This window comes from Odocoileus virginianus, chromosome 14, assembly GCF_023699985.2.
Source record: "Odocoileus virginianus isolate 20LAN1187 ecotype Illinois chromosome 14, Ovbor_1.2, whole genome shotgun sequence".
Lineage (NCBI taxonomy): Eukaryota > Metazoa > Chordata > Mammalia > Artiodactyla > Cervidae > Odocoileus > Odocoileus virginianus.
In genome coordinates this window covers 36,380,969-36,642,158 of record NC_069687.1, presented here as the reverse complement: position 1 = coordinate 36,642,158, position 261,190 = coordinate 36,380,969, and the positions used below count along the sequence as shown (strand labels likewise).

The 261,190-nt window shown below is 39.3% G+C and overlaps 1 protein-coding gene across 1 annotated transcript; it reads left to right on the top strand.

The window, feature by feature from the left end:
* The first annotated feature begins 26,881 nt into the window (after positions 1-26,881).
* OXCT1 (3-oxoacid CoA-transferase 1) lies at positions 26,882-189,237 on the top strand. The gene is made up of 17 exons (XM_070476631.1): positions 26,882-27,086; positions 36,903-37,011; positions 38,715-38,805; positions 53,577-53,712; positions 56,524-56,673; positions 63,271-63,377; positions 66,183-66,243; positions 107,465-107,572; positions 108,824-108,938; positions 111,247-111,341; positions 113,028-113,076; positions 119,235-119,307; positions 119,918-119,993; positions 158,134-158,223; positions 173,663-173,743; positions 180,856-180,957; positions 187,386-189,237. The coding sequence occupies exons 1-17, from the start codon at positions 27,009-27,011 to the stop codon at positions 187,425-187,427; spliced, it is 1,563 nt and encodes a 520-aa protein (XP_070332732.1). The 5' UTR covers positions 26,882-27,008; the 3' UTR covers positions 187,428-189,237.
* Positions 189,238-261,190: the final 71,953 nt, after the last annotated feature.

Sequence of the window (261,190 nt, the reverse complement as noted above, 5' to 3'; positions counted from 1 at the left end):
CTCAGAGCTATGTACAGCCCAGGCTATAGTCCTCATCAGGTCCCAAATAAAACTTAATTCACAACTCACTGCACATTTTTTTCTCAGTTTACATGAGGAAGCTGTGTGTTGTGATTTATAAGTGATTGGCCACAGTGGCTTTCTTAGCTGACCTTTGCAACAAGTTTCTTCCACCTTCAATTCACCTAAAATATAGGGGGCAGGAAACATATATTGCTTTTGTGTCCTCAGTGATTCCTACAGTGCCTGATACATAATAAATACTCAGGAAAAGTTTATTAATTAAACAAAAATTTCATGTTATCTTGTCAATATCAATTCAATTCAGTCGATCAGTCATGTCCAGTTCTTTGTGACCCCATGGACTGCAGCACGCCAGGCTTCCCTGTCCATCACCAACTCCCAGAGCTTGCCCAAACTCATGTCCGTCTAGTTGCTGATGCCATCCTACCATCTCATCCTCTGTTGTCCCCTTCTTCTCCCGCCTTCAATCCTTCCCAGCAACAGAGTCTTTTCCAGTCAGTCAGTCCTTTGCATCAGATAGCCAAAGTATTGGAGTTTCAGCTTCTGCAACAGTTCTTCCAATGAATGTTCAGGACACTCTCTAATGAGGAAGTTGAAGGCCAGGAATGTTATATTATGTGATCAATGTGGGCTAAAGAGGGGACTTCTCTGATGGTGCAGCAGTTAGGACCCTGAACTTCCACTATAGGAGGCCATGGGTTCGATCCCTGGTTGAGGAACTGAGATCCCACATGCTGGATGGTGAGGCCAAAATATATATATATATATATATATATATATATATATATCACTGGAACTGTAAATTTTATTAAATTTATATTTATATTTATTTCATAAATATACTTAATAAATATATTTAATATATTTAATAAATATATTTAATGAGGTTTGGTATTTTGAGATGTCAAATGCCTATTAAATATATCTTATATATAATTTGTCATACATATATATGCTAAAGAATCAAAACTTTAATAAGCATTTAAATGCTTATCAAATATATATTATATATATAGGTTAAAGAATAAAAACTTTAATAAGCATTTAAATGCTTATCAAATATATACTATACATACTTATATACTATATATATAGGTAAGAATCAAAACTCTAATAAGTATTTGACATCTCAAATTATCAAAACTCACTAAGTATTAAATAAAATTTACAGTTCCAGTGATTCATTCAACAACTATAGTCTTTCAGGAAACAAATGTGACACTGGGAATTATTGCTCAACTAAGTGTTTGCTCAGCTAATGTTTTCAGAGAGATTCAGATGGATCTGAGAACATATAGTACAGCCCCTTATTTCCAGATGAAGGAACTGGACAGAATTTGACTACTAACCATTCCAAATCCTAGCATATGTGATTCTGTGACTTGCCCAAAATCATACCAAAGTAAGCATTAGAAGATTCTCACCATAGATACAAACAGATAACAGCTAGCCCTCACAATACACACCAAAGAAAGGACTTAAAGACAGAGGTCTAGTCTAAGAAAAGAGCAAACATGAGTAATTTCTTCAATTTTAGAGTTAATTATTTCTACTTTAGGAAACCTACAATGCATAGAACAAATTAAAATATAATGCTAGATTTAAAAAACTTCCCAGAAAAATTAGCAACTCATTATGAATCTACCAAAAAGGATCTTCTAAAATAATTGATCTCATTTGGACCATTTTCTTCCCCACTAATATATAATGCATAAAATACAATTGGCTAAGAAGAAATTAATTTCTATGGATGTCTATAAAAATAAAAAAATCTTTTTGAAAATAAAATTTTTGATTGCTTTTGAACTACTAGTGCTTACAACTTGTACCATTCTTTTGAAACTGTCTCTTTACTGATTTACATTTTTTGTGTGGGTCTTATTCTTTCATATAAATTTGTCAACCCTCTGTGAACAGGGGGTTGAGTTCTTTTTTTTTTTCAGTTGCCACCAGGGACTTGAATATTATAAAACCTCAATAAAAATTTACTTTCAAACTCCTCTGGTGGTCCATTGGTTAAGAATCTGCCTGCCAATGCAAGGTTTGATCCCTAGTCCTGGAAGATTCCATATGTCAGGCAGCAACTAAGCGCATGTGCCACAATTATTGAAGCCCGCGTGTCCTAGAGCCCATGCTCCACAAGAAGAGAAGCCACTGCAATGAGAAGTCCACACGCCACAACTAGAGAGTAGCCCCCACTCACCACAACTAGAGAAAGCCCATGAACGGCAACTAAGACCCCTAGCTGCCAAAAATAAATAAATAAATAATTCTCTTTTAAAAAAGATTTACTCTCTTTTTCATGTAATGACCCATTGTTGGGTTAAGCACTGTAATAGGCACTGATTTATAGCAGTAAACAAAATAAATGTGATCAATGCCCTCCTGAAGACTGTTATCTAGTTTGGGAAGATAAAGATATGCAATAATCACACAAACTAATACATAAGTTTAAAACTGTGGAAGATGTTATGAAGGAAAAACAAAGGGATAATTTGGTTTGAGATCTCAGAGAAGGACTTTATAAAATCCTTTAGACGTTATTATCACCTAAAGGACAAATAAAATTACCCAGGTGAAGAGTGGGGATAGGTACCGACCTGGGCCCAATTAGGAGAAAGAAACTACATGAGCATTTGAATAGGGAAAGTGTGATATAAAGAATTATTACAAGGACTTCCTTGATAGTCCAGTGGTTAAGACAACTAATTTGAGCCACAGAAAGCTCCCGAGCAAATTTTAAAAACTCAGCAGTGGCCACAGGACTGGAAAAGGTCAGTTTTCATTCCAATGCCAAAGAATGCTCAAACTATCGCACAATTGTACTCATCTCACATGCTAGTAAAGTCATGCTCAAAATTCTCCAAGACAGGCTTCAACAGTACCTGAACTGTGAACTTCCTGATGTTCAAGCTGGATTTAGAAAAGGCAGAGGAACGAGAGATCAAATTGCCAACATCCACTGGATCATCGAAAAAGCAAGAGAGTTCCAGAAAAACATCTACTTCTGCTTCATTGACTATGCCAAAGCCTTGACTGTGTGGACCACAACAAACTGTGGAAAATTCTTCAAGAGATGGGAATACCAGACCACCTGACCTGCCTCTTGAGAAATCTGTATGCAGGTCAGGAAGCAACAGTTAGAACTGGACACAAAGCAACAGGCTCATTCCAAATAGGGAAAAGAGTAACTCAAGGCTGCATATTGTCACCCTGCTTATTTAAAATATGCAGAGTACATCATGAGAAACGTTGGGCTGGATGAAGCACAAGCTGGAATCAAGATTGCCAGGAGAAATATCAATAACCTCAGATAAGCAGATGACACCACCCTTATGGCAGAAAGCAAAGAAGAACTAAAAAACCTCTTGATGAAAGTGAAAGAGGAGAGTGGAGAAGTTGGCCTAAAACTCAACATTCAGAAATCTAAGATCATGGCATCTGGTCCCATCACTTCATGGCAAATAGTTGGAGAAACAGTGGAAACAGTGACAGACTTTATTTTTGGGGGCTCCAAAATCACTGCAGATGGTGACTGCAGCCATGAAATTAAAAGATGCTTGCTCCTTGGAAGAAAAGCTATGACCAATCTAGACAGCATATTAAAAAGCAGAGACATTACTTTGCCAACAAAGGTCGGTCTAGTCAAAGCTATGATTTTTCCAGTAGTCATGTACGGGTGTGAGTTGGACTATAAAGAAAGCTAAATGTCTAAGAATTGATGCTTTTGAACTGTGGCATTGGAGAAGACTCTTGAGAGTCTCTTGGACTTCAAGGAGATCCAACCAGTCAATCCTAAAGGAAATCAGTCCTGAATATTCATTGGAAAGACTGATGCTGAAGCTGAAACTCCAATACTTTGGCCACCTGATGCGAAGAACTAACTCATTTGAAAAGACCCTGATGCTGGGAAAGATTGAAGGTGGGAGGAGAAGGGGACAACAGAGGATGAGATGGTTGAATGGCATCACCGACTCAATGGACATGAGTTTGAGTAAACTCTGGGAGTCAATGATGGACAGGGAGGCGTGGCGTGCTGCAGTCCATGGGGTTGCAAGGAGTCGGACACGACTGAGCAACTGAACTGAGCTGAAGCTCCCAAAAACTTTGTGCAGTCCTTTGACTGAGAAACAGTGGAAAATAAGGCTAGCTAATATGAACATTCTTAATATCAGAAATGTTCATCTTTTCAAAAACTTAATGGATTTATCTTCATGGGCCTTTTATACAGCAGCTAACCTACATATCTACACTTTGTTGCCAAGCACTACTCATTAACTTATTTAATCCTTACCTGCTACCTTATGATATAGATATTACTCTCTATGTCACCCATAGAAAGGAGAAAACAGAAGTTTAGAAAAGCTAACTATCTTCACCTAAGTTAGCAAGTGGAAGAATTGATCGTGAAACCCAACCAGGTCTGCTTGACTCTAGAGACTCATTGTAACTAATCTAATTATTAATACGTAGCAAGTAAAGAGAGGAGGGGAGAGTGTGCAGTCTTTTGAGTGTTGCTATCTGTAATAGATTTTGGTTCCTGGCAAGGATCAGCTTGGCACCCTTTGCTTGATGTGAAACTTCATCACGTGGACACAGGGTTCAAGCCTCTGCCAGTACAAAATGCAATACCAGTGATACCCCAAGGGTGGCAGTGCTGTTCAACTTCTGCTTACACTGCAGGGGATCCAGGTTCAATTCCTGATCGGGGAAGTAGATCCCACAGTGCCACACAGCATGAGTGAAAAGAAAAAAAAAAAAAGATTATTAACAAGGGGTTGAAGTCACAATGGGCTGCTGGTAAGAAGTAAGAATAGATAAATAACAGGAACAAGGGGCAACCACTACCCCTGGGATTTAGATCTAGACTTTGTTGGAGAATTTCTGGCTGTGGATAGCTGGCCAGCAGAGAAATCACTGTAGTTCACACCATTGGAACTTGCTGGAACTCTACCCTCTGGAACTTGCCAGAAATCTGCCCTCAAGGTACTGGGAAAACTGCTTATGGCGAGGCGTCTTACAGGAGACACTCTGCTACAAACATGCCTGAGATGGGTGCCAGGAGAAGCTGCTGGCAGTGCCATAAAAGTCTGCCAAGAAAGCACAGGAGAACCCGAAGATCTTGTCTCCTGCAATGTCTCTCTAGCTCCCTCTACCGATAAAGTTTAATATTATATCAGCTGACCAAAATTAAAGGGCCCACATATGTATATATGCACATATATATGGGCTTCCCATGTGGCACTAGTGGTAAAGAACCCGACCACCAATACAGGACAGGTTAAGAGACGTGGGTTCGATCCCTGGGTGAAGATCCCCTGGAGAAGGAAATGGCAACCCACCCCAGTATTCTTGCCTGGAGAATCCCATGGACAGAGGAGAAGCCTTCGAATTTATATATGTATTCACAAAACAGGCAAAATGAATAAATTTGTAGCTGAGAGGCAATAAAGCTACAACCAGAACAATGGAGAAGAACATATCTGGCACAGGAGATAGCATATGCAAAGCCTTTGAGTTTAGAAAGAATTTGAGAGTTTTGAGGGATGAGAGAAGGGCAAAGGTTTCTGGTGCAAGGAGGAACGTGGGACAAGGTGAGGCTGAGAGGTTATCTCCTGAGGTGGATGCCTCACCCTCAACCATGGAAATGAACTCCACACCCCAAAGTGAGCTCCCAGCAGCTGTGTCTGAATTAATCTGCTTTGTCTTACGGCCATGGCCAATTCATTTATTCAATTAGTTGGACATAAATTCATTCAATATTGAATGAGTCCCTACTCAATGCAAGGCACATGTAATATGGCACAAGACAGACCTGTCTTTGTGGAGATAAATTCACGACAGACAGATCCAGGGGTCAAAGTCTGACACAAGCCGAGCCAATTAGATTCTTTCCCCTGGTAATCCGAGACACTGAAGGCAGAACATGTGCATCCATGTCAGCACTCCAGTGAGAGGAACCACCTGCTGCTGCAGATGTCCCTGGGGAGGACTTGGTTCCTTTAACTCCCCACTTCTGTCTTGATTGCTCAACTTTTCCTTGATCGTCTCCTGTATCTGTATCCTGAAACTAATTAGAGTCAGCTTATGGTGTGTGTCCATATAAAACAAAAACATAAACAGAGGGACGTCCGTGGTGGTCCAGTGGCTCAGACTCAGAACTCCCAATGCTGGGGCCCCAGGTTTGAACAGTGGTTAGGGAACTAGATTCCATAGAACACAACTAAGACCCAGCACAAATAAATAAGTCAATAAAATATTAAATATCTATATAAATAAACAGTGTGAGTGTAGGACAGTAGAGGCAGATCAAGCAGGCTCTGATACCATGTTGGAGATTGTAGACTTTATCTTAAATGGGAAAAAAAAAAAGGTATTGAAGTGTTTTTGACAAGGGATTGATATGATCAGACTGCATTTTAATGACTCACTCTGGCTAGAATGGAATGACAGAAATATGAAAGAAAATTTGGTAGTTCAGTTGGGAAACTAGTTCTCTGAATGAAAACAAACTAATTCCTATCAGAATGAGTACAGCTGAAATACAGAGGATTAAATTTGACAGACTATAGAAGAAGAATCAATAGGACTTGGTGATAGGATTGGATGGGAGAGGAGAAGGAAAAAGAGGTATGGAGAATGTTTTCCAGGTTTCTGCCAAGAGCTCCTTGACCAATGACAGTGACATTTGTTGGCTCAGATGAAGATAGAGGAGGAACAGATTTGTGGGGAATAGCAAGAATTAATTCAGTCTTATTGATTTGTAAAGCTCTATATGTAAACATAAGCTCAATAAAACTTTTCCCCCATTTTTTTTAATGAGGCAAAATTTACATAATAATACTAACCAGCTAAAAGTATACAAATCAGTGACACATAGAACATTCACAATATCATTCAGTCACTGTATCTATCAATTTTCAAAACATTTTCTTTAACTCCCCCCAAAGATAACCCCATACCCATTAAACAACCATCTTCACTCTTTCTTCCTCCAAGTTCCTGACAACTCCAGTCTGCTTTCTGCTTCTATGGATTTACCTATTCTGGGTAATTCATGGGAGTAAAATCATGTGATCTTACTTGTCTGGCTTAAACTGAGCATAGTGTTTTCAAGGTGCTACATCCTGTAGCATGTGTCAGTACTACACTTCTCTTTGTGGCTGAATAAAATTCCACTGTGTGTGTGTATATACCACAACTTGTCTGACCACTCACTGTTGATGGACATTTGGACTGTTTCCACCATTCAGCTGTTGTGAAAAGTGCTGCTGTGAATACTCATGTACATGTACTTAAGTCCCTGACTAAAACTTTTATCTATCTAAGTTTTTACATTCATCTAAAAAAGTAATTAACAATTAGTTTTTGAAGTTTGCATTGGGGAGAAGGAAAAAGGGAGAGAAAGAGTGATCCGCTATAGGCATACTGATAATTAACAGCACCCTGTGCAAAAGGACTGAAAATATTAAAAGCCTGATGATTAAAGGGTTAGATATATAATTTAAGCTCTAGAATAAATTCTTTATGGAACAGAGCAGAAAGTCTGTGCCATTTAGGTTTTCTAGGTCTACTTTTATGTTACAAGAAACTGTTTCTCCTTTTCCGCTCCCCAAGGTAACTAATCACTTCCCCTATTCTGTGGGCAGCCCTATTTGGCTGTTTCCTTTAGCATTTTTAGTGATATCCATATTATCTGCAAGATATATCTGCCAGATAAACTATCTAATAAGTGCGCACTACTGCTGCAATATCAAATAATTTCCAAGTTCTGTGCTTTGTCAGTGACATGGCATTTAAAGATTAGGTACATGCCTAGTAATAGGATTGCTGGGTTATATGGTAGTTCTATTTTAGACCCAGCAATCCCACTACTAAAAAGCCTCTTGATGAGAGTCAAAGAGGAGAGTAAAAAGTTGGCTTAAAGCTCAACATTCAGAAAACTAAGATCATGGCATCTGGTCCCATCACTTCATGGTAAATAGATGGGGAAACAGTGGCTGACTTTGTTTTTGGGGGCTCCAAAATCACTGCAGATGGTGACTGCAGCCATGAAATTAGAAGATGCTTACTCCTTGGAAGGAAAGTTATAACCAACCTAGACAGCATATTAAAAAGCAGAGACATTACTTTGCCAACAAAGGTCCGTCTAGTCAAGGCTGTGGTTTTTCCAGTGGTCATGTATGGATGTGAGAGTTGGACTATAAGGAAAGCTGAGCACCAAAGAATTGATGCTTTTGAACTGTGGTATTGGAGAAAACTCTTGAGAGTCCCTTGGACTGCAAGGAGATTCAGCCAGTCCATCCTAAAGGAAATGAGTCCTGGGTGTTCACTGAAAGGACTGATGTTGAAGCTGAAACTCCAATACTTTGGCCACATGATGCAAAGAGCTGACTAATTTGAAAAGATCCTGATGCTGGGAAAGATTGAGAGCAGGAGGAGGAGGGGATGACAGAGGATGAGATGGTTGGATGGCATCACTGACACCATGGACATGAGTTTGGGTAAACTGCAGGAGTAGGTGATGGACAGGGAGGCCTGGCGTGCTGCAGTCCATGGGGTCACAAAGAGTCAGACACAACTGAGTGACTGAACTGAATCCCAGTGCTATGCATATACTCTGAAAAAAAATCATAATGCAAAAAGGACTTATGCATGAATTGGGAGATTGGGCCTGATTTATGTGCACTGCCATGTGTAAGACAGATAGCTAGTAGGCACCTGCTGTATAGTACAGGGAGCTCAGCTTGGTGCTCTCCAATGACCTAGAGGGATGGGATGGGGACGTGGGGTGGGAAGGCAGTCCAAGAGAGGAGGTATATATGTATACATATAGCTGATTCATTTTTTTGTACTGCAGAAACTAACATAACATTGTAAAGCGTCTATACCCCAATTTTTTAAAAAAATTGGGTATGATATTATAAGTCCACTGGAATCTTAAGAATCTTAATACTTCTAAAGCAAATTAACAGAACACATTGAAACTTCACAAAAAACACATTATCTAACTTGCAAAGATTCAGTTAAAAGCTATTCTTTGATTTATATTACCTGTTTTTAAATCCCTAATATGCAAATATTATTTTTTAAAAAATGTATCCACACAGGACATAAATTTCAACTGACAGATCAAACCTACTAGCTTCTTAGTGTCCCAAAGAACTCATCTTAAGGCAAAGTGTTGTGTTCGGTAGAGTAATTTTGGCTACAGGACTCAGAAAACCCAACTACCACATAAACAGTGAGGAAATATGATACATGGTTTGGATTATGAAACTCAGAGGCAGTACAGGCTTCAGTGCTGATTTAAACCAGCAGCCCCAGCTCCATGTCTCTGAAAGTGTCTTGGCTCTGCCTTCTTTGTGTGTTGGCTTCATCCTCAGCCTGACAGGGAACGAGATGCATCCATTCCAAGCCTCATGTCTAGGGAAACTACTGTCAGAGGAAGAGAGAGGCAGGTACTAGTGGAAACTCTCACAGATTTATAGGGAAGTACTCTAGAAGCCCAGATCAAACATTTCCTCACACTTTATTGGTTCAATCTGGGTCACATACCGGTCCAGAACCAATTGCTAACACAGGGTTAAACTTATCCTTATACCAATCAGGTCTGTATCAGTCAAAGTTCTTCAGAAAAACAGACTAATAGGGAATAGATATATAGATAGAGACATATACACATATATGTCATAAAAATAATCCCCTCAAGGTCAACTCATAGATGTTAACCTCACCTAAAAAATACTTAACAACACCTTGGTTAGTACTTGATCAGATAATACTATAGCCTACCAAAGTTGACACATAAAAGTAATCATCACAGAAATTCCCTGGTGATTGAGTGGCTAAGACTCTGAGCTCCCAATGCAGGGGACCCAGGTTTGACCCCTAGTCAGGGAAGTAGATTCCACAGGCCACATTCCAGCAGAAGGATGGAAGATTCCACATACCACAACCAAGAGTCGAAGCAGCCAAATTAATTAATTAATTTAAAAAATTAATCATCACAAGATCCATTTCCAAACCCGTGAAGAATATATTGAAGAGTGAAAATGGAAACCTGTACAAAATCAGGATTCTGACCAATAACAGGCCAGTAATGTAGCACAAAGTTAAAGCCCGAGAGCATTGCTTTGTGCCTGTTAATAAGAAAAATCCATCCTTTAATTTCTACTGAATCCACTGAAGTAAAAGTTCTCCTTACCCCACTGTATAATATTGTTTATATTAACTTCAGGGATTTTTAAAAATGCTTTTAATGCACAAGGCTTAGCAGCTTTAGCTTTTCTTTTCAATTTATCAGTAAAAATTAAGAGAATGAGATACCATATAGAAAAGAAGCTAATACTTTTTTTTTCATTTATTTTTATTATTTGGAGGCTAATTACTTTACAATATTGTAGTGGTTTTTGTCATACATTGACATGAATTAGCCATGGATTTACATGTATTCCCCATCCCGATCCCCCCTCCCACCTCCCTCTCGACCCAATCCCTTTGGCTCTTTCCAGTGCAGCAGGTCCGAGCACTTGTCTCATGCATCCAACCTGGGCTGGTGATCTGTTTCACCCTAGATAATATACATGTTTCGATGCTGTTCTCTTGAAACATCCCACCCTCGCCTTCTCCCACAGAGTCCAAAAGTCTGTTCTATACATCTGTGTCTCTTTTTCTGTTTTGCATATAGGGTTATCGTTACCATCTTTCTAAATTCCATATATATGCGTTAGTTAGTATGCTGTAATGGTCTTTATCTTTCTGGCTTACTTCACTCTGTATAATGGGCTCCAGTTTCATCCATCTCATTAGAACTGATTCAAATGAATTCTTTTTAATGGCTGAGTAATATTCCATGGTGTATATGTACCATAGCTTCCTTATCCATTCATCTGCTGATGGGCATCTAGGTTGCTTCCATGTCCTGGCTATTATAAACAGTGCTGCGATGAACATTGGGGTGCATGTGTCTCTTTTAGATCTGGTTTCCTCGGTGTGTATGCCCAGAAGTGGAATTGCTGGGTCATATGGCAGTTCTATTTCCAGTTTTTTAAGAAATCTCCACACTGTTCTCCATAGCGGCTGTACTAGTTTGCATTCCCACCAACAGTGTAAGAGGGTTCCCTTTTCTCCACACCCTCTCCAGCATTTATTGCTTGTAGACTTTTGGATAGCAGCCATCCTGACTGGCGTGTAATGGTACCTCATTGCGGTTTTGATTTGCATTTCTCTGATAATGAGTGATGTTGAGCATCTTTTCATGTGTTTTTTAGCCATCTGTATGTCTTCCTTAGAGAAATGTCTGTTTAGTTCTTTGGCCCAGTTTTTGATTGGGTCATTTATTTTTCTGGAGTTGAGCTGGAGGAGTTGCTTGTATATTTTTGAGATTAATCCTTTGTCTGTTGTGAGAAGCTAATACTTTTCTAATTAAAAAAATTCCACTTCTTACATTGCCAAAATTGAATAAACTTTCACTTCTTGTACGTGATCCAGAAACCTCTTTTTGAGTTTATCGCCAGTAATAATTAACTGCCTCTGGTAAATGCAAACAACTTGTGCCAAGTTGTATAGACTCAAGACAACTTGTGTCAAGTTAATCACTTGGGGTCAGTCACTTTTTACCATATTTCTAAACCTTGTGCTCTTAGGGAAGGGAAGTCCTACAAACTACAATCTGCTTTTGTGCCCTCATATCCTTACTATCCTGAACATCCTTTTCCAAGATTCCTCCTAACAATCACCTCCCTCCCTTTTTTTCACTGTACGCCCTGGAACTCTAGCTTCAATGTTAACAAGTGCATCTATCTCCTCAAAATGTTCATCTATTTATTTCAATGGACACTTGCCTATTAATGCTTCATCTATTTGATGTCAAGCTCCCTCATAATTCTCTTCCCCTCTATTGACCTCTGGCTCCTTCTCACAACTCAGTAAAGACACTGTCTTGATTTACATCATTTATCTTCACCCTGCTGCTGCTGCTGCTGCTAAGTCACTTCAGTCGTGTCCAACTCTTTGCGACCCCATAGATGGCAGCCCACCAGGCTCCCCAGTCCCTGGGGTTCTCCAGGCAAGAATACTGGAGTGGGTTGCCATTTCCTTCTCCAATGCATGAAAGTGAAAACTGAAAGTGAAGTGACTCAGTCGTGTCCAGCTCTTAGCGACCCCATGGACTGCAGCCTACCAGGCTCCATCTTCACCCTAGACCCTGCTATAAGCCTAAACTAGCCCAATATCATGGTGGACCAATGAACCAGGCTATAGCCCTCAGAAGCCTTAAACTCCAAAACTCATTCTCTAACTACATCCCATATATCCTTTGTCATTCTCTCATGATCTCACAACATTGCAGATTTTTGATCTAAAAAACCCTTTTGGTGAAATAGTCTCTCAATTCTTTTAGGTCCTTTCTGGCCTATTTCCCCTGGGTCACAAGATTGGTCATCCAAATGAGAACTTTGGTTTCCTATCCTTCCACTCTAAAAACCCTGACAATCTTCATTGAATGTTCCTCTGCCCTGTAGTGAAGCACAACAGACTTATTGCCAGCAGACTGACTGGCATGCAGACTTATTGCCAACAGACTATAAATTGATCTGGAGCCTTCCTACTGCCTAGCAGTCCCTAGTCAATTACCCTTAGTCAGCCTCCTTTCATCCCTTTCAGACAGTAAATTCCTTGAGGACAAATTGAGTGCCTGATGGGCAGTCAGATCACTTGCATATGACTACCGATTTATATAATAGACATAAATATCTATTAACTTATTAAATGCTAATTAATTTGTTAAATATTTATTTTTTTAACAAATGAACGCACCTTTAAAATGCTTGAGTTTCTCCCATTTTTTGTTCCTGTGTTCTTTTCTGTGTTCTTCTCTGGCTCCTCCCCATTCTGAATTCAATCCCAACATCCAATCTTTGCCCAAGACTGCCCTCAAGATTACCTGTCACCGATTGTTAACTTTTAAGTATCATCACCATACTTTAGTGTGTCTTCTTCCCTCATCCTGGTCCAGTCATCATCTCACCAAACATCTCTGCAGCATGTGACACTGTTTCATTTCGCAGTTCAAAGACTGCACTCTCTTAATAGTGTTCTAATTCATTTGCTTACTGTCCCTTCCACAAAATTAAGCTTTCCTGCTGTCCCACTAAATGTGAGAGGATTAGTGTGAGCTACTTCCCTGGAAATGGACACTAAAATGGAGAAGAATGCAGGTGTGTGCTTGGACTGCTCTCAGGAAGATGATTATCAGTAGGAGAGGGAGATGAGGCAAGAGACAAGTTGAACTGTGATGCAGCTGCCACAGAAGCCTCCACTGATTGTACAGAGTTCTTGAATTAGGTGGTCCTTGATTGACGTCACAAATTGATGCACAGGGGCCAAGGGATTGGATTTCTACATTGATCATTCCTTGGATGAGGGATATCCCCACAAAATGGGTTCAAAGTAGGGCAAAGCATCTCCCTTCGGTGTAGGGCAATTCTAGAGAAGTGGTATCCTTCGGACAGAGCTGGGAGCAGTCCACAGTCAGTGTTCCTAGAAGCTGGGGAGTGCCTTGGTTGTGAAGGGGGGAACTGTGAGGGTACAGTAGAACTTCCTCTACAGTGAGGATTTCCCTCCCATTCTGTCTTTAGCTCACTGCTTTTTTTGCCTCTCACTCTCCTGCTCTGCTTAACATACCTTACACACGTGGTTTCAGCTATCAGCTATACTGTGTGTGTCTGTGTTAGTTGCTCAGTCATGTCTGACTCTTTGTAACCCCATGGACTATAGCCCGTCAGGCTCCTCTGTCCATGGCAAGAATAGTGAAGTGGGTTGCCATTCCCTTCTTCAGGGGGTCTTCCTGAACCAGGGACTGAACCTGGGTCTCCCGCATTGGCAGGAAGATTCTTTACTACTGAGCCACCTGGGAAGGCCACACTCCATATACTCATACAAAACTGACTGCGAGGAATTTTCAGCTGCAGGTGCCATGGGCACTTCAAATTTAAAATGTCCAGACCCAGAATCATCATCCCCAACCCTCTGCCCTTCTGTGTATCCACAGTTCCTACCATGGAATCACTCTTAAATCCCATCACTCACTCAGCGCCACTCCAGTCCAATCCGGCCAGGCAAAGTCCTGAATATTTTAACTTCTTTCCATTTCTGGATTGAGGTGAGGAACTATCCAAGCCAGAATGTTGATTAATAAGTTCAACTTTACTAAGTGAATGATTAACCCCCTGTGAGCAGAGCAACGGCCTTACAAAGATACCCATGTCATAATATCTGGAGGTGTATGTTACATGGCAAAGGACAATTAAGGTTGCAGATGGAAATGAGGTTGTTAATCAACTGAACTTAATACAGCAATATTATCCTGCATTATCTGGATGTGTTCAGTATAATCACAAGGATTCTTAAAAGTAGAAGAAGGAGGAAGAAGATGTCAGAGTGATACCTTCTGAGAAGGAACTTGACTTGCCATTGCTAACCTTGAAGATAGAGAAAGGGGATTATGAGCCAAGGAATGTGGATAGCTGCTACAAGCTGGAAAGGCAAGGAAACAGATTTTTCCAACAACCTCAATTTATTAGTTTTCTATTAGTTTCTGTCACAGATTGACATGAAATTAGTGGCTTAAAACAACACACATTTATTATCTTATGGCTCTGGGAGTCAGAATTCCAAAATCAGTTTCACTGGATTAAAGTCAAGGTGTCAGCAGGCCCACTCTCTCCCAGAAGCTCTAAGGAAGAATCAATTGCCTGTCTTTTCGTAGCTTCTAGAGCTGCATTTCTTGTATCCCTTGGCTCATGACACCCTCTTCTGTCTTCAAAAATAGCGGTGTAACTTGGTGGTCCTGTGGCTAAACTCTTATGCTCCCAATGCAGGGAGCCTGGGTTTGATCCTTGGTCAGGGAACTAAGATTCCACAAGTTGTGGGGTGCAGCCAAATAAGAAAAAAGAAAAAAAGGAAAAAAAAAGTCAAAATCACCTGAAATAAAAGTGACTACTAGTAAAATGTCTATAAATATTCTTCCAGATATCTCTGCACAAATAGAACTAAAATATTTTCATGGAACCAAACTATAGGGTTTGAACTTGTTTTTATGACAGGTCAAAGTCTTGAAGATATTGAAATGTGTCATTCTTTTTAATATTGCTGAACATATAAAATTGAGATTAAGAAATCTTTAAATAACTATTGGCTCTTCATTTTTTAAATTTATACAAATTATATGTACTAAATATAGTAAAAATTAAAACAAGGTAACACATTTAAATGGAGAATTTTAAATCCCCTTAATTTTTCTATGAATTTCTATACAAGTACCACTAATATAGAATTGATCTATTTCTTTTTACATAAGTGGAATCACGTCATAGACATTATCCTGCAACTTGATTCCTTTATTTAACAATATATCCTGGTAAAGTGTTACTGTAAGTATGTGAAGATCCCTCATTCTTTTATACTACTGTGTGAGAGCTGGTCCATAAAGAAGGCTGAGTGCCAAATAATTGATGATTTCAAACTGTGGTGCTGGAGAAGACTCTTGAGAATCCCTTGGACAGCTAGGAGATCACACCAGTCAATCCACACTGAATATTCAAATATTCATTGGAAGGACTGTTGCTAAAGCTAGAATAGTTTGGCCACCTGATTCAAAGAGCCAATTCATTGGAAAAGATCCAGATGTTGGGAAAGATTGAAGGCAAAAAGAGAAGGGCGCAGTTGAGGATGAGAAGGGGAAGTAGAGTCAAGTCAGCATCACTGACTTAATGAACACGAATCTGAGCAAACTCGGGAGAGAGTGGAGAACAGAGGAGCCTGGCATGCTGCAGTCCATGGGGTCACAAAGAGCCTGACACAACTTAGCGACTGAACAACAACAATATCCCACAGTAAAGATATAAGATGTTGAAGGAGGTAGAAATTTAAAGTTTGATAGTTTGCATTGTAAAATATGAGAGGATTATTTCTACATTTTTGACAATGTTGTTTATAATTAATCTCTCTAATTTTTGCCTATCTGATAAACAAAAAGTGATATCTCATTTGAAACTGCATTTCCTTGGTTAGACCATCTTTTCATATAGTAGTTATTTACATTTATCCTTCCATTATGTGTGTTCATTTTTCTTTTTTGGTGACTATGTTTTGGCTTTCGTTTTGTAGACATTAGAGTTATAGCTACTAACTGTCAGATTTATATGTAAAGAATACTTTTTCCCACTTTCTTGTCTTTTGATTTTGCTCACGAGTATGAGATTACAACTTTAAGGTTTATGTGCTTTGTTGACTCTATCAGGCTTTCACTTTATACCTTCTGGATTTTATGACTTCTTTGAAAAGGCTTTTCCCATTCTAAGATTATAAAATAATTCCTCTACATTTACTTCTACATACTTCATTTACTTCATACATACTAACACCAACTGAGGAACTAGCTTATCTTTTTCTACCGATCAAAAAGACCAGTTTAGGGACTTCCCTGGTGGTCCAGTTGTTAAGATTCTGAGCTCCCAGTGCACAGTGCCTGAGTTCAACCCCTGCTCAGGGAACTAGATCGCACATGGTGCAACCAAGAATTCACATGTTGCAACTAGGACCTGGTGCAGCCAAATAAATAAATATTTTTTAAAAAGACCAATTTAGCCACATATTAAATTCACATGCATATGAACTACTGAATCCCATGTTAATTCCATGTCATTTACTTAAGAAGATTAATTCTTATATTTCTTTTATATTTCTGTGTACAATCTGTCTTTAAAGTATATTTGCAGAAATAATATTTGGTTTGTTAAGCAAGTGATGTCATTGGAACTATATAGAAAATTCTGTTCCTGTATTGCCAGTGTCAAAGATAAACAAAGCAAGACATTAAAGTTTGAAAACAGATTGTATTCAATAACTACTGACTGTAGGGGCAAGAGCTGAGCTCCATCTGAGTAGTGCAGAGATGACTGGGCATTTTAATGGGAGAATGAAGGAGTAGGGAAGAGTGAGTAGGGCTCAAGTAAAAAGAGAAAAGAAAAACTACAACTACAAAGGGTGGTATCAAAGTGATTAGGCTAGCTGTGTCTGCCCACTGGCAGTTAAGGAAACTGAAAATCTATCCTTTCACTGAGACTAGGAGACAAAGGCCCAATTCATCCTGATAATTATATTTCCAAGGAGTAGTTTTCAGGTGCTGGAGAAAGATACCTCTGAGTAGAAGGAGGTATGTATACATCTCTATGACAAATCTAGACAGCATATTAAAAAACAGAAGTGTCACTTTGCCGAGAAATGTCTATAGAGTCGAAGCTATGGTTTTTCCAGTAGTCATGTATGGATGTGAGAGTTGGGCCATAAAGAAGGCTGAGCACCAAAAATTTGATGCTTTTGAATTGTTCTGGATAAGACTCTTGAGAATCCCTTGGACAGCTAGATCAAGCCAGTCAGTCCTAAAGGAAATCGACCCTGAATATTCAGAGGGCAGCAGAGGATGAGCTGGTTAGATAGCACTAGTAACTCAATGAACATGAGTCTGAGTAAACTCTGGGAGACAGTGAAGGACAGGGAAGTCTGGAGTGCTGCAGTCCTTGGGGTTGCAAAGAGTTGGACATGACTTAGTGACTAAACAACAGTGACAACAAAATACATCTCATAGGGACAGTGGAAGGATTTGTAATTGTAAGTGAATGTTCTGAGCAAAGGAGATCAGGAGCCAAATAGCCAACCTGATATTTTGCAGACAGGAACCCAAAAGGAGGCTGGATAACCCCTGGGATCTGTCCTCAGGCTGTTAGAGTTGGTGAGGTTTCTTAGAGAAGAGTTTGGATGGAGTTCAATTTGTTTTGTGCTGAGAGGTCTTGGCAGTCCGCAAAAATCATCACGTGGAAAACTGACTTCATTCTGTGGGGTATCTTTGGCAAGAAGTTTCCCCCAGCTCGAATGACACTATTTTCATAGGACATGTTCATTTTTACTATGAATGCTTTTATAGTTTTTGCCATACACAAAAATGATATCAGAACACAGGGATAAAATTATTATTTTACATTTTGCTTTGTTTCAATAAGGTGTCACAGGGGTTTTAAGGACATAGTCATTAGCTGATTTCTGAGGAAGTTGATTTTTATTGTTGCTGAACCAATCATTATTCATTCATACAGATGAGCTGGACTATTAGACTATCACCTTTTCATAAATAGCTCCAAAAGCACTTCATGTCAAGTAAATTCTACAGACTTATTTTGGCAGTTAGCTCACGGCTCACATCACTCTCATGGAAGCCTAAGTACTATATTATGAGACTCCGTGGGTTAAGAAAGACACAGAAAGACAGAGTTCTTACCCTTTTTGAGGTACTTAGATAGAGGTAAACATTCTTGGCAAATAGCAGCAAAATTGTCTTTTAAAATGTATTTAGTAGTTCAATCAACCTGGATTGTATTTTATACATACTCTGAGATATAGCAATCTATATATTTTTCTAAATTTACAGCAAGATTTCCTAATCCAATTCAGGGACTAGTTAATCTGTTTCTGCTAGTTAAAAAGAGAATCTGTCATATATTTTTCTGAGTTCTACCTCCCAGCTGCCTGATCTGCTAATCTTTAATAGGTTAAAATCAGTTACACCACAATTAAGTGTAGAAGCTACTACTTTGTTAGAGTTGATAGAAAAGTAAAAATATAATTTAAAATTTAATTTCAAAATTCAATGTTTGTATAACACCTGAAGTACTTCTGCAAAGCTCTTAAGTTATGATGGTTTAGAAAGAGCTTGACTATAATTGGATGTTGAACTTTAACCTGTAGCCTATGTTGTTCAGTCTCACTAAGTCATGTCTGACTCTTTGCAGCACCATAGACTGTAGCCTGCCAATCTTTTATTCCATGTCTGGTTGTAACTGTTGCTTCTTGACCTGCATACAGGTTTCTCAGGAGGCAGGTAAGGTGGTCTGATATTCCCATCTCTTTAAGAAATCTCCACAATTTGTTGTGATCCACAGAGTCAAAAGCTTTAGCGCGGTCAATGATGAAGATATTTTTCTGAAATTCCCTTGCTTTCTCTATGATCCAAAGGATTTGGAACTTTCATCAGTGGTTCCTCTGCCTTTTCTAAATCAGCTTGAACATCTGGAAGTTCTCATTTCACATACTGTTGAAGCCTAGCTTGAAGAATTTTGAGCATTACCTTGCTAGCATGTGAAATGAGTGCAACTGTGTGGTAGATTGAACATTCTTTGCTATTATAATCTTCTTTGGGATTGGAATGAAACTGACCTTTTCCAGTCCTGTGGCTATTGCTGAGTTTTCCAAGTTGCTGGCATATTTAATGCAGCACTTTCACAGCATCATCTTTTAGGATTTTAAATAGCTCAACTGGAATTCCATCACACCCACCAGCTTTGTTCATGGTAATGCTTCCTAAGACCCACTTGATTTCACACTCCAGGATGTCTGTCTCTAAGTGAGTGATCACATCATCGTGGTTATCTGGGTCATGGCAAGAGTGAACACTGACATTTCAGGGAACAGTGAACTAAAATGAATGGGAATGGGCGAATTTAACTCAGATGACCACTATATCTACTACTGTGGGCAAGAACCTCTTAGAAGAAATGGAGTAGTCCTTATAGTCATAAAAGAGTCTGAAATGCAGTACTTGGGTACAATCTCAAACACAACAAAATGATCTCTGTTCGTTTCCAAGACAAACCATTCAATATCACAGTAATCCAAGTCTATGACCCAGGCACAAATGTCAAAGAAGCTGAAGCTGAATGGTTCTATGATGACCTTCTAGAACTAACACCAAAAAAAAAAAAAAGGTGTCTTTTTCATTATAGGGGGCTGGAATGCAAAAGTAGTAAGTCAAGAGATAACTGCAGTAACAGGCAAGTTTGGCCCTGGGAGTACAAAATGAAGTAGGGCAAAGGCTAACTTGTTTTGCCAAGAAAACACACCGGTCATAGCAAACCCCCTCTTCCAACAACACAAGAGATGACTGACTGTACACATGGACATCACCAGATGGTCAACACCAAAATCAGATTGATTATATTCTTTGCAGCCAAAGCAGGAGAAGCTCTATACAGTCAGCAAAATCAAGACAGGGATCTGACTCTGGCTCAGATCATGAGCTTTGTATTCCAAAATTCAGGTTTAAATTGAAGAAAGTAGGGAAAACCACTAAGCCATTCAGGTATGACCTAAATCAGATCCCTTATGATCATACAGTGTAACTGACAAATAGATTCAAGGGGTTAGATTCAAAAGTGCTTGAAGAACTATGGACAGAGGTTTGTGACATCGTATAGGAGGTGGTGGTCAAAACCATCTCTAAGAAAAAGAAATGCAAAAAGGCAAAATGGTTGTCTGAGGAGGCTTTATAGATGGCTGTGAAAAGAAGAGAAGCAAAAGACAAAAAAGAAAAGGAGAGATATACCCATCTAAATGCAGAGTTCCAAAGAATAGCAAGGAGAGATTAGAAAGCCTTCCTCAACGATCAATGCAAAGAAATAGAGGAAAACAATAGAATGGGAAAGACTAGAGATCTCTTCAAGAAAATTAGAGATACCAAGGGAACACTTCATGCAAAGATGGGCACAATAAAGGACAGAAATGGTATGGACCTAACAGAAGCAGAAGATATAAGAAGTGGTGGCAAGAATACACAGAAGAAGCATACAAAATAAGGCCTTAATGACATACATAACCATGATTGTGTGGTCACTCACCTAGAGCCAGACATCCTGGAGTGTGAGTCAAGTGGGCCAAAGAGGAACTAAAGTGTCTCTTGATGAAGGTGAAAGAGGAGTGAAAAAGCTGACTCAAGACTCAACATTCAAAAAACTAAGATTATGGCATCCAGCCCCATCACTTTATGGCAAATAGATGGGGAAGAAATGGAAACAGTGACAGGCTTTATTTTCTTGGGTTCCAAAATTACTGTGGATGGTGACTGCAGCCAGGAAATTCAAAGATGCTTGATCCTTTGAAGAAAAGCTATGACAAACCAAACAGTGTATTAAAAACAGAGATATCACTTTCCTGACACAGGTCCATATAGCCAAAGCTATGGTTTTTCTAGTAGTCATGTATGGGATGTCAGAGTTGGACCATAAAGAAAGCTGAGTGCTGAAGAATTAATGCTTTCAAACTGTGGTGCTTGTCAAAACTCCTAAGAGCCTCTTAACAGCAAGGAGATCAAACCAGTCAACCCTAAAGGAAATCAACCCTGAATATCCATTGGAAGGACTATCCTGAAGCTGAAGCTCCAATACTGTGGCCACCTGATGTGAAGACTGACTCAATGGAAAAGACCCTGATGCTGGAAAAGATTGAGGGCAGGAGGAGGTTGGATGGCATCATTGACTCAATGGACATGAGTCTGAACAAGCTTGGGGAGATAGTGAAGGATAGGAAAGCCTGGTGTGCAGCAGTTCATGGGGTCACAAAGAATCGGACATGTCCGAGTGACTGAACAACAACATGAACAACTACTACTTCATTTAGGAAGCAACTGCAATAATCTAGTTTTGAGAACCTGAAATTGAAGTCCTGCACTAGGGCAGAATGAGTGAAACTGCGGAGGTGGAATCTGATTCAAAGATACGTCATAAGGAGGAAGGCATAATGTTTAATACTACACAGTGCAGCCTTTGAACCCTGTCTGATGTTTCCCAGTTTATGAAAACATAGAACGTATTTGAGAAATACTGGTTTGAACGAATAGTTCTTTTGGGTTTTTCTGTAAGATGTTCACAGTGTATGTTTGACATACATGTTCAAAGTATAATCTTTTAACAGCAGGGTAGTACAAGCCGGTACTGGTCCAGACATGACTTTTATCTTGCTGTCTGGCAGCTCTCCTTAGCTATTGCACCACAGAAAGCCATATACGTAGGCAACAGCAGAGTTGAGATTCGAATCCAGGCAGTCTTGCGATTACAGAGTCCATGCTCTTTACTATTTTGATATCAGGATTTGATTCTGAATTGTGTGGATTCATCCTGTGAAAATCAAGAAGCAACTAGAGGTTGGAATTTAAAGGTGATAAGGAAAATCAAAAGAGATGATCTTCTTCTATGCCAAGTTAGTAAGTGTGAATTTTGGATCTTACAGACAAGGAGGAAAACCACTGATAAGTTTTAAGCAGAAGGAACATGATCAGTGAAGGTGATGGAATTCCAGTTGAGTTATTTCAAATCCTAAAAGATGATACTGCAAAAGTGCTGCACTCAATATGCCAGCAAATTTGGAAAACTCAGCAGTGGCCACAGGACTGGAAAAGATCAGTTTTCATTCCAATCCCAAAGAAAGGCAATGCCAAAGAATGCTCAAACTACCACACAATCGCACTCATCTAACACACTAGTAAAGTAATGCTCAAAATTCTCTATGCCAGGCTTCAACAGTACATGAACAATGAACATCCAGATGTTCAAGCTGGATTTAGAAAAGGCAGAGGAACCAGAGATCAAACTGCCAACATTCGCTAGATCATAGAAAAAGCAAGAGAGTTCCAAGAAAACATCTACTTCTGCTTTATTGACTAAGCCAAAGCCGTTGACTGTGTATATCACAACAAACTGCAACATTCTGAAAGAGATGGGAATATCAGACCACCTAACCTGCCTCTTGAGAAATCTGTATGCAGATCAGGAAGCAACAGTTAGAACTGGACATGGAACAACAGACTGGTTCCAAATAGGAAAAAGAGTACATCAAGGCTGTATATTTTCACCCTGCTTATTTAAGTTACATGCAGAGTACATCATGAGAAACGCTGGGCTGGATGAAGCACAAGCTGGAATCAAGATTGCCAGGAGAAATATCAATTACATCAGACAAGCAGATGACACCACCCTTACGTCAGATAGTGAAGAAGAACTCAAGATTCTAAAGATGAAACAAGATGAAAGTAAAACAGGAGAGTGAAAACATTGGTTTAAAGCTCAACATTCAGAAAACTAAGATTATGGCATCCGGTCCCATCACTTCATGGCAAATAGATGGGGAAACAGTGGAACCAGTGGCTGACTTCATTTTGGGGGGCTCCAAAATCACTGCAGATGGTGACTGCAGCCAGAAAATTAAAAGACGCTTACTCCTTGGAAGAAAAGCTATGACCAACCTAGACAGCATATTAAAAAGCAGAGACATTACTTTGCCAACAAAGGTCCATCTAGTCAAGCCGGTGGTTTTTCCAGTAGTCATGTATGGATGTGAGAGTTGGACTAAAAAGAAAGCTGAGTGACGAAGAATTGATGCTTTTTAACCGTGGTATTGGAGAAGACTCTTGAGAGTCCCTTGGACTGCAAGGAGATCCAACCAGTCCATCCAAAAGGAGATCATTCCTAAGTGTTCACTGGAAGGACTAATGTTAAAGCTGAAACTCCAATACTTTGGCCACCTGATGTGAAGTGCTGACTCATTTGAAGAGACTCTGATGCTGGGAAAGATTGAAGGCAGGAGGAAAGGGGGACAACAGAGGATGAGATGGTTGGATGGCATTGCTGACTCAATGGACATGAGTTTGGGTAAACTGCAGGAGTTGATGATGGACAGGGAAGCCTGGTGTGCTGTGGTCCATGGGATCGCAAAGAGTCAGACATGACTGAGCGACGGAACTGTACTGAAGTGAACATGATCAGACTTGAGTGCATGAGAGATAATGCTGGTATGTTTTGCTTCTTTGAGTTTCCTTAGCACTTTAACATAATTTTCAAATTTATTCCAGGAGTTGAGTCTCCAACCATCTTATGCGTTTATTTTAGTATTTCTTCCTGAGGAAAAAAAACTATACTGTAAGTAAAATTAAACTAATTTTTTAATGTATTGAACAAATATTAGTACAGATTAGTTAAGTAAAAAGTTTTTTATGTCTTTCATACCTATTAGAGGAAAATTATCTGTCTGAAGGGATTTGTTTTCCATATGTTTAAGAATCATTGTATAAAATGAAGGATGCATAGATCTTTTTTTTTAACATTCAAATGATCTAGTTAAAAACCATATTACTAGTTAAACCAGTCAAACAACATTGGAAAACAAGTCTTCAAATACCCTGATTATCAATTTGAAGAAATACTCCAACTGTAATGGCAAAATGTCCTATATTTCAGTAATGAGAGATAACTATCATATTTTAGCAGAATCTAAATAAAACTCTCTTAAACAGAGAATTACAACTTATAGTCTAACCAACTCTGACACATTGATGGCAATCATTTGATAGAAAGGGTTTGTTAATCCCTCAGTCATGTCCAACTCTTTGGGAGCCTATGGATTGTAGCCTGCCAGGCTCCTCTGTCTATGGGATTTTTCAGGCAAGAATACTGGAGTGGGTTGCCATTTCATTCTCCAGGGATCTTCCCAACCCAGGGATTGAACCCAGGTCTCCTGCATTGTGGGCAGATTCTTCAGTGTCTGAGCCGTAAAAGGAGGGGAATATTTTTGTATAAGTATACATAGATGTATGTGCTTAATTGCTAACACACACACACACACACACACACGTATAATAGTTTATTGAAAAGTGAATGTGTTAATCACTCAGTCGTGTCTGACTCTTTGTGACCCCATGGACTGTAGCTCACCAGGTTTCTCCACCTATAGGATTTTTCAGGCAAGAATACTGAAGTGGGTTGCCAATTCCTCCTCCAGGGGATTTTCCCTACGCAGGGACTGAACCCAGGTCTCCTGCACTTCAGGCAGACTCTTTACTGACTGAGCCATTTATTATGTACAGTTAATGACATTGTTTTTGTTTCAATAAAATCAATTTTGAAATAAAAAAATGTAAAAATAATAATACATGCAATATATGTATAAAATATATGTATTTTTATGTATAATAACATAATACAAAATAAACTTTCCTATTGCATGTCTAAAATCATATCATTTGTTTAAAAGCTTTGAATTCAATTCAATTCCCTCATTTTTAGAATGTGGAAGTTAAACACTATAAGATTACCCAAAGAAAAGTTTCCAGAATATGATATATATTTGTCACAAACTGCTCCTAAAACAAAAGGGAGCTATTCTTATTAGTTCAGAAAAATTAAGATATTTTTTAAAAGTTGATTTCAAACTGATTAAATTTGAAATAGTTTTGTGGAACCAGAAGGAAAATCTGTACAGAAAAACTTTTCTATAATTTGTTCAAGTTGAAGATATTCATGTTTTATTTATAAAGTACAAAACAGGGTCATAGAGTCACCAAAAAATTATAATGTGTTTTGACCACAGAGTAAAGAGGCTGATTTTTTTTCACCAGATTTAGAGTTACACAGAGTAACACTAAAAATATGCGCCTTTTCCTCAGCCAGGAGCAACAGTGAGACCAGCCAAGAAGAGTGTGTCATATGACCACAGTTTGACAAAGTTGCTAATGCTATTTTCCATTTCATGTGCCCTGTGGAAGGGCAAAAATGGAAAAGCAGACCTAGTTGTGAGGATAGCTTTTTCACATTCTATCAGCTACAGCACAATGACTATTATATACTGTATTAGGACTAGCAATGGAACTTTAGTTCTAATATTTGAATTTCCCCTCCATACAATTTCTTATGTGTTGAAAATACTGGGCAATGCGGAGTTAATTTCTCCTCATGTAGTCGGACAATTTAACTTGGTATTTTGTTCCCTCAATGACTTTAATTAAAATTATAGTATTTATAGGAAAAATGAAAAACTTCAGAGTTGAAAGAATAGCATGAAAAGGCAAGCACTTTGATGGACAGACTTTAAACTGGACTGACAGTCCACTTGAATCTCAGTGTACTTGATAGGGAAGCTGAGGGCTCATTTAATTTTCGTGTTTGCTTTGCTTTGGTTTAAAACTAACAACCACGTTCCTTTGGTCAGTCCTTAATCAAATAAAATGATTATGGACTTTGCACTTGGTCCTTCCATCCAGCTACTAAGAGCATAGATGGTTTTGAAGAAACCTGACTTGGCTCAGGTCTTCAAGGAGCTAGCTGGCTAAGAGATACGGCTTGGATTGAATATGACTATATGAGTTGAATATATGTGCCGCATCAATGCACCACTGCAACTTGAATAAACTTAGAATAACGCCTAAGATTTATTGAGTGTTTCTAACGGAGCCAGAAACCTTGCATGAATTACCTCATGTGATCTTTACAACAGTTCTGAGAATTACTAACAATTTTAATTTGCCGATAAGGACACAGGCTTAGGAAAGTTAGGAAACTTGTCTCAGATCTGTCAAAGGGATTACCAGCTACATGTTTGCATCTGCTGAGTAATCTCAGGGTTTTCCAGGACTCCAGTGTCCGAAGATCCTGAACAATGTAGACTTGGATGATGCCCAGCGGGGAAAAGGTGTGCCGAAATCCGGTCCCGGAGAGCCAATCCTCGTCTAGCCTTCTTCATCGGGTACCATCTTGATGCGGCCTGTCTGATCATATCTCAGGGCAGACGGCTCCTGGCTGATTCGCAGAGCAAACTTACTCTTACACAAGCGGGAACGGGTGTGGGGAGACAAGACAGAAACTGAAGACGTGGGAACGTTGTCCACAGATGGGGAGGGGCCTCAAAGCGGGTCCACCTTACCAGCCTCCACAGGTTCCAGACGCTGATAAGAAAGAGCAACAAGCTCTGCCGCCCGAACTCTAGGCTAAGACCTATCCCTGACCTTGGCAAAGACAATTACCCATGACCGCTCGGCTGCGGCGGCAAGTGAGCGCACGGAGGCAGACCGAGGCACGCCCGACCGCCGCCGGGCTGGGACCTTCCCCCGCGACCCGCCCCGCCCGCGGGCCCCTCCCATCCTCGACGCTCCATCTGCCAAGCCCCGGCGCCAGAGGACCCACGACGTCACCGCAGCGCTATCGCGCCTCCAGCCCGCCCCCCGCGCGCCTTCCTTTTCTTCCCGTCCCGTGACGCGGCGGCCCGGCGGCGTCAGTGGACACACTCACACGCGTGCTCCGGCCCGGCCTGCGCCCGCCGCCCGCCCGACCATGGCAGCTCTCGCACGCCTCTCCTCGCGCCTGCGGTTCTGCGCCTCCGCCCTCCCCTCAGCGGGCGTCTGGTCCAAGGTAAAGTGAAGAGCAAGGCCGCGTCCGGAAGAACGCGGACGAAAGCCCGAGCGTTTTTTCTTGTCCGCCCACACCCACTCTCTCCAGCCCTGGAGCCGGCATCTGGGCGCAGGACCCAGGGCCCCGAGGCGCGCCGACGCCTCGCTGCTTCTCCGCCTGGCCTCCTTGACTTGGTTCTGCACCTGCTTCCCCAGTGAGGCGAGACGAGGCACAGAAGTGCGCGAAGAGGCCCTGGCTCGCGTTTCCGTTTCTCGGGCAGTTTCTTGGGAAGGGGCTCTGGCGGCCGGAACGGGACCGGGAGGGTTCGCCGGCTTGAGGAGGGCAAGGGGCGACGGCTGCAAGGGGTAGGTTTGCGCTCCGAATTGGGGATCTCGGGGCGGAGGCCCCGCTACAGGCCCGGAACTGAGGGCTGGGCTAGCCAGGGGTCGGCTCGAGTTTGCCGCCAAGAGGGTGGAACGCTGCACCCCTTCTTCTCCCCATGGGGCTGCGCTGCACCTCGGCGGTGGGAAGCGGAACCCGGACTGGGGCGCTCGCTGGCGCGTCTACCTCGCCACGCCGAGTAGCCTGTGGAGGTCTGGCTGTGCCAGGACGCGGGCTTCGATCGCGGGCATCCCTTTCTTCTGAGGCTCCTTGGGATTTCCGTTTTCAAACTTCTTTGCAAACATTGTCCACTCTCACTGCAAACTCTTCACGAACGGTAGTATCTCGAGGCCCTCGCGCTGCGATTGTGTTCTGATGTGTCGTCTTTTTTCCCCGCGTGTGTCGTCTTTTTTCCCCGCGTACTCTGTCCCCGCCTGTAAGCCCTCGCCCCGCTGCGGTTCTTATCCGGAGTCCTCGGACTGGACCAGAGTGGCGAGTCTAGGAGACTAGCTTACCTCCGCTACCTCCGTCACCACTGGAGCCTTTTCCTTGGAAGAGACAAGGAAAAGTGATGTTTTCGAATAATAGTTCTGAGCTTAAAAGTGTGCCTTGAACACTTACCTCCTCACAAGGAACTCCTCTTCCTCCCCGTTGCTCTGGCATCTTACTGGCATCCACCCTGAGAGCGGTGAACGGAGAGGGGCTGTCGCAAAGCCCGGTAGGTGAGTCCTAGATGGTGGTTCAGAACTGGAAAGATTTACACATGAATGCCTGTTAGGAGGCACTTTGATACTTGCAGGTAGCTTTGGATTTGTAAAGCGTTGTTAGAAGGGAGCTCGACCTTCTGTCTTTGCTGTGGGCGCTGAAACGAGTGCAGGTTAGGACACAGCGACCTCCTTGGGCCAAGGTTAATAACATTCCTTGTTTTGGCACTTAGTTATGTGTGCATGCTCAGTCGTGTCCAACTCTTTGCGACCCCATGGACTGTATAGCCCGCCAGGCTCCTCTGTTCGTGGAATTTTCCAGGCAAGAATACTGGCGTGGGTTGCTATTTACCATGCCAGGGGATCTTCCCAACCCAGGAATCGAACCCACGTCTCTTGTGTCTCCTGCATTGGCAGGCAGGTTCTTTACCCTTGAGCCACCTGGGAAGCCCTGCTAGTTACTTATTGGCCTAAGTGTAATTTACTTATTTTCTTAAGTATATTATTAAACTATTCCCAAAGCCCAGCAAACATCTTCTTAGATGGCCGAGTTACAAATTATGGGTTTTCCTGTATCTCATCTCTCCTGCAGGATTTGTTGATTGTAGCTCCAACTCCCCTTTCTCAGTGTTCCTCCAGCACTTGGCACTTAAATCTTTCTGCTTACCCCTTAAATCTTCACCTCTTACTTGTGTTAACTGTAACACTTGTGTACTTGTTTAACTTTTTGAACGTGTAGACATCATCTTCATAACCAGATGAAATTTGCAGACCATATTGTATGCCTTATTCTCCATCTCTCTGAGCATTACACACTGCCATGCATAGAATAGATACCCATTTCCTACGTGGATGAGAAAGCAGTGTGGGCAAACTTAGGGAGTAACCTGGAGGATATATATATATATATATTTTATTTTTTACTAAATATTACCAACAGGTAAAATGAGGTAGTTTTTTTTTTTCTTGTGTGTTTGTGATAAGCATGTCTTCCAGACTTGAGTGTGCATCAGAATTACCTGGAGGCTTTATCAAATAGATTGCTGTGTTCATCCCCAGAGTTTCCCATTTAGTAGGTCCTGGCAGGAGCTCAGTACTTTGCATTAATTAGTTCCCAGGTAGTAAAGCTGCTGGTCTGAGGACTGAACTTTCAGAGCCAGTGACATTGGCTTTGACCTAAACAGACTACCCAAAGGTATCTTCCATCTTCCTTAGTCCATGATTGTTTTGGAGGGTATGTTTAATACTATTTTCCATTCACTATATAAAATTATTACTAAAAAAAAACTTAAAACTACCATTAACACTTTAGCTATTTCTCTTCTTTGAAAACTATCTTTTCTAGATTTATCTCCAACCCCAGACTCTCCTGAACTGCCTTCATTCCAATACAACTTACTGGTTAATGTCACTCAGCACTTCAAGTCTTTCTGGTCAAAAATGAACCAGCCATAAAGTGGCTTTTTCCTTCCTTGTTTTGTTTTTATTATGGTTAACAGCACCAGTATCCATCCAGAATGTAAGCTGGAAATTTGGAACTATTCTCTCCTCTACTTCTTTTTTTAACTTACAGTTGATCCCCAGTGTCATGTGTAATAATTCTGCAGTTATTTAGTGGCTGTTATCCTTGTAAGTTTGTAAGTTTCATTAGAGCAGAGACTATGCTTGTGAGGTTGTTTGTTTGTTAACTCTCTAGTCTCAGTATTGGTATGAAAGGGAAAGTCACTTAGTCGTGTCTGACTCTTTGTGACCCCATGGTCTATACAGTCCTTGGAATTCTCCAGGTCAGAATACTGGAGTGGGTAGCCTTTCTCTTCTCCAGGGGATCTTCCCAATCCAGGGATTGAACCCAGGTCTCCCACATTGCAGGCGGATTCTTTACCAGCTGAGGCACCAAAATGGGTATTTTAGAACAAATAGAGGAATGAAGGAAAGAATGAGTACCCCTGCCACTTTCCTGATTCAGGCTTTTGTATGAGAGTTGTGACATCTCGGTTTCAAACAAAACAAAACACTTTGCTGTCCTTTCCTCATTGAAGGATGAAGTTGAAGCTCTCTAGTGTTGTCTTTAAGGCCTTTTGCAACTTTCCCCAACTCCCTTACCAGCCTGATCTTCATGAGCTTCTCTCCACAGTGTGATCCTGCATGCCCTTGAAAACACAGTCTTTCCACATCTTGGTACCTTTGCTCAGGCAGCTCCCCTTTTCCGGAATCCCCACCCTCATTATTTTTTTTAAGTCTTGGCAAACTTTTACGCTTTCTGATCCGCTAGACAGAATGCATTGCTTATTCATCTATGATCCTTCAGAGTGCTTCAGAGCATCCCTCCAAATTGGAATAAGATATGTACATTCCCTAGAAAACAAAGTATGCTGTTGCTGTAGGGCACTGCCCCATGTCAGCAACTCCTGTGAGCTCCTTGTGATTCATTTGTGTCATAAGTGAGTGATTAATTATTAATGACCGTGTCCATCTTTGGTCAACACTGGTCCAGTGCTGGATACCTAAAGCATTTTAGCACGTCACTACTTCTTCTTGGCAGTAATGCCATGCTCTCCTTGCAAGACTGTGTATATCCACTTGCATGCTAATGCCCTTTCCTTCTAATGGTGTTCTCTGAACCTCCCTCCAGATGGCCTATCCTCCCCACTTCTATATATCCAACTCTGAGACTGACCTGGGCAATGTCAATCTTTCTGTGTCCTGATATATTTAACTATAAGGTGACAAGGTGGGGAGCATGTAGGTGTATAGTTCCTATCATTAAGATAAGATATGTTTACAAATAAGAAAAGACAGTGTGGTTTGTGAATTCTCCTCAGAGATCTTCAAAGTGAAGTACATTTTCATTTCACTAAGTTCTGGAGTGTTGAATGACAGAAAAAAAGAGGAATTTAGGTGAAAGAATTAGTGGGAGAAGTGGTTAGAAAGGAAGGAGTTCTGGATTGGGAAGTCATGAGATAAAACTTAGGCTCCAGAGTAGAATCTGATCTCAAAGATTAAGTGTAAGAATTTGAAGATGAGAACAAAGTAGGAAGAGGGAGAAGATTTTGAAAGAACTAGATTTAATAGAAAACAATTTTGCACTGCAAGAATTTTATTTCTTAGCTTCAGTATGTACTGAATCACTTTATTTCTTTCCCTCAATAGTATTAGCAGAAACTAGTGGCAACAATGAGATGGAATTTTGCAGAAGGTAGGAGGGTGGAAAACAAAACAAAATATATTATGTTAATGTAAAGGAAGATCTCAGTGGAAAAAAAAATTACTCCTAGAATCAGTAGCTGTCAAAGCTGTATAGTTCGTTACTCTTCTTTCTTTCAGGTAACTTCTGCAAAGTTGAAGGTTATTTTATTTATTTACTTATTTTTGTAGCAGATGATGCTTGGGTTTTTTCACATCATTATTTTAATATTTAAAATATAGTAGAAGGTAGGGCAGTTTAGAGCTTTACTTGAATTCAGTTATCTTAGGAATAAAGTTAAGTGATTAGAGACATATTTCTCCCCACCTCCCTGCCAATTCTTAGACGGTGTTGGGTGTCTGTTTCTTCACCGCCAGAGGCAGGGAGTGTGGGAAGGGTTAGTGGGCAAGGAGTATGTGTGTCAGAGAACAGATTCCAAGGCTTTCTCAGCGGTGCTGCCTCCCAGGTTCGCTGATTTCAGGCCTTGAAGATCCGCAGCAAACTTTCTGTGGTAACTGGCCTCAGGCATCGTGCTTCCTCTTCACCGCACTGCCTGCAGCAGTTCATATTACTGTTTGCCCAATAATCTTTGGATACTTATGCTGGCAACTTGATTGCAAATAAAATAATTAACATTAAAGTAATCTTAAAGCTGGGGCTAATTTAAAAAAAAACAAACCCTCAACAAAGTTTGCTTGGATTAATTGGCTATAGTATGGATCATGTTAAATTCTTTGTAAAATCAGTAATGTGTCTGTTTTTGCATGTGTGGAGGGTAGAGTGGGGAGGTTAAAAATGAACACTAAACTCCCAGTCATTGTCAGGTTAATCTTATTGCCCTGGCGGGGAATGGAGAAAAGGTTGCATTTCTCAAGTGAAGACCCTGGATATCTTCTGTTATCCAGGCTCAGGGCTAAATGCTTCTTAGCTTTATAATAATAATACATAATTGTTTGATCCATACTACATCCCTGGGAAACAGGTATCATTGTTTGTATCATGCTTTTTTAAAAAAAATATTAAGAACAGTGTCTTGTTATGTGATACAATTACATGTCTAATTATATGGAAGTCATTGACAGGAATTTTTTAAAAAAATCATCTTTTTGTAAACCCTGATAACTCAGTTGGTAAAGATTCTGCCTGCAGTGCAGGAGACCCTGGTTCGATTCCTGGGTTGGAAAGATCCTCTGGAGAAGGGATAGGCTACCCACTCCAGTATTCTTGGGCTTCCCTTGTGGCTCAGCTGGTAAAGAATCCACCTGCAATGCTGGTGACCTGGGTTCGATACCTGGGTTGGGAAGATCTCCTGGAGAAGGGAAAGGCTACCCATTCCAGTATTTTGGCCTGGAGAATTACATGGACTGTACAGTCCATGGGGTTGCAAAGAGTTGGACAGGACTGAGTGACTTTGACTTTCACTTTTGTAAACTTAATGTCACTGCCACCCACCCCCGCCAAAAAAAGAGGCACAGAGGTTAAGTAATTTTCTCCAGTTAATACTTCTACTGGCATAGGATATTTTAGACTTTGAAATTAATAGAGTGTGGCCCATTATGCCACTGTTTGTTTCTCAGTCAATAGATATCAAATGTTGTTATAATAAATATCAACAAATATTGTTCGAGCTTGAGTCTGGCGCCTTAGACCACTTGGCCATCCTGACAGGTGAAATATCAATAAATATTGTTAACTGAATAGGTGCAAAATGAACAGACCTATGCTGAGTACCTGTAAATTCTTTATTATCTTGAGTCCGTCTCACATTCTCTGAAAATATGAATTCGTTTATTGCTTTTAAGCTTTTGATTGCCTGGGTAAATGTGAAACACTTGAGTTTTTTTCTAAAGTACTTCTGAGGTTTTTGGGAGAGATGTGGCACAAGCTTCTCAGTAATTAAAAAAAAAAAGATTTGTGTATGTATTTGGCTGCCGTGGTTCTTAGTTGTGGCACTTGGGATTGTTGATCTTCATCACAGCATGCAAACTTTTAGTTGTGGCAGATTGATCTAGTTGCCTGACCAGGGTTCAAACTTGGGCCCCCTGTATTGGGAGCTCAGTCTTAACCCCTGGACCACCAGGTCAGTCCACTTCTCAATAATTTATGACCGTTTGTAATGAAAGATACTGTTCATCGGGTTCTTGCAGCAAGAATCCTGGAGTGGCTTGCCATTTGAATTGTGGTGATTGAGAAGACTCTCGAGAGTCCCTTGGACAGTGGGGAGATCAAACCAGTCAATCCTAAGGGAAATCAATCCTGAATACTCATTGGAAGGACTGAAACTGAAACTGAAGCTCCAATACTTTGGCCACCTGATGTGAAAAACCAACTCGTTGTAAAAGACCCTGATGCTGGAAAAGATTGAGGGCAGGAGGAGAACAGGGCAACAGAGGATAAGAAGTTTGGATGGTATCATCGACTCAGTGGACATGAGTTTGAGTTAACTCCGGGAGATATTGAAAGACAGGGAGCCTGGTGTGCTGTAATCCACGGGATCTCAAAGGGCTGGACATGACTGAACAACAGCCAATTTTAACTACATTAAAAATGTCAGAGGAGCTGTAAGTTTGGAAACAATAGATAATTGTGTTATATTACTAGAGTGTAAGGTCACATTGAGAGAATTTTCAGTCTTCAGTTTTACCCCCCAGACAAATTCTTTAACTTTCTTCCTCCTCCTGCTAAGGCCCTGACTCTTTACCTTTCACTGAAAATAACGACAACAGAGTTCTTCATGAAAAAATGACACTTATAAAGGTTTGTTGTACATAAGTAATAAGATAGAAGTAGTATAAGACTGAGGATTTTTGAAAAGGACAGAGGAACATATTGAGGTAGAGGGCCCCAGTGATAGAAGGCTAAACCTGGGAACTGGTCTTGCTTTAACAGTGTGGGGTAAATTACAAGATCCTTATATCTTCAGAAACTTTACTTGTAAAATGAGTTGGTTGGATTAGATACGTGTGTATTTTTCTCTTCTCTGTTTTTTAGGCATGTGTGTGTGCTCAGTTGTGTCTGACTCTTTGCCACCCTGTGGACTGTAGCCTGCCAGGCTGTCCTTGGGATGTCCAGGCAAGAATACTGGAATGGGTTGTCATTTCCCTCTCAGGGGGATCTTCTTGACCCAGGGATCGAATTCCCATCTCTTGTGTCTCCACTGTACCACCTGGGAAGCCCCTGTTTTCTAGGAGATATCCTCAGTTTCATTTTATGATATATGTGTTGGCCTCATTAGTCAGGCTATCAAAATTTTAAGTTCTAAGATTAAAAACATATTTTCATATATATGTGTGTGTTAAAACAGAATCAAATAAATCCCTGCTACTTGAGTATAGGACAGAGGAGACAGCTGTTGGTGGTTCAAGCTCTTTCCTTCCTATCCCCGCCTCTGCTTATTTTCCTGTGTGTGGGCAATGTGCCACGGTAAACCACTCTTCCTCATCTGACCTTGACCAAGGTTGCAATTTAAAAGGACAAAGGTCATTTCGCAACCTATACCTTTGCAGATCTCATTGGACTTTCAGTATAGTTTCTTCATCTCCTTTTGCTTTGTGTGTTAGTTGTTCAGTTGTGTCCGACTCTTTGCGACCCCATGGGGTGTTGCCCACCAGGCTTCTCTGTCCATGGAATTTTCTAAGCAGGAACACTGGAGTGGGTTGCCATTTCCTTCTTTACCTTTTGTATTAATTGACACATTTTATGACCAACCTAGACAGCATATTAAAAAGCAGAGACATTACTTTGCCAACAAAGGTCCATCTAGTCAAAGCTATGGTTTTTCCAGTAGTCATGTATGGATGTGAGAGTTGGACTATAAAGAAAGCTGAGCACTGAAGAGTTGATGCTTTTGAACTGTGGTGTTGGAGAAGACTCTTGAGAGTCCCTTGGACTGCAGAGAGATCCACCCAGTCCATCCTAAAGGAGATCAGTCCTGAATATTCATTGGAAGGACTGATACTGAAGCTGAAACTCCAATACTTGCCCACCTGATTTGAAGAACTGACTCATTTGAAAAGACCCTGATGCTGGAGAAGGGGATGACAGAGGATGAGATGGTTAGATGACATCACTGACTTAGTGGACATGAGTTTGAGTAAACTCTGGGAATTGGTGATGGGCAGGGAGGCCTGGCATGCTGCAAGTCCATGAGGATGCAAAGAGTTGGACACGACTGAGCGGCTGAACTGAACTGACACTTTTTATGAAAGGAGTTTTTGGAGGGAGAAAAAAATGAGAGCTCTCATTTATGCTTTTGCTTTGATCCCTTGGGGTTCTCTGTCTGGGAGGCTCTGATAGGCATGGGTGTGAGCTTACAACATCGATGGGCTGTTAAGGGGCAGTGTCTCAGGAGTCAGGTGTCATTCTTTCTACCCCCTCTCTTTTTATGCTTGCGTGCTCAGTTGTGTCTGACTCTTTGCGATTCCATGGACTATAGCCCACCAGGCTCCTCTGTCTATGGGATTTTTCAGGCAAGACTACTGGAGTGGGTTGCCATTTCCTCCTCCAGAGGGTTCTTCCCAACCCAGGGACCGAACCCACATCTTCTCTATTTCCTGCTTGGCAGGCAAATTCTTCACCCCTCAGCCACTGGGGAAGCCCTCTTTTTTTAGGTTGACTATATAATGAGAATAATGAAGAGATGATGTTAAGTATGAGTGACTGATTGCAACTCAATCGACTTTTAAGTATTCTTTTCCATTATGGTTTACCATAGGATTTTTTTAAAATTGGAGGATAATTACTTTACAATGTCATGTTACTTTCTGCTGTACAACAAAGTGAGTCAGCTGTAAGCGTACATAACATACATCCCCTGCTTCTGGAGCTTCCCTCCCTGCCCCCACCCCAGCCCCCTAGGTCATCACAGGGCACCATGCTGAGCTCTGTTTTACAGCGGCTTCCCACTGGCTGTGTTTTACACGTGGCAGCATATATATGTCAATGCTACTTTCTGTATGTCCTGCCTTCTTTTTTCCCAGCTGTGTGCACAAGTCTGTTCTCTGTATCTGTGTCTTCCTACCTTGCAGATAGGTTCATTTTTCTAGATTCCACATATATATGTACGTTAATATTTGTTTTTCTCTTTCTGACTTCTTTGACTGTGTATGACCGACTCTAGGTTCATCCACATCACTGCAGATGACCTCATTTTGTTCCTTTTATGGCTGAGTGATATTCCGTTGTGTATATGTACCACAACTTCTTTACCTGTTCATCTGTCGATGGACATCTAGTTTTGCTAACATGTTCTGGCTATTGTAAAGAGTGGCATGCAGGATCTTTAGCTGTGGCACGTGAATTCTAGTTTTGGCATGTGGATATAGTTCCCTAACCAGGGATTTCACCTGGGTCCTTTGCATTGGGAGCCTGGAGTCTTAACCACTGGACCACCAGGGAAGTTTCTGTCCATCCTACTGTTAAGATGAACTACTTACAGCCCCACTCTTTCAAAGACAAGCTAGTGAAATTATCCTTGTATATATAATAGTTGAATACATTCATATACATGCAAAATAAACACAAGTTTCCAAATGCTTGTTCATTTAAAAATGTTTTTTAATGTTTTAGGGATGTATTTGCTACTTTTCAACTAGCACACATCATCATACCAAATTTTATACAGACCCAGTGGAAGCGGTAAAAGACATTCCTGATGGTGCAACAATACTGGTTGGTGGTGAGTAATAGTATTGTTTTCGTTTTGATTTTCGCAAAGCAGGGAAATCACAATGGTGAGGTGATTAGAAAGGCTAATTATTTTATTACTTTGTTAATAAATGCCAATTATTAGAAATGCCAGTTATTTTATTGTTATTGATTCTTTATCTTAATTTATTTATTACATATTATCTTTTTTTAATTATAGTGTCCCCTTCCTGAAAGTTTAGCAAGGTTTAGCACTTTATATTTGACCTTTTATATTTCTTTTCCTTTTATTTGAAAAGCTGACACCTTAAACGGGGATATCTTATTAGTAACTTTGAAAAATCCCTAGATACTTGGGAATTCTGCTTAACTTAAGACGTTGGCATTAAAAAAAGAAAAGTTTGCATTGATCTCAGCAGCCCACACTGGCCATTCCTTTTGTTCCTCCTCATTTTGGAAGCTAGAGAGCACATCCACATCTATCTGTTAGTGAGTTTAAGTTCTCTTGCTTCTTTTTGTTTAGAATGTCTTTTAGCACCCCATCTCACACTCATTAAACTTGTTGCCTGATTCTTACACGTTTCTTTGGATTTCTAGGCCTTGGTCATAAAAATCAAGGATGATTTTTAAGGCTGCTCTTCATTCATTCATTCATTCGTTCAACTCAGCAGTCATTGAATTTTAGACCCAGTACCGTTTGAGGAGTTGTGTTAAAGAAATGAAAGTCATTGGCTTAGGCTTCTAGATCTGCAGAATCTACTCAGGAATGTAAAACAAACATGCTTGAAAAAGTAACTCTGTAAAGGTTCAATTTTATTTTATTTTATTTTATTTTTTAAGGTTCAATTTTAAAGTGGGAAAATAAATATGTAGTTAAGTGCAAGAAGAACAATGTGTATCTGGCTGTATTGACACATTGCACTTGGCTTTATACTTAATGAATCAAGGACTTGGCAGTGATGTCTGCTGCTATATAATGATGTAAAACATTTGGAGATAGCTATATGACCATTTATTTTGTTTCATTTTTTTTTGAAATTTATTTGTGCTTTGTTTTGCCAGTAGAACTTTAGTAAAGTAACTTGCAAACTTTTTTGATCTAAAAACACATTTTACATCACAATCCAACAAACACACATGTATGTAATATGTATACATATATAAGTGAAACAAAAGTTTTTCCAAAAATGTCTATCCTGAGTGTTAATTTTGTTTTTTGGAAACTTTTTTCTCAAAGCAGTTTTAGGTTTATAACAAAATTGACAGGAAGGTACAGAAATTCCCCATGTGCATGCATAGCCATTATCAGCAGAGTGGTACTTGTTTTTTTTTTAACCAAGGATGAATTGCATTGACATATCATAATCACCAAAATCCATGGTTCACCTTAGGGTTCATTGTAATGAAGTAAATAATGTTGCACGTTCTATGGGTTTGGACCAAAGTATAATGACTTATATATATATCATTATAATGTCATACAAAGTATTTCACTGCTCATGAAAACTTCTGTACCTGTGTATTCGCCTCCCCCCACCCCTCAAATTCCTGGCAACCATTGATCTTTCTACTGTCTATGACCACTTCTTAAGTTGCCGAGATATATCTGTGTATTTGCATAGTAGGTCTAATAATGTGCTGATATATTTTTCTTTTTTTTAAAGAGTAACAGATACATTTCCTTGGAAGAAAATTACCCTCTACATAATTATGTATCTTCTTGGCCCATTATAGGTTTTGGGTTATGTGGAATTCCAGAGAATCTTATAGGAGCTTTGCTGAAGACTGGAGTAAAAGGACTAACTGCAGTCAGCAACAATGCTGGGTAAGTGTGTGTTTCTAAAACAACTGACTTGAAAGAAATGATAATCCTTCATAATATTGAAATGAAGTCTACCAGTGAAGTGAAATATTTCTTCATTGATAGGAGCAGTAAGCTTAAGGATCAGAAGATAGTTTTATCATTCCAATGATTAAGACCCCATGGTGCCACTTCAGGGGGCACAGGTTTGCTTGCTTGTCGGGGAAACAAGATGCCACAAGAAAAGAAAAATGTTCAAACTGAGCCCTTCATTTTAAAGTTTATTTATTTATTTATTTATTTTTGGCTGTGCTGGGTCTTTATTGGAGCACTGGCTTTTCTTTTTTTTTTTGACTGGCTTTTCTGTAGTTGTGGCGAGGTGGGGCTACTCTCTAGTTTTGGGCTTCAGTAGTTGTGGCTCCTGGACTCTAGGGCACAGGCTCAGTAGTTGACAAGCACAGGCTTAGTTCCTCCAAGGTGTATGGGATCTTCCTGGATCAGGGATTGAACCCATGTCTCCTGCATTGGCAGGCAGATTCTTTACCACTGATCCACCAGCAAAGACCCCTTTAGACTAATTATTTAATCATTAAAAGTGTTTTGTTTAACAGAAATGGCCAATTAGCATAGGCATTACATGTTCAGCATCCCATCCAACCTATCGACTGCCTCTACGAATTTTGAGTTTTGACCATTTTAACCAGTGAATACACTTTCTCATGAGACCTCAAATCTTTGACTGGGTTTGTTTTACCATATGATAAAAATACACATGTTTTCAATGCTGTCTTTGTTGACACTAAACCCTACTCTTACACTCATGACTCACAAGCAGTTCCCATGTCCTTCGTCTCACTAGAGTTTTTCAATCATTCCATTATAGGTTATCAGTTCTAATTCATTTCTTTCTCCTGCCCTCGATCTGTTTTAGCATCAGGTCTTTTCAGTGATTGGCTTCACATCTGTGGCATATATGGGTTCCAACTTTCATATCCTTCATTAGAATGATTCAGGTTGATTCTTTTAGATGACTGGTAATGTTCCATGGCTGTAAATGTCTCAAGCTTCCCAATTTTAAAACTTAGAGATTTTATGTTGCACCTTATTGTAGATCTTTATTTACAAAGGCAGATGGACATCCATTTGAAATGTTTCTTTTATTTTGGTTATGCCCTTACCGTAGAAGATACGTGAAGAATATAATCACTCATTAAAAATGTTGCTGGTCTTGGTAGAAAGAGGAGGGTATGCAGCCAGCATTAAGACAGTAGGCTTGCATATCAGAATGGTCAGCAATGACCCATAAAACCTTAATGATGAATGGCCTGCATATTAAGATATATTTAGTTATTAAGGGAAAGGCCATTTTAATTCACAGTGGTAAATTATCAGCTCTTCTAACAGTGAAAGACTTCAAAGATCTTAAAAATTAAAGAAATTAACTAATTTGGCAGTTTAGTATATTACCATAAATGCAATTTAGAAGAAATAGCACAGATTATTTAGGCAACAAAACTGATCTGCGTCGTTGTTGTTGTTTAGTCACTAAACCATGTCTGACTCTTTACAACTTCATGGACTGCAGCAAGCCAGGCTTCCCCGTCCTTCACTGTCTCACAGAATTTGTTCAAAGTCATGTCCATTGAGTCAGTGATGCCATCCAGCCTTCTCAACTTCTGTTTCTTCCTTCTCCTGCCCTCGATCTTTTCTAGCATCAGGGTCTTTTCCAGTGAGTTGGCTCGTCACATCTGGTGGCCAGAGTATTGGAGTTCCAACTTCAGCATTAGTCCTTCCAATGAATATTCAGGGTTGATTTCCTTTAGGATTGACTGGTGTCGTCTCCTTGCTGTCCAAGATGCTCTCAAGAGTCTTTTCCAACACCACAGTTTGAAAGCATCAATTCTTCGGTGCTCAGCTTTCTTTGTGGTCCAACTCTCCCATCTGTACATGACTACTGGAAAAACCAGAGCTTTGACTATACAGACCTTTGTTGGCAAAGTAATGTCTCTGCTTTTTAGTACACTGTCTAGGTTTGTAGTAGCTTTTCTTCCAAGGAGAAAGCATCTTTTAATTTCATGGGTGCAGTCACTGTCTGCAGTGATTTTGGAACCCAAGAAAATAAAGTCTGTTACTGCATTTTTTCTTCATCTATTCACCATGAAGTGATAGGACCAGATGCCATGATCTTCATTTTTTGAATGTTCAGTCTTAAGCCTGCTTTTTCACTCTCCTGTTTCACCTTCATCAAGAGACTCTTTAGATACTCTCCGCTTTCTGCTGTTAGAGTGGTACCATCTACATATCTGAGGTTGTTGATATTTCTCCTGACAATCTTGATTCCAGCTTGTGCTTCATCCAGTCCAGCACAGTGCATGATGTGCTCTGCATATAAGTTAAATAAGTAGGGTGACAGTATGCAGCCTTGTTGTATTCCTTTCCCAATTTGGAACCAGTCCATTGTTCCATGTCCAGTTTTATCTGTTGTTTCTTGCTCATTTTTTTCTTTTCTGACTTTACTTATGCTATTATTTTTGCTTGGGAGCCTGTCCACTTCTCTGGGTATCCACATCTTTTCCCATCTTACAGAAGCCATATCCAGTTAGAGAACTGCTCTAGCCTTCATTGATCTTGTCCCTTTCTGAATTCCTGTGGAGATGGTTAGCCTGTCTCTGTGTACTGATATATATTTATTATCTCTGATGTATATTACAGGCCAGTCCTTTTACTTAGAGTAGTTTTCTATTTTCTTCTTCTTCTTTTTTTTTTTTTTAATTTTTAGCTGCACCATGGAGCATACAGGATCTTAGTTCCCCAACCAAAGGTCAGTCCCATGCCCCCTGCAGTGGAAGTGGGGATTCTTAACCACTGGACCGCAGGGAAATCCCTAGAGTAGTTTTGTGTTTCCTACTATTTATGCTTAGCCTATGGTCTCAGAGTCATTGAGACTTGAAACTGGATGGGATTACAGTGACCATGTGTTCCAGTTCCTTCATTTAATAGGCGAAACCCTCTGTAAATAGGGAAGTAACTTGTTCATGGTCACTTGTTATTTCTGAAACACATCCTGTGCCCTTTGAACTTACTTAATGTTTATTAAAAGTACTTTTGATTATCTATACTTGGTTGAATTTTCCTGATAGGTCAGTGCTTCTAAGGAGTGTATGCATGTATGCTAAGATGCTTCAGTCATGTCTGACTCTTTGTGACCCCATGGACTGTAGCCCGCCAGGTTCCTCTGTTCATGGGATTCTCCAGGCAAGAATACTGGAGTTTATCCAGGCAAGAATACTGGAGTAGGTTGCCATTCCCTTCTCCAGGAGATCTTAGCAACCCAGGGATCAGACCCGGGTCTCTTACATCTGCTTCATTGGCAGTAGTACAGATTAATGTAAATTCTTCGTGCAGAGTAAGTACCGATAACCTACTTCATCGAACTCAAAGAAGGCACTCTGTACACCTTGATTGGCAGTTGATTATCTTTTTTTTCTTTTGCTGTTGAGTAACTTAATTAGAGGCATTTAAGGTTTATAGGGATGAGGACTTTGTTTTGATAATTTGAATCAGATAAATGAGGAGGACAACTTAGTATGTCTTTATATGAGAACCAAACATAGTGTGAATTTTGGGGTAAAGGGAGAGAACATGGCATTAGAAGTAATGGTTATCACCAATATGTTCAATCTAAAAAAAAGAACTTATAAAAGAACTTATTTCTAAAAGAGAAATAGACTCACAGACATAGAAAACAAACTTTTGGTTACCAAAGGGGAAAGGAGATGGGCGGGGGGGATAAATTACGAGTTTGGGTTTAACAGATACTCACAACTGTATATATTTGTAAAATAGATAAGCAGCAAGGACTGACTGTATAGCACAGGGAACTATATTCAATATCTTGTAATACCCTGTAATGAAAGAGACTGAAAAAGAATGTGTATGAATATATAACCAAATCACTTGGCTCTATACTTTGAAACTAATGCAACATTGGAAATCAGTTCTACTTCATTTTTTAATATAAGGAAATAATGACTATTTTCTCCTTTAGGAAAAACTTCCATCTTTATAAGTTCTGCCTGAATTAGAAGTCTTCCAAAGCTCAGGACTCCTAATTGTCTATTTTTTTTTTTTGTTTGTTTGTTTGCTTTTAATGACCACTAAGACCTGTTGGCCTGAGGTAGCACTTACTTTGCTCTGAGTATTGACTATTAAATGTTGATAAGACAAACCCTCCCTTAGGATCACTGAGAAGAATCAATGCTTTGATATGGGTTGATTAGAAAAGTGGGAAAATCACAGATGTTCCTCTGGTTTTTGGAAGACTTTAACATACGAATTACAAATTACACGAATTTGGATGAGCAAATGTTTCACAGTAAGCTTTATTTCAGGTAATTAAGTCACAGAGTCAAGGGAAGACTAGGTGTGCTATATTAGTCATTTTCATTTCCTCAGGACAAGGTTGTTTTAGATTACGGTTCTTGAAGGTGGGGATTTAGACAACTCCAAGGGCAGCCCCACTTCATGTAGAAGACTAATAAATGCTGGTAGTATGTACAGCATATGTACAACAGTCCCCCCTTTTCCCTTGGTTTTGCTTTACATGGTTTGAGATACATGGCATCAACCTTGGTCTGGAAATATTAAATGGAAAATTCCAGAAATAATTCATGAGTTTTCAATTACAGGCTATTTTGAGTAGCATGATGAAATCTCACGCCCTCCTGCTCTGTCCTGCCCTGGACAAGAATCATCCTTTTGTCCAGCGTGTCCACCAGTTAGTCTCTTAGTTACGCCATTATCAGATCCATGGTCATCAGTGTTGCCAGATCACAGTGACTGTGTTCAAGGAACGCTTATTTTACTTAATAATGGCCCCCAGACGCAAGAGTAGTGATGCTGGTAATTCAGACATGCCAAAGAGAAGCCATGAAGTGCTTCTTTAAAGTGAAAAGGTGAATATTCTCGATTTAATAAGGAAAGAAAACGATCGTATGCTGAGATTGCTAAGATGTATGGTGAGAACGAGTCTTCAGCCTGAAATTGTGAAGAAGGAAAAAGAAATTTGTACTAGTTTTCTTGCTGCATCTCAAATTGCAAGTTACAGCCATAGTGCATGATGAGTGTCCAGTTAAGCTGAAAAAGGTATTAAATTTGTATAGTAACATATTTTGAAGAGATCACATTCACATAGCTTTTATTACAATATGCTGTTATGATTGTTCTACTTTATAATTAGTTATTGTTGTTAATATCTTACTGTGCCTAATTTATAAATGAAACTTTATCATAGATATGCATGTATAAGAAAAGAAGACACCTGTGTATTGTTGTTGTTTAGTTGCTAAGTTGTATCTGACTCTTTTGTGACCCTGTGGACTGCAGTCCACCAGGCTCCTCTGTCCATGGGATTTTCTAGGTAAGAACACTGGAGTGTATTGCCATTCCCTTCTCCAGGGGATTGTACATAGCATCTGTAGGGTTGGTACTGTCTTGACATGTATCCTTGGTTGAGGGGAGATGCGTTTATGTACCTGTACATGAGATTACAATGCTGTTGCTTGTATATACTTGTGTATATCTTGTTTTATTGCATTCCACAGACATTGCACTTTTTACAAATTGAAGGTTCAGGGCAGCCCTGCATTAAACAAGTGTATTTGGCTCCATTTTTCCAATAGAATTTGCTCACTTCATGTCTCTGTCACTTTTTGATAATTTTTGTAGTATTTCAAACTTTTTCATTATTATTATATTTGTTATGGTAATCTGTGATTTTTTTTTTAATTTATTTTTTAACTGAAGGATAATTGCTTTACAGAATTTTGTTGTTTTCTGTCAAACATCAACATGAATCAGACATAGGTATACATGTCAGTGATCTTTGATGTTATTATTGCAAAAAAATTATGAATTCCTGAAGGGTCAGATGATCGTTAGCATATTTTAATAATGCAGTATTTTTTTGAATCACTGGCTTTCATTTTTTTAATTACTTTTTATTGGAGTATAGTTGCTTTGCAATGTTGTTACAAAGTATTTTTCAAGTAAGGCATTGACATTATTTTTAGGCACAATAAATACTATTGCACACTTAACAGATTACAGTATAGTATAAACATTTATATGCAGTGGAAAACAAAAAAATTTTCAGGACTTGCTTTATTGCAGTGTTTGCTTTTTTGTTGTGGTCTGGTGAGGTATGCCTGTTGTTCTGTACCACTCAGGTATAGGAATTCTCTGGGGGTCCAGGAGCAGTTTTTCACTCTAAATAAAATTTCTGGTTTTGCCCCAGTGGTTTTGAACCCAGAGATAAAGGCGAATGGCCCCTTTGCTGGGCCATCTTCTTTGTCAAGATAGCTCCAGCTCTGAGACTCTAAAGGGCTTGAAGGGGAAATCTCGGCTGCCTTGGCTGATCATAAACATTTCCCCCAAGGTTAGGTTATTTGGTTTGGGAAGGGCTAGCCACTTCCTCCTTTCCCACCAGAGACGCTCAGAGGGCTCAAACAAACCTTGTGCTACTGTACAAAAAAGATCTTCATGACCCAGATAATCATGATGGTATGATCGTTCACCTAGAGCCAGACATCCTGGAATGCGGTCAAGTGGGCCTTAGGAAGCGTCACTATGAACAAAGCTAGTGGAGGTGATGAAATTCCAGTTGTGTTATTTCAAATCCTAAAAGATGATGCTGTGAAAGTGCTGCACTCAATATGCCACCAAATTTGGAAAACTCAGCAGTGGCCACAGGACTGGAAAAGGTCCGTTTTCATTACAATCCCAAAGAAAGGCAATGCCAAAGAATGCTCCAACTACCACACAACCGCACTCATCTCACACGATAGTAAAGTAATGCTCAAAATTCTCCAAGCCAGGCTTCAACAGTATGTGAACCGTGAACTTCCAGATGTTCAAGCTGGTTTTGGAAAAGGCAGAAGAACCAGAGATCAAATCACCAACATCCACTGAATCATCGAAAAAGCAAGAGAGTTCCAGAAAAACATCTATTTCTGCTTTATTGACTATGCCAAAGCCGTTGACTGTGTATATCACAACAAACTGCAAAATTCTGAAAGAGATGGGAATATCAGACCACCTGACCTTCCTCTTGAAAAATCTGTATGCAGATCAGGAAGCAACTGTTAGAAATGGACATGGAACAACAGACTGGTTCCAGATGGGAAAAGGAGTATACAAAACTGTATATTGTCACCCTGTTTATTTAACTTATTTGCAGAATGCATTATGAGAAACGCTGGGCTGGAGGAAGCACAGGCTGGAATCCAGATTGCTGGGAGAAATATCAATAATCTCATATATGCAGACAACACCACCCTTACAGCAGAAAGTGAAAAAGAACTAAAGAGCCTCTTGATGAAAGTGAAAGAGGAGAGTGAAAAGTTGGCTTAAAACTCAACATTCAGAAAACTAAGATCATGGCATCTGGTCCCATCACTTCATGGCAAATAGATGGGGAAACAGTGGAAACAGTGTCAGACTTTATTTTTGGGGGGCTCCAAAATAACTTCAGATGGTGACTGAAGCCATGGAATTAAAAGATGCTTACTCCTTGGAAGGAAAGTTATGACCAACCTAGACAGCATATTAAAAAGCAGAGACATTACTTTGTCAACAAAGGTCCATCTTTTCAAAGCTATGATTTTTCCAGTAGTCATGTATGGATATGAGAGTTGGACTATAAGGAAAGCTGATTTGAGAGAATAGCATTGAAACATGTATATTATCATATGTGAAATAGATCGCCAGTCCAGCTTTGATGCATGAGACAGGGTGCTCAGGGCTGGTGCACTGGGATGACCCTGAGGGGTGGAGTGGTGAGGGAGGTGGGAGGGGGGTTCAGGATGGGGAACACGTGTACACCGGTGGATGATTCATGTCAATGTATGGCAAAAACCTCTGCTGCTGCTGCTGCTGCTGCTGCTAAGTCGCTGAAAAGTGAAAGTGCAGTCGCTTAGTTGTGTCTGACTTCTAGTGACCCCATGGACTGCAGCCTACCAGACTCCTCCATCCATGGAATTTTCAAGGCAAGAGTACTGGAGTGGGTTGCCATTGCCTTCTCCAGCAAAAACCACTACAATATTTTAAAGTAATTAGCCTCCAATTAGGATAAGTAAATTAGTTTAAAGATAAAAATGAAAGCTGAGCACTGAAGAATTGATGCTTTTGAACAGTGTCATTGGAGAAGACTCTTGTGAGTCTCTTGGACTGCAAGGAGATCCAACCAGTCCATCCTGGTGGAACTCAATCCTGAATATTTATTGGAAGGACTCATGGTGGAGGTGAAACTCCAATCCTTTGGCCACCTGATGCGAAGAACTGACTCATTGGAAAAGACTGATGCTGGGAAAGATTGACGCAAAGAACTACTCATTTGGAAAGACCCTGATTCGGGAGGAGAGGGGATGACAGAGGATGAGATGGTTCAATGGCATCACAGACTCAATGGACATGAGTTTGAGCAAGCTCCGGGAATCGGTGATGGACAGGGAGGCCTGGCGTGCCACAGTCCATGGGGTCGCAGAGTCGGACACAGCTGAGCGACTGAACTGAACCACTTCCTGGAATGTGCACTTGGACTTCCTGCTCAGCCACTTCAAGATTTCACTTGTCTCATATAACTGTGTCATGTATGTGTGCCTGGTAAGTGACTTCAGTTGTTTCCGACTCTTTGTGACCCTATGGAATATAGCCTGCTAGACTCTTTGGTACATGGCAATTTTCCAGGCAAAAATACTAGAGTGGTCTGTCATGCCCTCCTCCAGGGGATCTTCCCAACCCAGGGAACAAATCCGTGTCTCTTATGTCTCCTGCATAGGCAGGCAGGATTTTTACCACTAGTACCACCTGGGAAGCCCCTCACTATGTCATAAGTTAACCTTATATCCAAATACAGTTCTTCCTCTATTTATAGTGGGATTAAATCCAAATAAACCCATTCTAAAGTGAAAATATTCTAAGTCATCAATATATTAGTACACCTAACCTACTGAGTTTTGTAGCTTAACTTCAACGTGATGAGATTTACATTGGCCTACAGTTGGGCAAAATCATCTACCACAAAGTTTATTTCGTAATACAGTGTTGATTACCTCATGTAATTTACTGAATACTGTGCTGAGGGTGAGAAACAGAATGGTCCTATGGGTCCAGAATGGTTGTAAGAGTATTGGTTGTTTACTCTCATGATTGTGTGGCTGACGGAACTGTGGCTGCCTCTGCCCCGTGTCACAAGGATGTCATACTGCAGATCGCTAGTCTGGAGAAGGATTACAACTTGAAGCATGGTTTCTGCTGAATGGATATGACTTTCACACAACCATAAAGTTGAAAAATTAAGTCGAACCATTTTTACTTGGGGACCATTTGCACTACATTTTCTTTTGTTTTGGTACCCTTGATATTATTACAGTAAATATAAAAATATAAGCTTTTATTATTGGTCGTTTAGATGCTAAGTCATGTCCGACTCTTGCAACCCCATGGACCTGTAGCCTGCCAGGCTCCTCTGTCCATGGGATCCTCCAGGCAGGAATACTGGAGTGGATTGCCATTTCCTTCTCTTCCCGACCCAGGGATCAAACCTAGGTCTCCTGCATTGCAGGCAGATTCTTTACCAACTGAACTATTAGGCCACTGGTAGAAGTGAAAGTGAAAGTCCCTTAGTTGTGTCTGACTCTTTGCCACCCTATGGACTATACAGTCCATGGAATTCTCCAGGCCAGAATACTGGAGTGGGGAGCCTTTCCCTTCTCCAGGGGATTTCCCAATCCAGGGATTGAACCCAGGTCTCCTGCATTGCAGGCAGATTCTTTACCAGCTGAGCCACAAGGGAATTGTGGCTATAATTGAGATGAATGTATTTAAATTGAGAGTAAGGAAGAGAAATAGAGTTTGGTAAGTAGTTGCAACTTCATTTTTTAAAATTGAATTATAGTTGATTTATATTATTACTTACAGGTGTCCAGTGAAGTGATTCAGTTACACATATGTATGTGTGTATATATATATGTATATCTATATATATTTTGTCAGATTCTTTTCCCTTGTAAATTATTATCAGATATTGAATATAGTTCCCTGAGGTGTACATTAAAACTTTGTTGTTTATTCTGTATATGGGCATCCCTGGTGGCTCATGGTTAATATAATCTGCCCTTAATTCAGGAGACCTGGATTCAATCCCTAAGTCAGGAAGATCCCCTGGAGAAGGGAATGGCTACCCACTCCAGTTTTCTTGCCTGGAAAATTCCGTGGACAGAGGAGCCTGGCAGCTATATATTTATATAAACATATATATATGTATATCCATATTCATCTTTTTTCAGATTCTTTTCCACTATAGGTTATTATAAGATATTGAATATAATTCCCTGTGGTGTATAGTAAACCCTTGTTGTTGAGCATGGGATTAAGAAATACACACTGTTTTATATATGATAGTGTATATTTCTTAATCCCATACTCCTAATTTGTCACCCTGTCCCTTCCCTATTTGTATTATTTTTTAGATTCCACATATAAGTGATATATAATTTTCTATTTTTCTGAGTTACTTCACTCATTATGAAAATCTTTACGTCCATCAATGTTTCTGCAAATGGCAATATTTCATTCTTTTTATGGCTGAGTAATATTCCATTATGTATACACAAATATACACTATGTCTTCTTTATCCATTAATCTGTTGATGGATACTTAGGTTGCTTCCATGTCTTGGCTGTTGTAAATAATGCTGCTGTGAACGTTGAGGTGCATGTATCTCTTCAAATTAAGAGTTTTCTTCAGATATATCCCCAGGAGTGGTGTTGCTGGATCATATGATAACTATTTTTAGTTTTTTAAGGAACTTCCACACAGTTTTCCATAGTGGCTGCACCAATTTACATTCCCACCAACAGTGTAGGAGGGTTCCCTTTTCTCCACATCCTCTCCAGCATTTATTATTTGTAGACTTTTTGATGATGGCTATTCTGACTAGTGTGAGGTGATACCTCCTGATAATTTTGATTTGCATGTCTCTAAGAATTAGTGATATTAAGCATCTTTTCATGTGCCTGTTGGCTGTTTGTCTTTTTTTGAGAAATGTTTATTTAGGTTTTCTGCCCATTTTTTGATGAGATTGTTTGGGTTTTTTGACATTGGGTTGTATCAGCTATTTGTATTGTTTGGAAATTAACCCCTTGTTGATTGCATCATTGGTTGTAATTTCATTATTAGTTTTATTTTGACAGTTTATTTTAGAATTGTCAGTGAGATTTCAGAAAATGAAATTTCAGATTCAGAAAGTGAAAAATATTTGCAGTACGTTGATGTCTTCCATGAAATATACATTTGCTTTACATTAGTATACCTCTCTAATGAATTCTTGGCCTTAGACTTCTTTTAATCATTAAAATGTTTTAACATGAGTTTGTGGTGCTGTAGGAGAAAGGTCAGATCTCTCTTTAGGTATGCTAGAAAAATATTGGCTACTAAAGGCACTAAGTAAGATAATATCTTTGAAAGTTCATTCAGATTATCTTTAATACCAGAGAGCTTCAAGATGCTTTAGTATGTATGTTTCTCTATTAGGAATATAGTAGATTTTTCATTAGCAAAAGATTATGTATGTCTTTTTTCTTATATTGTGTGAGGGCCTTGCCCTTTTCACTTTTTTATCATTAGTGTCTGATACGCAGTAGATAAGGGGTACATGTTTACTGAATCTGTGAACTGGAAAGTATATGGCAGGAAAGACACTTTTTAAAGATTGATTTATTTATTTTATTATTATTAGTCTTTTGGCTGTGGTGGGTCCTTCATTGCTGCGCGAGGGCTTTCTCTAGTTGCAGCGAGTGGGTGCTGCTCTTCTTTGTGGTGTGTGGGCTTCTAATTGCGGTGCCTTCCCTTATTGCAGAGCACGCAGGCCACGGTAGGCATGCAGGCTGCAACAGTTTCTGTACATTGGCTTCAGTAGCTGTGGCTCTCAGGCTCTAGCGCATTGGCTCAGTGGTTGTGGCTCATAGGCTTGGTAACTCTATGGCATGGGGGTATCTTCCTGGACCAGAGATCAAACCGGCATCGCTTGCATTGCAAGGCGAATTCTTAACCGCTGGACCACCAGGGAAACTAGGAAAGACACTCTTATGATAAGCTATCTAATAGCATTTTTTGAGGCATAAACACTAAATTTGCACCTGGTCAGGTGGTAACCTGAGCTGAGTATCTTATGCTCTGCTTGGTTGCTATGCCAGCTTGCCAATCCAGAAATAAACCAACAGCTAAATACACATGGTGTCCAGAGCCAAGATCAACAAATACAGAGAGCTTATCTCCAAACAGAGATAAGTTCAAATGTGTAATGGATTGGAAGACTACATAGAGATCAATGAAAGTGTGGTTGGAAAAATTCCCAAGTCAGTGAATGGCCAAAACTGTATTCTGTTTTACGGTAAGGACCTCTATACTTGGAGGGAGTTTCAGATTTTTAAAACTACAAAGCAAATGGATTATATCCACATTCATGGATTATTTTGCTATTAAAATAACTTTATTTGGACAGGGCTCTAGAAGATATCAATGGTATTGTTATATTAGATAATTGAGAGGATTTACCAGAGACTCTTTTTAAAGGAAGAGTCAGGGCGGAGGGAAGGCACACACGGGTACTGAAGAACCTTAGACTTAGTAACAGTGGAGAGCTGTTCCCACCAGCCCTGGCCCTGACGGGGTGAGGGGACCGGGGCTGTTAGAGCCCAGAAGAAAGTCTTGTGGAGAGGGCTGTCCAGGGTGCTGCAGCCTGCCAGGGAGAGAGCCAAGGGAACAGAACAGACGCCATCCTCGCCTCACTCCTCTGATCCTCCTGGTGGTGCCTGTGATTGGCTGGACCCAGTCGGAAGTGGATGGACTCAATCAGAAGCCAGAGGGCAGGGGACCCCACGATTGAGTCTACACAGGGCAGCCACCCTAGGCGTAGGGCAGACTGGAGGTTGAAGAATGGATCTGGAGGGACACATAGCAAATATCCAGCTTGAAGACTTGATGATTTTCATTTTTATTACTAAAGAGCCAGTGAGGAGGGGGAAGTGAAATCAAGCAATAAACTCATTTAACAGATGTCAAGAAATGTTTATGTAGAAGCCTATATGAGGAAAGAGTTCCCGAGAGAGATGGAAAGGCCAGTGTAAGGGCCCCCATGCAGAATGCCTGGTGTATTGGAGGGATTGTAAGGAGGCCAGCAGAGGCAGGAAGTGAGCAAAAAGAAAAATGGGAGGAGTGAGTCAGAGGTGAAAAGGCATTTCAGCCCATCCCAGGGGGCCACTTGAGAGAGAGACCTTTACTTTTACTCTAAATAAATGGGTACAACTGCAGGGTTTCAAGCAGAACAGTGACATGATCTCACATATTGTAGTTTGGGCTGTCATTTTGTGAGTAGATCCTAGTGGGTGGGAGTAGAAGCAGGGAAGGTTACTGTGGTATCTGGGCAAGATATGGTGCCAGCTCCAGAGGGAGTGAGAGATGCTCAGATTCTGGGTGGATACTGAAAGCAGAGTCAGGATTTTCCAGTAGAGCTGACGTGGAACGTGTGTGTCAGGAATCACTCCCTGAGTTTTGTTCTGAAGATCTATAAGATGGGTCGCCATCAGGTGAGGTGGAGAAGGCTGTAGGTAGAGTTGAAATGAGGGGAATAGAATTGTTTACCCTAAGAACAGGGAAATTGTTTAGTGTCTGTATGTATTTGTGTGTGCTCAGTCATGTCCGACTCTTGCAACCCGATGAACTGTAGTCCACCCAGCCCCTCTGTCCTTGGGATTTCCCCGGCAAGAATACTGGAGTGGATTGCCATTGAAGAGAAGGGAATAAACAAAAAGTGTAATGCTTTGTGCATAATCAGTGTTTGGAGAGGCTCTTTAGTGATTTGGAGCCTTCTAGTGGACAAGTTTATTATTAATCTTCAGGGAATTCTCCCCACATTTCAAAACCGCATTCCTGAAAATACTTGTTATTTAGGCTTTAGTTTTCTTTGGAAGGGTTTCCCAGGTGGCTCAGTACTAGAAAATCCACCTGCCAGTGCAGGAGACACAGGAGACGTGGGTTCGATCCCTGGATCAGGAAGAGTCCCTAGAGAAGGGAATGGCAACCCACTCTGGTATTCTTGCCTGGAAGATCATGGACAGAGGAACCTGGAGGGCTACAGTCCATGGGGTCACAAAAGAGTCGGATTTGACTGAGCACATAGGCAGCCAAGTTTCTTCAAGTAAGAATAAAATCTGCAAATATATATATATATATATATTTGGCCGCACTTCATGGCTTGTGGGATCTTAGTGCCCCAACTGGGGATTGAACCCTGGCCGCCATAGTGAAAGTGCTGAGTCCTAACCACTGGACCATCAGGGAACTCTCCTATGCAGCTATTTCCTTACACCCATGGTGAGTGGGAAAAGTTATTAGATTCAGTGTTGGAAGACTTGGACTATGAAACAGGTCTATCAGAAAGTTGACCAGTACTTACCTGCACTGCTTTAAAGTGTTCACTGTGTCTGGACTGCCTGGGAGAGGTTATAGACGTGGAAATGACACATTACGAGAATTAGGAAAGAATTAGGTGAGTGAGAATGACTGCTCGTTGGTATGAGAAGATGAGGATGTGAAGTTGAAGGAGGGAGAAAAGGAAGTTGTTAGGAGTAATGTCAGTGATTTGTCATATAAAATCTCAAGTTTTTGAATGTGAGGATATTAGTGTTCCATCGGATGTCCCTTTGATTGTAAGCTGCTTGCATTTTCTTTCTAGGGTCGACAACTTTGGTTTGGGCCTTTTACTTCGATCCAAGCAGATAAAACGCATGGTCTCTTCCTATGTGGGAGAAAATGCAGAATTTGAACGACAGTATTTATCTGGTGAATTAGAAGTAGAGCTGACACCCCAGGTAAAAAAAAAAAAGAAAAAAAATTTTTTTTAAATAATACTAACTTATTTTGAAGTTTACCTTCTTCCTTCTAGAAATTTCATTGTGTAAGAGAAGTAAGATAGAATGCTCTTTTGCCAAACCAAGAAAACTTGTTTATAAGTCGCACCTCTTGACTGCTAGAGGAATAATGTTTTGTTGCTATGCACTGTAAAAGAAGGTATTTCTAGTGGAAAGTATCCAGGCTTCAGGATAAAATGTTAAATTTGGCACTGAAATGTTTATTTCACTGCAGCATGCAAAAGCACTCACTGAAATGTTTGAAGATGGTCCTAAAAGTTAACTCCTACTAATCATAGAATTAGAAATTTGTGCAGAATCTGGTCTTGCTGAGATGTATCAGGAAACTGAAGCCCATGGAGGGGAGTAAAACTGTCTGCATCACAGACTAAATGCTGGGGTCAGACCCCAGGTTTGCAGGGAACTGAAAGGAAGCAATGACTGCAGTTAATCTAGCAAATTTCCACTCACTTTATCCACCTTTTCCTGTCCTATCTGATTGAAGAGTTTGTCATTGAGGAACCTTTTTGGCCAATCCAATATAGTTGAAGGCCCCAGTTCAAGTAGATCCTTGTTTTCAGGTTGGGACAATATTAAACTCACCATCATTAATATCTAAGCCTATTCTCACTACTGGTCAGTCAAGCAGTTATCTAGTCTGAATATGATGCACTTATCTCACACGCGAGCAAAGTAATGCTCAAAATTCTCAAGGCCAGGCTTCAACAATACGTGAACCATGAACTTTCAGATGTTCAAGCTGGTTTTCAAAAAGGCAGAGGAACCAGAGATCAAATTGCCAACATTCGCTAGATCATCAAAAAAGCAAGTGAGTTCCAAAAAAACATCTACTTCTGCTTTATTGACTATGCCAAAGCCGTTGACTGTGTGGATCACATTAAACTGGAAAATTCTTCAAGAGATAGGAATGTCAGATCACCTGACCTGCCTCTTGAGAAATCTGTATGCAGGTCAAGAAGCAACAGTTAGAACTGGACATGGAACGACAGACTGGTTCCAAATAGGAAAAGGAGTATGTCAAGGCTGTACATTGTCACCCTGCTTATTTAACTTATATGCAGATTACATCATGAGAAATGCTGGGCTGGTTGAAGTACAAGCTGGAATCAAGATTGCCGGGAGAAATATCAATAACCTCAGATATGCAGATGACATCACCCTTATGGCAGAAAGTGAAGAACTAAAGAGCCTCTTGATGAAAGTGAAAGAGGGGAGTGAAAAAGTTGGCTTAAAGCTCAACATTCAGAATACTAAGATCATGGCATCCAGTCCCATCACTTCATGGCAAATAGATGGAGAAACAGTGGAAACAGTAGCTGACTTTATTTTTGGGGGCTCCAGAATCACTGCAGATGGTGACAGAAGCCATGAAATGAAAGGACGCTTACTCTTTGGAAGAAAAGTTATGACCAACCTAGACAGCATATTAAAAAGCAGAGACATTACTTTGCCAACAAAGGTCCATCTGGTCAAGACTTTAGTCTTTCCAGTAGTCATGTATGGATGTGAGAGTTGGACTATAAAGAAAGCTGAACACAGAAGAATTGATGCTTTTGACCTGTAGTGTTGAAGACTCTTGAGAGCCCTTTGGACTGCAAGGAGATCCAACCAGTCCATCCTAAAGGAAATCAGTCCTGAATGTTCATTGGAAGGACTGATGCTGAAGCTGAAACTCCAATACTTTGGCCACCTGATGCGAAGAGCTGACTCATTGGAAGGGACCCTGACGCTGGAAAAGATTGAAGGCAGGAGATGAGGATGACAGAGGATGAGATGGTTGGATGGCATTGCTGACTCAATGGACATGAGTTTTAGTAAACTGCAGGAGTTGGTGATGGACAGGGAGGCCTGGCATGCTGAAGTCCATGGAGTCACAAAGAGTTGGACACGACTGAGCAACTAAACTGAACTGAATATGATGTAACTAGACCATAACAAGAGGTTTCATGTTAGGGGTCATGTCAGCAAATGTTTAGGGCCCGAGTTATTTCCCAGTAGGAAAACTGGATAGAAAGGCAGGTGGTGGTGAGAGATAGCTGGGGAAATTAGATTTGAAATCACTAGTACCTAAAAGGGAGACAGAGTGATCAGAAGATACAAAGACGTTTTTCATATAGCTGTTCCTACTCTGAAGCAAAATTTGGATTTCTCTTGGCTTTTTAAAAACCAGTTCAGCTGTATGTTGTAGTCTTTGTCATTTGTATTTTTCCTTAGTTAGATAACATAGTAGATAAAATACTTAAGAGAACGTTTAGAATACATTCTAAATACCTGGAAATTTTACATTATTATTATATAATCATGATATTGTTGTTTATGATAAGATTCAGGCTGTACCTACATGTAGCACACAGTAAAATATGATATTTTATTGTATGTTTTTGATGTATACAATTAAAGTTATATACTTCAGATTTGAAAATTGATTTAAAAATATTACAAATAGACTTGTAAGATATGATGTAGAGAAACCAGTGGAGACATGGGAACTGAAAACATGAGTATACAAATAAGCAGTTCCATTACAAATTAAGGATTAAAAATAGAGAGGTTGTTGTCTAGAGAGACAGTCATTGTTTTGCATTGATCTTCTAACCTGCAGTGTTAGTGAGGTAGACCAGTATGCACTGCCAGGGGTGGTTTAGATGGATAAACACCTAGAGAGCAGGGACCGCGTGGCTAAGGATTTGTGTCCGCAGACAGAAGTGTGCTTAATGGACTTTTGATGCACTGTTGTTTGCTCACTTGTAGGGCACGCTTGCAGAGAGGATTCGTGCAGGTGGGGCTGGAGTTCCTGCATTTTACACCAGCACAGGGTATGGGACCCTGGTGCAAGAAGGGGGGTCACCGATCAAATACAACAAAGATGGCAGCATTGCCATTGCCAGTAAGCCGAGAGAGGTAAGATGCACAGGATTCCAGATGGGCTCACTGGGTAAATAAGTATAAAATCATACCTGGGTGAGAATAAAACACTGTCATTTCGTTCAGTAACATACATATGCTAGGTACAGTTTCTACCTAAAACTGAACATCTGCTAGGAAAGAAACTAATCCATAGAAATGAGAGTCAAGGTTAGTTTTATGGTAGGTTTTAAGATATTTAGGAGTGTGTATAATTGCTGATTATGTGGAAAATAAAATACAGCTACTTTATTTAATACGATAATATGTATGGTATTAAACCCTTCAGGTTCAGGGCCCTTCTGGATATGATTGAAGAAGGGGAAAAAAGCCAAAGAAATCACAAATTTGTCTATAATCTTAAAAAGCAGAGAATGGTTGTAAATATATAATATGAGTAGAATAAATACCAAGTTTATATTATCTTCTTTATTCTTCATTTTGTACACTGAACACATTTGAGCCTTAGACTGAATAACTTAGTTTTATTTAAAGTGTTGGATAGGATGGAGTATCATTATACTAGGTAACTTTACTCACACATTAGAAAAGAATAGAACTCTAGATACAGGTATTTGAGATATTCAGGAGCCAGTTTTTAAAATGACACAGGCCAGTATTTCATTGCTGTATTTTTGGTATCTTTCCCTTCTCCCTGCCCACATGGCTCATGAGAGTTAACAAAAGTCATGGACTGCTGAACTTACCTCTAGAAAAGTGAGAACTTAGTATATCAAGGGGTCTTGTCACCTTGCTTCATGTAGGGATGTTAGCTGTGCCCTTGGGGTTTTGAGGGAAGATAAAGGTCATTGCTCTCATCCCCCTACTGTCCCGTGTATGTCTCCAGCAGCGTCCTTCATCTGGAGCTGCGCCTTTTCTGCTTAGGGTTACCTATATTGACTCAAAACTTTTGTTAACGTTTTTCTTACTCTATCTTGTTTTTTACCTGATTAGGTTTAAAAAGTTTTTGCAAAGAAAAAGACAGGAACCTAATTATTAAGATGGATCCTAGTTAATATAGATCAATAGCCAGCAAAATCTGGTGAAAGCTTTGAGAGCTTGCTAGAAGTTACATCATTAACTCACCCCGTGAAAACACAGGATAGACTAAAATCTGTCCTGAATGCCTGGGTTCATTTCAGCCTGGAGTCAGGTGTAGGCATCTAGCAGTTTTGTAATTTTGTCTGAATCCTGAAGAATACAACAGATAATCTCTAGAAATGATTCTTGTTAGCCAACTTTATTTTCCTTGATTATGGTGGGAGGAGGAAATGAGTGAATTCCTTGAATTAGTGATAGTTATTTGAGGTCCTTTTGTTTGCCAAGCACTCGTCTTGCCTGGAGAATCCTGTGGATGGAGGAGCTTGGTGGGCTGTTGTTCATAGGGTTGCACGGAGTCGGACACGACTGAAGCGACTTGGCAGGAATGCATGCATTGGAGAAGGAAATGGCAACCCACTCCAGTATTCTTGCCTGGAGAATCCCAGGGATGGAGGAGCCTGGCAAGCTGCTGTCTGTGGGGTCGCACAGAGTCAGACACGACTGAAGTGACTTAGCAGCAGCAGCAGCAGCAGTCCAAATGTGGTGGGAAAAGGGGTCCTCTAGGCCAAGTTCCCCTTAGTGGGGGAACTGACAAGAAATGAAGAGACAGACAGATGCATAATGTAACAAATCAAGTAGGGCAAAGGCAGAGAGGGTGCTGAATGGCCAGGAAGGTATGTTCCAGGCTGGGTCGGGGGAACCTCTCTGAGAGGTGATGTTTGGTAGAGACCTGAATAAGATAGGAGAATGAGCCAGGTGAAGATTGTAGGCTGTACTCTAGTTAGAAGGAAGGGGAAGGACATGGTCCTTGGCAGGCTTTCTGAGTATGCAACAGCAGGGCAGTGAGGCTGGAACAGAGTGAATGAGGCAGAGAGTGGTAGGATTGGAGATTGAAGAGAGGCAGGAGCCAGGTCATATGAGCTTGGACTTCACTGAGTGTGATGAAGGGTTGAGAGTATTGAATAGAAGTGGGAGAGTGATGGGGTCTGAGCTACATTTTGGAAAGATCACTGTGGCTTTTGGGAGTGAGCTTTTTGTCTGAGACCCAGAACCAGAAGCAGCGAGAGAGATGAGGAGCTGTTTCCAATTAGAAGTAGAAGGCTGTTTAGATTGAGGTGGTGACAGTGGAATTTGTGAGAAGTGGTTGCAATTGGGAAATAAACTTACAGTAGAGCCAACACAATTTACTGAGTAAGAAAAGACACAAACCAAGCATGCTGCTTATTGGGATGGGCCAAGCGTGAGAGTTGACGAGGAGCTCTTTCTGAACTTGAGTGTTTAAGAGATTCATTGGCCTCCAAGAGGAGCTACTCAGTAGGTTTTAGGTCAGCTCAGGGAGGCTTGAGAGCTGGGATAGGAACTTTGGAGGCATCAGCAAGTGAAATTTGCTCAGTCATGTCTGACTCTTTGCAACCCCATGGACTATACAGTCCATGGAATTCTCCAGGCCAGAATACTGGAGTGGGTAGTCTTTCCCTTCTCCAGGGGATCTTCCCAACCCAGGGGTCAAACCCAGGTCTCCCACATTGCAGGCGGATTCTTTACCAACTGAACCACCAGGGAAGCCCAAGAATATTGGAATGGGTAGCCTATCCCTTCTCTAGCAGATCTGCCCAACACAGAAATTATCAGCTTGTGGTGTTTAAAACCATGGGACTTGAGTGAAGAGGGCTGGAGTGCAGAGAACACCTCTTTTGCATTTACGGGTTTAGAAGAGGCCTGGCATTTAAAGATTGAAAAGAGGAAAAGAAGCAGCGAATAAAATGGGAGTGTCCAGTGAGTAAAGAGGAAATCCAGGGGAGGCTGGTGATTTGGAAGATGGAAACTTTTACAAAGCAAGGAGTGACCAATGTGTCAGAGAATGAAGGAGTTGAGTAATAGGACTGGAAGTTGACCTTTGCAGTTGAAAATGTGGAGGTCTTTGGTGACCTTAAACGGTGATTTTTTTGGAATAGAGGATTTTTCTGGAATGGTGAAAATTTGAACGGAGTGGATTCAAGAAAGGATGGAAATATGAGGACGTGGAGTGACTGAAGCGAGTATAATAGCTGGTTTGACAAAACCAATTCCATCCCTGTTTTTAAATTTTAAAATAGCTAACACTTAGCAACTGCTGATGTGTAGCCCCTTCAGGAAGTTATATAATTGGAATAGAAAAAAATGCCAGTGTTTTTACTTTGCCCTGAGTTGGCATATATTTAGATGTGTTATCTAGGTCTGCATGGAAAAGACTCAACTATCATCACTGGTGATGACTGAAATTCATAAGACTTAAAAAACTAAGGCAGGAGGAGAAGGGGACAACAGAGGATGATATGGTTGTATGGCATCACTGACTCGATGGACATGAGTTTGTGCAAACTCCGGGCATTGGTGATGGACAGGGAACCCTGGTATGCAGCAGTCCATGGGGTCCCAAAGAGTTGGACATGACTGAGTGACAGAACTGAAAAAACTATTGATGTGTATCTTACAAATATCCTTCATATAATTTATCTAAGTTCATGTTAATATGATCCTCATTCATCTCTGATTACCTAAATTCATTAATCTTTTCTGACATAAAGTGGCATAATATCTTTAAGGAAACTGTTCTGTAAGAAATGATTTCTGTTTTAATGTACATCAAAACTACAATGAAGTATCACCTTACACTGGTCAGAGTGGCCATCATCAAAAAGTTTACAAATAATAAGTGCTGGAGAGACTGGAGAAAAGGGAACCTGTACTGATGGTGGGAATATAAATTGGTGCAGCCAGAGTGGAACACAGTCCTGCTCCTGGGCATATATGGAAAAGACAGAAACCCTAGTTCAAAGAGATACATGTACCCCAGTGTTTTATAACAGTATTATTTACAGTAGCCAAGAAAAAGAAGCAACCTAAATGTCCATCAACAGGTGAATGGTTAAAGAAGATGTAGTACATATATACAATGGAATATTGCTTAGCCATAAAAATAAATTAATTCCATTTTCAGTAACATGGATGGGCCTGGAGATTATCATACTAAATGAAGTCAGTCAAAGACAAAATATCATATGATATCACATATGTGGAATCTAAAAGATTGATACAAGTGAACTTATTTACACAACAGAAATAGACTCACTGACATAGAAAACAAGGTTACGGTTACCAATGGGTAAAGTGGGCGAGAGGGATAAATTAGGTGTTTGGGATTAACATCTACACACTGTTATATAAAAATAAACAAGAACCTACTCTGTAACACAGGGAGCTTTATTCAGTATCTTGTAATAACCCATAATGGAAAAGAATCTGAAAAAGAATATATATATGTATAAGTGTACATGTGCTGTGTTTAGTCGCTCAGTCGTGTCTGACTCTGCGATCCCATGGACTGTAGCCCGCCAGGCTCCTCTGCCCATGGGGATTCTCCAGGCAAGAATACTGGAGTGGATTGCCCTGTCCTCCTCCAGGGGATCTTCGCAACCTAGGAATTGAACCCAGATTTCCAGAATTGCAGGTGGACTCTTTACTGCCTGAGCCACCAGGGAAGCCCAGGAATACTGGAGTGGGTAGCCCATCCCTTCTCCAGGGGATCTTCCCAGCCCAGGAATAGAACTGGGGTCGCCTACATTGCAGGCCGATTCTTTACCAGCTGAGCTACCCAGGAATCCCATATGTGTGCATATATGGGATGTCTGAATCCCATATCTGGGATTTGAATCATTTTGCTATATACCTGAAATTAATGCAATATTATAAATTAACTATAATTTTTTAAAACAGAGTTTCTTATTTTAAACCATAGTTTAAGAAAAGTTTGTGTACCCGAACTCTCTCTAAGCTTTCTGTAAAATGCATGCAGTTTTTTCCACTAGGAGGCGCAGTAGGAATGAGAATGGACTTCAGCCTTCAAACGGCTTCCATCCCGAGTGGTGATGGAATGTGATGTTGATGTTTCCTGTTTGTTTCAACTCCCAGAGCTAAGTCCCATGAAGCAAAAGGGAACAAAATGCCACAGCATAGTTTTGCTTTATGCTTTTTCTCCCCATCTGTTCCATTTGGAGTAGAATTAAAAGTCAATAAACATACAAAAATCAATAGCCTTCCATTAGACCAGTAATGACAGAAAAGAAGGTGTAATAGAATAAAATAGAATAGTCACAGTGGCCATCAAAAATCATGAAGCACCTGTGAGTAAACCTAGAAAGTATATACAGAGGTTTTTTGGGGGGCAATTATAAAACTATTGACGGAGGTAAAAGAAGACTTTAAAAAATGTCGGCCTATATTATGCTCACAGGTGGGATATGGCATATCAGTTCTCTCCAGATTAGTCTATAAATTCTAGGAATCCCAATTAAAATCTCAGCAGATGATTATGAATTAATTAGGAGAGAGGAATGGATTTTATAACTATTTTAGGTAGGAAAATAATACACTGCCTGTTTCATGCAACTATATAGTTTTTTTGCTAGAGTGGAGGGAAACTGGAAGTGTTAGTCTCTCAGCTGGGTTAGACTCTTTGTGACCCCATGGACTGTAGCCCGCTGGCTCTTCTGTCTGTGGATTTCTCCAGGTGAGAATACTGGAGTGGGTTGCTATGCCATCCTCCATGGGATCTTTTTGACCCAGGGACGGAACCCAGGTCTCCCACGTAGCAGTTGGGTTTCCTGCTGCCTGAGCTGCCAGGGAGGCCATAGAGTGGAGGGAAGGAGGGGCCTTTTTCATGTCAGTACGTAACTTATTCACAGAAGTAATAAAGTGAGTGCTAACACATGCAGTCTGTGCCACAAGCACATAGCATTTTCAGGTCCTCACAGTTACCAAGCTCTCCTACACCGGACCTTTGCATGTGCTGCTCCCTTAGTTTCCTCTTTACCACTTTGAGTGAACCCTGGTCCAGGGGTCCCCAGCCTCCTGGATCTAATTCCTGATGATCTGAGGTGGAGCTTCTGTAATGATAATAGAAATAAAGTGCACAATAAATAAAATGCACTTGAATTACCCCCAAACTACCCTCCACACCCATCTATGAAAAAATTATCTTGCATGAAATCTGGTCCCTGGTGCCAAAAAAGGTTGGGGACTGCTGGCCAACACTACTCATCCTTGAAGTCTCAGTTTAGATCTTCTCCTTCTTGCCCTAATTGTCTCTGTCAGAGCAGATGGGTCTTCCCAGGTGGCTCAGCAGCAAAGACCCCGCCTGCCTCTGGGTTGGGAAGTTAATAGTTTAGTAATACACTTAAGAAAATAAGTAAGTTACACTTAGGCAAATAAGTAACTAGCAGGGCTTCTCAGGTGGCGCAGTGGAAAAGAGTCTGCCTACCAATGCAGGAGACAGAGACCCAAGTCTGAGCTCTGGGCGGAGAATATCCTCAGGAGTAGGAAATGGCAACCTGCTCCAGTATTCTTACCTGGAAACTTTCATGGACAGAAGAGCCTGGTGGGTTACAGTATACGGGGTCTCAAAGAGTCAGACACACCTGAGCAACTGAGCACACACATACACAGGCATCAGAGCAGGTATCACAACCAATCAAGCCCTGTGCAGATCCTGAAGATGCCCTTTGTCTCTTGCAGGTGAGGGAGTTTAAAGGTCAGCATTTTATCTTGGAGGAAGCAATCACAGGGGATTTTGCTTTGGTGAAAGCCTGGAAGGCAGACCGAGCCGGAAACGTGATTTTCAGGTATTACAGTGGTTTTAAAAAATGTTCATCGTGATGCCTTTTAGCAACATTATGTTTCTGAAATTATGATTACAAAATGGATACCTTGATGTGTTTGGTATTTAAAAATTTACTTTAAAGATTGCTTAAAATCAATCACGTGTGTGTGTGTGGAGGTGTGTGCAGAACCATTGCTGTGTGGCCATGATGGTTTGGTGCACTTGAGGACATCTGTTCTGACTAATTGGTGCCCATGGGGCACTGTTTGTTAACTATTTGATTCTATTCTAGTCTTGTATATAGTCACATATACTTTTGTCCTGTGTATTTTAGTGGCTAAGACTAATTACAGTGTTGTGACATACTTAGAAAAGCTGACAAAAGCACACAATTATATTTAATTTTGACATCGTTATTTATATGCATTGTCTTAAAACACCTAAGTTAGTTTGATATTCTGGAAAAATATTGCTAATAAGCATTTAGGTCAGTTCTTTTCCAGGCTTGTTGGTGTCTACTAGGAAGTGCTTATAAAGATGATGTTTGGAAAGTTGATTAACATTAATAATGCTTAGCTTTCATTTTCATTATCTGGATGGCCACAGATATTAAGCCACTTAATAGATTTCAACATCTTTTGACTACCTTAAGCATACTAAATACCAAGTTTCAGTATCTTGGATTTAGGTATTATGTAGTTGTTTTTTGAAAATTGTGCCACCTTTGAATATACTTACAAAAGCTTTCAAAATGTTTGGTTTTGAAGACTTTACCTGTTAGGTTACCGAAATAGTTTTCTTTCTTATAATATGGTCCATTTCCTGCTTTTTGTTAGTGATTTTTAAAAAATCTTTACCAAATGCAGCTTTGGTATGATCACAGTTAAGATATCAGTGATCACTCTCACATTACTGTTTCATTTCTGAGGATCTTGTATGACATTGACGTCCCTGGTGGCTCAGATGGTAAAGAATCTGCCTGCAACGCCTGAGACCAGAGTTCAATCCCTGGAATGGGAGGATTCCCTAGAGAAGGGAATGTATAACCACTTTAGTATTCTTGTCTGGTGAATCCCATGAACAGAGAAGCCTGGCAGGCTACAGCTCATGGGGTCACAAAGAGTGGACACAACTGAGTGACTAACACTTTATATGACATTAAATATGCTGTATTTGATTTTTTGAGCTTAGCCAATTTTTTTGTTTGTTTGATTTTGTTTTTTTGATGGGGCCACGGCACTTAGGATCTTAGTTCCTTGACCAGGAATCAAACCTGTGCCTCCTGCAGTAGAAGTGCTGAGTCTTAACCACTGGACTGCCAGGGAAGTCCCCAAATTTAGTCAGTTTTTGGTATTATAACTAATTTCAGCAATTACAGAGGACATTGTGCATGCTATCTACCTTTATTTGACACCTTGGTGTAATGTTTATGAAGCTAATTTTTTTTTGAAGATTAATGAAATTATATAGTAGCAAATGGAAATGAATTACTTAAAATATTTCCATGAGTTTATCCTGTGCTTTACTGCCTGTTGTCTAAAGACAGCACAAGGGCTATTCTGAGCACAGACTTTATGCCTGTGGTTTCTGCTCAGTAGCCATTGAGCTTTGATGTGAAATGAGAGTGCTTGTCGCCAGTGGTCAGGTGGCCTAGATTCTTAAGATCTGACTTCTAGGCTGACCTTCATGTTTAGTGGAACAACTGGTACAGAGGTCTGTCTAGGCCATTGTTAGAGTGGGCAGGCCCTGCATGCCTGCACCTCAGGCCACTCTGTCCTTGGAGCTTTTGATGCTAGATGTTTGATGGAATCCAACACAGTAGCTTGTGAAAGTATATAGAGATATTCCTCTCTCAAGGACACATCTATTCTTGAATCTGAGTGAAAGAAACATTGCTAGCACAAAGGGCTGGTAAGACATGGCTGTGAATTATTTCTCTTTACCAAAGAATTTTTCCTTTCAATTTACACTCTCAGAAACAAGAACACATTTCAAATTTTTTTTTCCCATTTATTTTTATTAGTTGGAGACTAATTACTTTACAATATTGTAGTGGTTTTTGCCATACATTGACATGTATCAGCCATGGATTTACATGTATTCCCAATCCTGATCCTCCCCCTTCCACCTCACTCTCCACCCGATCCCTCTGGGTCTTCCCAGTGCACCAGCCCTGAGCCCTTGTCTCATGCATCCAACCTCGGCTGGTGATCTGTTTTATTATTAGAGTAAGTGTATGAATTTAGGAACTTGGGAATGCAGAACCGTCAGCAAAATTGGCCTCCTCTTTTTATACCTCAGGGTCTGATGTGGGGGTTGTAGTTTCAAAAATTTCATTAGAAGTTGGTTCTCCAGAATGATCTTTATAAGTGACTCACAAATTACCCATGAATGTTTCAGTTAATTTCAGCAATAGATTTCTCTTTAATAATGAGTATAATTACTATACCTTCTCAGATAAAGCACTTTCTACTCTTCTTAATATTTAACAAGAGCAAGTTCAGTGAAATATTTAACTATAGAAACAAAGTGGCATTTCAGTTAAAAGATTTAGAGAAATTAAACTCATTAATATTCATTTTATTTTTCTGTATATAATTATATGCTGAAAATGAAAAATAGTTCTTTCTCTTGTTAAGTGGCCATTGCATTGTTTTTATTTATAAAATAGCTATAGAACTTATAGAAAATATGATATACTCTTTTAAAAAGAGTCACAGAGTCTTAGATTACAGAAATTCTTTTAATCTGTAATTAAAGCTGAGAGAGACACTTCTTATTTTTGGCCTTCTTTCCACACTTCCTTATTCCCTCACCCCTAATGTAGGAAAAGTGCAAGGAATTTCAACTTGCCGATGTGCAAAGCTGCAGAAACCACAGTGGTGGAGGTAAGAGAAGAGGTTATTTCTGATTTCCTAATGTTACTTTTTTAAAGTTGATGTTATGTGTTAGTTTAAGAAAAAGTACTACAGTTCATTTGTTTTCATGAAGAAGGACAGTCACCATTTTTTTCATTTTGGATGTTGAAGGATTCTATTTAAATATATGATAGTTGAAACTTTGCTGGAATTTGAGCTTTCTGGTTAGCTAGGATCTCACTAGAATGCTCACTTTGGGAACCAAGCTATGAGGCTGACCAGCTCATAAAAATTCTTTGGTACTTGAGCAAATTGGACCTTCTTGGATAAAATCTCAGGGATGAATTTTTCTAAAAAGAATCCCAAGGAAAATAATAAGTTGTATCAGGAGAAGTTCTTTATTTCACTGTGACAGAGAGTGGTGATACTTTGAGGAGGAAGGAGGGTAGTACAACTCATTGCTTTGATGTGGTTCTATTTGGGACAGTTGAATTAATGCACTAACTGACTCTCCTCTAAACATCTCAGGGTTTGTTCAGAAGAGACTTGAATAATTCTAAAATGTGCATAGGGTTAAAGCTCTGGGATAGAAATAGGTGCTTATACCAAAACCCTGCCATTTTGTGTATATATATTGGAACGTAAAAGGAGACTTCAAAATGATTCATGTAGGCTTTGGGGATCACTTTGGAACCAGATTTTCATGGGATTTGAGATATATTTCCCCATGGGAGGGCTTTATAGGATCCCATCTTGGAATCTGGAAATGAGAATGTATGTTCTTGACTTTTCTTGTGATGGTACCATTGTACTGGATATCTTTTCATTCCTTCAGGCACTTGACCAAGATGATATTTCATGGAGGCAGTGCTGCTGTATTTTTTAAACAATCAAATGTTAGAATTCTGTTTCTCTCTTGGAAAGTACAGTGTATTATTATTATTTTACTAGATGGCCATAGTTTGGCTTCTTTTTTCCCCCCTTTTATGGAAGAATGGTTAGTTGACAGTATTTGAAGTGTACTATTTTTAAAGTGCTGGGAAATGTGGTGCTTTCAACATCAGCAGGATGGTTTCTTTTGCAATGGCTTCAGTGTATTTTCTTCATTTAAAATAGATAATGTGCCCACTACAATATTGTAAAGTAATTAGCCTCCAACTAATAAAAATAAATGGAAAAAAAAAGAAAAAAAAATAAAATAAAATGGATAATGTGATTTAATCTCTGTGCAGTTTTTTTTTAATCAAATCATCTTAATGGCCTCTCCATTGCACATACCTGTAACAGTACTGAAAAAAGCCTATAACACAGCTTAAACTAATTGATAGTTTAACTCTGTTGATTGTATGGACTTCTGTAAAACTACCACAAATGAGTATTATTTCTGAGTACTATGGGGGTTATATGCATTGTCCTATGTGATGTTCTTTCTTTTTTTCCCTTTTATAATCTAGTTCTTTTCAGCCAGTCTTATCTCTTCTGAAAGCAGGAATGAATCCCTAGTAGTCTGAGAATTAGTGAAGATATTTGAAAAGATGTTCGCTGTTGGCATAAGGGAAAGGGAAGTAAAATCCTTTAATTGAGCCTGCAAATATGATAAAGGCTGCCCTCCCATGTACAAGAACAGACATCTCTTATTCACAGCACTCTGTCCTATTAGACACAGATCCCCTTCAGTATAGTGCTGCTGGCTGCCACTGCTAATTGATTATACCTGCACTGCCCAGTATGCTAGCCAGTACCCAATGCAACTTTTAGAATTTAAACAGTTGTTGTTGTTCAGTGACTAAGTTGTGTCCAACTCTTTGCAACCCTATGTACTGCATCATGCCAGGTTCCTCTGTCCTCACTGTCCCACATTTGCTCAAACTCATGGCCATTGAGTTGGTGATGCCATCCAACCATCTCATCCTCTGTTACCCCCTTCTCTTCCTGCCCTCAGTCTTTCCCAGCATCAGGGTCTTTCCCAGTGAGTCAGCTCTTTATATCAGGTGGCCACATAATTGGATATTCAGCTTTAACATTAGTCCTTTCAAAAAATATTCCAGGTTGATTTCCTTTGGGATTGACTGATTTGATCTCCTTGCAGTCCAAGGGACTCTCAAGAGTCTTCTTCAACACTGCAGTTCAAAAGCATTAATTCTTCAACACTCAGCTTTCTTTATGGTCCAGCTCTCACATTCATACATGACTAATGGAAAAATGATAGTTTTGACTATATGGACCTTTGTCAGCAAAGTGATGTCTCTGCTTTTGAATATTCTGTCTAGGTTTATCATAGCTTTTCTTCTTTTTTTTTTTTAATTTATTTTATTTTTTTTAGTATAAAATACATAGAGCAAATGCCTATTTTAATTTGATGGCTACAGTCACTGTCCGCAGTGATTTTTGGAGCCCAAGAAAATGAAACCTGTCACTATTTTCCCCATCTATTTGCCATGAAGTGACGGGACTGCCATGATCTTAGTTCTTTGAATGTTCTTTGAATGTTGAGTTTTAAGCCAACTTTTTCACTCTCCTCTTTCACCCTCATCAAGAGGCTCTTTAGTTCCTTTTCGCTTTCTGCCATTAGTGTGGTATCTGCATATCTGAGGTTGTTGATATTTCTCCCGGTAACCTTGATTCCAGCTTGTGCTTCATCCAGTCCAGCATTTTGCATGATGTACTTTGCATACAAGTTAAATAAGCAGGGTGACAGTACACAGTCTTGACGTACTTCTTTCCTAATTTTGAACCAGTCCATTCATTGTTCCATGTCCGGTCTTGACTGTTGCTTCTTGATCCGCATACATGTTTCTCAGGAGACAGGTAAAGTAGTCTGGTATTCCCATGTCATAAAGAATTTTCCAGTTTGTTGTGGTCCACACAGTCAAAGGTTTTAGCATAGTCAATGAAGCAGAAGTAGTTGTTTTTTTCTGGAATTCCTTGCTTTCTCTATGATCCAATGGATGTTGGCAATTTGATCTCTGAGTCTTCTGCCTTTTCTCAATCCAGCTTGTACATCTGGAAACTCTCGGTTCATGTACTGCTAAAGCCTAGCTTGAAGGATTTTGAGCATTACCTTGCTAGCATGAGAAATGAGCAGAACTGAACCTTCTTTGGCATTGCCTTTCCTTGGGATCCAGTCCTGTGGCCACCGTTGAGTTTTCCAAATTTGCTGGCCTATTAAGTGCAGCAATGTCACTGCATCATCTTTTAGGATTTGAAGTAGCTCAGCTGGAATTCCATCATCTCCACTAGCTTTGTTTATACTAATGCTTCCTAAGGCTCACTTGACTTCACACTCCAGGATGTCTGGCTCTAGGTGAGGGACCACACAATCATGGTTATCTGGGTAATTAAGATGATTTTTGTGTGGTTTTTCTGTGTGTTCTTGCCACTGCTTCTTTTTTTTTTTTTTAGTTGGAGGCTAATTACTTTACAATATTGTAATGGTTTTTGTCATACATTGACATGAATTAGCCGTGGATTTACATGTATTTCCCCATCCCAATCCCCCCTCCCACCTCCCTCTCCACCCGATCCCTCTGGGTCTTCCCAGTGCACCAGGCCCGAGAACGTCTCATGCATCCAACCTGGGCTGGTGATCTGTTTTACCCTAGATAATGTACATGTTTCGATGCTGTTCTCTTGAAACATCCCACCCTGGCCTTCTCTCCCACAGAGTCCAAAAGTCTGTTCTATACATCTGTGTCTCTTTTTCTGTTTTGCATATAGGGTTACCGTTGCCATCTTTCTAAATTCCATATATATGTGTTAGTATACTGTAATGGTCTTTATCTTTCTGGCTTACTTCGCTCTGTATAATTGGCTCCAGTTTCATCCATCTCATTAGAACTGATTCAAATGAATTCTTTTTAATGGCTGAGTAATACTTCATGGTGTATATGTACCACAGCTTCCTTATCCATTCGTCTGCTGATGGACATCTAGGTTGCTTCCATGTCCTGGCTATTATAAACAGTGCTGCGATGAACATTGGGGTGCACGTGTCTCTTTCAGATCTGGTTTCCTCGGTGTGTATGCCCAGAAGTGGGATTGCTGGGTCATATGGCAGTTCTATTTCCAGCTTTTTAAGAAATCTCCACACTGTTTTCCATAGTGGCTGTACTAATTTGCATCCCCACCAACAGTGTAAGAGGGTTCCCTTTTCTCCACACCCTCTCCAGCATTTATTGCTTGTAGACTTTTGGATAGCAGCCATCCTGACTGGCGTGTAATGGTACCTCATTGTGGTTTTGATTTGCATTTCTCTGATAATGAGTGATGTTGAGCATCTTTTCATGTGTTTTTTTGCCATCTGTATGTCTTCCTTGGAGAAATGTCTGTTTAGTTCTTTGGCCCATTTTTTGATTGGGTCATTTATTTTTCTGGAATTGAGCTGGAGGAGTTGCTTGTATATTTTTGAGATTAATCCTTTGTCTGTTGCTTCGTTTGCTATTATTTTCTCCCAATCTGAGGGCTGTCTTTTCACCTTGCTTATAGTTTCCTTTGTTGTGCAAAGCTTTTAAGTTTCATTAGGTCCCATTTGTTTATTTTTGCTTTTGTTTCTAAAATTCTGGGATGTGGGTCATAGAGGATCCTGCTGTGATTTATGTTGGAGAGTGTTTTGCCTATGTTCTCCTCTAGGAGTTTTATAGTTTCTGGTCTTACGTTTAGATCTTTAATCCATTTTGAGTTTATTTTTGTGTGTGGTGTTAGAAAGTGTTCTAGTTTCATTCTTTTACAGGTGGTTGACCCGTTTTCCCAACACCACTTGTTAAAGAGGTTGTCTTTTCTCCATTGTATATCCTTGCCTCCTTTGTCGAAGATAAGGTGACCATAGGTTCGTGGATTTATCTCTGTGCTTTCTATTCTGTTCCATTGATCTATATTTCTGTCTTTGTGCCAGTACCATACTGTCTTGATGACTGTGGCTTTGTAGTATAGTCTGAAGTCAGGCAGGTTGATTCCTCCAGTTCCATTCTTCTTTCTCAAGATTACTTTGGCTATTCGAGGTTTTTTGTATTTCCATACAAATTGTGAAATTATTTGTTCTAGTCCTGTGAAAAATACCGTTGGTAGCTTGATAGGGATTGCATTGAATCTATAGATTGCTTTGGGTAGTATAGCCATTTTGACAATATTGATTCTTCCAATCCATGAACACGGTATATTTCTCCATCTTTGTGTCCTCTTTGATTTCTTTCATCAGTGTTTTATAGTTTTCTATGTATAGGTCTTTTGTTTCTTTAGGTAGATATACTCCTAAGTATTTTATTCTTTTTGTTGCAATGGTGAATGGTATCGTTTCCTTAATTTCTCTTTCTGTTTTCTCATTGTTAGTGTATAGGAATGCAAGGGATTTCTGTGTGTTAATTTTATATCCTGCAACTTTACTATATTCATTGATTAGCTCTAGTAATTTTCTGGTAGAGTCTTTAGGGTTTTCTATGTAGAGGATCATGTCATCTGCAAACAGAGAGAGTTTCACTTCTTCTTTTCCTATCTGGATTCCTTTTGCTTCTTTTTCTGCCCTGATTGCTGTTGCCACCGCTTCTTAACTCTTCTACTTTTGTTACATCCTTGCTGTTTCTGTCCTTTATTTAAATTTAAAAATTTAAATTAATCTAAATAAAGTAAGAGTTCAGTTTCTCTTCATTGGTTCCACATGCTAGTGACTACTGTGTTGATCAACATAGATAAAAAACAGGATCATCCCTGGAGAAAGTTTGATTAGACAGAGGCTAATTAGAAGGATCAAGATGAAATCTAATTTGTAATTCTAGTTTAGGAATGTAAGAAAAACAGCAATTTAGACAATAAATTATGGTAAGGTTGCCCCCTCTGCCTGCTTATAGTAGAAGAGGTCCACATGGCTTTAGGTTAAATTGCAAGAACTGAGCTCTTGGAAGTGTAAAATATTTGAAATTGGGATTGATGAGTAGACTGGGTGTTTTCTGACAATGAAGAATCTATCTAGAATTTGTATTATTCTTAGTCCAGTGAGTACTCTGGACCTCCAGCTCTCCTTCTGTGCTGTGTTCTGTGTGCTCTGTGACCTGCATTGGTCTTCAGGACTCTATAATTCTTTTCCTCTAGCCCTATCCTGCTTTCCTGTGTAGTGGTCTTGGTAAGATGGGTGATTATGAGCTGGTTTAACAGGGAGTCCTTAGAGATCATAAATTACCTGCCTATTTTCCTGCCTGTTCTGTATTAACAGTAATAATAACTACTATTAACCAAGTAATTATTATGTATTACTCACTTCTGTATTTTAATGGATGTTTAAAAAATGTTCACAATAGTCTTATGAGAGAGGAATCATTACTATCCTTATTTTATAGATGAGGGCTATAAAGCACAGAGAAGTGAGGTTGTGTATCTATGTCACACAGCGAGGTGGGGCTAAGATTGACCCATATGAAACATGATTCCCAGGTGCCTGCGCTTTTCCACTATTTTATGAAATACTCTCAAATCATCATCAATGGGTGATATTTCAAAATCTTGAAAGATACTGAATTTTCTGAATGTAGTCCATTTCAATGCTAACTGTTAGAATCAAGCAGATAGGGAGTTTGGGGCCAGTATATTCCTCTGTCTCCAGTCTTCTTTGCCAGTTATTCCAGTGAAGGTCTTTTTGCCTCTTGTACCATCTGCCTCCAAGAGGGCTTTGAGAAAAGCATCATCCTGGGTGGGATCTGTAGCCCTGTGAATTGATTCAGCCCTCCTCTTAGACTCTGTTCATTCTGTTATGTAGCCTCTCTGAGCTGTGCAGCTTTTCACAAACTTCCCTGAATGTGGTGATTGAATGTCTATTCTAGTCCAGCAGGAACTTAAAGCAGTGGGCGCTTTGACAGCAACTACACCCTACATTTCAGACAAAGACTTTTTTTTTAGACCTCTTAGCTCATCTCCTTTCTCTTATAGATCAGGCCAGGGGGAACTTTTCAGTAGCAGGATCTGGGGTGGAGCCTGCCTCCTTGCAGCTTCACCCCACTCCTGGGTCTACATCTTTTCAGCCTTTCTCCCTGGGTACCCACTATAACTTGAGTTTTAAAAGGAGTCAGTGGGGGGGAGGTAGTACTATAAATATCTAAAATATTAGTGATGATTCCTTAAGAGTGTAGTTGCTCAGTCGTGTCCAACTGTTTACAGCCCCATGGACTGTAGCCTGCCATGGGCTCCTGCCATGGCTCCTCCTGCCAGAGGACAGGCTCCTCTGTCCATGGGCTTCTCCAGGCAAGAATACTGGAGTGGTTTGCCATTCCCTTCTCCAGGGGATCTTCCTGACCCAAGGATTGAACCCAGGTCTCCTGTAGTGCAGGCGGGTTTCTTTACCATACAGGGAAGCCCTGATGATTCCCTCAGGTGCCTTAAAATCTTTGGGGGCTTTTTTTTTTTTCTTTGCTGTGTAGCATGTGGGATCTTGGTTCTCCAACCAGAAATTGAATTATCTGCCCCCCTGCACTGGGACCTCAGAGTCCTAGCCACTGGACTACCATGGAAGTCCCTCTTTTTGAACTTAGAAACAAGATGGCAAAAGAACATGCAAGCCATCTCTTTCTTTTCTTGCTTTATAATTTCTCCTCTAATTGACAAGATGTAAAACCAGTATCAATCTAATTTACAAGATGTAAAACTCAGTGATCAATGCAGAGAAATAGAGGAAAACAATAGAATGGGAAAGACTAGATATCTCTTCAAGAAAATTAGAGATACCAAGGGAACATTTTATGCAAAAATGGGCTCAATAAAGGACAGAAATGGTAGGGACCTAACAGAAGCAGAAGATACTAAGAAGAGGTGGCAAGAATACACAGAAGAACTGTACAAAAAAGTTATTCACAACCCAGATAATCACAATGGTGTGATCACTCTCCTAGAGCCATACATCCTGGAATGTGAAGTCAAGTGGGCCTTAGGAAGCATCACTACGCGCAAAGCTAGTGGAGGTGATGAAATTCCAGTTGACCTATTTCAGATCCTAAAAGATGATGCTGTGAAAGTTCTGCACTCAATATGCCAGCAAATTTGGAAAACTCACCAGTGGCCACAGGACTGGAAAAGGTCAGTTTTCATTCCGATCCCAAAGAAAGGCAGTCCCAAAGAATGCTCAAACTACTGCACAATTGCACTCATCTCACACGCTAGTAAAGTAATGCTTAAAATTCTCCAAGCCAGGCTTCAGCAATATGTGAACTGTGAACTTCCAGATGTTCAAGAGAGTTCCAGAAAAACATCTACTTCTGCTTTATTGACTATCTCAAAGCCTTTGACTGTGTGGATCACAATAGACTGTGGAAAATTCTGAAGGAGATGGGAATACCAGACCACCTAACCTGCCTCTTGAGAAATCTGTATGCAGGTCAGGAAGCAACTGTTAAAACTGAACATGGAACAACAGACTGGTTCCAAATAGGAAAAGGAGTACGTCAAGACTGTGTTGTCACCCTGCTTATTTAACTTATATGCAGAGTACATCATGAGAAATGCTGGGCTGGAGGAAGCACAAGCTGGAATCAAGATTGCTGGGAGAAATATCAATAACTTCAGATATGCAGATGACACCACCCTTATGGCAGAAAGTGAAGAAGAACTAAAGAGCCTCATAATGAAAGTCAAAGAGGAGAGTGAAAAAGTTGGCTTCAAGCTCAACATTCAGAAAACAAAGATCATGGCATCCGGTCCCATCACTTCATGGCAAATAGATGGGGAAACAGTGCAAACAGTGGCTGACTCTTTTTCTGGGCTCCAAAATCACTGCAGATGGTGACTGCAGCCATGAAATTAAAAGACACTTAACTCTTTGGAAGGATAGTTACGACCAACCTAGACAGCATATTAAAAAGCAGAGACATTACTTTGCCAACAAATGTCTGTCTAGTCAAGGCTATGGTTTTTCCAGTGGTCGTGTATGGATGTGAGAGTTGAACTATAAAGAAAGCTGAGCATAGAAGAATTGATGCTTTTGAACTGTGGTGTTGGGGAAGACTCTTGAGTGTCCCTTGGACTGCAAGGAGATCCAACCAGTCCATCCTAAAGGAGGTCAGTCCTGGGCGTTCACTGGAAGGACTGATGTTGAAGCTGAAACTCCAATACTTTGGCCACCTGATGTGAAGAGCTGACTCATTTGTAAAGACCCTGATGCTGGGAAAGATTGAGGGCAGGAGGAGAAGGGGACAACAGAGGATGAGATGGTTGGATGGCATCACCGACTCAATGGACACGGGTTTGGGTGGACTCCGGGAGTTGGTGATAGACAGGGATGCCTGGCGTGCTCCGGTTCATGGGGTCACAAAGAGTCTGACACGACTGAGCGACTGAACTGAACTGAACTGAACTGAAAACCAGTATATTTATCTTGAAGAAAATATCAAGATGACCCTTGGAATGAATTATTTCTGGTTTCTCTAAAAGTGACACATTCCTCCTTTATGGAAATGTTTTACCTTTCAGATGTGTTCTAAACAAACATGAGTTGTGGAAAACCAAAGAGGTGATCAGTATGTCTTTTTCCCTTTAACAAAACTGATAGGAATATCGCATTGCATCTCTTAAAACCTGCAGCCAGTCGTGTGTTTCCCCATAAAGTTGGCTGTCTCTTCTCCCTCTTAAGGAACCTGTGGATAGTTGCTTGGGAAAAATAGTACAAGTGGGTGTACATATTGGCACACATGTCACAAACACATTTCTCTTTTTAGGCCAGGCAATGTTATTTCTGGACCTTCTCCTTGAGTGGGTGAAATCTTCCCTGATAAACTTCACAAGTTTAAGTGCGAAACCAGCCAGGGAACAACTCCTGGTGCTGTGTTCCATGTGTATCATTAGCAGCAGGATTCTGGAACTCATTTGGCTTCTCAGGGATCTGTTAACCCTCGACTTTCCACGTGCCCCTTGGCCAGTCTCTGGGGTGCATATCCTATAGGTTTCTCTGGGAATTGTCTCTACATTAAAAAAAAAAAGCAGCTTATAATAGAGAACCCAGGAGGAGGGGCGGGAGTTCTTCGCTCAGGAGACTGTAGATACTTTGTCTCCTGCAAGCAGCCTGTCATGTCTGTGCTGTCAGGAAAGGTCATCTGACTCAGCCACGGAAGGCTGTTAAGGCTGCCTGTGACCGAAATAACCTGGCTGGTTTCGTCAAGCATGTGCCCTGGCTGGTGTTAGAAGATGGCAGGGTTTACACAGAGCCTTTTAAGCTGTTTTAGCTAATTTCAGCTTTTAGTTAAGACAAATATATTCGTTATCATGACTTCAATAAAGTTATTTTTATTACATTTATATTATGGTATATTTATGTATTTGCTTGTGAAAGAATTATATCTATTACATGATATTCGATGCATACTGGTATTATATACACGTAGCCTGTGCAGGTTAGAAGGCATAATAATAAATCAAATACCTGCAAACCCACCTAAGGTAGGAATTAGAGGATTGCTTCTTCTCTTTGTCATCTGCCTGCCTTTCCTGCAGAGAGAGCCACTGTCAGAAATATTGTGATTATCAGTCCCTTTAAAAAACGTCAAAGTCATAAGGTGTTAACATATGGAAAATCATTTTCCAAAGTGATATCCTAAGACTTTTTGTTTAGAAGAGCCATGCTCTGGGAACTGTGACTTCTGTGTTCTGTGCCAGCACTTGGCACATGCCATGTCTCCTGAGGAGGTTAATTAAAGGAAAATATTAGGGGTTCATCTGCCATCTGGGCATGAAGATGTGTTATTTTTTTCTGATTAGTGGATGAGGAAAAGGGCAGGTTGCAGTGTAAAGGTATTACAGATTTTTGCTTTTAATGTTTATTATGAAGGATAATGGACATACACAACAGTAAATGGAAGAGGGTAATGAACCCATCTGAGTTCATCCTGCAGTTCCAATATCTGCCCACCCTTGATCACTCCTGCCCCATCTCCTTCCCCATCTCCTTCCTTCTCCTCTTGTAATATTTTTTAAAATGATTTTTATTTATGTATTTGTGCTTTGGCTGCAGTGGCTGTCTGTGGCTGTGCTCGGGCTTTCTCTGATTGTGGCAGGGATTGAACCCACGTCTCCTGCTTTGGCAGGTGGATTTGTTTTACCACTGAGACACCAGGGAAGCTCCTCTTGAAGTATTTTGAAATAAGCACCAGATATTATATCCTTCACAAGCTTACATGATGATGCTCAAGATAGACAATAGGTACAATAAATAAGTAAAATATACAGTATATTGCTAAGTCACTTCAGTCGTGTCCGGCTCTGTGTAACCCCATTGACGTCAGCCCACCAGGTTCTCCCGTCCCTGGGACTCTCCAGGCAAGAACACTGGAGTGGGTTGCCATTTCCTTCTCCAATGCATGAAAGTGAAAAGTCAAAGTGAAGTCACTCAGTTGTCTCTGACTCTTAGCGACCCCATGGACTGCAGCCTACCAGGCTCCTCCGCCCATGGGATTTTCCAGGCAAGAGTACTGGAGTGGGGTGCCATTGCCTTCTCCAATAGTATATTAGATATTGATAAATATTAAAGAAATGGAACAAAGCATGAAAGGGACATGAGCTGTCAAGAGAAGAAAGTTAAATTTTGTTTTTATCTGCACTGTGAGACTTTTGGGTTCTTAGTTCCCTGACCAGGGATTGAACCTGGGCTTTTAGCAGTGAGAATGCAGAATCACTGGACCACCAGGAATTCCAAAAGTGAAATCTGGATGGGTTGGTCTGTAACAAAGATGAGGTATAATGCCACTGAGATGATGTTTGAGCAGAGACCTCAGGGAAGTGAGGAAGATAGCTCTTCAGTGTCCGGTGGGGGAGTAAGCTGGGTGGCGGAAGAAGGAGCAGGTGGAGTATTCCTGGTGGACTTGAAGACTTGAAATGCCGTACTCCCCTTTCTCCAGTGTGAAGTGGTGGGCCAGTGAGTCTTACGTGAGGGTAGCCATCTTAAGAGTAATGGCAGTATCTTCTTCCTAAGTATTTCTATACTTAGTTCATCTTGTAATCATTCCTGGGATGATGAGACCTAAATCTGACTTTAAAACTCTGAGGTGAATGGAGAATGTGATTTTTATACTGGAACCTCCTGGCTTTTGTGACTTTCTGGCCCTGTTTGGAGAACTCTGTGTTGATACCACCTTGTGCATTTTCTTCATAGAGGAAACCATACTGGTGGTTAGTTCACTTTATACTAGAAGGTGGGAACACAGTGGGTTTGTTTTAGCTGTTTACCTTGCACTTCAGTGGATCTTGTGAACATTTAATCTCCACCATGCAGGCCAATTAGTGTATCAACTTTTTAGAGACTGGTCATCTTCTGTCCTGCTTTAGAAAAAATGAAACTGCCCAAGAGATAAACATAATTCCTTTCCTCTTAGATTGCTTTTATTCTTAATCTTTAGATTGCTGATGCCTTTTGATATTATAGAGAAACTCATAATTTTTCCAAGAAACAGTAAAAAGGGAAAAAAATTAGGTACAAACAGGAAAAAATGAAAGGTTCTATCCACCCCTGCTCATGCCTGTGTGGGATTTATGCCCACACACAAATCTCTGATTGACATGTGGAGATGTGATGTTTATGAAAACTTGGCTGAAATGTCAAATGTGACATTCACTGTGTGAAGCATACTCAGTAAATGCCTTTCACTGCACTTTAGTATTTACCTGGTAATGCTTCCTGCTTCTCTTTGTTAGGCAGAAGATGAGGACAGCAAGGACCTGTTTAATCCCAGTCCTCTTTACTTCATTCACATAGGCCAGTTGAGATGAGCACTCAACACAAGTTCTTTAAAAACACAGGTGGGGTAGGAAAGCTATTTGATGCAAAATATAAAGAAGGAACACCCTTTTCCCACCAGTCTACCAAGAACCCTGGGATCCCTCAATCCTAAGGCATAATGCAGTCACTTTCTCAAGTGTTAACTTTGGGAGTGGATGTGGTAAGCTATGGATATCATTTTAAATGATTGATTTTTAAGCCTGCTAAATTATCTGATATCCTTAATTTACATGTTTTTCTCTTATGACAGTTTTTCACTTAAAGATTTTATTCATGCTTTTGGATTTCATTTTTTTAAAATTGTTTGCTATTCCTCTCTGAAAGAGATAGCTATAAATTCTTCATGCTACAAATTTAGCCAGATATACATTGCTTTGACAGATGATAATATCCTTACACAACTAAATGAACTGATTGATTCTACTTATTTTGAAGTATTGAAGTGTTTAGAGACATTTCCTCGACTTCATAAAATGCAAAAAATTTGAAAATATTTGAATACTAATGAAGATGTATTTAGTGAAGACACATTGTAGTTGAATATTTTGACAAAATAACCTTCTAAGTAATAGAATCACTATTATTATTTGTTGTTTCTGCCAAGGAAGCAGTAAATATAAAAAATATAAATTTGGTGAGTGCCCAAATTAGCTTTACTGCAATTTTTGTTTGCATACTCTTTTTTTTGTGTGTGTGTACTCTTAAAGAGTACTAAATATAATCCTTAACGTAATGACCATTTACATCCAGAGTAGCAGGATAGAAGTATGGTTTATTGATGGTAAAAATACATTAAATCAAGTGCTGATCCTGACATTTTATTTCTTGTTGCTTGGTAACAATGAAGCAACTCTGTTAAGAGTTCCTTTATCTCAGCTACAATGGACTTCATTGCATTGTGGGGTAGAAATACCAATTACAGCAAGTCATTTGTATGCCATTATCCTTACAAAATTTTGGTGCTATTTTTTTTTTTTATTGTTAGTGCAGAGATCCTAAAATAAAGTCATTTTAATAATACATCCCTCCTTTTTTGATGGATTGGTAGATTTTATTCTAGCTATTTTGGGCTTTTTAGCTTTGTATCTATGTATAATTTTTGAGGCTTCACAAATTTGTGTTTTATCCGTCTACACTGTATAAATGTAGGCTTTTCAATTTCATTGTAAATATGTACGTTCTGAGTGATTCTTCATTAGTTCTTAGTGAACATCTTTTATACTTGGCCACTTAAGAGGAGAGAAAAGAATACCTGTGTGGAATTTTTTTCTCATCCTTCTCTAATATAGAGCATTTCTAGTTTTAGAACCTGCTTTAGGAAAAGGGCACCTGTTGAACCAGTGTGATATAAGGGAAAGGCTAATTTCTGTTGTGTGTACTGTATATATCCTATATACTGTTAGTTCATAATTATTATTTACAACAAAAATTGATAAACTGCAACCTGTGACCTGTTCTGTACTGCCTAAGAGGTAAGAAATTTTATATATATATATATATATTTTTTTTTTAAGGGTTGTTTGGAAAAAGAACAAAATGTGACAGAGACAGTATGGAGCCTGCAAAGCCTTAAACATTATCTGGCCTTTTATAGAAAAAAACTTTCAAACCCTTGATTTATGGCATAATTTCCATGTGTATACTCTAAATATATTGAATGTCACTAAGTATTATTTTCTAAAGGACCAGTGAACTTAAGTAGAACTGAAATAAAATAATGAAAGCTGGTTTGAAGAGAATCAATGAAAAAATTAAATTGAATAATATGAATTTGTGTAGAAGTAGTAAAATGATTATGCAATTTAGTAGGCCTGTATTGGGGAAAACCATGAAGAAAGGAAGATTATATATAGCAACTTACTTATCTTGCCACAGTTTTTACAGTTTGCTTACTATCTCAGTGCTTTTGTCAATAAATCTGACTTTAATACAGCTTTGTACTGATAGACTCATCTTATTGGAAGCATCTTGCTTTTTCTTGCCCATTAGATTTTAGCACGTGCTTAAGGGCCAGTTTCTTACGTACAGTGTCTGTATCTTGGGGTGATGGGGTGAGGACTTCCCCAGCTTGACGTGGGTGCAGCACGCACCGCAGCTCCTGCTGGTTGGCAGAGTGTCCAGGAGCTGGGGAAATGGTCCAGAGTTGGAGTCGTCCTGTGTGCCTGGGGTTTGGAAGGGCCCTGCAGCCCTGGGTTTTCATCTCCTCCAGAGCTGTACCCCCGCCTCTCAGAGACAGCCCAGGAGAAGACTTGCGGATAGTCTTTGGGCAAGGTGAGACTGGTTGTCTCAGCTATCCAGCTAACCAGGAATTTTAGCTTCTGATTTTCTTTTTAATCAGGAACATGTTTGTAAGAGTTATCTGATTATGTCTTATTTACTGCTAAGGGAAACTTGAAATCAGGAGGTTCACTAGGGTAGTTGTGTGTTCTCTTATCTGGCACTAGTCCTCTTAAGGAATAGAAAAGGCTCCATCCAGCCAAAATGTATTCTAATAGTGAAAGATGAAGTCAGTTATTTATTTACTAATTTTTGCTTTGCCATTCGGCATATGGGATTTTAGCTCCCTGACTAGGGATTGAACCTGGGACCCTGGTGGTGAGAGTGTGGAGTCCTAACCACTGGACCACCAGGGAATTCCTGAAAGTCAATTATTTCAGCTAGATTTGCCTCCTCATTCTTGTAAGCAAAGGCCCAGAAAACCCTATGCTTAAGTACCACTTCTGTATTAGCATGCATTTTATATTACTTTGTTTGTAATGCTTTATGTTTTCAAAATGATTTTGCATATGTGTATCTCATTTGATTCTTTAATCATCAGGTTGAGGTAGGAGGAGAAGTAGGTTTATTATAATATTACCCATGAGGAAACTGAGACACAGATAAATTTCTGGAATAGATCTGTAGGAAGTTGAATGGCTTAATGAAAGGGGCATTTGAAACACTTGGAGTCCTGCCTTTCCACATTTCCTCTGCCATGGTCCTGCCATTACAATGCTGAAGCTTTCCTTTTCTTTAAAAAAATTTTTTTTATTTTAACATTCAAAAGATTTTGTATTGGGACACAGTCGATTATCTTTCTTTTTTTAAAAATTAATTTTCTTTTTAGTTATGTTGGGTCTTCATTGCTATGAGTGGGTTATCTAGTTGCAGTAAGCAGGGGCTGCTCTTCATTGTAGTGCATGAGCTTCTCATTGCATCGGCTTCTCTTGTCGCTGAGCACAGGCTCTAGGCACCCGAGCTTCAGTAGTTGTAGTACATGGGCTCGGTAGTTGTGGCACTCAGGCTTAGTTGCTCTGAGGCATGTGGAATCTTCCCATAACAGGGAATGAATCCGTGTCCCCTGCATTGGCAGGCAGATTCTTTCTTATCCACTGTACCACCAGGGAAGTCCTGAGGCTTTATTTCTAAGACACCAAACAATAAGAAGAATTGTGAAACTCTGAAAATGTAGCCAAGTGGGCTTTTTCTCGAAGCTTGCACCTTATTTTAAATATGAATGAGGGGGTTGTGATTTTAGGTGGTGTGTGTAGAATGGATTTTTATGGCGGCAGGAAAGAAGACACATGGTAGCCAATGAGGAGACTTGCGGTGATCCAGGCAAGAGGTGGTTGTGGCTTGGACTTGAGTGGTGGAGTGGAGGTGGGGAGTGGTAGTGGATCTGAGGTATACAGTATTTTGGAAGAGGAATCTTTTCAGCCTTGCTAATGCCTTGGATGTGGACTCCTGGGGTAGGGGGATGGCAGAGACTAAAATGATTCCTACCCTACTTAAGCAATGGTGTGTCACCTATAGAGTTGAGAAAGCCTGGTAACAGTTTTTGGAAGGAGGAGTAACAAGAACCCAGCTAGGATTGATTGGCATTTTTAGGCATTCAGGTGGTGATGTTGGTATACATGTACATGTACGTGGACATGTTGCATTCAGAGGAGAAGTCTAGAAAGAGTTATACAGTTGGAAATAATCTCCATGTATTTGATAAGTAGTCATGGACTGGAAAAGACCACTTAGGGGAAAGGTCCTGGAATCAAGCATTAGGAGTCTCAGTATATTTATTTATTTATTTGGTGAACAGTATCTGAGATTAAGAATCACACCTTTGCCTCTCTCTGACATTGTGACTTTGGACAAATAAATGTGCTTAAGAATCCCAGCTTCCTTATAGCATTTCCTATTTCTATTTCTCAGGTCTATGTTGAATGTCAGTGGGTTAGGGCATTTGGATGTGTTTTGTAAAGCTCTGAAGTGCTGTGTTTTCACCTTGATCCCTCCTGCTGCTTTGATTAATGAACCTCAGATGACTGTGGTTTTCACTGGCCCAGTGACAATGACTGTAGAACCACCCTGTGAATAGTACCTGGCAAGGTATACCCGCCTTATCCTTTCCCTGTCTTCCATAGTTCTTGAGATTTAAGGAAACAAAAATTTCATAATACCTCCAGTTTCTAAAATCTTAGTGCATTATCAAAAGCTAATTGTTTTTGATAATAACAAAAAACAAAAATTGTTTTTTAAATATATTGTTCGCTTTGCGTGCATGCATGCTAAATCACTTCAGTCGTGTCTGACTCTGTGCAACCCTATGCACTGCAGCCCGCCAGGCTTCTCTGTGCATGGCATTCTCCAGGCAAGCATACTGGAATGGGTTGCCATGCCCTCCTCAGGGAGATCTTCGCAACCCAGGGATTGAACCTGCGTCTCTTACGTCTACCCTGCATTGGCAGGTGGGTTCTTTATCATTTAACGTCACCTGGGAAGCCATTGTTAGCTTTAATCAGCAGTAAATTACCTAATATTTAAAGCTCATCAAAGTCAACCTAAATATGTTGATTGCTTACATCAAGCAAATGACTTTTAAGGGGATCACTACAGACCCCTTATAAAAAGGAATGCTGTTAGAGATCTGTCATTTCATTAGCTCAAGTTCTCAAGTTGCATACAGTAAAAAAATGATGACCAGTCTCTGCTGTCATATTTTAAATGGAGGATTAGCCAATGACCTGTTTATCTCTTTTTGTACTTTGGCTCAGAAGGTTCAAATATTCTGGTTTTGGATGCAAACTAATGTTTGTTCTCTGATAAAACATGCTGAATATCCTCCTTGAATTCTTTCCACTGAAAGTAACATTTATTGTTTAGGGGGTGTAAGAGAAACAGAATGAATAGAGAGCCTCAGATACTCGTTGATGCTTTATGTTCAACTCAGTGCACACCACTACCTACAAACATCAGATGGACTAAGAGTCCAGAAATAGACCCTTATTTCCTTAGGATGCAGCACACTGCTGCTGCTGCTACTGCTGCTAAGTCGCTTCAGTCGTGTCCGACTCTGAGCGACCCCATAGATGGCAGCCCACCAGGCTCCCCCATCCCTGGGATTCTCCAGGCAAGAACACTGGAGTGGGTTGCCATTTCCTTCTCCAGTGCATGAAAGTGAAAAGTGAAAGTGAAGTTGCTCAGTCTTGTCTGACTCTTAGTGACCCCATGGACTGCAGCCTACCAGGCTCCTCCGTCCATGGGATTTTCCAGTCAAGAGTACTGGAGTGGGGTGCCATTGCCTTCTCCAAGCACACTGCTGCTACTGCTGCTAAGTCGCTTCAGTCGTGTCCAACTCTGTGCGACCCCAGACACGGCAGCCCACCAGGCACCCCCATCCCTGGGATTCTCCAGGCAAAACACTGGAGTGGGTTGCCATTTCCTTCTCCAATGCATGAAAGTGAAAAGTGAAAGTGAAGTCGCTCAGTCGTGTCCGACTCTCAGCAACCCCATGGACTGCAGCCCACCAGGCTCCTCCGTCCATGGGATTTTCCAGGCACGAGTACTGGAGTGGGGTGCCATTGCCTTCTCCCAGCACACTGTTACATATAAGTAAATTAGTCGGCAGGTGTGTTTTCACTGCCTCCTTATGAAAGCTTTGCCTTACTGAATTTTCAGACTCAGGGAAAAGTATGTTTTATTTAGTTTGTTTTTCGATGAAATGATTTGAAATGGTTTATTTGGGAGAAATAATGAATGATTAGAAACCAAGAATGACTTAACTGTTAGAAAGTACAGTAGTTCCTCCTTACCTGAGGTTTTGCTTTTCACATTTTCTGATACCTGTAGTCAGTTGTGGTTCAAAAATATTGAATGGAATATTCCAGAATAAACAATTCATAGGTTTTAAATAAGGTGATGAAATCTCATCCCCTCCAGCTCTGTCCCACCTGGGATCCCCAAGTGTCAACATCTTCTGCTCCTAACATCCAGCCATCAGTATAATGGCTCTGTGATCCGGGATCACCCAGAGCAGATGGTCCTCCTTCTGACATATCATCAGAAGGTCAGTACAGTAAGTCCACTACATATGTATGAGTTCAGTTCTGAGAGCACCTTCAAAAGTCCAGTTTGTTCATTAAGTCCAACAAAGTTAGCCTAGGTACCCAACTAACTCAATCAGCTGTATAGTACTGTATTGTAATAGGTTTTAATAATTTTCACACAAATAATGGATAAAAAACAAACACAAAAGTAAAAACATTTTTAATCTTACAGTATAGTATCTTGAAAAGTGCAGCAGTATAGTATTATTACAGTACAACTTTTCGCCTCAGTTCACTCTCTCAATTATTTTCACTTTTGTTTTCATTGTTATCATTTGGTGCTTCTTAGCTGTACCAGCTACATCACCACTGCTTTTATGCTTGCTTCTGGACATCCTGGGCTTGAAATAACAATACTGTACCACTGTATTCTACACGGTACTACACAGTAAAGTACACAAAGGCACCCCTCATAGAGGATGCATGCATGTGAGAATGTATGCCAGAAATGTGAACTAACTTAAGTGATTGGTCTCATGTTGGACGTGAGACCGCACGTTGACACCTTTGAAAATTCGCAACCTGAAGGTTCGTACATAGGGTAGTAGTAGTCTAACATTATATTACATTGTCTCTGCCATTCACCTCACTTCATCTCATGGGTATCTCATCATCTCCCATAATCACAAGAAGAAGGGGGAGCATAGAACAATAAGGTGATTTGAGAGAGCAAGACCACATTCACATATCTTCTATTATAATATATTGTTATAATTGCCCTATTTTATTATTAGTTATTGTTAATCTCTTATTGTGACTAATTTATAAGTTAAACTTAATCATAAGTTAAACTTCATCATCAGTATGTATGTATAGAATAAAAATGTACATATAGGGGTTCAGTACTCTCCACAGTTTCAGGCATCCACTGAGGTCTTGGAATATATTCCATGTGGACAAGGAAGCACTCTAGTAATGGTTTTCTATTCTGTTTTCCATTCCATGAAGAAGCCCATACCACTCATGTCCAGGAATATAGGTCACTTTCTCTCCGACTTGGCTTCTGAAATTTAATGTTAATTTCTGTCACTGAATAACTAAAACTGCACTCAGTTTCTTTGAAAAGAATTTTAAATCCAAATCCCTTGGAGGGAAGTTATACAGGAACCTGAAGAATCTAGTATCTTTTCTGTGCTTGCTGTGAAAAGGAGCTGAGTTATTCATTTAAAGAAGCTATTTTAGTTTCCTTAATAATTACAGGAAAGGATACAAGTTTTGCCTTGTATTCTTGAAAAGGTTATTTTCAGTTTAGAATTTTACTTTAAATTTTGGACAAGGTTTGCTGGCACAGACAAAACTCAGGGAAAAAAAATTCGTTATTATCAAAGTCGGACAAATACAGGTTGACTATTAAAAGCTACAGGATTAAGACTGTTGAGTTTGAAAGTTTTGGTATAATTTAAGTTTCTTTCAGATTGAGAAATTTACAAAGCTCATTCATTTTGGAAACTGACATCTCAGAAATGGAATCAAATCTTTAGGAAGAAAGGAAGTATTAAATGGTATTTTAAAGGCAGTTCTATAGATCAGTTTATGCTGTAAAGAGTATTTTAGCTGCTGTTTTATTTCTAGATTTTTTTCCCTCCAGTGCTTTTGGCATTATGTTTGCACCCTAAAAAGTTTTCACTTACTTTTCCTTTTTGTTGATTAATAGTTTTAATATATCAATGCAAAGTTGCATTTTATATGTGGATTAATGAGGACTAGATTTTATAAGGAGAGAAGAAAATAGAATGGAAAACTTTTCTTCATAAAATTCATTCCCAGGAAAATAGAAGGGGCAGTAAAATGGTCCAAGTAGAAAAGATACAGCTAAGGGGTGCCTTACATAAAGTGGAGTAGATCCATAATTGAAATATTTTCAGCTCTGGCATTAATAGATGAAGGAGTTATAGCCTAATGATAGTAAGAACAGCAATAGCAACAAGTCCTATTTATACTGTGAACTTACATACAAAGCACATAAATAAGGTCATGTGTTATAATAGCCTAGTAAGGTAGGTTTTATTATCCTTATTTTACAGAGGGAGGAAATGAGGATAAGGAGAAACTTTATGATAAAGCTAATAAAGGAGAGTTAAAATTTAAAGACATTTCTTTCTGCCTCCAAAGCCATGTTCTTAAGGATAAGTGAAGGATAATGGATGTATTTTAAGATACATTTTGTTTTATACTTTGCAGTGTTAATATTTAAAGTATAATTTATTAGCTCATTAAGGGCAGGGTCATAGACCTTTAGCTAATTGAATTTTTCAGTTAACTAAGTATGGCTCCAGGATAATGTTAATACTTCCATAAACATAAAATTAAAAATCATTCAGAAATGTTAACCTTGTAAAACCTATAAAATAGGATAATCTCCTGAAAGCTATAAAATGAGAGTCTTTACACTTGAGAAGCTAGAATGGTTTCTCCCCAATAAAAATGATGTAGATGATATTAATTTCATTTCAGACAATAGTTTGAAAACAAGATAGAAATTTTAGGATTCTGAAAATTAGTAGTGGCATGATTACCTACTTAAAAACTAAGAATTTCCAGTTTCTTTTCTGACGTCTAAGAACCTTAGAAGTTACCACTCTTGTCCTCACAATAAAAAAGTGAACAAACTGAAAATCAGCAGAAACAGTTTGTTCACAAGAATAACAGAAGTGATGTAGTGCATAATTATAACTGATAGATGAGTGAAAGCAGTGTTTTAAGGGACAGGAGGGAGAGATGAGAATACTCTGTTATAAGGTACTTGTATTTGTCCATGTAACAAAGAACTCTTATTAGTCCAGTGTACTGACTTTCATAAGGAAATAAACATTTCTTTCTTTCAAGAAGTTACTTTATGTGTGACCATGTTTAGATAGAAAACAGTATTTCACTTAAATGTGGGAAATGAACAGTTAGCTAGAAAGTCATTCTAACTGCACACTGGACCAAGTTCATATTTTATGAAATCTACAAATGACCACCTTCAGAGCTGCTTGGAAAGATAGTAAAAAAACATGACTGTTAAGTTCACAATGATAAGGATTTGCTATGTGAGACACAGTGATGATCTTAGATGATATCTCAGTTTAGTTGTTGTGATAGGATAAGCCTGAAATTAGAAGTTGTATATAGAGCAATGGTGCTAAATTTAAGGATTAAGATAGTCATTGCTGTGGGATCCTGATGGTTTGTGGCCATAACCTCAAAAGTGTTCTGTTTCTTAGCTCTGTTTCTGTAGATATCTTTAAAAAAAATGTTTATTTTTATTTTGGGCTGTGCTGGGTCTTCGTTGCTGCATGTGGACTTTCTCTAGTTGCAGAGGGTGGGGGCTGCTCTGGTCACGGTGTGCAGGCTTCTCCCTGCAGTGGACTCTCTTGTGGCGCACAAGCTCTGCAGTGCACTGGCTTTAGCAGCTGGTGCATAGGCTTAGTTGCTCTTCAGACGTGGGATCTTCCTGGACCAGCGATCAAAGCCATGTCCCCTGCATTGCAGTCAGTTCAGTCGCTCAGTCCTGTCCGACTGTGCGACGCCGTGGACTGCAGCATGCCAGGCTTCCCTGTCCATCACCAACTTCCAGAGCTTGCTCAAACTCATTGGGCCGCCAGGGAGGCCCTTTTTAGATACATGTGTATGATGACTTTTCAAGGAAGGATGAGCTTTCTCCATGGCTCAGCAGTAGGATCTGCTTGTAGTGCGGTAGATGTAAAATACACTGGCTTGATCCCTGGGTCTGGAAGATCCCCTGGAGGAGGGCATGGCAACCCGCTCCAGTATTCTTGCCTGGAGAATCCCATGGGCAGAGGAGCCTGGCAGGCTACAATTCATGGGGTTGCAAGGAGTCAGATACAGCTGAAGTGACTTAGCACGCAGGGCAAGCAAAGGAAGGATAGGACTTCAGGTATTTTATAGTCTCTTTCTTGGCTCACAGTTCTAAGAACATTTGGGTGGGGATGGGCCAGAATGGAGTGTGGAGACACATCTTCCACAGAATCAAGGGCCTTGAGGGGAAAAAAATGGAATGGAAGTCTCTTGGTTTGATTTTCCTAATTCCTGTTTGTTACCTATATGTTTGCTTTTATAAAATTAGGATCATATTTTAATTTTTTCATATTGTAAAGCACTAAACATTTTTAATAAAAGTATTTATTTGGCTCTGTCCAGGCCTAGTTTCAGCAGGTGGCATCTTCGATCTTCATTGGAACATGCAGGATCTTTAGTTGCGGCATGTGTGAGCTAGTTCCCTGACCAGGGATGGAACCTGGACTCCCTGCACTGGGAGCATGAAATCTTGGCCACTGGACCACCAAGGAAGCTCCAGGAATGTTTTTGGAGATCATTAAATATTCCCTTAAAGAGGATATTTCAGTAATTATACTCAAATTTATTTCAGCAGTTCTGTTGTACTTCCCTGTTGCTTTTCCTTGCTCACTGTTATTAGTAACGCTGTGATAAACATCTGTATCTTGTATCTGTGAGTGTCTGATGATTTGATGAAATTCCTAGAAGTGAATTTTTTGGCTGTGTACGTCAACATTTTACAAACTTTGGATAAAGATTGCTGCATTGTTCTATAGGCAGGTAGTTTCAATTATAACCCCATAATGATACATAAAAGTATCATTTTGAACCATTCTCAACCACATGAATATTATACTTAGTTTTTTTTAGACAATCTGCTAAGTGAAAAAAACTGTCTTGTGGTTTTAATTTTGCGTATCTTTGATGACCAGGGAAGTTGACTATGTGTTGGTTTTTTGTATTTGTGTGTGTGTGTGGTTTTATGTGTTGCTGTAAGTATGATAATTATTTGAATGGGCGTGTCTAGTATTTCATTCCCAGGAGTTCTTAGGTGGTAAGTTATATAAGAGGGAGTACATAAGGGATGTCCAATGCCATTCCTTGTATGTGGAATCTGAAATGAAATGATACAAATAAACTTATTTACAAAACAGAAACAGACTCACAGATGTAGAGAAAAAACTTATGTCGACTTGAGGGGAAGAATGTGGGGGAAGGGATAGTTAGGGACTTCGGGATCAGCATGTACACACTGCTATATTTAAAATGAATAACCAACAAGGACCTACTATACAGCACATGGAACTCTGCTCCATGTTATGTGGCAGCTTTGATGGGAGCGGGGTTTGAGTGAGAATGGATACATGCCATCACTTCATGGAAAATAGATGGGGAAACAATGAAAACAGTGAGAGACATTATTTTCTTGGGCTCCAAAATCACTGAAGATGGTGACTGCAGCCATGAAATTAAAAAACGCTTGCTCCTTGGAAGAAAAGCTATGACCAACCTAGACAGCATGTTAAAAAGCAGAGACATTACTTTGCCAACAAAGGCCAATGTAGTCAAAGCTATGGTTTTTCCAGCAGTCATGTATGGATGTGAGTTGGACTATAAAGAAAGCTGAGTGCCGAAGAATTGATGCTTTTGAGCTGTGGTGTTGGAGAAGACTCTTGAGTCCCTTGGACTGCAGGAGATCCAACCAGTCCATCCTAAAGGAGATTAGTCCTGGGTGTTCATTGGAAGGACTGATGTTGAAGCTGAAACTCCAATACTTTGGCCACCTCATGCGAAGAGCTGACTCATTTGAAAAGACCCTGATGCTGGGAAAGATTGAAGGTGGGAGGAGAAGGGGATGACAGAGGATTAGATGGTTGGATGACATCACTGACTCAATGGACATGAGTTTGAGTAAACTCGGAGTTGGTGATGGACAGGGAGGCCTGGTGTGCTGTGGTCCATGGGGTCGCAAAGAGTTGGACACGACTGAATGACTGAACTGACTGAACTGGATACGTGTATATGTATGGCTGAGCCCCTTTGCTGTCCACCTGAAACTGTCAAAACATTGTTAATTGGCTGTATATGTATATTATATATATAATATAAAATAAAAAGTTTTTTTAAAAAAGGAGAAAGAGGACATGCAGGATTGTGGTTGACACATGAGCTCTGGTGTTAGGCTTTCTGGATTTGAACCCAGCTTCCGGAGGGATGCCCCATCTGCTGAACTCAGGCAAAGGAAGGGCATTTGAATTTCGAGGCAGTCACCCAGTTATGGGAGTAAAGATGAATAAGCCTGTCAAAAAGTCACCATGGCTGGCAGCTGTACCTCCAGAACTCAGTCCTAAAATAATGTGTGAGTCAAGTGCTCCGTTGATTCACCATTTTGAGACAGCTCTCTAAACTGACAGTCGTGATTTCCCACAAAATCATCTCACTGCAAATGAGGACATAAATCCTGTTGAAAAAAGAAAAGGGAAGAAAGGGCCAGAGGGCATTTCTAACATAATCTAATGGTTTTGGAATCTTTACCTGTGATATTCTCTCCTGAAAGGTTATTGAATAATAAGGCACAGTATGAGTGACGTAAATTAAGAAGATGCTCTGTTATGAATTGTCTTATTGCGAGAACAAAAGTTTCATTTACTGTGTTTTCACCTTTATTTATTTATTTATTTAAGTTCTACCACTTTATTGCTACCAACCCATCTCCCTCCACCCTTGTGCACACATGCTCAGTCATGTCACCCCATGGACTGCAGCCCGCCAGGCTCCTCTGTCCATGGACTTTTCCAGGCAAGAATACTGGAGTGGGTTGCCATTTCCTTCTCCATGTTTTCACCTTTATTTTAATGAACAATGTTTGACCTACTTATCAATTTATTCCACATTGGTGTTAAGAATTTAGCTTGTGATTTTAGTCACTCCTATTAAAATAATAGTGGCTTTCCTCACTCCTTCCAGAGACTTTGTCAAAAAATGTTATTTTTTCCACCTCAAATATAGATCTGGCCTACAAATACTGAAGTGATAATTAGAGCTTGTGCAAGATTGTTTCATTTGAAAAATTAGTTGCTTTGTTTTTTTTTTTTTAAAGGATTTACTTTCCAAATTGTTCTGGTTTGAGTGTATAGCTAAAAAAGGGCATTTTAAAATGATGGCTTACATAAATGATTTAAGTAAGAAATGAGTGAGAGGAAAAATAAAAAATATTATTCATTGACCTCTTTTGTGTTTCTGGTTATAATTTTTATAAATGCATTTTTGCATGTATCATTATTGTAGTTTGAGCATGTAACATATGTCAGTCTCCTAAAATTAGAATATATTCAGATTTCCCTGTAGCCTTTCACCAGGCCCCTAGAAAGTCCAGGTGCACAATCAAAAATTAGTAAAAGTGAGAGACTGTGATTGTCAAGGTATTGAAAATTTCTTTCTGGTGAGAGGCCACCATAATCAAAAGAAACTGCCCTAGCAACATTAGTTAAGGTGAACTCTTGTGAGAGTTTTGAAGTATGAAGGGAATCATATTTCTTTTTTGTTCAGGTGAGCTGTTGCCATTTCTAATAGCTCTTCCAGAACTAGGTTCCTCATTCCATAAAATAAAAATTTCACACATCTTTCTGCCATTTCCTTTCCTATGTCCCCAAAATTCTTTCACAAGTATCCTTTCTCCACATTCCTCCATAGGCCACATCCTTCCCTAACTCCAGGCGTTTGCCCTGGCCTCTCTTGTTGCCTGGAATGCCCTCCTCATCCTTCTTTATGTGGCTCATTTTCTGCCTTCTTGGTGAAGCCTGTTCTCTATTATAGCATTTATTACCTTGTTACATTGTGATTAACTGTTCACCTGTCTCCTCCAATAGATTGTGAGCACCTCATGGGACCTTGTCCTATTCATCTCTGTATCCTTCGCACATACACACAATGCCTGGCACACAAGAGGTGCTCATTAAATGATGTTTGAGTCACTGAGCCAGAAGGTTAAAATATGAGCATCATTTTGCAGGCTTAGAAATGTTCTGCCCATGCTAGTTGCTTGACATTATCCAGCCAAAGTCTAAAAAAGTGAAAAATGCTTTGTGCTCAGTGGTTCTTCCTGATGTCTTTATGACTGAGTTCTTGATTGGGCCCTGCTTGGAGAGGCTGGATAACCTGCCACCAGATGTTCTGTAATTCCCCTCCTTATTACAGTGACTAGTTTCCTATGATTTCTCTGGGATCACTTTATCTCAAGGTGTGCCTTTTAATGCTGGCTGGAATAGATAGCTTTTATTCCTCAGCTAAAGGAGAACAAGCCATATGGTAGTTAACTAGATTTGCAAAGGATTATAAATTGGTGGCAAATAAACTGGCCTTTTAAATGCAACAGCCTGATAAGGCAGGAGAGAATTGGCACAGCAAATACGAAAGTGCAGAGGAGTATTAAAGGTGTACTAAGTGGCATGGAATTAAGATCATGTGTTGCATTTAACAAAGTACACCCAGTAAAAGGGGTTTGATCTAGTGCTCAATAACCCAGAATAATCAGAAAGCTGTAGGTTAATGAGTGTACTTTGAGGTCTTTGTCATAGAAAGAAAGAAAGATTGTGCTAAATCATGTCCAATTCTTGTGACCCTATGGACTATAGCCTGCCAGGCTCCTCTGTCCATGGGATTTCCCAGGCAAGAATACCAGAGTGGGTTGCCATTTCCTTCTCCAGGGTATCTTCCCGACCCAGGAACGGAATTCAGGTCTCCAGCACAGCAGATTCTTTACTGCCTAAGCTATGCAGGAGAGTGGTTGTAGAACATCCAGCAACTGATGTAGACTTACAACACATAAGGGCTGGAAAGAATACTAGGCATCGCTTGAGGTTCACCTGTCACATTTTAGAGGTAAAATGGTCTTTAAGTTGTTCACATAAGAGCATAGTACGAGAAGATATTCCAGCTAAAACCCAGATCTATATCTTTTGACTCCAAATCCAGTTCTTTATTTCACAATCTGCTATCTTCTTATTTTTTAAGGGTAGGAGACGTCAGAGAAATCATGTATGGACAAAAGTCCTTCTCTTACAAACAATTGACATCAGTAAATTGCTTTTTTTCTGTCAACCATAGTCATTTTTCTTTAATGGTAGGGGGAAATTCTGCCTAAAATAACAGGGTGCTTTTTTAATTGTCTTTCTTAACTTTTCAAATATGCTGTTGAGTTTCAGGGATGAGCTGTATATGCTCAGAAGACATTTTAGATGCAGGACCTTGATCAGCTTTATTCACTTTAGTTTTCAGTTAATGCTGTGAATGATTACCTCAGAGTTAGGACTAGCCCTACTTTCCTAGTGATGACTACAGGTTAAAATTCAATTTGTTGGAAGAAAACTGAAAACTGAAGCCAAATCCAGCCTCTTTGGTACCCAACACCAAATTAAGTTTCGGAGACAAGAGTTTTGGGTGGAGTGGAAAAGAATAGCTTTATTGTTTTGACAGGCAAAGGGGGCTACAGTGAGCTAATGCCCTCAAAATTGTGTGTGCCCATCTGGAGTGGGTAGTGAGAAGTTTTGTAGTAATGCTTCAAAGAGGGATGGTCATCTCATGGACATTCTTCTGATGATTGGAGTCAGCGTCATCAACTTTCTGGTTCCAACTGAGTCTGGGGTCTTTGTGCGTGTGGGCAGCACCCCATTAATTTGTCCCAGCTGGTGGGGTTTTTAGTATCTGCAAAACAGCCCAAAGATATTGTTACATATATCCTTTGGTGGGGAACCAGGAACTTCCTCCAAGGCTGCACTATTGTTTCCCTGACTGTTCATTCCTCTCTTGTCTCTGCATCCCTTCCCTTTCCTAATTACCAACTTTTTGAATGTGTTCATTGGAACTGGGGGGGAAGGTCATGGATGCTAAATGAAACCTATTTCCTGTAATCAAGAGATGGGTAACTCCAAAAGACTTTCCTACCCAGGATTCCCCCAGGGTCCTGCTCAGTATCAGAACAAGTGATGCCAGCTGTAAAACTGATTGTCTCTGCCAGTTGCCCTAAGGGAAGAGTCATTTGATCTTAATGCTAAAATCAGAGCTGAGACTGTGATGAATATGTTTGAATGTCTTTTAGGACTTAAAGGTCTATCTAGTTTTAAAAATTGAACTACAGAGAGGAAAGATGTTTTGAAGTTTATTTATTTTTGCACCTTATGACTATTTTTATTATACTAAATCAGAGAAAACAAACAGCATTTTAATTTTCTTAATCAAATAAACAGGGTTCAACTTTGCTTACTGCTTCCTAAAAATGAAAGCATATTGAGAACATATAGAAGTTTAAGTGAAAAATAAAGCTCATATTCAAAATGGCATATGCTAAATGATTTAAATTTAGAAATTGAGTCATTCACAAACTGAATTCGAGTCACAATCCCTGTTGGGTTAAGCAGCTATTATCTGTGTTCTGGAAATGTTAAGAGTTTAGCCCAATTCTCCTTTGCAGTTTCTGTGTTAGATACTGTGTTCTTGCATTATAAAAAGCTCCAAGGATGATTAACAGGCCCCGACTGAAGGAAACAGTCTTAAAAAGTAACCTTTTAAAGTTTTAGCTGACATCACTAATAGGCAGTTTATCTGTGGCTGTAAAACCCAGCACAAACTTTTTTCTGTCCTTGTTTCTCCATAACTCTCTTCATTGAAAATTGTTCCTAGTTAATTCTATTAATTATATCATGTCTCACTGTTTTTCTTGGAGTATGTGATAATGGTATAATTTTTCTTACTATTATAGATAAGGCTGGTGCTTTGAATGAATGTGTTGTAGGTATTTAATTCCTTTGGGTGGATGTTCTCATTTTAATTGTTTCTTTGGATTTGCTACAGCCTAATGTTTTCTTTTAGAAAAAGATAGGACAAATAAAATTGGATATTTATAACACTTACTGAATGTTATTAAATCACATACTTAGTGAAGATTGGCATTTTTTGGTTAAATAGAAAGTGTGAAGGCAGAATGCCATCATGGTCTACTGTCTGGATGTTGTATTAGTCAGTGGAAATGAAAATAATACTTATCATAAGCTGCATTTGAATTTGTTTTAAAAACAGTTCCATTCTACATAAACTATTAGTTTAGTCCATGAAGTAAGTAATGTTTTCACTGATTTTTTTTTGATCAATTGTCCTATTAATTTTGCTGCTAGTCCCAGTTTTAATAAATTGAATTATTTTAGGTGAAGCTTTTCTCCTAATGAGTTCAAACCCATCCCATTTTCCACCTCATCCCGTGGTTTGTAAATGAGACTTTGTAGGGACAAAAAACTGTTTTTGTTTTGTAATGCAGAACATTAGGTTGAAGGTGATTATCATAAACTCAGGTTGAAGAAGAGAAGAAAGATTCTTTCATTGTTCTCTGGGTATCTTTGTCATATTATAGTGTTTTTGCTGGTAGTTAGCTAAGCCCTTTTATTTCCTAGAAAAAAATGACTAGGCTAGGTGTTACTTTAGAATATTAACTTTGATCCCTGTTTAATTTCATTCATTTAATTGGCTCATTTTATTTTTTTTTAACCAGTAACTATCTTCATTGTATCAGTATTATTTCTGGCCTTGCATCGTTCTCCAGTTTGATAAATATACTGTTTAATTTTTATACATTTTGTTCCAGATATTGTAAAGTAGCTTATAAGGCACAGAAAATACACAAGATAACATCAATTAAAACTAGGGCTCTACAAAGAAAGAAAAGCAATGGTAGGGCTTTAAAATGGAGCAAGGACCAGACTGAAAAATTATACTGTAATAGCATGCACAAGATATCAAATGAAAATTATAGTACTTGTTTATATAGTTAGCAGTACCTCTAATTTTTTTAAATTTATTTTTCATTTTCTATTGGAGTATAGTTGATTTGCAGTGTTGTTTTAGTTTGAGGTGTACAGCAAAGTGATTCAGTTATACATACATATATTCTTTTTCAGATTTATTTTCCCACATAGGTTATTACAGAACATTCATTTCTCTGTTGTTGTTGTTTAGTCACTCAGTCGTGTCTGACTCTTTGTAACCCCATGGACTGCAGCATGCAGGGCTTCCCTGTCCTTCACTATTTCCCAAAGTTTGTTCAAATTCATGTCCATTGAATTGGTGATGCCATCCAACCATCTCATCCTCTGTCTCTGCATTCTCCTCATGCCCTCAGTCTTTCCCAGAATCAGGTCAGGGTCTTTTCCAGTGAATTGGCTCTTCACAGCAGGTGGCCAAAGTATTAGAGCTTCAGCTTCAGCATCAGTCCTTCCAATGATATTCAGGACTGATTTCCTTTAGGATTGACTGCTTTGATCTCCTTGCTGTCCAAGGGACTCTCAAGAGTCTTCTCCAACACCACAATTCAGAATCATCAATTCTTTGGTGCTTAGCCTTCTTTATGGTCCAGCTCTTACATCCATACATGACTACTGGAAAAACCATAGTTTTGACTATATGGGACCTTTCTCAGCAAAGTGATGTCTCTTCTTTTTAATATGCTGTCTAGGTTTGTCATTGCTTTTCTTTCAAGGAGCAAATGTCTTTTAATTTCCTGGCTGTAGTCACTGTCCACAGTTGACTTTGGAGCCCAAGAAAATAGTCTGTCACTGTTTCCATTGTTTTTCCATCTATTGCCATGAAGTGATGGGGCTGGATGCCATGATCTTCATTTGAATGTTGAGTTTTAAGCCAGCTTTTTCACTTTCCTCTTTGACCTTCATCAAGTGGCTCTTTAGTTCCTCTTCACTTTCTGCTTTTAGGGTGGTGCCATCTGCATGTTTGAGGTTATTGATATTTCCCCCAGCAATCTTAATTCCAGTTTGTGATTCATCCAGCCTTGCATTTCACACGCTATACTATACATAGAGGGCTTCCTAGGTGGTGCTAGTGGTAAAAAACCGTGCCAGTGCAGGAGACGTAAGGGACAGGGGTTCGATCCCTGGGTCTGGGAGATACCATGGAGTAGGGCACGGCAACCCACTCCAGTATTCTTGCCTGGAGAATCTTATGGATGGAGGAGTCTGGCAGGCTTAGCCCATAGGGTCACAAAGACATAGAAGTTAAATAAGCAGGGTGACAATATACAGCCTTGACGTACTCCTTTCCCAGTTTGGAACCATGTCTGTAACACATTATTCCGTGTCTGGTTCTAACTGTTGCTTCTTAACCTTCATATAGGTTTCTCTGGAGGCAGGTAAGGTGGTCTGGTATTCCTATCTCTTTAAGAATTTCCCAGTTTGTTGTGATCTACACTGTCAAAGGTTTTAGCATATTCAGTGAGGCAGAAGTATATGTTTTCCTGAAATTCCCTTGCTTTATCTGTGATGCAGTGGATGTTCGCAATTTGATCTCTGGTTCCTCTGCCTTTTCTAAATCTGAAAATTCTCAGTTCATGTACTATTGAAACCTAGCTGAAGGATTTTGAACACTGCCTTGCTATCATCTGAAATGATGTAAAAATTACCACACACATGTAATTGTGCAGTAGTTTGAACATTCTTTGGCATTGTCCTTCTTTGGGATTGGAATGAAAACTGACCTTTTCCAGTCCTGTGGGCACTGCTGAGTTTTCCAAATTTGCTGGCATATTGAGTGCCGCACTTTCACAGCATCATCTTTTAGGATTTGAAATAGTTCAGCTGGAATTCCATCACCTCCACTAGCTTTGTTCATAGTAATGCATCCTAAGGCCCACTTGAATTCACACTCCAGGATGTCTGGCTGTAGGAGAGTGATCACTCCACTGTGGTTATCCAGGTCAGTAAGATCTTTTTTGTATACTTCTGTGTATTCTTGCCACCTCTTCTTAATCTCTTCTGCTTCTGTTAGGTCCTTATTGTTTCTGTCCTTTATTGGGCTCATTTTTGCATGAAATGTTCCCTGGGTATCTCTAATTTTATTGGACAGATCTCTAATCTTTCTCATTCTGTTGTTTTCCTCTGTGCTACACAGTAAATTCTTGATCATCTATTTTGTATATAATAGTGTATATGGTAATGCCAAACTTCTAGTTTTTCCATCCTCCTCGTAGTACATGTAATTTAAAGGAAAATAATGATCAGCGAAGTACAACTATTCTTGCTGTTAAAACTAGACAGAATTTTATCTTAGGCACCCTGTGGTTATTGTTTTTAATTTTTTTTTAATTTATTTTTTAATCGAAGGATAATTGCTTTACAGAATTTCTGCTTTCTGTCCAGCATCAACGTGAATCAGCCATAGGTATACCTATGTCCCTTCCCTCCTGAATCTCCCTCCCGTTTCCCTTTCCGTCCCACCCCTCTCGGTTGATACAGAGCCCCTGTTTGAGTTCTCTGAGATGTAATGCAAATTCCCATTGGCTGTTTGTTTTACGTATGGTAGGCACCCTGTTTTAATTGGAAGGAAAAACTCTTTATAACTTTGGTATAGGTTTTCTCCAAGAGCATACTATTCTTGGAGCATTAAAAGACTGGTTGGACTCCTTAATCATTTTTTTGCTCAAACTTTTGCTGAATACTTGGAGGTCATGAGCTTAAGATTGCCTTCTAAGACACAAATGGGAATATATATGTTCAGAATTGTCTGGTGTACCCAGACCCTTGCCCCCTTGACCACAGTGAGCTCAGGATGTACTCCCTGTCTTCATTTAAAGGCTTGATAAAGATATTGAACAGGACAGGACCAAAGACACCAAAATGTTACCAATCCAAGCTTGCTCTGCTCATCTCACCAATAATCGGAGAGGAGTTGTTGAGGCAAGGAATATGACTTTATTCAGAAAGCTGGCAGACTAGTGTCTCCAAAAAACAATCTTATCAGAGTCTTAGGGAAGGGAGTGAGGAAGTAGAATAAAATGGTCATTAATCTTGCAATGTCTCCTGGAATGACCAGACCTGGGGAGCGGATGGGTTAATTTTTTTTCCTTCCTGTAGCCATCCAAGGGTAGACTGGGTCCTGAATAATAGCACTTTGGTTTAACATTCAGGCAGAGAGGCAGGCCATTATGTATAGACAGTATCCTTTTAGTGAACAAAAGCAGTGAGAAGCAAAGGTTAAAATAAAACAGATGCAACGTTGAATCAAATTTTATTCTTCCCTGTAACAAAAGACTAGAATAGGGGTCCTTTTCTAATGTGGGGTCTCACTGAGGCTGGAGGGTAGAAATGGGTGGATGTTTATGGACAAATCCTCTATAATCCTTAGAGGGGTTTTACAGCTCAGGAAATATTTTTGTGTGTGGACAGATGTACTTTCATCAGATTCTTAAGCAAGTACTTGTTTCCCTCAAAGTTAAGAACCACAGTGTTAGAGGCTGCTAAGACTTTGTCAGGCCATCAATTAGTTTTGTGGTTCTTCTGTTATCTTTCTGTCTCTGCGTCAGAGCAGGCTCCCTGTTTTCTTCATTGTTGTATCTAGTAGGTGCTTAATTCATATTTGTTGATTTTAAAGTGAATGAAACCAAGTCACATTTTCTCAGTATGTATGTAAAACTGTGGCGTGAGGGAGTTGGTCCGGTGCTTTGTGAAATCATACTGTGTGCTTTTCTCTTGAGTCAGCAATGCGCTGGCTAGATGTGCAATTAGTGAAGTTCACTTGGCAGGGCTTGGTGTGGGAAAAAACTTGTCCAGGATCTAACAATATTCTTTTCTCTGTTTATGACCTTATGGACCGTTTGTTCAATAATCTTGCCCCTGCCCCACCACGCAACATGGATCTTAGTTCCCTGATCAGGAATCGAATCCTTGCCTCCTGCCATGAAAGTGCATCTTCTTAACCCCTGGATCACCAGTGCTGCTAAGTCACTTAAGTCGTGTCCGACTCTGTGCGACCCCATAGACGGCAGCCCACCAGGTTCCCCCCCTCCCTGGGATTTTCCAGGCAAGATACTGGAGTGGGGTGCCAGTTGCCTTCTCCAGACCACCAGTGAAGTCTCAATAATTCATTAGTGCACTCTTGTGAATAGAGCCCCAGTTTGAAAAGCAATATATTTGCCTTTCCATATGCTGACATCTGTGCCATTTTTTACTTGACTGTAATTCTGTGACCATATTTTCAGGCTCTTTAAGAATCCTGACTTGTAATTTTTGTGGGTCTACAGCCTAGAATTAATTCAGAGAATATAGGTGTATCTTGGAATTCAGTTCCTTCTTAGCTGTATTAGTTCTTTGCTTTTCTTCTTCTCCCTGATGGTGAAGCCAGAAGTGAAATGGAATTGAGCTGCTGTGCTTTATTCTGTCTTCTGTCTCCAGTGGTTGTGATTACCATGTCTGAACTCCCCATCAGCAGCAACAGAATCACCCCAGAAACCACTGTTCCATCGTCTTTAGTATTTGGACATGACTCACCTCATTACAATTTGTACTTTTTGACCTACCTGTTAAAGTTTCACGTGACCTCCTTTTGTCTTAGGTCATGTGTGTCTCTTTTGTATGAGCTTTTTTTAAAAATTGAAGTGTAGTTGGTTTACAACGTTGTGCTAATTTCTGCTGGACAGCAAAGTGACTTAGTTGTATACATATGTTCATTCTTTTTTATATTCTTTTCCATTATGCTTTATTTCAGATTGGATATAGTTCCTAGTTCTATACAGTAGGACTTTGCTGTAATAGTTTGCATCTAAATGTAATAGTTTGCATCTAAATGTAATAGTTTGCATCTACTAACCCCAAATTCCCAGTCCATCCCCCCTCCCTTGCTTCTCCCCCTTGGCAACCACAAGTCCATTCTGTATGTCTGTGAGTCTGTTTCTGTTCGTAGATAGCCTTTTTAAAATAGGAGAAGACACATTGCTATCCATGTTATCATATTCTTTCTTTGTATACCGTGTTCTCGTTGTCAAGATGATCCATTTTCATACTGTCAGAATGGGGGTTTTGAGCGCCTTACACCCCTCATAGGCTTCTATTATTTACAGTTTCTGACCACTTGATCCTGATCTTTGTTTTTATCCTCTCAACTTTTCAAAATCTACCTCCCTTCAAAAACCAGGATACGTTTTTGTGTACATCTAAGATTCAGTTCCTGGCTTATTACTAATTCCAATTTTACATTGTCACTTTCTTTCAGGGTTTCCATCATTTCTACTTTACCAAGGAATTTATCTTTATTGGTTAAAAGTCCCGAATCATGGTTTCTCTCACTGTCTCATTCTGAAAAATAGAACTTGTCAAAAGGCAATATCGAATTTATCAGAAGAATATGATGAACAGAAGATGTTCTAATAATTGACATTTTCCATGATATCACCCTTTTATATCACTATCTTGTTTCTGAGCCAATTTTGTCATTTCTGTTAAAAAATATGCCATCTACATCTTTAGTTTGGTGAGCACTCTTGATTATATGGCCTTTAGTGTGATATTCTTTCTCCTTTTAAAGTCACTTTAAATACATTTTGTCACATCATTGCTAGGTCATTGGCTTCCCAGGCTTGTGCCTGTTTTCGTGACATACCTTGTGTCTTTGAGCTTATTGTCACCAGACATTGGAGAATGCCCATTGGCGTGAGACATTCAGTGACTATGCAGTTACATTTACAGCTATTTGTAAGGTTGCAGTTTCATTAATAGCCACTCATCTTTTCAGTTTTTGTGCCTTTCTATAAAGACATCTAAAACCCCATGTATTTTTCCAGATCTTTTCAGCTTTCATGCCATTTTATTTTATTTTATTTTATTTTACTTAGTTTATTTGTTATGTTATTTGAATGAGAACTTTCAGATTTCTGAAGTAAGTGTTTATCAAAGAGCAAAGAAAACAATGACTCATTCCAGGTATTTTGGACTCTATTTTTATCTTCAGAGGGGGCATTAAGTAGGTGTGTTTTTTCCTTTGTTTTTTTTTTTCTTTTTTTTTTTCATTTATTTTTATTAGTTGGAGGCTAATTATTTTGTGGTTTTTGTCATACATTGACATGAATCAGCCATGCCATTTTCTATTATATTTTTGTAGTATTTTTAAGCTCCCTAGCATGGAGCTTAAGAAGCTATGCACCTTCTTGCTCCTTTGGATGTTTTTTTCTCTGTTGGATTTGTGGGGAAGGATGCCCTTCAGGCCAGCTCTCCTTTTGCTCCACATTTCCTCTTTCTCTTCCCCGTTTTTTGGGTTAAAGTAGTATACAGAACACCTCTGCATCTTCTAAATTTTTCTGTCATTGCTCATTGCTTCCCTTCTCCATTTTTCTAGTCTTCCAAGGCTTCTTTTTTTTGCTAATTTGGGTACTGGTGTTTTCTTTCTTTTTTTTTTTTTTTTATGTTTCTAGCCATTGTTGCTTGTTATTTGCTTTTTAAGTTTTCTGATAAGAGAAGAATATTCATCCTAAGACTTTCTGAAGGCTAAGATGACTCAGGAATAAAATCTGCAATGTGATTCCTCCCTTCCTCCCACCTCAGACTTGACTTTATTTCATATGGTGAGGTTTGCAGGTGTGCAGCTTTTTCCACTAACAGCCTTCAGGGTTGGGCACACTTTTGTGGCTATAACCGACTGAGGTTGTCACTAAAATAAAATAAGAAATAAGGAGGTTATTACCTTGCTGCTCCTCTGTTATGTTACCTGAGATATAAATAATGTTTGCCAAGGAAAAACAAAAACATTGTCACCAGAAGATGAATTCTTACCCTTCTCCAAGCTTTAAAATAAATTTTTGCAGAATTATAAAGTGGGAAGGGTGTAGGGCAGAGAAAGCAACCTTTTAAAACAAAGTTCAAATCAATAATAATTAACATTCACTGGCCTCTCTTTTCCTGCTAATAACTGAAGACAAGTACTAATTAGAGAAGCCTCAAGTGTCTGGATTTCTGGATGTACCAGATGGCTGCATGAGAACTATGCATCGTGCCAGGGAGAAGCCTGGGTTGCTCTTAGCTACCGCCTCCCCTCCATTTTGATCTTGTCTGAGGATCCTTAAACATGCCCATCACTGTACACTGAGGCTTTTTCTTTGTTCTTTCTTCTCTTGTCTTACCCACTTCTGGTTTCAGGAGGTACATTTCTGCCATGCTTAGTGAGTGCTCTTGTAAGCATTTATTTTTACTTCTTCCTTAACAAACTCTTTTCTTTTCAGATTTCCTTTGACTCTTATGCTTTTGTCTGATGTCACCAGATCCTTCCCTCTCTCCCCATTTGTTCTTTTTCAAGATCACACAAAATGAGCACAGAACCCTTCAGTTGCTATCATTAATATAGTTCTGCCTCTTCTTTTTTTTTTTTTTTTTGTAAACTCTTTTCACAGATTGTCTGAAAACATATGTTTTCTTCTTTGGGTTTGTACTTCAAATATTTTCTTCCTCTGTGATTAACTCTGCTAACGAACTCTGAGAAAGCTTTGATTTTTGTATAGAAATTTTCAGTCCTGTTGAGTGTTGATATTATTTTGACAAATGCTGCCTGTGCGTTTTCAACAAGATGAAAATCATTCCTATTAGTATGACAGAGCCTGGAACTGATTACGCTTAACTAGATTCTTGCTTTTCATTGGAGTTGTTTTACTGGGACACATTCTTTCACTTCATTTGTTGTGAAAGTCATGATAAAGTTGCCCTTGGTAAAGAAAATTGGTCTTGATTTGGTGTTTTTTTGTCAGAACTTTCTCTGATGGAACCCAGAAGAAAGTAGAGATTGGTTACCATCAACATTTTTGGCTAAGTGAGAAGTATGACTTCCTTTCTTTCCCCATGTGTTTCTTGCTCCTGCTGAAGGGTCGTTGCAGGGCAACCAGTTAGGAAGCTGATGCAGTGATTCAAGCAAGAGCTAAGAGGGCCTGATCTTTTGGAACAACGTAAGGCAGTGAGAATAATATGCATTTTCTTAAAAAATGTAAACAAAAAGTTTTTTTAACTTAAATTTCATAATGTTGTAAATGTTTTTAGAGTTTAGAAACCACAGTTTTTAGGGCTCTATTTTCTTTTTAACATGTCCTTTTGATATATAGCTAACTAAGCAATATATCACATCCTCCACTTAATGTGTTTCCTAGTTTTGGAAACCATCTACTTGATGTCTATTGCAACTTAAAAAAAAAAAAAAAACTTGCATGTTTTTCACCTCTTGATTATAAAAGTAAAATTAAACAGAAATAACTTGTACTGTCACCTAAGGATAAAAATTAACATTTCAGTACTAGTTTCCTTTGGTTTTTCCTCTTAGTTTTTGTAGCTATGTAAATAATTGTTTGAGCCAATATATTAGTCTCTCAGTCATGTCCAACTCTGTGATCCCATGGACTGTAGCCCACCAGGCTCCTCTGTCCATGGAATTCTCCATGCGAGATTACTAGAATGGGCTGCCATTCCCTTCTCCAAGGGATCTTCCCAACCCAGAGACTGAACCCGATGCCATATATATTTTAGTGTTATTCTACTGTTGATCCTTTAGGTTGTTCCCAACTCCGTTTTTAAAAAAATGTGTGTGTGTGTGTGTCTGGCTGCCCTGAGTCTTCAATACTGCTGTGCGCAGGCTTTCTCTAGTTGCGACGTGAGGAGGGCTGTGCTGTAATTGCCCTGCGGGGGCTTCTCTTGTGGTGGAGTATGGGCTCTAGGTTCGCAGGCTTAAGCAGTTGTGGCTCAGAGTACTGGCTCAGTAGTTGTGGCTCACAGGCTTAGTTGCTCCATGGCATGCGGGGTCTTCCTGGACCAGGAATTGAAACTGTGTTCCTTCCCTTGGCAGGCGGATTCTTGAACAGTACATCACCAGGGAAGCCCCAACTGAATGTTATTTTAACAGATGCTGTGGCCAGTATTTTCATGAATAGTAAATCTTCACACATATCCTCAGTATAATGGCTTCATTTATATCCTTAGAATAATATCCTCAGGATAAATTTTTTAAAGTCGAGAATTTCTTTGAAAGCTTGAGTTGAAGTGTAAAATGTGAATGAACCCTAATGGATGAAATTTCTGGCTTGTTGAAGAAGTGGAAGTAATGCTTAGTTGCTCTGCATTTCCTATATCCACCTCCTGTTTACCTGATCCCTACCTTGGTTTCAGTAGATTAAAAAAGAATCAATATGCAGGAGGCCTAATAACCTGATGGATATGTAAAAAGTGAGGGCTATGTTCTTGATATATCAGAATATAGAGAAATTTGGAGGAAAAGATACAGAGCACAGTGATGGGGATCCCCCTGCCTCCCCCTGATTCATTCTCAGATGAATATTAGATATACATCTCTGCTTACTATTTCATTTTTGGATTCCCACATGTTTACTGACTCTTCCTTGGACTTTTTTTTTGATCAGAGAAGATGGTTTTTATGTACCATGACCTGTTTTTTTTCTCAGCTATTTGAGAGCTATGCATAATAATGAAATTGACTCTTGTTAATCCCCATTATTCTTTCATTATGGGAGGAGTATGATTTGGGCATACATGGTAGAATAGCATAAAAAGGGGTGCTTAACCTCAAAAACTTCTGAAGAGTTCCATTACTAGTTTAGGAGACAAATATAATACAACTCCCTTTGTACCAGTCACTTCCTTTGCAGATAGCTCTTTGCTTTGGGTATGACATCTATTAAACTGAGTACTCTCAGTCTTCAAGATTAATATTTTTTCTTGGCACCAGAAAGATAATTTTTTTACCTCAACAATGTTGATCTTAGTTGATCCTTTTTACTCTGAGGGTTTTTTTTAATGTTGATATAAAAAATTATTTATTTTGTCCTTTTTAAAAATGAGTTTTAAAATAGCAGACTGACTTGGGACATTTGGTATTGCTATAAAGTACACTTTTGCTGTATGAATAACTTTAATTTTTAGAATTTCTAGTTGTTAATATTTTCTTTTTCAAATTTCCATATTGAAATTAATAATCAATCTTAAAGTAAAATTATTTCAGCAATTGCAGTTCTCTCACGATCCTAGGAAGCTAATAACAGGAATAATTTAAAATGGTTACAAATAGCATTTGTGTCTATATTTAAGAAGCAATTGACCAAGCAGATGTTGTTACAGATTTTTGTCTTTGATATGATAAATTTCCATTAATTTTGAAAATCTGGGTTTAAGGGATGTGCTTTCAAATTTTGCATAGTTGAGCTGCAATTTGTGAAAGTTCAAGCAGCTGTACTGACAAACGTTTGACAAATTTGTAGCTGAGGCTGTTTTAAGCAAAGTTCTAGAACTTTATGTTCTGTGTTTTATGTTCAGGCCATGTATTTGAATTTCTTCTCTTTTTGTGGGTCTAGAAGTTTTTGTATATGTATGTATGTGTGTATTCTTTCTCTCTGATGTATATGTAGATTTGTATATGTATATTTGTATTATATATATATATATATATATTTATTTTACATTGTGTGTCCAACCTAAGTTGGAGGTAAAGATGCATATTCTTCATTTTTTTAATAAAAATAGTCAATTTAAGCTCTCATTTAATTTAAAATATTTTTCTTTTTGCGTAGGTTGAAGAAATTGTCGATATTGGATCATTTGCCCCAGAAGACATTCATATTCCTAAGATTTATGTACATCGCCTTATAAAGGGAGAAAAATACGAGAAAAGAATTGAGGTAATTGACTTACCTTGTTTGTCAGTATTTATGGATCTGACTGTCAAAGAGATATGTCTCTGGAGATAATTCCAGATGATAAGGAATTAAAGCTGAACAGGAAGTCTTGATTTGAATCTTAATAGAAGCTTCTCATGTGTCCATCTTGAGGGGATGTCTGTCTGTCTAGCTTAGCAGTGCCTTGTGTTTACGACATGTATATCACTAAGTTACATGATTCTCTAGACTTTTCTCACAGGCTTTTGTAACTGTTCTAATTTATAATGCATAGTTTTGGATGGCTGTCCTGAAAGGTGGAGAACAATAATCAGGTCTTTGCTTGCTTCACCCCTGCTGGACTCTTACTGTTTGAGTGTTCAGAGCTAACTATCCTGATGTCTTTGCATGTTTTCCCACAGTGTTGAGCTCTGGGCAGGTGGTGGATAGATATGAGATCATGGTAAGGAGAGGCTACAAGGAGCATTGGAGGTATATACTAAGGCTACTGAGAGCATGAAGATCAGCTGGATCAGAATCGATGTTAAGATTCAGAAATGTCTAGGGATCAGCAACAGAATAGACAAGCAGTAAGAGACCAGAGATTCAGAGATGCCCTCTACCTGTTGACATCAAACAGGAAGACACTGCAATCTAAAACTAATGTCAGGGGCCAGGGATCAAAAAGAGGACATTTGCAAACAGGGACCAGAGTCTGTATCAAGGAGATCTAGTGATGGAAATAGTTTTTTGGCTGGTTTCTGGATATTTCTAAGATTTCTGTGATGCACTTATAGCAAAACCAGTCTCGACTCTGCAGGTGGAAATAGGCGATTGGCAGCAGCAGTGCTTGGTAAACACATTCTGACAGCCCCACAAAAAAAACAGTTGAAAGGTCTGTTTGTTTTCTTTGTTCCAGCTGTATCCCTGAGCACCCGAGGAGAATTCAGCTGTAGGACTCTTAAGAGTAGCAGTAGGAGCACTCAGTGTGGCAGTGACGGAGGAATTATTCGCTTCAGAGATAGAACAAGTGTATCTTCCTCTTCAAACAAATCTGACCTTTCGGTTACTTCCTAAAGAATTATTTCTATCATCAAGTGTTATCCATGTTACTCTTCTTTTGTTAAAAAAACCATCTATATTATATTGCAGATTTGCTTCCTGTTAGTAATGGGGGAGAGTTAAAGTTTTTTCCAATACAGTTTCGTATTTCAGCAGTGATAAAATAAAAGGCATACCTCAACCATGAATAATTTATTTCTGTTTATTTTAAAGCGTTTATCAATCCGGAAAGAGGAAGATATAAAAACCACATCTGGTAAACCTGGAGATAATGTCAGGGAACGTATCATCAAGCGGGCAGCTCTTGAATTTGAGGATGGCATGTATGGTATCCTTTATTCCTTCTGCGGCTGAGCAAAGACTTAGCCCTTTTTACATATTCATCAGGTTACTAGACTTCCTGCTTAGGGATTCTTTTCTAGTCCATTGTAGCTTCTAAGGCAACTGATCAGTTTTTACAAAATGTGGCATATAAACTAAAGATATAAAGATAAATGAAATTGAAATTATAATTCTTTTACCTTCTTGAAGCAAAATAGTGACTGAAAATTTGCTTAGCTATTCTCTGACATACAGTGAATTTCAGTTCAGTTTGGCATTTGGCTAAAGTTAATTGGGAAAAGAGATTACCCAAGATGAAAGTTTAACTTCTCAGAAGTACTAGTTGTAACCAACGCTATTTGCTTTCTCTGTGTTCTGACATTTATGTACTCATTTGAAACATAAGATCCAATTTCTTAACAGCCTCTTGTTTCCCATGACAAAGATCCCTGTGAGTGTACTCTTTTATGTCTGATGTTTTGTATTCAATGAATGATTCAAATTCTGCTTTAGCTACTTTGTTAAGAAAGAGGTAGATAAAGTGTTTGGATTTTGAATGTGTTTAAATGTCAGTGAGTCTTTTTGCCCTTTTGCTAATTTTTGAGACGTTAACCATTGAACTATATAACACAAATAATATTACATATACATTCAAATAATGTATGATAAGGTAAATATTTGTTGAATGGTGAATACAGTAAAGCCATACTTAAAGTCCTGGGACAGGAAGTAGAAACATGACATGTATATCCATTCTCTGAACTTCCTCTAGTCTAAAGAACTGAAAATTGCAGCATATGATAAGAGATTTGAAGTATAAAACTTGTAATTTGGATTGCCCTTTCTTGAAAATAAGCTGCTTATAATGGAATCAGTACCTCACTGTGTTACATGCATCACTGTGAGAAACACAATTAACTGTACGCCAGATGGTTTGGTAGGAGGTAATCCAAGTAGCTATCATCGTAGTTTCATAGACTCACTACGTTCACTGGAGGTGACCTGGCACATTGGGTTGTTTTGCTGGCCTTTGTAGTTTATAATATGGTGCCATGTACAAACTTTATCTTTTCTGGCCTTGATTCTTAAAGCACTCCCTGTTATTAGAATCTCATCAGAGTGCTGTTATTCTTTAATTCTGTAAGAGTCTATGGTGTGCAGTAGTGGACAGCATGGACAGCAGTTCCAGACAGTGTCAGTTGTTGTTTTTTTTTTTTTCTTTTGGGCCATGCTGTAGCTTGTGGGGTCTTAGTTCCCCGACCAGGAATCAAGCCCAGGGCCACAGCAGTGAAAATGCCAAGTCCTAACCATTGGATGCCAGGGAATTCCCACAGTCAGTCAGTATTTCTGATCTGGTCAGCTGCTTTGATCTTGAGAGGCAAGATCAAATTCACAGCACAGCATACAAGTCAGGACTTTGATCATCTGAAGAAGGTTTCATAGCCTCAATTAGCTCTTTTAAAAAAATTGATTGAAGTATAGTTGACTTACAGTGTTGTATTTCATTTCTACTGTACAGCAGAGTGACTCAGTTATGCATACATAGATTCTTGTACAGATTGTTTTCCATTATGGTTTGTCATAGGATGTTGAATATAGTTCCCTGTCCTGTACAGTAGGGCCTTGCTTTTTATCCATTCTGTGTATAATAGTTGGCATCTGCTAATCCCAGTCAGTTAGCACTTAGATGCTGTAGCATAGCTTCTTTTTAATAGATGGTCTCAGATGTATTCACTGAAACTTAAGCACCCCACCATCCTCTTTATGTCTTAGAGAAGTTTCAGTTACCAGTGGATGTTATTACAGTGACCCAAAGGAATCCATACAATTTAGGTAGACATTTTGGTGTTGTCAGAAAACTTTGTTAAAATTCAAACACAGAAGCCCCTTATAGAATATTTTAATCATCTTTAGTCTCAGTTGGAGTTTCAAATAGTGAAAAATGCTTTTAAACAAAGCTCAGGCCGTGTTATATCAGTCAGCAGTCATAGTACATATATCATAATATATTAGCCCTAATACATAGTATATAAGTCATAATACAATCCAAATATTTGCTAAATGTATCTTACAATAAAAATGACCTTTTGATTAGTTTTCTGAAGCCACTACTTTGATAACTGCATGGTGAAAGCTGTGATTATTTGAGAGATTTTGTTTTTGAAAAAATTACAAAATGATACCTAGAGAGTGGTGGGAGAATACATTCAGAAAAAATGCCTTTAAACACTTCTGTGCAGATTTATTCATGTAGAAGATTTATGACATAATCTCTCTACCTTCTGTACGTTGGACCTTAACATCTTTTATTCCAGCCAATTTGGGTATAGGAATACCACTTCTGGCCAGCAACTATATCAGCCCCAATATGACTGTCCATCTGCAGAGTGAAAACGGAGTCCTGGGTTTGGTAAGACAGAAATTAAAGCTTTATTTATCCAGTCTCGATGGAAAATGAGATATTTTATGTAGTGCAGTCTTCTTAGAGTTGTTAGCTTAGATTTTCCATTCTTATTTTTCTTTCTCTTTTATCCTCATAATAAAATGTTTAACTTTTCCCATAAAGTGGTAGTACTTATGAACATGTCCTGTCATATTTTATGGAGTAGATGGTAGTTTCCCGACTCCATGAGCTTTTCAATTGCTCCTCATTTATCACTGTATGAGCTTCCATCTCCCCTATTACACCCACTTCAGAGACCTCACACCAGCCTGTTCAGGTAAACTATTATTAACCTTTGTGTGATTGCACAAGATAATGAAGGTTATTAATAATTCTACATTAAATAAAAATCAGCAAGTCTCAGCATGAGAAACTGAAGAGTAATTTTCTATTGATCCTTTAGAACAGGACATTTTTTGACAGTTGGCTAATTCAAAAAGTTCTCATGTAATAATCATTTTGAGGCCATGTTGTTCAAAAGGGTAGAATTTTCCCTTTCTCAAGAATAACTTTTCAAATGGGCTCAATATTGTCATAGAATTTGACCATTCCTTTTATTTTAATATTTATTTAACATAAAATTAAATACTTTAGCTTCCTGAATAACTTTTATTTACTTATTAATTATGGCAGAGATTACTTATAGTCTGTCAATTTATAATATTCCTAATCTTTTATTGTTTCTCAGTAGATCTTAACTGTTAATGCAGTACAAATCATACATATGGAAAATGTATATCCAGCATTTAAAATATAAATTATGGTCATGAGCATGTAGTTTATTCTGATTGAGGCAATGATTGTGACCATTTTTGAGAACACAAAAATGGTAATAGTCTGGATAAAAACAGATTCATACTGCAAAGACTCACATTTTTCAAGTTCCTTTGAGATTATCTAGAGTGACCAGATCCCTTATTTTGAAGACAAGGGAAATAAGTTGATATGCGTAACTATGATCACTGTCTAAAGAAAATTTTACACAGATCTAAAACATTAGTTACCATTTCAGTTTTTTTAAAGAATACATTTTTTATCTCATTTTTTGAAAGTATGTTAACGTTTCACAGCCACTATTTCCTCTTTCTTGGCTCTAACTTAGACCTTTTCTTTTCTCTTTTTCTATTTCCTCTCTTTTAGTTTAATATATGTTATGTTATGAAACTGCTCACCCTGTTCAAGTTATTAGAGATGGTTTATAAAAATACATAAAAAATAAAAACTTAAGATTATCAGTCAAAGGGAGAGTAAGGGTATCAAAAAGATGAGACTTGCTTCTTCAGATCCTTCTAGCCCAATAAAGTAGCCATTTAGTTTGTGTTCATTGGTACACTATAGCATAGACTGCATAGCAGATACTAAATAGTTACTTTTTTATTGACCTGTATTTCCAGTAGCTTAACATTTCTTTCAGACTTTGGTAGTTTGAAGAAACTATTTTTCACTTACCAGATCACACTTATTAGCACAGAAGAGACTAATCAATGTGAGAAACAGAGCCATGAAACATCAGGATTACTTTGAAAAGGTTCACCTCAAGTCTTCTGATAATCATTTCCTGAGGTTTTAAATGAAGTTGTGTTCATTAAAGTTTTAGTGTGTGATTCAGTGAGAAACTTCTTTTCCTAACTGGACGTGTGCTTTATTTAACAGGGTCCATACCCATTAAAAAATGAAGTTGATGCAGATCTAATCAATGCAGGTAAAATAACTCATTACATGTGCTTCCAGCATTTTCCTTTGCTATTAGTTTCGTTATCTGCCAAATGGTATTAGAGTAAGGAGTTGGGCTTGATTCTTTGATGTTTCCTGGAGAATATGCACTGTACTTTACATGGAGGAGGTGAAAGAAGCCTTCCCACTGCCATCTTGGCCTGCTTGCCCATCAGAGGCCTCTCCTATTTAGGGCAGAGTAAGATATAGGAGAAATTGCAGGAGGGGCTACATGAAATGGCAGGAGCTTTGGTGGGCCAATCAGGCGCCACCCTGACTGTGCACAGAAAACGCTCTCAGGTTGGGTAGCGAGGAGAATTAAAGGAAAGGATAGTTTACAGGTGTCATCAGGGTTAAGGCACACCAGAAAGGATGCTGAAGTACCACAGGGAGTTTTTATCACTCTTGGGCCTTAAGGGGCAGCCGTGGGAGAGGGTCACCAGACAGGAACCAGGGTCTTTGTGGGGGAACACAACCATCTTGCAGAAAGCTGGGTGAGGGTGAGAAAGGGAGTCTCCTTTCTCACCTTGCTTCTTGCTCTGTCTCCTGCTTGTGCCTCCACTTGGCTGACCCCAGGCCGAACTATATCTGTATTCTCATGATGAGAAGGTGGGAAGTGGATCCATGGTAGCAGCCAAAACCAAGATCTGGGGCTCTGGGGTTTTTGTTGTGGGTGATACGTTCTGTCCTCTAATCCAGGGGTCCCTAACCACTAGGATTCAATACCTGATGATCTGAGATGGAACTGTTATAATAATAATAGAAACAAAATGCACAGTATATGTAATATGCTTGAATAATCCTGAAATCTTCTCTCTACCCTCTGGTCCATGGAAAAATCGTCTTCCACGAAACTAGTCTCTAGTGCTCAAAAGATTGGGGATTGCTGCTCTAATTGACATCAGAGTTAGGAGTTGTTTGTTGATTAGTTGCTAAGTTGTGTCCAACTCTTTTGTGACCCCATGGACTGTAGCCTGCCAGGCTCCTCTGTCCGTGGGAGTTCCCAGGCAAGAATGCTGGTTAATAGAGCATCCTTCAAAACTTCAAGGGTACTTAAGGATGTACTCTGCTACTCATTGCAATCTAGTGATATAGGTGATAAATATAGAGTTTCTTTGATTTGGAAACTCTAGCCTGTCTTCTCCTATGTTCTGGTATTCATACGCTTTGCCTTTTATTATTAGCCTTTTATTTGACTGGGACAGAGGCACACATTGCAGCAGCCTGGAGGAGGAGGGAAAACAGGTCAGACCTTTTGGCCTCCATCACTGCCTATACTTGAGGCAATACTGCCACCGTGTTGGAGCTAAAGATTTTCCTTAGAATGGAGCTTCCCATAAGCTTCCCATAAAATTAGAAGCTAATTTTTATATTCCAGCATGATTTTCTTTATCCTTCTTTTACTCCTATTCACTCTACCCCCACAAAAGTATAATTCTTACTTTGCATTCAAAAATAGTATGTGTAAATTTCTGAAGAGAAGCAACAGGAACTGAATATAAAGGCCAGCTGCCAAGTAGAATTGATGTTTAATACTTAGGATTTTTGGAAGTAAAACAGCTTCTGGTTGAATAGTTGAATTAGTTAACACGACTTAACTCTGAAAGGTGCAGTGTGATAAAGCAATGACATTTAACCAAGGCTGTGATTTAATTGTACTGTACCCTTTAGCAATAACTCATTGATCTGTGAAAATATTTGCTGCTTGGTTTAATTAATTTATGATGTTAGTGAGTTATTTGCAAAATGAATAACTCCATTTTCCAAATTTCAGGCTTGAGCTCATAAAACCCACTTTCTTTGGAAAGTAGTTAATCTTTTCAATGACATCATTGGAGAGTAGACATTTCTGATTCCACTGAGCTTAAAAGTAGCTCAGTCCTAATGAAGCCACCAGTTTAGATTTCAACTTCTGAAATATCATATATAATCTTAAAGTACTTTGTAAAACCAGAATTCATTGCTTTTGGGAAGCCAGGCTGTAAATCAGTTTAATAGTATTCTGTCTCTTTCATCAAAGTCCTTTTTGGGATTTATGGTGCTTTTGCCTTTGGAGCTAAGTTAGAGGGGAAATACTTTGAACTCCAGAACCCAGAATATAAATTGATGATTTCCTCTACTCCCCAAGTTTGGACATAACCAGGAAGATCAGCCCATTGTTTGTGTTCATTTGAAAGGATTTTCATAGAAATCCATTAGAACAAAGACAGGGAGTTATGTTTCTGGGCATAAAAAGTGTATTAAAATAATAATTAGAACTATTTCTAAGAATACTTTTTTCTAAATAATTTTATATGGATATGTAACAATGAATGACCACTTGTATAGAACCACATAGTTTACAGCATATTTTTTCACATATATGATCAATATATCATTTGAGTCTCAAGTGAAAACTTTTTATACACGTTGGGAAACTGAAGCCCAGAAAAGTGAAGTGATGTGCTCAAGATGAGGTTGCTAGGGACAGATTCACATGTAGTCTCCTGCTCTTGGCCCCAGGCCTTTTTCTCTGCACATTGAGCTACATCCACTGATAACTTGAGAATTTACAAAGGTACAGAGGCAGCATTTAGAACATTTCTGAGGCCTCAGGAATATTCGCAGTATCCTAGTGCAATTGTGAAATTTCTAATAAATCTCATGTTAGCTTACATATTAATGTGCATTTTGCATTCTTTCTTATTTCTTAATATTTTTCTTATTTTAATATCAAAATGTTTTTAATGACTTCTTGTTCATTGTTCAGTCACTAAGTCGTGTCTGACTGTGTGAACCCAGGGACTGCAGCATGCCAGGCTTCCCTACCTTTTGATTAAAAAACTACTTACAAAGACTTAGCAACTAAACAACAACAACGACTTAGAAAGAACCGTATTAATTTCATGGCTTTTGAATATCCTTGTTTCCTGCCATGTGTCTCTAGAGCAGTGGCTTTCAATGGGAAAGAGGGGTGATTACACCTTTCTGGGGACATTTGATAATGTTTGGAGTGCCAGTGTTACTGGAGTTTATGCAAAGGCCAGGGATACTGTTAACTATCGTGCAATAATCAGAGCAGTTTCCAGCCCCCAACATCAGTAGTATCTGCTCTAGAGGTCTGTGTGCCACATCTGAAGAATTACAGGCCTGCAGTCTAAAGTACAAATAGTACTGCATTCAGGATCTCTCTAATGATTGTGATTGACCTTTCCAGATTTATCTTTTGCTATAGCTGAGTCCACCCATACTGAACTGCTCAATCTGTTCTGTTTCCTTCCTCCAGGACTTAGCTCTTTCAGTGCCCTTCCTTTTTTGTTTTGTTCTATCCCTTCCTTTTTCATCCCCATCTCTTTATCAGTAATGCCTAGCCTTCAAGTCCTAGTTCATTTGTCCTCTCCAAATCCTCTTGTGGCTCAGAAGTGCTTCTCCTTCGAACCCACAACACATTAAGCATCTCATAAGCATACCATATTTTGCCTTGTTATTATTTGTGTATATTCATCTCTCTTGCTGGGTATTGTGTTCCTTTGGTTTAGGGTGTGCACGCTTGCTTGGTTGCTACAGTCATGTCCGACTCTTTGTGACGCTATAGACTGTAGCCCTCAAGGCTCCTCTGTCCATGGGATTCTCCAGGCAAGCATACTGAAGTGGGTTTCTGTGTCCTCCTCCAGGGGATCTTCCTTATCCCGGAATTGAACCTGTATCTCCTGCATTGCAAGCAGATTCTTTAACCACCTGGGAAACCCTTGCATAGGGCAGCAATTCTCAAAGTGTGGTTTTCAGAGCTACAGCATTGGCATCCCCATCACTGGGGACTGCTTAGAGATGAAAGTTCTCAAACTCTGGGAAGTGTGCTCAATTTTATAAGCCCTCCATGTGATTCTGATGAGTGTTTGAGAACCATTTGTCTAGGGCATCTGCATTTTGTTTTAAGGGACAGAGTAAACATTTACTTGTTATTGAGTGAATAACTTATGTCATGAGCCAAATGACTCAATAACTATGCAATTGGTTAATTCTGGTGCCTGAATATCATTAGAGGATGTAGACATATACAGAGGAAAGTTGAAAGAGACAAATAATTAGGAAAAGCAAAATACGAAAGCCTTTTTTCTCTAAGATATTGATTGTATTATTGATTATAATTATTTAACCAAATTAGGACACTGTATTTGAAAAGCATTAATATCAACCTTAGGATATCCTATTTTATTTAGATTTTGGGATATTAAAAATAATGAAAATTAGCTTTTTTTCCAAAGAATATATTTATAAGATACCAGAATATATTACAGGGGGCCTGACAATAACTTTCATAAGAATTATTTTCTGGGCTCTTTAAAAAATACTATCCTTGATAAATCACATGGGGAGATCGGAAGCTCTGTGTGCATTGATCTCAGAGTTTCCTTTACAGTAAGTGGTAAATAATGCCTCTATATACTGCCAGCCAGTAGAGATAGCCCTTTGGAAGTCATTTTGATTTATCACATAGAGAACAAAGAATTGAGATTTTTGTTTGTTTGTTTTGCTTTTTCAGCCTACAAGATCTTCTTTGCCTCTCCATCTCACAGGACTGGAGAGGAACTGTATTTTCTGGACATGACAGTGGTGTTAGGATAAGGCTTAGTTGTATTCTGCTTGTCCTGAAACCTGGAGTTCACATGCCAGTATATAACCATATCATAAAAGCTCATTGCTTGCCCCTGTGGCCTTTATCCCTAGAGGGTTAATGGCATTGTCTTTTTCACAAGTAGGTTTGGAGTGAGGAATAACAGTGAAAATAATATTAAAAATTAATGTTCACAGAGTGCTTTCTCTGTGCCAGGTCCTAGAGTAAGGGCTTTACATGCATGATTTCATTTAATCCTTCAAATCTTATGTGCTGTTTACAAACCAGCCCTTATTAATCACACCAGACAGTATTTTCCAAAGCTTTTCAGCTTTATGTTCCTTTAAAAGAGGTGAAAATGTTTCCTTTGTTTAGAATCAAACTTTTGGGAGTCAGTAAATAATTCATCATGATATAGATAGTCATGCTTTATATGTGAGCTCAGGTGGAGGGTGATATTGGTGAAGTTAGCTCTTGGACATGACTTGAGAAGTTGAGGGGATAGCTGTTGCACATCTGGGCACAGTCAGATTACTCTGGTCCTGTTATATCCAAGAACTTTGCTCTCTTCCAGTCTTGGAATCACTTTTCTTCCCCTTCTTCTTGTCTGCCCTATTACACTGGGGCAGTGGCATGCAGTGTCCTCAGACAGTTGACTTAACCTTTGGCAGAGTGGCATGTGAACACCTTTCTGTTGAGACCAGAAGCATCTCCTGGGTAGCTCAAGTTCCTGAATAGACAGGTTACAAGAACTAAGCAGCTCAGGTTTGAGTTAGGTTATATTATTGCTTGTGTAGGGATTGGATGACCTTGAAGAACTTTTCTAGTTCTGAGTTTTTATTATGGGATGTAAGTGTTGGGAGAGGTCCTTCTAAGAGGACCTTTTCTGGTTATTAATAGAAATTTACCAAAGCAAGGGCAAAAAAGATGAAGCAGAGAAAGAGAGGTTGAAAGAAGAGATTCAGGCCCAGTGAAGTTAAGGAATTAGGTGGAACCTCTCTTTAGATTATTCATTGATTTTTAAGAAATATTTGAGAAGCATCTCCTGTGTCATTCCCCTCAAGCTGTATTTCTTCATGTTTATTCTACAGTGTTTCAGTCCAGTGACTTACAGTAGCATTGGGTTCTGACAGGTGCATCCCAGGAGCCCCTTTCTTCTTTACTCCTATTTTTATTTAATAGAGGCTTGTGAAGGGACTGGGTCTGATGGGAGACAGAGATGGTTATGTAATAATAGGCAATAGAGAAGTGCATTGTCTGTAGAGAATTTCAAAACAATAATAAAATGAAAAGTTGGTCTACTTTTCACTATCCCCATGCAAGGGCAAATCTGAACAATATTAGTGACAGAACACTTACCTTCATAGGTTGATAGTTCCCATTGTGTCCCCCCATACCCCTGTTGTTGCTGCATTTTGGTTAAGGGATACTTAGTTCTGTATGAAATAGAGAAGGTGTAGACCTCTGTCTCCACCATGATTTCCGCTCTTAGAAATCTAATAGCCTTTTCTTTCGTTTTCCCTGTCTTTGTATGTGTGTGTGTGTGTATGTAGGCAAGGAAACAGTTACTGTTCTTCCAGGAGCCTCTTATTTCTCCAGCGATGAATCATTTGCGATGATTAGAGGGTATGTAATAACGGAGCCCCTCATGTTTCCCACGCTGTGGAATGAGCTGAGTCATCCCTGAGTCTGTTAGCAAGACTCCGAAACATAACCACCTCTCCCAGCCGGAAAATGATCATGGACTTGCTTGGCTGCACCAAGATGTGAAATTATTCACATGAATGTTGGCAGTTGGAACATACAGCCCGCAATTATTAAAAGAACCTTCAAAGTGGAATATATGTCTGTGTGCCAACTAAACTGAAGTAAACATTTTTGAGGCTCTTTCTGAGGATCCTAACATTTTCTACAAACTTGTGTTTTCATTTTCTAGCTAGTGTTTCCTTCAAACCAAGCCACATTCTCCCTCACCAAAGGAAACAAACTCACTGTGTACACCTGTTTTTAATTTGTTTTTGGAGACAATATAGGCTATAATTTTTTAAAAGAACTCTTAATAGTTCTTTTTCTACATCAGCTTGAAGCCATTCTATTTGGAAATCAAGTGTTGGGTGGAGGAGAGCAAATATATTTGGGGGCAGGGGGAGTAGGATTATTTAATTGCTGGCAATTTCAAGCAAAAGGGACATAAAACATGGAAGTTTGCTTTATATTTCTTATTTGTCTTTCTCAGGGGACATGTCAATCTAACAATGCTAGGAGCCATGCAGGTTTCCAAATACGGTGACCTGGCTAACTGGATGATACCTGTAAGTAGGCATGTTTTCTTCTGAATTATGCCTGGGTTAGAATAATTGCTTTTGAAGTATTAATATTAAGAGAAATCTTGTCAGATTGCTATGAGTGCAAATATAATTGTTACAAAAATAAATATTGTAATATATATTTCTTATTTCAAATTTTAATAAAAATCAAATTTCTAATTCTCCTGAAAAATATTTAGCTTTGCCAGTTTACTATGTAATTGGAACTAAAAATAGATAAGATCAGAGTCAAAGCATAATTTTCCCTAGAAAAACAGAGAACTTCCTCAGAAGGTAAAAAATATGGGTTAATTATACTCTGATAAAAGTAAGAAATACAAATGTTTATTATAGCTAAGCTTTATAACTAGAAAGAGTAATTAATATGTTCATTAATTTTATGTTACTTGTATTATTTTCTTATTCACAGTGGTTAAAGTGCTCTCTTGGTTAGTCATGTGACCCCATGAGTAATCAATCACATTGTCTTCTAGTACCAAATACAAAACCTCTGATATTTAAACATGTCTGTGAAATGCAAACGGTTTTCATTTACTAACAATCTAAATCAAGGAAGAAACCTCTTTTTTTTTTTTCATTTATTTTTATTAGTTGGAGGCTAATTATTTTACAGTATTGTAGTGTTTTTTGCCATACATTGACTTGAATCAGCTATGGATTTGCATGTGTTCCCCATCCTGAACTGCTTTGGAAAAAAGACTATAATCAGTTGACTTATGAGTGTAGTTCTTTACATTCCAGAGTGTGGTTCTTTATATGTGTGGGCAAACAACAATGAGTGTCCATGATTATGAGCTCATTTTTTTCAGGTTACTCTTTTAATGTGTATCTTTAAAGATTTCTGTTTCTCTGAAGCTTGAGCTAAAAAATATTTTAACTGAGGTTGGTGTTCTATAATGAAAGGTTTTTTGTTTTTTTAAATTTCTTAGTTTTTCCTGCTCATTTTTTGAGGAGGGTGAATTAATGTAGTTGATAACAATGGTAGAGATTGTATTAGTTTAGCTTTTTTGAACTATGATCTCTTGAAACATTATTTTAAAATTTCAGTTATTATTATAGTTCTGGTTCTCAAACTTGGTTGCATATTGGAAGCACCTGGGAATTTTTAAAAATGGTGATGCCTCTGGCCCATCATTAGTTTCCAGGTTAGTCTGGGGTATAACCTGGGAACTGGTCATTTTAAACACAGTCCTGTATGGTGATGATACATAACCACGTTTGAAAACCAAGTTTGAGTGTATTAAAGAATGATCATCAATCGTATTTAAAATGTAAAGGGAAAATATCATTGACCCATTAATAGTAAGAACCCTTAGCAAATTATGTATTATATTGTTTTTCTAAATTAGCCATAGTTATAAGATTTGGCAACTTTTGGAGGCTTCGAAGAAATCAGGGGGTCTCCTGAGCATTATACAGTAAGTCAGATTGATACTTTATAGGAATGTTTATTTGTGTAGAAAGAGTGTATTTCTCTTTTCAAATTTTAGAAAAAGTCTAATAGAGGGTAGTAGAAGGAGCGTAAAATAGCAAGCCCTGAGTTTTAGCCCCGACTCTAAGGTTATAATACATATCATAGAGCTTGACACAGTATATGCTAGATAAATGGGTTGTTACTATTTGATAAGTTAAGAAGGAGAAGTTGGAGATGCCTGGCAGAGGGCGGAAGAGGATTGGTGACTATGAACAGAAGCAAGAGAGTTCAAAGTAGAGTCTATTTCTCTGGACTGTTAGTGAGTTTTAAAATCACAGAAACATGTCCAACACATTTTTGCTTTCAGGGAACTTGGGCATCTTTAACAAGCTACTATACAATTTGTTTTTATTATGATTTAGCACACAGTGAGGCTGGAAGCTGTCATGGTGAGAGTAAGCGTTATGCAGTTGTCATTTGTAGAAAAGATTTTCCAACATGTATCATGGTTTTACATATCCTATGAAGATTCCTGTGAATGATGAAAACATCAGTGTTTATTACTTTGTAATTTTCCTAATACAGTTTGGAGCTCATGAGTTTGCAAAGGACTGGATCTAGTGGAGCAGCGATAGAGAACTCTGGAGTTCTGAAGGGGTGTGGAGAAAAATTAAGCTTAAAAAGTGTTCTTGTGTCTGGTTCCACTCTTTTGGTCATGGAAGTTAATAGTGTCTTTTCTGAATGAGCATTTCTTTCGTTCTTTTAGAATTTTATTTATGGCTGTGCTGGGTCTTGATTGCTGTGCAGGCTTTTCTGTAGTTGTGGTGAGCGCTCCTCTCTAGTTGCAGTGGATGGGTTTTTCATTGCGGTGACTTTTCTTGTTGGAGAGAACGGTCTCTAGGCACGCAGTCTTCAGTAGCTGCAGCTCTCAGGCTCTAGAGCGCTTACCCACTAGTTGTGGTACATGGGCTCAGTTGATCCACAGCTGGTGAGGTCTTGCCAGATCAGGGATTGAATCCCTGTCTCCTGCATTAGCAGGCAGATTCTTTACCCCTGAGCCACTTTTGTTCTTTTAGTAACTGATAATCACTTCTGGGATTCTTTGTATGTGATACATGGTATATATTTTGATTCCTTTGGATTCAAGATAGCTTAAGAGTCAAGACCATAAGCTTTAATTTGGAAGAGATCTGATTTGAATTTCAGCTCTACCCGTTAAAAATTACACAATCTGGAGTACATGTTTTTGTTAGGATTAAATGAAAAGAAAATGAAAAGTGAAGACTCAAAGCACTCCATAAATAGTGGCTTTTATTTTTAACTTCTTCAATGTACTGTTGCTTAACATTGAGAGGGAATATTTGCCTCAAAAAACACTGGCGTAAGCAAGACTGTATTTTACAATAACTGTAAAACCTGTGTATCCAAATTCATATTCAAGTACCAGATCCGAGGACACATTTCTTGTTTTTATTGGTTATGTCCTCCTTATGTAGCTTCAGTGAGCTATCTATTTCTGTTTGCCCTAAAGATTTATGTTGATTTATAAAATTTAGATATATTTTTATTGCAAGACCTGGCAGTCAAGGCGCTGAAGGGTTCAGCTTTATTATATCATTTTTCATTTACTTTTATCTTTTTACTGAGTTTAATAATCTTTCAATGGTTGTAAAGTCTTGAGTTTCTCTGCATCGTAGCATCTCCATCAATCATTACAATGTCAGATTATAATAAACTTTAAGCTTTTAAGGCAAGCAAATGGTGTGGATGCTATTTGTCTTATCCTCTAATAGCTTCTTAGTATGCAGCATGGGTCCTGTTTTCACAGATTTTTGAAAATTCTGCCCTGAGCATACAAAGAGAGAAAATGTGACAGAACAGTGATTGGCTCTTTCTAGTTCTCTGATGATGGTAACCCCTGGCAAACTGCAGAAATATGAGAAAATGTGCAGTCCATTGACTCTCCATCCAGAGCTACTCTGGCTTTTCTAATGCTTATTTCTGGGAAATAGTTGCCATAGATGATAAACTTGTGAGGGGAAGTAGATGTGTATGACCTACTATGGGAGCTGGTTATTAAAAGCATGCAATAGCTGCCCTCTGGACAAGTTGCTGTACCTGAGCTGAACATAACAGCCAAGGGCCTGCTCCTTCTACACAGGGAGAACAGAAATGAGGGATTCTTGGGAAAAACACAAATAGGATGGTTAGGTGTTTGTTTTTCCCTCATACTTTTCATTTCTTTGTGCATTTTAGAGGATTAAGCACAAATCGACATCATATTCATGTATGCTATATGTATGAGTGCATAACATTGATTTGGTCTCCTAGATATGATACCTGTTTTAAATAAGCTAATTCTCTAGTTTTCCTACTTGTACAGCTGAGGGGAAGGGGTTGTGTTCAACATTTAATCTCGTGGTTTAGATGCATGAAGTGTAACCCATATATGAAACTGTAGGTACAGATACAGAAATATAAAGATTACTGTATGGATAGATACAGACATACAGATCTAGATAGATGTTTTGAGATACTGGTATCTTGTCCATTTGCCCCAGTGCTCAGGCAGCTGCAAATCATGGGCAAGGTAAAAGGACAGGTGGGAGATACGTGTGCTTCAGCAGTTACTCAGCAGTACTTTCGCCCCGTCAGTGTAATGTAAGAGAAGCTGTAGAGAACTTTGGGGTTAGACATGCCTGTTCTTAAGTACTGAAGTGAAAGTGTTAATCGCTCAGTTGCTCAGTCGTGTCCAATTCTTTGCGACCCCGCGGACTGTAGGCTGAGCTTTCCAGGTGGCACTAGTGGCAAAGAACTCTCCTGCCAGTGCAGAAGGCATGAGATGCAGGTTTGATTCCCTGGGTCGGGAAGATACCCTGGAGGAAGGCATGGCAACTCACTCCAATATTTGCCTAGAGAATTCCACGGACAGAAGAGCCTGGCAGTTACAGTTCATAGGGTCAAAAAGAGTCGGACGCGACTGAAGTGCCTTATTATGCACGCAGAGGCTGCAGCCCTCCAGGCTCCTCTGTCTATGGAATTGTCTAAGCAAGAGTACTGAAGTGGGTTGCCACTCCCTTCTCCAGGGGTTCTTTCTGACCCAGGGAGTGAACCTAGATCTCCCTTGTTGCAGGCAGATTCTTTACCATCTGAGCCACCAGGGAAGCCTTGCTTAAGTACTGGTTCTGTCATTTATTGGTGGTGTAACAAATTAGGTGAACCTTGATATATTCATTTGTAAAATGATAACATTTAACTCATGTGCTTGCTTTGGGGATTAAGTTAGCTCATTCATTCAACAAATATTTATTAGATGTGTATTAAGGGCCATGCTCTAAATTTCTCTCTAAGCACTGTATAAGTAACATCCCACAAATTTTTGTCTATTTTGTTTTATTATTATTCTCTTCAGGATCTTTCTAATCTCCCTTGTGATTTTTTCCCATGACTTATTGGTTATTTAAAAGTATGTCATTTAATTTCAATATATTTGGTGATTTTCCACAAAACTTTGTGCTAATTTCTAGTTTAATTCTCTTGAAGTCAGAGTACATACTTTACATGGGTTCTATCCTTTTAAGTTTGAGATGTATTTGCAGCATAGATTATAATCTATCTTTGTGATCTTTCCATCTGTTTCCATTCTTGAAAAGAATGTGTATTCTGCTCTTGTTGGCTAGAGTGTCCTATAACTGTCAATTAGGTCAAGTAGGGAGATGGCGTGGTTCATGTCTACTGTGCCTTTCTATCAGTTACTGAGAGAAGAGCATTGAAATCTTGAGTTATAATTGTACATTTGTATATTTCTCCTTTCAGTTATATCACTTTTTACTTCATATATTTTAGAGTTCCATTGCAGTAGTATACATTTAAGATTATTATATTCTTTTAACAAATTGACCTTTTAAAAAATTATATTTTTCTTTATCTCTGATAATATTTCTTATTCTGAAGCCTACTGTCTTAATATGACCACTCTGCATGGTTTATCTTTTCCTATTCTTCTACCTATAGCCTGTCTTTACATTTAAGTGAGTTATTGCAGTTAACGTGTATAGTTAGATTTTGTTTTTTTATCCAGTCTTGACTTATTTTCTTATGTATATTTTAGTGGTTCTCTCAAGGTTTGCAATATAGGCCATCTTTTATTTATCATAGTCTATTTCAAGTTGCTGCTACTGCTAAGTCACTTCAGTCGTGTCCAATTCTGTGTGACCCCATAGACGGCAGTCCACCAGGCTCCCCTGTCCCTGGGATTCTCCAGGCAAGAACACTGGAGTGGGGTGCCATTTCCTTCTCCAATGTATGAAAGTGAAAAGTGAAAGTGAAGTCTCTCAGTCATGTCTGACTCTTAGCGACCCCATGGACTGCACCTTACCAGGCTCCTCCATTCATGGGATTTTCCAGGCAAGAGTACCGGAGTGGGGTGTCATTCAAGTTATATCACTTTATATATAATGAAAGAACCATGCAGCTATATACTTATATTCTATGTTATCTTCTTTGCTGTTTAGTCATATGTTTTATTCTGCATGTGTTATAAATCCATGGTGCATGCATGTGTGCTAAGTCACTTCAGTTTTGTCCAGCTTTCTGCAACTCTGTGGACTGTAGCCTGCCAGGCTCCTCTGTCCATGGGAATTCTCAAGGCAAGAATACTGGAGTGGGTCGCCATGCCCTCCTCCAGGAGATCTTCCCAACCCAGGGATTGAACCTGTGTCTCTTATGTCACTGCATTGACAGGCAGATTCTTTAGCACTAGTGCCACCTGGGAAGCCCCATAAATCCATGGTATTTTGTTATTATTTTGCTCTAAACAGTCAAGTCTCTTCTAAAGAGATTGAAAATGAGAAAAATGTTGTTCATAATTTGTGTGTATAAATTGTGTATTTTATCTATTTTCCCTGTATATTTGCTCTTTCCTTCACTTTTCCTTTACATCAATTCAGAATGCCATCTGATTGTATTGTCTTTCTGCTTGAAGGACATCCTTTGATATTTTTTTTAATGCAAGTCTTACAGATGTCACTCGTTGATTCTTTCAGTATTTGCTTTTTTAAAAAATTTCTTTAAATTTTTATTTATTCATTTTAATTATGGAAAGTTTGCTTTTAAGCTCTTTGAGATTAATTGCCAGCAGCCTATAGTTTAAGACTAATTAGCCCCACTACTCATACCATTTCTTTCTGAGGACACTACCTGATGTCCATGGCATTTCCCCTCTGGCTAGTGGGAATGTGAATTATTCTCAGACCTGTGTGAATTCTGGACATTTTTCACCTAATACTTCTAGTGATTCTTCACCAGGCCTCAGATAATTTTTTCTTGTAATGTATACACATCATTATTCTGGTAAACAACTTGAGTTCACCTTTTGCAAATCTTATGAGCTCTCTCTCTGTATAGCAAGCTCCCCTCTGGTATTTTGAGATCTCAAGTCAAATTCTAGTTGATCTGAGATCTCAACCCAAATGAGGCAGCTGGACTTCTGGTTTCCCCTCCTTGCACTGCAGGCTGGAAACTCTGTAGACAGTAGCCTGGGGCAGTTGAGGGCCCATCTCATTGGCTTTCCTTTTCTCAGAGATCACAGTCCTGTACTGCCTGCTCTCTGATGTCTGAAAGATGCTTTTTCTATTTTTTGTCTGTATATCTTTTAAAAAAATTATTTGTTTATTTATTTGTATTTATTTGGCTGTTTTGGGTCTTAGTTGCAAAACGTGGTCTCTTTAGCTGTGGTATGTGGACTTAGTTGCTCCGTGCCATGTAGAATCTTAGTTCCCTGACTAAGAATTGAACCTCTGTCCCCTGCAATGCAAGGTAAAGTCTATTTTCTTTTTAAGTAATTAGTTTATTTTAATTGGAGGATAATTACAATATTGTGATGGTTTTTGCCATACATCAACATGAATCAGCTGTGGGTATACATGTGTCCACCCCATCCTGAACCCCCCTTCCACCTCCCTTCCCACCCTATCCTTCTGGATTGTCCCAGAGCACTGACTTTGAATGCCCTGCTTCATGCATTGAACATGCAGTGGGTCATCTGTTGTACATATGACAATGTACATGTTTCAATGCTGTCAAATCATCCCACCCTTGCCTTCTCCCACTGAGTCCAAAAGTCTGTTCTTAACATCTGTGTGTCTTTTGCTACCCAGCATGTAGATGGTCATTACCCTCTTTCTAAATTCCATATATATGCATTTATATACAATATTTGTCTTTCTTTTTCTGGCTTATTTCTCTCTGTATAACAGGCTCGAGTTTCATCCACCTCATTAGAACTGATTCAAATGCATTCCTCTTTATAGCTTAGTAATATTCCATTGTGTATATGTACCACAACTTTCTTATCCACTCATCTGCTGATGGACATCTAGGTTGCTTCCATGTCCTAGCTATTGTAAATCCTGCTGCAGTGAACACTGGGGTACATGTGTCTCTTTCGATTCTGGATTCCTTGGAGTGTATGCCCAGCAGTGGGATTGCTGGGTCATATGGCAGTTCTGTTTCTAGTTTTTTAAGGAATCTTCACACTGGTCTCCATAGTGGCTGTACCAGTTTGCATTCCCACTAACAGTGTAAGCAGAGATGGCATTGGCGACCCACTCCAGTACTCTTGCCTGGAAAATCCCATGGATGGAGGAGCCTGGTGGGCTGCCGTCTACAGGGTCGCACAGAGTTGGACATGACTGATGCGACTTAGCAGCAGCAGCAGCAGCAACAGTGTAAGAGGGTTCCCTTTCTCCACACCCTCTCCAGCATTTTTCTTTGTAGACTTTTTGATGATGGCCATTCTGACCGGTGTGAAATGATACCTCACTGATTTTTGATTTACATTTCTCTAATAATGAGTGATGGTGAGCATCTTTTCTTGTTTTATTACCATATGTATATCTTCTTTGGAGAAATATGTGTTTAGGTCTTTTGCCCACTTTTTGATTAGGTTGTTCGTTTTTCTGGCGTTGAGCTGCATGAGCTGCTTTGTATATTTTGGAGATTAATTCTTTGTCAGGTGTTTCGTTTGCTATTATTTTCTCCCAGCAAGGTGGGTTCTAAACCACTGGACCACCAGGGAAGTGCCTGTCTGATTTTCTAATTGTTTAAAACCCCATTAATAATATTTTTGAACTTTGGTCTTTATATAGTTCTTGGATGATTTTCCTAGTGTGAATCCCTAATAATAGAACATCTTGGTCAATTTTTAGGGTTTTTGAAACTTACTGAATTCTTGTCAAAAAATTATCCCAGTTTACACTCATACTGTTTTCACTCTATCACCAACACTGGTATCAGTTTTTGTTTGTTTGTTTTTCCTGTTATTCTAACCTGTTATTTTGCATTTCTTTAAAAACTGCATCCTTGACTATTTAAAGAGCAGGCAATGTCTTATTTTTCTGGAGGGGCACTTAATCCTTTTTTGTTGTTGTTCTGGAGGCCTTCCTTTTGGCTTTTAGCGTTTATTATATCTTATCAAATATTGTTTCCAGTACTGCTGCCTTTGATCATTTTAAAAAGCAGTATTGATGGTGACTGTTCTCTGTTGTGAATGTGTCTTAAGAGACCAGCTGTAACAAGCAGGCATGTGTGAACGTGTGTGTGTTTGTGTTTCGTTTCCGATATGTTGAACAAGTGTTACACTTGGGATGAAATCAAAGCACAGCAATTTTTATCTCCTGTGGTGCATTTAACTTTATTCAGTTGGGAAGCTTTCCCTCTGTGTCAGCTCATTCTCAGATAATAAACTTGTAGTGGGTCACTTTAATTCCCAAACTCAGTAGTGAGTCTAGAATTAAAGGTTCCAGTTCAAACTGGTGGCTCAGATGAGGAATCTGCCTGCTATGCAGGAGACCCAGGTTTGACCTCTGGATTGGGAAGATCTCCAGTGTTCTTGCCTGGGAAATCCCATGGACAGAGGAGCCTGTCAAGCTGTAGCCCATGGTGTTACAAAGAGGCAGACACAGCTGAGCAACTAAACACAGTGCATACTAGTGAGCTTCCCTTCAGGATGCTTTCAAAAGCAATGTATCTCCTTTCACCGCTGCTTCCTAGCTGTGGGCAGAACAGGCTGCCTGCATTTGGGGAAGGTTGCCTGGTGTTCTTTTGCGTTTTCTCTTCACTCACTTTGTCTACCAACTCAGTTTGATGCTGCAGGGTCAAAATTCAGGAGAATGGAAAGGTGAGGAAGAAGGTCGGGAAAGTTCTTATATGGCTGTTGACTGGTAATGCTGTGAACTGCCTCCATGCTCTCTGGTCCTTTCAGATGTTTAGAGCTGATCCCTTTCTCTGTGTGGTTGGGCTGGGGTTTTGGGGACCCCCTTCTGGGTTCCTTCTGTAGTGTCTGTCCTGATGAGTGATGGCTGGATGCTTTGCCAGAAGCTCCTGGTTTTCCTATTGTTCACTTCACACATACACTGTCAGTGATAGGACCCTCTCTTCCTTCCATGGCATCTTGTTGAGAAAATATTAAAGCGTCTTCATGCTGGCCCTCTCCTACATGGCCCACATCTGGGAAGCACCCACACATTTCTTGTCCACCTTCAGGAATAGTGTAGCTACTTTGCCAGAATGGTAGCTTCTACTTTCTCAGGTAGGAGTCAGACATGCCATTCCCTGGTTGCATCCTGGCTCTTCTCCAAAGGGTATGCTGCTCTCCTGTTGTCATCCAGCATCTAAGATGTCGATTTAGGGGTAGACAAACACTTGCCCCTCTTTTTGGTTGCTGGGATGGACCTTTCTTCAAGCCCTTTATAGAGAATTCTCTGCTGTGGCCTATACCCTGCTCCTTGGTCTTGCCAGTGGATCCAAAAATCATAGAACTTGATTTTGACCATTTTCTCTGAAAATTCTGTTACTGAGCATCTGTCTCACATGCTGATATCTCATAGCTGTCACAGCTGAACATCAGTCAAATCGAGACAAAAAAAGCCCCACTTTAGCATTTGGTTTCTACCACTTTGGCTTGTGGCCCTGCTGTTTCTTGCTGTCATTATTTCTCCCTTGTAAGCTCATGTTCAGCTAAGTCTCCATATATGCAGGAGTGTCCTCTGTCTATGGTTCCTGTATACCAGGGTGATCCCCCCAGTTTATTCTGTTCCTAGCTCCCCTGGATAGAATAGAGGACCATGGAAGAACCTAGCCAAGCCCTTCTCATTCTACCAGGGAATAAAACGTATGTTGACCCCAAGGATAGAACTTCACTTCCTGTGCCAATGAGAGACACATTTAATATTCGTGAAATTTCTGAGACCAAAGAATGATTTCTTTTTGTACTGCAATTTAACAAATGAGCATACATTAAAAAAAAAAAAGACAACCTAGGATTAGTAAAATTTATGAATTTAGGGTGTTATTAGGAACATAAGCTGTTTATTATTGTTCTTCACTTGAAAACTATATTTGGTTATCCAAAAATACTTTAATCTATGACTGTCTGGAAAATATTATGTTGAAAACTAGTCTTTAGTTTTATTACTCACTTTACATATTTTTCAGATTAAAAGTATTTATTGACTACCATATTGACATATGAGTTTTATAAGGAAAATTTCTCTTACTTGGAGGATCCTATGGATGATCAAAAGCTGTGTGTGTGTGTGCTCAGCCCACCAGACTGGTTTATCCATCGGATTTCCCAAATAAGAATACTGGAGTGGGTTGCCATTTCCTTCCTCCAGGGTATTTTCCCAACCCAGGGATTGAATCCATATCTCCTGTACTGGCGGGTGAACTCTTTACCACTGAGTTACCAGGGAAGCTACAACTAAGTTAAAAATCTATTTTTACTACAAGGGAGCTAAGTTATAAATCTGCAATTTTTACTAGAAGCTCTTTGGTTCATGCCATTGGCCAGTGCTGTTTATTTGTATGTTTATTGTCACTTAATCCTTGTAACTGTGTGAGTTAAATGTAATAGTCCCTGTTGTTATAGATGAAGAGACTCAGGCCAGGAGAGTTTTCAAGTTTACCTGTGTTGCAAGTTATGCAGTGGGGATTTAATCACAGTATTGTTTGCTTTTATGTACTTTGCATTCTGCCACAAGTTTCTTTGTTTCTTTTTTTGGATGTATTTTACTAACGCCTTTTGTGATGGAGACAAAACTACCTGCAAAATAAATAAATATCTTTACAGCATTTCTGTAAACTTGAGAAAGAAATCTGTTTCATTGTGTGGGGTAGCATGTGTGCGTACTGAGTTGCTTCAGTCATGTCCAACTCTTTGTGAACCTATGGACTGTAGCCTGGCAGGATCCTCTGTCCATGGGATTCTCCAGGCAAGAATACTGAAATGGGTAGCCATTCCCTTCTCCAGGGAATCTTCCTGACCCAGGGATCGAACCTACATATCTTATGTCTCCTGCATTGGCAGTTGAGTTCCTTACCACTGGTGCCACGTGGGAAGCTCATGTGTGGGGTATAGGCTATTACAATTGGAAGGATACATGCTGTATGTGTAATACTAGTTCAAGCTGCAGGCTTTGGAAGGTGCTGGATTGACCAGCACCTTCTTTGCATATTCTTTCTTCTGCATATTATCTTTTAAGTCCTCACTTGAATTCTAAAATCTCCATTGCCTAATCACAGTAATTAACATCAGTCTCATGTATGAAGTATTTTATCCATTATCTACCCATTTTGTTTTTTATAATCTACCAACTGAAGCATTCTTTGAAAGAGTTCTTATCCTCTACTAGGATTTTTATAATTTTAGCTTTCGATATTTCTTAAATGGGAAACATTGAGACATAATTATAGAAATATGGGGATCATTGCAAAGGGGAATCCTAAATAGACGTTTAAAAAAAAAAGGATTAAATATAAGATCAGGAAGGAACAATAGCAGATTCATTAGTAAGTTAACTCACTCAGCCTAGGTCCCCACCAGTGTTAATCTTTTAAGTAAGCAAAATAACATGAGGATATGAAATAGATTTTTCTTTTTGAAATATCTCAATTTTCAGTAATCTTAAAAGAGATTTTGTCTTTTGATTGCTATCTGAGTCTGTTTTTGCTCTGAAGGAAAGGAAGTATTTTCCTCTTTTGTATGTTGCATATGATGTGTTTGTGAACAACTGCTTGGTTCTAAGAACTCCGTTCACTGGAACTCAGATATATTCAAGTCAGACACTGAAAGAAGGTAAGCTAGACATCTGATTGGTTCCAAGCCATGATGCTACTTGTCCTCCTAGCAGCTCTGTATGAATTTGGTCATACTTTCCACCTCCTCAGTATTGGAAGGCAGAAGTCTATGCATGAAACGGGAGTTTGAACCTTTTTATTAAAATAGTATCTGTCGTCTTTCTCCTTCTTTATAAAGAAAATAAGCAATGAGTGAATTTGTTATTTTCAGTTATTATCCCTTTAGTTAAAGATGTTTTGGATGACTGCGGCAGCCCCCTCTCATTAAAGAGCCCACTTAAAAGAAGGGAAGGAAACATTAAAAATGATAGATGAGGTCTCCAAGAAACCCATTATTAGTAATTTCATAAATAGTGGTGCTTCTGATATTACTTAGCGGGGAATGAAGTCAAAAGGCTGAAGACAGTGTGACCCTGCAGCTAAAGACTAATGAATCTTGAAGACTAAATGTTATTGAATGACTGAATTTAGCATTTCCAGTTGGTGAAAGCTTTATTTCTTACTTTACTCCTTTGTTTTAGAGATAATTTTTGACTAGAACTTTTATTGTCAAAAAAGTTTTATTAGGGAAAATGTGTACAAAAATAGAACACTAATGCTTAGGCAGTTGTCCATTCATGGCTAGTCTTATTTCATTTATACTCATATTTACCTCTGCCCTCCCCAAATTATTTTGAGGCAAATATCATCCTATCATCCTATCAATAAACTTTTTAACATTATTTCTGAAAGATAAAGATTCCTTTTATAAACCACAATTCTGTATTCCCTTAACAGTAAGTGATTAAGGATGCAATTCCTTAATATCATCCATTGATACAGCACCCTCCTTCTACTGATGGAGAACCTGAATTCAAAGAAATGAAGTGGCTTGACCCAGGTTACAAAACTAGGCAGTACCTAGGCCAGTGCTATAATGCATTACTCCTGTCTTGTAGTCTTCTAGGGATGGCACTTCCACTGTAAGAGGAAGAGTTTACTTTTGAAATGTAACATCCCACATAAAAAGCCTTCCGTTTCCTTTTAAGTACACTCAGAAGCAGCTCTGTGTCTCTGTGAAGTCACTTAACCTTTTAGACCTCACCTCTTTATTTTTAAAATGGGATGAATGCAATAGGTTGTATTTTATACAACTTTCTGTATTTTATACCTGCTTTCTTTGGTTTTATGTGTTGTATTAAGGATTGTGGATAGAGTGGTGAGCAAACCTCTTTAGGAAGAATCTTTTTCCTAGAGTGCACTGAGCATTAAATATGTTGATTTAGGAAGGACTGGTAGGTTTACAATAGTAAAGTTTCTTTGTCTAGGAGTGTGGCATACTATGTCATTTATTTAGGTCTTGTTTTACCTCTTGCATCACATTTATTCCTAATTATTTTTAAGTGTCAATGTATTGAGCTGGACATTCCCTTTCAACTTCTAATCTGTTTATTTTATTTGCTATCATGATTCTTTTAGAATTCTCTTAGATATTCTACACATCTCTTTTATCTGCAAATAATAATCATTTTTCTTTTCTAAGATGCCTGCCACCAGTTTATTTTCTTTAACATACTATTCACAACAAATATGAGTAAGTCATAGTGATTGAGGACTCTCTTGATTTTGATGGGATTTTATTTAAAATTTTTGCTTGTAATACTATGCTTGCTGTTTGTATTGTTGTTCTAGAAGTTTCTAATTGCTTTTAAACTTAATGGCTGTTGATTTTTATCCAGTGTGTTTTTAATCTGTTGATTTACACATGGCTATTGTTCAGTCACTCAGTTGTATCCAACTCTTTGCGACCCCATGGACTGCGCAACACGCTGGACTTCCCCGTCCTTCACTATCTCCCAGAGCTTTCTTAAACTTATGACTTTTGAGTCAGTGATGCCATCCAACTATCTCATCCTCTGTCATCCCCTTCTCCTGCCTTCAATCTTTCCTAGGATCAGGATCTTTTCTAATGAGTGGGCTTTTTGCATCAGGTGGCCAAAATATTGGAGCTTCAGCTTCAGCATCAGTCCTTCCAAAGAATATTCAGGATTGATTTCCTTTAGGATGACTGATTTGATCTCCTTGCAGTCCAGCGGACTCTCAAGAGTCTTCTCCAGCACCATAGTTCAAAAGCATCAGTTCTTTGACACCCAGCCTTCTTTATGGTCCAACTCTCACATCCATACATGACTACTGGAAAAACCATAGCTTTGACTAGAAGAATTTTTGTCGGTAAAGTGATGTCTCTGCTTTTTAATACGCTATCTAGGGCTTCCCTGGTGGCTCAGTTGGTAAAGAATCCACCTGCAATGAGGGAGACCTGGGTTCCATCCCTGGGTTGGGAAGATCCCCTGGAGGAGGGCATGGCAATCCACTCCAGTACTCTTGCCTGGAGAACTCCATAGACAGAAGAGCCTGATGGGCTCCATCTGTTTGCCATCAAGTGATGGGGCTGGATGCCATGATCTTCCTTTTTGAATACTGAGTTTTAAGCCAGCTTTTTCACTCTCCTCATCTTCATTAAGTGACTGTTTAGTTCCTCTTTGCTTTCTGCCATAAGAGTGGTGTCATCTGCATATCTGAGGTTATTGATATTTCTCTGGGCAGTCTTAATTCCAGTTTATGCTTTATCCAGCCCATCATTTCACGTGATGTACTCTGCATATAAATTAAATAAGCAGAGTGGCAATACACAGTCTTGATAGACTTCTTTCCCAGTTTGGAACCAGTCCATTGTTCCATGTCTAGTTCTGTTGCTTTTTGATCTGCATACAGATTTCGCAGGAGGCAAGTAAAGTGCCTCCCATTTCTTTAAGAATTTCCCACAGTTTGTTGTGATCCACACAGTCCAAGGCTTTAGTGTAGTCAATGAAACAGAAGTAGATGTTTTTCTGGAATTCTCTTGTTCTTTCTGTGATCCAGAGGATGTTGGCGATGTGATCTCTGGTTCCTCTGCCTTTTCTAAATCCAGCTTGAACGTCTGGAAGTTCTACGTTTATGTACGGTTGAAGCCTCGCTTGAAGAATTTTGAGCATTACTCTGCTAGTGTGTGAAATGAGTGCAGTTATGCGGTACTTTGAACCTTCTTTGGCATTGTCTTTGGGATTATTGGAATTTGTTAATCTTATTTTTTAAGTTGATAAGTGTTGAATCATTGTTACTCTTTTGATACAGATGATCAGTTTTTAACAATCTGCAAGAAATTTTTTTGTTTATTGGTCTCATATTTTGTGACTTTTGTGACAATCTTGTTAACATATATTTTTCTTTATAACATTTATTTCTTTTGGATTTTAAAATTTATTGGTCCAAACAACATGTAATATTTTTGTATAATTTCTTTAATAGCTTAGGAACTTGTGTCTGCTTTTTATTTCTAATTCTATAGATGTTCATTTTCTCTCTTTTATTTCTATCAGGCTTGTAAGAACTCTACTTAATTATTTTTAAATTAATCAAGTTTAAGAAGCATATGGTTTGTTAATTTTATTCTTTTTATTATTTGTTCTCTGTGTTATAGTGGTTTCTAGATTTACAAATTGACTGCTTACTTCATTTTCAGTCTTTCTGTTTTAATAATAAAAACTTCTAGGGCTTTCTCTTTCTTTAGTACAATATTAATTGTATACTGTAAACTTTCATGTGAAGTTTGTATTTTCATTAATTTCTAGGTCATTTGTAATCTTTTTACTTATTTCATTTTTGACTGTGCTGAGTTTTGTCTCTGCGTGGGCTTTTCTCTCGCCGTGGAGAGTGGGGGCTGCTGTCGAGCTGTGGCTGGCAGGCGTCTCACGCGGTGGCTCCCCTGTTGCAGAGCGCAGGCTCGGGCTCACCGGCTCCAGCAGTCGCAGCTCCTGGGCTCTAGCGCACAGGCTCAGCGCTGTGGCGCCTGTCCTTAGCTGCTTTATTGCGTGTGGAGTCTTCCCAGATCAGGGGTTGTGCTTGTGTCTCCTGCATCGGCAGGCAGATTCTTACCAGTGAGCCACCGGAGAGGCCCCAGAATTTCAGTTTTCATTTCGTTTTTGATTCAATAACTTTTTAGAAGAATTTTTTCCCTTCAAAGATTTGGCAGATATTCTTTATACTTTTTGAATTTATTAGGTTTTCCAGATGGCCAAGTACACGATTTGTTTTTCTGAACTTCATATGTAAATAGAGTAATTTTTTTTTAAATTTTTTTTTCCATTTATTTTTATTAGTTGGAGGCTAATTACTTTACATCATTACAGTAGTTTTTGTCATACATTGAAATGAATCAGCCGTGGATTTGCATGTATTCCCCATCCCGGTCCCCCCTCCCATCTCCCTCTCCACCCGATCCCTCTTGGTCTTCCCAGTGCACCAGGCCCGAGCACTTGTCTCATGCACTCAACCTGGGCTGGTGATCTGTTTCACCCTAGATAATATACATGTTTCAATGCTGTTCTCTTGAAACATCCCACCCTCGCCTTCTCCCAGAGTCCACAAGTCTGTTCTATACATCTGAGTCTCTTTTTCTGTCTTGCATATAGGGTTATCGTTACCATCTTTCTAAATTCCATATATATGTGTTAGTATACTGTAATGGTCTTTATCTTTCTGGCTTACTTCGCTCTGTATAATGGGCTCCAGTTTCATCCATCTCATTAGAACTGATTCAAATGAATTCTTTTTAATGGCTGAGTAATATTCCATGGTGTATAATTTTATATTAAATTCAGCCTATTACTTAATGTGGTCATATCCTTTCTTTATTCACTAGTTCTTAGGGACAGTATGTGGTTTAATAGAGAGCAAATAAGAGAATTCAAAAGACCCGAATTCTAGTTTTAACTTTGCTGTTAGCAAATTGTCATCTTAAATGCCTTTCTCTCTTTTGGTCTAATCCAGTGCTATCCAAAAAAAACTTGCTGTCATTGTGTAAATGTTCTGTATATACTTTGTTCAATATGGTAGCATTAGTAACATGTTGCTTTTGAGTACTTTAAATATGGCTAGTATTACTGAATAACTGAATTTCTAATTTTATTTAATTCAAATTTATATAGCCAAATATTGGACAGTGCAGATGTAATCTATTAAAGTCTTATACTGAATAAATCTCAAGGGAGCCCAACTATAAAATTTTATTTTAACTTTCAAGCTGTAAATTTGCATATTAGATATTTCTGAAGATGTTGTGATATAATGGGAAATTTGAATGCTTAGAGAAATAAATAGTTGAGAAGTGGTAAAATTTAAAAAGTTTCATACCCAGTCCAAGCTTCTAACATTAAAAAGATTGAGCCTATGGTGATCTAAAGGTTTTGAAATACAGAAAATTATACTAAGGGTTAGCTTCTAAATGTCAGTCCTTAGGTGAAAATCACATTATTCAAATTACACTTAAGAATGTGTTTTATTTCTTTGTTAAAGGTTGGAAGACCCATAAAATCTATCATGTATTCTTTGCATTTTTTCCCTTAGGACATTGAATCAAAAAGAAATCAAAACCTAAGTTATGAATTACCTAGAAATTAATGAGAATAAAACTTTATATCAAAACTTATAGAATACAATTAAAATTAGACTCAGAAAAAAATTGAGAGCCATAAATGCTTTTATTATTTGCAGATACTGTGAATTGACCCTTCTGGCTTGCATGCATTCCTTACCAGTGTAATGTACACAGTGTGGCATTGTTAGGACTTCTGTTATCTGATTGTATTAGCCCTGGGATGTGTATTGCTAAGATATTCAGGATCAGTACTAAATCAGATCATGATTATCATTGTTAAGAACTAGATAGAGCAGTTGACTTTTATTTGGGAGAGGTCAGAAAATCCCATGGACAGAGGAGCCTGGCCAGCTACAGTCCATGGGGTCGCAAAAGAGTCAGACACAACTTAGCGATTAAATGAAGACAAATATGATATGACAACATGTATCTTTAAACCCTAGAATTATCTTGATAAATTTTCATCGCTAGAAGCATATGGGATTGAGACTGAGTGAATGTCAGTTTCCCATCTCCCATCTTACCCTCTTTCCCGAACTTCAATGACTAAATAGAATGCCTGGCAAAATCATTAACATTTTACATTTTAGCTCTCTTTCTCCTTTCTTTTCCCTCCTCCTCAGTCAGTATGGTGGAATTTTCTTAAGTAAAAGACAGATAGAGCTTTTGAGCTTTATTGTACCCAATAATAAATTTAACATTTATTATACCCAATAATAAATATAACATTGCCCATTTATTGTTTGCTAACTCAAAGTGGATCATTGGATTATTTGTAGTAACACTTTATTGAGAATTAGTGGAGAATAGGATATTCCATTTGTTTTTTTCAGATTATCCAAATTTAGCTATGTGCGGTGCTTAGTCACTCAGTCATGTCCAACTCTTTGCAACCTCATGGACTGTAACCTGTCTGGCACCTCTGTCCATGGGGGTTCTCCAGGCAAGAATACTGGAGTGGGTTGCTATGCCCTCCTCCAGGGGAGCTTCCCAACCCAGGGATTGAACTCAGGTCTCCTGCTTTGCAGGCAGATTCTTCACCATCTGAGCCACCAGAGAAGCCCAAATTTGGCTATATAAGTACCAATCTCTAAGTATAATTTTGGATAGAAAACCAGATTACAGTCTTGTCACAGTTATGCGTAAAAACATAAGTACGCTGTGCACAGGGTCTTGACCCAGAGTCCTTGGCTTCCCTGGCGGCTCCGACAGGAAGGGACCTGCCTGCAGCCTGGGAGCCGTGGGTCTGAAGACCCCCTGGAGAAGGGAGTGGCTGCCCGCTCCAGTATTCTTGCCCGGAGAATCCCGTCGACAGAGGAGCCTGGCGGCTACAGTCGATGAGGTCGCAGAGAGTGGGGCCCACTGAGCCGACTAACACTAACATAAGCTTTAACTCACATATAAGAGATTTGACATGTTTTATCCTTTCATTCTGTTTATTTATGCAATATTGTTATAACTTTGAACACTAGTAGAATTAGATAAGAGAATCCCTGATTGGAGAGTTCTTATCATGATTTGCGTCTTATCATTTGTTTTTCAAAACACCACCTTCTGGTGGGGATCCTGTACTTACTAAATAATAAAGGGCCAAAGAAGTACATATTAAAATGAAAAAAAATAAGCCTATCATCTATATAATCAGAGTCTGAAAAGCTAATCCACAAACAATGTAGAACAAACTCCCTTAAAAAATGCAACATTTTTCTTACTGCCAGAACATTATGAAAAATAAACTTATTACTCTGGCACTTAGAACCTTAATCAGCTAACATTTTCCATCCTGAATGTGACTTCTGCTCATAGTCATGTAGTTTTTAGGAAATTTAATTTTCTTAAATCACGGCTTTCAGGTTGGTGAAGGATACATGGTTTGTTTATAAGCACATTTGGAAAGTTTTCTAATTTTTGTCCTTAAGGATCCAACTGTATTTTTAGAAGTTGTTTAAACTGAAACTATATAGATCATCTCTAGGCTTGCTGTCTGCTTCTTAACTAAATTAATTAACAACATATAATAGATTAGGAACAATAAGAAAAAAAATAGTACAATAGGTCCAACATAATGGACATTTTAAATAGGAAGCATCTTCTGTGGGGATTCAATTACATTTTTCTGGAAGTTATGACTTCCAGAAAAAACTTGAAGGACTTCAATTTTTTTCTGACTTGTTCTTATAACTTCAGGTAATTTATTTAACTTTTCTTTGTTGTATTTTCTCTTCTGTGTAAGGGAAAGTTTAAATATCTACTTACTTTTTGTAAGCACTGTTTATAATGAGGAATTATCTTCATAAATTGTGTTTATTGAAAGATTCTCTCTTACTATGGAAAAAGTAAACCATAACAGGAAAAATGAAATAATAGTACAAAGTAGAAATGGCACATTATGTATCATAGAACAAAGATCCAGTCTGTATTTCTGATTTTTTCAAACTTGTAATAGAATGGTTGTAGAACACTGTTTTAAAAGGTCCTCATTACCATTTTTCAAGTTTAAAAAAAAAATGCTCTATCGAAAACCTAAGCTGTCTAGTATCAGAATTGGCTTATCAAAATAATAATGACTTAGATAGCAAAGTTTATTTACTGGGAAAAATAAAACAAAGGAAATCCTCAACAAAATGAAAAGGCAACCTGCCAAATGAGAGAAATTAATTTGCATATCATGTATCTGATAAGGGGCTAATATCCAAAATATTTTAAAAACTCATGCAATTCAATGGCCAAAAAACCAAACAATCTAATTTTTAAATGGACAGAAGATATTAATAAACATTTTTCCAAAGAAAATACACAGATGGCCAACAGGTACATGAGCAGATGCTGAACATCATTAGTCACTGGGGAAATGTAAATTAACCACATGAGTTATCACCTCACACCTGTTAGAATAGCTACTATAAAAAAGACAAAAAAGGGAATTCTCTGACACATGGGACTTTCAACTGCCATGGCCTGAGTTCAGTCCCTGGTTAGGAAAGTAAGATCTCCTAAACCATGTGGTGCAGCCTAAAAAAGACAAGAAATAAATGTTGGTGAAAAGGGAACCCTTGTGCACTGTTAATGTGAGTGTAAATTGGTCCAGCAACTGTGCAAAATGGTATGGATGCTTCCCCCAAATTAAAAATAGAACTGCCATAAGACCCAGCAGTTCTACTTCTGCGTATTTGTCTGAGGAAAGCAAAAATTGTAACTTGAAAATATATATGCACCTCTATGTTCATTGAGGGATTATTTATAGTAGTTGAGATATGGTAGCTACCTATGTAACAATCTATGGATGAATGAATAAAGAAGCTATGCTATATGTATGCATGCACACACATAAACAAACGCGACAGAGTATTACTCAGCCATAAAGAAGAATGAGATCTTAACCATTTATGACAAACATACATGGACCTCTAGGGGATTACAACAAGTGAAATAAGTCAAACAGAGAAAGATAAATACCATATGATCTCTCTTATATGTGGAATCTAAAAAACAAAAACAAGCTTATAGATTTAGAGAACAGGTTGGTTGTTGCTAGAGGTTGGGGGTGGAGGTGTGAAAAATGGGTGAAGGGTGTCAAAAAGAAAATTACAACAACAAGAACAATGAAAAGCCCACACATACAGTTCTCAGAACTATCTTTCTTGTTCTTTATCCAGATACTAACTTAAGACTTTCTGTTACACTAGTATACTCCATATTGGAATAAAATTCAGTTACTACAAGAAAACAGATCATAGCTAAAAACAGAACACAGATTCATTTAACTGTCATAAATTTATTGTTTTTAGAGTCAGATTTTGCAAAGTTTTTAAGCAATTGTCTAAAAAATTACTAGGAGAGGCCCTCACGGAGGGAAATCTGAGTACTAATCTGTATTGGTTTCATTTTAATCAAAAAACAGAAACTATAGGAACAAGCTACATACTGAGGTTTTAAAAAAATAAACTTTGTGTTTTGGAATAATTTTAGATTTACAGAAAAACTGTAGAGTTAATTAGAAGAGTTTTCATATTCCCTTCACTCGATTTCCCTCGTCATTATAATCCCTTATTACTTGGTATTTGACATACTATTTTCCAGTAGCAGCTGCATCATTTTCCATTCCATCCAACAGTGTTCAAGGGTTCCAGTTTCTTCATATCCTTGTCAACACTTATCTTTTTTTTTTTTAAACAATAGGTAATACTGTATTGTGGTTTTGATTTGCATTTCCTTGCAGGTTGGTGATTATAAGCATCTTTTTCATATACTTTCCCCTGATAAGCTCAGTTGGTAGAGAATGTACCTGCAATGCAGAAGACCCTGGTTTACTTCCTGGGTTGGGAAGATCCACTGGAGAAGGGATATGCCACCCACTCCAGTATTCTTGAGCTTTCCTTGTGGCTCATCTGGTAAAGAATACCCCTGAAATATGGGAGACCTGGATTCGATCCCTGGGTTGGGAAAATTTGCTAGAGAAAGGAACGGCTACTCACTCCAGTGTTCTGGCCTGGAGAATGCCATGGACCGTATAGCCCATGGGGTCTCAAAGAGTTGGACACGACTGAGTGATTTTCACTTGCATATACGTTGGCAATCTGTATGTCTTCTTTGAAGAAATTTTTATTCAAGTCCTTTGTTCATTTTTTAGTTGGACTATTTGATTTTTTTGCTGTTGAGTTGTAGGAGTTTCATTTATATTTGAGTATTAATTCCTCATCAGATATGTGGTTTGCAAATATTGTCTCCAATTTCTTAGGTTACTTTTTAATGTCATTGATTATTTCCTTTGCTGTGCAGAAATGTCTAGTTTGATGTAGTCCTCCTTGCCTATTTTTGCTTTTCTTGCCTTTTGTTATCCCTATAAGAGCCCAATTATATTCTTTCCATGCAGATATCCAGTTCTTCCAGCACCATTTATTGGAAAATCTATATTTTCTCTATTGTATATTCTTGGCAATTAGCTCAAAGATTGGTTGACTGTATATGTGTGGGTTTATTTCACAGCCCTATATTCTGTTCCATTGATTTATGTGTCTGTTTTTATACCAGTATGATAGTATTCTAATTATTGTAGCTTTATAGTATATTTTGAAATCAGGAAGTATAATCCCTCCAGCTTTGTTCTTCTTTGTCAAGATTGCTTTGACTATTTGGGGTCTTTTGTGGTTTGAGATAAATTTTAGAATTTTTAAAACATTTCTGTAAAAAAAAATCATTGGTATCTTGATAGGTGTTGCCTTGAATCTGTAAATTACTTTGGATAGTATGGATGTTTTAATATTAGTCTTCTAACTCATGAACATAGAGTTTCTTTCATTTAAATTTTGTTTCATCAGTGTTTTACAGTTTTAGTGTGCATGTCTTTCGTGTACATTAATATCAATCTCCTGACTCTGTTTGAATTTTGTCAGTTTTTCCATTAATGTTTCCTTTCTTTTCCAGGATCCAGTTCAGAGTACCGCGTTTCACTTAGTTGTCGTATCTCCCTAGTCCTCTCTGGTCTGTGACAGCCTCTTAGTCTTTCTTTGTTTTTCTTTACTTTGATAGTCTTGGGAAGTGCTGGCCAGATATCCTGTATAGTGTTCCCCAGTCTGGGTTTGTCTGATTTTTTTTTCATCATTAGAGTGAGGTTCTGAGTTTTTGGAAAGAGCACTATAGAGGTAAATATTCTTCTTTTCGCATCATGTTAGGGAGTATAGGATAGCCACATGATAACCCTGTTGACATTAAGCTTCATCTTTTGATTAAGATACTGTTCACGGGGCTTGTTTACTATAAAGTTACTGTTTTTCCCTTTCTGTTCTTTAGAAGCAAGTCAATAGATTCGGCCCACCCTCAAAGATCTCTTAAAAGAAAGGTATTATATATCATATGCAGTTCTTCATGAGAGATTTGTCTCTTCTCTATCATTTGTTTGTTTATGGCAGTATGGACTCATGTATATTTTATGCTTTGAGTTATCATCCAATGCCATGTTGTTTATTTTCACGCCCAAGTTATTCCAACTATGGCCATTGGGAATTTTTTCACTTTGGCTTCCGTATACCTCCATTTAAAAATTTTTTCATTGAGTACTTCCTTTCTGTTACTACAAGGTGTTCATCTTATATTTTTATTGTACCTAGTATCACCTATTTCTCCAAGGAATCCTGGTTTCTTTTGCTTGAGAGTGGTATTTGAAACCAAGATCTGGGTGTTTGGATGTGCTTGTTCCTACCATGATGTCATTGCTTCTAAGCCTTCTCAATGAACAAAGCTAAGTAATATATATATGCATGTGAACTCACCCTCATACAGTTTTGAATAATAAAGATAAACAACTTTCCTTTTTAAACCTGCTCACTGAGGCTAGTCTAGTCAAAGCTATGGTTTTTCCAGTGGTCATGTATGGATGTGAGAGTTGGACCATAAGGACAGCTGAGCACCAAAGATTGATGCTTTTGAACTGTGCTATTGGAGAAGACTCTTGAGAGTGTCTTGGTCAGCAAGGAGATCCATCCAGTTCATCCTAAAGGAGGTCAGTCCTGAATATTCATTGTAAGGACAGATGCTGAAGCTGAAACCCCAGTACTTTGGTCATCTGATGTGAAGAACTGACTCTCTGGAAAGACTCTGATCCTGGGAAAGATTGAAGGCAGGAGAAGGGGATGACAGAGGATGAGATGATTGGATGGCATCACCGACTTGATGGACATGAATTTGAGCAAGCTCCGGGAGTTGGTGAAGGACAGGGAGGCCTGGCATGCTGTAGACCATGGGGTCACAAAGAGTCGGACACAACTGAGCAGCTGAACTGAACTGAGGTTAGAGAAAAAAGCAACTCCTTCCTGAATAGCTGTGTCTCAAGTGGTTATCAAGAGAGTGTGTTTCATTCTAAATATGAAGCCCAAAAATAGCATTCTTGGGAATAAAAATGATATTTTTGGGAGTACATCACAGCTCCAAATATTTGCCATACCTGAATTTCAGATGAATGTGAATGAAATCATTTTTGCCACAGGGTTATAGCAGTAAAAGGAATAAAATTTTTCTCACTACAGCTCTTGCTACTCACCTGAGAATGTTAAGTATTAGATTTAGAATGTACCTCAACTTAGGCTCCATGGAAAATAGGTCTGGAATAATCAAGTTTTGTGTTCACATGATTTTTAAAAATTCTTTATTTATTTGCTGAGTCTTTGTTGCTCTGTGGGCTTTTCTCAAGTTCTGGCGAGCAGCGGCTACTCTCTGGATGCAGTGCATGGGCTTCTCATTGCGGTGGCTTTTCTTGTTGTGGGGCACAGGCTCCAAAGTCTTCAGGCTTCAGTAGTTGTGACGTGTGGGCTCAGTAGTTGCAGCTCGCGGGCTCCAGAGCACAGGCTCAGTAGTTGTGGCATACAGGCCTCGTTGCTCCTTGACACGTGGAATCTTCCCGGACCTGGGGTTCAACCAGGTTCTCTCACACTGGCAGACGGATTCCTTACGACTGAGCCACCAGTGAAGCCCTCTCATTGATTTTTAATGCTGTTTTGTCATGTATGTAATCTGTCTCTGATACCATGGACAGTTAGAGATAAAGTTGTTGTGTTAGTAGCTCAGTTGTGTCTGACTCTTTGTGACCCCGTGGGCTGTAGCCCACCAGACTCTTCTGTCCATTCTTTCCAGGCAAGAATACTGAAGTGGGTTGCCATTTCTTTCTCCAGGGGATCTTCCCAACCCAGGGATCATCAAACCAAGGTCTCCTTCATTCCTGGCAGATGCTTTACCATCTGAGCAACCAGAGATAAAGTTACAGAAACCATCAAGATCAGAAACTTAAAATCAGGTCACTTACAAAGTATAGGGAGTTAAAGCACCAACATATCAAGAAATAAGTTAAAGTTTATGTGTTTATATTTCTACCCTCTTCCCATTACTTCAGAAGAATATCTTTTATATTTTTGTCATTCTGACCTTGGTATTTTGAGTTCTACATTATCAAGATCTTCACCAAGAGGATTTTTTGTTAATTTTCTCTAAAGACACTTCATTTTTCATTTTTAGTCCTAGAACCATTCCCCCCATTCCTCCCTCTTGCCATCTAAGAGCTTTATCTGGCACAGTTGACTTAAAAGATAGTGTGGAATGTGTATGTGCTCATTTATGTCTCTCTTTGCAACCCCATGAACTGTAGCCCACCAGGCTCCTCTGTTCATGGGATTCTCCAGGGCAGGAATACTGGAGTGGGTTGCCATGACCTTCTCTAGGGATCTTCTTGACCCAGGGATCAAACCAGTGTCTCCTTTGTCTCCAAGAATCCATTGGCAGGTGGATTCTTTTATCACTGAGCCAGTTAAGTGCTTCCTCAATTTCCCTCGTTAAGTATCTTTCAAAAATATTAACTTTGTGGAAAATCTCCAATTTTTTTTATAGAAAGACTTAAAAAATTTTTTTTTTTTTTTTGGCCATGCTGCCCAGGGACTGAACTTGTGCCCCCCTGCAGTGGAAACACAGTGTCTTGCACTGCCAAGGAAGTCCCCAGAAAGTAATTTTTTAAACTTGATTACAGTGTTTGAAAAGTTTCTTGGTTTCCACCTGCTTCTCCCTAGTTTGAGGAGGAGCCATTTTACCATCCATGTACTTGCAGTTCCAGGGTCTTCAGAGGAGAAATTCTGTCCTTGATTCCTAAAACCATCTGATGCCTGTGATGTCAGGACCCTTCCACACTGACATGGCTCCTTACTATTCTATGTTGGCTCCCAGAATTGGGTATTTCTCACAAAGATATTGTGTTCTCTCTTTTGGAGCTCAGACCTCCTGCTAGTCCTAGGATCTGAATCTCTGAAATAATGTTACCCATGGTTCTCCTAGTCCTGAAAGTGGAGTATACTCTCTGAGGAAACCAGAATGAGAACTGTCTTCACATGTGAGAGGCACTGGGTATACATTTTACAGATCTGGATTTGCTTAGGAGAAAAAAATTTAAAAGACTCTCTACCAATGACTAATGGGTTATCAATTCACTGTGAACATTCATAGATGTTAACTCTCAGTGAGTAATCAGCAATCATTAAACAGGATCTTCAGCTGAATCTAGAGGATGCCTTGGAAATTAAACAGAGTTCTTAGTAATTTAGTCTAGAATCAAAATGGTTTCACGTTCTTTTACCTAACCCTCTAACTTGCTTAATATAGAACCTGCATTTAGTATACATAGCATTTGTTATCGTCGTTTAGTTGCTAAGTCATGTCTGACTCTTTTGCGATCCCATGGATTGTAACCCACCAGGCTCCTCTGTCCATGGGATTTCCCAGGCAAGAATGCCAGAGTCGGTTTCCCTTCCCTTCTCCAGGATATCTTCCTGATCCAGGGACTGAACCCCATGTCTTCTGCATGAAAGGTGGATTCTCTACCACTGACCCACCTGGGAAGCCCTTATGCTCTTTCACAATTGTTCTTAAGTGTGTATGTGTTTAGCTTTTAAATTATCTTCTACACTATTTTTTGACCTTTTCTACTGTGGTTAAAAACACTGGTAATGATTTTGATGTATTCCTTAGTAATGTTCTTTCAGTCACTGTGCCTCTCTCTCTGAAAATTTCATCCAGCTGTCAGAGATGGCTGTGTAATTATAATAATTCTGTAATTGTGCTCTTTAGAGCTTTGCAGACAGTGGGAGGGGGTGATAGAGCAAGTGTGCTTCTGCCCGTGGTTCTATGCTCACCGCCCCCCATTTCATTCCAACCAACCCACACCCCCTTTGATGAAGCAGATGACAAACTTTGTGAGAAAGATTATTTCCTATTTCCAAAAGTAATTTAATAATTTCATATTCCATGTGAGTGAGTTGTTGAAGGGTGTTGATATATTTTTATACATGCAGACACATAAAAATGATTGTTATCTTTCCGTTTGTATTTTAGCTGTCATTTTTGTTGTGATTACCTAGGGATTTCCTAAAAATAACATAAGCCCTTGAAAATATTCTGTGTGATAGTAAAGGGGATCTGTGTTCCCATCATTAGAACATTAATTTGAACCAGCCATATGAAGTTTCTTTGTTTTTAGGTCATACGTGTTTTTGTTTTGTTGTTGTTCAGTCACTCAGTTGTGTCTGGCTGTTTGTGACCCCATGGACTGCAGCACACCAGGCTTCCCTCTCCTGCACCATCTACCGGAGTTTGCTCAAATTCATGTTCATTGAGTCGGGCTGCCATCCACCCATCTCATGCTCTGTTGCACCCTTTTCCTCCTGCCTTCATTTTTTTTTTTCCATTTATTTTTATTAGTTGGAGGCCAATTACTTTACAACATTGCAGTGGTTTTTGTCATACATTGAAATGAATTAGCCATGGATTTACATGTATTCCCCATCCCGGTCCCCCCTCCCACCTCCCTCTCCACCTGATCCCTCTGGGTCTTCCCAGTGCACCAGGCCCGAGCACTTGTTTCATGCATCCAACCTGGGCTGGTGATCTGTTTCACCCTAGATATACATGTTTCGATGCTGTTCTCTTGAAACATCCCACCCTCGCCTTCTCCCACAGAGTCCGCAAGTCTGTTCTATATATCTGAGTCTCTTTTTCTTTTTCCTCCTGCCTTCAATCTCTGCCAGCATCAAGGTCTTTTCCAATGAGTGAGTTCTTTGTATCATAGGGGCAATTTCATATGATTCTAATGCATTTCTCTCTGTGACCCAGTGGAAAGAAGAGGTTGTTAATGAAGAAAATAACTTACCCTTGGATTTTAAAATATTGTGTTTATCCTGTTTCTGGATAATGTACAGGGCCAGAAATGCCAGTGCTTAGCTGTATTTAATAAATTCAATTAAATTCTTATTAAATAACTTATTTATACTATAAAAAAGTTCAATTAAATAACTTATTTATACTGTAATAATACTTAATCATGTTAAATAAAAACAAATCCCCTTACATCTATCCTGGAGCACTTGTTCAAGCTCTTTCTATTGATGTCTTCTATAGGAAGTCTGATAAAACAAGGTGAGAACTCACGTAGCCACCTTATTTGATATTTGCTTCCATCTTTGCAGAATAATGAATAGATTCTATGAAGGCTGAAACTATAGCTTCACAACAGAGCTAAGAATCACATAGAGTTTTCCTCCTGCTGTTCATTTTATTAACCAAATGGAATAATCAGACTGTCAATCTGTCTGACCTTGTAAGAAGTTAACCTACCCAAAATGCTTCATTTATAACCCAGGGAAACTTCATCATATATTGCTTATACCTTAGGAAAAGAAGATATTAAAATTTTCTACTTTTAACTATTCACTTAGCAAATTCTTAATCAATTTCTGTACAAAGGTGGAGTTAATGACCTGCAATCAGTTTTATGCACATTGAAATTTTTTTATTTACTTGGAATAGGTTGACCTGAATTCACAGACATTCACCCAATTCAAAAGTGAATTATGTAGGCACTATTGAGTGGTATTTATACTTTCACAAAATGAGAGAATCAGTGTAGTTAATAGCTAAGGCTCCTTTTTCCTGTTTGAAGATAATTGATTTCTTTAGTGCACAGATACTGATGAATCACAGTAGATGTGATCAATCACAGCATATGGTAGTCATAGCTGGATTGTCTTGGAGGCCTGGTATTGTGTTTAAAGTTGTTAGATGGCGGTGGTGGGTGGGACAGGGTTTGTTAGAGATGGAAATGGAATGCTTCTCATGAGGAAGAATTTCAGTTTAGTTACCTGGATTGATTAGTGATGAAGCTTCATCACTACTTGCCAGTGGAACATCAGCGCTGATCCTCATGCAGGCCCTGTGACCAATTCTGCAATGAGAGTAAACAGGGATGCTGTGGGAGCAGCTAAGAGAGGTCCCTAATCTGTCTTGTTGATGGGCTGGGGCAGAAGCATGTGGATGCTTCCTGGGGGAGGTCATCATGATTGATATACAAAGGGTGACCTGGAGTACACTTGATAGAATAAGGGTGGAGCCTTACAGCATAGTGTGAAGCTGTATATGGTAGCCCAGAAACTCACTATTCCTGGAATAAACATGGGAACTGGGATGTAAGGAGATGAGGAGGGTCCAGGCCAGGCCATCATAGTTTGTATGTCAGACTGAGTGAGGTGCTTAGGCTTTACCCTGTAGCACTGGGGAACTAGTGAAGAGTCTCAAGCAGAGGGATTATATAAAATGCTAATTTTAGGAAGATTATTTTTGAGGTTGTGAGTTGGAAAGATTTGAGAAGGTCAAGGGGCTTCTCTGATGTCTCAGACGGTAAAGAATCTGCCTGCAATGCGGGACATCTGGGTTCGATCCCTTAGTTGGGAAGATCCCCTGGAGGAGAACATGGCAACCCACTCCAGTACTCTTGCCTGGAGAATCCCTATGGACAGAGGAGCCCGGCAAGCTACAGTCCATGGGGTCACAAAGAATCAGACGTCACTGAGAGAGTAAGCACAGCACAGGACCAAGGTCAAGGCTGGACACAGTTTGACTAGTAGGGATGTTATAACACCGCTTGGGAAGAAGTCATAAAGATCTTATCTAGGGTAAGAAATGGTCAGATTCAAGAAATACTGTGATTGAATGACTCATTGATTGTACATAGGTAGTGAAGGAGAAGCAAGAGATAGGAGCATTTCTGATTCGGACCCTGCGATGGTTGGCCACTAACTGAAATAGGAAGTTGGTGGACAGATGAGATTTGCCTTGAAAAAGATGCTTAAAAAAAAAAGAAAGAAAAGAAAAAGATGCTTAATTTAGTTTGGATTATACTGAGTTGAGGCATGAATAATTAACATACTATAATAGAAACTTTTAGTTCTCACTCCCATAAGACCAGAATGACTACTCCTTATTGGCAGGCAGCTGTCTTCTGTGCAATAATTCAGGGATTGAGATTTCTTCTGTTCTGTGGCTGCACCATCTTCAACATGTAGTCTGCAGGAAGGGGAAAAACATGGAACCTTGTTCTTGGAAGATTTTATGGTCCAGTGCTGGAAGTATGTATCACTTTCACCCTGTTCCATTGGTCAGAGATTATCCATATGATGAACCTGAAATTCAAGGAAGGCTGGGAAGTTTAGCCAATTGCCCAGAAACAAGAGAAAATTATTTTGGGAATCAGCCAATAGATTGTGCCAACGGGTTGACTGGTGGATATTGAAATCCAAAACTCAGAGCAGAGATTTGAGCTGAAATGTGGTTTTAGAAACATCAAAGATGGAGTGATTTATATCATGAGCACACAGATGAAGTCACTCATGGAGAACAAGTATAACAAGAGCTGGAGGCCAAGGGTAGAGGTTTTAAGTTGGCCAACACACAAAGAAAGCTGGTGTGGGAAAAAGGATGCGAGAAGGAGCCTAAAAGAGGGTAGGAGGTATTTTATGAATCATGGAAGCCAGTGAGTATAGAGAGTGTCCAGAAGTTGGTGGAAAAGAGTGAAAAATGTAGTGGAAAGGCCCAGGAATGTATAAAATAAACCCTCATGTTACTGAATCAAGTGATTAAATATTAGAGACTGGATTGAATAGTTCTCACTTCAAGGGCATGATCAAGACAGAAATCTGACCTCAGTGTATTGAAGGATCTGTGGAGAGGGGGATAATTGATGAAACAAGATCTCAGAGAGAACAGGAGCAAGAGTGCTTACTAAAATGAAAATTTGATTTTTTCAAGTACTGCTTTTTAAATAATGCTTTTCTTTTCAGCCCATATTATGATTGATAACTGATATTTGTTATAAGCAATTTTGTCAATTTACTTAGCAGCAGAGACTGTTATTTCATTTCTAGTTACATATTAACTGGTTTACATGATCAATTCACCTGTCCTGGGAAATACATATTAATCTTAGAAAGTCACATTTTTCTTGGTTTTGAATACAAAGTATAACAGAAAAGAGAAATACTCTGCTATACTTCTGTTATAACTTTGCTAAGGTAAAGCAAAATTTAAATCTTTTGTAACCTTTCTCTCTTTGTTTAAACAAATGTTGATTATTATGTTTTTTACTTTCCTTCTATTCTGCACATTAGCTGGGAACATGTTTAGAGGCCCTCTTCTTTCCTAGAACATTTTTTAATAATGGGGAACTGAGATAGACATAAAGAAGCTTACATTTGGATTGAGATGGATTCTTAATGTTCTTATTTAATACTGAACAACAAGCACTAGCTTTATTAATAAATAACAGCTATCTTTCCCTTTTTCTTACATTTGATTCACATTTTTCAGTGGGGCCCATAGCATTAGTTTAAAATGCTTTAAAAATTGTTTCTGTAGATTGTACATTGTTTCTCACTTAAGAACAGAATATTTAGAGGTAACAGATCTGAAAATAAGCTGTTACTTTTATATACTAATGATAAAGATGATGGCAAGAATCATTTCCAGTATGTTTTATGTTTTATTTTAAATGGTATTTTAACAATTTCCTTCACTTTTCTTTAGAATTCTGATATTAGGAAATAGGATCAAAGTAAATAAAAATGTGTTTAAAATATTTATTTTGGTTTAAATATATTTCCTAGGAAAAAAGGTAGATGATCATATTCATTTTTTATTCCTAATTCTTTAGTTCCTGGTTCATAATAGACCCTAGAAATATTTGTGAATGGAGGATAACACTTGAGTCAGTATCTTTTTAGAAAAGTTTTATAACTGTCATATTAAATAATACAGGATGCAGCATTCTAGTGCATTTTATTTCAGTATTCTTTTCATACTTGATGTCAGAGTCAATCCATAAAATGAGCTGGCTATGAAACAAGTATCCAGCAATCATCTCCCCATTATGCTAGCCAGAATACATTTCAGAACTAAAGTTGCCCCATTCAAGAAATGTGCATTTGCTGATGAGATTCTAAAGAAAGCCATACTTTGTGTCACCCTGGCCCAGTGCTTCAGTCGTGCCCAGAATCTCTTCTTTATTATAGGCCTATTTTTCTCTAAATACCACTTTTTCTCTTGTGATTTATTTAAAAGTATATTTTTAGCTCCTTAACCTCTCTGTTTTATCAGCTTTTTATTTTGTATATTGAATAGGATTAGGGTTTCTGGGAGGGAGATGAAGATGGAGATGAGATCTGTATCTCAACTCTATCAAATGTCAAGCAGTGTGTAAGACATTTGGATAAACAGGTAATTACAGTGCCTAGGACAGTATCTGGCTGAGTCACACCCCCCCACCCCACCAAAGAGCAGTAGTAAGATGTCTCCTTAAGAGGCCTCAGGTCCCCCACTGGTGTGCAGTTGTTAACAGTTAGTTCTGTTTCTGTGCAGAATTCTGTCCCTTACATAGCCCTGTTTTGGGCAACACACCATTTCATTCGTCACACTAGCTGATGTAAGAGATAAACCTCCTGACTTCAGTGGTTTAGCACCTTCTATGTTTATTTTTCACTTGTACTGAACAATGCAGTTTGTTTCTGAATAAGTGGGCTCTGTTCTACATGGTCATTGAAGGACCCAGGCTGAAGGAAGCTCAGTCATCTACGATGTCAGTGTCCAGATTGTAGAACTTGAAGGAGCATGAAGGATTCCATGTGAGAGGTTTTTATGGGCCAGAACGTGAAACCACAGATGTCTCCTCCCTTTCTTCCGTTGTCTAGCACTCAGGCACATGTCTTCCCCAGCTGTAGTAGAGAACTGGGATATGCAAGTAGCTGAGTCCCAGAAGAGTGCCTGCTGAGCAGTGCTGAAAGACGGGGTTGAACTTCCCACCTGCTTCAGAGAGTATGTCTTATATAACTGTTTTTTTTTCTGCTGGTATAGATAGAATGAGTTGTTTTCCTTTAGTAATTGATTCTGTTTCAGAAATCATTTGGGAATTGAAATGGAAGGAAATGTTGTATGTTCTTTTTCTAATACAATGGACTTACTTAAAAAATATGAAAACAAACAGTTGAAGGTTTTTCCTGTTAACCTGCTAGAATTGCTTTCCCTTAGGAGTCACTTTCCCATTTGGCAGACTGCTTTTGTGAAGCATCTCTTCTGTGACACCCCCCCACCCCAGCCTCTTCCTCCCATTCCTGCCTCTCCAGGCACAGTTAGCATTTGCATCTTCAGTGTTCTGCTAGAGCTCGAACATACCTATGTTAGTTGAAGCCATTCATCCACTTATTCATCCAAGCACCTATAATGTAGTAATAATAATAATAAACAGTACAATGACAGAAAGAAATGGAGAGTTGACATTCACTGTGATAGAATTACATACCGAATAGTGCCAAGGACACAGGGAAAAGGCATTTAGCTCTGCCTTGGGATGAGGGAGAGGTGGAGAAAGCTTCTTTTACAGGGAAGAAGTTTGGTCCTAGTCTCTTTAATTACACAAGGATGCTTTCCCTTCCCTTGATGGTGAAGTTTATGAGGAAAGAAGCCTGTCTTGATCATCTCTAACTCTAGCACCCAGTACTATGTCAGGCTTATATTGGACACTTAGGAAACTGAATTGACTGAATATGTAAGTTGGTAAACTTACAAACTTTAGTTTATTCCACAGTTCTCATACATTATTTCATCCATTCCTCACAACAGCTTTATGGTAGGGCAGATATTCTTATTCCTGAATTATGAAGAATGAGCCCAAATTCAGAGAGATTTGTGCGTGTACATGCTAAGTCACGTCAGTCGTGTCCAATTCTTTGCAACCCCATGGACTATAGCTGCCAGGCTCCTCTGTCCATGGGATTCTCCAGGCACGAATACTGGAGTGGTTTGCCTTGCCCTCCTCAGGGGATCATGACCCAGGGATTGAACCTGTGTCTCTTGGTGTTTTGCACATGACACACAATGGGTTAATAGATCTCAGGTGTTCTGCACTTAGTCTTCTGCATTTTTCAGTCTTGGAAACAAATGTGTAAGTTTCAGAATAGTGCTTTGAAACTCATAGCATGTGCTTTGAGGACAGGACATTAGATCATTTGAATTCCTTTGCATGAGGAAGGCTATTCATTTACATTGAGTCAAGGGATAAAGTTCTTTTTAACAGAAACAAAGAACTAGTTCTTTCCAACATGTTTTATAGCTCTTCATATTCCTGCCAGCACACTGTTATGTGCCTAGTTGGAACTCTATAAATCTTTCTTAAATAATTGACAGTGGTTTAAAATACACACATCAGATTCACCTAAAATGGACGAGCTTCTTTTTAGAGGCTGTCATAAACTTTTACCAGTATCATTGTGTCACAACAGACAAAATTGGACTATGGTATATTCTAATTCAAAGAATTTTTTTTTTTAATTTAAGGAACGTTTAATGCACTAGCTTAGTTTCCAATTTTCTTTGGCTTTCTCATTCTTTGGCACTTACACTCTTAGTCTGCCCAAGGACACGGTGTGTGGAAGCTCAGACTGGCTGGATATTCTTACCACAGCAGTTTGAGATATTTTACAATGGACTAGCTTTAGTGTCTTCTGATGCTTTAAAAATCTCAAACTTCTAAGAATTGGAGTTTATGATAGACATTCATTGCTTCCATCTATAACTTTGATTCTTTGTACCATAACGTATCAGTGTTCTCTACAGAAATATTATGGCTTGGTGCTTAACTTTTTAAAATTGCAACCAAGTAAGGTTGAAGGCATGACTTATAGAAATATAAGATTATACATTTCTACATGGATATTCTGCTTCATGGCAGACTTACATGTCTGAAGACAGACTCATTTTGTCTTTTCTGCTCCTTCCTTGCTCCACTCTCCAACCATTGCCATGCCTCTCACATCATTTAGTGATGAGCTCCAAACCACGAAGATATCCTGACTCCTTTCTTCCTTCTTTTCTATTTCCTGTCTAATTCATGTTAATGCAGTGTTGCCTTGACCTCTGAAATGTTTCTGAAATCAGGGGATTTGAGACTATTTTAAAGCCAGGTGTGAGTGTATTGCCTAATCTCCTTAAAGCTAAGAAATTAGGGAAAAGGAAGCAAGAGCCCTGCAAGCATTTACTGTCAAATCAGCAAGAGGACTTGTATGAGAAGATATATTAAATTTTCAGGAGGTTTTGGTGTTAGAAACATTTCTCTTCAATCTACGTGAGTAAGAATTTATTTCATTATCTCTGGAAGCACTTGCTTTTTCCAAAATTCTGTAACTAGGAGACAGACTAGACAGTGGGAATTGTTCAGAGTGTATGGCACAGAGAAGGTGGTTGTTAAATGTTTAATGAATGAGGAGATGGACAGATGAACAAAAATAGAATTGTCCTGATGAAAGGATCCTGAACTCTGCTTCTGTTTTCCGTTTTTGCTTCACAGAAATACATATTTTTGTTTTGGTTTATTTTTTTTTATTTTTATTTTTTTTTCCATTTATTTTTATTAGTTGGAGGCTAATTACTTTACAACATTGCAGTGGTTTTTGTCATACATTGAAATGAATTAGCCATGGATTTACATGTATTCCCCATCCCGGTCCCCCCTCCCACCTCCCTCTCCACCCGATCCCTCTGGGTCTTCCCAGTGCACCAGGCCCGAGCACTTGTCTCATGCACTCAACCTGGGCTGGTGATCTGTTTCACCCTAGATAATATACATGTTTCGATGCTGTTCTCTTGAAACATTCCCACCCTCACCTTCTCCCAGAGTCCACAAGTCTGTTCTATACATCTGAGTCTCTTTTTCTGTTTTGCATATAGGGTTATCGTTACCATCTTTCTAAATTCCATATATATGTGTTAGTGTACTGTAATGGTCTTTATCTTTCTGGCTTACTTCGCTCTGTATAATGGGCTCCAGTTTCATCCATCTCATTAGAACTGATTCAAATGAATTCTTTTTAATGGCTGAGTAATATTCTATGGTGTATATGTACCACAGCTTCCTCATCCATTCGTCTGCTGATGGGCATCTAGGTTGCTTCCATGTCCTGGCTATTATAAACAGTGCTGTGATGAACATTGGGGTGCACGTGTCTCTTTCAGATCTGGTTTCCTCAGTGTGTATGCCCAGAAGTGGGATTGCTGGGTCATATGGCAGTTCTATTTCCAGCTTTTTAAGAAGTCTCCACACTATTTTCCATAGTGGCTGTACTAGTTTGCATTCCCACCAAAAGTGTAAGAGGGTTCCCTTTTCTCCACACCCTCTCCAGCATTTATTGCTTGTAGACTTTTGGGATAGCAGCCATCCTGACTGGCGTGTAATGGTACCTCATTGTGGTTTTGATTTGCATTTCTCTGATAATGAGTGATGTTGAGCATCTTTTCATGTGTTTTTTTTTGCCATCTGTATGTCTTCCTTGGAGAAATGTCTGTTGAGTTCTTTGGCCCATTCTTTGATTGGGTCATTTATTTTTCTGGATTAAAGATCTAAATGTAAGACCAGAAACTATAAAACTCCTAGAGGAGAACATAGGCAAAACACTCTCCGACATAAATCACAGCAGGATCCTCTATGACCCACATCCCAGAATTTTAGAAACAAAAGCAAAAATAAACAAATGGGACCTAATGAAACTTAAAAGCTTTTGCACAACAAAGGAAACTATAAGCAAGGTGAAAAGACAGCCCTCAGATTGGGAGAAAATAATAGCAAACAAAGCAACAGACAAAGGATTAATCTCAAAAATATACAAGCAACTCCTCCAGCTCAACTCCAGAAAAATAAATGTTTTGGTTTATTTTTGTAAGAGCAAGGTAAGTGCCAAATTTTAGAAAGACAGACCCACCTTTCATATTAATCATTACTAGGGAAACACCACTAATGTGTTAGTTTATTACCTAGTGGCATTTAATCTGCAGGACATCCAAGAGTGCTTTAGAAAGGGTCTGTGATTGAAGACTCAGTGGTGCCAATTGTATGTTTAAAAAGAAAGAAATGAATGTTAGGGGTATATAGATTTTAATCTGTTATTCTCATAGTAGTAATGTTCCCAGAATTTTGGAAAGATTCTTGAGATTTTTCTTACCCACTGATTGCCTTATTGCTAATATTTCTTTGATGTAATAATGTTAGCTATATTTAATAAATGTGATATAGTAATATTTATCCTGAACTTGTCCTTCATCCACAGAATAATAGAGAACAACAGAATATTAAGGTGATAAAGTTCAAGTACTAAGCAATGAAGGTCAATGAGTTTTTCTGATTAATTATTCCAGCAACTTCTTGCAAGTTAATTTTGTTTTACCACATACGGAAAGGTTGAAAGAGAATTGCTTCTTATTTTCTGTTTGTTTTGCAGGGAAAGATGGTGAAAGGAATGGGAGGGGCTATGGATCTAGTGTCCAGTGCCAGAACCAAAGTAGTGGTCACCATGGAACATTCTGCAAAGGTAAGGAGGGCTACTTGTGGAAATTCACACTAGGCTGAAATCCTGAGCACCAGGTCACGTGGCTCTGGTTTTTATTTTTTCCTCTGGATCATGCAACTTGATGGTGTTTATATTTTAGAGCAAAACATTGCAAATAAAGACAATTATTTATTATCATTTAGCTAAATGTTTAGCTTTGAAGCAAACATCAGGGCATTCTTTGATTATTTGCCTCACATCCACATTAAAGGTAAAAGTGATAATGTCTTCAAAGGCAGTGAAAAGATGTTAGGGAAGAGGTATTGGTTCAGGTTTGTAGATATTTTTAATTTGGGGGCTACACCCAGTGGCATGAGGGATGTTAGTTCCCCAACCAGGAATGGAACTCATTCTGCCATACAGTGGAAGCTCACTGGAGTGCCAGTGAATTCTGATTCAGGTTTAAAGATGGCTATGGTGGTTGCTATCTCTGCGAAAAATGAAAATGCACCAGAATGTGTGTTTTTAAAAGCAGTAATTTTCAGATGGATAATATGGCCTTTTACTAAGGCTGTGGACGTTCCATTTTGAGAAAGCATTAGAAAATGATGGACTTGGTAACAGCAAGTGGTCTATTCTGAAGAATATTGTACTTTTATTTTGATAAATTATTCAATGTTTATTGAATGCCTGTTCTGTGTTGGGCACTGGTAGAATTTGGCTGTGACTATAAATGGACAAGAATCCTTGACCTTGTGGTGTGTAATTAATGATGATGATGATATCATTATTCTACAATGGTGATGGCTTCCATTCATTGAGCTTACTGTGCTCCAATGGTGCACTAAGCTCTCTGTGTGTATTTGCCTGTCCAAGCCCATGAGCTTGATATAGGTATTTGCTGTGGTCCAGAAACAGAGTTTCAGTGAAGTTAAGTACTTGCCTGAGGTTACATAGCTAGTGGAACTGAGTTTAGGCCTGATAGCTCTGACGTTGAAGCCCAGTTTTCTAAATACCAAGCTATCAGTATGACTTCCTTTCTTATTGCTTTCTCATTTATATTTGAACCAGCTGAGCTTACTTGCCTTCCTGACCTGAATCCCTGGGCTTCTGATAATTTGCAAAGTTGATGTTGAGTGATGAGTACCCTTTTCACTCTCTATGTCCTCTGCTCATTCTCCTTTAAAATTCTTAGTTTTGAAACAAAAGCTATTTGTTTTCACCTTGTTGTTGTTCATTCGCTAAGTCGTGTCCAACTCTTCGCGACCCCGTGGACTGCAGCATTCCAGGCTTCCCTGTCCTTCACTATCTCCCAAATTCTGTTCAAACTCTTGTCCATTGAATCAGTGATGCCATCCAGCCATCTTGCCCTCTGTCATTCCCTTCTTCTCGTGCCCTCAATATTTCCTAGCATCAGGGTCTTTTCCTTGATATCTGCTATTTTGAGTGGAAGTGGTAGTTCATTTTCACTTTTTTAATTTGGTGATGAAGTGTTGTTGGAGATCCTGGATCTGAAGGATTTGCATTTGACTTCCTTCCCCTGGGGAGTTCTGTTACAGAATGATGTGTATCATGAAGCAGTTTCATTGTGAAAACTGTAATAAATACGAAATTATCATAAATTGCTTAGTAAACACTGAAAACTGAGCAGTGAAGCATAAATATGGAACAATAGAAATGAAACCAACACAGGTGACTTCTGAGCAGTGCCTTGCAAAAAGCATCCAAAATACTTCATTTCAGAGACAAAAGAATGCCAAGCACACAAATCAAATCCAAATTTTTTCCAGAACATAATGTCTATTTGGAGAAAACTCTTGCCGACTTTCCTTTTGTTGTTCCTTCAATGTTGACGCATAGGCAGTGAAGTCCGACTCATTTCAGATTATTTTTGTGCATTCGTTTTCAAAACACTGGGCCTGTCTTTAGCAAATTCTCTCTCTCTCACTTCTCTTTTCCCCCCAAACTGTTTTCTTTCTCCTCAGCTGGAATTTTTGATAGAGGAAACATGGTGCTTCAAACTTTGATTAGAAGTCCCTTATTAAAGCTTTTCATAAAAGGAAGATACTCTTCTTTTTTCTTTTTTTTTTTTAGCATTTCTTGTTTTTCTTCTCTCAGTGAGGAAATTGGCACTGACTTTTAGACCAGAACTGAAGTTAGATATTTTCCCTAGATATTTTCAATTGAACAAACTAACAAAAAATATACTTGTGATCAAGAGATTGGTTCAAGATGGCAGAATAGAAGGACGTGTATTTATCTATCTCCTCTTGCGAGAACCACAAAATCACAACCAGCAGTTGAACAACCATTGACAGGAGGATGCAATAATAATAGTGATTTTTTTCATACTGCATATTTAGATAACCTTGGAAACTGGGCTTCCCTGTTTGCTCAGTGATAAAGAGTCCACCTGTCAGTGCAGGAGACACACATTCAATCTTTGAGTTGGAAAGATCCCTGGAGAAGAACATTGCAGCCCACGCCAGTATATTTGCTTGGGAAATCCCATGGACAGAGGAGCCTAGTGGGCTACAGTCCATGGGGTTGCAAGAGTTGGACATGACTTAGCTAAACAACAACAAACCTTGAAAACTAACCAAAAGAAGAAGGGTTTTTTTTTTTTGCCACCTTCACTTTTTACTCCTGGAATGTGATTCCTACTGTATATTGTTCACCTGGACTCATTGTTACTGGTCCAACTTAAGGAAACACAAGGACCTTACCACTTCTTTCCTGCATCTTCTGTCTGCCTGAAGATTGGTAGAGGTTGGAAAGAAGAGAGGAGAGGTCTTTCACTCCTAGTGGCCTCTCCAGTTAATGACCAGTTCTTTTAGACATGCTAGGTAACTTCTGCTGCCTTATGACTAAGCAGACAGCCTAGGGGGGAGAATCCCTAGAGTTTTCTAAGGTACAGAGTGGATAGCTTGCATGAAGAATTAAAATCTGAAGAAAGCAATATAAGCTTGTATTCTTGGGCTGCTAACTTTTTTTCGGTAAGTGGATGGAGCCATCAACGGTCTTAGGTATAGCTTTTTGCTCCTTTTCTTCATCTATAGGGTGACAGATGCAGGTTACTTACAAATATAGCATGACCTGATGTTTACAAATGTTTTAATCAAACAAAGGAAACTCTTTCCTTGAAAGTCTTTACAGCCAGCCAGCAGCTTCTGGTATTTGAAGCCTGGCTGCCTACAGTGCTGCTCTAGAGTAACCATCATAACATTTTCCTTGCCTTGAAACTGCCTCTGGAGACATAGAGCAGGCACTGGTGTCAAAACTGGCATTGTAGAGTGGCTTTCATTTAAACTTAGGCATTGAGGTTCCGGGCAAAGTTACAAAAAAGTACTGGTAGTTTTTGGTGTCTAGCCACCTTCTTTCTTATCTTCTTTTGATCTCTTGGCATGTCCTTCTTTTGCCCTCAAAAAATGGGGAGGAATTAAGGAAAGGAATAGGAGTTTAAGTCCTTACTAGGTGCAAGGTGCTATGTATGGCATTGTAGATACTAAATCTGTTAACCTCTCAGTGACACTGTAATGTAAGGCTGGCATGTAGGCAGTTCAGAAACTTGCCCAGGACAGTGGCAGAGCTTGAAGTTTTACTGTTTGGTCTAGTCCATGTTCATCATACCATTCCATGCTGCATCCTCACAAGAGTTAGCCTGTGTATCACCATCCCACCCACACCAGCCATTTTCTGGAAGCATCAGGTTTCAGAATTACCTCTTTCTTTTTTTTTTTTTTTTTTTTCATTTTTCCTGGTCAAAGCTCTCCTTGCTTTGTTGAGATGGATATCAGCAAAATATGCGTTTATTTATTTATTGGCCATGTCATTTGTCTTGTGGGATTGAACTCCTTGCCCTCACTCAGCAGGGCGAGCAAGGAGCCCTAACCACTGAACCACCGCCAGAGAATTCTCTCAGCAAAATGTTTAAGGGAAAGCAACGAGAATTGTGTCCCTTAGTACCCATCCCCCCTTGTTCCCTTTTGTATTAGAACCCTCCCAAGCTTTAGCTGGGCACATTGTAGCCCAATGATAGACTACATCCAGACCTCCCTTGCATGTTGTTCAGTCACGAAGTCATGTCTGACTCTTCACAACCCCATAGACTGCAGCATGCCAGGCTTCCCTGTCCTTCACATCTCTCAGAGTTTACTCAAACTCATGTCCATTGAGTTAGTGATGCTATCCAACCATCTCGTCCTCTGTCATCCCCTTCTCTTCCTGCTCTCATTCCATGTGACCAAGTTTGAGTCAGGGTGATTTAAGCATTTGAACCCATGTAATTTCTGGATCATACTCTTAAAGATAAGGCCGATTTCTTTGGATTTTCTTTGCTCCTCTCTGGTCTTCTAGAAAGACCTTAACTGTAGCCTTGAACCCAAAGTTGTAAGCCACATGCTACCCCAGTGCAAAGCTGTTCTCAACAACCTGGATCCCTAGACCCCACATCCTCTTTTTTATTAGTTCCTCCAGGGCTCCATGTGACTTCATCCAAGGCCCTCTGCACCTCTTATCCTCTGCATCTTTCTTGGATACTATATAAATTTTTGGCCCCAACTGTTATTCTTCACTTAGTGGATCCCTGATCCTTATTTCCACACTGGAATTGTCTGATGAATTCTAGGACTGTATTTCTTCCCTGTTAAGATAACTCCCCTCTGATTGTTCCATAACTACCTCAACTATAACGCTTATACAAGTAAAGTCATCATTTCCTCTAAAAATCTTCCATCTGCTAACCCAACTGGAGAAGTGATGATGTCCCTGCCCCTTCTGGAAATTACCCATGGAATTTCTGCCCTTCCCCTGGCACCAAGCTCTGTACACATTGCATCCACAATACCCCTTAATCTGCTCCATCCTATGTGTTTCTGCTTGTTTAGGTCCTTGTCACATCTGCATAGCATCTCAGAGGTCCTCTTACTGCTAGGCAGACTTTCTTTCCTGGTAACCAATCACGCCATGCCACTGCCAAAGTGACTAGTCTCAAACTAAAGCTGGATTGAATTAGGGCCACATTATTTAACTTACCTGAGCCTCCTAGTCTTTTGTCATCAACTCCCCAGAAGCCCACCTCATTCTGTTCCCAGGGCTTCGTTTCTTCTAGGATCTCCACAAATACATCGTGTTGTTTCAAGTTCTTAGTTGTTTCCATGTTCTGTTCTCTTTCTTTTTTTATATGGCTCACTTCTACCTCTACCCCATCAAATATAAATGAGCCAGCATTTTATGAATTTGCTGGCTTAGCATATTCCATCCCCTGATGAATATTCTTTGATCAGAATATTTTCTGGTTATTTTTTTGAAATTTGGCAGAATTATTGTATGTAAGTATGTTAATTTACTTGTTTCCACAGGCACCAAATATTTGTTGAGTACCTACTATATGCCAAGCACTATAACAGGCTCTGAGGAAGTTAAAAATAGAAAGATGTGGTCCTTCATTTAAACATGTCAGAGTCTCATGGGGGTAGAGTCATAGAAACCAATACTTAGAATAGTTACACATCAGAGTGCATCTCATGGGATGCAGCATTTGTGTGGAGATCTGATGGATGGGGCGTAGTTTGAAGGGACCTGTCTGATGCAGGTCAGGGGAATAGGCACTGGTGTTGGAGGGCAGTGCATGCTGAGGTCCCTGTTGTCAGAGAACAAAAGAAGAGTTGGGTGGAAACACACACACACAGTTCTCCACATGGTGGTAGGAGTGATGTGTTAAAAATATAAATCAGATTATATTACTTCTTTCTGGGTTCAGAAACTCTCCATGGCTTCCCTTCTCCCTTAGATCAAGTTCAGAGTGCTACATATTGTCTCTAAGGCCCTCCCTGATTCGTCAACATCAATCCCAGTACCTCTGTGATTCCAGCTACTGGGATTCTCTCACATGCCCACTGAGCTCTGCTGCTGCCAAGTCGCTTCAGTCGTGTCCGACTCTGTGTGACCCCATAGACGGCAGCCCACCAGGCTCCGCCGTCCCTGGGATTCTCCAGGCAAGAACACTGGAGTGGGTTGCCATTGCCTTCTCCCCACTGAGCTCTAGCCAGACTCTATTCCTGTAAGTTTCTGGAACATTCCAAACACTCTCTGCCTTAGGGCCTTTGTGCTTATTACTCTCCGTGCCTGGAAAGCTCTTCCTCAGGTATCTGCATGGCTCGCCTCCTCAGTTCAGTCAGATCTCTGTTCAGAATACCAGAGAAGCTTCCCCTGATTATTACACAAAATGAAATTCCCCCCTCTTCTGATGAGTCTTCATCTCCTTTCTGCACTAGAATGTGAGGTCCATGAGGGCAGGGGCTCTTTCTATCACAATAGCTGAAGAAAATCATGCTCGGTGCATATAAGGAATCAGTAATTGTTGAATTCATTAATTTGAACATATTTGAACACTTTTAACTTTTTCCAAGCAGTTACATGTTCATAAACTGCCTCTATTTTATAACACTCTTCAGAGGTAGGTCTTAACTGTTTTCCTTCTAAAGATAATCCAGCCAAATTTCATGGAGATTATAAACATTCTGATAAAGGTCAAGTAGAAAATTAAGAGCAGAAGGAAGCTGAGAACCTATATATCCTGCCTCCCTTTTCTGTTACTAAACTTTTCTGTCTGGCAACTACCATCATCACTAACAATATAAAGGAAGGTGTTTTGTTCTCAGTGTTGTGTACTGGAAATGTGTTCCTAAGGGTATAACTCTCAGAGCACAAAAGCAAAGAAATTCAGTCATAGTTGTCATTTATTGGAAATAGGCAAAGCTCTGGTACTTATTTTTGAGAACATAAATGAGAGCTCTATTTCTGAAACAGGCTTAGGTTTTATTTTTATTACAGTAGGAGGCCTGGATTCTAAAGGATAAAAAGAGTCATAATTATATTGTTACGAAGCTGAGGATAAATCTTTGAGAATAATATTTTTATTACATCTAATCCATATCTGATAGCAAAGCAGTCATATCAAAATCTTGAATACTGTTTTACTCTGTCTTGCTTTTCTAACATAATGTAACCTTATTTTTTACCTTTTATATCGGGGTATAGTTGAGGAACAATGTTGTGTTAGTTTCAGATGTACAGCAGAGTGATTCAGTTACACATATCTCTATTCTTTTTCAAGTTCTACTCCCATCTAGGTTATTTTAGAATATCGAGCAGGGTTCCCTGAACTATGCAGTAGCTTCTTGTTGATTATCTGTTTTAAATATAGTAGTGTGGCAGGTCAATTCCAACCTCCCATCCGTCCCTCCTCCCCGCCCTTCCCCCCAGTGAGAAGTTTGTTCTCTGGGTCTCGGATTCTGTTTCATACATAAGTTCATTTGTCTTTTTTTGGTCATGGAGTTGAAAAGAAGTCTTTGTGAATAATACTTTTATTAAGTCCAACTCATATCTGATAGCAAAGGTGTCATATGGAATCTGGAATAGTTTTACCTTGTCTTTGTTTTTCTGTGCAGAGGAATTAAACAAAGTATAGATAAATGAGATTTATTCATCCTTTTTAATTTGGATCAAATATATTACCAAAAGCCAGCAAATATGAAAGAGTTTTTTAAATAATGCTTTCTCAGAAACATCCTTGAGATAATTTTCAGCAACATTGAAAAGTATCCCAAGATAAAGAAAGTATTCTTTTGTGAGGATAATTCTTAATTAACAGTTTCATTTGGTTTAATTTTTTTCCATTCATAAGGACTTGTCGCTATTTTATAATTTGTTAATGAAACTTCTTGGCTAGGTTTGTTTGGAAAAAAAAAACCCCAACATTCACCATTAAAAATAGAAATCCTCACATGGTTTTGTCTTTTTTATTTGTCCTTTAATGATGGACACGCCTGCAAAAAAAAAATGTTATAATGGAAGAAAATAGCAGAACACAGCCCAACAACCAATAAAGCCTGTTAAAATGTCTTATAGAATTTAATTAAGTGAATAACATGAAGTCCTGTGATCTTGAGTATCCATAGTTCTTGATAGGAAAGCTAACACTCAGAGCGGCTTTCTAAGGCATCATAGCAGTTCAGGGATGGAAAGAGAAAACAATTTCTGCTCAGTCCTGGACTCTGCCATCCTTCGTCTAGAGACCATAGAATGCAGTCTTAGGAGAGAAAATAAAAGGCCATGATAAAGACCTTTGTATTATATTGAAGAAAAATGGCCTTCTATTCTAAGGTCTTAAAGCCCTGAAGACTATTTTCAGGGAAATGACTTGCTGTATCTATTGTCTCATTTGGCTGGTCTTCCCCTGAGAATGTGCCTGTGTAACTACAAACTGTTATTACATCCACATGTAAAAACCATTTGAAATAGCAATTGTTCTCCACTTCAGAGCTAGCCGAGTCTTTCCACTGAAGTCCTATGTGGATTGTTGTTATCCCGACCAAATAGGTGCTATGTAAAGGCTAAAAATATCCCATGAGGATAAACTCAGTGTGAGTAATATGATCATCATCTTATCCTTTTATTCTGTGTACCTTGATTTTCTTTCTTTAGCAACTCCCATCTTTCTCTTCTAGGTACCATACCAATCATCACAGTGATTTGACAGCCGTGGGTTTTATAATAGAGTGTTCCCGAGTTTTTTATGTGTGCTTGTGTGTGTGTGTGTATAGAAGGGAGGGGTGAGGGTAGTGGCACTCAGGTTTCCTCCGTGATATTTTGGTATGCCGTAAGAGAGACCTGTCCTTGGTTTTGTTGTGCCCCAGACAAAGTATGGAGTAGTCCTTTGACAGGGTCAGCCTTTGTAGCCCTGCTTTTCAGCAGATTAATGTAAACCTTGCAACTTTAGGAGAGAGCAAGCAGAAAATATAGAATAAGTGTAATTCACTCAGTTTCTGTCTTGTACTTGTGTATGCTTCTTAATACAGTCCTTTTATTTATTTATTTATTTTTGGCTGTGCCACATATCTTGTGAGATATTAGCTTCCTGACCAGGGATTGAACCCAGGCCAGGGCAGTGAAAGTGTTACATCCTAACCAGTGGACCGCACAGGCATTCTCTGTAGTATAGTCTTGAGGTGTCTGCTTCTCCCTTTGCCCATGCCTTTATCTATCTCCCCTAAGTTCCTTTGTACACTTCTGTGAGCCTTACTTCTCCTGGTGAGCTCAGAGATGCTAATAAGGAGGTAGAAGTACATTTCTTAGGACTAAAATAGCCTCTAGTGGACCACAGACACTCAGCCACATGATATTTTACAACTCTAATGCTGCTGGATTTCTTGGATCAGAATTGTAATAGTCAGACAGCATTTACTGATCACTGTGGTTTGTCTAGTACTCTACTCACTGCTGAAGACAGAGATAAATTGTTTCAGCATCCAGGGAGCTAGGAGTCCAGTGGTGGGTAAAGAGAAGGCAACAGTTACATACGTGGAGAGCAGAGGAAACACAGCAGCACCTAAGAGGTGTGCCAGACTGGGAATGTCTCTTGGACACTGGAGTAGGGGCACTCTATAGGGGATGTTGGAGATGGTTCTCCAGGGTAGATGACACCAGAGCCAAGTCATGAAGAGTAGGGTGGGTGTTGCCATTCAAATGTGGGGTGAAGGGGTACATGGCGTGTGTTTCAGGTGGCATGAACACACCCTTGAAGACTTGATCCCTTAAGGAACAACCACCTTCTAGACTTTGCCTTCTTCGTACTTGATCACAGGGCTTTCCCAAAGAAGACACCTGAAAGAAGAAATAATATTGGGCCGCATTTAAGAAACACTTAACAGAAAAGATGGGCATAAAAATGGGGTTTTATGTAAAGCAAAGTCTTACATGAATGGTCTGTTGCCTCAGATAAGTGAAATGTTGACATGGAATGCAAAAATCACTGTAAAAAAGAGAACTTCTTATCTGGGATTAAGTTTATTGTGATAACATGAAGCTGTTTGTAATGATAACAAGGGGTTTATTTTCATTTAACCAGAATTATTTATACTGAAGAATTTAGCAAAACTGCACACAGATTATCTAAAGAATTAAAGAGGCATCACCATGAAGCCGGTAATAGGAAGTATTCAGTTGGATAAAAAGAAAATGGCGGTTTCCTAGATTTTGTAGGAGGTCTGTAAGTGATGCAGTGGGGAAGAGAAAAGGTGAAGAACCTGGTGCGGGAAAGAGATTTAAATGTTCACCAAGGTTATGATGAAGTTAGCAAAGAAGGAAATATATATAAAAGTCAGAAGCCTTGAGGACCAGTCAGAGCTTTTTTGATGCTACTCTTGGTTTCTGGTCATCTACTTTATCTGACATTTCTTCATGGAGAAAAAAAAGGAGCAGATTGATGGAGATGAACAAGACACCACTCACCCTAAAAATTCACATGTAGATTCAACCCCTCCCACTTTACTGCACTTCAGAACATTTCTTCCTACCGTGATCAGGTAAGGAAGAAGACTTGGCAGTTGAAAAGAAAACCACAGCACAAAGAATTTAAAGGACCAAATGACAATTAAATGGAAGAGCTAAAATGAAACAACCGGTCTTTGGACTCCTAATAAAGTGTTCTTTGCTACCACATACACTGCTACTCTTTTTTGGGATTTATTTTTTATTGCTAAAATCCCAGCTTTGTGAATCATGGCACATTGTAAGGCTCAGCCTGGTGTGGTTAGAATAGAGTGCTCACGTGGGAGTTAGTCACATTTTGGCTTCATAGCTAACCTATTGTTGAATATTGAAATTGTGATGTTCTTTAATCCTTCTGCATCTCATTTTCTCTTTTTCCTTGATCTGTGTTATGTCTTGAAGCTCAGTGTGAATGGAGTCATCTAGCTACCTTGTTCTCACTGCAAGAATACTATTGGTGCTACCATCCTAGGCCAGCCATATGGTTTGCTCCCAAATACAAGTTGCAGTTTCATTGGTTTTGTGAGTCTCAGGAATTCTGTGACTTTTCTGTGTAATTCTTTGTAATTTTCTGTGTAATTCTGTGTTCAACTTCATTGAGGAACTTAAGGCTTCCTGAAGAATTCCCTAGTGGTTTAGTTGCTAAGTTCTGTCTGACTCTGCAAACCCATGGACTGTGTCCATGTCGGTCCCCATGTAGCCTGTCAGGCTCCTCTGTCTATGGGATTTTTAAGGCAAGAATACTGGAGTGGGTTGCCATTGCCTTCTCCAGGGGATCTTCCCCACCCAGGGACCAAACCTGGGTCTCTTACATTGCAGGTGGATTCTTTACCATCTAAGAAAGCCTGAAGAATTCCCTAGTAGATTGTGGAAATGTTCAGTATAGGTTATGTAAACAGTTCAAGGTTATTGAGCACTTGCTAAGTGCTGGACACTTACAGTCACCCCTGAGGTATAGCAGATGGATAAGCATGGACACAGGATCCTTGCCCAGCTATTGTGGACTGGAGTGAGGCTTTCCACTCAGGTCCTTTGGCTCTGCTCTGAATCACTGAGCTATACTGCTTACGTGGAAATGGTTTCTGAAAGGTGTGCCTTGGTGCTGTGCTTCATCGTTCAGTCGTGTCCGTCTCTTTTTGGCCCCATGGACTGTAGCCCGCCAGGCTTCTCTGTCCATGGGGATTCTCCAGGCAAGAATACTGGCATGGGTTGCCATGTCCTCCTCCAGGGGATCTTCCAGAGCCAGGGGTTGAACCCAGGTCTCCTGCATTGCAGGTGGATTCTTTATTGTCTGAGTTACCAGGGAAGCCCAGGAACACTGGAGTGGGTGACCCATCCCTTCTCCAGGGGCTCTTCCAACCCAGGAATTGAACTGGGTCTCCTGCATTGCAGGTGGGTCCTCTACCAGCTGAGCTACCAGGGAAGCCCCTCTGTCTTGGTAGGGCACAGTTAATTCTGGTAGTTGAAAATATCCTAAACCAGAGTTGGTTGTTCATTGGAACCCAAGTGGCTGCTTTCACACCAGATGTAGATCTTGCTCAAATAATGAGAACAAAGTAAGAGCTCCCCACAGAAAACGTTCCTCGGAGGCCCACAGATTGTTCACTTTGTTCACATCCAGACCTGGAATTCATTGTGACATGTCTTATTTGATTTATATGAAGTGCAAGGAGTCCTGACAACTATAGAAGTTCAAACATTCATCATTAATTTCAGCTCTTTAATTAAGCATCTGTGACACGTGCAAGCTTTCTTTGAAATCTGGGAATGAAAATAGATCATTAAAAATGAAGCAGAAATGAGGTTTTATTTCTACAGCTGTAAATTTTCTTACACAGTAAAATCTAGAAACATACAGTTTGTTGTTAAAAGTGTAATGTCTATCCACTCTATATATATTTAGCACTAATTTTGACTAAATTAAAATAATACAGTTTGTCATTTTTTGAAATTCACCCAAGATTCCCAATGGAATTCCCCCTTTTCCCCCATTTGTTCATTCAAAAAACACTGAATATCTTTTGTGCCATACACTGGATTAAGTATACTTAAGCCTCTTAATTACTGAATATCTTTTGTGCCATACACTGGATTAAGTATACTTAAGCCTCTTAATTACTCGTATGTTGGTGCATTGATGTGTTATCACAAGGAGTAAAATCTTAAGCCCAGTTATTTGAAATCCTTTGCTTCTGATCATACTTGGTATGACAGCAGTTTTGAGAGAGAGACATAAGCCAGGTAGTAGTGATAATCAAGAAGGTAAAACTTGGAGATGGCTAAAGATGATGATGGCATCATGTGTGGGGTGCTTTTAGACCCAAAATGGAAGCAGTAGGAGCATTTTTGCCATTTTAAATAGAGGATCTAAAATGTGACAAATTAGCCTTCAGCCTCAAGGGAAATAGTAATTTAGGCTCCTGGTGCTTGATACTTAGAAAGGAGCTTCATCATAATCAGAGGAAAGTGATCTGAAGATCAGATCATCAGAGTTAATGTTTCAACTGTGCTCCAGAGATGTGCCCCATCGGTCACCTCTGTACTGGGTGGGGTGGGAGGAGTAGGGAATGGCGGAAAGGGGTTGATGGTTGAAAACCTGCTTCCCATCTCAATCCCTCTTTCATGTTTGAAGAAAAGGTAGTGTAGCTGAAGGAAACTTTGAAAAAAATATGACTATAGACCAGCACACACATTTTACCAGTGAGCAAACTGAGGCCCAGACATATTCCAGGAAAGGCAAATAGCCATATAAGAAAGTGAATATAATCATGGTTTTCTACACTACCTGGGGCATCAGTGAGCCATTTTACAGTCATTTTGCCAGCATGGTGTAAATTCTGACTACTGAGTTACGTACGAATTGCGACACAGCTACACTGGGTGAACTGAAGATGATGAAACATGGGGGTTTGCAGGAGAGGAAAATCTTCATGTGCCTCTGTAAGAAGTTAATAGGTATTATCTAAAGCTGATTAATTTAGACGTAAATAGCTTGGTCAACATAGTATTTAAAAATACAGAGGTTCAATGGAACAGAATACAGAGCCCAGAAATAAAATCACACACCTTTGGTCAATTAATCTTCGACAAAGGAGGCAAAAATATACAGTAGAGAAAAAAACCGTCTCTTCAATAAGTTGTGGGGAAACTGGACAGCTACATGTAAAAGAATGAAATTAGAACACTACCTAACACCATACACAGAAATAAACTCAAAATGGCTTAAAGACTTAAATATAAGACATGACAACATAAAACTAGAAGAGAACATAGACAAAACATTCTCTAACATAAATTATGGCAGTATTTTCTTAGAACAGTCTCTCAAGGCAATAGAAATAAAAGCAAAGATAAACAAATGGAACCTAATCAAACTTACAAGCTTTTGCACAGCAAAGGAAACCATAAAATAAAAAGTGATCTACAAGCTGGGAGGAAATATTTGAAAAAAATGGAACTGACAAGGTCTTAATTTCCAAAATATACAAACAGCTCATACAACTCAATAACAGAAAAACAGACAACCCAGTGAAAAAATGGACAGAAGACCTAAACAGAGATTTCTCCAAAGAAGACATACAGGTGGCCAGTAAGCACATGAAAAGATGCTCAGCATTACTAGTTATTAGAGAAATGCAAATCAAACTACATTGAGGTACCACCTCATTCCAGTCAGAATGGCCATCATTAAAACGTTTACAAATGCCAAATGCTACAGAGGGTGTGGAGAAAAGGGAACCCTCTTGCAGTTTTGGTGGGAATGTAAATTGGTACAGCCACTATGGAAAACAGTGTGGAGGTTCCTCAGAAAACTAAAAGTGGAGTTACCTTGTGAGTTAGCAGTCCCATTCTTGGGCATATATCTGGACAAAATTCTAATTTTAAAAGATACAGGCATGCCTCTGTTCATAGCAGCACTACTTACAGTAGCCAAGAAATGGAAACCTACATGTCCATTGATGAATGGATAAAGAAGATGTAGTCTGTGTGTGTGTGGGTGTGTGTGTGTGTGTGTGTATATATATATATATTGCATATCATATAATAATATCCACTTAAATTTATATATATATATATATATATATATATATATATATACTGGAGTACTATTCAGCCATAAAAAAGAATAAAATGATGCCATCTATATCTACATGGATGAGTTTCGAGATCATATTGAGTGAAGTAAGTCCAACAGAGAAAGAAAAATACCTATGATATCACTTACATGTGGTATCTAAGATATGACACAATGAACTTATCTATGAAACAGAAACAGTCTCACAGACATAGAGAACAGAATTCCTGTAAGGAATTCTCTGGCAATCTGGTGGTTAGTACTCAGCATTTTTCACTGCTTAGGGCTCAGGTTTGATCCCTTTTTGGAAAACTAAAGTCCCACAAGTCATGTTGCTCAGTCAAAAAAAAAAAAAGAAACAGATTTGTGAAAGCGAGTGAGCGGAGGAGGGTTGAATTGGGAGTTTGGGACTAGTAAGATGCAAGCTATTGTATATAGGGTGGATAAACAAGAAGGTCCTATCATATAGCATGGAAAACTATATTTAATATCCTGTAGTAAGCCATAGTAGATAGTAAAGTAAAATTTGTTATAAAACAAAAAATTTTTAAATGCAGAGGTAAGAAGAAAATGAATATATAGATGGATATAGAAAAATGCTAAATAAAGTTGAAATTGATTTCCTGTTCAGAGCACATCTAAGGATACAGAGGGGCATCCAGAACTGCTGTTTTCTGTGACTATATTACTTTTCAACAAACAAAAATAAAACTTGAAAGAATGTATAATATGCATCCTTATAATTTGCATGCCCCCTACCCTTGGTAAAAAACACATAACTCATTTGTCAAGGAGACCCTTCCTTGGAAGAGCTAAGGGCGGAGGCTTGAGAGATCAAATCTGTGGCTGGATGTTTCCCAACTAAACCAGTTATGCCTCTGGCTACTCATTTATATTTCTCCCTAAATCACTGTAGGAACACAAGCTGCCTCCAGAAAGGTGAAAGCATGATGGCACAAGTTTTGAAATAGCCTGTACTTAGGAGACAATTTCTCTGTTAATTCCTTTTGTCCTATCTTATACCAATTCTAAGAATCAGCCCCTAACTACTCTTTTTGATGTTTTTTAAAACAGGGAAATGCACATAAAATCATGGAGAAATGTACATTACCTCTAACAGGAAAGCAGTGTGTCAACCGTATCATTACTGAAAAGGTAAAGTGCCTTTCTCTTTTATTTCCTCTAGTGCCTGCTACCTTTTTAAAAAAATGTATAAGCATTTTAGAACTTTTTGTTACTTTCTAAAAGTGTGTTACATTGGTAGTCATAGGATTAATTTAATCTGTGGGTAGACTGAATAGGAAGATTCATCAATTTAATGTTTCTGGATGCAGAATTCTTAAGTGAACATCTCTGGAAATATATGCACAAAATTGAACTCCTGCCCTTGGTACTTTGACAGTGTGATACAATCAAAGAAAAGTTATATTGAGCCTTATACTTGAACTAATACAATAGATGATCTATACAAAGTTAAGAATATATTTATCATTACTTTCTTCTTTGATTTCCTAAACTGCAAGTACACATTGTTGGATCTCATTTTAGGAAACTCCATAAAAATTAGGTTTTAACCATTTAGGTGCAAATTGCAGTATGGCCCCACAGTGAACCAAAAAATCTGTTCTTTGGTTCTTGCATAAAGTGGACTTCAGAACACACCTGCGTTTTAGAGGGCCTCTAAATATTATCTTCTTTGATAGAAGATGGTTACTGGTAAATTGAAACTGAGAGAACAGCATCACTGCAGGTACTGTAGTTCCTTTCCTACCCAGATTTGAACCTGAGATGCTGGAATGACATTGTTCTCGTAAGTGAGCCGGGAGGGTGTCATTTTCATTGTTTTGATTCACTATTTTGATGAACTACAGAACAGAATTCTCTAGATCAAGAGTTGGTTTTTTCGTAATGGTGCTGTTCCTTTTGGCATCAAACAGGTTTAGAACCCTCATTCAGTTGTGGTACGAAGCACCCTAAAGTAGCCTTTTGAAGTAGAAGGCTTAGAATACTTTTCAGAAGCCACATTTTAAGGAGAGTTTTGTCCTAAAATTGTGCCTGCCCCTAGGGCAGTTTATATCCATAAAGATGACATGTAGAGAAGAACAAGCGGATAAAAGAGCACAAATTTAACCTCACCATTTATTCCAAGTCTTACCATTTCTTAAACTCCTTCACAATCATGGACAGGACTTGTTGAAAAGAATCCATTACTTTGAAGTCAAAGACAAAACAGTCCTTGATCCTGTTTTCTTTAGTAAAGTAATGTGGTACGGCTTCTCAGGATAATCCCAGCTACATTTTACCCTCATCTTCCTCTTCTCCCAGGTGAGCCCTCTCGCTGTATCCCCCCTCATGTGCGCCCTTGCCTGGTTCTTACCAGTTTAGTGCTTTCATGTGGAACAGCTCCCATTCAACTCTGCCTCCCCAAATCCTTCCCATCTTTTAACATAATTTCCAGCTCATCATGAAGAGGTTTCAGATAATTTAGCACTCACAATTTCATCCTCAGAGTGGCCCACCATTCATTTTAGCACTTACCATCTAATATAGGGGCCCCCAGCCCCTGGGTAACCCATCTTAAACCTAGCTTACAGCTGGAGGTGAGCATTAAGATGAGCAACCAAAGCTTCATCTGCTTCTTCCCATCGCTCCCTGTCTTTCCACGTTACCACCCGAATCATCCCACCCGCTACCCCCAGTCTGTGGAAAAATTATCTTCCACTAAACCAGTCCCTGGTGCCAAAAAAGCTTGGGAACCACTGATTACATGCCTGCATTTTCTCATGACATTACTTATATGTTATTTAAATTTGCTGCCATTTAAAAAAGCTTTCTACCCTTCTCTCCATCTGCATTATTGTTTTATACATTCTTTCATTTCATAAATATTTTTGAGCTCCTTCTCTGAGGCAGACTATTGCCAACAGTGGGCTCAGAAAGGAAGACAGTCTGCCCCCCAGGAGCACATTCAGGTGGAGCTGACATCAAGCATTCAGAGGTGCCAGCACTTAGAGTAATGCATGCAGTAAAGTCCACAGGAGAGACGTGCCAGATCAAATGCTGAGTTGGGAGCATAGAGGAAAGCTGCTTAGCAGGCTCAAGAGAGTCTCAGGAAAGCTTCTCAGTGGTATCAGATACAAGCTTTTCTCTCTTTCCCTCTCTCTCTCTTTTTTTTTTTTGGCCACACTGCGCAGCTTGTAGGATCTTAGTTCCCCAACACCAAGTTTGAACCCAGGCCCTAGTACTCTCAGTGGTAAAGAATCCTCCTGCCAACACAGGAGACATGGGTTTGATTCTTGGGTCGGGAAGATCCCCTGGAGAAGATAGTGGAAACCCACTCTAGTATCTCTGCCTGGGCAATCCCATGGACAGAGAAGCCTAGCAGGCTATAGTCCCTGAGGTCGCAAATAGTCGGACAGGACTGAAGGTCTCAGTGACAACAAAAAACAACTTTCGGCAGTGAAAGCTAAGAGTCCTAGCCACTGGACCACCAGGAATTCCCATCAAATATAAGCTTTTAACTGCAAGGCATTTCACAGTCTGAGTCTTTTCTCCTCCAGTCTGTTGCTCTCTTTTTGCCTTAACATTCTCCCCACTTCTACCATCCTAAATGCTTTGAACTATGCGGCATCATTTGCACCTTCCCCCCCAACACACACCATGTTCTTCTGGGACTTTGCACATCCTGTCTCTCTCCTTGGCATGCTCTTGCCACCCTAGCCATCTGACTGATTCCTGCTCATCTTTTATGTCTCAGCTATTGATTCTTCTGGCAAACCTTCCCTATCTCTCCCCAAGTCTTGTCGTTGCTTCCCTGAGTCTTAGGACTCCACCCTACTTAGCACTGTATTGAAATAACCTTTGAGCTCTGCCTGTCTCACTCATTACTATTTATCCAAGGTCAAGCATAATGCTTGACCTGTACACAGTGAATGCCTATTGAATAAATAGCATACCTTCCTTGATGCTATTGAGTGATGAGTCTTGAAAAATAAATATGAGTTTTTATAAGTGAAAATAAGACCAGAGAGGCCCTTCTAGGCAAAAGGAAGAAAACAAGCAGAGTCACAGAGGTATCAAAACACAGCTTACTCCAGGGCTTTTATGTGGGACAGTGTGGAGCATGGGACAGCATGGAGTGAGGGTGTAGCCAGGTATTTTGAAGGCTGAAGGTGAAAAGCCAGTGAGGGGCCAAATTATGAAGGAATGTGAATGTCTTGTTAGTAAATTTGAGTTTTATATTGAAGGCAGTTGGGAGCCCTTCATGATTTTTAATTGACTTTGCCCTTGTGGCTCAGTTGATAAAGAATCCGCCTACAATATGGGAGACCAGGGTTCCGTCCCTGGGTTGGGAAGATCCCCTGGAGAAAGGAGAGGCAACCCACTCCAGTATTCTGGCCTGGAGAATTCCATGGACTGTATAGTCCATGGGGTCACAAAGAGTTGGACACAATTGAGTGAATTTCACTTTCACTTTCTTGATGTTTAATAGTTGGGAGCACCATTGATTAGGTTTGCATTTTGTAAAGAGCCATGTAGTTTTTACCTAGATTAGGGGGGAAAGCCATGAGAACTCCCTTCAGGTATCTTGGTCAAAAATAGCAAGGTCCTAAACCACAAGACCCAAAGAGAGATTTCATAAAGATTTAGGAGATGGACTCAGCCTAACTTGGTGATGAATGGGGCATAGTCGCTAAGGCAGAGGTGATTTCTGAGTTTTCTGGCTAGAGGCATTGTTTACCTCTTTTATCTTTAATGAAGACTGGCTCTGCAGGAAGAGTAAGGGGGGAGCAAGGGGAGGCAGCGACAAAATAGGTTTTGTTTGAGCATACTCAACTTGATATTCCTGAGTAAGGTGACATCCAAGTATCCAGTTTGAGATTTCTGATAAACAAGTGAAGAGGGGTATCTGGAGCTCAGAGAAGTGTGAAGGAGCTCACACACTGGAAGGAATGTGTGAACTCAGCAGACGGGGGTGACTGGAACCTAATCTGTAGGTGATGTTGTGTAGGTAAAGGAAGCTAGGTGTGACACTTTGGGTGCCTCAGGCAATGGAGTAGGTAGCGTATTCCCCTGTGCTCTGTACATAGAAGATGCTTAATAAATGCTTCCATGCTATGAAGTTTAAAAAGACTGTGAACACTCTGCCAGAGCAGATGTGGGACTAGAATTCCATTTTTAGCTCTTAAGGAAAGTTCCATTAGTTGCCTGCCATTTGAAAGAGGCTTCAGAGATATTACGACTCTGCTTTCTTGGTTTTGTGTTGCTAGAATGATGGGATGATAGATGCCTTCCTCAACAGCACTTGGGCTCTGACTAATTGCTTTATCCATAATGCAGCCTGTTATGGTGGTGAAAAAAATAATAAAATTATTCATCTGTAAAACAAAGTAATTGAAATATTATTCTTGGTAGTTGAACAGTTGATTGTAGCTTTTAGATTTTAGTGTCTGTCTTTTATCAAGTTTTTGTTTACACTTTATACGACTAAGTGGGGAATCTCCCTCAATATTTCAAAAGTAGATTTCTCATTTTTTTTAAATTCATAATACTTAGTTTTCTAATATATGAACCTGAGAGCTAATTAGGGATTGATAAAGATGTTAATAAAAGGTTTTTAAAAGCAATGTCATTTGCCACAGAGTTTATCTTCTTGATCACCGAAGCCTTATACTCATAATACCACAGTTATACACAATAAGGCTCTTTTTCTCTTATTTGTTCCATTTTGATAAACTTGTAGCTGTTCATAATACAAGGGAAAAATATAGTATGAATGATGCTCCAAACACATTTTCTGCAAAGAAAAAGTTGCCAATTAAAAAAAAATTGTAATTGTCATTTTGAATAACCTACTGCATCATACAGACGTTCCTCACTGATCATTTTTTTCCCCTCAAAACATATTTCAGCTGAAAAAAGTTTCTTTAGGAACATTAAAATGTGGAAGCAAAAAAGTTTGCTGAAATATATCATCCCAAATTTAAACCATCTTTTCCAGTAAAGCCAATCAGGTGTCTATGAATTCATCAAACAAAGCAAATATCTCTAGTCCCCTTAATGTTTTGCTCCTGAGGAGAAATATCAATTATCTGGGGACAGATAAGCATTTGGGGCTTTAATTTGTGTTCACACACATATGCACATGTGGGAGAAAGGATATGCCTTTGTGGTGTCCTTGCTATGTCTCAGGCATGAGGCCAGCTGCTTAGAGTAGGTTTGTTATTATATTTGTCCTGTATAACAATCTTGGGAAGTAGGTTTGTTTGACATACATCTAGAGATGTGAAGATAGGTTCAGCAAAGATTGCATAGCTATTGTCAGCTGAGCTGGAGTTCCAGTTCATCTTGAAAGCCAGGATTCTTTCCACTACATATTGTTGTGTCTTCTTTTTTATTATTTTACAAACTTCTATTTTATATTGGAGTACACATTGCTGTGTCTTTTTAATAGCCTCCAGGAGTGTGTTTAACAATGTCAGTTTAGGGGTGGGCTTCCAAGGTAGGTGAAAATAAAGATTCTAAGGCTGAAAATAATAGTTGAATTTAAGGTGATTCCAGAGAAGAGGAAAGATCTGGGAAGCATAAAGTTTAAGTCTGAGGAAGACTGACCTTGAAAACTGGAAGAGGGAACAGTTCCTGTGCATGGGAGGACAGCTTTCTATAGAGTCCATGAGTGAATGTTTAGGGAAGCACTTCTGCTTCTTGCAGTTAGAGCTTCCCATTGGTAGGTAATCTGCCTTAGAAAGTGAGCCTTCTACCACTCAGTTCAGTTCAGTCACTTAATCATGTCCAACTCTTTGCGACCCCATGAAACGCAGCACGCCAGGCCTCCCTGTCCATCACCAACTCCCAGAGTCCACCCAAACCCATGTCCATCGAGTCAGTAATGCCATCCAACCATCTCATCCTCTGTCATCCCCTTCTCCTCCTGCCCTCAATCTTTCCCAGCATCAGGGTTTTTTCAAATGAGTCAGCTCTTCTCATCAGGTGGCCAAAGTATTGGAGTTTCAACTTCAACATCAGTCCCTCCAGTGAACACCCAGGACTGATCTCCTTTAGGATGGACTGATTGGATTTCCTTGCAGTCCAAGGGACACTCAAGAGTCTTCTCCAACCTTCTACCACTGGAAGTTTCTAAACAAAGCCCCAGAGACCATCTCAGAAGGATGCTTTGAAGAATTCTTGTGTGGAAGATTTTATTGCGTGACTTTGTGGGTCCCTTCTACTCAATTTGTCGCATTACCAAGGGTGACCACACGTGTTCTGTATCAGACACAGCTGGTTGAATGTACCTGCTTGGGTCAAGCTATACCAATTGGCACCACCGTCACCTAGTATAACCAATCAGAATGTTGAAATGCGGTGTTTAGGGTGAGGTGAGCCTTCTCATGCTTTTCCTAAACGTAAGCATCTTCATTTGATTTCCACACCAGAGGGAGAGTCTCATGCTATGCTTTCAGACCTGTGTGTTTTCACAGGACTTAAGGGAAAGCTTTGATATTTACCTGGGGGAGGGGGTTGTCTTTCAGGACGAACTGTCCCTTTACAGTTAACTCCTACCTGGGGCTCCCCTGGTGGTCCAGTGGTTAAGACTTAACCTTTCAGTTCCGGGGGTTGGGGTTCAGTCCCTGGTCAGGGAGTTAAAGTCCCACATGCCTCAGGGCCACAAAACTAACATGTACAAAACAACATGCAAACATTGTAACAAATTCAATAAAGGCTTTTAGAAATGGTCCACATGGAAAAATTTAAAAAAAACAAAAATCAAGTAACTCCTAGCTACTTCAGAGCACCTGCTTTTGTTTCCGGTAATTTACCGAGAAGCCTCAGTCACCTTTCCTCCATCATCCCTTTGCTTTCACTTTCTAAATCTCTCCTCCCTCCCTGTTTTTCTTCCTCCTTTTTTTTTTCAGATCATTGTTAATGAACCAAATTAAATTTTGACCAAAAGTGTTAGATCTAACAAAAGGAAAATAGTTTAAAAAAAAGAAAACTGGTTATAATAGTGGCAAATGCCATCAATAGTCAACATTCATTTATTTTCTGGCATCAACAGTGCTCCCCAACTAATTGCCAGTTAAGGAGTTGGCGTTTATTCTCACCAAAATATAGTAGTTAGAGTTGACATGTTTTCATTGCTAATTTTCAGTCTTTTACCCTGGGTCTTTTCTGTCCTTAAAAAACTTGTGAGGTTATTTCTGTTTTGTGCTATAAAATAATTACAGTGATAGGAATAGTCATTGTCATTTTCTTGATTTTGACAGGCTGTGTTTGATGTGGACAGCAAGAAGGGTCTGACTCTCATTGAACTCTGGGAAGGCCTGACAGTGGATGACATAAAAAAGAGCACTGGGTGTGATTTCACAGTAAGTGTTTCTGTGAACAAATCCAGCCACTTGTCCTGTACCCCGAGCTTGATTAATGGGTATTTGTGGGACATGAACCATTAATTTGTGATCATTTTTGGAGTTGACCTTTGCAGGAACAGGAGTGGAAGGACGGCTGCCTCCAGTGAGAGCAGGTGGGAGCAGGAACAGGCTCTGACTCAGGGGACGGGGTTGGCTCAGGGATCAGAAGCAGGAGGGGGAGGACCCACCAGGAGCTCCTGCAAACAGCAGGTTGAGCTTGAGCTCTAAGCTGTTTGTTGTAACATTCCTTGCAGTCCTCTGTTCCTGGGTTATGTATAAGGCACAGCCAAACTTAATTAACTGAAAAATGTGAGCCACACAGACAGATGATACTTCCATATTTTGAAATGTATCTCTGGAATTTGATTTTCTCTCTGATTAACTTCTTTGCCTGATCATTCCATCTATGGGCGATTCTTGAATGTTGAGCTTTTAACAAACACCACTGGATTGATAATCACAAAATAGATGATTCCTGTATTTGAAGAAAAACTGCGTGCTTTAAAATTCTGACTTACAAAGCATATAAGAACATCAGGAGTATCCACTAAAATCTCCAAATCCCTTTTTTAAACAAAGAGAATAAAGTTCACAAGGTCACTCAGTTGTGTCCGGTTCTTTGCAACCCCATGGACTGTAGCCCTCCAGGCTCTTATATCCATGGAATTCTGCAGGCAAGAATACTGAAGTCAGTAGCCATTCCCTTCTCCAGGAGATCTTCCCAACCCAGGGATAGAACCTGCTAACCTGTGTCTCCTGTATTGGCTGGCGGATTCTTTACTACTGAGACCAGCTCGGGCCTGGTAATATAAATAATTGCCTTTTAATATAAGAGCTTATTTATGAATCACCAATCACCAAACTAATGGGATTGAGAAGAGAGTTCAGTCCATTTGGAATTAATTGAAAGTAAAGGTGAAATGTGTCTGAAAAATGAAGAAATAGACTTAGCTTCTCACATACTTTTTAAGAACAGCTCTACATGTTAAAATGAAATATATTTATAATGAGAAGAAATATTGCAGCTACCCATCCTGGAGAAAGTAATTTAACGAACTGTTAGTCGCTCAGTCGTGTCTGACTCTTTGCAACCCTGTGGACTGTAGCCCATCAGGCTTCTTTGTCCGCAGAATTTTCCAGGCGAGAATACTGAAGTGGGTTGCCTTTTCCTTCTCCAGGGGTCTTCCTGACCCAATGAGGATCAACCTGACCCACTTTGCAGCCAGATTCTTTCCCATCTGAGCAGCCAAGGAACTTACTTGATAAATCATGCATGTATTTCATACCTTTCTTCCTGAGGTACTACATGATTGGCTAGTACCTATTAGTGCTTAACAAACATCTGTAAACACAATTGTGCTGCATAATTCACGATCCACATATAACTGTTTCTGGTACTGTGTAAAGGTCTTTGTCTATTAACCTTCTTTGAATCTCCTTTCAGAAAAAAGAAGTCTTCCAACAATTCTTTACATGAAAAGCGCATCTGTAATTAACTTTTCAGTGACCTCAGTGGGTAACAAATGGGATTTGTTTATAGTTTAACTATTTAGAATTCCTTACTCCAGTGATGAAAGCAAACAGTTCTTCTTCCTTAATTAGCTGTTCTTTATAGTTTTTCCCCTCTGTGGATAAGTTAACCTCTTCTTCAGCAGATGACATTTTTGAGACATTCTGTAGAATGTTCAAGTCTCTGCTACAGAAGGGAATTGTAAAAGAATATCCTCGTTATCAGTTTTTTTTTTAAGTCATATAGGTAAATCAAGAATGAGAAAGATGGATTTTTACTGTTTTTGTTTTGTCTGATACATTGAAAAATATCTCTGTGGCCCCTCTCTTATCGCAGTAGCAACCCTCCTCTTTTGGCATTGACGTGTAATTTTGTTTTCTCCAAATGAGGCTGTTGAAATGAAATGTTAATTTTTATGTCAGCATTGCTCTGAAAATGAAAAGGTCTAGTAGTGTCAGCTAGACCATCTCAACAGAAGAACTAGATTTTGAGGATCTAATGATCAGTGGCATCTCTTTAGACTCTGACAGATGAATCCACATGTATCAAATTCTCTGTAAGACTATAGAGACTGAAGTGGTCTTATTTGCAAGCTCTGTTTCATAGCTGGGTTATCAGCAAGCTACTTTTAATAACAAAGTACATGGGGAGAGCATCTCTTTATTTGATAATTCAAAAGATATCTCATGATTATTACTGCATAGATAGCATTTTACTCTATGTGACTGCATACAATTTACTCAAGATCTCTGTTTGACAAAAGGCCACTCAGCCTTCACTGTATACTGAGAAGTGAACATTTTAGAAAGGAATAGTTAGCCCAAAGAAAGGTAAAGACCTTGGTCAAAGTAACTATGAAAATGTGTTGGTAAAAATCTGGGCAAAGAATATGGGCAAGGGACTGGGCAAAGGATATAGAATGTGGATGTGAGCTGATGGAGAAGATCCTGAGAATTTCAAAGAAAAGGACAAATATGACAACATCAGATAACAGGACATGACAAAATTGAGGTTTCAGGGTATTAAAAATAATGGTAATGAAATATTTGAACATTAAAAAAAAATAGAATGACTAAGACTTTCCTGTATGTCACAGTGCAATTAGCAACAACAGCAAATGTGAAGGGAAAATGTGTCCTTTAGGTATCACTTGAAATAGCTTCTTAAAAAATCCATAGTAACCGTAATGTGAGTAGAAAGGAATTTTCTTTTCAATTAGTATGAAAGTCTCTGTCAGCTACTCCAAAGAAAGCTGTAGAAAGAAATGCAAATATTGACTATATTTCAGGAAACTTCCTCACGCTTCTAAAATAAGATTCTGGTCAGGAGTAGTTGACATCAAAAGAAGCCAACCCATAATGGACAGAGGTCTTGTTCCATATGATCGCTCTCCTTCAAAATGCAATTGTTATAAAGAAAGGGACTTTCCTCTGTATTTCTTGGAGATTGAGTTCCAAATCTATCGAGAGAGATGAGCGAGTTGGACAAGAGAGGTTAAAACATTATCTTATGAAGCCTAGGATGAAGAATGTGGCTTAGATGTGCAGCCACATAAGCTTTCCCAATTACAAACCCCTGAAGTGAGAGGGACCTCCACTCCCAGTTATAGGCAGCCTTGAAAAATCAGGCCTTCCACGCAGGGGAGAGTCTTTTCTACTGAACTTCTTTCCACGTGGCTGAGAGCCACACAGCACGTGCTCCCTTCAGAAGGCTGAGGAAGAAGAGTCAGACTGAGTTCCACACACCCCCAGTTCCTCTGCCCAAGTCATTCTTAGGGGACACACTTGAGGCCAGAGTATTACACTGATAAGTGTTCTTCCCTGTGAGCAGTGGGGAATAAATGCTTCATACCAGCGCTATTGGTTGGTAAAGCCACACACACGTTCACCCCCTACAAATGCTTGACTGTGATGCTGTGCAAGAATGCTTTTCTATTTTTTTTTTATAATTTTAGCACCAAACATTTTTATGACTAAGGAGTTCTCCGTTTTGTTTTTTTTTTTTCCTAAGGCACTCACATTTCGAAAAAAATCTCTCAAATATTCAGTAATAATTCATTTTCAAAGAGCCAAAGTGATATTGCACAGTTCTCATATTAAAGCTGTGATAAGCTAATGAACATGTTAAATTTCTTTACTTCTGGCTATACTTACATCACTCAGAGTGTTACTGCCAGCTACTTCATGGGTCAAATAGAAAGAAAAAGGAGATGTGTTCCCTGGTGGCCTAATGGTTAGGATTCTGCCGCAGCCCAGGTTCAGTCCCTGGTCGGGGGAACTGAGATCATGCAAGCTGTGTGGTGCAGCAAAAAAAAAAAGAAGGTGGCATCATACCACTTGAATTCCATTATATTCCAAAGTAGTTGGTTCAATTGGATATTCATTTCTTTCTTTTCTGATTCATGCTTGAGTTACATAAAATAGGTTTTTCTTTACCACATATATCTGTGGGCCTTTTTGAACTAGAATATTTGTTTTATTTTTTAAGTTCTATGTTTTTTTTAATTTAAAAACTTAAAAATAAATTGAATTTATAGTTGAACATCATGTAGTAGAATAAACTTCCAGAGGTTATTAGTTTTCCATGGTTGTTTATTAAACACCCAGTGTATTAATATTAATATTATAATATATTAAGCTATGAAATATGAATAAAACAGGAAAAATTAGTGTAGTTCCTACTCCCAAGGGCCTTGGTCTTTTCTGTAGGTAGGAATACACCTAAACCACCAGTGGCAACAAATCAAATAAGAATCCTGCCTATTGATATATTTGCAGGGGAATCTGAAAAAAGCAGGCATTCTTTGCCAAGTTGAATAAATTTGTATTCTCAATGTCTATTATGAACTGGTATTATACCAGAATTAAACAGTATATTCTTTGGATTTCAATGGACTGGGAAGAAAACTTGTTAGCTTATCCTCTGCTCATAAATCATACAGTCCTATGCTTAGCCTGTAGATCACTGTGGCAGGATAATCTGCTTCAGCTTACCTGGGTTCACCATGTTGATGAGAGTGTGAGAGAACAGATGAAAAATGGTGGGTTCATAGCTGTTTTTCTTTACAAAAATAGGCCAAGTCAGTGTACCTAAAGGTTCATCTTCTTTTCTGTTAAAAGTCAAGTTCCACGCTGAGGCTATAAAGGTTACTAAGAGCTCAAAATAGGGCCAGCATGACAAGGAGAAGGATCAGATGTTTAGTTTGAAAAAATCAAGGTGTCCAGTTTCCTTTTAAAGGCAATGCTATTAAAACACATATTAGAAAATGACCTGTTTCCAAAGAAGAGTTTTATCTCATTAAATTATTTCCACAGATGCTCTGTTGTTTAAAAAAAGAAAATCAATTGTTTATGAGATACACACTCTAAATACTCAGAGCCCAGATATCTTTATTCTTTTCGGTAGAATTGAAGATCTGTGACTTTTGTATATTAACATCTTTTATTTTGTCTATTATTATATATCTGTTCTTGGAGCTGGCAAGTCTGAGTGAGCTCTCATTTATCCTAAGATATGTACCAAGCCATTCCGATCTTTTTGATTCTGGTCATGGCATTTTTAGGTAGAAAAATGGAAGAGGAGACATTAACTTTTGACATTGTGAAGACTTAAGAAAACAATTTACAAATGAATAGCAATATTTAACCTCATCATAGCCAAATAATCATCTTCTGTTTTTACTACTGACTTAACGTCTATTAGGAGACCTTTCTTCTAGTTCTTTGAGGCTTATATTGCCCACTCATTCATTCATTCATTTAACAAAATTTTAAGTGTTTATTCTGAAAGACAAATTAGATCCCCTTCAACTGTCACATCCTTGAAGGGCTCAAAAATCACCTAAATTTTAATGTTCCTTACTGTGCTTTCCATGGAGCCTGTTAACTAAGACTTAATGGATATTTGCCAGATTAAATTTACCTGCTATTACACCTTGAAAGATCCATCAAAATTAGGCCAGACTACTTACCCCCAGGGTTTCCCTGGTAGCTCAGATGGTAAAGAATCTGCCTACAATGCAGGAGACCCAAGTTTGATCCCTGGGTTGGGAAGATCCCTGGAGAAAGGCATGGCAGCCCACTCCGGTTTTCTTGCCCGGAGAATTCCATGGACAGAGGAGCCTGATGGGCTATAGTCCATGAGGTCGCAAAGAGTTGGACATGACTGAGCAACTAACACACACACACTGACATTTAGATTTCTTATTCTACCAGCTTTAGCATTAAATATAGATCTGCCCTCATATTTCTCTACTTCAAGACTCCTTGGAATTCATTTGCTATTTGGTACGTTGAACATAATCATAGTTAATATTTAATATTTTTAATGCTGTTGCTTCCTTTTTATAATAACCTGGTATCTTTTTACTGCCTTTTTATCATTTCTACTTTGATTATGAAATTTCTGATAAAAGTGTGTTATCCAAAGACTACATTATCTCTTAACAAAATTGTGAATTGACTGGACCTACTTTAAGGATTTTGAAACTCATGGCTTGCTCCATGGCTCTGTTCTGAGTGAAGTTTCATCAGTCCCAGAGCTCAGGGGGCTGTTCGGGAGAGTTTGGTTATCTGGGTCCTTGTTCATCTCCTGCTGCTCCTCCTCCACACCCTCCTGGTTGCAAGTCTTAAATATCTTTAAGAGCTGTAATGCAAGAAGGTTGAGAACTACCAGATACACAAAATGTAAATGGATAAAAGTGTTCTTTTTCTCAGTGGCTCAAAAGGGAAAATAATGAGGAAACTCCAGGTGAGGTCTATGGCAAGACTACTTGTTGCCTACATCATTCAGTTTTGGAAACTCAAAGCAGAGATGTTTTATACCATGAGGTTTTTTCCATAAGTCCATAATTTCTTTTTTCTCTTTCTTTTACCAGGTTTCACCAAAACTCATACCAATGCGGCAGATCTCGACTTGAAATGTGTAGTAAACCGTTGTTCTAGGCCGTGTGCTCTTCATTTTAACCACGTAGGAGTTTATTAGAAGGACATCAGTAATCATAATTGTATATCTTACAAAGTTTTTGTCTGGTTTTCTTGTAGCATCTTACTGCTTTTATAGCCATATAGATTTTGTTCTCTCCAGCATGCTATGGCATTTTAATGAATAACCAAAAGGAAAAATATATATGCTTAGCTTATTCGTTTTATAAGTTCTGAGAAGGTCATATTTACAGTTGGTGCTCACATTGGATTTATCTTCATCTTCTGTGGTAGATACATTAAATTGTGCACAATTTGTACCAAGATGGGCCTTTAGGGAGAGTTTCATTGGTATACTTTCCCTCCTAACTAAATCATGACATGTAGAAAAAAAGGAAGAGGGAAGAGAAGAACTCCACTCAGAGAATACCCAGGGCAGCATTGTTCTAGTTCTGAAAGATAACATTTGTGTGGATTGAATTAGGAGAAATGTTGTCTTAAAGATTAGGTTTTTCCTTCAGCCTTCTTTGTCTTTTCTTTTGGAGCCTCTGACTTTGTGATTACATCTTAGTGCATCCCTTCTCCCTCCCCACTTTTGGTAACTAAAATAAATGCCCAAGAAGGCAAACAGGAGCATCTCTGTGTGAGAGAAGTAACCTGGTTTGTGGGAGAGACCGAAGGGTGTAGAGTCTATTGGTGCTGACATCCAACCAAGAAGTTGCCTTTATAAACAAACCAAATAACTACCTGTGCTTTGCCAAAGATGACAGTTTTTTTTTCTTTTTTTAGGAAGGCTAACTGATTAGTCAGTTTTCTCATTTTCAAACAGTGCAGTGTTCCTGTATATCCAGAAAGATCCTTAGAAGTCTTTCTCTATGGTATTGTGGGCTTCTTGTATAATACCTCCTCTTAAGCTAAGAGGAGCTGTGGGGTAATTTATCATGAACCTGCAGTAACAATGACAGGAGAGGTTTAGTTTTTCTTTTTTTCAAGAATTCATTCTTTTCAGGGTCTCTTTTTTCTTTTTGGGAAAGTTGCTAAATATTGAATGCCTTTTTCTACAGAACAGTGTTCTTTCTTCTACCCAGGCTTCTTGCTTGAACAAAATACTTTTTATTCAGCTTTATCAAACTAGGGAAAATAATGATAAGCAAATCCAGGATTTGAAGTGCAGTGAACTTCCTCCTTAGGAAATAAACATGGTAGATTAGATTTTGTAAGGACCTTCTCCTCCGAGGTATCCTCAGTTATCAAACAGTTCCCCAGGGGCTCTACCAAGCGTCCTGGGTATCAAATTGGAGAGAAGTCCAGGCACCCTGAAGACAGGCCAGATTGCTGTCCTCTGGATAGAGGTACGCATGTTACAGTACAATATATCATTCCTCTCATGCCAGATACAGGCATTTCTGCAAGTTTTTAGCTAATGGCTGTCATTAAATTCACTTTCTCTTCAGATACAGCTACAGTTCTGTCATTTTAGAGGAAAGAGAGAAGCACACTCCATATATAAAATGGTCTTTCTGACTGGCTGCATGTTTGAAAGCTTCCTCTCCCAATACTGGTAAAATGGACTTTCTAGAGAATTTTCATGGTCTGGAGAATAATTTGCATCTGTGTTAGAGTAATGGTTTGGAAAATGTATGATATTGATGGTTGCTCTTTTTGTAAACGTCTTCTGTGATTCTAAGAAAGCTCCTCATGTTGAGTGGCAAATTCTAAGTAGATTACTTTATGTTCTTGTTTAAAGAGTACCATAGGTGTTAGGAAATGCATTAAGAACCACAATAAATATTCCCAATGGATGTCGATCAGTGTGATTGTCCTTTTTCTCATTTGGGAATGGTTTAAAAGTGGGAATGATACAACAGAGATTGGTGTGATAGCCAATAATAAAGTTAGCACACTTTACCACTTCTAATCAAGTGACTGTTTTTTCTTTTGCTCTTGTCAAAGAAAAGATGTTATCCTTCATGAAAGAACAAGTGAAAATGTTTACCTACATGAATTCTGACTTTGCTCCTTGTCAGAGTCAATCATTCATTTGTCTATAAAAATTAATTATCCCAGATTTCCATGTGTTATTATTTATTCGCATGTATCTAACATTCCTTTGTTGTTGCTGTTTAGTTGCTGAGTCGAGTCCGACTCTTTTGAAACCCTGTGGACTATATTCCACCAGGCTTCTTTGTTCATGGGATTTCCCAGGCAAGAATCCTGGAGTGGCTTGCCAATTCCCTTTTCCAGGAGATCTTCCAGACCCAGGGATCGAACCCACATCTCCTGCATTGCAGGCAGATTCTTAACCGCTGAACCACCAGGGAAGCCAAGCATTCCTTTAGTAATGAGTGATTTTCCAGTGGTATGTAGATTTTGCTTGCATTTTGAAGTGGCCCTACCCAGGTATCTAACCAACATCTATGTTGCCCCTCTCGTAACAGACTCACCCCCTGTCCAAGGAGCTGGGCCATGGGTATGCCTCTTTTGGTAACTCTCCTTTGTCCAGAGTGATCTTATAAGGGGTGGCTGTATGGCCCAAAATGTACGATTCAGTTTATTTATCCTATGTTGAAAACTGAAGATGAGAGAGAAACCAATTTTCTTATTCGTCTCTGCTCATTGAGCCATAAGAAGAGTGTGAGTCTGGCACCAACGCCCACCTCCCTCTCCCCCCACACACACTGCGCTTCAGTTAGAAAGAAATGGAAATACAAACATCGAGCTGTAGGGAGGAGGCATCCTAGTGGGATTTGAGTTTCTGGTTCTGCACCATCTAAGGCCAGCTTCTCTGCAGCCATGCTTGGACGTGAGCCCACAGGTCTCCCTTTTCGTTTGATCCTTTGTCACCTGCAGCCAGAGTGCAAACTCAAGCAACTTTGGTAATTCTTAAGTCCTGGGAGGGATCTGGTCTTCTACAGAAGGCATGCAGAATATAAGCAAATCTGCTTCTCCCTGGGCCCATAGAACACATGTAAGAGCATTTATAGGTGTTACCCAGTGGGTAGGAAGGTTGTGGCTGGAGGCTTTCATTCTACAGTTTCAGTGTAGTCAGCACAACTTTGAAAATTACTCCAATGGAAGTATAAGCAGAGATTTATTCAATGGATGAGTTTCTTTGCACTAACCTTGTCCCTTTTCTCAAAAAATAGGATCTTGGATTTCTTTAGCCTATTTGCAGATTCTTCATTTTTGAAAAGGAGAGAATCTAGTATCTTCCACCATAGATTCAGTACAATATAATTAATAACATATGATTGCAAAAATACTGACAGTCCTTTTAAAAATGTGTGTCATAGTATTACCAGAATCATGAGTTGTTCCGTCCTTTTATTTTTCAACATCTACACTATCTTTCTGCTTCCACTGCCATACTGAGTATCAATTTAAACATGTCAATAAAAGTCACATGGTCTGAGTACATGGGTATGTGACATATACTTGAAGTTTCCTGCTTCCATAGTGTTTAGTATATCTATGTGAAGTCATCCAAAGGCACTGTTCATGGACCGCACAGCGTCTCATGAGTGTGATGCCAATACCAACACAGGTAAGTAATTGCTTAAGACAATGCCTTCCCTTAAAGCTGCAATCAAACACAAATGAGTGACTTCCCTGGTGGTCCAGTGGTTAAGATCCCATGCTTTCAATGTAAGGAATGTGGGTTTGATCCCTTAGCAGGAGTCTAAGATCCCAGGTAACTGAGCCCTTCTGCAGCAACTCCTGAGCCCACAGCTCTGGAGCTCACACACCACAAATAGATAGCCTGTGCACCACATCTAAGACCCAACACAGCGAAATAAATAAACATTAAAAAACCCCACACAGATGATACTTGCTTGTGAAGGTTAAGCATGCTTGATTATTGTGATCGTTATTGTCTTTAATGGGGTGCCACACTGGGTTTCCACTTGGAAATGATGTCAGGCCACTATCCTGGCTTCTTTGTAGCATGCATTACATAGGAGCTATACAAAACACTCCTGTTTTCCACTGACAAACCATGAGAACCCAGGTCCCTCATGTAGTCATTTTATTTTGTTGTCTCATTTTTAAGCATCCCATCTGTTACTTATAACTTTTTCAAGAGGACATCAGAGACCAGGCCAGAAGCTCATATAGAAATCCTGGTGTTGCATTTGAGACCCCTCTCTCTTGAGTTGGGGATAGGAGGTAGCATCTACTTTGCATTCTTGGGTTAGAGTGCCCAGTCTGCAAATCTCGGATATGACTTTAATCTCTCTCAACTCTTTCATGTGTCCAGTGTAAGCAAGGGTTTACAGAGTTGTCTCTTTCTTAGCCAAATATTCCAAAATGTGTGTGTAATGGTCTTAGTTTGGAATGTAGCATACAATGTCTGTTGCTGTTTTAATATCTTGTATATTAGTATAACAACTCCATAACCTGCCCCTGGTAGCTCTCCAAGTGTGTTTATTGAATCAATTTACTAGTTGAAAATATGAGGTGATAGTAAGCCAGGCCTGAGGGTTTCCGTCAGCTAAATAATTAGATTAAGGCCTCTAAAGAAGATTTAGGAAAAGAAATAAGAGGCAGAATCTGGAGGGTAACAAAAGAATAGAGACCTGGATAATGACCTGTATTTGTTAGCATTTTGTAATGTATACAACACCTAGCTAGTGATTTCATTCTCAGTAATCTGCCAGGGAGACATTACTCCATTAAAATTAACTTTATTAGTCTGAGAGAAGTAATGTCCATCAACTCTTTAATCATATTAGCTTTTCAGGGCTAATGTTGGATTTTGCCCGGGTACTTAATGTGAATTAAATCCCCTGAATAGAACTAGATTTGTTATTCTCTGGTAAATTACAAAGCAGAGAGTTCAAAACTTTTCAACCTAATGGTGTATGTCTTCAGGTTTTGTTCTTGTCCACACAGCTATTGTCCACCCAACTTACAAGGAAATCAGTAGTTATTACAATAAAAAAGGCTAATGGCAACACCAGGGAAATTGTGCCTGTGGAAGGTTTGTAATGACTGGATTTGCTCCTGTGAAAGGCCCTATTTAGGCTTGCAGGTGAGGATGCTCATCTGACACCAGCAGGAGGGGCTGATGAACACTGCTTTATCTTTGTAGCTGAACACCTGAAATTTGATTTTCATGACATTAATCTTAACTCACGTTCAGAGTCAGAGTTATGGTTCAGACTGATTCAGTTGAACCCCAAAGATAAGGTTGATGTGCTGTGCTGTGCTTAGTCACTCAGTCATGTCTGAATCTTTGCAACCCGATGGACTGTAGCCTGCCAGGCTCCTCTGTCTGTGGGGAGTCTCCAGGCAAGAATACTAGAGTGGGTTGCCCTTCTCTTCTCCGGGCATCTTCCCAACCCAGGGATTGAACCCAGGTCTCCTGCATTGTGGGCAGATTCTTTACCATCTGAGCCACCAGGGAAGCCCAAGAATACTGGAGTGAGTACCCTAACCCTTCTCCAGGAGATCTTCCTGACCCAGGAGTCGAACCAGGGACTCCTGCATTGCAGGTGGATTCTTTACCAGCTGGGCTACCAGGGAAGGAGTCTGAAAATGGTGACACAGCAAGAGCATTGCCCAGCGAGATCTAGTGCCATTCCAGTCACCAGGTCCTGAAGAGAAGAAAACTAGTCACAGCACTGAAGCCCATGTTGATATTGAGTGTGAGTGTAAGCGTGGGAAAGCATTAGGGCCTTCATATGAGAATGTCCAATTGTTACTATTGTATTTTTTTGAATATGACACCATCTCTTTTTTTCTCATAATAGTAAGACTATTTGGCATGAGATCTACCCTCTTAAATAATGGTATTGTCAAGTACAGGTGCAATGAAGCAGGCAGATCTCTAGATTCACATTCCCACCAACAGTGTACCTTTGCCCATTTTAAAATTGGGTTGTTTAAATGTCTGCTACTGAGTTGTCAGAGTTTATGTATATGAAGCCCCACTTGTCTGTTTTGGCTTTTATTGCCTGTGCTCTTGGTGTCATATCTAAAAAGTCATTGCCCAGAGCAATGTCCAGAAGCTTTTGTACTGTTTTCTTCTAGGAGGCTTTATGCATTTAGGTCTTATGTTTAAATCTTTCATCTGTTTTGAGTTGATTTTTGTATCTGGTGTAGCATAAGGGCCTAATTCCACTTTTTTGCATGTGGATGTCCCGTTTCCCCAGCACCATTCATTGAAGAGACTCTCCTACCCCTACTCTGTGTTCTTGGCATCCTTGTTGATCAGTTGGCCATGTATGCAAGGGTTTATTTCTGGCCTCTGTTTTCTTTTCCATTGGTCTATACGTGTGAAAATACCATCAATTTAAAAATTCATTACAATTGTATTTGCTTTTTATCACTTACATATTTTATTGAATGCATATTAGGATATTTTTTAGACTTTCCCTCAGTCTCAGGAGAGTTTGCCTGGTGTTCCTTTTTTGGATTGGGAGATGCGAATTATTATGTACATAGACTAGATAAACAACATGGTCCTACTGGATAGCCCAGGGAATTATATATGAAAAAGAATATATATGTATATATTCTTTTATTTAATAGTATATGATTTAATATATGTATAGCTGAATCACTTTGTTGTACAGCAGAAACTAGCAACATTGTAAATCAACTATATTCAATAAAATAAAAAGATAAAAATAAACAAGGGTCATTAATGGATGCTTTATTCAGTTGATAGACCTCATAAGCAGTTAATAGCCCAAGGAAATCCACCCTTCCCAAAGTTTGTGCATTTACTATCAGGGGCTTCTCATTGACAAGAGAGTTCGAGTTGTCCAAGGAACGGGTTGGGCTGGAGATCAGTCATGATAAGGATGAGAGGGAGCTGAGGTACCTGTCTCATCTTCTCCTGTCACGGTAGGGAGGCTGGAAGCTGAAGGGGTCAAGGAATTGGACAGTACCATCAGCTGTGAAATGCATTCCAGTTCCAAAGACTTAAACATGTGACAAATCATTCATATTAGGATCAATAAATTGAAAGGGTCCTCTGAGCTTTTCTGAATTAGCATAGTGTATGATTAAGAATATTTTAAAGAAACCTGTTTTATAACTTAAGTACACAAAGAGCTGATTGCATAGAAAAAGACTCTTAGGGAGTTGCTTTATGGATGGAAAAGAGTCAATAATTTTATTAGTGTGTGTGTGTAGTCTTTAAAAAACATTCTTCCAAGTAGGCCAAGTGCTTATTATGTAATGTTCCTATTACAATTTGCCTTCCAGGTATGTCTCTATTTCCTCCTTCATTAACTCCTATCTTTTCCATGTACACAGTTTCTATCTTAGGTATACACAAGTTCATCCTACCTGTGAAAAGTTTTTAATATTATAACTAAAAGTGTTTAACATATCACTGATACCCAAATACATAAACATAGGAGGTCAAAGCATTTGAGGAGACACTTTCATTAAGCCAAATGTATCAAACTCGACAAGAGACTGCTGAAGAAAGTATACTGCCATTTAAGATGAGTGTTGCTGTGGAATAAATGTTTCTGCCCCTCCACCCAAATTCACATGTTGAAAACCCTAATCTTCATTGTGACAGTATTTGCAGGTAAACTCTTCAGGAGGTCTAGATTAGGTTTAGGTAAGACCATGAGGTGGAGCTTCAGTGGTGGGAATAGTGCGCTTAAATGAAGGGGAAGAGACAAGAGTACCCAACACTCTGCCACCTAAGGATGCAGCAGGAAGGCAGCCATCTGCAGCCTTCTTGAGGGAGGGCTCTCATCAGACACTGAATTTGCCAGCACCTTGATTTGGGGTTTCTCATCCTCCAGAACTGTGAGAAGTAATATTTAGTGTTTAAACTACCTAGTCTATAGCATTTGCAGCCTGGACTAAGAAAAGTGTGAAAAACTTGGAGAAACTTCAGGAAGACAAACAACCAAGGACCTACTATATAGCACAGGGAACTCTGCTCAATATGTTACAACCTAACTGGGAAAAGAATTTGAACAGATACCTGTATGTGTATAACTGAATCACTTCATTGTACAACTGAAATTAGCACATTGTTTTGTTCTTTATTACTGGAATACAATTGCTTTACAATGTTGTGCTATTTTCCGCTGTACAACAAAGTGAGTCAGCTATATGTGTACATATATCCCCTCCCTTTCGACCCTCCGATCCCTCACAGTCCCACCCTTCTAGGTCCTCACATAACACGACATTGTTTATCAACTGTGAAAAGTGAAAGTGTTAGTTGCTCAGTCGTGTCTGACTCTCTCTGACCCCATGGACAGACCCCATGGACTGTGGCCCAACAAGCTGCTCTGTCCAGGCACAAATACTGGAGTGGGTAGCCATTCCCTACTCCAGGGGATCTTCCCAACCCAGGGATTGAATTCAGTTCTCCTGCATTGCAGATGGGTTCTATACCATCTGAGTCACCAGGGAAGCCCCAAATCAACTATACTCCAATATAAAATAAAAAGTTTAAAAAAAGAATGAAACTATGGTGAGAAAATAAAATGGGAATATTTAACTTGCAGTGCAGAAGGGAAGTGAAAGGAGTGATTTAATAAGAATTTAAAGAGCTGCTATGCATAACTAATGAAGACTCTCCTTGGTCTGAAGGAAAGAACACAAGGTGGGTGAGGAATTTAATTTAGACATTTAGCCTCATTTCCTGACAGTAAAAATTTAAAGAACAGAAATTAAATTACCTACCTATTCATGTATTTACTCATTCATTTATTCCTTTATTGGTAGGAGTTGAGAGTAGAAGAGGGACAGGAAAAGTAATATGTACTTGATTAAAAGGCAGTTTTGAAATCTAGTGTTCCTGAAATCTGATATTCAATGAAATTTCTACTGACTTTATGGTCTGTAGTCTCTTTGCCAGTACAACCACTGTCTCATATCCTAAGAAATCTTTTATATGCTTGAAAAACTAATTTCTTAATAAAGCTTTAGTGATGGAGTAAATAAAAAGTGGATAAAGTAATTGCAAGTAATTAATGGCACAGGATTATATTCATACAGAATTCACTTGATCTTTTTAAATTTCTAATTTCAAATAATAACAGCTAATAACCACATAGCTGATTTGGTGATATAACAGTAATAATTTAGATCTCTCTTTTCTCTTTACCTTCCTCCTTTTTCTTTTTTCTTTTGTTCCTAATTTTCTTTTTTTTTTAATTTAAAAAAAATTTTTTTTCCATTTATTTTTATTAGTTGGAGGCTAATTACTTTACAACATTGCAGTGGTTTTTGTCATACATTGAAATGAATTAGCCATGGATTTACATGTATTCCCCATCCCGGTCCCCCCTCCCACCTCCCTCTCCACCCGATCCCTCTGGGTCTTCCCAGTACACCAGGCCTGAGCACTTGTCTCATGCATCCAACCTGGGCTGGTGATCTGTTTCACCCTAGATAATATACATGTTTTGATGCTGTTCTCTTGAAACATTCCCACCCTCACCTTCTCCCACAGAGTCCACAAGTCTGTTCTATACATCTGAGTCTCTTTTTCTGTTTTGCATGTAGGGTTATCATTACCATCTTTCTAAATTCCATATATATGTGTTAGTATACTGTAATGGTCTTTATCTTTCTGGCTTACTTCGCTCTGTATAATGGGCTCCAGTTTCATCCATCTCATTAGAACTGATTCAAATGAATTCTTTTTAATGGCTGAGTAATACTTCATGGTGTATATGTACCACAGCTTCCTCATCCATTCGTCTGCTGATGGGCATCTAGGTTGCTTCCATGTCCTGGCTATTATAAACAGTGCTGTGATGAACATTGGGGTGCATGTGTCTCTTTCAGATCTGGTTTCCTCAGTGTGTATGCCCAGAAGTGGGATTGCTGGGTCATATGGCAGTTCTATTTCCAGCTTTTTAAGAAATCTCCACACTGTTTTCCATAGTGGCTGTATTAGTTTGCATTCCCATCAACAGTGTAAGAGGGTTCCCTTTTCTCCACACCCTCTCCAGCATTTATTGCTTGTAGACTTTTGGATAGCAGCCATCCTGACTGGTGTGTAATGGTACCTCATTGTGGTTTTGATTTGCATTTCTCTGATAATGAGTGATGTTGAGCATCTTTTCATGTGTCTTTTAGCCATCTGTATGTCTTCCTTGGAGAAATGTCTGTTGAGTTCTTTGGCCCATTTTTTGATTGGGTCATTTATTTTTCTGGAGTTGAGCTGGAGGAGTTGCTTGTATATTTTTGAGATTAATCCTTTGTCTGTTGCTTCGTTTGCTATTATTTTCTCCCAATCTGAGGGCTGTCTTTTCACCTTGCTTATAGTTTCCTTTGTTGTGCAAAGCTTTTAAGTTTCATTAGGTCCCATTTGTTTATTTTTGCTTTTGTTTCTAAAATTCTGGGATGTGGGTCATAGAGGATCCTGCTGTGATTTATGTCGGAGAGTGTTTTGCCTATGTTCTCCTCTAGGAGTTTTATAGTTTCTGGTCTTACATTTATATCTTTAATCCATTTTGAGTTTATTTTTGTGTATGGTGTTAGAAAGTGTTCTAGTTTCATTCTTTTACAGGTGGTTGACCAGTTTTCCCAGCACCACTTGTTAAAGAGGTTGTCTTTTCTCCATTGTATATCCTTGCCTCCTTTGTTGAAGATAAGGTGACCATAGGTTCGTGGATTTATCTCTGGGCTTTCTATTCTGTTCCATTGATCTATATTTCTGTGTTTGTGCCAGTACCATACTGTCTTGATGACTGTGGCTTTGTAGTATAGTCTGAAGTCAGGCAGGTTGATTCCTCCAGCTCCATTCTTCTTTCTCAAGATTACTTTGGCTATTCGAGGTTTTTTGTATTTCCATACAAATGTGAAATTATTTGTTCTAGTCCTGTGAAAAATACCGTTGGTAGTTTGATAGGGATTGCATTGAATCTATAGATTGCTTTGGGTAGTATAGCCATTTTGACAATATTGATTCTTCCAATCCATGAACACGGTATATTTCTCCATCTTTGTGTCCTCTTTGATTTCTTTCATCAGTGTTTTATAGTTTTCTATGTATAGGTCTTTTGTTTCTTTAGGTAGATATACTCCTAAGTATTTTATTCTTTTTGTTGCAATGGTGAATGGTATCGTTTCCTTAATTTCTCTTTCTGTTTTCTCATTGTTAGTGTATAGGAATGCAAGAGATTTCTGTGTGTTAATTTTATATCCTGAAACTTTACTGTATTCGTTGATTAGCTCTAGTAATTTTCTGGTAGAGTCTTTAGGGTTTTCTATGTAGAGGATCATGTCATCTGCAAACAGAGAGAGTTTCACTTCTTCTTTTCCTATCTGGATTCCTTTTATTTATTTTTCTGCCCTGATTGCTGTGGCCAACACTTCAAAAACTATGTTGAATAGGAGTGGTGAGAGTGGGCACCCTTGTCTTGTTCCTGATTTCAGGGGAAATGCTTTCAATTTTTCACCATTGAGGGTGATGCTTGTTGTGGGTTTGTCATATATAGCTTTTATTATGTTGAGGTATGTTCCTTCTATTCCTACTTTCTGGAGAGTTTTAATCATAAATGGATGTTCAATTTTGTCAAAGGCTTTCTCTGCATCTATTGAGATAATCATATGGTTTTTATCTTTCAATTTGTTAATGTGGTGTATTACATTGATTGATTTGTGGATATTAAAGAATCCTTGCATTCCTGGGATAAAGCCCACTTGGTCATGGTGTATGATTTTTTTAATATGTTGTTGGATTCTGTTTGCTAGAATTTTGTTAAGGATTTTTGCATCTATGTTCATCAGTGATATTGGCCTGTAGTTTTCTTTTTTTGTGGCATCTTTGTCTGGTTTTGGAATTAGGGTGATGGTGGCCTCATAGAATGAGTTTGGAAGTTTACCTTCTTCTGCAATTTTCTGGAAGAGTTTGAGTATGTGTTAGCTCTTCTCTAAATTTTTGGTAGAATTCAGCTGTGAAGCCATCTGGTCCTGGGCTTTTGTTTGCTGGAAGATTTCTGATTACAGTTTCGATTTCCTTGCTTGTGATCATTTTGTTAAGATCTTCTATTTCTTCCTGGTTCAGTTTTGGAAAGTTATACTTCTCTAAGAACTTGTCCATTTCTTCCAAGTTGTCCATTTTATTGGCATAGAGCTGCTGGTAGTAGTCTCTTATGATCCTTTGTATTTCAATGTTGTCTGTTGTGATCTCTCCATTTTCGTTTCTAATTTTGTTAATTTGGTTCTTCTCCCTTTGTTTCTTAATGAGTCTTGCTAATGGTTTGTCAATTTTCTTTATTTTTTCAAAAAACCAGCTTTTAGCTTTGTTGATTTTTGCTATGGCCTCCTTAGTTTCTTTTGCATTTATTTCTGCCCTAATTTTTAAGATTTCTTTCCTTCTACTAACCCTGGGGTTCTTCATTTCTTCCTTCTCTAGTTACTTTAGGTGTAGAGTTAGGTTATTTATTTGACTTTTTTCTTGTTTCTTGAGGTAGGCCTGTAATGCTATGAATCTTCCCCTTAGCACTGCTTTTACAGTGTCCCATACGTTTTGAGTTGTTGTGTTTTCATTTTCATTCATTTCTATGCATATTTTGATTTCTTTTTTGATTTCTTCTATGATTTGTTGGTTATTCAGAAGCGTGTTGTTTAGCCTCCATATGTTTGAATTTTTAATAATTTTTTTTCCTGTAATTGAGATCTAATCTTACTGCACTGTGGTCAGAAAAGATGACTGGAATGATTTCAATTTTTTTGAATTTACCAAGACTAGATTTATGGCCCAGGATGTGATCTATTCTGGAGAAGGTTCCGTGTGCACTTGAGAAAAAGGTGAAGTTGATTGTTTTGGGGTGAAACGTCCTATAGATGCCAATTAGGTCTAGCTGGTCCATTGTGTCCTTTAAAGTTTGTGTTTCCTTGTTCATTTTCTGTTTAGTTGATCTATCCATAGTTGTGAGTGGGGTATTAAAGTCTCCTACTATTATTGTGTTACTATTAATTTCCTCTTTCATACTCGTTAGTGTTTGCCTTACATATTGCGGTGCTCCTATGTTGGGTGCATATATATTTATAATTGTTATATCTTCTTCTTGGATTGATCCTTTGATCATTCTGTAGTGTCCATCTTTGTCTCTTTTCACAGCCTTTATTTGAAAGTCTATTTTATCTGATATGAGTATTGCGACTCCTGCTTTCTTTTGGTCTCCGTTTGCGTGGAATATTTTTTTCTAGCCCTTCACTTTTAGTCTGTATGTGTCCCTTGTTTTGAGGTGGGTCTCCTGTAGACACACATATCGGGGTCTTGCTTTTGTATCCATTCAGCCAGCCTTTGTCTTTTGGTTGGGGCATTCAACCCATTTACATTTAAGGTAATTATTGATAGGTATGGTCCCGTTGCCATTTATTTTGTTGTTTGGGGTTCACGTTTATACCACCTTTCTGTGTTTCCTGTCTAGAGAAGATCCTCTAGTATTTGTTGAAGAGCTGGTTTGGTGGTGCTGAATTCTCTCAGCTTTTGCTTGTCTGTAAAGCTTTTGAGTTCTCCTTCATATCTGAATGAGATCTTTGCTGGGTACAGTAATCTAGGTTGTAGGTTATTCTCTTTCATTATTTTAAGTATGTCTTGCCATTCCCTTCTGGCCTGAAGGGTTTCTATTGATAAATCAGCTGTTATCCTTATGGGAATCCCTTTGTGTGTTATTTCTTGTTTCTCCCTTGCTGCTTTTAATATTTGTTCTTTGTGTTTGATCTTTGTTAATTTGATTAATATGTGTCTTGGGGTGTTTCACCTTGGGTTTATCCTGTTTGGGACTCTCTGGGTTTCTTGGACTTGGGTGGCTATTTCCTTCCCCATTTTAGGGAAGTTTTCAGCTATTATCTCCTCAAGTAACTTCTCATGGCCTTTCTTTTTTTCTTCTTCTTCTGGGACTCCTATGATTCGAATGTTGGGGCGTTTCACATTGTCCCAGAGGTCCCTGAGGTTGTCCTCATTTCTTTTGATTCTTTTTTCTTTTTTCCTCTCTGCTTCATTTATTTCCACCATTTTATCTTCTAACTCACTTATCCTATCTTCTGTCTCTGTTATTCTACTCATGGTTCCCTCCAGAGTGTTTTTGATCTCATTTATTTCATTATTAATTTTTAATTGACTTTTTTTTATTTCTTCTAGGTCCTTGTTAAACATTTCTTGAATCTTCTCAATCTTTGTCTACAGGCTATTTATTTGTAACTCCATTTTATTTTCAAGATTTTGGATCATTTTTATTATCATTATTCTAAATTCTTTTTCAGGTAGATTCCCTATTTCCTCCTCTTTTGTTTGACTTGGTGGGCTTTTTTCATGTTCCTTTACCTGTTGCATATTTCTCTGCCTTTTCATCTTGTTTAGATTGCTGTCTGGAGTGGGCTTTCTGTATTCTTGTGGTCTGTGGTTCCTTTTTATTGTGGAGGTTTCACCCAGTGGGTGGGGTTGGACGATTGGTTTGCCAAGGTTTCCTGGTTAGGGAAGCTTGTGTCAGCGTTCTGGTTTATGGAATTGGATTTCTTCTCTCTGGAGTGCAATGGAGTGTCCAGTAATGAGTTTTGCGATGGGTCTCTGTGTTAGGTGTGACTTTGGACAGCCTGTATGTTGACACTCAGGTCTATGTTCCTGCGTTGCTAAAGAATTTGCGTGGTATGTCTTGTACTGGAACTTATTGGCTCTTGGGTGGTGGTTGGTTCTGGTGTAGGTATGGAGGCTTTTGGATGGTCTCTTATTCCTTAATGTTCCATGTAGTCAGGAGTTTTCTTGTTTTCTCAGGATTTGGGCTTAAGTCTCCTGCCTCTGGATTTCAATTTATTTCTTCCAATAGTCTCAAGACTTCTTCAACTATACAGCACTGATAATAAAACTTCTAGGTTAATGGTGAAAAGATTCTCCACCGTGAGAGACAACCAGAGAGGTTCACAGAGTTACATGAAGAATAGGAGAGGGAGGAAGGAGATAGAGGTGAGCAGGAGGAGAAAAATGAGGACTCAAGAGGAGAGAGACAGATCTACACAGTTATCTGTTCCCAAAGTGTTCTCCGTAGCCCAGACACCCACAAAGATTCACAGAATTGGATTGGGAAGAGAAGGGGAAAGGATGAAATAGAGGTGTTCTGAGGTAGAAAACAGAGAGTCAAAAGTGGGAGAATAATCACCACACTCCTGAATAGAAATGGGAACTGAATATTGGATTCTTAAATGTCCAAAATTTATATCACATACTGAAAAACAAAGATTAAAAATCTAGTGTAGAGGTTAGACTCTTTGAAATACAATATTTAAAAACAAAAATAAAAACACACCAAAAATTTAGAAATGTATATGAAGTTCGGTTTAAAAATAGGGTTTCTCTTTCTCTCTCTCTCTCATTTTTTTTTTGGCAAGGTTATAGTGAAATGAAAATGAAAATTAAGGAATAATAGAGGAGTATTAGAGGACTTTAAAAGGAAATAGGAGAGAAAAAGAAGAAAAAGAAAAAAAAAGAAAAAAAAATTTTTTCCCCTAATTAAAAAAATCATAAAAATATATGAAAGTGAAAGTTGAGGTGTAATGGGGGAGTAATAGGGAATTTTAAAAGAAAATAAAAGAGAAAAAATAAAAAAGAAAAAAAGGAAAGAAAAAAAAATTTTTTTAATTAAAAAAATATATACACATATATCTAGGAATTTCTCTGGAGTTGTTGCGGTCAGTGTAAGTTCAGTTCAATTTCAGATAGCTCCTCTTTCCAGCTTACACTTCTCGATATCTATAGGCCCCTTCTGGTGTAGTCGGTGTTACCTTCAGGGATTTTAATCTGTTGCACCGGTCCTTTCTGAAGCGTTCCCTTTGTTTATTTGGCTTCTGTTTGCCGTCTCTTCGGTGTCTAATTTCTGCCCTGACACAGGCGGGCGGAGGTGATCTCCTATCTAGGTTCGCTAGTTCAGTTCAGTCCTGCTACGGGGAGGGCGGGGCGCTGCAGACAGATACCGCTCTGTGTGGATAGCACTCACCGGGCGCTCACGGGTGTCAGTGCTTTCCCCGTCTACACTGCTCAGGCTCCCGGCTGCTCTATATGGAGCGGGCCCTGCGTTGAGTGCGGTTCCAGTTTTCAGGTACTCCACAAAAGCACAGATTCGGTTGTGCCTGCGTTTTGTGCCTTCCCCGGCCTGAGCGGTTCAGGCAGCCAGGGGCTCAGGCGTACTCTCCCCGGGTTCAGCGCGCCTTTTCCCTCCGCCTCGAGCAGCCCAGGCAGCCAGAGGCTTGGGCACTTTCTCCCCGGGTGCAGCACGCCTTTTCCCTCCGCGGCAAGCGGCTCAGGCAGCCAGAGGCGTGGGCGCACTCTTCCTGGGTGCAGGGCGCCTTCTCCCTCCGCGGCGAGCAGCTCAGGCAGCCAGAGGCTTGGGCGCACTCTCTCCGGGTACGGCGCGCTTTTCCCCTCAGCGGCCCCAGCGCGCGCCGCCAGTCGGGTCTCAGGAAGTCTTTAGATAGGAACCGGGGGCCTGTTTGCAGTGTGGGAGGCGGTGGCTTCTCAGGGGCTGAGTTTGCCCTTTTCCCCTCCCCCCTGCCTCCTACCTCCAGCGGGGGTGGGCCGGCTCTTCTCTGGAGTTTCTCAGTCCCTTTGTTTTGTGAACCGCCAGCATTGTGTTCCGGCCGGTTAATTTTGTCCCTTGCTATCCCACAGTTTAAAAAAGCTCCCTCCGATTGCTCTCAGGGTCTTCGGGCCAGTCCTCACCCTAAGCAATGCCGCCCACTCCTCTCCGTTCCGCCCCCGCTTGTTGCTGGCGGGTACGGGCCTCTGGGGTACTTTTCTGCTGGGAGTTGCTTTTAGGCACGTAATCTGTGGGCCTTATTTAATTTTTCCTCCCAGTTAGATTGCCGAAAACTTCCCCCAGTCCCGCCAGTGCGAGGGTTTCCTGGTGATTGGAAACTTCCTCTATTAAGACTCCCTTCCCGGGACGGGTCTCCGTCCATAGCTCTTTTGTCTCCCTTTTTATCTTTTATATTTTGTCCTACCTCCCTTTGAAGACAATGGGCTGCTTTTCTGGGCGCCTGATGTCCTCTGCTAGCGATCAGAAGTTGTTTTGTGAAATTTGCTCAGCGTTCAAATGTTCTTTCAATGAATTTGTAGGGGAGAAAGTGGTCTCCCCATCCTAGTCCTCCGCCATCTTCCTAAAGAGCCTCCCCTAATTTTCTTTCAATAGATATTTATTGAGCACTTACTCATTCAGGGTCTAATCAGGAGACAAATACTACATGGTAAGTTGAACAGGGGAAATTCAATATAAAAAACTATTAACTGTAACAGGGATTGAAGTGATGAGAAATTGGCGAGTGAGAAGGAAAGAGAACTCAAAACAACTCAAAATAGGAATAGTGAAACTGAAGCACAGAGAGGTTGGGTGACTTTTGCAGTATCACACAGCTAGTAAGTATTAACAGTGGAGCTAGGACGTAAGTCCAGACCACCTGACTCCAGAACTTGAACTTTTAAACATTTATACCAAGGACCAATAGCTTTATATGCCTGAAGGTAACAGTTGACATGTGGAAAAAGATTAAAGTTCAAAAATGTCATAACAGAATTGCTTAATTAAAAATGCCCTAAATATTCACCAAAAAACCCCCAACACAACATAGGAATAGTGTGTATAAGGAGCAGGCATGACCCCCAGGGTTGAGATAGAGCACCCAAGGAGCGGCCTCCAGCACTGAGCTCAGACCTTGTTGGAAAATGTGCAGTGGTGACTTGCTGGATGGCAGAGAAGTCTGCTGGTGCCCCACCAGCAGAACTGGTTGGGAATCTGCTTCTGAAGTGCCCAAGGAAGCTGTTATGGGGGAGTGCCACGCTTCAGACATTGCCAGAAACCCACCTGAAGAGATGCCAGGGAGAGTGTTCACAGGAAGATATCTCACTCCACTGAAAAGCTCTCTGAGGAAGTGTTGGGGGAAGCTTCTGGCATGGGGTCCCCTTGGCCATCACACCATGGGAGCTGGGAATTGAAGAAATCAGTTGTTCTGTGGTTTCTGGGTGTAGAAAAGTTGTGTGTGCTGCAGGGACTGGACAGTGGAAAAACCATGGCCTGACAAGGGAAGCACACCATAGCAGAGGGAGAAACCTCTTCTTCCAAGTGTCCATCCAGCACCTTCTATTGACAAAACATTGTGCCAATTGGCTAAGATGTACTATTTGCAGGGTCCATCTCCATTATCATGGAGCAGACAGTGAAGGGTAGGGTTGGAGATGAAAGGTGATAAGTTGATAGCTGACATAGCACCAACTATAAGCCAGAATTATGCTAGGTTCTAAGGATACAGCAGTAAGAGGGGAGAGATACAGTTTAATCAAATAATCACAATTAAGACTGAACATAAAAATTCTTTTCCTATAAAGGAAAAATATGTGTACCATGAGAGATTATTTAGAAGGATCTTGAACATACTTGCTTTTGTTTAGCACATTCTTAAATATACCACAAGTTGTTCAATAAAATGTATAGCCATGTTTAGAAAAAAGGAGCTAAAGTGATTCTTAACAATCAAAAATAAAAATGAGACACAAACAAACAATAGGGAAATCAAGTAATTTATGAATATTATGATCTATACAAAATCAAAAGGAATTCTGTCCCTAACAATGCGATACTTCTGTCAAGGAGTGGTTAGAAGACAAACATCAACCATCAGTTATGTTTGCCTTGAGAAAATCTGAACTTGAAAGGTTCAGTGAACTAGAGTTATTGAAAGGATATGGGATAGAACAATTCTGGTTCAGAGTAAGGTGCATACCACTCAGTGGCTATTGTAGTCATTTGATTATGGAGGTTTTATTGTAGAAGGATATGACATAGATGCAATCTGTTCTGAAGAGGTCAATTGAAGTGCTGTGTTGCTTGGGAAATGCAGCAATGAGAACATTGCTAACCAAACTGAGCCAGCTGTGTTTTTCAGAAAAGAAGCAATTGTGAAATGACCTCATTGTCATCTACAGTATCATGGAGAAGCAGAAATATTCCAAGGACAGCAGAACATGTTTGCAAAAGTTAACTGAGGCGCAAACTTAAAGGTCATTTCTTATGGCAGCAAGGAAAAAAATGAAGGCTTAAAGCCAGAGAAACTACTCTCCCATACATGGAAGTAGATAGCATTTCTGTTTATCTCATATGGCCTTCCGTTTAATAAGGTCTTTTTTATTTTATTGACTATAGCACGAAATGAGCCATCTGCTTACATGTATAAAACAGTGGTGTCCAGTCCAGAAAAAGGGTAATCGTGTTAAAAAGTAATTCAATAAAACATTCTACGAATGTCAATGTATGACAAAAACCACTACAATATTGTAAAGTAATTAGCCTCCAACTAATAAAAATAAATGGAAAAAAATTAAAAATTAATAAATATGGCCACTAGGAAAAAAAAAAAAAGTACACGTGCTCCATAGATTATGTTCTGCCCTGATTTTTTTCAATAATATGAAAAAGAGCATTTTGAACCCTTGCTCCGCACTCAAGTTACGTCTTCCAGCTTAGACAATCTCATGTCCACCTTATCAGGAAAGGTATTTAATTCATGGGTGAAGTTATATGATGTAGGCATTTGCTTTAAAATGCTCTGAAAAGTAATAAAAATTGCAAAGGTATATGATATAGTATTGGCAAAATTGTGGTAATTAATGAAGCTGAGGGCAACTGTTACATGAGAATGGTTGCGATGGAATAATTGTTATTATTCACGTCCTGTGTGTTTGAAATTTTTTCATATTAAAAAGGTTTCCAAAGGAAGTGTATTAATAAATATCCATTTCAGTATCATTATAACTGCAGTTCTGAATAAGGATACTTAGTGATGGTCTACTTGATTTTGGATAAGAAATTTAGTCAAGAGGAACTATAGTCTCAGTAGAAGAGAGGATGTGAGGATGGATTTTTAAAAATTAAGCTTTTTAAAAAATTCTTCTAGTCACCAGTAACGCAAATCTTCATGCTAAATAGGAGAATTAAAACAAGTGCAAAAAGCATGAAAGGACAATCAACATTATTAGTCCTTGGGGAAATGCAAATTAAAACCTTGATGAGATAGCAACATACCAGAATAACTACAATAAAAAAGCAAAAACTCCAAATGCTGATGAGGATGTGAAAACACTAAATAAGTCCTACATAGCTTTTGTTGGGGATGTAAAGTGGTGCAACCGCTGTGGAAAACAGTTCAGAAGTTTCTTTAAAGACTAAATATGTGTTACCATATGGCCTACCAAGGGCTTCCCAGGTAACTCAGTGGTAAAGAAACCACCTGCCAATGCAGGAGATGCAGAATTGATCCCTGGGTTGGGAAGATCCCCTGAGGAGGAAATGGCAATCCACTACAGTGTTCTTGCCTGGAAAATTCCATGGACAGAGGAGCCTCATGGGTGACAGTCCATGGGGTCGCAAAGAGTCAGACATGACTGAGCACACACGCAAGCAATGGCCTAGTAAATTCACCATCAGGCGTTTATCTCCCCCAGATTAATACTTATGGCCATACAAAAACCTGTAAGTGAATGTCAATAGTAGTTTTATTTGTAAAAGCCAAAACTAGAAGCTGCCCAGATGTCCTTCAGTGGGTGAATGGTAAACCACTATGGTAAATCCAATCCATGGAATACTACTAAGCATTAAAAAGCAATGAATGGGACGTCCCTGATGGTCCAGTGGTTAAGACTTTGCCTTCCAATGCAGGGGGATGTGGGTTCAATCCCTGGTTGGGGAGCTGAGATCCCACATGCCTCTTGGCCAGAAAAAAACCAAAACATAAGACAGAAGCAATATTGTAACAAATCTTAAAAGACTTTAAAAATGGTCCACATCAAAAAAAAAAAAAAAAAAAAAGTAATAAACCAATGGTATTGAGACATATAACACCTCGGATGAATCTCCAGAAAATTATGCTGAGTGAAAAATAAAAGCCAATACCAAAAGATTATATCCTATATAATTTCGTTTATGTAACATTTTTGAAACGACAAAAGTTTAGGAATGAAGAACAGATGAATGGTTACCAGGGATTAGGGAACTGAGGAGAATGGAAGGGAGATGGGTGTGGTTATCACAGAATCACAGGAGGGATCCTCACCTTTTCTGTATCTTAACTGTGGTGGTGGATGTATGAACCTACACGTGATAAAATTGCATAGAACTAAATTTATATACAATCCATGGGGTTGCAAAGAGTCAGCTACAACTGAGCAACTAAGCACATACATAAATGAGAAATGCAATAAAATTGACAGCTTGTATGAATGTTATTAATCTGCTTCTGATATTGTAATATAGTTTTGCAAGATGATACTATTGAAGGAAAACAAGTAAAGGGAGTTAGACATCTCAGTATTGTTTCTTCCAGCTGAATGAGAAAGTAAAATTATCTCAGTACAAGTTGCAATGAAAAAATAAGTGCAAAAATAACTGAAAGTTCAAAGACTGCCTACTCAAAACTTTGGTAGGTGTTCTGACTTTTTTTTTTTTCACTTGGAATTTTAAAAAGTTGAAATCTTCCTATTAATAATTGGAAATAGTTGTTTGTTATCTAGGAATATTATTCACTAGTTAAATAAGTTGGTTTTCTAAGGTGTAAATGGATATAGTATTTTCTTGACAGTGATGTTATTAGTATTAAAAAATTTATCTTAAGTGCCTGATACATAGAAACCATTTAAAAAAATCCCGCATCACATTGGTGATAATTTTTTCATTTGTAAATTTTTTAGAACCGCTGCTCTTCCACTTTTGCTTTTCCTTTTGTCTTCAAAAATTTTCTTATGAGTTTAATTTTCTTATGTGTCTGTGTATCCCCTGGAACATGAAAAATATTTATGTATAGTAAAACTTTTCATTATGGAGACAAAAGCTTAAAACTGATAGTCAAAAAGAGATATTGGATTACCTGTGGGTTTCAATTATCTATCCTCTTCCAAACCAAGTGTAGCATATAAAATCAAGAATTACGGGCATTGAAATTAATGGCGATTTAAAATGCTGAAAGATTAGGCTGTTAAAGACAAAAGTAAATTCTCATGGTGGTCTGTCATCAATGCTCATCTATCGCCAAGGACACGACGTAAAAATGTAAAAATACTCGGTAAGTTCTTGTTCTGCCCTTCTTATGAGAAGTTATGAAAAAACCAGCATTGCACCACCAGTAATTTTGTGTATTTCCAGGTCCGTCTACTTCTATGAAGCAGACAGTAAGCATTTTTGATGGTAGAATGAGAAAAATTACTCTTTTAAAAAGCAAGGAGGGAATTTTCTCCTTCAATAATGGTGCTGCAGACTGCTGCAGGTAAAACTGGTCCCAGAAATCAACCAACCAGGAGAGCTGGATGACATACCCATTTTCACATGACCCCCAACATCCACTTCCCCCACACAAAAAAGGTTTGAGGGTATCAAAGAGCATAAAAGGCAGCTGAAACTTTCAGCAAAAAAAGAAAGCACAATGAGGTTAGCTTTATATTCTTAAACTTGACATTCCATGGTATTCTTCTCCTTGAGATACTTGCTAATTTATAAGATTTGTGTAGCCAAAACACTGAGAAAGTAAATATAAAGTGACAGCGAAGAGTCTGGAAAGATTGGAAGAGCTTAAACTGCCTTATGAAGTTGGGGAAACAAAAATTAGAAATTAAGGCAGCAGGAAAGAAAAGCTCCTAGCTAACAACTTAGTATTCCAGTTAGTTCCCCAGAAGGGCTACCTCAGAAGTAAAGGTGGACCCAGAAATAAGTGTTTTTTGTTTTTTTTTTGTAAGTCTTTTAAAAGAAAGTTTTTTGCTTTGCATTGGATAAAATTGATTAACAATGCTGAGTTAGTTTCATGTGTACATCAAAGTGATTCAGTTACAGATACATGTATCTGTTGGCAAGCCTTTGTAAAGATGAAAACCCATCTCTGAAACAGCTCATTCCATGAGTGGAATAATGTGATCTGTTTATAATCTGACTCCACCCTGCAAAAAAAAAAAAAAGAAAAGAAAACTCCCCTCAAGAGAACCTCAGAAAAAGCCTCAAATTATTGCCACAATATTTGACAGATAGATGATCTAGATGTTGGAATCACCAGACACAGACTTTAGAAAAGGTGAACACTCAAGAAAATAGATGATGAGATAGACAATTTAACCAGAGAAATTCTAACATATGATAAAGTGAAATTAAGAACTCAATAGATGAATATAAGAGTAGATGAGATGGTGAAAGAGAGGATTAGTGAATTGGAAGATAGAGTAATATACAATATCCAAACTGAAGCACAGAAAGAATACAGGAATAAAAAATACTAAGAAGTGTGTAAGAGAAACACGGTACATAGTGAAAAAGATCTAATATCTGTGTAAAATGTTAGAGAAGAAGAGGAGGTAGAAAATGAGACTGGAGCTTTAATAGGCAAAATATTGACCAACATTTTAAAAGATTGACAAAAGACCTTAAGTCACAGATTCAAAGAAGCTGCACGAACCTTAGCAGAATAAAAACAAAACAAAGACAAAAACCTAGGCATACCAGCAGCCAGTAGCTAAAAAATCAAAGACCAAAAGAAATCTTAAAAGCAGCCAAAAAACAAATGATACATTACTTTCTTTTATTGGAGGAAGAATAAGTTGGAGAGTGACTTCTTAAAAAAAAAAGGGGAGAGTGGAATGATATTTTTAAGTGCTAAAAGAAAGCAAAGGTCAAGCTTGTACCAGATGTTTCTCAATAGAAGAGTTTCCTACAGAGGTTGGGATTCAGATCAGTTCAGTTCAGTCGCTCAGTCGTGTCTGACTCTTTTCGACCCCATGAATCACAGCATGCCATGCCTCCCTGTCCATCACCAACTCCTGGAGTTTACTCAACTCATGTCCATCGAGTTGGTGATGCCATCAAACCTTCTCATCCTCTGTCGTCCCCTTCTCCTCGTGCCCCCAATCCCTCCCAGCATCAGGGTCTTTTCCAATGAGTCAACTCTTCACATCAGGTGGCCAAAGTATTGGAGTTTCAGCTTCAGCATCAGTCCTTCAAATGAACACTCAGGACTGATCTCCTTTAGGATGGACTGGTTGGATCTCCTTGCAGTCCAAGGGACTCTCAAGACTCTTCTCCAGCACCACAGTTCAAAAGCAAAAATTCTTTGGTGCTCAACTTTCTTCACAGTCCAACTCTCACATCCATACATGACCACTGGAAAAACCATAGCCTTGACTAGACGGACCTTTGTTGGCAAACTAATGTCTCTGCTTTTTAATATGCTATCTAGGTTGGTCATAACTTTCCTTCCAAGGAGTAAGCGTCGTTTAATTTAATGGCTGCAATCACTATCTGCAGTGATTTTGGAGCCCCCCAAAATAAAGTCTGACACTGTTTCCACTGTTTCCCTATTTATTTCTCATGAAGTGATGGGACCAGATGCCATGATCTTAGTTTTCTGAATGTTGAGCTTTAACTAACTTTTTCACTCTCCTCTTTCACTTTCATCAAGAGAGTTATTAGTTTCTCTTCACTTTCTGCCATAAGGGTGGTATCATCTGCATATCTGAGGTTATTGATATTTCTCCCAGCAATCTTGATTCCAGCTTGTATGTCTTCCAGCCCAGCGTTTCTCATGATGTACTCTGCAGATAAGTTAAATAAGCAGGGTGAGAATATACAGCGTTGATGTACTCCTTTTCCTATTTGGAACCAGTCTGTTGTTTCATGTCCAGTTCTAACTGTTGCTTCCTGACCTGCACACAGGTTTCTCAAGAGGCAGGTCAGGTGGTCTGGTATTCCCATCTCTTTCAGAATTTTCCACAGTTTATTGTGATCCACACAGTCAAAGGCTTTGGTGTAGTCAATAAAGCAGAAATAGATGTTTTTCCGGAACTCTCTTGCTTTTTCAATGATGCAGTGGATGTTGGCAATTTGATCTCTGGTTCCTCTGCCTTTTCTAAAACCAGCATGAACATCTGGAAGTTCACAGTTCACGTATTGCTGAAGCCTGGCTTGGAGAATTTTGAGCATTACTTTACTAACGTGTGAGATGAGTGCAATTGTGCGGTAGTTCAAGCATTCTTTGGCATTGCCTTTCTTTGGGATTGGAATGAAAAGGGACCTTTTCCAGTCCTGTGGCCACTGCTGACTTTTCCAAATTTGCTGGCATATTGAGTGCGGCACTTTTACAGCATCATCTTTCAGGATTTGAAATAACTCAACTGGAATTCCATCACCTCCACTAGCTTTGTTCGTAGTGATGCTTTCTAAGGCCCACTTGACTTCACATTCCAGGATGTCTGGCTCTAGGTGAGTGATCACACCATTGTGATTATCTGGGTTGTGAAGATCTTTTTTGTACAGTTCTTCTGTGTATTCTTGCCACCTCTTCTTAATATCTTCTGCTTCTGTTAGGTCCATACCATCTCTGTCCTTTATTGTGCCCATCTTTGCATGAAATATTCCCTTGATATCTCTAATTTTCTTGAAGAGATCTCTAGTCTTTCCCATTCTGCTGTTTTCCTCTATTTCTTTGCACTGATCACTGAGGAAGGCTTTCTTATCTCTCCTTGCTATTCTTTGGAACTCTGCATTCAAATGGGAATATCTTTCCTTTTCTCCTTTACTTTCCTCTTCTCTTCTTTTCACAGCTATTTGTAAGGCCTCTTCAGACAACCATTTTGCTTTTTTGCATTTCTTTTTCTTGGGGATGGTCTTGTTCCCTGTCTCCTGTACAATGTCACAAACCTCCATCCATAGTTCATCAGGCACTCTATCAGATCTAGTCCCTTAAATCTATTTCTCACTTCCACTGTATAATCATAAGGGATTTGATTTAGGTCATACATGAATGGTCTAGTGTTTTCCCCACTTTCTTCAATTTCAGTCTGAATTTGGCAATAAGGAGTTCATGATCTGAGCCACAGTCAGCTCCTGGTCTTGTTTTTGCTGACTGTATAGAGCTTCTCTATCTTTGGCTGCAAAGAATATAATCAATCTGATTTTGGTGTTGACCATCTGGTGATGTACATGTGTAGAGTCTTCTCTTGTGTTGTTGGAAGAGGGTGTTTGCTATGACCAATGTGTTCTCTTGGCAAAACTCTATTAGCCTTTGCCCTACTTCATTCTGTACTCCAAGGCCAAATTTGCCTGTTACTCCAGGTGTTTCTTGACTTCCTACTTTTGCATTCCAGTCCCCTAAAATGGAAAGGACATGTTTTTTGGCTGTTAGTTCTAAACGGTCTTGCAGGTCTTCATAGAACTGTTCAACTTCAGCTTCTTCAGTGTTCCTTGTTGGGACATAGGCTTGGATTACAATGATATTGAATGGTTCACCTTGGAAATGAACAGAGATCATTCTGTCATTTTTGAGATTGCATCCAAGTATTGCATTTCAGACTCTTTTGTTGACCATGATGGCTACTCCATTTCTTCTAAGAGATTCCTGCCCACAGTAGTAGATATAATGGTCATCTGAGTTAAATTCACCCATTCCAGTCCATGTTAGTTCACTGATTCCTAGAATGTCGATGTTCACTCTTGCCATCTCCTGTTTGACCACTTCCAATTTGCCTTGAGTCATGGACCTAACATTCCAGGTTCCTATGCAATATTGCTCTTTACAGCATCAGACCTTGCTTCTATCACCAGTCACATCCACAACTGGGCATTGTTTTTGCTTTGGCTCCATCCCTTCATTCTTTCTGGAGTTATTTCTCCACTGATCTCCAGTAGCATATTGGGCACCTACCGACTTGGGGAGTTCCTCTTTCAGTATCCTATCATTTTGCCTTTTCATACTGTTCATGGGGTTCTCAAGGCAAGAATACTGAAGTGGTTTGCCATTCCCTTCTCCAGTGGACCACATTCTGTCAGAGGTTGGGATAGCTTGCTCCAGAATCCTAAGGGTTGATACTGTGACCTGCTTACAGAGAAGGGGCCTGCAGAAATTCCATATGACATTCTTATATGCCACCCACACATCAAGTACCACTGAATCTTTGTCATGGGACTCACGTGACAAAACCACTTGTACAGCATACTGGGCAAGCTACAGAGCTTTTTTTATCTAGGACTCCAATCAAAGCTGGCAAGATTTTAGGTTACTTGGTAGATAGGTTGGTGGAATATACCCAAACTGGGTATATGTTCTCTCAAAAATCCAAAGAGACTCACTATGTGTTGTACCCTCCTTTCTTGTGTAGGCTATTCCAGAGGCCACAGCTTGTCTATCACCTTGGAAGGAATGTCTTGATATACCCCAGATAACCCAGGCCTTTATAAATTTCATCAAGGTGGCAGGACCCTGAATGTTTGAGGAACTTATTACCTACCCACTGGTACACACATGCCTTAAGGTGCATTAGTAATCGCTACTTCCTGCTCACCAGATCTTATCAGCACATTATCATCGATGTAATGATGACACATCACAGCCAGTGTGATCTCCTGTTTAATGGAGGTCCCTGCAGACAGTATTATGATGCAGGGTGGGAGAACTAAAATACTTCATAAGATAAGAAAGTGAAGGTCTGTTATGAGCTCTGTGAACTGAAAGAAAACTGCTTCTGTTTGTCTTGACCAAAAGATGTAGAAATATAAAGTATTAGCCAGATCAATAACTGTACATCAGGTGCCAGGACTTGTATTAATTTACTCCAGCAAAAACACATCTGGAAAAATATCTGTGAATGAAGTGGATACCTAAGTTTAAGATAATCCACTGTCTTTCTTTAACATCTGTCTGTTATCTGCTGGCCAAATAGATCTGTCGGGCCAAACAGATAAGTTGAATGGGAATGTGGTACAAATCACTCAGTGTACCCTTCAAAGTTTTGATAGTAACATGAATCTCTCAAATCCCTCCTGCAATGCAGTACTGCTTTGAGTATACAGTTCTGGTAGGTAGAGGCAGTCCTAGTGGCTTCCACTTTATTACTATTATAATATCTATCTATCTGTGCGTGTGTGCGTGCTCAGTAGCTCAGTTATGTTCTACTCTTTTGCGACCCTATGAACTGTAGTCTGACAAGTTCCCCTGTCCATGGGATTCTCCCAGTCAGAATATTGGAGTGGGATGCCATTTCCTCCTCCAGGGGATCTTTCTGGCCCAGGGATCTCTTGTGTCTCCTGCATCTTCTTGCATTGGCAGGCAGATTCTTTACCACTGAGCCACCTGGGAAGCCCTGTCTGTCTGTCTGTCTATTTATCTATCTATAATCTATCATCTCTTTTTCTATTTATCTATCTACCTACCATCTACTGTCATAATAGTCCTCATCCCACGAGCCAAAGAACCCTTGTGGGGATTACTATGGCTGCCGAGATGTCTGTTCCAACAGTGCTTTCTAGAATTGGAAAAATAATTATAGAATGAATTTGGTGGTCCCTTGGAATAATGGTGAGATGTATTCAAGCCAAGGTCCCATCATTATCTATCCATCATAAGCTTCTACTGTAACTAGGGGACCACAAGGGAACTGGGCTATGTGTGCATTATGGTCATTTCACAGAAAGTGGTCAGCAATCTCCCAAATATTGTCAGTCTGCTAAACAACTCCTTGTCCATTTGAGGAAGGCTAGAGGAAGATTTGGTGGCTCAGAGGGTAAAGCGTCTGCCTGCAATGCAGGAGACCTGGGTTCGATCTCTGGGTAGGGAAGATCCCCTGGAGAAGGAAAAGGCAATCCACTCCAGTTGCCTTTTCCACTCTTGCCTGAAAATCCCATGGACAGAGAAGCCTGGTGGGCTATAGTCCATGGGGCCACAAAGAGTCAGACACGACTGAGTAACTTCACTTTCAGAGGAAGATTTATAGTATAAAATTTAGGCAGTGTTGCAAGGTCCTTTCTGAAGGAGGCCCAACTTCCCCTTCTTTCAAGGGATACTGGTTTTGTGAACTACCTAGTGTCTGGGAATTGGTTGTAAGAATGGAATTCTCTATTGTGGTAATTCAAATGAGACTTCTATTCACCAAAACTTAGAACTTTTCTATTTAAATAGAACCCACTTATATGTCCCAACCCAAATTTTTTAGGTTTACTCCTTACCAATCCGTGTCTTAATTTTAACACAAGAGACCCTGTGAGATTTGAATTCAATTTGTGCAGTAATATAGCCATCCACAGGAGTAGAGTCTGGGTTTATTTTTCAGAAATCATTGTCCTATGGCTATAGGAGATAAGGATTTCTTTCAGGGGAATCATAAATGCTTTCTGGTCATTTACTTGAACTTTAATCTGGAAATTTAAAGCTTTGAACTCATCTATTTTTACCTGAAGTTCTCCACCATACATAAAACAACAAATAATCCCATTATACTTATTTTCACTTAGACATTTTATGAAAGCAATTATGTGGTGTCTCAAAGCCTCACTCTCTATTAGCACTTAATTATAGGTATCCCTAAGTGATCATTTGATGGGTTATTTGCTATTGCATGCCATGTACCAATGGGGTCCTCTTCATCACTAGTCAATGTCTTTAAACTTATTTAAATCAGAGAACAATTCCAGATAAGCCAGAACTAAGTTAGAGAACCTATCCATAAAGTTCTGTTTTCCTAGAACTACTTCTGGTATCAACTGCTGTATCACCTAGGAGAGAAGGGATATGTTGAGAGATAAGAAAGAAGGGATTTATTACAAGAATTAGAACTGACACAATGTGGGAGCTGGTGAAAAACCCATGGATAACCTCTGCTTCTGGAAATGAGTGTAACATCACTATAGGTCAGTACACCAGCTGGACATGAAAGAGGGGATAGAAAATACACACTGGAACCCATGAGACAAACTAGAATCTGTACTGTCTCATCTCCAGTCTGATAACATATTGGGTGAGCCAAAATGTTGGTTTGGGTTTTTCTGTAACAGCTTATGAAAACTCAAACAAAATTTTTGGCCAACCCAATAACTGATGCTGAAGACACATACGCCTGTCATCATTTTTTTCCCCATGCACGTGGGTCAGGACTCTGAAACTGGGGAAGAAATTAGCAGCAGCTAGAGGTCTGGATACTTCCCTATAACAAAAGGTGAGCCAGCAGATCAGTGACAACATACATGAACTATAAAGTACCTCATATACAATAACCTTTACAATGTCATGAAAGTGGCTTCACCTCCCAATCTTACAGAAATTTCTTCTGTTGCCAGCCCAGAACCATGCAAGGTGAAAGTGAAAGTGAAAGTCGCTCAGTAGCGTCCAACTCTTTTCGACCCTGTGGACTTCGTCCATGGAATTCTCCAGGCCAGAATACTTGAGTGGGTAGCCTTTCCCTTCTCCAGGGGATCTTCCCAACCCAGGATTGAACCCAGGTCTCCCACTTTGCAGGCAGATTCTTTACCAGCTGAGCCACAAGGGAAGCCCAAGAATATTGCAATGGGTAGCCTATCCCTTCTCCAGCACATCTGCTGGACCCAGGAATTGAACCGGGGTCTCCTGCATCACAGGCGGATTCTTTACCAACTGAGCTATGAGAGCCAGGCAAAGAAAACAATAAAGAAAATATGCTTCCAGTTTAGCTAAGTGCAAACTCAATGCATACGGTTTGGAAGCAAAGACGGTTGTTGAAGAGGGGAGACTCAAGATGGTAAGACTAGTTAAGATATTTTAATAATTGAGAATAAAATTTATAAGAACCTGTAATTGTTAGTGATCAGAATAGTTGAAAGCAAGGACACACACAGAATATATTATAAATGAAACACCCAAAGGTTTGCTTGAGGAATATAAAGGAAAAGGAAAGAAAAAGTAAAGATAGGCATCAGTCTATTAATTAGGAAATTGGAAGAAAGATATGACAAGAGACAGAAAAATGGAAGGAAAAAGGAGGATGGGAGAAGAGGGGAGAATTATAGCAAAGTGTATTTGCTGGGGTAGAAGTGACCTATAGGCATTTAGAACCATAGAACTAAATAAAGTTGCAAGGTAAATGGCTCTGAGATTATTAGTGTAATAATTTAAATTTCTTGACAAGTTCTTAAAACCATGATCTCAATCCACAGAGCAGGGAACTTACACACAAAGGCTGTATATCTATCTTTGGATAAATATATAACTGTGGACAAAGATAAGTGTGTAGATATTCAGTGTATGGCCAATGAGATTGTTTAACCCTGAATATTACATTGTGCTGTGCTAACTCACTCAGTCGTGTCCGACTGTTTGTGACCCCATGGACTGCAGCCCACCAGGCTCCTCTGTTCATGGGATTCTCCAGGCAAGAATACTGGAGTGGGTTGCCATTTCCTCCTCCAAATGTTACCCTGGGTTTACTTTAAGATCCTATTCCCATCCAATGGAAATTCTGAAGTACTCACCAAGATTTCTTCAAATTCCAGGGAGTTTACATTCTGTTGGTAAGACCTTGCTCCTGTTTCCTGTCCCTTCTGACCTCTTCCACTCACTCATGCCTCATATCCACTTCACTCCAGTGGTCTACTCATGAGACTCAGCTTGCTTTTCTTAATTTCCCCAATAGCAATTTTTGTGTGTAGAGATGTGTGTTCCTTCTCTCAGTACCCACCTACTCCCATGTCGTACTTGCCATTAAGACCTCAGCAACGCCTGCCTGAAAGAACCTATGTTTCTGTTGAAATTCTGTTTACTTTCCAGGCTTTGGATCACAAGACCCAGGGATTTACCCTGAGAGCCTTTTCACACTTAAATCCCTTCATGCCATCTTGTGCTGGGGAATGGTGAAATGGACCTTTGCCCCATTTCAAGGAAATCAGCTGCAAATTCACAGACCTGTTTCCAGGGCAGATTTATTTGGTTTGTTTTTAAAGGCTAATGATTTATGTTTAGTATGTCAATACTAGCATTTTCTGAAAGGGAGAAAAATCAAATTCTATATTTAAGAAGGAAGGTAATGGTGAGAGAAATAAGTGGCAAGAAAACTCTTTTTCCTTCCTCCCTCCCTCCCTTCCTTTCCTTCTTCTCTCCTTCCTTCCTTCCTTAATTCTTATCTTTCTCCTTTTTATCTATCATCTATGTGTTATCAATCTGTATCTATCTACATACTCCCTTATATTGGCTATTTAAACCATAACTGATTGCCCTGGCTTCATTTATCGCTAGGGAAGAAGATGGTTTGGGGCTTGGTTAAATACCTTGACCAACCAGTTTGTGAATGAAACACGAGACCCCAAGATCATGATGTGGAAAGAGACAAATAAGAGGGAAATAAGTCATTCTAAAAATGCAAAATGAAGAGAAATTTGAAGACAGAGCACAACAGGAGGAGGCGGGTACTGAAGAGAAGGAGCTGATCATTGTAACAGCGGGAAAGGCAGCTCCCAAGCAGTATCAAGACATTCCCAGGGCAAGACCGGCCAGACAGCCATCCAACATTGCTAAGTACCTCTCCTCTGGCATTCTGAACTTAAGCTAAACCTCTTCACACAAAAATTGCTTTTGGGGAAATTAAGGAAAGCAAGCAAAGTTATTAACAGGGAAAACCATCATAAACAAAATGAGGAAATAATAGTTATTTTATATCTTAGCTATTTGGTTTTTCGAATTTAATGTTTTAATTTATATGTTAATTTTGAAATTAATTAATCATTTTAATTTTGTTTCCACTTGATTATTTTTAGATTTAGATACTGAGTCACTTTCTTGAAAGTCATTCAGTCCTGCTGTACCTACTATATTTTTGTCCACTACTCCCCACATATTCCTTCTATGGTAATTCAGGAGACACTTGTTTGCAATTTATATACATGCTATACTTGCTCTGATTTTATAAATTCTCATGCATTTTTAGCTACTTTTTTTCTTTTCATTTACCTGTAATTTATTTCTATCTTAGGAGCCAGATGTAGTCCCATCTCCTCCAAGCAGCCTGTTTAATTTAACCCAGATTGCTCTATCTGTTTCTTCACTGAATTCCTACTGTATTTCCAACTGATCTAAATTGTTTCCTAGGACTTCTCTTTGTTTTAGAAACTCTGTAGTGCCCTCCCCACCAGCACACACAATGAATGGTCCATTACTGGGTAATTAATCTTGATTAATTGGTTAATAGTTTAATTAGTTTCTTAGATTGAGTGATTTGAGAATGCTCCAAATATGGAATAATATTTAGTCATGGTCAATATTAAAGCAGTGGAATTTTTCAGTGAAATTCCATTTTTAACCAATGTTTTCTCCTGGAGTGACAGTTCAATGTTTAGACAGGAAGGATTTCAGAAAGATAAGGAAAAAGCCATGCAACCTGTGAAATTTCACAATTTTGTTGACATCTCTACGCTTGGTAAATTGGGCCCTAATTAAAAGTATTACCGCCATTATTCTGCAAAACAACAGTTCTTCCTGCAGCTTGGAAAGGGAAAGAGAGGAGTTGGGAGCAGCATGGTCAGCATGGTGCAATGGAAAAAGAGTTCAGACAGAGGTTAAGGGACACAGGTTATTTTTCTATTTCTGCCACTTATGTGCTCTGTGCAAGCACTCAAACCTTGGGAGCCTGTTTTCTCCGTCAGTGAAAACATGGGCAGCCACCACTGTCCAAAAGCAGACTTTCTATAGACAGTAGAAAATGACTTTGACAATGGACCAGAAAGTCTCTTGGATCCTTAATACTGTCATCCCAAACAATGCAAGAAATAATATTCTATAGGGTCAAGGAAGAGGGAAAGTGTCTATTTTAATGGCATAAGTAAATACAGCTTAATGCTTCATGGAAAAAATAATCTTTTCAAAATCATAGATTCATAACTGTAAACTATAGATGCTACTACAATTTCTATGGGCTTCCCTGGTGGCTCAGATAGTAAAGAATCCACTTCCAATGTGGGAACCTGGGTTCAGTCCCTGGGTTGGGAAGATCCCCTGGAGGAGGGCATGGCAACTCACTCCAGTATTCTAGCCTGAAGAATCCCCATGGACAGAGAGGCCTGATGGGCTATAATCCATGGGGTCACAAAGAGTCAGACACAACTGAGTGACTAAACACACACACAGTTTCTACAAAACCTACTTTATACAATTTTATAGAGTTTTACATTTTTCTATTCCAAATGAGTCTTGAGAAAGTTTTACATGAAAGAGAGCTTAAGTCTTGGCAGTGAAAAAAATTCAAAGCTAGGAGAAATGTATAGTGGCTTGGATAGTTTGAATTTGAGTGGATTTGAATTCTATTTTCAGGGTTTGATACTTACTGGGAAATTGAACACACATGATTTTTTGGTGTCTATATCCCCATATCTTAAATGGGAAGGGTATTCTGTTTTAGGTAAGACTTAGGAGATCACAAAGTGAAATGTCTACAGAAACCAGAGAGTTAAAGGAAACAGATGAAATGAGTTGTGGTAAGTAATAGGGAATGATGTGTAATGAAGCCCACTGGAGTGATCAGATCTCACTTAAATCAACCGACTCACATCAGGAAAGTAAGTTGCTTGGCACAACGTTGTTATGTCTCTTGATTTTTCAAGTGTAATTCATATGTGAACCTCTAGGATTTGGGCATTTAATTTAAAAATTTTAGGTCACTGTGCAGACCAGACAAAATGCATCTATGGGTCACCATGCAAACTCTACCTTAGCATGTACCATCAGAAGAATGTTAAAAGATGATCATTGCTGATTCTTTCATGAGATCCATACAGTACAAGTACAGAGATTGAAACTACAGGAGCCCACCTGGCTAGTAAACATTTTATGGATTGAACAAATATATTAGCCATTATGGTGGAAACTGAAAAATACATTTAGTGAACAGGATAGACACAATAATAAAGTGGCAGGGTCCAGCTGGGCCAGGGAAATGGCATCACAGCCAGTCGACATCCTCAACAACCAATTTCTGTTCCTTCTGAATGCAATCACGCCATCCACAGTGCAGACTCTGATGTTGCAATAGGTTGATCAAGCACCCTCAGTCTCTGGAATGTTCAGCTAATCAGAAACATTCTGCAAAGACAATTATGCCATGTTTCAGCCTCTTTCTTTACTACTTTATCAAGAATGATATGAGTAAAAAGTAGTAGAGAAAATATATGGAAATGATGGGAAAGCCTTTCCTTTACCACTTGACAACAGAAACAGCATTTGTAATTTTAACTAAGACAGTAATTTTCTAATGTGACATTATGTCAGTGTTCTACATAAATCTGTGGGAGATAAAAATGCTTTTGGAGACAAATATTGTGTTACTGCTTGGTGAGTAATTATTGAGATAGCAAGACAACACCTTTCTGATATTTATGTGGTCTTGACCCCTTCCCACTTAGCAGCCTTTGCTCACTCTATTCTCTCTCCCAGGAATGTCTTTCTACACATTTAAATCCTGCCCACCCTTCAAGGCCCAGCTCAATGGTGTCTTTTCAGTGAAGTTGGATGTTTTCTCTTTCTCTAATGAATCCCTATTTGTGTTTACTTCTTATTCCAGTAGCAGATGGTATATTTCCTAAGGGCATAGATAAATGAATAGGTGATATTTTCTCTCTTAAATTATGGAGTACACTCTACTGTTGTTCAGAGTAATAGTATAATCTTAAATTGTGTGTTCACTTAGAAATCTGTTTTATTGGAGTTCTACTATGGAAATGACATAAAGACAACACAAAATTAAGACAAGGCCTCTGTGGCAGTATGAGGGGCAAACATAGTGCCCTCTCTCATTAGGCTGAAAAGAAAAAAAATCTGTTTGGAGGTGGGGGAATGGAAAGGGCCAGGAGAGAAATTCACTCTCTCAAATCCATACGGAAAAAATTTTTGTGTGTAGTAGAATGAAGAGGATAAAATATTAATTGGCTTATCAGTTGCTTCAATTAGGCAATTTCAGAAATAAGTCACAGATTTCCCTAGTAGCAGAGTGGATAAGAATTCACCTGCCAATGCAGGGGACATGGGTTTGATCCTTTGTCCAGGAAGATGCCACATGCCAAGGAGCAACTAAGCCTGTGTGCCACAACTACTGAGCGCAAGCTCTAGTGCCCATGAGGGGCAACTACTGAGCCTGCGTGCCGTAACTACGGAAGCCCATGCGCCTAGGGCCTGAGCTCCAGAACAAGAGAAGACGCTGAAGTGAGAAGCCACAAACTGCAATGAAGAGTAGCCCCTGCTCACTGCAACTAAAGTCCATGCAGAAAGCAGCGAAGATCCGGTGCTGTCAAAAACGAGTAAATAAATTTTTTATAAAAAGAAAAGATATTTTTAAAAAGAAATAAGTCATTCTCTTTGTTGCAGAGGGAACATTCTTTTGCTTATCAGAGCTTTTAAATCATTACCTTTTTCTTTCTCGTGTGGAAATCTACTAGATTCTTCGCAAACTAAGTTTGTATTGGGTCCTACTCTAGATAAGTAAAATATTGTAAGAGAGAGACCTAATCATATTAAAATATGACAAGTCCTTCATAATAATGCAAAGTAAGCATTCCATGATGAATGCACAAAATGGAGTATGGGGAGAGAGGAAGGGAACTGTTGGAAGAAAGCTGTTGCAAGAACACATAAAATGATAGGATATATAATTAACTTTGTAATTTGTGAGACGTAATTCATAGTCCTGTTTCTCCTAAGAAAATGTAAAAATTAGATTTTTTTTTTTCAAAAACTCAGGCAAAAACTAAGACAATGAAAAATGAGCACAATTTGTAGAGAGACCTACAATTGCCATGAATGCTTATATTCCATCTTGTTCTTTCCAAACTAGGTTTGCTCTGAGGTTAAGTTGATGGAAGAGAAGAGAGGCCAGCATCGGTGTGTAACTCCACACACATGTGGAGTTACATAGAGTAAAGGGCTAATATAGGACCAAAAGATGAGGAACTTCTAATGACTGAGAGAACTATGGCCTCAGGAACCTCCTTTGAGGGGACTTTGGGTCCCTAGGAAACTGTACAGTAATCATGAGGTGCTGTTGGAGTCAGAAAGAGAATTAGGCTAAAAGAGCTAATGAAGCCTTCATGGGGGACATAGGATATTTTTAAGACCCCAGGGGCCAGATACAGGTGCAGGTTGGAACCAAGATAACACATAAAGCATTTCAGAAGGGTGCTAAATAAAGCTAGATGTCCCTAGAGGCATTGAGCTTTATTTGAAAGGCTGTTTGCCTGATGGTCTCTTGAGAACTCTGCATTCCTATCTTAGCTCTTGTGTACCTGTGATGGCAGGCATCGCTTACCATCCACAAAAGATGGCTAATGACCTAAATCCTACTTACATTTTGAAGAAAGCATTTGTACAAAGAAATGGATTCTAGTCTTCTTCCTAGACTCTTTTACTCCCGTTCTCATATTCTTCAGCTCTGAATCAGCCAAATCAATGTGTTCTGTTTAGTTCAGTTCAATTCTGATATAGTTACTGTTTCCATTCAGTGAATGTCTAATGTGCATCAGATACGGGTGAGAGGTATCTTACCTTATCTTATTTCAAATCTTTATATCTGCCTTACAAAGTCAAAGGAACAGAGGTTCAGAGGTATTAATAGAATTCCTCCAGGCTATACAGTCAGTAAATGACAAAGGTAAGATTTAACCATGGGCAGGTTTAGTTCTGGCTTCCCATGTGGCACTAGGGGTAAAGAACCCTCCTGCCAATGCAGGGGACATAAAAGAAGTCCAAAGCTTGTCCACAAGCTTGGGAAAGGAGCAGGAATTAAATACAACATAAATAATTCTAACTATTGCTTTAGTTGGCTAATCCTCAGCTATACCAATATCATGCTACAAACAGTGGGCAGGCAGCTAGCTTCTGACAACAGTGTGGAACTTTCAAATGAAATACAGTTTTAGGCAGATTGCCTGGCTTAGGAACAACAACAACAACAAAGCAAACAAAATCCAAAGCTTTAGCAGGAGCTTTGAAGATAAAAAGCTTTTAAAAGGAAAAAAATAATTATTTAAAAATGTTATTGAATGAGATTCTAAGAATGGCTATTGCTATTTTTTAAAAGAAAAACTTCGTATTCTTTTAAGCAACATAGGACTACTAGCAATTTCACTAGGGATGGCATCTGGCTCAAGTAACTTCCCCAAAAGTAAGCAGCAATGTCATATGAATCCCAAGGTAAGAGATGTCTGGAAAAGATGATTTCTAGTCAACAGTCATTGTTCATTTTTTTGTGAGCTCATCCATTCATTTATTTTTTTTTTTCATCTTAGAAGTGTTGAAATACACCGAGAGGTATATAACTATATGTAATAGTTTTAAAGAATGATTATAGATCAAATACCTAAGTAATAAGAGGAATATAACATTACTTGTTGATTAGAAGTTGTCCTCCTGAATACCTCTTCTCAATCAGGTCTCTTTGAAAACCTTTTGAGTAATGACTTAAAGGAGATGAGGGAGAGAGTCATGAGTATTTCTGAAGAAACAGAATTCTAAGTAGAGTGGGCATAACTTTTAAATGCTTTGAAAGTGAAAGTGTTAGTCACTCAGTCCTGTCAGATTCTTTGTGACCCCTGGACTATAGCCCGCCAGGGTCCTCTGTCCATGGAATTCTCCAGACAAGAATACTGGAGTGGGTTGCCATTTCCTACTCCAGGAGATCTTCCCTGCCCTCAGATCGAACCTGGGTCTCCTGCATTGCAGGCAGATTCTTTACCATTTGAGTTACCATGGAAGTGTGCTCTGAGGCAGCAAGCAGCATCTCTGGTGCATTCAAGGACAGTGGGAATCCAGATTGACTGGAATAAAGACAATGAGGAAAATACTCTGAAATAAGGCTAAAGACAAAATGGCAGGCTCAGTTATGTGGGCTCTGATCCTGTGGGCTTCCTATGACTGCCATTGTGGCTATTAGTCTAAATGTTGTTCCTTTGATGGTAACCATCTTTTTCTCCCTGGTTGGCTTAAATCTTCCAGTGGCTTTTGTTTGGCAGTCTCTCTATGATATGACTAGATATGAGTTTTTAAAAAATGTTTTTCCTGTTTGGGAGTTTTTTTTTGTTTTGTTTTTCAATTATTTTTATTAGTTGGAGGCTAATTATTTTACAATATTGTAGTGGTTTAAAGTTCATAGATCTACAAATTGACGTCTTTTATCAGTTGCGGAAGATATCCTCTTCACTCTTGCCTCAATTTCTTCCTTCTTCCTCTTTCTGGAACTTCAGTTAAACATATGTTACACTTTCTTTCTCTATCTTCTCTGTCTCTTAGCTGTTCTTCATCTCTGTCTCTCTCTCTTTATTCCTGTGCTGAATTTTGAAGCATTTCCTTTGGTCTGCTTTTCAGTTCACGATATCCTTGTTCAGATGTATCTAATCTGCTGATAAATCCATAGAGAGGGTTTTCTATTGCAATTATTATATTTATCATTTCTAAAAGTAATATTTCATTGCCATTCAAATCTCTTACACCCTAATTTCATATTTCTTGAAACTATTTTTAAGCATGTATTTGACTTATTTTAAATTGCAAGCAATATTATTTTAATATTTGACATTTTAAAGGCTTCATTCCTGCTGGATTTTACTCATGAAACTCATGAAGTTTTGTTTCCTTGAGTATTTTTGATTTTTGGCTCTGTGTATAATCCTCACAATAGTGTTTTGGGAACTTTTGATGTGTAGAATGAAGGTGCATTTTTTTCACTGAAGACTTGCATTTGCTTGTAAAGCATGGAGCATTAGCAGTCTGGAACCCTTTTCTCCCCACCTCCTCCCCCCATCCCCACCTTTGGCTGCACCATGTGAGATCTTAGTTCCCTGACCAGGAATTTGAACCTGTGCTCCTTACAATGGAAGCATGGAATCTTAACCACTGGACTTCCAGGGAAGTCCCATTCTAGAACCTTTTTAAAATAAAACATTAGTTTCAGGTTTTTGAGGACTCATCTTAGTTAGCTTTTAAAAAATAATAGGCTTTATTTTTTAGAGAATTCTTAGGTTTATAGCAAAACCGAGTGTGAAATAGACTTCCCCATACTCTGATCTTTCCCTATACATAGGCGTCCCCACCCTCAACATCTCATACTAATAGGGTACATTTGTTATAGTTCCCTGGTGACTTTAAATATAGTTTACAAAGCTGCATAATAACCAACTTATATACATATATATAACTTCTCAGGACAATTCTCTATCTTTTGTTCAGCACCAAAGTAACTTTCCTTGTAGTGTCCTCATACTGGAAGAAAAAGTGGTTTACATCTGGTTCGGATTTAAACTGAGATCTAGCTTTATGAGAAGAAGGTCTCCTGTTCAACTGCCCACTTGTCAGTTCTTAGCATGTTCTTCTGTTCCTGTACCAATGAGGCCATGAAACCTGAACTTTAAGTTTGCCAGGTTAGCAAATGTTCTCATGAGAAAGTAGCTTTCTCCTATAAGAAGAAACTTCTATGTTTTTCTCCTACAGGAAGAATTCGGCCTGAAAAGTTCCTATAATCTCCTAAGGTCTTCAATGCAACTAAGAAGGCTTAAAAATGACTTTCCTATCTTTTTAGTTGGTTTCAGTTGACTACTTGGCCAAACATTTTATCATAAACAGTGAGTGCTTAGTTTTGGTCATGTCCAACTCTTTACAACCCTATGAACTGTAGCCCACTAGGCTTCTCTGGCCATGGGATTCTTCAGGCAAGATACTGGAGTGAGTTGCCATGACTCCCCTCCTCCAGGGGACCTTCCCAAACTGGGGATCAAACCTGAGTTCTCCTGGCAGCTCCTGCATTGCAAGCGAATTCTTTATAGCCGAGCCACTGGGAAACCCTTCATAAACAGAAGTGCATTCATTTATTCTCTCAATCAACAAACAATTATTGGATATCTGCTACTGAGCTGGATATTTGGGGGGTGCAATTATATGTTAGGTATTATTCATGTCATGAAGAGCTTACATTTAAGTTCAGGAGGAAGTACGTGAAGACTAATCAATGTATACGTTTTCTGAACAGAAGTAGAGAAGTTTAACTTTAATTACAATGCAATGTCTGTGTTTTACCCAAATGAAATTCAAGTACTAAGAATTTATCTTTGTGGGAAGAAATCTGTGAATCATTATTCTCTGTATTAACACCCCCAATATTTTCTGGCTCCTAAGAGGGAATAGAGATTTACAAGAAGGGAACTTATGAACAAAAGTCGGGTGGGAATGGGGGTTCCAAGGATATTACCAAGAACGTAAATTCTGTTCTCTTTTAAAAATACAATTTAAAATTTTTAATGCAATTTAAAAATAGTACTTTCTATTTTTAGCTATTACAAAATATAGGCTATATACCCTGTGTTGTACAATATGTCCTTGAGCCTGTCTTACTCCCAGTGGTTTGGACCTCCCACATCCCCCCCACCCCCAGCCCTCAGTGAGATATTTACCCTCCATCAGTGGTAACCTCTAGTTTGCTCACTTTATCTTTGTAAACTTTGTTCTCTTGGGTCTGTTAAAAAGTTGATATAGTCTGCTATCTCCCGTTGTCTGAACCTGCCTCACTTGTGTGAACCATCAGTATGACCTTCCTGGGGAGACTGCAATTACCAGTACTGTCAAGGAGATCCCGTATGTGTCACTTCCAGCACTAATCATAACAATGGATGTCAATTATCTTACAACTTCATATGATATTAGACTAGTAGTGGGCTGCCGTCCATGGGGTCGCTAAGAGTTGGACACGACTGAGCGACTTCACTTTCACTTTTCACTTTTATGCATTGGAGAAGGAAATGGCAACCCACTCCAGTGTTCCTGCCTGGAGAATCCCAGGGACGGGGGAGCCTGGTGGGCTGTTGTCTATGGGGTCGCAGAGAGTCAGACACGACTGAAGCGTCTTAGCAGCAGCAGTTCTATGGACATTAAAAAACCCAAATAACACCTGTACCTGCCATAAGATTTAGAGTTCATTTGGTGCTTTCAGGTATATGTTCTTAATTCCAGGAAAAAATATTTAAATGATTAGGAAAATAGACTTCTATTTACATAGCTTGGAAAAAGTCCAACAAATCAACTTCAAATAGTGAGATATTTGATACCCTATCTTTATTTACACATTCTGGGAACAGCAGATCTGAAAGGCAAACCAAGGTTAATGTTCTGGCAATCAGCTGAAGTTAATTGATAGAGACGTTTCAGAGTAAAACAAAATTATCTTGACAGCTTTTCATTAGGATAACAACCTGACAGTCAAAGGACTACCTAATTTTTTTCCTAATCATGACAAATTATTATTAATAGCAACTCACACGGGTATGACGCATCTTGAGAGACAGATCCCTACAGACTTTAGAGCATGGACTGATGAAATAGCCTCCTTCCCAAGCTAGATCCTGGCATTCCTAAAATAGTGATAGAAGAGTAGTTTATTCTAAATAAAGTTCAAAGGGCTGTTTAACTTAAATTTAGACCTTAAAGCAAAGATCTAAATATATAAGGAGTGTTAAAAAGTAATGTTCCAGAAACTTTCACCAAATAATTGTAGCCCACATGAGTAGTTTTTCTTTTTTTAAGAGAATGACTCACTCTTCAGAAAACATTTACTTTGCTCACAGAATATGTAATATATACCTGATAAGAAACCGTTTATAGCTTTAGAATAGGTCATAAAGTCAAAGATGAAAGGCAAGAAAGAAACTTTTCATTTGGACGCATATCCTAGGATAAATTTGGGAGTAGGTTCTGCAGAATTCTGGTGAGAATTTCATAGCTTTCATTTCCCTAAACATTGAGCTCATGTCTTTGTGAATTTATGAATGCTAGAAGAAAGAGAAGAACATGGAAGATAAAGCCCTGGGTGAAGGCTGGAGAAGCTTTATTGCTTCAGTCCATCTTTATGTCCTTTCAAGAATTCTGAAGAAAACTCCAGAATAGCAGTGAAGAGAGAGAAGTCTGGTGAGAAGTCATATGGGTAACATAGAGCTGAACACGAAATTGGGAATTCTTGATTAAAGGCAAAGAACAGGCTTACCTCTAACATTTGTGTGGCCTGGGTATCATAAGTCAATTGACAAATTGATAAATAAAATGTGTTCTATCTTCCCATTTAACTGAGTGGCTCAGACAGTAAGGAATCCACCTGCAATGCAGGAAACACAGGTTCAATCCCTGGGTCAGGAGGATCCCTGGGAGAAGGGAATGGCTGACCAGTCCAGTATTCTAACCTGGAGAATCCTGTGGACAGAGGAGCCTGGTGAGCTATAGTCCATTAGGTCGCAAAGAGTTGGACATGACTGAATGACTAACACGTTCACTTTTCTATCTTCCTACCAAGAAAATTAGAGGTACCAAAGGAACATTTCATGCAAAGATGGGCACAATAAAGGACAGAAACAGTATGGATATAACAGAAGCAGAAGATATTAAGAAGAGGTAGCAAGAATACACAGAACAACTATACAAAAAAGATCTTAATGACCAAAATAACCATGATGGTGTGATCACTCACCTAGAGCCAGGTATCCTGGAGTGGGAAGTCAAGTGGACCTTAGAAAGCATCGCTATGAAGAAAGCTAATGGAAGTGATGGAATTCCAGTTGAGCTATTTCAAATCCTAAAAAATGATGCTATGAAAGTGCTGCACTCAATATGCCAGCAAATTTGGAAAGCTCAGCAGTGGCCACAGGACTGGAAAAGGTCAGTTTTCATTCCAATCCCAAAGAAAGGCAATGCCAAAGAATATTAAAACTACTGCACAATTGCACTCATTTCACATGCTAGCAAAGTAATGTTCAAAATTCTCCAAGCTAAGCTTCAATAGTACATGAACTGAGAACTTTCAAATGTTCAAGTTGGATTTACAAAAAGCAGAGGAACCAGAGATCAAATTGTCAACATCTGTTGGATCATAGAAACAGCAAGAGATTTCCAAAAGAACATCTGCTTCATTGACTGTGCTAAAGCTGCTGACTGTGTGGATCACAACAAACTGTGAAAAATTCTTAAAGAGATGGAAATACCATACCACCTTACCTGCCTCCTGAGAAATCTATTTGCAGAGCAAGAAGCAACAGTTAGAACCGGACATGGTACAATGGACTGGTTCCAAATTGGGAAAGGAGTACGTCAAGGCTATATATTGTCAGCCTGCTTATTTAACTTATATGCAGAGTACATCATGGAAAATGCCAGGCTAGATGAAGAACAAACTGGAATCAAGATTGCCAGGAGAAAGATCAATAACCTCAGATATACAGATGACACTACCCTTATGGCAGAAAGTGAAGAGGAACTGAAGAGCCTCTTGATGAAAATGAAAGAGGAGAGTTAAAAACCTGGCTTAAAGCTCAACATTCAGAAAACTAAGATCATGGCATCTGGTTCCATCACTTCATGGCAAATAGATGGGGGAAACAGTGGAAACAGTGAGAGACTTTATTTTCTTGGGCTCCAACATCACTGCAGATGGTGACTGCAGCCATGAAATTCAGACACTTGATCCTTGGAAGAAAAGCTAAGACCAACCTGGACAGCATATTAAAAAGCAGAGATATTACTTTGCCAACAAAGGTCTGTCTAGTCAAGGCTATGGTTTTTCCAGTAGTCATGTATCACTGTGAGAACTGGACCATAAAGAAAGCCAAGCACTGAAGAATTAATATTTTTGAACTGTGGTGTTGAAGAAGACTTCTGAGTGTCCCTAGGACAGCAAGGAGAGCAAACCAGTTAATCTGAAAGGAAATCTAGTCCTGAATATTCATTGGAAGGACTGATGCTGAAGGTGAAACTCCAATATTTTGGTCACCTGATGCGAAGAACTGACTCATTAGAAAAGACCCTAAAGCTGGGAAAGATTGAAGGCAGAAGGAGAAGGGGACAACTGAGGATGAGATGGTTGGATGTCACCACTGACTTGATGGACATGAGTTTGAGCCCACTCTGGGAGTTGTAGATGGACAGGGAAGCCTGGCGTGCTGAAGTCCACGGGGTCGCAAAGAGTCAGCCACGACTGAGTGACTGAATTGAACTGAATCTTGAGATTTCACCTTCATAAATGACAAAGTGAGAATTTTGGATTAGGCTATTGTTTTTGTGTAGCTTTATAAAACAATATTCACAATTGTCAATTTAATTTAAAGGTGAAACTATAAAATTATTAGTAAATACCCTAGAGGAAAACATAGGCAAAACACTCTCCGACATAAATCACAGCAGGATCCTCTATGACCCACCTCCCAGAATATTGGAAATAAAAGCAAAAATAAACAAATGGGACCTAATGAAACTTAAAAGCTTTTGCACAACAAAGGAAACTATAAGCAAGGTGAAAAGACAGCCCTCAGGATGGGAGAAAATAATAGCAAATGAAGCAACAGACAAAGGATTAACCTCAAAAACATACAAGCAACTCCTGCAGCTCAATTCCAGAAAAATAAATGACCCAATCAAAAAATGGGCCAAAGATCTAAAGAGACATTTCTCCAAAGAAGACACACAGATGGCTAACAAACACATGAAAAGATGCTCAACATCATTCATTATTAGAGAAATGCAAATCAAAACCATAACGAGGTACCATTACACGCCAGTCAGGATGGCTGCTATCCAAAAGTCTACAAGCAATAAATGCTGGAGAGGTTGTGGAGAAAAGGGAACCCTCTTACACTGTTGGTGGAAATGCAAACTAGTACAGCCACTATGGAGAACAGTGTGGAGATTCCTTAAAAACCTGGAAATAGAACTGCCATATAACCCAGCAATCCCACTTCTGGGCATACACACTGAGGAAACCAGAATAGAAAGAGACACGTGTACCCCAATGTTCATCGCAGCACTGTTTATAATAGCCAGGACATGGAAGCAACCTAGATGCCCATCAGCAGACAAATGGATAAGGAAGCAGTGGTACATATACACCATGGAATATTACTCAGCCATTAAAAAGAATTCATTTGAATCAGTTCTAATGAGATGGATGAAACTGGAGCCCATTATACAGAGTGAAGTAAGCCAGAAAGATAAAGACCAATACAGTATACTATTCCACACCTATATGGAATTTAAAAAGATGGTAACGATAACCCTATATGCAAAACAGAAAAAGAGACACAGATGTACAGAACAGACTTTTAGACTCTGTGGGAGAAGGCGAGGGTGGGATGTTCTGAGAGAACAGCATTAAAACAAGTATACTATCTAGGGTGAAACAGATCGCCAGCCCAGGTTGGATGCATGAGACAATTGCTCAGGGCTGGTGCACTGGGAAGACCCAGAGGGACGGGATGGGCAGGGAGGCGGGAGGGGGGACCGGGATGGGGAACACAGGTAAATCCATGGCTGATTCATGTCAATGTATGGCAAAAACCCCTATAATATTGTAAAGTAATTAGCCTCCAACTAATAAAAATAAATGAAATAAAAAATAAATAAATAAATAAAATTATTAGTAAATATCACACTTTAAGTATGTATAATTTAGATGACACTGAAATTTAAATATATTTTAATATGTTGTTCAATCTCAGTAAACACTTCTATATAAATTTTGGCAATTATGTCATTCATCATCCAAGTAATTGCCAACAAAAAGAAATGATGATACTTCTTGATGTTACACCTAGAAGTACACATTCAAGGGAAAAATGAATTTTTTTTAATATAAAATATTCCTCAGTCCAGTCCAATTGTTTTGAATGTTGTTGCAATCCATGAGTATATCCAATGTACTGGAACACAAAGAAGATCAAGGAAAAAGATGTTCATCACTGGGAAAAAATGATTTAATTTATAGGAATCATTGCATCCATGCTGAGAGGAAGAATTTAACAAATTAATTTGTCTTAATTTTTTCTTTTTTTGCCTAAATCCTCCTCTGACCTTCATAGCTGTGTCCATCTTCAGTATCAATAGGTATAGAGTCCAAAACCTTTGTGGGGTTTGTTTATAGTACCTTACTGTTTCTGGGATATAGAGAGATGAACAGAAGAGTTTTCCTAGGACTTGAATGTTATCGATTATAAGCATGAATGTTTCAGGTTGTGATTTGAATGTTACCATAATTGAGCACTAAATTCTAAGTGACAGAGGCGCCTTGTGTTTTTAAAAAATTTGATTTATGTGATCTGTGGGATTCTCTAAAGCATAGCACTCTGGGCAGGAAATCTTGCAGAGATATAGACAAAAGAGGTTTATGAATTCCTGAGTCACTGACCCTGTTTTTTAGCAGCCCTGGGAAACCCAGTCTTCCCTGATAGCTCAGATGGTAAAGAATCTGCCTGCAATGCAGGAAATTGCGGTTTGATTCCCGGGTGAGGAAGATCCACTGGAGAAGGGAAACGCAACCCACTCCAGTATTCTGGCCTGGAGAATTCCATGGACTACAGTTCATTGGGTCACAAAGAGTTAAACATGATTGAACAACTTTCGCGTTCACTTGGGAAACCCAGCCATGTTGCAAAAAGAGCTTCCGCAGATGACCTGTGAAGGCAGTTACAAGTGTAACACCAGGATACCCACGAAGAAAGCTTCAGGGGACCTTGTTCTCTGAGGGTTTGATAGATGTAACATGGGTAGAAGTGGGGATGGGGAGAAAGAGATATTTTTGGAGGTTCAGCTCTCTGTGAGAAGGTTTCTACCTAAACAAACTTTGAAATAGAACTGTAATTGTTCACATGGATGTCTCTAGATTGAGTGTATGATATATTTCGTGGAATGTTTTTCTTTTAGCAGTATTTGTCAAGGATTCTTCAGATTATCTGGTGTCTCTCTTAAAATCTATGAAGAAGCTGTTTTAGGAATGTACCCTTGCCAAAAAGAAAAAAACAAAAGGTAAGAATTAGAAACAACTTTGATGGTAGTGAAAGTGAAAGTGATAGTCACTCAGTTGTTTCGAACTCTGCGACCCCATGGACTGTAGCCTGCCAGTCTCCTCTGTCCATGGAATTCTTCAGGTAAGAATACTGGAGTGGGTTGCCATTTCCTTTTCCAGGGCCTCTTCCTGACCCAGGGATCAAACTCCGGTCTCTATGTTGGCATGCAGATTCTTTACCATCTGCGTCACCATGGACGCCCCTACTTCAATGATAGGGTCAACTTTTAAAGTATTTGTTTCTTCTCGCTCCTTTTTTTTTTTTTTTTTTTTTGGCAAGGGTGCAGAGGTTAAAACTGCGAGAAGTAATAGCTCAAGGCTACATGATAATGAAAAGCTGGGCTTTTATCAAAAATTCTTTCATTTCTAAAGACATTAGACCACAATGTTATGCACATTTTTAATGAATTTCATTTTTTTGGACTTGTGATTGATGCAGCCACACAACCAGATAATTTACATTTAAAAATGACAATATTAAAAAATTAAAGAGAAGGAGGGTTGCTTTGGACATTATTACTGTACATAAGATAGGTAAGTGTCTCAATTCAAAATGTGAAATGGTCTCAGAAGCAATATACTACAATAATAATGTAGAGTTTACACTGCAATAATAATATAAAAAAACCTACTAACCTATGAGAAGAACATTATTTGTCTTGAAAAAACTTCCTTCTTTCTTTTTATTTATACAATGGGGATATAAGCCTTTGTACTAACATCACTGCCAGAAACTGAATTGAAAAGCTAAAAATTCTCATCCTGTTATTTATGTTTCACCAGTTGGTATACAAACATCAAATCTGAGAGCAAATGAACACATGTACCCTTTCAGGACAGAGTGGTACTGGTTCAATGATAGTCAAACACTATAGTGATGGTGTATATGCCAAAATGTCAGGGTCTAAAATAAAATCATTATAATGAGCAAAAACATAGTCTCTCAAGGAGTTTTCTAGACAAATTGAAATGACATCTGCTATGTTTACAGGATCGGGCATGATGAAAAACATTTTGAACACAAATGTTCCATGATATAAGCTGGGTTTCTCTACATGTTGGAACTCCCATGAATACTGAGAAAGAAGTTAGACTGTTCAGGAAACACAAGTGATGCTGCTGGAAGGACAGGTCTGTTGTTTCAACGCTTTGTTTAATAATTTTCACTGAGGAGTAGCTGGTTCCTGGATCAGTAATATGATATCTTTCTATGGTCTCCAAATAGTTTGTAAATTCTATAGACCTTACTTCTCTCGGCAGGCTTCATGAAAGTCTTAGAGTTCTTCAAAATGTGTTTGCTGGTGCTATCAGATTCAAAAGACTCGGACTTATGAGGCCCAAGACCTTACTGTTTAGTAAGAACCATGGAACTAAGTACAAAAAAAATCAAAGTTTTATCTTGGCTCTGACTGTGCTGCAAAAACTCTTCAGGAGAAATCAAAATCTTAGCTGCACCCAAGAGAGGTCCATAAATATCAGGACTAGTTTTTCACTGCAACTTAACACACAGATTAGGATTACTATTCATATCACTATTTTATGTGACATGGTTATCATGTTGTCATCTGAATGGAACTCATGGTTTTGTGCCAAGCACTAAAAGAAGTAGATTATTTTTTCCAAGTAGGTGTCATTTAGCATTCTGTATCCTTAGTGCACCCTAAATACTTGAAAGAGTTAATGTTTGTCCTCTTGATATCAGGAAGTAACCTAAGGCTCAATGAAAATGTAGATCCTCATTATTATAATCAGAGATAATGAGGATAAATGTGTGGAGATAATTGGTGCAGAGTGACTGTGAAAGGATGACAAGCATGGACAACACTGTTTGGCAGGACCACACATTATTACAGGGGGAGCAGCTGATAAGCTCTGAAGTCTTTAATTCCTTAATCTATTCAGCTTCAGGTTTTATACAGTGCCCATCACCTGGGCCCTATTTTTTATAACTATCTGCTGAACATTGGCTGAGTCAAAATTGTTTTGTTATGAGTTATTCACATCACCTTAGGGAGGCTGGCTTGTATTAGGAGCCTCAATTTTCCCATAAGCCTCTGAACATGAAAACACATTTCAGGGTAAATTAGTTCCTAAGAGGAGTGTGAGACCATGACACTTTGGTGGCTCATTCTTCCCTATATGCTGAACTAGGAAGCAAATTTTTATTTTTAACTCCCACTTTTTCCATCCCACACTAAAATAAGAACACTGGCCATAGATCAGGCAGTTGGGGGTGGGGGGCTGGGGTGGTAAGTGGGAGACTGACCTGAGCTTGCTGCTAAGAAGGCAATGACTTGAAAAGGCAGTTGGCTTAAGAGAAAAAAGGATCTGGTGCTAAAAAAAAAAAAAAAGTACCTAAAGATGACATGGTATAAATTGCCCACAAGCCCTCCTATCATTTCCAAAATACAATAATAAAAATGGATTCCTCCCCTAGCCATGTAACGTGTCTTCTCTTGCCTTTTTATGATTTTCCTTTAATTGCAGAGCAAAGCTTGGTGTTCATGTTTCTCTAATTTAACCTGAGTAAATTTGTGAAGGAAGGAGTAAGAGGAACACACGTGTGATATGTCCAGAGACTGCAATTGCCTTGCAATTGTACTTGACACTTGGTATTGCACTACTCAAAGAATATAATCCACCAAGCATTATTTCCTTCTTGAAGAACTGGTCTAACATGTCACAGTACAGTTTACCATTTCTTTTTTAAACATTTCATCTTCCACCATTCAGATGCAAACATCTAAATTTACAGCACTGCACAGTTTCAGCAACCAGTTTGTTTCTTTTATATTCCAAGAAATGCAAAAAATGCAAAGGTTAAAGCTGTCTTTTTTGTTTGTAGTAAATCAGAGGAAAAGTGTTTAATCTTCTCCATTCCTTCCCTCCCAAGATGATCTTGAAAAAAACCTAACGTTTCAGTTTTCTTAGTTTTCAAATGAAGATGACTGTATTTGTAAAAATTAATTGAGATAATATCTGGGAAAGTGCTAAGTGCTATAGGGAGCAGCATTATAAAAAAGTAAGATCTTGCTGTTATTAGCCAGGAATATTACACTCTGGTGCTAGAAGAATTAAGATCTAAGAAGCATCCAATAGATGTATAAGAAGGGGACCTCTCTCCATTGGAAAAATATGTTTTACATTTCATAAGGAGTGAAGTAGAATTTAGAAAAGGGTTTTTTTTTTTAAAGTCATTAAAATGTTTTTAATCAGTTTGATGAGTAATGATAAAAGGATAACTTCTAGATTATGAATATCAGTGATTTAGGACCCAAGGCCAGATTCTTTATTGAGTAGAGTAGACACCATATCCTAGGTTAAAATATGCCATGAGGAGTTCTGTTTGTGTATGGGTAGGTGTGAGAGAGAGAGAGGGAGGGAGAGAGAGAGACTGACAAAGATAAATGCCAATTTCTTTAACTAACATTTATTTTTTGATTTAAAGCATAAAGCATTTGCCCAAAATGAGTCAGTTTACAGTATCGTTTGGGTATGTGATCATTGCACTCTCCTGAGTGTCATAGTGCTCACGGCCCTCATCATTCATGGGCTGGAGGGAAGCCCAAATCACTGCTTTCCAACACACTCATACAGGAGATGGAGCTGAAGTCTGATGTTTTCTCACTTATCATCTGACTGAATAGTGCTTTGCTTTTGTGTGACTAACAACATGAGAAATGAAGGTTATGAGTTCTTGACCTGCCCTGCTTTGGTTTCACTGGGAAGACCACTAGACACCTTATAACTTTGAACCGTTTAATTCAGCTCATGAAAGGGAATCCGTTCAGTTCAGTTGCTCAGCCGTGTCTGACTCTTTGTGACCCCATGAACTGCAGCACGCCAGGCCTCCCTGTCCATTGCCAACTCCCAGAGTCCACCCAAACCCATGTCCATTGTGTCAGTGATGCCATCCAACCATCTTGTCCTCCATCGTCCCCTTCTCCTCCTGCCCTCAGTCTTTCCCAGCATCAGGGTCTTTTCAAATGAGTCAGCTCTTCTCATCAGGTGGCCAAAGTATTGGAGTTGCAGCTTCAACATCAGTCCTTCCAATGAACACCCAGGACTGATCCCCTTTAGGATGGACTGATTGGATCTCCTTGCAGTCCAAGGGACCCTCAAGAGTCTTCTCCAACAATAGGCTTGTAATAATCCTGTAGCCACAAATCACTGAAGTCCAAGAATTTGGTCTCTTTCTAGTTCCATTACCAGCATGAAGAAACAATGGGTACACCTTAGTAAAGGAGACAGCTACCACCTTGACATGCCAACAGGTTGCAGTTGGTTGAAAATTGCCATGTGACTTGCCATAGTTAACATTGGCATCTCTCACCGCCCCCCACCCCACAAAAGCCCATTAATGGAGTGGTTCTTAACTGGGGACAATTTACCCCTTCCACTTCAGGGGACACTTATAAATTCTGGAGACATTTTTTATTGTTGTGACTGGGGAGAAATTGCAGGCATCTAGTAGGTAGAATTCTCTATCCATGGAATTCTTCAGGCAACAATACTGGAGTGGGTAGCCATTCCTTTCTCTAGGGGATCTTACTGATCCAGGGATCGAACCTGTGTCTCCTGCACTGTGGGCAGATTCTTTACTGTCTGAGCCACCAGGGAAACCTGGTAGACCCCAGCAAGTGAGTGAAAGTTGCTCAGTTGTGTCCAACTCTTTGTGACTCCATAGACTATACAGTACATGGAATTCTCCATGCCAGAATATTGGAGTGGGTAGCAATTCCCCTCTCCAGGGGATCTTTCCAGCCCAGGTATCGAAGCCAGGTTTCCCGCATTGCAGGGGGATTCTTTACCAGCTGAGACACCAGGGAAGCATGGTAGACTCTAGGGATGCTGCTAAACATCCTACAATGCACTGGACAACCCTCCACAACAAGAATTATCAGATATAAGATGTCAATAATGCTGAGATTGAGAAACCCTGTTTTTGAGGTAATAGGTCTCAGAGACAGCTGATGGGGGACTGGAAAAATGAACCATATGCCTGGGTCAGATCCACTTCACATTGGCTATGAAAAGGGTCAATTTGGTAGTGATAAAATACAATTCAGAACATTCCTGTTATGAGAAAGACATAAGGCCCCCATTCTCCTTTAGGAAGTTCATTAATAATGCTCACACCTCACTGCCAATAATAAAGCATTCAGTATATACTCCCCCAATTCCTGATAAGCCTTCAGGGAGGAAAGAAATCCAGAGCAAATTTATGACCTACCCTACTCCCATCCTATTTCTAATCACCTCCACCCAAATATATGAGGGACTGTAGATTGTTCATATGTGGCAATTTGCATTTCAACCTTTCATGAGGAGGTTTTTAAAAGCTGCATGTCATCAGCAGGCAAAATATGGAAGTGGTGTGGCCAGGCAGCTGCAGAATAACTGATCATGTTTCCAAGGTCCACAGATTACGCCAAGATTCGTTCACACAAAGCCCACCTGGGATCTGCAATCTATTGTAAACTAAACTAGTTTAATAAGGGCATCTGTTGCGATCCCTTTCATGTTGCCTTCAGCACGCATGCCTCTTTTATCACGAGTGAGGCTTTTGTTCCTGAGTTTCATAACAGCAAAGCTTCCCTCCACAAAGCACAGAGCCTTTGCCAACTTTCCAGCCACCTACTGAATAAATTAACTATGTTCCATCAGGTGGCAGAGAGGACATTTTGAATTCTCTGTGGCAGATGGTTTGACACACCTAATTGAAGTAATATATCTTTCAGAGACTCTTGATGTGTTATAAGGAAATGGGAAGCATGTTACTTGGGGACAAATCTCTCCTGACTGAAGTAGGAAATTTGGAGTAAATGTGTTGCACTCAGCCCAGGCATGGCATTTTTCAGGGGGAAAAAACCCTACCTCTAGACATTCAGGTTTATCAAGGAAGACATTTGTGCCAGTTACATCTAAGAAGGACATCAAAGATTCTATTAGCCAGTTTGGGACTAGTGTTATAATGAACTGAATCAAGAAGTCCACCTGTTCAAAATTAGGCATATTTTAGGACAGGAATGGCATTCATCAAGTCCAAATGGAGGTACCTAATGTAGAAAATAAAATACACTAACTGGCTTTTGAAGTCCACAGACTGGGAATTTGTTTCTTCGAGTAATAGAGCCTCACTGGGGCATGATGGGAAAGAAATAGCTGATTTGAGTTCTGACTTCTGAGAGAGCTTTCAGATATGCTCAAAACTCACAGTGGAAAAGACATTTCCATGAATAAAACTCAGCTTGCACTAAGTGGGGGCTTTTGTACATTTAGGTTTGAGTCTTCAGATAGAGAAAATTTTTCAGGGACGCAAATAGATTTCCCCTTTAACAGAAGCTGGGTCACATTTTCCTTCAGCATCCTGAGATTCTTTTGAGGGGTTAGCAATGCAGTGAGGATGGAGAATTACTATCCCAGCACTGCAGCAGCACTGTGGCTCTGAGAATCCCCAGGAGAAAAGGGGATGATACTGGGTTATAGGGGAGGAGAGCGAAGGTTATAAGAGTGGGAGTGATCTGGAGCCTGCAGCACCCCTACACCCCACAGCTCAGCACTGTCTAAACTGAGCTGATTGATAGCTCAGCCCCTTCATCCTGCCAGGGTTTCACAGATTCACTGGATTCACCCTGCCCCAGACACGCATAGAAAGACAGAGCTTCAAACCACTGCCCCAGGGGGCTTGCTACAATTTCCTGGAGGCCTGGTCCTTATTATTCATGATAACATCATTTGGAAGATGCCTCCTCACCTGACAGCTTGCCGAATGAACAAAACTCACCTTTCCTGAACAATCTGTATAGGGTCCTATTTAGGTAAGTGCTGTGACTAACTCATTTTTCTTTGATTCCACCTCATTAATAAAATCAGGCTCCTCTGCCCTTTCCCCACCTTCTCAGGTATCTTGAGTTCTACCAGGAGCCTGTCCCATCTGGTTCAATTGGGTTTTTAAAAAAATTAATTTATTTATTGTAATTACTTTATAATATTGTAGTGGTTTTTGCAATACATTGACATGAGTCAGCCATGGGTGTCCACGAGTCCCCCATCCTGAACCCCCCTCCCCCCTCCCTCCCCATCCCATCCCTCAGGGTTGTCCGAGGGACCTGCTTTGAGTGCCCTGTTTCATGCATCGAGCTTGTACTTTTGTCACAGGAATAGAATATACCTTTGCAGATACTTTGATATATTGATTTATGCCTCAGTCTTTTGTGAACGTGGTTATTGGGAGTCATTTCCCCACATTCTCAACAGCGCTGTCACCATAACTAAACTGAGCTTCTGAATCTGCAAAAAGAGGCCCAAAACCTAGATCAGGGTGACTCCACTACATCCTGCTCCAGTGAATATTTGGCATCTAGAAGGCCTCCTTCTCAGACTTTTTCACCTCTATCTATCTTCAACACTTATCAGTTACACTCATTGGTCTTTGGTAAAAAAGACCGTTCCACATAACTGCCCAGCATCACCAAAGAGAATGAAATGTCTTAAGAGATAGGGCCTTAGGTCTTGATCCTGGTGACTGGCACAGTAACTCAACTGAACACAATCAATGTAATATTTAATAACTATTAAATATTATGGACTTCCCTGATAGCTCAGTTGGTAAAGAATCTGCCTGCAGTGCTGGAGACCCGAGTTCAATCCCTGGGTTGGGAAGATCCCCTGGAGAAGGAAATGGCTACCCATTCCAGTATTCTTGCTGGGAGAATTCCATGTAGAGAGGAGCCTGGCTGGCTACAGTCCATGGGGTAGCAAGTGTCGGACACGACTTGGTGACTAAACTCAAATATTATATAATATTAGTTTTTGCTTACCTTCCCCCTTGTCTTTTGTTGCTTGTTTTCCTCACTGCTATATCTCCAAAGCTTAGTAAAGACTGCCTGGCCCATATTTGGTGCTCAAAAATAATTGATGAATGAATCATCTGAGAAACCATCGTATTTTATTCCTCTTAGGGTGTAGTGATTATAAAACTTGCAAGAAAGTAAGTTACTTTAACACCGCCCCCACCCCCATGCTCATAATTCCTAACATCTCTCTCCCTGCCCTGTCAAGATTTCAGAAACATTTGCTCTAGCTCCTGGTCAAATATAGCTATTGTTAATATTCCTATAGTACATATATGTGTCACACACAAAACAATGTTTTAAGCACTTTGTATTTATTCACTCTGTGAAGGAGATACCACAGTTATCCTTATGTTGCAGATGAGAAAACCGAGAGGCAGTAGTAAAGTGAGTGCACTGGAGATGAACTCAGGTCATCTGGCTTTAGAATTCACATTCCTAATCACTAGACGTACTGTCTCTTCAAAGACTATAGCACCAAACTCTTTATTTCAAAACTACTGAATTCCTGAAATTATAGTGCGTGTAAAAAGGGATGCATGCACAAAGGGAGACACCGAGGGAGAAAGCCTGCTCTGCATGTTGTTAATAAATCATACTTATAACAAAAGTGGTTTGTTTATTAGCAATGTCATGATTATAGAAGCAGATTGACAAAAGATGGGGTTGGATCAGACAAAGCATCCCAGCCCTGCCCTGGAAGAGCTCTATAACCCACTATGTAGCCTCCAAAGGTGACCCAACCAGACCTGAGGAAAGACAAACTGTGAACAGTTACCCTTCTGTACCAACAAGTGGTTGACTCAATCACTCTGCATGATGGAAAGAAGACCGGCTCATGACAACCAGGGACTTTGTGTCATCAAAATGCTCTTCTCATGGCCCTCTCTTTCCAGATCGGGGTTGCCCTTGCCAGTTGCCATTGATGGGGTTCAGGTTCCTCTAGTATCATTGGAAATTGAGAAGTCCCCTCAAAGGTGGAAGCCCCTGCTGGCTTTGGGTTACCTTTGCCCAGGGAGCCCTTGAATGCCTATAAACAGGATACGTTTTGGACCTAGACACTTCAGACACTACCTAGTTACCTGGATAATTAACCTCGTAGAGGATATATACTTATATATGCTCTTTCCTCTGAAGCAAGGCATCAGGTTCTGGGAAGGACAAAGAACTTGCACCACTGGTAGGTCATTAGGCTCCAGCCCCAGAGATTCAGCCTTTGCACTTGTTTTCTTACCCATATGTAATACCCACTTTGCAATTACTGAGCAGTCACCCTGGGTCAGATGATGTCTACTCTATATTCATACAGTTGCAACAGGAAACAGACTGCAGGCTCAATGAAGATAAATTACAGAATCACAGAGGGTCTAACAGAAAAACATACACAAAGGTGTGGCCAAGGTATAGGAAAACCAGGAGGAAGAGGGCCAGACCCCTAGGCTAGTAGGAGTGGGACCATACCACCCCAGTGAAGGTAAAAGAGAAGCTGTTATTCAAACTTGGAGTCAATTCTGAGCAGAGGCTGGCTTGATGGAGCCTGACCTTGGCTGGAGGAAATATGGCCAGTCTGCCCAAAGACCTCAAAGGGAGGGGCTCAGGAAACACATGCCACACCCTCATTCTTCTCCCCTATGAGCCTGTGCTGGGGCTTTTCAGCGGCCAAATTCAATCTGAAGCCAGAGGTCAAGAGAGCCCCTAGGTGTAGTCCATATAGGTCAAGGTAGAGACGGTTGGGTTTATATGTAAAAGGGTAAATAGAGCCCTTTGCATGGATTACCTATTTAATCCTTACAATATCCTTCCAAGATAATTACTGTCCCAGTTTTTCAGAAAAGGAAACTGACTTGTAAGCAGCAAAGCAATTATATTTATATGTATGTGTGTATCTATCTATCTATCTATCTATGTTCAGTTCCTCAGTGGTGTCCAATTCTTTGAAACCCCATGAACTGTAGCCCACCAGGCTCCACTGTCCATGGAATTTTCCGGGGAAGGATACTGGAGTGGGTTGCCATTTTCTATTCCAGGGGATCTTCCTGACCCAGGGATAGAAACTGTGTCTCTTACATCTCCTGCATTGGCAGGTGGATTCTTTACCACTGTGCTACCTGGGAAGCCCAATATATATATAAACATTGTGTTATCAAATAACTTTGTCATCAGCAATCACCTCAATCAGTATATTTCCATATCTATTTGTGGCCTTTTATATGACACGTTTTTATTTTGTTTTATTTTATTGCATTTCAATTTATTTCATTTCACTTTGTGTGTGAAAACATGCATAGATTCCATTGTGCCATGCACCATTCTATATGCTTTATAAATATTGGCTCAGTCATTTTCATAGCAATATTATGAAGTAGGTACTATTATTATGCCCATGACATAAATGAGACAGGTTAAGTAATTTGTCTGGAATTCCATAATTGATGAATGGTGGAACTCACATTCAAATTTACACAATCTGATTTGAGTCCCGTTCTTAACCATTCTGCTCTACATGTATACGTATCTCCTATATGTGTATAGCTCATTACACCTAGACTGCAAAATTGGAATCATGTTATATATTCCTGTTCTTTAATTTTGTATCTAACTATATGCCTTCAGCATACAATCATATAGGAGTTCTTTTTTTTGATTATACTCATTCTAATTGGGTATGGAAATAAATATTTCACCAAGAAATAGAACATACCAGTAACAAGCAGCTAAAAAATCAGGTAGAAGAAATGTACTCCCTAGCACACACATACACATACACAAACAAACACAGAGATAAAAAGTAATGGAAACAGTACGTATTTCTAGTAAAATATTGAATCATTTGACACAGAGCTTTACCCTTGAATGACTTGATGTATATAATTGGCTCTGTGTGTTTGATTAGTTGCATAGTGGCAGAAGTAATTCATGGTGGTCTGTTAAATGCTATGGGCATTTTATATGTATAAGAGGCTTTGGGGATTTATGAATATGTAAAAACTCTTCTTGCTGACAGTCTTGTTGTAGAGGCAATATGTATATTCGTAGAGGACTGATATGGACTGAAAGTCTGTGTATCTTCCCCAAATTCACATGTTGAAGTTCTTAACCCCTAATGTGATGGCATTTTTGTGATGAGGCCTTTTGGAGGTGGTTAGGGTTGGATGAGTTTATGCAGGTGGGGTCTCATGGAGGGACTAGTGCCATTTTAAGAAGAGACACCGGGGAGCTCCTTGCTCCCTCTCTCTCCCCTGTGCCCTCAAAGGGGAGGCCAGTGAGCACACGGAGAGACAGCACCACCTACAAACCAAGAGGAACTCTCGGAATGAAACTTATCTTACCAGAACCTTCATCTTGGACTTCCCAGCCTCCAGAACCATGAGAAATAAATTTCTATTATTTAAACCACCTGGTTAAATGGTGTTTTGTTTTTGCAGCTTGAGCTGGATGATACAAGGAAGATAATTTTAAGAAGTAGCTCAAGGTAGTAAGTGCTTAGCAGTAAATGAAGACTATAATAAATATTTTAGAGGAGGGAGGAATCTGAACCTCTGTGGTGGTCAGATAAGACTCCCAGGACTTAGAGAGGTGGGGAAGAGGATGTGGCTGATATAAACAAGAATACAAAATGACCACACAGGGACTCTCTTGGTGGTACAGTGGTTAAGAGTCTGTCTTGCAATTCAGGGGACATGGGTTCAGTTCCTGGTCTGGGAAGATCCCACATGCTATGGGGCAATTGAGCCCATGGGTCGCAACTCCTAAGCCCACATGCCCTAGATAGAGCCCGTGGCCCACAACAAGATAGGCCACCACAGTGAGGAGCCTGAATACCACAGCAAAAGCCCAGTGCAGCCAAAAAAAAAAAAAAAAGACCATGCACATCTGAAATGTGCCAACTCATGATTCACGTTGAGGGGTCTGTGTGAACAGAGCTTCTCCTGGGGCTCGGGGTTTGCCCTTCTCTTTCACGGACATGGTCTCCTCCCCATCTTCACCAGGTTCCTGTAATGCCTGCTCAATCTCAGGACTTAGGACTCCCATATCTCATCCTTAGGAAATCTTTGCTGACTCCCAGGCATGGTTGAGATCCCAGTTACAGAATTCCTTGATTTCTTTCAGGGCACTCTCCACAATGATACTTAAATGATTAATTGTGTGAGGTTTTTTTTTTTTTTTTTTTTTGATGCTTGTTTGCCCCACTGGACTTCCAGCTCCATCAGCACCCAGCTTGGGTTGTTTTGCTCTTCATTATGGTCTCAAATTGGGGCACAGTCTGAGTAGGCATTAGCAGCTCAATACATATGTATTGATTGACTAGATAGATGCCTGGCTATTACATCTCACAAAAGAGCTCTTACTTGTTGTAGCACTGATGTATTTTAAAGATTGTGTCTTTGTTTAGGTCTGGGCTAAGGACCACATGACTTCCCAGGCAGCGTAGTGGTAAGGAATCTGCCTGCCTACGCAAGAGACAGGAGATGTAGGTTTGATCCCTGGGTTGAGAAGATCCCCTGGAGAAGGAAATGGCAATCCAGTAAAAAATTCTTGCCTGGGGAGATCCCATGGACAGAGGAGCCTGGTGAGCTACAGTCCATGGGGTCACAAAGAGTTGGACACGACTAAGCATGTACACACTCAAGGACCACATATATAGTCAAAAGAAATATTATCTCAGAGGCCAAGTTTTAAAAATAAGCTGATCGACTCTAATCTGTCACAGCCCTTTTTAGAGCTCCAAATTGTTTCTGACTTACAGAAGGATCTTTCTAATCCTTTGAAAGGATAGAAGCTCAGGGTCAGATGACAAGATAAACTGGCTGAAATTGATGGCCATAAAGTAGCTAAAAGAGAGCCAATGTGTTTCAGATATTCAAACTTTTGCCATTTGTCCACTTTTAATAGGCTGAGAAGAGGCTTTTAAAAGTTATTTAACAAAAAATGTTAGGTTCTACTTAAAAATACTAGGAGAACAGACTAAACTGTAAATATTTTCACTGGTAGCCTTTCCAGGTACTAGAGGTATAAGAGATTTAACATATTTCCTTTTGGGGACCTGAGCTCCTTGACTATTTAGGAAGAGACATGGGGATCTACATCAAGGACATTACTTCCTTTTCTGTCAGTTTCTCTGTGAGAGTCCTTTGACTATACTTGGCTGCCCCAATTTTTAGCTTCCTGTGGGATCAGATGTTTGGGAGAAAAGGCAAGATCTGTTTTTAGAGACATCTGTTTAACAGAGAATCAGAAACCTCCACACTAATAGCTCTGTAATTAGCTGCTTCTGACTTATCTCAGGGCCAGTTTCCATCTTTCTGGATGACCCTGGTGGTGACAATCCTACTCAGACCCTCAGGCCTCTCATTCCTCTCCCCTGCTGCCTCTACAGAGCATAAGGCCATCCGTGGCCATCCCACCCAACTCATGGAGATGATGAGGCTTGGCATGATCAGAGCCACTTTCTCCTTTCAGCATTTTGTGGGGACTTCCCTGGTGGTCCAGTGGTTAAGAATCTGCCTTGCAATCCAGGGGATGCAGGTTTGATCCCTGGTCAGGGAACTAAGATCTTATATGCCACAGAGCAACTAAGCTCGTGCACCACAGCTACTGATCCCATGTAATCCGAAGCCTGTGTGCCACAACTAGAGAGTCCATGTGCCACAACTACAGTCTGTGTGCTGCAACAAAAAAATCCTGCAAGATGCAATGAAGATCCCCCAAGCTGCAACTAAGACCTGATTCAGCCAAATAAATAAAGTAATTAAAAAGCATTCTGGAAACAGCAAGGCATGACATTAACAAACTTTCCTAATCAAGACTAAAGTGACTCCTAATAAAGAAAATGGGCAAACTAATATTGTCAATGATCAAACGATCAGAGACTCTGAATACTGACTTGTTAATAAAGTTTGAGACTTTTTCTAACACAGAAACCTCCTTCAACATCTGCTTTATGCTCAAAATTATAAGCTGGCTGTTGAACGATGTTTTTACAAGAAATATGCTCTGAACAAATAGTACTCAGAGTCATGTCACATGTCTAAATACTGCAATGCTTCCTTATTTTTTTTTATTGGTCACTAGTTCTATCTGAAATGTAACGGCCAGAAAGTAATATTTTAAAAAGCCTATAAACAACCAAATGGATTTCTCAATACCCATGTATTAAGTTCACGTACTTCTTATGTAGTCCCTCTGATCTTCACTTTGTGCTAGTATATTCTTTCAATATACACAACTTTAACAAGCCTAGGAGTATAGTTTTTCAGTTGATAGTATATTAGAAACAATATATCAGAAAAGGTAAAACCATTAGAATGAGCAAGAATCACAAAAATAATCATATCGAGATGGGGCATGCAAAGAAATGAGAAAAGGCAGATTCAGGAACTACAAATAAACATTTCAATGGCCTAAGGCCATTTTGTATGGTGCTCTCCACTTGGGTTGGAAAGTATTTTTGTATTACAACCCTGCAGGGTAATCGGATGTTCATGGTGTTGACCCTGAATTGTCAGGCAAAATAAAGAGATAAAATCATGACAGGTAACCTCTGTTCAAGAGGCAGAGAAGCATTCAATGTATTTTTGAAACATCTTCAAATAAAATAGTTCCAATAAAAGATGTTCACTGGCTCTAACAGATGTTATAGTTACCTGGAAGATTCATTTATGTGAAACACCATATTTTGTGACAATGTCAAATAAGTTATGTGAGTTGTGTGGGGAGAGTTGAAGAATACAGACGATATAGTCTTGACTTCATAGACATACTGAAATATTCATGAGATAATTCTTCCAATAAAATTTAATATTGTTTCTATTCCTAACATGGCTAGACTTGGGATTAGAGAGAGGAAGATGAAAAAAATACACCTCTATCCTGTACACAAAATGTTTGCACCTGACTAGTTAATTACCTGGCAAGCTGTGGGGAAGACAAATTCTGCAACATGTGTAAAATTCAGACAGTCTGACTGATCAATGAAGTGTGAAGTGAAAGTCACTCAGTTGTGCCCAACTCTCTGTGACCCCATGGACTGTGCAGTCCATGGAATTCTCCAGGCCAGAATACTGGAGTGGGTAGCCTATCCCTTTTCCAAGGGATCTTCCCAACCCAGGAGTCAAACCCGGGTCTCCAGCATTGCAAGTGGATTCTTTACCAGCTGAGCCACCGGGGAAGCCCAATCTGATCAACGACAGATTGAAATAATTCAGTTTAGCAAATGTTTTCAGTAGAGCAGAGGAATCACATTCAAACAACCAAAAACCAAGGGAAGAAAACCTTAGTATCCTGAGAAGCTTGGCTGACCACACCTCAGTGTTGTATTTGGCAGAAAGAAGGGTACTCAACACATGGGTTTATTCAGATTCACCTGGTTTCTCTGTGGGAGAACCAAGGATGTTTTCTCTCCCCTTGTTATTAGATTTATCTTCATCTGCCTTCCTGGATACTCTGGAGATAAGTGCTTTGAAATTACCCAGAGAGAAGCAGATTAATGGTTTTGTTTTTCAAACATCTTAATAAAAGATCTGAAAGTTATTATTTGCAAAGTTGTAAAGAGATAGGTAACGAAGTACTGCAAATTGAATCCTCCAGACGCACTGAATTAGCACAATGGACCAAAGACTCACAAAATAAAACTGTTCCAAGCTAAAGCCAGAAGTGTTCAGGGTTGTTCATTTACTTCTGCTTTCCAAATTTCCCTCCTGAGCATCGGCCGGGCTGACTGTCGAACACATAATGTTTTGAGCTTGCTCTCTATCTCACAGCCTGGAGGCTATGAGATGTGCTGGGGTTCAGGCAGTGTTTCATCTGTTATCAATCTGGGAAACTTAGCACTGGCTATTCAAAGCTCCAGGGTCCCAGGCATCACACATCTTTTTCATGAAACCTCTGTCTATCCAGCTTCCCTGGCGGCTCAGAAGGTAAAGAGTCTGCCTGCAACACAGGAGATCTGGGTTCGATCCCTGAATTGGGAAGATCCCCTGGAAAAGGAAATGGCAACCCACTCCAGTATTCTTGCCTGGAAAATCCCATGGATGGATGAGCCTTGTGGGCTACAGTGCATGGGGTCCCAAAGAGTCAGACATGACTGAGTGACTAACACTTGTGTGTCTTGTGTCTGGCTATCCACAGGGATAAGCATCTATAGTGATATAAGAAATGAGTTAGTGATGACAACTTGGGTCCTCTCAGAATTCAAAGAATCTTGGGAGTTTTGTGACAAAGATGTGCTGAAGAAAGGCTCTTTCCACTCAGAAGTGTCTCATCCCCATCCCATCTGTCCCAAGTTGGTATTTCCTTAACATTTCTTTCCACAAATTCAGTGGGTGCCTCTACTGCTAATAATGACTTCCCTTTACATCATTTCTTTTCAAACTCCGACTTCATTGATGACAGACCCCTTTTCCATATCTAGTTCACCTGATTCGGGAGGGAGTGGGCTCTTAGAATCCAGTCCCAGTATAGGATATGAGAGAGGACCTTCTCCCCACTCCAAGTCAACAAATGCATTGTCCTAGGAGTAAACTCGAGTTGTGTACCATCTCAGCTTGCACCTAGCTAGTTTCTATCCACAACTTATGGGGAATTATAGCTCAAAATGGTGAATGAAAATAACTACCGAGTAATTGTTAAAGGTATTATAATATTTAACTACTTTTGTATGTTTTGATCTATTGTGGACTTCAAAACAGCCTTTTTAAAAATATTTATTTGCTTATTTGACCCCATCGGGTCTTAGCTGTGGCTTATAGGGCCTTCGTTGTGTCCTGTGGGACCTTTTGTTGTGGCTAGTGGATTCTCTAGCTGTGGCCTGTGGGCTGCAGAGTGTGGGCTTAGTCGCTCCATGGTATGGAGGACCTTAGTTCCCTAGCCAGGGATTCAACCCACGTCCCCCGCACTACCAGGCAGATTCTAAACCACTGGGCCACCAGGGAAGTCCTTCAAAGCAGTCTTGTGCAGAAAGTAATACAGGGATTAGTTATTATTTTAGGGATGAAGAAACAGAAGGCTAGTGACTTACCCAAAGTCACACACCTAGGAATTGGCAGAAAGAACAATCTGGATCGTTCATGCTTTCTACTTCTGGCTGAAGCCTCTGTTAGCAATTATAGAACATCATGTGATGCTGTGATATGACAACAAAAACAAATCAAAGTTATCTCTTGGATGTGATGGTGCAGATCCCATGAAAGGTGGTACAAAACCATTCATCTTCTTGTCTCTCATGTGACAGTGGCAGATATATCCCAGCTGTTTGGGATACATGAATTATGAAGCCTTGAAATGAAGTAAAATTAACTGGTCCTTCTGGCAGTGACGTCTCTGACCTGATTAGTATCAGGCTCTATCACTCTATCTTATCAAGAACACAATTTTGTAGTGGATAGATTGATAAGCTTGCTTTCATTAAGCAATAAAGGACACCAGAAAATGTCTACAAATGTGTGACATACCAGATTAAAAATATGTTCTGTGCTCTTTCTTATTTTAAATATTGTGGAATGAATGAGTTTATTTATACATGTTTTTATTTGCAGCAGAAATTCTAGAATGAAACTGGCAAAGACGAGGCGAGGATGACTGTGTGTTGCCAGGGTTCCTGACTCCCCAGCTCGCCTGCATGTTACAAGCACATTTCAAAGGAATCTTAACTTCCACACTTCTGTGGTCCTGCTAGCTCAATTAGAGGGGCCAGCCTGGCCTTTTTCATCATGCCCTGTGGGAATACCCTTTGATATCAGTGGGGATCCTAGGGCTGAATGAGAGAAGAGAATGAGAGGCTGGCTCCAGAGGAATATTTGATCTGAGCCGGGTCAGGGCGAGAGCAGGCGCCACCTGTGAGGACAGTTTCCTGCCAGCTAGCGGCGATCGGTCTCCTCCAGGCTGACTGCAGTGGAACACAGGCATTTACCTTAGCTAAACCCTGTGTATCAGCAATGAGCGTACTCCGTGAGCCTGGAGTTCCAGACAATCAGAGGCCAGGTCTGCTTTCTGAAGCAGGAGGCTTGCTCAGGTTCTGTATTCAGGCTGATTAGTACACTGTTGGAAGTGTTACAGAGAACAGGGATCTCATAGAACAGACCCCAGAATCTGATTCAGCAGCTAAAACCATAGGGTTGCTTCCACACCACCCATTTGCATCCACACCACGACATCTCACCCAGATCCTGAGAGAACTGGCCTTTTTTCCTACTATCTATTTTAGTGGGGAGAAGACAGAGAAGAAAGGAAGATGGAGAGAGATGAAGAAATGACGAGTAAAACAGGGCACGGGGGTGGGGCAGAAGGAGGGATGGAAAATGAGGCTGGTTCCTGAGTGGCTTGAATACCTGGGACAAAAACAAATATTAAAACAAGGCCCCATGAAAGACAAAAGACTCGTTTCTTTCCTTTGTACCCTTGACCCCAGGCAATGGCATTTCCTTCAGTTCAGGCTTTACCCTCACTCACAAACACACACTCAAGATTAATCTTGTGGGGTGGGGAAGGGATGGAGTGGGAGTTTGGGGCTAGCAGGTATAAACTATTTGTTATATAGAGAATGGATGAACAACAAGGTATAGCACGGGAAATAATGGAAAAGAAAATAAAAAAGAATGTATGTATGTACATGTGTAGCCGAATCACTTTGTTGTATAGCAGAAATTAGCACATTATAAACCAACTATACTTCGATAGAAAAAATACTGCTCTCATTACTTCTGGGCCTTGCACCACTATTACTGTACATCCAGAGCCACTCTAACTCTGAGGCACCATACTGTGTCCAGAGCTGGAGGTGGTGCTCTATACTCAGAGCCGGCCTTCATCCGATGTCCCCGATATAGACAGAGCCAACATCTCTTTGAGGTGTTCTCTCTCTTGGATCTCTTTGTGGGCTTGCTAAGTCATGTCCTACTCTTTGTGACCCTATGGGCTGTGTAGCCTGCCAGGCTCCCCTGTCCATGGCATTCTCCAGACAAGAATACTGGAGTGTGTTGACATTTCCTCCTTCAGGGGATTTTCCCAACCCAGGGATCAAACCCCCGTCTCCTGGATCTCCTGTATTGGCAGGCAGATTCCTTAACACCAGCGCCACCTGGAAGCTGAGGTGTTCTAGTAGGATAAAGGCACAGAATAAGGAAAGTAAGAAACAATGGATTAAATTAGATGAAACTCTCCATCTTCATTTGGTCCGATTGCTCAAAGGCAAATAGATTACAATATGAAAGAAGTAGATATGTACTGTATTTATAATTAAAATTAAGGGAAACATAACATTGGAATCATTTCTGCTGTGAAACAAGGGCTCAGCGTCCTTATAAACATGATGTATCATTCCACGATTGACAGTAAGATGCTCTGTATGAAAAGACGTGGGAGGAAAACAGCAAATTAAGGTCCATTTCAACCTGAAGTTATGGAAAATCTCAGTGTTTCACCTCCCAAAAGGGGGAACTTCAGGAATATTTTTAGCTATTCTAGGCTGGAAGGATTAGAGTTTTGCCTGTATCAAATGGCATGACTGACAGTCAAACTGTATCATTTAGAATGACTACCAGGAGATGATGAAGACCATCTCCAATGGGGTCTGCAAGATTTGGGGGAAACATTTACTTCTGGAGAATGCATGCTGCTCTGTATGATCCACATCAGTTGTTTTCATTTTCAAAATGTGGTGCTCTGCTGGGACAGAATTGAAGGAAGAAATTATTTTCTCTAGTTAATGCCTCAGGTCAGACACCTTCCTGAATCAAGTATTGTTGCTAGCAGGATTGCCTAAAAACACAATTGATGACTCATGAGCACATATGGCTATGATATTTAAAACAAGGCTGGGGTATGGAGTTCCATTTATACCTATTGTGCTATTTGCACTAATGAGGGCTTTACAATGAAGACCAATTCAGGCTGGAGAGTTCTAGCCACACTTGAGGGAGAAATAAAACATCTCTTAACAGGAAGTCACCTTATTGAGTTACTTGTATGAAAATAGAAAAGAAAAATACAGTGTTAACTTTTTTCAAATACATTTAAAAAGCAAAAAGCATCAACTTACTGTTGCTTACTGACTTGATTTAAAAAAAAAAAAAAAAACTTTGTTAGAATCAGGAAGACTTGGGCATAAGGCATGACGTGACGTGAATAAAAGCCTGGGTTCAGAGAGGACCTCTGAGCATCATTCAGGCCCAGATTCCATGGGGATATATCAATTTCAGTGGAGCTAGGGCAAGGATGTCCCATCCAAGGAGCGCAGAGACAGTAGTGTTGAAACACCCCACAGTATGCTTGATCCCTCTGAGGCCAACTGGACCTCAACCTGATCCTGGAGATGGGACCATGCAGGGGAACACTGGTTTTCTGGGGAAGTCCATTAACACTGTCCACGGGGGTGCTCAGAGCCTCCATGAGCAGTCAGTGACTTCCTATGGTTTTATACCAGTGGCTCTTGTTTTCTTTCTGTGTGCTTTTATTTTGCAACTCTTCCATCCTATAAAATCAGAGAGCAGCATCAGATCTGAGCCAAGGAAGATCCTCCAATTGAATATGACAACAGGACTGGGATTAAGATGAGGTGACTCCTGCAAGTGCAAGGTCAGATTTTGTCTTTATTTAAAACTTTCTATTTTGTTCAGCATGGATTTGGAGGATTACTTAAAATATTTAATAAAACATTATTTACCTTGATTACTGAGTTTAATTGAACACCCTTAAGTTTTGGGCTTGAGGTGCATGCCTTACTTGCATCATCTTAGTTCCATGTTTTGATCCTTGCTTCATATTAAGATATGATTTAAACAGGAACAGGCAAAACTGATGTTTCTCCAGTGGGTGCCCACAGAATTTAGGGAATGGTATCCTGAGGTGATGAAGGACAGACATGTTTTGTCCCAGCACATAGGTGAGATGGTAAGAAATCACCAAATTTCTGTGGGTTTGATTCTAGTGGACCTCTTCTTAAGGACATCTTTATACATAAAGTTTAGTTAAAATCAGTTGAATTTCTTTAACCAAGTCCACTCGTGCTTCAGTTTAGCACTGAAAAAATGTAAGAAACCATTGCTCTTGGACTGAAATAAATCTAGCCATTTTTATCACCCTCCATGTATTTGACAACAAAAAAGCCGTTTTGAAACATAAAAATGACAAATGGTTCAAAAATAATTTGAGTTGTTAAATGAGTTTGCACCTAATAAAATAGAAACATCTTACCCAGGAGCACTTTTCTGTAGGGAATAGGAAATCTAGTCTACATCAAGGCAGGCTGCTGAGAGTTGCTCAGTCTGTGTTCAGTCCCTACTGTGGTCGATAGCCAGCAGGTCTTCCCAGTTTCTTTTTTGTAATAAACCTCTACCTTTCCCCTTTTACATCTACCTTACCTGCTTTAGCATCTTGCCATAGTCCAACCAGCAACCTGGGTTTCAGATGCCTCCCTTTGCTTCTTGTCTCTCCCTCTGTCAGTCAGGTTTGCATCTGGCTGGAGGTAATGGAGCCCCAACTCTAATGACTTGTTAGATATGGGTCTATTTTCTCATGTCCAGAGGTACGTTGCTCATGGCTGGTAAGGATTATTTTAACCTGGCCCATTGTTACCCTGAGCAAAATCTGATTACTTAAAAAGAGGAAAAATAACTACTGGTTAGACACATAGTATCATTAGCCACACTGGATTGCTCAATGCTCTGCTCTTAAAACAATTAATGTAGTCTCTAAGAGGCATCAGAAAACGTGTTCTGTATGCTCTAAAAGATACCATCTCAGTTCATCCCTCCAGCATGCTTATAGCAGTTATTTTTGCTTCACAGCTGAAGACTCAGAAGCCTAATGAAATTAAATCATTTGCTTCATGTTCCATAGTTAGTGTATATGGTAGAGAAAGAATTCAAAGACTAATCTCTGGTTTTAGGTCTGGTACTCTTTCTAAGAGTGTGATAAATAGATCTGTGCCATTACATGAACAGTCCTTAGTGTAACAATTGAAATTTTATCTCCTTCTTTTTAGTGGTCAATCATTTACATCAAGGAGTACATCAAGGTTGCATATTGTCACCCTGTTTGTTTAACTTATATGCAGAGTACATCATGCAAAATGCTGGACTGGATGAAGCACAAGCTGGAATCAAGATTGCTGAGAGAAATATCAATAACCACAGAAATGCAGATGACACCACCCTTATGGCAGAAAGTGAAGAAGAACTAAAGATCTTCTTGATGAAATTGAAAGAAGAGAGTGAAAAAGTTGGCTTAAAATACAACATTCAAAAAATTAAGATCATGGCATTCAGTCCCATCATTTCACGGCAAATTGATGGGGAAACAGTGAGAACAGTGAGTGGCTTTATTTTGGGGGGCTCCAAAATCACTACAGATGGTGACTGCAGCCATGAAATTAAAAGACAATTGCTCCTTGGAAGAGAGGCTATGATCAACCTAGACAGCATATTAAAAAAAACAAAGGCATTACTTTGCTGACAAAGGTCCTTCTAGTCAAAGCTATGGTTTTTCCAGTGGTCATGTATGGATGTGAGAGTTGGACTGTGAAGAAAGCTGAGTGCCAAAGAATTGATGCTTTCGAACTGTGGTGTTGGAGAAGACTCTTGAGAGTCCCTTGGACTGCAAGGAGATCAAATTAGTCAGTCCTAAAGATATCAGTCCTGACTCTTCATTGGAAGGACAGTTGCTGAAGCTGAAGCTCCAATACTTTAGCCACCTGATACGGGAACTGAATCATCAGAAGAGACCCTGATGCTGGAAAAGATTGAAGGCAGGAGGAGAAGAAAATGACAGAGGATTAGATGGTTGGGTGGCATCACTGACTTGATGGACATAAGTTTGAGCAGTCTCCAGGAGTTGATGATGGATAGGGAAGCCTGGTGTGCTGCAGTCCATGGGGTCACAAAGAGTCGGACACAACTGAGCGACTGAATTGAACTGACTGTACATATTTTATATCCTTTTTAAAAGAGCCATTCAATCGACTTGTAGATTGTTTCCACATCCTAGCTATTGTGAACAATCCTTTTTCGAGATATCCTTCTGGTTTCATTTCCTGCAGATATACACCCTGAAGTGGAATTGCTGGATCATATAGAAGTTCTGTTTTTTAATTTTTTGAGGAACCTCCATACTGTTTCCATAATGGTTGTACCAATTTATATTCCCACCAAAAGACTTCAACGGTTTCTTTTTCTTTTTGCACAAAAACAGAAATATAGATCAATGGAACAAAATAGAAACCATAGAGATAAATCCACTCACCTATGGCCCCCTTATTATGACAAAGGAGGCAAAAAAATATATATATATGACAGAAACAGTCTCTTCAACAAGTGGTACTGGGAAAACTGGTCAACTGTGTGTAAAAGAGTGAAATTAGAACAGTTCCTAACTCCATACACAAAATAAACTCAGCACGGATGAAGACCTAAATGTAAGACCAGAAACTATGAAACTCTTAGAGGGACACATAGGCAGAACACTCACTCTCCAACATAAATCATAGCAAGATCCTCTATAACCCACCTCCCAGAGTAATGGAAATAAATACAAAAATAAACAAATGGGACCTAATTAAACTTAAAAGCTTTTGCACAATGAAGGAAGCTATAAGTAAGGTGAAAAGACAACCCTCAGAATGCGAGAAAATGATAACAAATGAAACAACTGACAAATAATTAATCTCCAAAATACAGAAACAGCTCATGCAGCTCAATATCAGAAAAGCAAAGAACCCAATCAAAAAGTGGGCAGAAGACCTAAAGAGACATTTCTCCAAAGAAGACCAACAGATGGCTAATAAGTACATGAAAAGATGCTCAACATCACTTATTATTAAAGAAATGCAAATCAAAATGTGGTATCACCTCACACTGGTCAGAATAGCCATCATGAAAAAATCTACAAACAATAAATGCTGGAGAGGATGTGAAGAAAAGGGAACCCTCTTACAATGTTGGCAGGAATACAAATAGTTCCTTTTTCTTCAGACCCTTGAAAAGGATTTTGATTTTCAATCCTTAAAGTTAAATTTAAAAAATAGTTATATACATAGTCAAAAGGATGGTTGCTTTTCATTTAAATAAGTTAAAATAGAAAGGAGAAAAAAAGTAGCTGGAAACAGCTCTCTACCTAAGCAATGAACTTTGTCTTATTCTATAAACACAGGGGACTTGAATCAAAAGGGATGAGCTGCCATTTCTGGATGCTGATGATTCTCAGAACGGAATCTTATCGACTGGTTGTTTGGAAGACAAGCTCCTCACATCCTCCAAAAGTAGTTTAAGTGTATGTGAGGGAGAGTCTGGGTGTGTGTTATTACATTAGACAGCGGATGGCATGGTTTTACTGATGATACAAAGAGACCACAGCCTGTCCCTCTGAAGGGAATTTATTGCTGCTCTTCAGGTTAATGTTTTTAATATCAGAATATTTGTTACCACCAATGAGGTAATGTTTAAATAAATCAATTGTGCCACTTTATTATGCAATTATACTAAGGCTCAGGTCTTTACATGTCCCTGGAGCTTAAGTTTAGCTCTGAGTTGGCTTTAAGCAATTTTACTGCCTTCCTTCTCTTCTTGATTAATTGGAATAAATGGCACGGTCTTTGATTGATAGGGTTGCCCTGGGAGCTGCATGCTTGTGTGAGGATGCTTCTTTTGCCACCGCTGGCTGGCATTCCTCTTTTTCCTTCATGCACTGGCATCCTTGATTTACACTCAGGTAAATTGTCCACGTGGTCCAGACATTCTCAAGCTCAGGGGGAGACCTAGTAAGCACTCAAGTGGCTCTCTCTACTCACCTTTGTTGGAGGTTGAGATTCATGTACTATTTTTAGTCTTTGAAAGTGGATTCCACTTTTTGAAAAGTCGGCAGAGAGGCTAGATTTTTCTCCAAGATTGACTCGGAAAAGGTAATGGTCAAAAAGACCAAACACAAAGTGTATTTATCTTGTCTACATAGTAAAGGTTGATTGGTTTGGTATCAAAATAAAAGCCATAAGTCTGGTATGTGTCAGGATGCAAGCAATATTCCCATGAAGATCAGTATCCCCCATACGGAACCATTAATAGAAAAGTCCTGAGGACTTTTACTATAGAACAATCTGTGAAACTAATCATAGCTCTGAGCTGAGGCACAGTCTGACCTTCATATAACCAACAAGGAGGCATGGAATATAAGAATTAAATGGATAGATATCCTATCACTCTATTCCTTGCCTTTGGAGGCTTCTGGGCTCTCTGGCGGTTAGAAGGCTATTCTAGTAGCAAAACTCCTCAATTCCAAATACCTCCAGGAAGGAACTAAGCCCATCAATCACATTTATGTTATAGTTGGGAATCTTTTTACCATTTAACCAATATTGTTCTATCCAAAGGGATATTACTATGGATATGACCTCTGATCAGTGGTGTGTCACACAACTATTGTTCTTAAAACTCAAGTGAACAGCTCCTGAGATAGGATTCCATAATGAAAAAGAATATGTTTGTTATAATCTTTCTTAATGGTATACTTCCTTCCCAGGTGGTGCTAATTGGCAAAGAATCTGCCTGCCAGTGCAAGAGACCCAGATTTGACTTCCTGGGTAGGGAAGATCCCCTGGAGAAAGAAATGGCAATCCACTCCAGTATTCTTGCCTGGAAAATCCCATGGATAGAGGAGCCTGGCAGGCTATATAGTCCCTGGGGTCGCAAAGAGTTGGACATGACTGACTATACACACACACAGTGATATACTTACTATTATATTTCAGAAGAGTCCAGATTTATGAGCACTCAGCTGTCAGTGATGGTTAGTTTTATATGTAAACTTAACTGGGCTACAAATTGCCCAGATATTAGGCCAACTATTTTTCTGGATATGTCTCTGAGGGAGTTTCTGGTTAAGATTAACACTTAAAGCATTAGACCAAGTAAAGCAGGTTTTCTTCCCTAATGTGGGTAGACTTCATCCAATCAGTTGAAAGCCTGGACAGAATAAAAAGACTGACCCACTGCCAAGTGAGGAGACTTCTTCCTGCTAGACTGCATTTGAACTGGGATATTGACTCTTTTCTGCATTTGGACTTGAACTGAAGCATCAGCTCTTCCTGGGTCTCCAGTCTGCCAGCCTTTAGGCTGTACCATCCACTCTCCTGGGTCTCCAGCTTGCCAACCCACCCTGCAAATCTTGGGATTTGTCAGCTTCCATAACAGCATGTATCGATTCCTTATCCTATCTCTCTTTCTTCCCCTGATACTATTGGTTGTGTCTCTTGAGAACCCTAACTAATACAGGAACTAATCTGTAGATTTCCACTGAACTCTTAACATCTTTCATTCATGCTTACCTGTTTTTG

What these genes read in the sequence shown, in the direction of transcription:
- OXCT1 (XM_070476631.1), top strand. Translation starts at nt 27,009, where the DNA reads ATGGCAGCTCTCGCACGCCTCTCCTCGCGCCTGCGGTTCTGCGCCTCC. An exon ending in CAGCGGGCGTCTGGTCCAAG is followed by an intron (nt 27,087 to 36,902) that starts GTAAAGTGAAGA and finishes TTAATGTTTTAG; the next exon opens with GGATGTATTTGCTACTTTTC. An exon ending in ATTTGAGGATGGCATGTATG is followed by an intron (nt 108,939 to 111,246) that starts GTATCCTTTATT and finishes CTTTTATTCCAG; the next exon opens with CCAATTTGGGTATAGGAATA.